The sequence below is a fragment of the Eubalaena glacialis genome, chromosome X, assembly GCF_028564815.1.
Source record: "Eubalaena glacialis isolate mEubGla1 chromosome X, mEubGla1.1.hap2.+ XY, whole genome shotgun sequence".
In the NCBI taxonomy this organism is placed as follows: Eukaryota; Metazoa; Chordata; class Mammalia; order Artiodactyla; family Balaenidae; genus Eubalaena; species Eubalaena glacialis.
In genome coordinates this window covers 17323789-17612146 of record NC_083736.1, presented here as the reverse complement: position 1 = coordinate 17612146, position 288358 = coordinate 17323789, and the positions used below count along the sequence as shown (strand labels likewise).

Below are 288358 nucleotides of genomic sequence, written 5' to 3'. Positions count from 1 at the left end.
CACAGTTAATGCATTTAGACCTAGCAATTTAATACATTAAATGGGTCTTTTAAATTACTGTTTTCAGGTCTAAGCTTAGCCACATGACCACACCACATACTGTATTAATGTGCTTTCCCACAAGCAGAGAGAAACAGTAAGCTTTCATTTCCCTTTTAATTTTAATATATTAGCAGCCACTAACCTATACCTAGCATTCAGTGTATCATGTGTGTGCCAGAGGTTGTAATAAAGAAAGGGAGACAAAAAAAAGAAAGGAGTGGGTAGTACACTGCACAAATTATCAACTTTCATTTTCAAACCCCCAAAATCATGAATAAAGATTAATATGCAAAGGGAAATTTGTTCCATCAGAAAATTATTCAGATACCACCCTCATTCTTATTTCCAGAGTTCATCATTTGTCAGTGCTCTTCTAATTCTTCTGATGACATAGAGAGCTTCTGTTGGGTATAAGAGCTATTTTCTCCTCATGTGTGTTCCTCCAGCAGCACTTTGTTTTTACATCTACATAACACTTTTCTTGTTTTAATCTAAAATTTCCCTTTACAGATTTGTTTCTTTCCCCCTCTCTAGTGTTTCTCAACCTCAGCTGCACTTTGGAATCACCTGGGGAACTTTATAAGATATGAAAGTCTGGGTTCTATTCCCCCAAATTCTGATTTTATTGAACTGGGGGAGCAACTTAGCCATGGGCTTTTTTTTTTTTTTAAGCTCTCCAGGTGACTATAATCTTCAACCAAGTTTCAGACCCCCTAGCCAACACCCTTCCTAGACTACTGTGAGCACCATGAAGGCAGTGACTGTGCCATACTCAGCTTCATGTGCCTGGTGCATAGCACAGTGGCTGGCACAAGAGTTGCTCAATAAATGCAGGTGGATATTTAAGATCTTGTCATTTCTGATTCTCTCCCAATCAAGGATGGAAATGATCAGGATATCCCTAATATTCTGATCCTAGAATCTTGGGTCCACCAATCCCAGGGGCTCTAGTAATTAGATTCTCATGTTCACTAGTTGGCTCGGGCCCTGGATACTGATGACACTAGTGGTGGTCCCTCAACCCTTCTTTCATGTAGTAAATAGATACAGAATAATTTCATGTCATATGGAAGCCTGAGAGAGAGCTATCATCAATCCTATTCACAAAGGAAAAGTGAGATTGTCCTCCCAGGAGATGCTTAGTGGAAACAAAAAGAACACTGCAGCAAAATTTCATTCTCAGTGGATAACTCCATCCAAGTTGAGGCATGAAAGCCTATCAGTAAATATGGCAACGGGGCTTCCCTGGTGGCGCAGTGGTTAAGAATCCGCCTGCCAATGCAGGGGACACGGGTTCGAGCCCTGGTCCGGGAAGATCCCACATGGCACAGAGCAACTAAGCCCGTGCGCCACAACTACTGAGCCTGTGCTCTAGAGCCCGCGAGCCACAACTAGTGAGCCCACGTGCCACAACTACTGGAGCCCGTGCTCCACAACAAGAGAAGCCACCACAGTGAGAAGCCCGCGCACCGCAAGGAAGAGTAGCCCCCGCTCGCCGCAACTAGAGAAAGCCTGCGCACAGCAACAAAGACCCAACTCAGCCAAGAATAAATAAATTAAATAAATTTTAAAAAGTAATAAATATGGCAGCGTGTGACCTTATTCTATAATCTCCACTGCAACTCCTTATTCCTAATCATGTTTTTTCTGGGAAATGTTTACTGAATGGATATTTTGTGTGAGGTTCTGAAATAAGTGCTATAAGAAATATAAGGAAGATCTGGTATAATAAAAAATATATCAAAATTGCAGAGTACTTTAAATTTACAAAGTACATGACACTTTCTAAACTTTATACTTCAGAAGAGTCTTGTTCAACCCAGTCATACTCACAAAATTGTCCAGTCCCTCCTTCCCTCTCTTTGCCATGGTTACGGCAAATTCTAACACTTTAGTTTCTACATCTAAAGCCAGCCTCACAGGAAAATAAGTTATTACTTGCCTGGGCATAATTTAAGAAGTTCTAGAAAGATCTCACAGCCAAAAACACCTACCTTTCTCGCCCACATCTGAAATTCCAACATTTGAGATTCTTCCCTTCTTGATATCCTATTGGGAGGAGTAGGAGAAAACTCTTACAACTTAATGGATTTATCAGCTGCTTTCTTATCCCGGGGAGCTTGGGAGAAGGAGAGCAAGATCAGTGAAAATCTGGAGGAGAAGGAAGAAAGAGATGCTGGGGAGCCTGAAAAACAAATTTCTCTATCTCCACATCACACTTGGGTCAGTGCTGAGCACTGCCCCATTTCTGCTTTGGGTAAAGTGATCACACGCTGAAAATGTCCAAAAACAGACTTAACTCCCCTCCTTCTGTCTCAGTAAGCTCCCTAAGTCTGCTTTCACTTGCTTGACATATTTTGTTTGTGTTCCTAAACCTTCTGAATAAGAATTGCATGTAAACGTCTCAATATCGCCTGAGGGGGGAAAAAGTATTTCTCAACCGGGCCCTATTGGCATTTTGGATGGGACAACTGTTTCTCATGCTAGACATTTTCCCTCCCTCCCCCACCTCAGCAATTGGAAGTAGCACACCCCCCCAGTCATTGTGACAATCAAAAATGCTCCCACACTCTTCCAAATGCTCACTGGAAGGGTGGTACTGGCGTGGGTTCAGAATCGCTCATTTTGCATCCTGAGCAAGCAAGACACACAAGGCTCACAGCCGTCTTCTAGAGGCATTTTGCCTGCAGAACTTTGAAGATGAAGTTGTCATCTTATCCTGCCACCTTCAATAGCAAAGCAAAAATTAGAAACTATCCAAACACATGACACCTTTCTACAAGAAATAAACCAGAAAGGAGTCCCCCCTCCTCTTGCAAGAGCTTAAACATCACATATATTCCTCTTAAGCCTTCCCTGAATTGAATGTTTCTCAGTAAAACTCCAAAATAACTTAAATTTATTTTGAAAGCTTTGAAGAGAATTACTGAAGTAGTGATGTCAGAGACATTACTCAACCTAACTTGAACTTGACCTCAGACAGGGAAGTTATGTCTACAGAAGGAATATTTCAGTGTCCCCCAGGGGGCACCATAACCCCTTCACAAGTCTACCAGCCCTCTGTTCTGTGGTTAGGCTGGTCTGCAGCCCAGTTCCATTATCAGCAGGTTGGTAGCAAAGAATAACTCTCCAGTGTGATTGCCTGGAGACCAACCAGGCCAATTCTGGTAACCCCACGGCACTTGGGCTGCACTGAAGTCTCATAATCCAACCTGCTTGGATCTCTTCCAGCGACACAGTTTGAGTATCTTCAGCTATGAGTGATCTCAAGGTGAATCAAACTGTCTTGTTTCCAAATGATGAACCCCAAATTAACCCAATTTCCAAGGTACTAAGCATTCCTTTGCAAGGGCTCCTGAGCACTTCCATCCATTCAGACATTCAGTGCCTGTATTCATCTCACCAAGAAAGAATATGAATTGTTTCTCCAATTCCCCAAGGCTAAGCAATAACTTGAGATATTCCAAGTCTAAATGCTGAAACATTGCCTTCAGGCAGTACAAGGTTTTGTTCTCACCTTGCCAGAAACAGTTAATAGACAATCACTTTTTCTGTACCCTTCCAATTGGTATCCATTTTAATTTTATGTGTGTGTTTTGTAAATTTTAAAGGCAGACCCAGCACTACTACTCTTGGGTATGTATCCAAAAGAAATAAGTACCCAAACAGCCCTGTTCTGTACACTGTCCACAAAAATACTTTTACAAGAATGTTTAAATCAGTTTTTCTCATAGTAGGCAAAAAACCCAGAAAAATTCAAGAGAGACTAAATAAACAAACTGTGGCACATCCCTAAAATTGGATACTACCTAGCAATAAAAAGGAATGAACTATTGATGTATTGTTGTATACTACAACAATCTCAAATGTATTATGTGAAGCAAAAAAGAAGCCAGATTTTTAAGAGTACATCTATTTATATGAATTTTAAGAACAGGTGAAACTAATCTGTGGTGTTAGGAGTCAGAAGATTGGTTACCTCTGAGAGAGAGTGTTATTTGGGGAGGAGCACAGGGAACTTTCCAGGCGATAGAATTGTTCTATATCTTTGAGGGGTAATTATATGAGTGTATAGATAAAAATTCACGGAACTATGCACTTAAGATGTGTACATTTTACTATAGGCAAATTATTCCTCAAAAAAAAAATTCCAGGGCAAATGCAAAATATTAAAAATGGTTAGAAGCCTCAGTGAAGCATTTCTCTTGTATGCAGTAATTACGTGTGATGTCCACTGTGTATACTAATATTTCTATCACCTATGTCATATGTTGTGAAATCATATTTTTATGCTTTCCTCTAAATTATGTAATTGAACAGGGCCTTTTGAGCTGGGGCGGCATCCAGGAGAGGAAGCAAACTTCCCTAAGTCAGTGAGTGGTCTCAGTTTAAAATGGGATTTGCTAAAGAGGCATTTCTTCCTTATCCTCCAAACCTCGCCAGGAATCTTCGAGACAGGCCTCCTTTTATGAGGCCTACTGAACTCTACAATGACTGTTGGAGCAATAATTGCCCTATGCCCCAAGTTTCTTCCTTTTTAAATTCAGTCTTTGCTCCTGTGAATAATTTATGACAAGTCTGGTTTACAAGACAAACACGCAGGCTCTACCTGATTGAATGCCCCTTTCCGCTTTTCAAAATTCAATAAAACAATTTAGTGATCTAAAATTGTTTTCCCAAGCAAGCATTTAATTACTGCACAATTACCTAGACCCTGCATCTGAACTGGCACTTGCTAACTCTATAGCAAGAATAATTAGAAAATAAAGAAACTCTTTAGAAAATCATCTTCCAGTTGTGTACAGCAGCACAGTGCACTTCTTGCCTGCTTATCACATTTTTTTTTAATCACAGTAAAACAAATTAGAATTTCAAAGGAAGTTATTGCAGCATTGCTTACAGGGTTTTTGTTTCTCAACAGGATAAGAACTTGATGAAAGCTTGATTTATTATTTCATGTCAGAGTTCAAGGCCACTAGCTGAGCTCAGCAGAGGCAAACCCACCAACAACCTAGGCTCAGTAAAGGACACTCCAGTGTCCTTACTCCAGTAATCCTTCATATTTTATCAAAACATGAATGCATTGAGCCCATAAGTTGCCACTGCAAACCCTGAAGAACTTTTAATTCACACCTGTTTACAGGTCATTAGAACGTATAAATTGAAGGATAAAATTGGAAAGCAATGCTTTCTTAAGAAGGAGTTAGAACCAGAAAATCAAGATCTGCCAGTAGATCTTCAGGGTCAATCTGAGATACCTACACACCCATTGTTGACCCCAGGACTTTTCTTTTCGGGTTTGTTGAAGTATTGTTCTTACATGGAGTGCTCTAAGAGTAGACCCTGAGGCTCAGGTGTATATGTACGTGATTTATCAAGGAAGAGCTCCCAGAAGAAACCAGTAAGGATAAGAGGGAAGCAGGATGGGGAAGGGGAGGAAGTCTGACAAGGGTATTATCTCAGGCATCTGGGGCTCACAGCTCATGTGGATCCCATGGGGAGCCCTGGAATGTAAATCGTACCTTGAGGCAAGAGAACACCATTCAGTCATGGCCTAGCGGACCTGGGGTGGAGGTAGGAAGAGAGAAACTCCCAATAACTTTGGGCTCTCTCCTAGTGTCTGAAAGTGGGCTCCAATAGCCCAAGGACAGGCCCCTGAAGAAAGATGAAGGCAGTTGTGTAGTGGTAAATATTTAACAACTGGCCGGGGACTCGGGAGAAAGAGCCTTGATTCGTAGCATTTGCCAGTTTCTGTGGTGTAAATACTCCCACTGTGGCCAATGTCAAACTACCAACTTGCTATCACTGAACATGGGGACTTGGAAAGAGATGCACAGCAGCACCGTCCATTGTGTAGTATTTCTACTCCATGGATACAGTACACATAAATAACCTCAAGAACATAGACGATAGCAATATGTAGCAAAATCATTAGGAAGTGAGGAATTTTGAGTATTTATTACCTTTTGTTTAATATTTAGTATAAGTTTATACAGTCAGTTCTCATTATTCATGATAGTTATGTTCTATAAAGTCGATGCAAACATTGAATTAGCAAATGTGAAATCATTGCTTCTAGAGGAAGTACAGGGTTAGGTTCCTCCAAGCCTCTGGTCGAAACATTTTGTGAACTGATTGATGCGTAGCCTTGTTTTATGTGTTTCTGTTTAAAGACACCTTATTTAATATATCTTACTGATTCATGAACAATGGACTCATGGCCTGCAGCACTAACTCAGGCCTGAACAAAGTTTATCTAACGCATGTATTTTCTCTGTAAAGCACATCACAGCCTTTCTGTGCTTGGGAACATTAGACAGCACTTCAGCACTACCCTGAGCCATTTTAAACAGTGAAATCACTCACAAAAAGAATAAAAATGTGGGAAAACCTGGCACTCAATATACCACGAAAAGGACACTTGTTTACAGAATGAAAGCTGAAACAAGAAAGCATTGTTTGACCTCAGCTGGGAACGTGCACATCGGGCAACTCAAATTTTTCACAGCTCTGCAAATGACCACAAAAGTGACCCAAGTATTGATTTGGGGCTTACAAATAAATTTTAGGAAGTAAGTGAATTCACAAATATGGAATCCGTGAATAATGGGTGTCGACTATACCTTAATTTTTAATAATGGCTGTATTTAACAACCCACTTGCAGAATTCCTGAAAATTTAACAGCTCTTGTGAGCCTGAGTGAGCCAGCTCCAGCACAGCATTGACTGGACTAGACGTTATCTTGACCACCATCTCCACTGGCCTGTCGACTTCTACAATGCAGAAACCAGGTCTTGTTTATTTCATTATTCCATGCTTAGCCCAATGCCTGGCTCATGGCAGGTAATCAGAAACTGTTAATGGATGCATGAATGAAGGCAATTTCCCTCTTTTTACTATCATGGAAAAGTAATAAACTCACATTGGAAGAGCACTTTCCTGTTTAAAAAGTACCTTCCCATCCAAAAGTTGTTTGGTTTTTACAAAATTCTGTGGCCAGCTTCTACAACTTTATAGGTAAGAAAATGAGGCTCAGAGATTTAGGTGACTTCCTAAAGGTGACAGTCAGTTAGGAAGAGAGTCAGGACTCAACATTTTCATACTTTAAATCCCATGTGCCTGCATCATACTGGGATTAGCTGTGTCCCTTCAATTAATGAGCATCGACAGCAAACACACTCAGGCTAGGTCTGTGCAGGGTACCCACATTTGCTTCAGAGGTTTCAACTGAACAAGTCACTAGTCTACTCAATAAATAACAACAAAAACCACCTCCGATAGCAAGAACTCTTCAGTCACTCATGGTACAAAACTTAGCGTTCTAGATTTTTTAAAGGCTGCAGATAACTGAAACAAATCATTTAACCACAGTTGTTTCTGTAGAAACAGTTTTTACTAAAATGTGTCTAAAATGTATTATATGCAGAAGATAATTTCTAAATTCTCAGGCGACAGAGTGGCTTTTTTCCTGTGCATGTCCACATACCACAAGTTATCTGCTTTTTCAACTTGTACTAATGTTTTCTCTTTCACTTACAACTATGTCTAACAAAGAAACACTTTTAACTGTCTCTGTACCTGATGTGAGTAGAGAACGCAAGAGCCATGTTGAGGTTCAGAGGCTAAATAGTCGGCTAAACTTAGCAGTTAAATGATACAGTTCTGTAACCCAGCCTCATAAAGCATAAAATTCAAGTCATGCACACACAAAATCAGAAAGTGCCTCCTCAACTGGACTGCCATATTCAGAAATTTAACACATCCTTAGAGATTCCAGATCATAATCATAAGCCGCAGTGCCTGAAATAGTGCCTGGTTCGTAGTAGGTACTCAGCAACTGGCTCAGTCACTAACCAGAGTCTATATTTGCCTCCTAAATCATCAGGAACAAGAAAAAGTGTATAATCATTGAATGAAAGATCTTTCTCAGCTCTTGTCCTGACCAATGAGCCACCTATCAGCTCAGCTACATTCAGGGAGAAGTTTGCTAATTATTTGTGAAGTAAGTCAGCACAGCTGGGTACCAACAACCTTAGAATGTGTTAGTGTACAGTTCACAGCTTTATTTCCTTTATGTAGAGAGCTTGTGTACTGGCAAGAAATGAGACTCAGCTCATCAGTGGGAGGAGATGATTCCCTTCCAAGAGTGCAGTCTGAAGGAAGACTTGAGAAAGCTGACTGCAACTCAACTAGGAAATGTTAAAAGTCTTTGTAACAGATAAATCCTTTGCCCTAGCAATTCCACATCTGGGAATTTAACCTTAGGACATAAAGGATTAATATATGAGGAGCTCCCACTAATACTTAGCAAAATTATAAAGAACATACTTTTCGCTTGGCAAATGATTTTAATAGAAGATGTTTCAGAGAAAGAAATATAAATAAGCAATTATTACAGGCAAGAAGTACAATGGTGAGGTGTCATTTTCATCCATCAGTCAGCCTGGAAGAATTACAAACATTAGTAACAGCCAGTGTTGTCAAGGGCATGGAGAAATATGTTGAAGGAATATCATTTGGTTCTCCACATTTTGAGAGTCAACTGTCTATAGTATTGAAATTGCAAATGCCCATACTCTCTGACCCAGCTATCTTAAAAATATCTGCACATTTACAAAAAGGTATACATGCAAGAATACTTATTTCAGTTGCCATTTGTTGTCATTGAAAAACAATCACAACTAAAGGTCCATTACCAAGGGAGTCATTACATAAATTATGCCGTGTCAATTCACTGGAATAATACACAGCAGTTTAAAAGAAAGCAGTGGGTAAACATATGAATATGGAACTATCATCATGATATATTGGTAGATGGAAAAAGCAACTTGCAGAACGATACATACTGTAGGATCTCATTGAAGGAAAAAAAAACTATGAGTATATGTACGTATCCTTAAATACATGTGTATAGAAAAAGTATAAAGGGAGCCACAATAAACTATTTGTAGTTGTTACTTTTGGGAAAGTGAGTAGATGGAGAGTCAAAGTGAAGAGGCATTTTTACATTTTACTATGTATACTACAATAGTGTCATAATTTTGCAAGTGAAAATGTATTTATGTATTGCTTAAATTATTTTTATAAAACAACAGAAAATATATAATGATTTTTTAAAGCCTTCATCTAGAAAAGTCTTGCTATTAAAAGGCAGAAAAGCGAAATGGAAGTTTTGAAAAATAAGACTGAGTGACTCTGTGTAGCTGAAGGTTCAACGACCACTTGCTGACTCTACCCCAAAGTTAAAAATTGGCCACTGGGAGGAAAGAGGCGAGGAATCACACAGAATTAATTCTGTTGACTGCTTGGGCTTGACTTAATCTGATAAGAACCTAGATAGAACGTGAATAAAAATTTTTCTTTCCACTTTTCTCTCTGTGATAGATTAAAGAGGGCAACAAATTCTTTGTCCCCCCCATCAAGAGATGAACTCTATTTCCATTCCCCTTGAATCTAGGCATGCGCTGTGACTTGCTTTGAACCAGTAGAACATGGTGGAAATGACAATATGCTTGTTCTGGGCCAAGCCTTTGAGAGGCCTGGCAGCTTCCACTATCTAGGGGGAAACCAGCTCTCAGTTAAGAAGTGTGACTATTCTGAGACCACTATGGGATGGCCTAGCTAGCCATGTGGAGCAGTCACATGGCAAAGAACTGAGAGCCCAGGATTATGACCCCAACTGAGCCATCTCATCCAGTTCCCAGTCTTTCAAGCCACCTAGCTGAGGACCCAGACATTGTAGAGCAGAGACAAGCCATCCCCACGGTGCCTTTCTAGATTCCTGACCCACAAAATCCTAAGCAAGTAAAATAGCTATTGCTTTAAACCACTAAGTTGTAGGGTAGTTCGTTACTCAGCAATCGGTAACCAAAAATCTCTGTGCTGTTCTTTTTCTCCCCTTCTCTCAACTATAAGAAGACATTACAGGAGTTTATAGTCTGACACAGTTGGCATTTATTACAAATCCTGTAGTCACGATGCTGACCATGTAAAGTAACATTCTGACCAAAAAGATGCACCATGCCAAACACTCAGAAAGCTATCTTCCTAGAAACTTCCAACTAAAAAGTATTGTCAGGAAGCCAATAATGCATGGGTGTTTTCGAGCTGGAAATAATCAGGTCATTATTGAACTTGGAAAACCAAATTGCCAGCCCCTGACATCACAAAAGGATTGCTCTTCTCTGGAACCTGCTCTGCACAAGTTCATCCAGGGGCTGGACCCTCCAAGGGATATACACAGGCTCGTCCACCTGGTCCTTCTACATGCCGGGCTGGGCCCTGACCAGCATGCACGCGGAGCACCTGGGAGTCATTGAGCGTCTAAGGGAAGCGGCAAGTGAGGAAGGTCACAGATGTGGGTGGGAGCAAATCCACAGATGTGGCCTTTGGAGATCATCCGGATGGGCCCTGAGACTGAGCCTCCAACAGGATTGAGACCCAAGAAAATCTGGCCATTTGAGTTCTGGAAGCAGGAAGTGGGCAGTCCCTGTCAAACTTGGCCTGAAGCTTCTCCAAATGCAGTTTTTCTTGAGCTTGGGAAGCTGCTTGGTTTCCCTAAACCTTGAAGTCAGTCTGTCCCTCAGAATCATGGCTTCTGATATGCACATCAGTATTCGCCACAGTCCAGGAACTAGAGAACACTGCATCCATCCAGATGAATGTGCACAGATGTTTCTGACTTCACTCTCATGTGAAAAAAAAGTCACTGAATTGCTCTTTCTCATTCTGGAATACTCTGACTTAGGTTACTGGGACTTTTTCTGGCTAATATACAATTGAAGGTTTTTTTTTTCTGAGGGTTTTTTAATTTTTATTTTTTTAATTGAATGATTTTTTAAATTCTATAGTGCTTAACAATTTTCAAAAGTTTCACACACATGATTTCATGTAATCCCATAATAACCCTTTTTTCCCACCTACCCCTCTATTTCCCACCTCCATCCCCCACCCCCGTTGGTAACCACTAGTTCATTCTCTGTATCTGTGAGTCTGCTTCTTTTTTGTTTTATTCACTAGTTTGTTGTATTTTGTCGATTCCCCATATAAGTGATATCATACCGAATTTGTCTTTCTCTGTCTGACTTATTTCACTTAGCATAATGGCCTCCGAGTCCATCCATGTTACTGCAAATGGCAAAATTTCATTTTTATGGCTGAGTTGTATTCCATTATATATATATATATATATATATATATATCTCACAGCTTCTTTATCCATTCATCTGTTGATGGACATGTAGGTTGCTTCCATACCTTGGCAATTGTAAATAATGCTTCTAGGAACATTGCTGTGTTACAGCTGAAGTTTTGAAACCTCTCAAGAATGGTAATTTTTAGTTGTTTGGCATGAATAGATGTGACCACCATCTAGTCTAGATCTGGAGCCTTGCTACTCTGGAGACCAGCAACATCGGCATCACCTGGGAACTTAGACTTGCAGAATCTCGGGCCGTACTCCAGATCTGCCGCATCAGAATCTGCTTTTGAACAAGCTCCTCGGGGGGCCTGTGCGCTTGCTAACGTTTGGGAAGTGCTGGTCCGGGGGAACCACATCCTTTGCCTACTGCTCCAGGAGCATGCAGCTCCTCCTCCTCCACCCCCCAAAATTTCTCACAGACAGAATGAAAAGCGGCTTTGAAGAAGAAAAGCAGGCCAAATAGGCAAACACACTGCCTCAAATAGCAGGAACTCAATTAGGTAGGGGTAGGACTTTGCCTTGATGGGTTCTATCTCTGGTGATGGTATCACAGAAACAACTTTTCTAGCAATAAGAAGGGAACAGAAGTATTTAAAAGTGCCTGGTACACCATGCCCTGCCCTGTTTTAAGCACTGTAGGAATAAGAAGAAAATGAAAGCACGAATGCCCTTCAGAATCTAACTTCCTCGTCAGGGACTTAGCAAGCAAACTGGCTAGATTGCTCAGGAGGACCGTACAGAAAACAGCCCTCTTCTGGTCTCAGCTCTGTCCCTCTTGCCATAGCAAGGACTCTTATCTGGTTTCGGCTTGTCCTGTTTAGTGCCACATGGAACCTTCTGTTGCTCTTTGGCAACATCACTGATGCATTGTAACCCTGAACCTCAGGCTGAGAGGGGAAATCCTGCCCAGCACCCTTTCTCAAGATACCGAATGTATGTTATTTATTTTCTCTTATCCCTCCCTGTGGTTTACCAAGCATTTCAAAAGATCTTAGAGCCAAAAAGAACCTCAGTAAACATCTGGTCCAACTGTCTTACACATGATGAAATAGAGGTCCAGAAAGGTCAGATGTTGGGCAGCAAAGCCAACACTGAAAAAAAAAAAACAACTCAGGCTGTCCAACTCCCAGGCTCTGCTAGTTTCATGGCCACAGTAAATAGACGGCCTCTTGACCATTTTTCATCTGAGGCAAGGTTTAGGAGACCACAACAACAACTTGAGCACAGCCTTTGAAGTTGAACAGATCTCAGTTTGAGTTATAAATCTTCACCTACGTGTTGGGTGACCCTGAGCGATTTAACCTCTTGTTTTCCTCGTCCCATGTAGCAAGGCTAAGGCCACCTACCTCAAAGATGGCTGTGATGATTGATGAGAGAACATATGGGAAGTTCTGTGTCAGTTGGGGTGATTTCGGCTCACGGTGTCTTCAACTTCACCCCCACAGACACGCCCCATCCACTTCCACCCCTTGGCATCTTTCTCTTCCAATGTCCTAGGTGTTGGCTTCAGCCTCAGGCAAGCAGCGAGATGACTGTGGCAGTTCCAGACATCCCTTCCAGGCACAGCAACTCCAAAGAAGAAGAGAGACTACCTCTTTTGTGGCTCTCTCTTGGGAGTGAGGAAACTTTTTCCAGAAGACTCCCAGTAGGCTTTCCTTTGTCTCACTGGCCAGATTAGGCTGCATGTCCGTTTAAGGGGAATGGGAATCATCTTAAACCAACCAGGCTATCCCTGAAGATGTGTATGGGATTAGCTTCCCCTGGGACACATGGCTGAAAAAGTGTAAGGTTCTGTTAGAAAAGAGGGCAGAATGGATGCTGGACAGACAAGAAGCAGGGACAATTACAATAGATGATTTCCATGAACTTCTTTTATTGTGGGTGAAGAAGACACTTCTGAAGTATCTTAGATAACCCTTCTGATAAGGTTTTAGTGGTAGTCATTGATGAATTCCCTTCCCTCCCTCCCTCCGCGCCATTTCACCCAAAGGGAGTTTCCTGAGATTCCTGCTATGGCCTTTCCCTACCTCTGTGGGAAATGTGTTAGCTCTTAGCTGTTCAACCCCAGTGACTCACCATCTATGTGGGCTGCCCCTCGGGGTTGTGCTGGAAATGAATACCTTAAGATAAAACCATCCACATGGATAGTGCTTTCAAGTTTACAAAGCTCTTCAGCCCTGTTATCTCATGTGAGCCTCTACATCTAAGAAATATGAGGAACAGGGAGAGGTGAAGCGACTTACCCAAAGTCCCAAACTAATAAGTGGCGATGCTGTCTAGAAAGAGACCACAAGTGCAATGTGCTTTCTGCCCCTCTGCATTGCCACAAAGAATTTCAGGTCAACATTTGGTGTATATGGCAGCCATGAGCAGAAAATATTATTGGTGCCAACTGAACTGTGGAGTCTACAGTCCAGACCCCATTATATCTGTTCTTTTGAGATCCATCCATTTTCGAATCCAAAATCTTCCTCGAAGCCCAAATAAAACTTTCCTTAGTTCAAAGTAGAGCTTCTCATTTATTTGTCAAACATTTATATAGCACTTGCTGTATGCCAGGCATTATGCAATGTGCTTTACAAATATTAATTCAATTAATCCCACTTAGTTCTATCTGCTTAGCGAAGTCCAGCATCCTTAGGTCACACATGTTTCACAAAGCCTTGTATAATTTATTCCACTGGAAATCCACCAAAGGATGAGACCCCAAAATGGTCCAAAATTCAGGAACAGATCAAACTTTGGGGCACAAGTGTTTCCAGAGCTAGCCATCCTTTGTCCTACTCTTTTATTAGAAACAACCTATGCCCAAATTACCCAGTCAGGGCAAACACATGTAAACAAATCACGCGGCAGTCTGTAATTGCTTGAGGAAAATTCTGGATTGTCCTAAACTTATTATAGAACATAATCCTTTTGTAACCCTTTTTTCTATTTTGGCAGATTATAATCTTCCTTAAAAGGCGAGGGAGCTTTCTGGTTCAAGTTTAGGAGGGCCAAAGGGCATTGGTTGGTGCCGTTTTTGTGTCAACACATTCTCAATCTTCCTGTTGGTATTTTAAAATAACAGATCACCCATGGAAATTATAAACTGTACCATGTAAAAGTCTCTGTGAAGTGCTGCCATTTGCAAGAAGAAGGGCTTTCTGACAGCCCGAGAAGTCACAATATGTCTCCCTGTAGCCAAAAAGACAACGTTTATAACAGGTTCCAGCCGCAGACCATTACTGTTTGCAATATATAATCCCCATTTTCAATATGGAAGGATAAAGCCTTTAAAGTACAGAAAGAGACAGCCTAAGATATTTTCTCTCATTTAACAGTTTGGGAGAACCCTTTTACGGAGGATACGGTCAACAGCCTCACATTCTTGCAAAAACAAGTCACGGTTTTATAGACTTGATTAACAAAGTACCAGGGGTGCTGAGGGTTTTTTTTTCTCTCACACTTTCTTCTTTTTCTTTCTTTTTTTTTAAAATATTTTTATTTATTTATTTACTTTTGGCTGCATTGAGTCTTAGTTGCGGCGCACGGGCTCTTTGTTGTGGCCTGCAGGCTTCTCTCGAGTTGTGGCGTGCAGGTTTTCTCTTCTCTAGCTGTGGTGCATGGGCTCCAGGGAGCTTGGGCTCAGTAGTTTGCAGCATGTGGGCTCTCTCATTGCGGCACGTGGGCTCTCTCATTGAGGCACGTGAGCTCAGTAGTTGTGGCGCGCGGGCTTAGTTGCCCCGCGGCATGTGGGATCTTAGTTCCCCAACCAGGGATCGAACCCGCATCCCCTGCATTGTAAGGCGGATTCTTTACCACTGGACCGCCAGGGAAGTCCCTCTTTTTCTTGTTTAAATTAAAATTTGCCACAGATAAAATAAACTAATAAAAATTACTGCTCCTCACACCTTGGGGAACTAGAGAAAATGCTCTCAGATTCCAAGAAATTTGCTTAAGTTGCCCTTGATTAAATAGGTGTTACAAATAGGCACTCCTCTATAAAATGTCAAATGTAGAAAATTAAGATTTCTTCCTTCAAACCGTCTATAACAGTGCTTCTCAGACTTTAGCACACGACACTTTAGCAACTTGTCAAAATGCAGATTCCTACCCACCCTCAGAGAATCGGATTCAGCAGGTCTGGGCTGGAGCTCAAGATGCGGCAGCTCTAACAAAGCCCTCAGTTAAAGCTGATGCTGCTGGTGTGGGGACCACCCTTTGAGTAGCACTGGTCTACACCAGTAGCCTATTCAGTGAAGGCTGAAATTCCACCTTTGGAGATTCCTTTCCTGGGGTAAAGAAATGTGCAAATAGGAAACACTAACCCATGTTATCAACTAAACCTGTGTTATGAATCTGGGTTTCAGCTCAAATCAGCAAACTCACTCTGCTACCTTGCACTGTGCCAGCTGAACACATCAGTTTACGTTTTTTTTAAATTAATTAATTTATTTATTTATTTTCGGCTGTGTTGGGTCTTCGTTTCTGTGCGAGGGCTTCCTCTAGTTGTGGCAAGCGGGGGCCACTCTTCATCGCGGTGCGCGGGCCTCTCACTATCGCGGCCTCTCTTGTTGCGGAGCCCAGGCTCCAGACGCGCAGGCTCAGTAGTTGTGGCTCACGGGCCTAGTTGCTCCACGGCATGTGGGATCTTCCCAGACCAGGGCTCGAACCCGCGTCCCCTGCATTAGCAGGCAGATTCTCAACCACTGCGCCACCAGGGAAGCCCTACATTTTTTTTTAAAGTGTGATTTTTACCTCTATTTTGTTTTTGTTTGTTTGTTTTAATTTATTTATTTTATTTATTTTATTTTTGGCTGTGTTGGGTCTTCATTGCTATGCGCTGGCTTCCTCTAGTTGCAGCGAGCGGGGGCTACTCTTCGTGTGGTGCACGGGCTTCTCATTGCAGTGGCTTCTCTTGTTGCGGAGCCGGGCTCTAGGCACACGGGCTCAGTAGTTGTGGCTCGTGGGCTATAGAGCGCAGGCTCAGTAGTTGTGGCGCACGGGCTCAGTTGCTCCGCAGCATGTGAGATCTTCCCAGACCAGGGCCCAAACCCGTGTCCCCTGCATTGGCAGGTGTACTCTTAACCAGGGAAGCCCCAGTTTACATTTAAGAAGATTCCAATCTACACATGTATAGAAATAACAAGGCAAATTATAATGATACCATGATATGACAAATACCAAAAATGAAGTACAAGGTCTTATGAGGTTATAGCATTCAGGGCGTATCAAAATGGAGATGAATACTATAAATGAGTATATGTGACATAAAGTATATATGACTTTCTCTATTTTATAGATGAGCAAATGAAGGCTGAGAGAGCTGAAATAATTTGCTAAAGTTACATTTAAAACAAATGAGTCAGATTTTAAATGGTGGAGCTAAGATGAAGGGCATACCCAGATGAAGAAGCAGCAGGAGGAGAGAAAGAAAATTATAAGTTTCTAATAGTAACAAAAATAGTAATAGTAAATAGCTGACATTTCTTGACCACTTAACAATGCCAGGCATAGTCCTAAGAACTTAATATACATTACCTCATGTAATCCTAAAAAGCAATCCCATAAAATAAGTATTATGATTATCCCCTTTTCCACAGGAGAAAATCTGAGGCACAGAGAGGTTGAGTAACATGTCCAAGTTCACATAGCTAATAAATGGCTCTGTCAGAATTTGAACCCAGGTCTCTTAGAGTTTTAATAGAGAACAAAGGATGGACTGTATGACTAGAACTTTGGTGCTGGAGGTGAGGGGCATTTGAGGTTAGAAAATTGTCTTAATTGTCTACCTAAGAACAGTTGGACTTGATGTCAATGGATTTGATGTCAGAGGGAAGTCAATGAAAGTTTTATTTTAAGAATGGGAATGAAAAGATCAGAAATCTGATTTTAGAATGATGTCTGTAGCAACGGTGCCTAGGATGGTTCAGAGAGAGACAGAGAAGAGGGACAGGTGAGTCAGTTACGGCTGTCAGGATTCACCTGAGAGCTGCAGCTGGAAGAGTGTGATAAGCCCCAGGTAAGCGCTGAATCACAGGAAGGTGAAGAAAGGGCTGCAGGATGGAGACTCTGCCCAAGAGGGGCTGCTGCGGAGAGGCATCCTGAGTAGCCTTATGAGTTGGGGACCTCAAAGAGACCTTAGAGAAGCCTGGAGTCCTTATGTTTGTGTGATACTTTATACTTTACCATAGAGTTTTTTTCTTTAATGGAACTTTGTCTTTATTTATTTATTTTTGGCTGCGTTGGGTCTTTGTTTCTGTGCACGGGCTTTCTCTAGTTGTGGAGAGCGGGGGCTACTCTTCGTTGCGGTGCACGGGCTTCTCATTGTGGTGGCTTCTCTTCTTGCGGAGCACGGGCTCTAGGCGCGCGGGCTTCAGTAGTTGTGGCACATGGGCTCAGTAGTTGTGGCTTGCGGGCTCTAGAGCGCAGACTCAGTAGTTGTGGCGCACGGGCTTAGTTGCTCCGCGGCACGTGGGATCTTCCCGGACCAGGCCTCAAACCTGTGTCCCCTGCATTGGCAGGCGGATTCTTAACCACCGCGCCACCAGGGAAGCCCCTACCATAGAGTTTTCATGTAATCTCACTTAGTCTTTAGAATAAGCCTGTGAAGTAGATATTATTTACCCCCTTCTGTAGATGAAGAGATGAAGGCTCAGAGGATGAAAAATAATTTGCCAAAGTTACAAAGCAAGGAGATCTGGAGCCAAGGAATGAAGTTCAGAGCTAACATTATGCTTCCCTGAAAGAAAATTTGGACACATCACAATTATTTGGCTGAGACAGCCCTCCCTGGTGGTGATTCCCCATGGCAGCAGGTCATAGGGGCCTGCCAGCTGGTAGTGAAAAGAGGTTTCCAGGATCAAATAAGATCAGGTTAAACTGGGTTGTCTCCTGCAGAACTTCTCAAAGCCTCAAATGTATGTGTGTATTGCAAAGCTATACAAAGAGGGCTGTAGAGCATGGTGATACAGTTAATAATACTGTGTTGTATACTTGAAAGTTGCTAAGAGAATCAATCTTAAAATTTCTCACCACAAAAAAAAGGTAACTATGTGAGGTGATAGATATGGATGTGTTAATTAACATTATGTGGTAATCATCTCACAGTAGAGTTGACCTTTGAACAGTGCAGGTTTGAACTGCTCAGGTCTACTTATATGCAGATGTACTCCAGTAGAAACGTTAAAAAAAAAAAAAAAAAAAAAGAATGATCGCACCGAAGTCCAAAAAAAAAAAAAAAAGTAAATGCTACAATACTACACGTCCATGGTTGGTTGAATCCGCAGAAGTGGAACCACGAATACAGAGGGCCAACTGAGTTATACATGGATTAACCCTGGTTGTTCAAGGGTCAACTGAAGATATGTATATCAAATCATCACATTGTACACCTTATACTTACACAGTGTTATATGTCAGTTATATCTCAGTAAAGCTGAGGGGAAAAGAATTGATGCAGATGCAAAAAAAAACAAAAAAACAAAAATACGGAGAGGAGGCTGTAGTGTACATCATTTACCAAAAAGAAAATATTGGCCCATGGAAAGTTTGTTTTTTGCAGAATACATATTAACTGTACGGTAGAGAGTGTGAAACCCTTCCCTAAGGAAATTATTCTCAATGGGAGCATCATGTTACTACTTGCTGGATCTAGAAGTGAACCCACTGGATGGCTTTGGCCCTTCCCTGACTCTGTGTGTGCGGCTCGACACTGGAACTTTTAATAAAGGCTGGTCGCTTTTAAAAAAAGAAAGAGGTGTCCCTCACTATCTGAACTTATCTAAACTCTCACTGTCTGAAAGCAGACGCCAAATGGATTTGGGAAAACAAGGAATACTTATATTTACCCCTCTCAGATGAGATACATATGCGTTACCATCCTTGGAGAAGAAATAGAAGGTAAGCCTTCATGGAAATACATTAGATTAATAACAGCATAATAGGCCATGGCTGTTCAATTGCCTGATTGGATCATTCCCACTCTTCTTCACTCATCTCTTTATTGGAGGAGACTGGAAACCTGCAAACTACATTTCCCAGACTCCCTTGCCTGTTGGCCTCTGGTTGCATTCTGCCAATGGGAGTGAATGACAGGAGATTGCAAGGTGGAAGAAAAAGGGAGAAGTTATTTTTCTCCCGCTTCTGATGGTATCTTTGGCACAGCAGGTGGCCTTCTGTCTTTCCAGCAGCTGTGGTCATGGACAATTGCTGGTGGCTGCCAGCAACTGAGGGCTACAGTGAAAGTAGCAGATCTGACATCAGGGACAGCTACAGGCTCCAGTGGCCTTTGGTATTTTCAGGAGTGACCAGGATTCCAAAAGCATCGGCAGTGTTTGAACGATTTCATTGACTAATGTGCCCTTCAGCTCTGGTAACACCACCTCTTCCCTTTTGCTCCTCCAGTCCTAGCAATGGTTCCTCCAGTCTTTGGGGTAGCTTCCTGCAGTTACTACTCTCAGGGTTTCTTCACCTTTCCTTGTGCTCTTTGTGCCTTGCCAACAATTTTGTAAACCATTTCCTGTACTAAATTCCCTCTGAAAGACCTAGAATGGACACTGTCTTCCTGACCGATCACTGACTGATACACCCACACAACTAAGTTTTCCCATACTATTGCAGTAGTTCTCAAACTTTCCTATAGAAGTCCTTCTAAAGGTAGAGAAGGATGAACGTGATTGCTTTGTTCCCCGTACCTGACATCTGATGGTTTAGCCCAAAGCAGTTTCCAAAAGCAGGAAATATATTTTTAATCTTGTTTCATATTAAAATTTTTATTTTTATACAAATATGCATCATGAATGACTTGACATTAAAGACGCATCAAGTTTATTATGTGGTTCTGCTTACCCTGGCATGTCACCTCATAGGTCTTGTGGTGCAAATATCTCAGTTTGAAAAGCAAGAAACCCAGGTGCTATCTGAGGCTATTTTACCAATGAGCCACCCACGAACTAGCCCTTTTCCTTAGAGAGCAAACTCTGGAAGGCAGCTTGGCAAAGTAGAACACGTGTGGCTTTGGGCACTTCCCTGGTGGCGCAGTGGTTAAGAATCCATCTGCCACTGCAGGGGACACGGGTTCGAACCCTGGTCCGGGAAGATCCCACATGCCGCGGAGCAACTAAGCCTGTGTGCCACAACTAATTAGCCTGCGCTCTAGAGCCTGCGAGCCACAACTACTGAGCCCATGTGCCGCAACTACTGAAGCCTGTGCGCTCTAGAGCTCGTGCTCCGCAACAAGAGAAGCCACAGCAATGAGCAGCCCGCGCACTGCAGCAAAGGGTAGCCTCCGCCCGCCGCAACTAGAGAAAGCCCGCGCACCTCAGCGAAGACCCAACGCAGCCAATAAATTAATTAACTAAAAAAAAAGAAAACATGTGACTTTGGAGGCAAGACAGGCTGTGTCCCAATCCTAAGAGATGTTTGCTAGTTGTGTGACGTAGGGCCAGTTTCTTAACCTCTCTGAGCCTTGGTTTCCCTGTTTATAAATTGAGCCTAGGAATCTCTACCATATCAGGTTGTTAGGAAAATTTGCTATCATATAGGTGCTTGGGAACTCCTAGATGCTTAATAAATGGTAAATTGCTATTGTCATTATCTGCTAATGGACACTATAGCCTTTCCTGGTTGGTTTCCAAGCTCCTCCTCTCTGTAGCTCTTGGGAATGAAAACGAGGCTAACAGCCCACTCCCATATCCATCAGCCAAAAGACGTCATAGAAATTGAGAGTTGGTTCTCATCAGGAAGAAGATAGGACTCCATGATCCAGTGACTTTGACTTTTAGTCAGCTGTAACCTCGCCTGACAGGGACCTGCTTTATGAAAGGGATCGATAATGATACCTCTAGGGGCTTCCCTGTTGGTCCAGTGGTTAAGACTCCATGCTTCCACTGCAGGGGGCATGGGTTCGATCCCTGGTCGGGGAGCTAAGATCCCGCATGCCATGTGGTGAGGCAAATAGTAATAATAATAATAATAATAATAATAATAATAATGACACCTCTACTACTTATGCTGCCTCTCTTGTTGTTCTCTTAAATTCCAGAGTGTCAAGTAATGTCTGGAAATCTAGGCACAGCTTAGAGTATAAATACACTTTTCTTTAATTGTAGGATGTATAAGTTCAAGGCTGAAACCACCCTGGCTGTGCTGCATTTAACTCAAGGCAAAAACTTAAATAAAATGGGCAGCCTGGGCTTCAAACTTTGGGGATGGGGGTGTATTTTGGGGTTGTTGAGGGTTTTTTCCCTTTGTCCCTAAGTAAAACTTCCATGTATTACTAGAAGCTCTAACAATCATAAAAAATAATAACACCATCCAGAAATGTATAACTCTACGATACTCTATTGAAAGGACATTTTCTTTGGGGTATTTATAATGTGGTTTCTAGCTGTTAGTGTTGCCTCGTGTCACTCCTTTTCTCCTATTATCCCCATAGATATCTTTGTCACTCAGTGCTAGCTGGGCTAGTGTAAATAGACCCTATTAAAAATTTTAAATGAATAATAATAAACCAGAAGGAATTAGATCTTAGATTTTAAAGCTTTATTTTACAAGATTGTGAAATAGTTGGTCAATTGATTTGAAAGGAGGGTTTGGTACACTTACAAAATAGCAGGTACTGACTTTGTGGAGCAATAGAATTTTTTCTAGAAATGAATGAGTTTACAGTACTTTAAAATGTCATCAGCATATCTGTATTAGCGTGTCAGTAGTCCAACACTTCCATTTGACTGATTAATAATTTTAATCAGTTTAGAGACTACACAGTTCCATTTATTCATTCAAAGAACAAATATTTACTAAGTACGTACTATGTGTCGGACATTGCAATAGGCAAAGACAAATAATTTCTGCCATTGTGAAACTTAGAGTCTAGTGGGGTAGGTAGATCTAGTGGGTTGAATAGTGGCCCCCAAAAGATACGTCTGCCTGAACTTGTGAGTATGACCTTATTTGGGAAAAAAGTCTTTGCAGATGTAATTAAGGTGAGGTTCTCGAGATAAGATCGCCCTGGGTTAGGGTGGGCCCGAAATCCAATCAGTGTCCTAAGAGGCAGAACAGGAACACTCTGAGACCCAGGGTGGGTCATGTGAAGAGGAAGGCGGAGACTGGAATGGTGCAGCCATAAGCCATAAGCCAGGAGCCACCAGAACTGGAAGAGGCAAGGAAGGATTCTCCCCTAGAGCCTTCAGAGTTATCGTGGCCCCGTTAACACCTTGCTTTGAGTCTTCTGGCTTCCAGAACTGCGAGAGAACAAATTTCTGTTTTTTTAAGCCACCAAGATTGTGGCAATTTGTCCCGGCAGCCCTAGGAAACGAATACAGCAGATACTAGTCAAGTAACCACAAAATAAATGTAAAATTGCAGCTGTGCTAAAAGTGATGATGAAGAGTTAAGTGATGTAACGAAAGCAAACACCACAGGGATCGGACCACCTCAGGGAATGATCTGAGGGATGAAGAGGGAAGGAGTGAGTGCTCTGGGCAGAGGGAAAGGCACATGGAAAGTCCCTGTGAAAGAAGGCGGCACTGGCTAGTACCAGGTCAGGGGAGGGGGAGGCAAGGCTCAAGGTGACATTGAGGTTCCAGTTCATCTAGACCAGACCTTATTGGCCATTTTAAGGATTTTTGGTGTATAATCTAAGAGGAGAAGAATTCAAATATATGAAGTTCAAGGCATACTATGTAATCCATACAGAAAAATTAAGCAGTTGGTTGAAAAAGCTCCATAAAATAAGAATCATTTAAAATGACAAATGCATACGTTTCACATTTTATTTGAAATATGCATTCATTCATCAATCTCTCCATGAAGATCCAAGACTTTGTCTTTAAGTATGGGTTAGATGAATGTCTTTCCTTGGCCTCTTTCTTATCCATAATGTGTTGACTGCAATTTTCCAATTCAGTTTCCTTAAATGAAGAACTGAAATACACTTGCAAAGAACTTTGAGGGCAGAATTACTCTAGAGTTTTATGAAATTTTTTGCATATTTCTCACTTATACTTAATTGAACAATTTTCTTTATAGCAATCTATCTTTATTGAGTCTTCCCAAAGCATCCAACCTAGTTTTCAGAGGAAAAAAAACCTTCTGAAATATGAATGTGTTCATGTTTCATCAGCTTACGTAATACTTCATTAAATTTGGTAATTGTTTCAAAAACTGACAAAAACAGGTTAGAGACTCTTAGTAAACATACAGCTCAACTGGCAGGAGCAGAAATACCTGCGCGTCCTGGAGAGTAGTCTGCTAGCAATGAGCGAGCAGTGTGCTGTGGGCCTGGAGAGCACTGGTAAATCCAGCAGGTTGCTTAAGTGGATGTCAGTTACAAGAATAAAACTGAATCTGGGTTTTAAGAAGAATGGATTTCATGGGGAAAAGAATGGATGGTTGCAAGCCAATTAGGAGGCTAACATAGTCTGTGTGAGATATTTGTAGCTTGGATTACAATGGTTCTCCATAATGGTAATGGAAAGATAGGCCCACATTTGAGAGATATGCAGGAGGTAAAATTGGCAAGATGGTGGGTTAGATGCAGTGAGAAATAGAGAAGGGTCAAATATGACTCCACGTGTCTGGTTTGCAAAACTGGACAGACAATGGTGCATTCACTAAGTTAAGTTATGCTGGCATTGAACTAAGTTTGAGATGAGTTTGGGATACATTGAGTTTGAGGTACCTTTAATATCCGAAAGGGGTCTAGAGCTCGGAGGAAATATGTGGGCTAAAGTTTAACACTTAAGTACAATCAATCTCACCTATCAATACATTGATAGTCATGGCAGCTTTCAATCAGCAATAACTGTGCTTTGATTAGAACCTCATTAGCTACGCTATCACCTCTGCCCAAAAATTGTCATGGCAATTTTGCATACATGTATACATTATAAAGCTTTACATGGCTAACATTTAACAGCCTGGCAGACACAGACACACACACACACACACACACACACACACACACACTATTCCATAGGTGACAACCTTTCAAAAGAAAATCTGATTCATTATGGTTTTTCTCTATTCCTCATTAATAATAATAATAACATATTGAGTGCTTTCTATAGGCATTCTCCTAAGTGCTCATATGTATTTTAATTCATTCAATCTTTGAAAAGATTCTTTAATGTAGATACTGATGTCACCATGTCCATTTTATAGATGGAAAAGGTGAGCCACAGGCAGACTAAATTTTCTAATATTGCCCACCCAGCAAATGGCAGAGCTGGCAGTCAAGCCAAGGGTGTCTGTGCCCATAACCATTGCACATCACCGCCCCCAGCAAAAGGAGGCATCACCACCCACGGGGCTTCTGGACACACAGCATATTCCAGAACTCGAAAGTGGAGGAGTACAAAACAGTGCAGCCATGATTAATGTCCTATTTGATTCAGCTCGCTCTCCATAGTCATGCAATTTCCCAGCTCCTTGGTTCCTGTGTTTTTTAGAAAACATATTCTTTAAAGTAGCAACTCGAATTGCTTCTTCAAATGTTTTGAAGCCTTTGTGCTGCTGGCCCAGATAGTATTCTTGCTGGCATTGGAAAGCAATAAAGCCAATAAGGAAACTATGAAGAAGAAAGCTTCTTTAAAGAGATCTGAAATCATCTTTCAAAGTACATAGAAGCAGGATATGTTTGCAAAACCATAAGAACTGTCTCCAAAACCTTCTGAAAGCTTTAGCAATACCAGGTACTTGATATCTACCAAAAAAAACTCTTTAATCTTTGAAAGAGTAAAGACGTCATAGCATCAGTGCATTAATAACAAAGGACTTGTTTTGCTATCGGGCAGCTAAAACATGTTTCTTTCCTAGGAAATATTTTCTAGATTTCATCATTCCTGGTCATAAATTAGGTATTTCTAAATTGTTGTTAGCCAGCTGACAGAGTCGGCTGGACAATTCTTTTTACAGAGGCATAACTTGACAGTGATTTGATATCAACAAACTTCGTTGTGCCTGCCCTGATAAAGTGTGTAATTTGAAGAGAAAATGAGGAAAGTGAATTCATCTCACATGGAAAAACTATGATAAAATTTCATTGGCTTTCACACAGCCCTGGATAAGCCTCAAAACTCACTTATCTTTTATCTTACTGGTCTCAGAAAAATTTGAAGTTGTTTTAACAGGTATTCCTTCTTTTTCTCATTTTCTTTTCATCTCTTGTCTCCTTCCATCGACACCCTGTGTCTATCTTCTATTCCCCCTTCTCACCCAACTCTCCTATTGTCCCCGGTGTCTCCCCTGCACCTCCCATCTTCCTTTCTACCTCAGATTCTTTTCTGCCCCTATAAGAATTAAATCAAGTGCATGATCACATTTTCTACTTTTGCCATTGGTATAAAGCAGGAGTCAGCAAACTACAGCCTTCTGGCCAAATCCAGCCCTCTGCCTGTTTTCATAAATCATGTTTTGTTGGAAGATAGCCAAATGTATTTGTTTACATACCGTCTACGGCTGCTTTCATGCCACAACGTCAGAGATGAGTAGTTGCTTCTGAGACCATATGGCCCACGGAGCCAAAAATATTTACTATTGAACACTTTATAGAACAAGTTTGCTGACCCCTGGTATAAAACAATGGGCTCCAGAATTGAGCAGCCATATTTCCAAGGTCTTTGGAGCACTTATCTCTCTAGCCAGGGGACTCTGGAAAGTCATTTAACATGTCTTTGCCCAGTTCTGTCATTTGTAAAATCAGTCCACAAAAAGCCATTCTTGCTCCTGTTTCAGAAGGCCATGGTGATCAAACATAAAATAATGTTCCTAATACATGAATGGGGAAAGGTATCGGAACACTGTAATTTCAGATGCCAGGAGGAAAGTTTTTCTATGGACAGCATCATGAGAAGCATGCACCTTGGCGTATCTGAATTGCAGAATTTATTCTTCACTGCCTGCTCACCTTTGCAATCACTGTCTTGTGAGAGCTCTCTTGTGATAAGGAAGTGTAAGGCCAGCTTCAAATACCCACTGCAGAGAATTTGGGAGCTAGGTCCAGCTATGGAGCTACTGAGATCCCGTAGCAGGCTTCCAAGAGCTGATGTTGGCCATGGCTGCTTCGAGTTCATTCTTTGGCTGCTGTTTCCTCAAGATGTTCCCAGATTTCCACTTCTGGGCTGTGGCCACCACCCTGTTTGTTATGCCTTCGATTTATGAAACGTGGTCTTATAATTCGAACTGTTTGGGGACAATCTACTTTCTCCTCAAACTCATTGGGTAAGATGATCCCCTTAGGAAAAGATGGCTCTGGTACGGAGAGCCTGTGTGGAGATCATGTGTGAGTTTGGGATTCTTCCTCGCCTCTTAAACAGAAAATTGGAGAGTAGACACCCTGTAGGGTTATCACAAAATGATGGTCATCAGTAGAGCATCATCTTCAGTTACATGGGACGAACCACCTGAGATTAGCCCAGATGAGCCCCTTCCTGTATTCCTATTTGACTGAAGGCATGAAATGGCTCAAGTTAAAATGTTAATATCATTTAGGAGAGGCCAGGCTTTCACCTGGGAACTCTCTGAATCCCCATCGGCCAGCGAAGTCCTGGCAAATTTGAGGCAGAGGAAAGAAATGAGAAAGCCCCAGAGTAAGGAAGGTGGGAAAGGAGGGCACGCCACATGCCTGCCCCAAGGGTGGCGCAAGGACACAGCTGACCAGAGAGGAGTGCTGCAAAGGGCTGCTCTCCACACCTAACAGGAAGGCGCAAGCGCCAGTTTCTTCAAGGCCTCCTAGGATCTCCCTGCTCAAATGAGAGCATCCCTGGGAGCTTGTCAGAGATGCAGAAGCTTAGGCCCGGGGGACTCGTATGCACCTTAAAGTTGAGACACTGTCCTGGGATGTGCTCAGTTGTCAAAAAGGACTTGTGCCAGTTGTTAAGTTGTTGTGCAGTTATTCACGTGTTCTCTCAGCCCCAAGCCCGCTCTTCCATGCTCTGCTCTGTGACACTGGTGCTGGGACTCTGCAAACTACATTTCTGTCTTGCCGGTTGCTCACGGTTTGGCTCTGCCAGCAAGACATCCCCTCCTCGGGAGGGATCTGTGCCTGGCCCCCCGAGCCCCTCCTCTCGGAGATGTCAGCACCAGTGGGCAGTGCCCGCCTCAGAGGTCTGAGTTTCAACAACGTGGGCTCCTCCCCCAAGTCTCTAGCTTTTCCTCTTTCCAGCTTCTTCCTTTGTTCCCTCGGCCTCGCGGGTCGGAGCTGCTTCCTGCAGTTGCTACCTCAGTGACATCTTAGAATTCTCCTTTCACCCTTTTGGTTCCCTAGTTAACAATTTTATACTTAGTTAACGATGTCTTCATTGGAGAACCTTACTGTTCAAATACTGGTGTGGCTTCTGTCCCCTGACTAGACCCTGCCTGACCCTAGACCCCAAGCTGATACGCCAGAACTGGTCCCAGGACTGACTGCTCCACGGGGCCACCCCACGACTTTCTCTTCCACAGTCCTAGCCACAAAGAAATCCTAAAAAGAGCAACACACCTCACGGCCCCCAAGGAAAGGCCATTTCTCCCCCAGAGGATACGCCAGCTCTGCTTAAGTGCCAAAGCCAGACCCAAACAAGAAGCCAGGGCAGAGAAGAGGGCCAAAGAAAGAAGCTTCTGGGTCGTTGGCTCACGAGGGGCCCAGTGCGCTCAGAAGGCCTGCTCGTGTTCACTGTTGAACTTCTTTCCCCAGCACGTCCGCACCACCGTCTAGTCCCACTCTGAGAGAAGGGGCCTTGTGTTCAGCAAAAAGAATAGCTTCCTCCTTGGGTTGCAGTTGGGGTGCAGGGAGTCTCCCCACAGCAGTGGGCATTTCAACCGAGGAGCTGAGGAGTGGGCTGTCCATCTTGCTAGAGCAGAGGTGGGTGGGGAGGAGAGTGGTGGCTAGAATTTAAGCACCTAGAATTCTGCTCCCCTCCACACACGCACAAGAAGTAGAAAGATAGCATTGTTTTCAGCAGCATGTCACCTCAGCATGAGGTCATATTCCTTCCTATGGTAGAGGCACACCTGAAATGATGGATTCTGATTGATCCCGTCGGCTCTTCCAAAGCAAGAAGTTGTCAGGAATATTTAATTAAAAGGAAAGCCTAAAAAAACCCCAAACCAAACAAAAACAAGAGAGAGCCAGCATGTTTAAGTGGCAAAATCCATTTGCAAAAAAGGGTGCAACAGCAATACAGAAAAAATAAAGATTGACGATAAACATCAAATGGAGCAAGAATTGTGTAACTTGATGTAAACTGGCCTAAAGAGGAGAAATGGAATAAAACAAAAGACAATACAGATTTTCAAGGAAATCAGAACCTAATTTAGAATACTCTATTTCCTTGTTAAGTTTTGAAACTGCTTAAAAGTATTGTGACTACATATCATCTCTCCGCACATGATTCAGATAAAGGGAAAGAAGAGAAACCACATCATATCGTTGCCCCACTGTGTGCCAGGGATTGAGTTCCATGCTCCACATGGAAGACATCAGGGAATTTTCTCTCCTCTGCCAAATAAACCTGTAGCTATTACTATCCCCATTTTAGGAGAAAACTGGAGCTCAGAAGTCCTGAATCTTACTGAAATTTGGGCACATGTTCAAATGGAATTAGGCCGCAGACTCCATGTCCTGTTTTCCATCCCGTGCAGCTGCCTCCCAACAATCTACTTGTGGATTATTGATATCTCCCATTGTCTCTGACCATTTGGACTGCTATAACAAAATACCACAGACCAGGTGGCTTATGAATAACAGAAATGTATTTCTCACAGTTCTGGATGCTGGGAAGTCCAAGATCAAGTCACCAGCAGATTTGGTGTCTGGTGAGAGCCCACTTCCTGGTTCAATAGACCATAGATGGTGCCTTCTAGCTGTAACGTCACTTGGCGGAAAGGGCAAGGGAGTTTTCTCTGGTCTCTTTTATGGGGGCTCTAATCCCATTCAAGAGGGCTCTGCCTTCATGACCTAATCACCTTCCAAAGGCTCCACCTCCTAATACCATCACCTTGGGGGTTAGATTTCAACGTATAAATTTGGGATGGACACAAAAATTCAGACCATAACACCCATTTTTTGTAGTCTGCCCTCATTTATGATTTCCTGAGTTTTGAGTAAAACATTCAGCTTTGCGGGATTTGATTCTTTAAGTAGTCCATTACATCACCCTGTTATGGTTCTAGTATCAATACTTAGGTAAGGAATTTCCAGCCACTGGGAACCTACAGTTGTTTGCTCACCATACAGGAAACTTCATTCAGGATTGCTTTGCTTTATCTGTACAGTGGAGCTTACCATCTGATAAAGTTCTCTGTTATCTCAAGATGGAACCAATGAAGTGGATTGTACTTCAATCATTAGATAATCCCCAGCTCATCTTTAAAAGCCTCCTAGTTCATGACCAACGCTGACTAAAGATAACCCCAACTTGTGGGTTCTTGTAAACAAACTACATGTTTTATTAAAACATCCATATGAATGGCAGCTAATTTGTCCTCTATTGCAGTAGTTCTCACACTCCCCAGAATCCCCTGGGGAGCCTGTTCAGACAGATCACTGGGCTGTACCACAGAGTTCCTGAGTCAGCAGGTCTGGGCTGGGACTCAAGCATTTGCATTTGTCACCAGTTCCCAGATGATGCCGAAGCTGATGGTCTAGAGTCCAGACCTGAGACCCATCACTCTAAAGAAAGGCTATAGAAAATGAAGTGGCCATTCCCTCTTTCTTCTTTAGTAATGAAATGATTTTATTTTATTTTTTTTTTCATTTTGAGAGCCTTTATTTTTCTTTAAGTTTTATTTTATATCGGAGTATAGTTGATTAACAATGTTGTGTTAGTTTCAGGTGTACAGCAAAGTAATTCAGTTATACATAGACATGTGTCCATTTCAAATTCTTTTCCCATTTAGGTTATTACAGAGTATTGAGCAGAGTTCCCTGTGCTATACAGTAGGTCCTTGTTGGTTATCTATTTTAAAGATAGCAGTGTGTACATGTCAATCCCAAACTCCCGATCTATTCCTCCCCCTGACACTTCCCCCCTGTAACCATAAGTTCCTTCTCTAAGTCTGTGAGTCTGTTTCTGTTTTGTAAATACGTTCTATGAAACTGGTTTTAAATCAGGGTGGAAATGCATCTAGCTGAAAGATTATATTTCTTAGCCTCACTTGCAATTTGATGTGGCCAGGTGACTAAGTTCTAGCCTGTGAGCTATAAGGAGAAGTGTTGGGTGGGAACTCCAGGAAGGCTGCTTGCAGGAAGCTGGGTCACTGGAAAGAGCCTGCGCAGAGGCAGCCTCTAAAATGGCCCCCGTGACGCCCACCTCCTGGTATTCAGGCCCTTGTACGAGTCCCTTCGCTTGAGCACAGGCTGGACTTCTAATGGGAGAAACCAGCTGCCGAGTCATGAGGCAGCCCTGCGGAGACGCCCAGGTAACTGAGCGTGGAGGGGGACTCTGAACCCTGCCAGCACCGCGTGAGTGGGCTCGGAAGCAGATCTTCCTGAGCTGAGCCTTGAGGTGACTGCAGCCTAGCCGCTGCCTTCCTTGCAGCCTGTGAGACACTGAGCCACAAACACACAGCTAAGCTGCTCCCAGTGGTGAGAAACTGTGAGATGATAGAACTATGAGATAATAATATCTATGCGATAATATGGAAACTGAGATAATAAATGTTACTTCCAACCCCTAAGTTTTAGGATGACTTGTTAAGCGGCGATACGTAACTAATACAGAACCCCTTCTTCCTTCTCCTGCCCTGATACCTGGATACAAGAGCTAGAGCCACAGAAGCCCTCCTTGCCCACGAGGATAGAGTCTATATGATGAGGATGGGAAAGCAAAAAGACAGGTGTCTGGGTCCTGATGATACCAGAAGGCCAACAATGGGCTGCATACTTCCCGACTTCTTCTATATGAGGGAGAAACAGGCTGCTCTCTTATTGAAGCTTAAAAATATCTATGTATGCCTGCCTTTCCTCCTTTCACCAAGTCTATAAAGTAACAATATTACAATTTTAACAGACATTTAGCTCTTACTATATGCCAGACACTGTCTAAACACTTTACAAATATTAACCCATCAAATTGACATCACAACCCTATTGATAGTCCCATTTTGCAGATGGGGAAATCTGGGGCACAGAGAGGTGAAATGATTTGCTGAAGGTCACACAGCTAGCGAGGATTATAAACCCAAGCGGTCTGGCTGCAGAATCTGTGCTTTTAATCGCTAAGCCCTGTTGTGTTGTGCTAACATTTCCTAAGTACTTCCCAAGTGCTGGCCATCATACTAAGTGCTTTACACATTTCACAGGAGAGGAAACTGAAGCTCAGGGAGGGTTAAGTAACTCGCTGAAAACCACAAGGGTGAAACTGGCAAGTTGAGATTCAAATCCAGGTTACTGCTTGTGAAATGACACATCTGTTCTGGGCCTAGTTTGTCTTCAAGGATTCCCAGTGACCGCCTCATTGAATCCTGCACTCCCCAAACTTGGCTGTGCATTCAGGTCACCTGGGAGGCTTGGTTAGTGCAGATTCTGACTCAGAAGTCCTGGCCTGGGGCCCAAGAGTCTGCATTTCTCACACATGCCCAGATGACAGTGATGCTGCTGGTCTGGGGACCATGCTTCGTGCAGTGAGCATCCAGACAGCAGGAGATGGACTTTCTCCTTAGCGGGGCTTGACCCAAAGTGGCTGTGCTACCTGTTTCCTTTTCTGTAAAACAGGAGGGAGCTAGAGGAGATGTTCAATGAAGTTCCTTCCGGTTCTCAAAGTTCTTGATTCTGTGCAGAATATAATTTTCTGCCACTCCCCACACTTCTGTATTTATCTGACAAAGAAAGTAATCCAGATTACCACAAGCATAATTAAACACCTCTAATTTGATATCAGGGAGAAGATCAATTTGTCCAACCCCCTCACTTTGCAAGTGAGAAAACAGAGAAGTGAAATGACTTGCTCAGGTCACAGAGCTGGGCGCTGGGGAGCTGTGACCCGATGCTGGTGCTTCTCAGGCTTGGCTGTACCTCCGGGGAGCTGGGTGCGACGCAGAGTCTGGTTCCAGAGCTTGTGCATTGCGACCCAGCTCTCACGTGAGGCCCACAGGGCTGGTCCCGGGGGCACGGATCCAGAGTGCGTTTCTCACAGCGCCATGCTCCTCTCCAACCACACGACGCGGGCGCAGAGAGACAGCTCGGCTGCGGAGGGAAACCGAGACCAGGCCTCCGGGTCCCCATAGTCACAAGAGACAGGAAGAGCACGGTGAGACAGGAAGGAATGAGCCGAGTGACCCGAATTTAGGAGGACCACCGCCACAGGAGGGGTGAGGTTCGGGGAGGGCCTGAAGTTCAGGGGAAGTGGTTAAAGTCCCAGCGAGGGCTGAGAACACAGCAAGAGCAGAGCCACTTCCGGCTCTGCAGCACGGCTTTCCTGGTGTTTGTCTGACACAAGAGCCAGCCCCCTGGAGCTGGTCCGGGCCTGTAGCTGGGCACAGACCTGGGTGGTAGCACCAGGCCGGTGTGGGGTGTTCAGGGGTAGCCCCCAGGCAACAGCCTGACCTGGGGCCCTGGGGCCCATGCATCTATGAGACTTCTGAGCTCAGTGAATTAGTCTTTGGTAAATGTCCCCTGGGTGCCTAGCGCTGTGCTGGGTGATCCGGCAGAGGCAATGAAGTGTACAGCATGGTCTCTACCCTCAAGGGATTTGTCATCTAATTGTGGGAGCCAATGGGAAGCAAGCTGAAAATTCAAGAGAGTTCCAGAGAATGCTAAACTTTGCAGTGAAGACTGGGTGTGCAGTGGCGAACCTCAGAAGGAAAAAAAAAATGGGTGTGGGTCTAAGGAGGTGAGAAAAGGCTTCCTGAAGAGGTGATACCTGAGCTGGGGCCTTAGGGAGATGTGACCTATTACTAAAGTGGCCCCAATTCTTCCCCCCTGCCTGTATCCTCACCCTTTGTCATGTAACTTTGTAGCCCCTGCCCCTTCCCTGACCATTTTGATTCTGGACTCAGCCACGTGGCTTGCTTTGGACATTGGGGCGTTAGAAGACTCGACACAGCAGGGGCTTGAAAACTGGCTCTCGTAGTTCTGCTTGCCTTTTACACTGCAGGCACCACCAGGAAGAGATGCCCAGGCTAGTCTGCTGGAGACTGAGAGACCAGCAGGGCAAAGCCAGTTCACCCCAGTTGTCCCAGCCAAGAAGCAGGCAGGCCCCAGACATAGGAGCCAACTGAGCCAACCACCGCAGTTGTGCGAGCACTAAGCGTTTATTGTTCCCTGGCACTGAGGTTCTGTGACTGTTTTTATGCAGCATTATTATGAAAATAGGTAATTGATATACTAGGCAGAGGTTGGAAGAGTGGAACACTCGAGCCGGGCCTGCAAAGACTCCTTCAGAAAACTAGCTTGGTGTGATAATAATAAGAACTACAACTTAGAACAAGGCTCCCCTGGTTAAACACGTTTGGGAAATGCTGAGTAACTGAAGATAACAGGTTTCTTGATGTAGGACTTCCCAGGGCCTTGATTGTGAAATTGTACATTGTGAATCTCCAGCAGGAGGGAGTGTTCAGAATGCAACATTTCTTGAACATTGTGTGAAATGTCTCATGGGACAAGGCTGCCCCTGGACACATTTTGGGACATGCTGGTCTCAGCAAATGACGTGCCGTTCCATCACTAGCAGAAAAATTGCGCTAGGGCAGGGATATTATCTTTCTTTTTTAGTGCCATATCTCCGGGGACTCGAGCAGTGCTTGCCAGGTCATGGGCACTCAGTAGATAGAGATGGAGGGAGGGAGGGAGGGAAGCTGTGGGCTTTCTTACCCCTGCTCTTCCATTCGTGCTGTGCCTCTGCCTTTGTCTACCTGGTGAGCCCAGACTGTGCTTCAAAGCTCAGGGTGCAAGTCCTCGCTTCCCTGAAGACTTCTCTGACGTCCTCAAGTAAAGTTGGGTGATTCATCCACCATTATAAACACTTAAGTACCGCCGCTATGTCCATCTCCCCCACAGTGCTGGGAGCTGCACGGCTGACTTCATCCTGCCCCCTACACCAAGCACAGAGTCCATCACACTGTGGGTGCCTAAAGAGTATGTGCTGGGAAGAAGCAAGGGGGAGAAGGACGGAGAAGGGGAGGGAGAAAGGAAAGAGGGATTGAAGGACGGGAAAGAGGGAGGGAGGGAGAAAGAGAGGGAGAGAAGGAGGTAGAAACTAATATTCAGGGATCATTTCGTAATAGCAAATGGTTAGTGATGATAAGACTGGAGAGGTTTCCTGGGGGCAGGTGGTGGAGAGACATGAATATAAGTAAATGAGCTCAGTCTTTATCCTGTAAGTCATGAGGTGCCACCCATTAATAAGCAAGAAGGTAGCATCAGATAAGCTTTCTCGGGACATTGCTTTTGGCCAACAGGCAAAACACTATTACACCATGTATTCCAAGGTAACTGGAATATGATTTAAGTCGTTTACTTAATAGAGAAAACAGTATGTAGCAAAAGAGAAAAAAATTTTTTTTTTGCACAAGTCCCTCAACCTTTGTAAACTAATACAAAGACCTCTGTTGAATGGAGATGTTGCACTCAATGGGGGCCTGGTGACCAGAAGTGGTCACCCATGAGGCTGAGCCATGTGTTTACACATTAAATATTGAATCACATCTGCCCTGTGTTGATAGAGGAAGGCAGGAGTCCCAAGAAGAGTAGTCTACAATCAAAGTGGAATTAAATATTTTCCTCTTCTGAAAGCCAGTAACAGTACAAATAAGCATTTAATCAAGATTTGTTTATCATCAACCCTCATGCATGGAACATGAAGAGCTTGTCAAATTTATGGGTTCCATTTTCTACCCTTTAAATTGTCAAGCAGATGCTGGCAGTTTCCTCATGGCTGTCATGCCTGCCAGAGTTGAAGGAATGGCTTATATTGTTTTGAAAGCTATCCAGTACCATAGGTACCTTAAGTGTTCTATAGTAAGTAGGAGAAACTCAAAACACATCAAGTGTGCCTGCTTCATACACTTGTAGTCCTAACTAATTCAAAGCTGGCTGAGAGCATTAAACAAGCTAAATCTTATTTGTATTGACATTTAATAAGAGGTGAAAATGCAATTCTGCCCAAATCTAAACAAGCCAAAAGGATTACAGAAGTGGGAGAATTGTCCAGAAGTTTCCAGAAATGTAAGAAACTTAGTGTGTGTGCGCGCGCGCGTGTGTGTGTGTGTGTGTGTGTGTGTGTGTGTGGATAGGAAGAGATTTTGGTGTTTAGATATTCCAGAGTCTCTGTTGCAGTCAATATGTGGAGGGGTGACATTTAGTCACATCCAGAAAGGGATGAAGTTAAGTAACAGATGTGACTAGCGTTCACAAAAATAACCTATACAGACCCTATAAACTTGTGGCTGAAAATATTTGAGGATACCCCGATCCCATCAAAAAGATTTTGAGAAGGATCTCAAAGAATATGACTGGAACTTTAAAAAGCTGATTCAATTATCTTCTGTTCTTAAAAAATATTTTAATAGCCAAAAAAAGGATGCTCAGATTGGAGGCTAGAAAAAGAAGAATCAGAAAGCAAGAATTAGTCAGTGTCTCTACAGCCATCCTAGAGTAAGGGGCTCTGAACAGCCAAAATGGGCATCCACTCTACTCAACAGATCTACCCCTGTGGTTGGCTGAAAAACGCCCCTCCCCCAAAGATATCCACATCCTAATCCCTGGAACTCGTGAAGGTTACTTTATATTAAGTGATTAAAGTAATCGCTTTGCAGACGTTAAGGATCTCGAGATGGGGAGATTATCCTGGATTGTCCAGGTGGACCCTAAATGCCATTACTTGTATCTTTATAAGAGGGAAGCAGAGGGAGGTTTGACACAGAGGAAGAGGCGATGTGAAGGTGGAGGCAGAGATTAGAGCGATGCAGCCACAAGCCAAGAAACGCCAGGCAGCCACCAGGAGCCGGAAGAGGCAAGGAACGGGTTCTCCCCTAGAGCCTCCAGAGGGAGTGTGGCCTTTCCAGCACCTTGATTTTGGCCCACGGATAATGATTTTCTGGCCTCCAGAACCGTGAGAGGATAAATCTCTCGTTTTCAGCCACCGATTTTGTGGTGATTTGTTACCGAGGCCACAGGGAAGGAATACAACTCCTAGCTCAGAATGAGTGCCTCAGGCAGTTAGAGCTTAGGGACACTCCCATTATATCCGTGCAATTCACCCTCACTTCCCTGCCCCCCTGGGCCTTCACTCCCTGCTGACCTGGCTCTGATTCCTTGCTCTCCAGTTAACCTTCTGGATAATAATTTGGCTTTTTTTTTTTTTTTTATAGATTCAACAAAAGAGAGAGACAACACCAGCCAGGACATAAACTTTTTGGTCAGCTCAGCAGTGAGGTTTTCTATTGTGAATCCACTTTATTTTTTATTATTATTATTTTTTAAACACATTGGTTTTTTTCACTATTTTTTTTAAATTAATTAATTTATTTATTTTTGGCTGTGTTGGGTCTTCGTTTCTGTGCGAGGGCTTTCTCTAGTTGTGGCAAGCGGGGGCCACTCTTCATCGCGGTGCGTGGGCCTCTCACTATCGCGGCCTCTCTTGTTGCGGAGCACAGGCTCCAGACGCGCAGGCTCAGTAGTTGTGGCTCACGGGCCTAGTTGCTCCGCGGCACGTGGGATCTTCCCAGACCAGGGCTCGAACCTGTGTCCCCTGCATTAGCAGGCAGATTCTCAACCACTGTGCCACCAGGGAAGCCGCACTTTATTTTTTTAAATTTATTTATTTATTTTTGGCTGCGTTGGGTCTTCGTTGCTGCCCGCGGGCTTTCTCTAGTTGCGGCGAGCGGGGGCTACGCTTCATTGCGGTGCGCGGGCTTCTCATTGGACGGCTTCTCTTGTTGCGCAGCACGGGCTCTAGGCATGCGGGCTTCAGTAGTTGTGGCTCGCGAGCTCAGTAGTTGTGGCTCACAGGCTCTAGAGTGCAGGCTCAGTAGTTGTGGCGCACGGGCTTAGTTGCTCTGCAGCATGTGGGATCTTCCTGGACCAGGGCTCGAACCCGTGTGCCCTGCATTGGCAGGTGGATTCTTAAGCACTGTGCCACCAGGGAAGTCCCTGTGAATTCACTTTAGATTTATGCATTAGTCTCTGTGAGACTGACTAGCAGAAGCCAACACCCCCAAAGCTGGTTAGCTTCAGTCATACTAACACAGTCAATTTTCTGGACCTGCAATGTTGAAGTCTCAATATGCAAGTTCCTGATGATCTTGCCAGCCTACTGAATCCCAGCCTGGGTGGCCAACTATCTTTCTTTGATGGCATCTCCATCTCCTCTGTCAAAATGTAGCAGTGGCCTGCATTGGGTGAACTCATTTCAGGTACCTCTGAAAAGGTGCAGCCTTTCTCTAAAAGATACAAGAATATCATGAAAATAGACCCTTGATGTACTTGTCAAGCCTCAGTTGCAAGTGAAATAACCCCAACTCAAATGAGCTTAGATAGCAAAAATAAACTCAAAATGACTTAAAGACTTAAATATGAGACATGACACCATAAAACTCCTAGAAGAGAGCATAGGCAAAACATTCTCTAACATAAATCGTAACAGTACTTTCTTAAATCAGTCTCCCAAGGCAAAAGAAATACAAGCAAAAATTTTTTAAAATGGGACCTAATCAAATTTATAAGCTTTTGCACAACAAAGGAAACGATAGACAAAATGAAAAGACAACCTACAGAATGGGAGAAAATATTTGCAAACAATGCAAACGATGAGAGCTTGATTTCCAGGATATACAAATAACTCATACAGCTCAATATAAAAAAACAACCAACAAACAAACAAACCCATCAAAACATGGGCAGGAGACCTACATAGACATTTCTCCAAAAAAGACATACAGATGGCCAACAGGCACATGAAAAGATGTGCAGCATTGCTAATTATTAGAGAAATGCAAATGAAAACCACAATGAGGTATCACCTCACACCGGTCAGAATGGCCATCATTAAAAAGTCTACAGATAACAAGTGCTGGAGAGGGTGTGGAGAAAAGGGAGCCCTCTTACACTGTTGGTGGGAATGTAAATTGACACAGCCACTATGGAGAACAGTATGGAGGTTCCTTAAAAAACTAAAAATAGAACTACCATATGACCCAGCAATCCCACTACTGGGTATATACCCTGAGAAAACCATAATTCAAAAAGATAAATGCACCCCAATGTTCATTGCAGCCCTATTTACAATAGCCAAGACATAGAAGCAGCCTAAATGTCCATCAACAGAGGAATGGATAAAGAACATGTGATACATATATACAATGGAATACTACTCAGCCATTAAAAAGAATAAAATAATGCCATTTGCAGCAACATGGATGGACCTAGAGATTATCATACTAAGTGCAATAAGTCAGACAGAGAAAGACAAATATCATATGATATCAGTTATGTGTGGAATCTAGAAAAATTAATGATACAAATGAACTTATTTACAAAACAGACTCACAGACATAGAAAACAAACTTATGGTTATCAAAGGGGCAAGGGGGGAAGGGATAAATTAGGAGTTTGGGATTAATAGATACACACTACTATATATAAAATAGATAAACAATAAGGACCTACCATATAGCACAGGGAAGTACATTCAATATCTTGTAATAACCTATAATGGAACAGAATCTGAACTTTGCTGTACACCTAAAACTAACACAACATTGTAAATCAACTATACTTCAATAAAAAAATTAGCTTAGATACACAAACCAAAAAGAAATTTATTTCCTCTCATAACTGAGAAGTTCAGAAGGAAAGCTTCAGCTTCAGGCATACCTGGATCCAGGAATCCAATAATGTAACCAGGAATTCATCCCTTTCTATCCGTCTCTCAGTTCTGTCTTCCTGTTGTTGACTTTCAGTCTCTGGTAAGCTTTCCTCTCTGGGTGGCATATTTATCCATTAGAAGTTCAAGACTTACTTACCCTTCTTTCTAGCCATCACAGCAAAAAGCAGTTGCCTCTTTACAGTTTGTCTTAGCAAAAATTCCTGGGGAAGCTCCAACTGGTCCATCTAGAGTTACAGATCCTTCTTTGAACCAGCCACTGTTGCCAGGAAGCTGTGTGTTAAATTGTCAATGTGACAATTTATTTGTTAAATGTTTCAGTATGAACAATGTGAAATATGTATATAAATCAAGTCGAATCTCCACCCCAGGGGTGGTTAGCATTTGAAAGCCTATAATCAGGAATCAACACCCCAGGAGTGATTAGCTAGAAGTATGCTAATCAGGAATCAGCACCTTCCCAAAGTCCCAGCAGGAAAAAGATAGCCCACTCAAATTAGGATAATTCAAGAAGGGTTTAATAAAAGTATGGTTTAATAAAAGTATGGTTTACAAAGGTTTGGATAGGGTGTCGAGAAATCTCAAAGGATAGTACAGTACTTAGGAGCTAGTAACAACAAGACTGTTACCACCCTAGGCCCAAAGGGATGAGAGAAAGGAGCAGTTACCAGAACCTGGAAGGAGACAGTCATGTAGAAGGTACCACCTTGACAGGAACTGTGACCTTCAAGATGGGTCACAGCCAGCTTAAGGAGGCCCTGCAGGAATAGAATTGGGGGAATAAATACACTAACCCCACTCTCTTCTCTCTTCCCAATCACCTGCTGGCCTCACCATTGGCCAAAATCAGTTGGAAGCCAGAGGGTATGTATGGGAGCCCATTGACACAGTCCATACAGGTCAGCCTCCCAGGCCAGAGAGCAGAGAGAGAAAGGGTGGAGAGTATGAGCTGGACAGACCAGCAGAAAATATTCAGCAAAAGATGTGATGATGTAGCACTCAAAATCTAAACATGGGATGTTTCCTAATTAACATAAAGAATGTTAGAAAAATGTTATTGATGAATAATAATCCAAGTAGTAAATTGTTAGGAAAGCTATACAAGTTGTACCACCACTGCATGAGAAGCTGGCAAGACCCAGCAGCCTAATGCCATAGGCAGCACTTGGGGATGGAACCCCACTGCCCTGCGTCGCTCCCTTCAAGAAGAACCCTGTCACCAGGCCCGCTTACAGGGCCGACCTGTCCTATTGTCAGAATATTGTGGCATCTACAAAGGACTCTCATGCAAGGTGCTGTTTTGAGTGTCTAAAAAGAATGGAACGGGACTGCCTTGGTGGTCCAGTGTCTACGACTCTGCACTCCCAGTGCAGGGGGCCCAGGTTCAATCCCTGGTCAGGGAACTAGATCCCACACGCCGCAACTAAAGATCTGCATGCCGCAACTAAAGAACCCGCATGCCGCAACAAAGATTCCGCATGCCACAACTAAGACCCAGCGCAGCCAAATAAATATTAAAAAAAAAAAAAAAAAGAATGGAACTTCTACAGAGCTGACTGAATGGTATATTTGGGGCTGCTTGCTAATAAATGTACCTTTTGTAGTATTTATCTAAGACTTGCTTTCATTGTAGGATAGTCAGGTTAACAGGAAAGGACACATGACTTTCACCAACTGCTAACCACCAGAGGCTCCCAACACTTACCAAGGGAGCCCAACATTTGCTGAACGTCAAGGCTGGATCACATGCCCAACCCTGTGGCAAGAAGCAGGGGTCATTTCCACAAAGTTCATCCAGAATGGATTTTCCATAAGCAAAATAAATTCTCGCTACAAGAAGAAGGTTGGGGAGGGAAAGACAGTTTATTAGGTTGACAATAACTACACCTGCCCCAGCTTACTACACTTTCCATTTGTGGATTTAACATTCATGGTTCCAGCTATTCCTGAGTCACCTCGAATATCTATGACATTCATAAAAATTGCATTGCCCATGCTACAAAACCAGAGAGCAGGGGAAAAGTGCTTAGCTAGTGAATGAGCCTAGCCGACCACCTGCCAACCATCTCAGAGTGGTTTTGTTCTTCTCGCCTGCATCTACACAGCTTTAATAAGAGGCAAACCTTGTTCCTTAAGGAAAGCTTCCCTCAGGTGACAGCAACTATCGATGTTGGCACTGAGGTGAAGAAGTGACAGGGTCTTTTATAAAAACTAGAAAAACACTATATTCAAAAATCATCATAAGCCTGAAGGGGGCTACTCAGATATTTTCATCTTACCTGACTGCATATTATGAGTGAGTTTAAATGCCAGAATGTCTTTAAGAAGGGCCTGGGACACATACCATATGAATGATGTGGATTTACTATATAAAATAATATCTGCATAGTATTCATGAACCCTTTCAGTTATCCATTCTTATGTTAAAAACTACCCCAGTGTCTCAAAGCAACAAACATTTTATTTGCTCACAGTTCCACAATCCGGGCTGGACTCGGCTAGGTGGTTCTTCTGCTGGTCTTACCAGCAATCACTCATGTGGCTGGATTCAGCTGGCAGGTTGGTTGAGGGCTGGGCTCAGCTGGGACACTAGGATGCTTGGATCTCCCTCTCTCCATGGAATCTCAAGGCCTCTCTCTGTCTCCACGTGTTCCCTTCAATTCAGAGAACTTCCCTCATGGCAGGCAGACTTCCTGTATGGTGTCTCAGAGCTCCCAAGAGTACAAATGCAGAAAACTACCAGGTCTTCCTAAGGCTTAGGCGCTGAACACACTCTGTTAATTAAAGTGAGTCACAGCGCCAGCCCAGATTCAAGGGGCAGGAACTACACAAGGGCAGGAATTTGGGGAGATATGGTTCATGGGGGCTCTGGATGTAGTAGACCACCACAACCTCCCTGTACTACAGTCCTAGGTGCTTTAGTCTGGTCTTTCGCCGAACAAATCCAGATGCATCCTCATTTTGTAGATAATGAAAGTGAGGCTTATAGAGGTTAAGAAACTATCCCAAAGTTACCCAGTTAGATTTTACTTCAAAGACAGTGCTCAATCCACTAACCATAGGATGTCATACTAGCTTTGGAATATGCAATTAAGTTCACTTCCTGGAAATGTATTCATTGGGTGTTTCCATCGGGTGTTTCCTGGTAGATTGCAAAACAAAGACACCCTTTCATCTTCCATTCTCTCCCGTTTAGCCTCAACCCCAACATTATCATCCCCTACTCCAGGACTTCCAGCAACTCAGATTCCAGAGCTCATTCTTCTATCTGCTTTTCTCCAGGCACAAAATTAATCACTCGCTGCCACACACAAAACGGCACCCACTGAACAGCTAAGGCTGAGCTCAAACACACCTACACTTGAGCTTCGCTTGTCCCTGATTCCCGAACCCTCCAAAGCCCAAGGTGAAGGCTCTCCATACTGCTCAAAGGTACTGCTATGCCTGCCACCCTCCACCCTGGGGTCCTTGTAAAAGCTTTCAGCCAAGGTGGTATCATCAAGGAGTCCTTAAGGCTGTAGACTCTGGGCCATTGAGCTGAGGTTGATAAGCGTAGACTGGCAGTCTCAGAAGGAGGAGAGGGTGTCTCAGGGTATAGTCAGGGACCCATGAGTAGGAGTGCCAAGACAGCCACCAGGGAAGGGCTTTATTAGTATTAGTATTAATTGATATTCCAAAAAATTTATGCAGAGACTTAATCTATCGACAAATAACTGTTAAACCATGTTGACATGAAAATTTGACGTTGACAGCTTTTCATAGCAGTCTGGTGGCAAGCAAGGGCACTGAATATCCAATTTCATTTCGTGTTTTCCCAGCACTGGGCTCCAAGGTGGTTTGGAGAAGAGACTGAACCAAGAGTGAGAAGGAGAAGAGAGGGCCTAATTGAGTCATTCTTGGGCCCACTGTTACTCACATTTCAGGTTCTCCCTTTTTTTAATAATCTCCCCTGTACCCCAGGAGATTATTCTCCTCCTTATGACAGCGCCACACTCACTGGGTTGATGCTAGAACTCACGCTGATACAGGGACCCAAAGTGGGGAGTGGCAGCATAGGAGCCTCCCCCTTGGGCCCTAGAGGGTTGATGAATGAGGGACAATGAAACCCCGAAGGTTGGTATGTCTGAGCCCAGCCTCAGCGTTAAGTGGGCCCAGCCATTTTGTGTGTACACGTGAGACAGTTTAAAGATGGGAGGAAACTGTCAGCCTTAATTCTCCAAGATGTATAATCTGTATCAGAGTGAGAAGAGAAAAACACAAAAATTGATTCAACTCTATAAATGTAATACTCATTATATCCTTTAAGCGATCTATTTACTGTTTAAGCTAAATCACCACTCAGCACAATAGCAATTATGTGCATATCATTAAAATCTGTTCTCTTGATATGGTTTCAAGTTATATTTGATTACGACAATAATCCATGAGACTTACTCTAAGAGTAATATATGAAAATTAATCTTCTTACTTTACATCATGAACTTGCCATCTTTGTAATTTGCTCCTCGTAAAATACGGTCACAGCTGAAACAATTAAAGAAAATGTTAACTATTACTCAAATCATATATTGCTTTTTCTCCATTTAATTGTTTATAAAAATTCTATGATTTTCCATTTAAAGAAGTCAATGATGCTTGGCTATGGCACCATGGAATGTCTGTTCTTTCTTTCAGACATTTAATATGCAGTGTTTCTATTCAGTTATGCTTAGTGCATCTAGCATCTTGTATTTCCTAGACCAGGACCGTAAAAGGAAAATGAAGTAGAATATTCTACCTTCACTTTTCATCTATATGTAATTTTTTTTAAAAAAATTTATCAGAGTATAGTTGCTCTACAATGTTGTATATGTAATCTTTTAATCTATCTGAGCTTTATTGATGGATGTTGAGGAGGCAATATTTGGGAACAAGTTATCAAGGTGTTGGAGTACCAGCTCCACAGTGATGATTTTTTTTTCTCGGTTCTACTGGGCAGGGGCTACATGCTACAAGATGCTAAGGGCCAAAGGATGATAGGGTTACTGGGTGAGATCTCCTTGACCAGCAGGCAAGCGTATCCAAATTGGGATGAAGATTGCATAGGCAGATTTACCCTCTCATTTGTTTCTGCTAAGGTACCCACTGCAAACTGACCTGAGCAAATTGTTGAGTCACAAGTTTTTGGGTTTTTTGGCTGGATAGGAGTAGCCTTCAATAATTAGAAGTAGGTGAGGGCAATAGTTCTCTCCAACAATCTCACTATCAGGTAGTGTGTTATAATAAAAGCAAGTGTCAGACCAAATTCTGACACTTACGTGAACATTCATAGCAAGGAGACACCTAGACAGCCATACAATCTGTCCTGGAAGTTCAAAGAAGTCCCGTCTTGGTGACCTTTTGGCTGCTCCTACTGCACCTTGCATATAAGGTTCACATGAGTTACATGTGCAATACTGGGACTGTTGAATTTACCAAAACCTCTAGCCAGAATCAGGTAACCAAGTCCCCCCAAAATAATGAAACAAGGGACCAATCTGGATCCTAAGCCTTGAGTGCCATTCTAAAGGGCTGTGGGCTGTCGGCCTCACCAGATTCTTATACCCCTATCATGCAAGGTAGGACTTCCTAAACAATATTTCTAGCTACTCCGCACTGCTTAAATACAATTCATTTCATCAATGTGAAATTATTTCTAACATCCATTAGGCTAATTAACAAAGCCTGTGATACTGATCTGAGCTAAAGATACTTGAAGGCTTATAGTAGTTGCTTAGGGAATGTTGATTTCTGATTAGAGTCTTTCAAGAGAGGATAATCCATGGAATGAATATCCTCAATTAGAGGAACTCAAATGTTAACAACTGCCCCTAGGGTACAGATTAAAATTAAGAGGCATAAATATCTATCATACTATCTTTGCTGAGGTATTTTAAAGTAAATTACACCACAGCAACCATATGCTATGAGATATGATGTTGTTATGGCAATGATTACAATAAAAGATGGATTTCAGTATTTTTATTTGTTTTACATGTATAAGCTTTGTCAAAGTGAAAGCCTTTGAGCTAGGCTTAAAACATCACATTTGTTAGAATTGCCATATGATCTGGCAGTTCTACTTCAAGGTATATACTCAAAATAGTTGAAAGCAGGGTCCCAAAGAGATACTTGTTTACCCATGTTCATAGCAGCGTTATTTACAATAGCTAAAACATGGAAGCAACCCAAGTGTCCATGGACAGATGAATGGATAAAGAAAATATGGTATATACGTACAATGAAGTATTATTCAGACTTTAAAAATAGAAGGGAATTCTGACATGTGCTATAACGTGGATGAATCTTGAGGACATTATGCTATGTGGAATAAGCCAATCAGAAAAAGACAAATACTGTATGGTTCCACTTATATGAGGTACCTCATATAAGTAGTCAAAATCATAAAGACAGAAAGTAGAATGGTGGTTGCCAGGGGCTAGGGGATTGGGGAAAGCGGCATTGGTGTTTTTTGCTTTTTGGGTTTTATTTAATTGACGTATAGTTGATTTACAATGTTGTGTTAGTTTCAGGTGTACAGCAAAGTGATTCAGTTATATCACTGAATATCAGTTATATATTCAGAGAGAGAGAGATATATATATATATATATTTTCTTTTTCAGATTCTTTTCCCATATAGGTTATTACAAAATATTGAGTATAGTTCTCTGTGCTATACAATAGGTCCTTGTTGGTTATATATTTTATATATAGTAGTGTGTATATGTTAATCCCAAACTCCTAATTTATCCCTCCCCCACTTTCCCCTTTGGTAACCATAAGTTTGTTTTCTATGTCTGTGGGTCTGTTTCTGTTTTGTAAATAAGTTCATTTGTATCACTTTTTTTTTAGATTCCACACATAACTGATATCATATGATATTTGTCTTTGTCTGGCTTACTTCACTTAGTATGATAATCTCTGGGCCCATCCATGTTGCTGCAAATGGCATTATTTCATTCTTTTTTATGGCTGAGTAATATTCCCTTGTATATATATACCACATCTTCTTTATCCATTCTTCTGTCAGTGGACACTTAGGTTGCTTCCACGTCTTGGCTATTGTAAGCAGTGCAGCTATGAACATTGGGGTGCATGTATATTTTCGAATTATGATTTTTTCTGGATATATGCCCAGGAATGGGATTGCAGGATCATAAGGTGGTTCTATTTTTAGTTTTTTAAGGAACCTCCATACTGTTCTCCATAGTGACCGTTACCAATTTACATTCCTACCAACAGTGTAAGACAGTTCCCTTTTCTCCACACCCTCTCCAGCATTTATTATTTTAGAGTTTTTGATGATGGCCTTTCTGACTGGTGTGAGGTGATACCTCATTGTAGTTTCGATTTACATTTCTCTAATTATTAGCAATCTTCAGCATTTTTTCACGTGCCTGTTGGCCATCTGAATGTCTTCTTTGGAGAAATGTATATGTAGGTCTTCTGCCCATTTTTTGATTGGGTTGTTGGTTTTTCTGATATTGAGCTCTATGAGCTGTTTGTATATTTTGGAGATTAATCCCTTGTCAGTTGCATCTTTTGCAAATATTTTCTCCCATTCTGTAGGCTGTCTTTTTGTTCCGTTTATGGTTTCCTTTGCTGTGCAAACGCTTTTAAGTTTCATTAGGTCCCATTTGTTTATTTTTGCTTTTATTTCCATTACTCCAGGAGACGGATCAAAAAAGATATTGCTGCGATTTATGCCAAAGAGTGTCCTGCCGATGTTTTCCTCTAGGAGTTTTATAGTATCCGGTTCTACATTTAGGTCTTTAATCCATTTTGAGTTTATTTTTGGGTATGGGGTTAGAGAATGTTCTAATTTCATTCCTTTACACGTAGCTGTCCGGTTTTCTCAGCACTACTTACTGAAGAGACTGTCTTTTCTCCATTGTATATTCTTACCTCCTTTGTTGTAGATTAATTGGCCATAGGTGCGTGGGTTTATTTCTGGGCTTTCTATCCTGTTGCATTGATCTATATTTCTGTTTTTGTGCCAGTACCATACTGTCTTGATTACTGTAGCTTTGTTGTATAGTCTGAAGTCAGGGAGCCTGATTCCTCCAGTTCCGTTTTTCTTTCTCAAGATTACCTTCGCTATTTGGGATCTTTTGTGTTTCCATACAAATTAAAATTTTTTTTGTTCTAGTTCTGTGAAAAATGCCATTGGTAATTTGATAGGAATTGCATTGAATCTGTAGATTCCCTTGGGTAGTATAATCGTTTTGACAATATTGAGTCTTCCAATCCAAGAGCACGGTATCTCTTTTCATCTATTTGTGTCATCTTTGATTTCTTTCATCAGTGTCTTACAGTTTTTGGAGTACAGGTCTTTTGCCTCCTTAGGTAGGTTTATAGTCTTAGTTTTGCAAGATGAAAAGAGTTCTGGAGCTGGATGGTGGTGATGATTGCACAACAGTATGAATGTATTTAATATCACTGAACTGTACACTTAATGGTAAATTTTATATTAGGTGTATTTTATCACTATAAATTTTTCTTAAATCACATTTCCTGCTCTCTTGATGTTTGGGTTCATCATGAGACAAATATTTTCTGGGTTCCTGTCCCTCTATCATTACCCTGAAGCCTCAGGAATAATCCACTGCTCAGACAGGTGTTATTGTAGCAATGGTAAGAATAAGGGGAGTTCAGAGGTGTACAAGCAGCCCACTGTGTTAGAAATGAGGACCTGAGTGGCGATGTGATAAGAGATGAGACCAGAGAGAGTAACAGGGGCCTGCGCAAAGACAAAGCAACAAGGCTGGGGCAAGCAAGCTACCTAAGGAGTAAAATTTAAGGTGATATTCACTCTCAAGTGCTAACCCCATGATCCTTGAGAGTGAGTACCTCCTTAAATTTTGCACCCTAGGTGCCTCGCTTGCCTCATCCTACTTCCAGCTGTGCACCAAGGGCCTTGCTTTCAAAGTATGAAGCTTAGATTACATCCTGATGGCTATGGGGAAGCTTTGAAAGAAACTAAATAAAGGATTCGGGTTTTTGAAACATAATTCTTGCCATTATGTAGAGAATTGATTGGAAGAAGGTAAGACTGGAGGCAGGGAGATCCAGACAAAAAAATTATAAGGCCTTATCTGGAGTCTTGGGGCTGGAGGACAGTGGATGCTTAAAGAGCTATTAAGGAAGCAGGATTGAAAGTGTGGTGACTAGTTCAGCGTGGTGGTGATAACAGAGAGGAATGGTCAAAAATGACTCTTTTGCTCACTTGGGCAACTTGATAACATGGTAATACCATGCACTGAAAAGGGATAAAGGAGGTGAACAAATCACCAAGAGTGTACAGAGAGAGAAAATAGGATGATCAGAGGTAAAACTGTGGGGCACATCGACATCTAAAGCACTGATTCTCAACCAGGGCCAATTTTACCCACCTGGGCAATTGACACTGTCTGGAGACATTTTTGGTTGTCACAGCTGGGGGAGGGGTACTTCTAGCAACTAGTGAGTTGAGTTGAGGCCATGGGTGCTGCTAAACATTCTGCAATGTACAAGACCGTCCCCGCTACAAAGAATTATCCTGCCCAAAATGTCAGAAGTGCCAAGGATGACAAACCCTAGCCCAAGGGTAGCCTGAGAGACTTTGTTACATGTCTTGTTGAAATCCAGACATACTGTTTCTAGCATATATCCCTGAGTTTACTTTGAAAATTCTAGTTACCTCCTTGGAAAGGAGGAAATGAGATTCTTTCTTCCTAGAGGGGCACGACTTATCCTTTTCTCCTCAGATTTCCCCAGAGAATGGGCTTTCTACTCCCCTGTCAATTTTAGTCTCTTGTTCCTTTCAAAAAAAAAAAAAAAAAGGAAATGTTAATCTGACCATATTTACCATTGGGCAGGATGGCCATGCCTCTAATGTAAGAACATAGCTCCACACTTCCTCTCTTAGGGCCTGCCTCATGCATTGGGTATGGGGTCCTGGATTCGCCTCTGCTTCTAGCTCCCATGATATAAGCCCACCCAACAGGGCATTCCCATTTTTCTTTCCCTCTCACTTGCTGGTACTCAGGTGCATGGGAACCTCCAACTCTTGCCCACCTCGTTACTCCCTGTCTCTGTGCAGAAGGAACACCGAGCAAGGTATCCCCATGGTGGGATACCTCTGTTGCCTGTTACCCTCTGTCCAACCTGTGACCAGGTGGGGGGCAGGCCTCTGGTCTTCGTCACTGGCTGGTTACTGAATCTGTTCTGCAAGCTCAGTCATATCCCCACGAGCATACCTGAATGTGGACCCCAAAGTATATACATTTGGGGTAGAAGGTAAGAAGCCTCCAGTCCAGGCCACATTAGCCACACAGTTTAGCAGAAACCTTGCTTTTAGGAGATTGCAGAAACTGTGGACCATACTGTCTTAGCCTATATCCTCTATAAAAGAGAACCTGAGTCAAAACTTAAGGGTTAGTACTTTATTAGAAGGTGCAATCCTAGGACAGCGAGAGAGGGAGACAAAGGAAGTAAGGCAGGGAAAGGTTAACAGTCAAGTAAAGTGATGCTTTCCTGAGCTGACACTGCTTCTCAAAGAGACACAGCCAATCACTGAGCCATGCTAGATGCCTCCAGACAGGCTATACACAGTTCAGTCATGTCTCAGAACAGTCCATGGAAGGGAGGCATGGAGACAGAATTTACCTGCTGGCTCACCTCTGTCTCCCATTTCCCATAGGTCAGAGTTCACTCCATGTGGAGTTAACTCACCTGTACTTCCCTGTTGCATTACCTTGCTGGGAAAACCAGATCCCACACCCATTGGTTGTATTTGAGTTGGGGAACAGTGAGAAAAACCAAAGAGTCTAGGCCTCAGCCTCCAGAAAGGGGACCACTCGGGCCCACACAGAGATGATTGCCATAGCAACACAAGTGGCAGAGAGTCCAGGAGACAAGTGAGGTTGAGAGAGTGTGAAGAGGAGACGGAGGTGGGTCTAATGCAGAATGAGCTTGTAGAGTCCATTGACGAAAACCCAGACGGGAGTGGGAACCGCATTTCCATCCTTAAGACCTTAGCATTTCTGTCATGATTGCTTAGAAAACTCACGCTGGAAGCTATTGCTAGTAACAAAACCTCTGGAGCAGACACTATTACTTGCCTACCCCAAATTCCTTCCACTAATGAGTGGTTTATATAATAAGGGCACAGGCCTCCTTACTTCTCCTCCTCCACCCTCCCACCTCAGAATGGACGTCTGAAACTACCTCAGTGATGACTTTGGCTACAGCTGGAAAGACTCAGTAAACCTTTGCCATTCTATATAAACAGGAAGCCAGGAAGGGAGAGGAGCACTGCAGAAACTTCTATAGAGAATTATGTGAAAAAGTCCTGCCAGAACAATACAGCTGGGCAACATCTTACCTTTCTTTTTCCTATGGAAACTCTGTTCAAAGCACACACACACACACACACACACACACACACACAAATCACAAACACAAATGCAACAAAACACACTCTCTCTCTCTCTCTCTCTCTCTCTCTCTCTCTCTCTCAGCGAAATTTGCCAGTTTCACTAGCCAGGGTTAGTTTTGCAATCAATTCTAAACCCCAGCAGGACAAGCGTCTCTGCGCCACATTTGAGGAACTTGGGACAACTAAAACAAATGGCCAAAATACTCCACAGAATACAGACTAGTGTTTCTGTTGCCCAACCAAGAAGAACCCCCAGGAAGTGAGTGCGAAAGGGAGATTTGGGAGGTTCTTCTATGTTGATAGTTCTCATGGACACTGGAAGAGGGATGATATGAAGTATAGAACCCAGTTCTCGCCTTCTGGGAGAGAAAAAGCTCTTCTCTTTGTTTCTCCTTGGCCCTTAAATAGAACGTTCTCCTTTACACTTTTGTGTCCTCAGGGAAGTGGTGGACAGAAGCTTTCACCCTTCACTCCTCTCCTGGTGAGACACGCATAGAGACAAAAATCTAACATCTGTTGATCTTCCATCAGGTGGTAGAAGTGTCACTGATAGAAATGGCCCCTCCTCTTGCACGTGACTTTCTGCAGATATCCTGCCCGCCGGGGAATTCCTAGGGCTTGCTGTCTCTTCCCCGTTATAAGCATACCAGGGTGGGTCTTCCTTGCCCTGCAGGAGAGACCTGCAGTTTTCTGCTTGCTCCCTCCTTGCTTAGGCAATTAAAGGTGGAAATAGAAAGATTGATGTGGGCCTTAGTTCTAATGGGAAGCCCCCTTTCTTGCTTTTGCTGTCACCGTGTGAAGAACAGGCCATGACTAAGCCAATAATTCAAGGATGGTGAGATACATGTAGAGCAGACATGAACTCAACCTACAGTTGGAGCTGCCCAGCTGAGCCCAGCCAAAGTCGGCAAAGCCATGCCAGCCAACCTGCAGACGTGTGGAAACTAAATGCTGATTATTATTTGCCACTGAGATTTGTGGATTTTTTTGCAGCAATAGCTAATTGATACAGAAACTGGTGGTTCCAAGTAATTGAACAGCTAGAGTCTGGTTCCAGTTGAGTCAGTGGTAAACTCACAATCCAAAAGCTGATAAACTCAGACCAGTTACTTGCCCTCTTTGTGTCTGCATATCCATCAAATGGGGATAACACTATTTCATATCCCTTAGAAGGTTGTTGTGAAAATTCGATTTCTTAATACACTCAAAGTACGTGAAGCAATACCTGGAGCACAGTAAGCATTCAGTAAATGTTTTCCAGCATTTTATCTACTGATAAAGCTGATGTTACATTTTTGCACATGAATACAAATGTTACAGTCAACTTGCAAAACTTCTATCCAAAAATCCTGCAGGGATTTTGATTAGTATTGCGTTGAATCTATAGATCAAGTCAGAGAGAACTGGCATCTAAGTATTGAGTTTTCCAATCCATAAACATGACATATCTCTCCATTTATTAGGTCTTCTTTAATTTCTCTCAGCAATGTTTTATAATTTTCAGCAGTAAAATCTTATAACAGTCTGTTAGATTTATACCTAAGTATTTCCAATTTTTATATTTTAAATGATATTTTTCTTCAATTTCCAGTTATTCATTGCTAGTGTACTGCATTTTGTATCATGCAAACTTGCTAAACTCACTTTTAGTTTTAGTAGCTTTTTGGTAGATTCTTTTGGATTTTCTATGTAGATGAACATTTCATCTGTTCATAAATACAGTTTTATTTCTTCCTATTCAATCTTTATGCCTTTTTTTTTCTTGCCCTCTTGCACTAGCCAGGACCTCCAGTACAATGTTGAATAGAAATGATCAGAGAAAATATACTTGCATTATTCTTGTTCTGAGGAAGAAAGCATTCAGTCTTTCACCGTTAAGTTTAGCTATAAAGGAACTTCCCTTCTATTGCTAGTTTTCTGAGAGTTTTTATTTTAAAAAATGAGCGTTGAATTTTATCAGAAAATCTTTGCATTTATTGAAATGATCATTTTTCTTTTTTAAATATGTTAATATGGTAAATTACATTGATTGCATTGAAGGGTACAGCCTTGCATTCCTGGGATAAACCCCACTTCTTCATTGTGTAATATCAGTTTCATACGTTGCTGGATTTAGTGTGCTAATATCCTGTTTGTGGCATGCGGGATAGATCCCCAACCAGGGATCGAACCTGTGCCCCCTGCAGTGGAAGCGCCGAGTCTTAACCACTGGACCACCAGGGAAGACCCTATAGTTTTCTTTTTTTTAAATTTATTTATTTATTTATTTATGGCTGCGTTGGGTCTTCGTTGCTGCACGCGGGCTTTCTCTAGTTGCAGCGAGCAGGGGCTACTCTTCGTTGTGGTGCGTGTGCTTCTCATTGCGGTGGCTTCTCTTGTTGCGGAGCATGGGCTTTAGGCGCACGGGCTTCAGTAGTTGTGGCACGCGGGCTCTAGAGCGCAGGCTCAGTAGTTGCGGCGCAGGGGCTGAGTTGCTCCTCGGCATGTGGGATCTTCCTGGACCAGGGCTCGAACATGTGTCCCCGGCATTGGCAGGCGATTCTTAACCACTGTGCCACCAGGGAAGTCCCCTTATAGTTTTCTTATTATGTCTTTATGTGGCTTTGGTATCAGGATAACACAAGCCTCATAAAATGAGTTGAGAAAATTTTGCTGCTCTTCTATTTGATTGAAGAGTTTGTATAGCAGTGGTATTATTTCCCTAAGTGCTTGGTAGAATTCTCCAGTAAAGTTTTTTTGTGGGGGAAGAAGGTTCACTTTGAAAGAAATTTTTTAAATAGCCATAAAGTTATCCTGAGTATAACTTTTGAGCTTTTGGAAATTTGTGCCTTGAGTGAGCTTTTGGTAATTTATGCCTTTCAAAAATTTTCATCTACTTTATCAAATTTATTGGCATAAAGCTGTCCACAGTATTTCCTTATTGTCCTTTTAATGTCTGTGTGATCTTCAGTGATTCTCCTCTTTCATTCCTGGTATTGGTAATTTGCATCTTTTCTTTTCTTCCTGATGAGTCTGGGCAGAGGCTTATAAATTTTATTGATCTTTTTAAAGAACCAACTTATGGTTTGATTTTCTCTGTTTTTTTCTGTTTTCTGTTTTGTTGATTTCTGCTCTTATTTTTGTTATTTCCTTCCTTCCACTTGCTTTGGATTTAATTTGCTCTTCTCTTAGTAGCTTCTTACAGTAGAAGCATGGCCAATTGATTTGAAAATTGTCTTTATTTCCAGTACAACCATTTAATGCTATAAATTTTCATCTAAGCACTGTGTTACCTGCATCCCACAGTTCTTGATACATTCAGTTCCAAGTATTTTCTAATTTCCTTTGTGGTTTCTTCTTTAACACAAGGATGCTATTCTTTAATTCATACATGGATCGTGCATCTATCTTTCAGTTGATTCAGAATGCATATGACAAAGAGTGTGTTTTATTAATATCCTGCACCCATTTACCCACCAGGATCAAGCTGTGAGGTCAGGCATAAGGGAATAGCACCTAAGTGTGGAAAGCCAGTCGATCCTATAGACACCATACATCAGAATCACTGAAGTAGTTTTGTTTTTAAATACAGATTCCTCAGAGACTCTACTTCAGTATATTTGAAGTGTAGATGTAGGGATCTGCATTTAAAAAAAATAAACCAAGAATAACTCCGTAGGTAACTATGATGTCCAGCTAGATTTGATAACTCTTGTTTGGGTGTAGAGAGAAAGTGCTTTCTACAAAGCCTGGATTAGAGCCAAGAAAGAGAAGCAACTAGGGTGCAACATCTAAGGAGGAACTCACTCTCAAGGTTTCAGGTGTACACTTGCACACATCTGTGAGTGAATGCCACCTTACATTTTGTGCCTTTGGCAGCTTTCTTGCCTGACCCTAGTCCTGGTTTTCAGCATTCAGAAAAAGTGCAAGTAAGCAGGAGTCCCTGCTCTGCCTGACTCCCTGTCTCACCTCACTCCCAGGCTTGCTCTCCAAACTACCCCAATTTAACACCAGGTCACTTGCTTGCCAACCTTGAAGCAACATTGCTGCCAGTCCTGCATTCCTAGCCAATCCCAGCACCCACATTTCTATCTTATGCCTCCTTGGTGACCACGTCTCAGTCTTGTATCACCATCTCCTAAAAACTAAGCACATACTGCCTTATCCCCACCTCCTTTCCCTAACTTGAGAATGAGTTTCTTCCAAGTCTGTTCATAAGTCAGTTGTTTGGGATTTGAAGGATTTCAGTTTAATTCTAAGGCTGATGGAAAGCCACTGGGAAATCACTGAAGAGTTTTAAGCAAGCATCTTAAATGCTACGTGTTTGTTTAGTTCCCCTCTTGTTTCAAAGAAATAAATCTCTGTTTTTCTGTTTGCAACGATTTTCTTTTTCTAAAATCTTCAAATGTGAACATTCTTTGAATGCTTTGATTAAAGATTTCCAAATGGTTTTGAGAAAACAATGAAATAAAATTTAGAGGAATCACAACAATGTTCAAAGGCAATGTAGAACACTTAGTTTGATTTACAAAGTAATTCTTCGAAGCCTCAGAGATTTCTAAAATCTACTTGATGACTGCCAGGAAAAAGAGAAAGCACAAACTGTCACGTTCAGTATTTTTAATCCAGCATCAGCTTTGTCATAAAAATGTTGTATTTCAGTTGCTCTAACGTTGTATACATAGAAACATTTGTAAATTCTGAAAACTGCATCTTCTGTTTTGATTGGTAGGATATTGCAGCTTGTTTGTACACAGTTAATTATAAATCGTGTATGCACCTTGTTAAATTCCAAGTATACTAAAGATTTCTCAGTTTTAGTAAGAACGTTGTTTTTACCGTCATGCTGTGCTGCACCAATATTTGTATTTTAACCATTACCCTCAAAACAATTTTATCTTCAAATGTTAAACTTCTAAAATGAATTTACTAAAAATAATGGCAGACGTTTCACCTTTGACAGAATGAATCTCCAAAAGCTTCATTTGATTCCATGAATTGGATGAAAATATCAAATTATAATTGGAATGAACTAATTTTTTATTCAAAGCGTCTGACGACACTAATATAAAATGTATCATTTAACTCTTCGTGAACTTCTTCATCTTCTGATGGAACCAACACATTGACAGCTCTCGTTTCACTTTTTCTATGTGCACAAGAAAACTTGGAATGCAGTTCAGCCGTTTGACCTATATGAAAATATATGCTCCACAAAGTGATATGTAAATACCCTTAGATGTAGACAAGAAGGATCCCTGCCCTGGGCCGTGAACTTTAGGGGGCCCGGCCCATCACAAACACATGAAAAATAACTACATTTAAAAACTCGTGGGGGACTTCTCTGGTGGCGCAGTGGTTAAGAATCCGCCTGGCAAAGCAGGGGACGCAGGTTCAAGCCCTGGCCCAGGAAGATCCCACATGCCGCGGAGCAACTAAGCCTGTGCGCCACAACTACTGGAGCCCAAGCTCCTAGAGCCCGTGCTCCGCAACAAGAGAAGCCACCGCAATGGGAAGCCCGCACACCGCAACAAAGAGTAGCCCCCGCTTGCCGCAACTAGAGAAAGCCTGCGCGCAGCAACAAAGACCCAATGCAGCCATTAATTAATTCATTAATTAAAAATAAATAAATAAAAATAAATAAAAACTCGCGGACAGCCCTGTCGCTCATGATCCAAAACTCAGTACTGGTAGACTATGAACCACAACCCTCAACGTCCACACTCAAGGCTAACACCTTTCAAAGCTCAGGAATCTCTTTTCCACAACTCTTCCCCACTGTTCTAGAAACAAAAAGCAACTGCATGCAAATGCTGTTGCTGAAATCAAAGACAGAAACAGTTTTAGACTGCAAGGAGGAGCTGAGTGGTACAGGGACTTATGTGAGAGAAAAGGCAAATTAATTTTTCAAATGTTTCCTTGCAGATAGCAAGAATGCCGGAGATTTATGCATAACCATATTATTTCCAATTAGTCCTGAGCATCCATTGCCTTGCTTTTCTTTTTGTTCCACTTCTTGGTTCCAAAGGTACTAATGAGTTACTATGTATTAGTAATGTTTTCAATGTTCAACAATTCATAATATTCTTAAATTGGTATGTGTCTACCTATATCCATACACATAAATATATTTAGTTAGTTTTATATAATTATGTGTAAGTATATATAAATCTAGCTATAACATGGGTGAAGCGTGCTGCAGATTCTTTAAATTTGTAACTGGATAGACAGTGAACCCTAGAATTGTGAATTTTATATCTTTATAAAATTCCTTAATACAGTTGGATTTTAAATTTCAATTTCAGACTTAAATTGAGATATTCACGTTTCTTAATTTTGATCATAAAATTTGATGATATTCATGAATTATACTTTGTATTTCCCTTTTAATTTTAATTGATAATTTTGAATATTTTAGAAGAAAAACACCATTTTTGAAAACATGAAAAGTAACTTAATTTTTTATATTTTAAATTCACTTTAATTTACATATTTAGATGAACATATATTCAAGTTTTATACATTTCATATAATTAGATTCTAGTTTTTAATCTTACAGATGTTAACTGTCAATAGAAAACAAGTTATGTGAAGATCGCAAATATAAATATGTAATTAGTGGTTTTGCTGAAATGAAGGGAAAAAACAATTTTGTAGAACAAATATATAATAAATCATGCATTACATATTACTTTACTTGTATTACTCACCTAAACTTTGGTAGCCCATCAAGACAACATTCAGATGTGCTCAGTATTTAAGTTCAGTCATCTGTGAGTTTTTGCCAACTCCATATAAATACCGTAGCTTCACACATTTGGCGGCGGGGGTCATAATGAAGGTATTTTGTCAAGGTGGGAGCATAGAACATATTTTATTTAACAGTTTGCTAGTTTGATTTATCACTCGTAAATATTTAAACCTAATGGAATGTGGGCCTTCATTTGTCCTCTTGCCTGGGGCCCACAAATGTCAGGAACAGCCAGAACACACGTCTGCAGCTGCATGTGGTAAATCACCATCTCCAGGCAGTCTCCCCACAGTGGCAATTACCTCTTGAAGCAGATGATAATGCTTCTTCAGCAGCTTTGGCTTTTCTGTTTCCCACGTGGTTAGTGGTGTCTCTGTGGCCTCCATGGCAGGTGATAAATGTGCACCAACAACTTTGTGCAGGTCATATACTCAACATCAACCTACTTGAGAGGTGAAAACTCAGTACTTAATTTTTCATTTAACATTCCCTTAAGTTTGATGTCAAAAGGTTTTATTGCAAAAACAACAAAAAAGAAGCATTAGCAAATAATACAGTAAATGAGGAAATAGACATAGGTTAGCACTATACAATAAACAACAACACCGCTGTAGCAAAAGCATTGAGACTGGGCTTCCCTGGTGGCGCAGTGGTTAACAATCTGCCTGCCAATTTAGGGGACACGCGTTCGATCCCTGGTCCGGGAAGATCCCACATGCTGCGGAGCAACTAAGCCCGTGTGCCACACTACTGAGCCTGTGCTCTAGAGCCCACGAGCCACAACTACTGAGCCCACGTGCCACAACTACTGAAGCCTGCGTGCCTAGTGCCCGTGCTCCGCAACAAGAGAAGCCACCGCAATGAGAAGCCCTCTCACCGCAATGAAGAGTAGCCCCCGCTCGCCGCAACTAGAGAGAGCCCGTGCGCAGCAAGGAAGACCCAATGCAACCAAAAATAAAGGCAATTAAATAAATAAATTTATTTTTAAAAAAAGCATTGAGACTACTCTGTCTACACTCCGCAGCAGTGTAGACAGTGTAGCAGTGTAGACTACTCTACATTTCCTACTGACACTGCCAAGAGGTGGCCTCTCAGCATGAATCACAGCAACTGCCTGGCACACAAAGAGGCTGGAAGGGACAGTAGCTTCAAATATCTCTTCAACCACGACCCGAGACGGGAAGGGCTTCGATTCCCCTAGCGGCTGAAGTCTGAACCCACTTGGTTTTATCAGGGAGCCACCTGCAAGTTCCCCTTCGTTAAAAGGCAGGTATTAGCTACCTTGCATCTGGAAAGGGTCAGGAAAAGAGAGGTAAGCTATCACTGGTCTTGTTGCAGATTTAACCACATGAAGAAGTGAGACCTCTGCTCAGTGAATATGCCTCTCACTACTAGACAAGACCATGACAGAAGCTGGAAGCACAAAATGGAAGTCTACCAAGCTCACCTAGGCTTAATTTAATGCTTTGTAATTATAATACTTAATTTATAAATGAAAAACCTAGGACAAATGCTAAACTGGGCAGAATCCCAGGACAACAGGTGTAAATCGAAACTGTCTCAAGCCAACTGGCACTTACATTCACTCTGAATGTTCCCCCCTGATTGATTCTCCAGGATGCAGCCAAGGTGGCCTTTCTAAAGCATGACCCTGATCAGGTCAATCCTCTGTTTACAAACTCTTCGATTACTTTCCACTACCCTAAGGTTAAAATGCAACCCCCTTGACGAAACAGGCTATCTGGACTCTGCCCAGCTCAGCTTTGACCCCTTCCCCCTACATTCCTCTACCGGACCCGAACTGAATCTCACCTGATTTTTCCTCTTCTAATGATATCCCTCCTCGCCTGTGACCTTTCTTCGGCTGGCTGACAGTTATCCATCCATCAAGATATTGTAGCCATCCTCTTTTCTGGTAAGATTCCCTGGCCTCTCTCTTCTAGTCAGGCTGTCCATCCCCTCATCCCCCATGGTGCATTTTGAATGTTTCCCACACAAGGTCTATATCACGAATGCAATCTTCTGTTTATCACTTCTACCTCCTCTGTGAGCACCTTGAAGATAGAGACATGTCACTTCTGTATCCTCAGCACTGAAACATTGCACTAGTATACGTGGAGTTGGGTTGGGTTGAACACAACTTGAAAATAAATATTTAGAGCCAAAATACGGAGAAATGTTAATGCCTGGCTGATGAAATTATGCTTTGCTAGATGGCTGATAAAGATAAATGGGGAGATTTTGAGCAGAAGAAGGCATGTTGACAGTATTATTTTAGGAGACTCAGTCTGGAGGTGTCTGGAGGATGAATCGAATTTCCGCTCTCACATGCTCCCCACCAGTAATGTTCCCAGTAAACACCCTCGCATTCCCTCTCCGCCCACTCCATCTGAGCCTATCAAAGTAACTAACACATGAGAATATGGAAGGCGTTTCTAAGTCAACATTTTTCATTTTTAGTGAATAAATGTTAATATCCTTACTGTATAAAGCGGGAACTCGTAAATAAACGTGAAAAATACCAACATCAATTGGACCACAGAGAAAGGACATAAATAGGAATGTCACAAAAGAAGAAATTGGGCCAAGTAAGCAAAGAGACTGCAAACTAAATTAATAATGAGATGCCAATTTTGCCTATCAAATTGTCAGAAATTATAAAACGTATAATAGCGTAGGCAAGGCTTTAGGAAAATGGCACTCTTATACGTTAGGAGTGGAAATTAGGTTTCTGGGAAGGAAAAAATTTCAGAGATGAAGTTAAAGATATATTATACTAGACATTCAGAACATTTATATTCACTCAGAAATTTGCAAAGAACTGAATGGCCAACAATAAGGGAATAATTAAATTATGATAGTCTAATGATTCTATTTTATACAGTTATTTAAAATCATATTATAAAAGAATGTTAGATACTTAGGGCATTTCATGTTTATATTATAATGTTTAGTTTAGAAAACAGGATATGAATGTCTACACACAGAGTCACACTGAATGCATGTTTTGGCTGAATATCGTATGACTGACTGTTAAAATTGATATTTGGCTGAAACCAAATCTCACCGTCACAGAATGAACTTCTGAGATACAAGAATAAATTAGAACTTTTATCCAAAATTTAATTAAAATTGCAATTTCATTATAAAATTTTTAGTAGTCAAAAATTTATAGTTGCCGTTACGGTATCGAAACAATAATTTAGGGTATTCAATAAATGCTCACTTTCACCTGAGGTGGGTGGAGAAACGAGATATTTTCATGTAGCTCATTTTTTAAACATAATTTCCTCTTATCTTCATGCTCTTTATATTCTTCATTATGTAGGGACTGAGGATGATATCTCATGAATGTTGTTATGTGTGATTTTAGAATTTCTTCTTACATTGTTATTACATTTTTATAAACATCTGTTGACTCGAAAAGGATATAATGAAGTCCCTAAAGTTACTAAGCTAACACACTCTCTTAATATTCCTATTTTCTGTACGTTTATTTCTTTATTTAGCTGTCTGAGGGTTCTTAATCATTTTTGTACTTAAAGTTAACAGATCTTACAGTCTTACAATAATAAATATACATCTAAACTTCACCTGATGAGTAAAATTTCAATACAGAACACACCTAAGGTGTTCACTTCAAGTTATATTTAGTATGCTTAACTATTTTTAAAAGAAAATAACCAAGTAAATAATCAAAAATCAAATTAATATAACTAACATGTCTTCTTCATGATATAGTTTGGTCTTGCTTTTTTATCTAATCTGATCATCTCTCCCTTTCAATTGGGGTATTTAGGTCATTTACGTTTAATCTTACTGTTCATACAGTTGGGTTTAAATCTACCATCTTGCTGTGTGTTTTCTATTTGTCCCATCTGTTCTTTGTTCCTTTTTTCCTCTTTCTCTGCCTTCTTTTGGATTGAGTTTTCTTATGATTACATTCTATCTTTTTTGTGTGCTCAGTAGCTAAAACTCTTTGCTTTGTTATTTTAGTGTTTGTTTTAGGATTTACAGTACATGTCTTTAACTTATCACCGTCTACCTTCAAGTAATATACCACTTCATGTGTAGTATAAGAACCTTGCAATGACATATTTCCACTTCCCCACTCCTGGCCTTTGGGACTCAGAATCTACAAGACTCTGTGTCTCTTGTCCGTTAAGTCCTCCTTCAGTTTCACTCAGCTTCACACATTCCAGTAATACAATCTTCCTTCTGATATACTCTGACCTTATAAGCCTTAAAAAAAATCCTCAGTGTGGTAGGCTGAATAATGGCCCACAAAGATAGCCACATCCTAATCCCTGGAACCTGTGAGTGTTATCTAATATGGCAAAAGGAACTTTGCAGATGTGATTAAGCTGAGGATTTTGAGATGGTGAGATTATCCTGGATTATCTGAGTGGACCCTAAGTAAAATTACAAGGGTCCTTATAAGAGAAAGGCAAGAAGGTTAAGGGGGACAGTAGGAGATATGATGAGAGAAGCAAGAAGTTAGAGAGAGGCTAGAGGTTGGAGTGACGTGAGGAAGGGGCCCACAGCCAAGGAATGCAGGCGACCTCTAGAAGTTGTGAAAAAGGCAAGGAAACAGATTCTCTCCTGAAGCCTGAATACAATCCTGCCAACACCTTGATTTAGCCCAGTGAAACTGACTCTGGACTTCTGACGTCTAATCTCTAGAACTGTAAGAAAATGAATTTATGTTGCTTTAAGCCACTAAATTCGTGGTAACTTGTTACAACAGCAATAAGAAATGAATACAGATTACATCGCAATTTTGAAATATTCCGTGAAGATTCTATTATATATAAGCACATTTCCATCAGAAGACCAAAAACATAAATATCCTAACTGCAAGGCAGTTGTCCTAATAGACATTGTTTGGTTGCAGTGAACTGGAGCCATTCCCTTTTGCATGAATAAGGGAAAGTGGTAACTGTAAGAATACAACAGGCAAGCCCCCAGACAGACATCCAAGGAGGACATACAGTCTTGTCAGGCCACTAGGAGGCAGCATCTGGCATGCTGGGGACAGAGACTAATTCTGGGGCCTCTCATGCCCCCAGAGAAAAGTCTTACAACTTTTCAATTCAAGACTCCTTCCACTACAGAGTCTCTCTCTGGATTCTTTTGTCTCAGTTGATGACCTGATTACACCAGCCCAGCTTGTGATTGGTTGCCCCAAATCAGGTGTCCACTCCCAGCCTAATCAGCTGAGGCCAAAGGTTACACAGTACAAACATGGCGGCCTAAGCCCTCCCCTTCCTCAAGGACAATTTCAAAGAGGGGTGAGTTCCACGGGCATCCTAAAATGGGCCTGACACACATGTGTAAATAAATACAGTATGAAAGGCCAAAGCTGTGAGCCCTGTTTCTCTTTGGATAACTTTTCAACAGATGACTAAGTCCCAGAGGCTTGGAAAAAGATTAACATTTGTACAGCACCTCTTAGAAGTCAAGGAAATTGGGGCAATAATAACCAACTCTTATCATAATTACTCACCTTAACTGACCTATAAAGCAGCTTGAAGGGAGAGTATTAAAGGGTGTGAGGAAAAAAGAGAAAGTGGGATATAAACGGAGAATAGAAAGGGGAAAGGGAAAGGAATGACTGTTTACTGAACACCTGTTGTGTGCCATACAATATGATGGGCACTTCCCACAGGTTTTCTGGTGTGTTCGTTTGACAAGGAGTAGAGGAGAGAAGGAAGAACTTAGGAAAGAGTAAGAAAGTTTGAAAATGTACTCTCCCCACCACTGGTAAATGCCGCTGCCTGTTTTCCCACAGCGTGGATTTATTTTAAGAGAACTCGCTATTTTTATATTATCTGTAGAGCAAATCTCAGTTGTCAGAAAATCTTACGTGATAAGCAAGTTCTTCTAGTTTTAGGTGCAAAACATTTTTAAAAATTTTAATCAGTTCACATAGATGAATCTCAAGCATTATGCCGAGTGAAAGAAGCCAGACTTGAAGGGCTACATACAGTAGTTACACAACTGTATACATTTCTTAGAATTCATAGCATTATACACACCTAAACAGGATGAATTTAACAGTATGTAAATTATGCCTCAGCAAACCTGTTTAAAATGTTTTCATCAATTCAGACTGAAATATTTTGAAATCTTATTACCTACTGTCTTACATTTTCTACCTCTAAACATAACCTGACCTTTCTTTGTTGATTTGGGATTGAAAAGAATTAGGAATTCTAACGATTGTTCTCCTCTGTGTAAAATTGATGCCCTCAGAGTCAATTTTTCCCAAGACTAAATGGTCCCAGATTGCTGCGCTTTTTCAGTCCTTGTGACTGCTTTATAATTTTTCTTTCTCCCCCCCTTCCTATAAGTCATCAGCGGTGACACACACCCCAGCCCCACTCCACTCCCACCCCTACCCCGGAGTGTACTTTCCCAAAACAGCAATTCGAGTTTGCTGCTTCTAATCTGTTGTGAACTGTGGGGGGTAGGAGTGAGGGCAGATAATCGTGTGGATAAGAATTGTGTGTTCAGTACAAATAAGTAAGTCCTGAATAAGGGTCTAGGAGGGTTTCCTACAATAAAATGCACCAGCTTTTGTGCACAGATTGAGTGATCAATCTAGTTTAGCCACTCAGAGGCCCGTTTTACTTATTTATTAGTTCTCGCCCAAGTTCCTGAAAGGTCAGGTTGCTACATCCCTGCATTCATTTGAGGTGAAGTGTTATCACAGTATTTTACTCATACACACACTCATACATACATATTTACGTGCAACAAACTACTGAAACAACAAGGAGAAAGGAAGGAGCCAAAAGAAACATTCCATTCTGGGTAATTCAGAACAGGTACAGCATAGAATAGAGTCAAAAGGGGGACAATTACACATATATTATATACATATACACATATATTACATATAAACTATAATATATATTATAGATATAATATATACATGCATACATATATATACATATACACATACACACATACATATATATATATATGTTTCTTGAGTTAGACAGAAAAGGTGTGGTTCACTGCCCACAGGAGGCTAAGGTCACATTTTGAGTCAACCAACTGATAACAGCAGGAAAGCATTTTAAAGAAGCACAAACAGTAGGGGCTGTTTTCTATCTCTTTCTCAAACAGGGCATTTGATTAACCTTTTTTCTAAGATAAGAGAATCAATGACATGCATAGCCTGCTGCACGTGTATCTACTCACGATGGAACCGTTTAAAATCTTTATAAAAATAAGGTGATTTCTACACTCAGGAGTCTAGACGGAATTTTGTTAATTCACTCTCAGAGGACATAGTAATTAGTGCAATATTTAAAGCGACAGGAAATAGTAATGAAGCTTTGGAGTTCTGCTGTAAAAAGGCATAATGACTAGAATATAGAATTTCAATTCTTGGCTTCTCTTCCCTGTGCTAAAATCTCCACAATTGAATTTGTAGATGACTTTAGTTTCATGAGTCAGACGTCCTCAGTTTGCTTCTCTATCTGTTCTGTAATTGCTACCATTTTCAGAATAGCCTTGTAAAAACGAAGGCGTTCATTTCAGATTTATATTCTCCTAATATTTTTGAGCTTCTCTTTTGTTTCAGGCACTGTGCAGGTGTTTTTAATCCTCAAAGCATAGGTACTGATATTTTCTCCATTTTATAGCTGGACAAACTAAGGCTCAAAGAGGTTTCAGTAGATTTCCCAGACACACAAAGCTAGTAAGCTGGGAGCTGGAGTCTGAAGCAGGGTGCTGTGCTAACGTCCTTGAACTCATTGACGTCACTTTTACTAAATAAAAGGTAGAGGCCTCATTTCCTTTGAGTTGTTGTAGCAGAGAGTCTCTACTGAGTCTTTATCTTTGTGTATTTTAAAAATTAATTCTGGGACTTCCCTGGTGGCGCAGTGGTTAAGAATCCGCTTGCCAATGCAGGGGACACGGGTTAGAGCCTTGGTCCGGGAAGATCCCACATGTCGCGGAGCAACTAAGCCCGTGCGCCGCAACGACTGAGCCTGCGCTCTAGAGCCCGTGAGCCACAACTGCTGAAGCTCGCGTGCCTAGAGTCCGTGCTCCGCAACAACAGAAGCCACCGCAATGAGAAGCCCGCGCACCGCAACGAAGAGTAGCCCCCGCTCGCCGCAACTAGAGAAAGCCCGCGCGCAGCAACGGAGACCCAACGCAGCCAAAAATAAATAAATACATAAATGTATAAAGAAAAAAATTTAATTCTACCTCTGGTGCCTCCAATCATCTGAATTATTATTCTTTCATCATTTTATTTGGGCCAACAAAGTATTTTTCATCAACGTGAGCCACAATCTGCTATATCCAGGAATTTTTCATTCTCTCTATTATGTGCCAAAGAATCCTCCTTTCATTGTGAAAACATCCATTTTAAAACCTTTCCAAGTATAAAGATGGCCACCTCAAGACTCAGCTTTATAACCCTCACCAGAAGAAAATTGACTGAATCTTCATTTTCTGAAATGCTGAGCAGTCCTCTCTTCCCACATCAGTTCACGTGATCATCAAATCTTAATAAGAAAAGAACTGGACCGTTTTAACAGTTTCATAGGATTTTTAAAAAGCAAAGGAATAGGAATATCTAATACAATCCCTTTGGTTCATCTTTTACGCTTTTACATGATTTTTTTAAAAATTTTGTGTCTTTACCAATGCTGTGCCTCTGTTTCCAAGTGACTCTCTGTAGAAACACAGAGCTTTGAGGAACCTTTACAGGGAAAGAAGTGAAGGCCCAGAGAGCTGTTTTCGGCCTCACACGTTGATGTGAGAGCCAGTCCAGAGAGTCACCCCAGCCCCCTCTCTCCCGCTCTGCCACGGGGTTGCCTCATTCCCACTGGTTTTCTCCTGGTACCTGGTTATCTTCAGTCTCCCTGTCAAATTGCTCACAGAGAAAGCTGTGTCTGCGCTTCCCTAGCAGAAACGGCTTCTGAAGTTATAATAGGTACCGATTTGCTTCCCTTGATGATACTAAAGCACCACCCTGCTGGTGTTAACTTTCCAGATCATCAGATAACGAATTGAGTCACCCCTGTGTTCCCAGCGGCTAGGCCATCCACTTGCTGACTAATGAGAAATTCAATGAAGGGCAAGAAAACGATTCTGGGGCAACAAGTCAGAGGAGCAGAGATCGATTCTTTGGTACAGTCCTGCTTGTTAGGTCAAGACGAACCAACCCCTTGCAAAAAAAACCTTAACGGGAAAAGAGAAATGAGAATTCCTTCTAGCTCTCACGAGTCTTGTTTTAACTTACACATCTTGTAAAAATGACAAACTGAAATGAAAGGGAACGAGAACAAGGAGAGAGAGTGATTACCCTTACCCTAGGGGACAAGAGGAAGTTCAAAGCAGAACAGCAAGTCCAAATTTCTGTCCCTCCCCTATAAAGAGCTGGCTCTCTTCTTTTCTGGAAGCCAGCAGGCTGCTCCAAGCAGTTGGCCACCTGTGAAATATTGCCCCATGCTGGGTTTTCATCAGGAAAAACAAACACACGTCAAGTTTCCTCATGTGTAAAATGCAAAACACAACCTGTACCTCAGAGCGCTCTGAGAATGGTGTGATATAACAAATGTGAATGTGCCCCAGCACAGGCCTGACACAGAAAATGTGCTCCTCGAATGTTAGAGCATGTGGTGGACACAGAGCCCCCTTCTGTGAAGGGCTGGTCGCCCCCGCTGCTGGGAGTGCTGGCACGGGTATAAAGGCCTGACCATTTGGGCCCAACATAGGACAACTTCAATGGGCCATTTAGTCACACCGCTCCCTGTGGGGTTGGCCTAATCTGTCACGGGGCCTGCTTTGCAAGTCAGCTTCTCCCTCTGTCCACTCCTGCTTCCTCCTGCTCCCTTCCACAGGTGTTGACTCGCAGGGCACCCATAATAAACATCCTGCCCACTAAACTCTGTCTCAGAGCCTGCCTCCCGGGCAACCCAACCTGCAATAGGAGAGTATGGAATTCAGGGTTTAAAACGGTGTGTAGCTCTGGCTGGGACTAATACAGCTTGTGCAAACCTATTACCAAAAGATTTATAAAGCACCAGAAAAATACCCCTAAAATGCATAATGACTTTCAAAAGCTAACTCAAGTTAGTATTACTTGGCAAATGGGACCAGGAAATTAGCCACAGGGATAATTGACTCTTTGGGAAAACATTTCCAGATATAGGCTGCACTTCCTATATCTACCAATTCATTTTCAAATCCGTTTGAGAGTTAAATGCATCTTTTAAAAATATAAGAAAATAGATGATTGAATATTTAGCTGATTTCTGTCTTTTATGCATTTTAAAGTAATTTTCACATGACTGTTTAATTTTCTCTATTTTTGAGAACTTAAAAGTTATAAAAATACAAAGAAAAATGTAACAAACTCCTATAGCCCCATCACCCCAAATCAATAGCTGTTGATATTTTCTAATGTTTGCTTCTGGTCATTTGTTTAAAATTCACATGCATGGTATTTTTTATTAGTTTGAGTACTTGAATTCAAATAAGCAGAAAAAGGATACACTGGTTATTGGGTCATTAAAGTACAGAAGGAAAGTCTGGAGATGGCCTCATGAGACAGGCAAGTACAAGGGCAACTAGACAGTAGGTAGCACAGCCAAGTTATGGCACAAGAACAGTCTTATTTGGAGCCACTGCTGGTCCTACCACACCTGCACGCTAGACATCCCCACCTCTGGACTCTCAATATGGCTCTTTCGACCCTGAGTAATTTTTCAACTCTTCCTCAATCTTGGCATCACTCTCTCAAGATTCAAAGTCCATTCAAATGTCCTGGGTCATGCTCTAGCTGTCAAGGTTGGGGAGAGGGTATATCTAACCCCCCTTGCAGAGACAAGACCCTGTCTCCCCAACTGACTCACAAATAATGGGGAGTGTCAGTTATTAAGCTATTTTTTTCCCTCAGCTTAAACCCTTTCTCCTGTATACCACTTTGTGATGCTGAGGCTGAGATTCTGTAAACCACATTTCTCCTTTGCCAGCTGCTCCCTATATTGACTGCCAATAGAGGATTCTAGAAGAAAACTAGAAGTCTGGGGAAGAAAGAAAAGTGAAGGCTTCTTCCTGTTTACTTCCTGTGCCTGTCAGCATTAATCTAGTAATGCTTCTTCACCCCAGCAGTGGTGATTCACGCCAGTAGTAGTAGTAGTAGATTCCAGACTGCAGTTTTTCCAAGGCTCCCAGAACAAGCCCCTCATGCTCCCTTTGAGCTCAAGGACACCAGGACCAGCCAGTCAGCCCCACCTCCTCACAGGTCGAAGTCCAAGCCCCGTGGGGCCCCTGCTCCAAGCCTCTAAGGTTTAAACATTCTCACCTTCTCCCTCTGCTCTTTCATTGCTGGGGGTGGTGGTCCTTAGTGTCTCCTCTTCGGTGAATTGCCTAGCCATATTTTATATTCATTACTATTGTGTTATTTGTCTTTTCCTTATTGATTTGGAAGGCTGCTTTGTATATTCTGGGTACTCATCATTTTTGAGTGTCTTCTGTTGTTCATCATATGGCTTTTAACATTTTTGTGATATCATGTGCCAAACAGACATTTTGTATTTTGATGCACAAATTTATTGATCTTTTCCCTTATGCTTTGTGCTTTTTATGTCTTGTTGAAAGAAAGAGAGACGAAGGGAGGGACGGAGGGAAGATGGAGGGAGGGAGAGAAAGAAGAAAGGAATGAAGCAATCTCACCCAAGATCATCCACTCATTCATTCACTGAATGAATGTTTATTGAGTGTCTGTGTTGTTCTTTCTTCTGCTGTTACTTACAGCAATAAATAAGACAGACAAGGCCTGCCCTTGTGGAGTTTACGTAAGCATAGAATTGACTGTGGGGAATGAAGGTGCTGTGAAGGAAAGTAAACAAGTGTTAAGTGGATAGACAGGGACAAGGGAGTTACTTCACCTAGGGTGGTGGGGGGATGCCACTCTGAGCAGAGACCTGGAAGGAGTGAGGGAGTAAGCAATGCACGTATCAGGGGCAGGAGCTTTCCAGACAGAGGGAAAAGCCGGAGAAGAGGCCCTGAGGAGGGCACAGACATTTGCGGTGTTGCAGGAGCAATTGGCAAGGAAGCCAGTGGGGCTGGAGTCCAGCGAGCAGGGGCAGGTGGTAGGAAATGAAGCGAGAGAGGTAGGCAGGGCAGGGGCCTCCTGGAGGCCACTGTGGAGAGGCAAGAAAGAGACCTTATCTTACTCACAATTTAAAAGAGTCACTGTGTTCTCCAGTGCTGAGAACAGGTTGGGGGGGGAGGCATGCGAGAAGCCAGAGAGATTAGTTGGATGCGACCACAGTATCCAGGCAAGAGATAATAACTGCATGAACTAGGTCATCAAGATCTTCTTCTTACATTTTCTTCTCTTTTGAAACATTGTTTTGCTGTTGTTTTAATCTTTAGGACTTTAATGTAGCAGAATTTACTTGGGGACATGATGTAGGGATCTAATTTTTGTTTTTAACATCTTTATTGGAGTATAATTGCTTCACAATGGTGTGTTAGTTTCTGCTTTATAACAAAGTGAATCAGCTATACATATACATATGTCCCCATATCTCTTCCCTCTTGCATCTCCCTCCCTCCCACCTTCCCTATCCCACCCCTCTAGGTGGTCACAAAGCCCCGAGCTGATCTCCCTGTGCTATGCAGCTGCTTCCCACTAGCTATCTATTTTACATTTGGTAGTGTATATATGTCCATGCCACTCTCTCACTTTGTCCCAGCTTACCCTTCCCCCTCCCCGTGTTAGGGATCTAATTTTAACTTTTCTCCATATGGAGAGCCAATTGTCCCAACACTGTTTATTGAATATAGTTGGTCTTTTTCCCAATTGATTTGTGAAACAAGCCATTTTACATATCAGTGGCTCTTTGGGGGCAAGGTCTCTATTCTGTTTCATGGATTAGTTTGTCTATCCCTGTGCCAATACCATTCTATTCAAATTGTCGTAATTTTGAATTATGTCTTGATATCTACAAGGATGGGTTTCTTCCTTCTCCCCACTACCATCTTTTGTTCTTTTTCAAAATTATTTAAGATTTTGTGCACTTTCATTGTTTCATATTAAATTTAGAATCAGTTGTTGTTGAGTCCCCCACCCCAAAAAATCCTGTAAAGGTTTTTGCTTTTAATTACACTAAATATATAGCTTAACCTAGGGAGAATTTACATCTATAGAGTATTAAGTCTTCCTAAGTGTAAATGTAGCAAGCTTTCCATATATTCAGATCCTTCAATAAAGTTTTTTTTATAAATTTATTTATTTTTTTAAATTTATTTTTGGCTGCATTGGGTCTTCGTTGCTGCACACAAGCTTTTTCTAGTTGCGGTGAGCGGGGGCTACTCTTCATTGCGGTGCGCGGGCTTCTCATTGCGGTGACTTCTCTTGTTGCGGAGCATGGGCTTTAGGCGCACGGGTTTCAGTAGTTGTGGCATGTGGACTCAGTAGTTGTGGCTCGCGGACTCTAGAGCGCAGGCTCAGTAGTTGTGGCGCACGGGCTTAGTTGCTCCGCGGCATGTGGGATCTTCCCGGACCAGGGCTCTAACCCATGGCCCCTGCATTGGCAAGCGGATTCTTAACCACTGCACCACCAGGGAAGTCCCCCTTCAATAAAGTTTAAAATTTTTCTCCATAGAATCCTCCCAAGAACTTTATAATTTGTACTACTGTTATGAACTTCTGTTTTCCTATTGAGTTTTCTATTGGTTACTCCTGGTGACAAAGAACTTTATTTTTAGTGTCAATAAAAACTCTTATCAAGCATAAAAAAGGCAGACAAACAAATACCAAAAAAAAGTGGGCAGAGGACATGAACAGGCAATTTTCAGGAGAAACACAAATAACCAATTAACACATTGAAGCTTTTCAGCCTAAGTAGCAATCAAAGAAAGGCAAATTCAAACAACCCTGAGATAATCATTTTACACCTGCCAAAGTGGAAAAGTTTGTTTTCAAATTCGTATGCTTACTCTTTCGAGGGTAATACTAACAGGCACTCTTATACTCTGCTGGTGAGAGTGTGATTGAGGAAAAAGAATGTAGCACAAGATTTCAAGAATTTTAAAAACTGTACGTTCCCAATCCTAGGGATTCTGACCTGAGGGAAAAGTCAAAGATTATTGGGAAAAAATGCTCATCAAAGAGCCATTTCTGATAACAAGAACCTGAAAGAACCTAAATCTCTGACACCAGCAGAATAGTTAAATAAAGGATGTTACAGCCTCATGATTAAATGATGCAGCCATTATCATAACCATGTTTGGAAAATCTTTAATGGCCGAGAAAAATGCTCATGATGAAATGTTAAATGAAAAAGGGAGATATAAGGCTGTAATCTGTTTTTAGTATATATTAGACTAGGGAAAATACATCAGAATAGAACAGAATTTATCTCTTAATAGTGGATTACCAGTGATTTTTATTTTTTGTTACAGCTATTTCTATTTCCTAGATTTTCTACAATGTGCATGTGCTATTTTTTAGAAGCAGGACATGAAAATGTTAAGTAAATAACAAATTCTCAAAACTGCTATAAGAAACTGGAAGTGTGAAAGAACCCACCTTGAATTCTCAGTTCACTTTTAAATGTTTGTTTTATTATATGTAATAACAGACACTGCCCGTGGACAGACTAGCCTCTGCTTGGAAGGGCAAAACGCTGGTTTTAACAATTTAGCTCCTAATGAGAAGGGGTCCACTTCATAGTCTTAAGATCCTTAATGAAAGTAAAGGCAGCAGTGAGATCTGAGAGCTACATAGTGTCAAGAATAGGGGCTTTGTCAATGTATCTTAAAATGCATAGGATTTCTTTAAACCGGGAACTCTATAGTTCTGAAGTATACATACGTATTGTTCACTCATCCACTCGATAAATATTTTCATGCATATTTGGTTCTAGACTTTAATGTTGGCATGTTAAGAGAGATGAGTTTGTTGTGATTTTAGCAAAAACAAACGAGTTTTTTCTAAGGTTTATGTTGTGACTTGGTCCGGTGTCCAAGCCCAGCATATCCGCAAATATAATCCCACACACAACCTTTCTGGGGAATGTAATTCACTCCTCCTCGCCCTTGCAGCCAGGAAAGATTTCAGAGTATCCTTTTACACTTACGTGGAACTGCCTCCCAAGATATTTTTATCGTATCCTCAAAACCACTCATCTCCTTTGCATTTGCCTTTTATACTCATAATAACTTCAACTCTTTCCTCTTTCTGAAAACAAGGAAGTTCCCTTGATATTTGTGTATTTATTTTGCTAGGAAACAAACTGGAATTAAGCCCACGTTTCTATTCAGTGTCAATAGAGCTCATAAAGAGACCAGTTTCCCCCTCGGTTTAGGCCTCTTGGTCAAATTTACTCAGCTTCGCAGTCGGCAATCCATCCCACTCACAAACGCTGGGCTTCTCCAGAGAATAAATAACCTAGGCTGGGAGCTCGGTGACTAATCGTGTTTGCCCAGCCCTCACCATTCCCTCATTAAACAGCTTTTAAAATTCAACTTCCTCTGTCTACCAGTGAGTAACTGAAATACAGAGACTCTCCATCCCAAGCTCCAGTCTAAAATGGCACCCTCCTCTTGGCCCTTGCCCGGGTCCGCATGGGCACGCAGGCACGCTGTTGATGTGCTGTGTGTCCTCGCTCAGCGTTTGCCCAACTGGACAGACTCACGTCTGTCCTGATGTCTCTCCCCATCAGTAGTGTCTACATTCAAATGCAAGCCCCTCAGCCAGCAAGTACAGAGCCAAGTGAAGGATTTTTATGCTCCCCAAAATGATGAGACTACTTAGGTGAGGCACCTAGAGACAGAAAGGAGAATGGTGGTTGCCAGGGGCTGGCGGCAGGGGGTTTAAGGGAGGACAGAGTTTCAGTTTGAGAAGATGAAAAATTTCCAGAGATGGATGGTGGGGATGGTTGCACAGTAATGCGAATGTAGTTCATGCCACAGAACTGTGCACTGAAAAATGGTTAAAATGGTAAATGTATGTGATGTATAATTTACAACATTCTTTAATAAACCAAGTCGATCGAAGGTTTAAAAAAAAAAAAAAAAAAAAAGGAAAAAGCAGCCTCGTTTCTCTCCCGTAACCCAAACCCTCTTATCTAGATGCTGCCACTTAACATTCCAGATGGGTGAGCTCTTAGATTTTCAGAGTTCCACACCAGGTCAACTGGTAAAAGGGAGCTCTGAAGAAAGGGAGAGAAGGGAGAGTTAGAGGCACGCGCTGCCCAGGAGAGCCTGCAAGGAAACTGCACAAAAAGTGCACTTGGGCTCCACAATTCCTGCAGGCTCACTTTCCCGCCACTGGCTTCCCAGGTCCTGATTACGCAGATGGCCTTGTTTCTGCAATTCGTCTTGTTTGGGGGTGAGCGCCTCCCTCCCCAACTTCAACAGAGTTGATTCTGTTTGCCCACCAGCTTCACAGACTGCAACCCTGGGTGAAGCACGTAGTTTCCCCACCTCCCACCCCGTCCAGCCCCCTGGGATCCCGCCCCAGCTGTGCCCTCCCCAAGTAGCAGGGGAGACGGATGGGACAGGTAAATAGCAGTGGGCATTCAACTCTGCGTTTCTCTGAGCCTTTGCCCCAATTCCTAAGGAAAATTCCTGAAGTAAAAATGGAATTTTTGCTGGAAGAATTTTTAAGTCAAGCAAATCTGCCACATTCCTTAAACGACAGCTGCGGTAAGTACAGCTACTGTGTTGTTATGCAACATTCGGCCAATATTGGCACAACTGAGCACATGGGTAAAACATGAAATGCTTTCCCTGTTTTCCATGTTTTGCCACAAAATTCTGTTGAGAAAAGTCTGTGACTCTTCCCTGTCTGTCACTTCTGCGGGCTCATCCGGAAATTTAGAAAGTGCCCTTTCAGTTAAAACTCCTCCCCAGTGTAATGAGAGTCTTCTCTCTCGCCTTAGGTAGCACATTCCTTTCTTACCTGAACTCACGTTCACCTGCATATGCTAAAGCGGCAACAACTCCTATTTTTATTTTGCACTTTCAAGGGGTGATATGTAGGACTGAGGATTTTTAACTCCCAATTTCCAAGATAACTGAGATAGTGAAGACCCACTAATCTGTTATAAAGACCAAATTCTTCCGTTCAGTTAACATCTCACAACTTCCCTGCTCTGTGGAAGCAGTATTGGTAACACTGCTCTATATTTGCAATCTGTTTAGGTGTAACACTGGTGGAAATTAACAGTAAAGTGTTACTTTAAGTGAACTTAGATGACAAATTTTGAACCTGAAATTGTAATTTATGCCATATAAATCTGATATGTCAAAAAAGGGAGAAAACGCTCAGAAAACTACTCAGAATATCACAAGAATAGCTCTAAATTAGGCTTTCTTCAGAAATAGGAAAAACAAATTTTTTTGTTTCTAAGAAATCGATTTTTAAAATATTTAAAACACCTCCTTCCTTCTGGGAGAAAACCTTAATTATTCTTTTAGTTATAGGATTATAACAAATGAAAGAGAAAAACTGGTAAAAAGAGTTGAAAAGATTGTTCAGATTAAAAACCGAATATCTAGAATGCCAAGCCAAAATATTTTCCAAAGCCAGGTTCTAAAAAGTGAACTACATCTTTCAAGATCCCCAAGGATCATTCCAGATTGAATTTCATAAAAAGTAAGTACCATTTTGGCAAAAAATGTTTATTCAACGATAGGATCGCCAAACCCTAACCAACACCCATTCACTATAACAAAATTTCAGCGCAGTAGTATTAATGTTTAAATGGTTCTTACGAATTCCAATACAGTGTGTGATAAATACAAAACAATATAGGAGTGACTTGCTTTATATAAAACACTAGATGTGTTCCTGCAAAGATAAAGGTAACTTAAGTTTTGTTAGATTAACTCATATTTTTGAGACCTAACAATTCTCTATCTAAAGGAGAACTCTGACAAACCTCTTATTAAATGAAGCATTTTTAAAAGAAGACCATCCCCTCCTAATTTATGTGCTTTTTTAATGTGTCATTCCAGACATCAGGTTTTTGTAAAGGGGAGGTTCTCCCACAATACAACCCTCAACCTTTAAGATAGCAAGATACAGGCACTGAGTATAGAAGTTTATCCTTTGTGTAAAAGGGATGAGGAAGACAATAGAAATCTGTATTTACTCGTATATGCACTTTTTAAATCCCTGGAATAATTCAGAAGCAATTAACGGTTGTGGTGACCTTTGAAAGGAGGTGAATGGGCAGACAGGAAATGGGTTAGGAGAGAGACCTTTCACCACATATTTTATACTTTTCGATTTTTGAAGCGTGTAAATGTATTACTCATTGAAAAAATATTTTTTTAAACTCAAGGTCAGATTGAGTAATTCTAAGTCGTGTATTCTCTACATATTCATTTCCATCTTGGGAGCCTTTTTCCAGCCTCCCACCTGCTTTGCCTGGAAGCAGAGCCTGAGACAGGGATTCAGATGTTCATGATGGAGTGAAGGACTGCTCTCTGAAAAGCCTGTTATGGAGAAGGGGAGGCAGAAGAAGGTGGGGAGAGAGCCAGGCAAGGATGAGGTCTCAGGTAAATTCCAGAGCATAAATTGCACCACACATTGTCACTCCTCGAGACTAAAGGGCCAGCTTTTGTACCCCAATATCACACTCTGGGCCTTGGGGTCAGGGGCAGGGGGCTGTAACCTCTCAGGCCATGGGGCTCCTGTTCGGCCAAAGGCAAGTCTCCAGAGATGGAGATGGGGCCAGCAGGGAGCAGCCAGCAACCAATATTCCTGGCAGCTGGCAGGTGGGTACACAGCCTGGGAAGGGGGTGGAGGTGGGGCACCAGCAGCATCCCCTGCACTGGGGATTCTCCACCTTCAGTGTTCATCAGAGTCCCATGGAGAGCTTCTCAAAACAAATGACTGGGTCCCAGCCCCAGAGTTTCTGATTCAGTAAGGGCAGGAAATTTCTAGCAAGTTCCCAGGTGATGCTTTGCTGCTGGTCCAGAAACCACATTTTGAGAACCACTGCCCTACAATATCTTTGCCTCTTGCCTCTCCTTTTCCTATATAGCCAATCTCAGGACCCTCTTATCTCCCTTTGAATCTTCTCCAAGGTACTTCCTCTCCATTCTCATGGCTGACATTCCAGGGCAGCTTCTTATTTTATCAAGACCTAGATTAAGGGTAATTATTATATAGACAAAAAAGGGCGGGACCTATTGCGAATTACCTCTATTGGCTACCCTGATTAAAACCACAAGGTAATTATCTCACTTTAATTGTCTGCAAGTGCCACAGGGAGGGCTTGACATGGGTTCAAACAGAGGAAGCACTGCTGCAGTTCCTTGCCAGCAATCCGTGTGCTAACTATTCTTTTCTAGAAAAACGTATACAGATCATCAAGTTCAATAGTTTTCGTGGGGTGGTGGCACTGTGGTGCAAAGGAACAGCTCTCAGAACTGGGTGGGGGTAGGTCACTGATCTCCGAACCTTACATTTTAGAGATAAGGAACCTGAGGCCCTGGCTCGCAGGCATGTGCCTTAGAGTGACTCACAACCTCTTGTCCTGGGAGCATCCCAGCCTGGGATCCAGGATGAGGACCCCAGGTTTGGGCCTTTCACAGCCCAAGAACTTCAGCGGCAGTTAGTTCACCAACTCCGGCTCCACCTCCTGCTTTCCAGGCTCCTCATCCCCAAGAAACAATGAAGCTAACACTTACTGAGGCCCTAGTGTGTTTGAGACAATGTACCTGGGTTATCATGTATACCACCTCTTTATCTCCCTTACACATCTCACCAAGACCAACGACAGGACTAGGGTGAGGCAAGAGGAGTACCTAATCCCAACCCTGACCAGGACCACCACCTTCAGGGTGGGAACAGCCACCCTCTGGGGATGCCCTGATCCTGGCATCCCTGACAGAGTCAAATCATCTCAAGTGACATTGTATTTGGGATTATGGCAGAACAGTGCACCCTGGGAAGTGATGGTGTTGTGCAATATTAGTCAATGAGAAGTTACCCTTAGGTTCTAAGAATCATGAACTCCTTTGTAAAAAGGAGAGTGGTGGCAGCCACCCAGAGAAGCCAACTGTAGCCTCATTTTCATGTCATCGACCGACCGTGTCCTTAAAGGTCATTTGGGAGTGGAGGCTTCTTTCGACATGTGATGTCTCTTCCAAAAGGAAATGATGTCTCTTTACAATGGGAAGATTTCTCATGCCTTTGATGGAATGACTTCCTCCAGGCAGTTCCTCTGTCTAGGACTGTGCCATCCAGTATGGTAGCCATTAGCCACATGTGGCTATTTCAGATTAAATTTAAATCAATTGAACAGTAAAATTAAAAATTCCACTTTCAATTCCACCAGCCACATTTCAAGTGCTCAATAGCCGCTTGTGCCTAGTGGCTGCAGTATTTGACAGCACAGATATAAACATTTCTATCACTGCAGAAAGTTCTGTTGGACAGTGCTGGTATAGTGGCTTTCCCTATCCTTGATTTATTCAAAATCTTATTTCTCGAAGTCACCTAGAAAGAAAAAAATCATTTCCTCCTTAATTATACGGAATCTGATTTTGCCTTTAGTGTCATCCTTTAGTTCCTCTGTGACTTTTAACTGCCTGAATTCACTTTAAAGTTAAGTTCATCTGTGTCGGCCGTTCTCAAAGTAGAGCCCAGAGATCCCTGAAGGTCCCCAAGACCCTTTCAGGGGGTCTGCAAGGTCAAAACTATTTTCATAGTAATGCTAAGACATTATCTTTTTCATTTTCATTCCTTCCAAATGTAGAGTGAAGTTTTCCAAAAGCTACACGATGTGTGATATCACAGAAGCAGATAAGATAATCCATGAATCTTCTATTAAGCCAGACATTAAAAGATTTGCAAAAATCTGAAAACAGTGCTACTGGGGAGGGCGATAAATTAGGAACTTGGGATTAACATATACACACTACTATATATAAAATAGATAAACAGCAAGGACCTACTGTATAGCACAGGGAACTAAATTCAATATCTTGTCATAACCTATAATGGAAAAGAATCTGAAAAAGAATATATATACATATATATATATATATATATATGTATGTATAACTGAATCACTTTGCTGTACACCTGAAACTAACACAACACTGTAAATCAACTATGCTTCAAGCTAAGAAAAAGATTACATTATATCAGAAAAAAAACCATGCTACTTTCTCACTAAATGTCTTTTGTTTTGGAAAAGAGTTATTTTTTTAAATGTTATTTATGTTAACATGTAATGGCTTATTAATGTTATCTTAAATGAATTGATAATTTTAAATATCATCTGTTTTAGTATCTCATATGGTAAATATTGATATTTATAACCCATGTAAACAGTAGCTCTTTGGGGGCTTCAATTATTATTATTATTATTATTTTAACATCTTTATTGTAGTATAATTGCTTTACAATGGTGTGTTAGTTTCTGCTTTATAACAAAGTGAATCAGTTATACATATACATATATCCCCATATCTCTTCCCTCTTGCGTCTCCCTCCCTCCCACCCTCCCTATCCCACCCCTCTAGGTGGTCACAAAGCCCCGAGCTGATCTCCCTGTGCTATGCGGCTGCTTCCCACTAGCTATCTATTTTACATTTGGTAGTGTATATATGCATGACTCTTTTTGAATTATGGTTTTCTCAGGGTATATGCCCAGTAGTGGGATTGCTGGGTCATATGGTAGTTCCATTTTTAGTTTTTTAAGGAACCTCCATACTGTTCTCCATAGTGGCTGTATCAATTTACATTCTGGGGGCTTCAATTATTTTTAAGAGTGCTTGTACACTAGACTAGAGACAAAAAAGTTTGAGCACTGCCAAACTATGTTGTTAGTGATATCATTGCTCATTTTTGTTTTCGTTCTGGTTTTTGACGTATACCCATCACTAGATAAGAAAGACTGGTCCCATCCCAGATTCTCCCATTATTCCCAGCTTGTTTGCCACAGCATTAAGGAGGCAATCATCTCCAATCCCTTGTAGAATGAAACCGATGTGAATAGGAGAACAAGGGCTCTGTTGTCTCACTTGTAGTTTAGCAAAATGAACATCTTTCCAGGAAGCGGAGCAGCAGGCAATGAGAATGCGCTGCAGAAATGTCCTTCCCGCCCCCCCTTTTCCCTCCCAACCCGCCCCTGCCCTCTTGACCTAAGAGAGGAGCTGGAGAAAAGTCCAGAGCTTGAGAAAAGAAAAAGCCAAACTGAAAGAATGCAATGCCCAGGGAACACTGGGGTGAACAAGGTTGGCATTCGAATCAGTGGCTGCTAATAAGGTTGGTATTAAACTATTAAGAAATAAACTAAGGAGTGGGGAAATATACACTTGTGTATTTTAGGAGTAGATTCTTTTTTTAAGAAATTCTAAAGAAGTGTCTATTTCACATTGTTTAAGCTTCGTGAGAATTTTTTTTTTTTTTTTTGCTAAAGTGTCGAATCATACAGGAGGAAGCCATGTGTAAATACATCTAAACTGCTCTGTCCCTGTGAGCGAAGGGAGTCAGGAACGGAGGAGAGGAAGGGCTCCTTAAACAGATGAAGGGATATTCAACCCTCACTTTCTTTGGGGAAATAATCAAGTCTCTTAACTATAGACTCACCAATGCTTCCTACCTGTATGAAATGATTATAAATTTTAATGATAATGTAAAATGGTACAGCCACTATGGAGAACAGTATGGAGGTTCCTCAAAAAACTAAAAATAGAACTACCATATGACCCAGCAATCCCACTCCTGGGCATATACCCAGAGAAAAACCATAATTCCAAACGAGTCATGTACCACAGTGTTCATTGCAGCTCTATTTACAATAGCCAGGACATGGAAGCAACCTAAGTGTTGCATCAACAGAGGAATGGATAAAGAAGATGTGGTATATATGTACAATGAAATATTACTCAGACATAAAAAAGAATGAAAAAATGCCATTTGCAGCGACATGGCTGGACCTAGAGATTATCATACTGAGTGAAGTAAGTCAGAAAGACAAAGACAAATACCTTATGATATCACTTATATGTGGAATCTAAAATATGACAAAATTTTAATTAGGTTTAAGTGTATAGTTCAGTAGTATTAAGAATATTCACATATATGCAATGGAATATTACTCAGCCATAAATAGAAACGAAATTGAGTTATTTGTAGTGAGGTGGCTGGACCTAGAGTCTGTCATACAGAGTGAAGCAAGTCAGAAAGAGAAAAACAAATACCGTATACTGACACATATATGTGGAATCTAAAAAGAAAAAAAATGGTTCTGAAGAACCTAGGGGCAGGACAGGAATAAAGACGCAGATGTAGAGAATGGACTTGAGGACATGGGGAGGGGGAAGGGTAAGCTGGGACGAAGTGACAGAGTGGCATGGACATATATACACTACCAAATGTAAAATAGATAGCTAGTGGGAAGCAGCCACATAGCACAGGGAGATCAGCTCGGTGCTTTCTGACCACCTAGAGGGGTGGGATAGGGAGGGCGGGAGGCAGACGCAAGAGGGAGGAGATATGAAGATATATGTATAAGTATAGCTGATACACTTTGTTATAAAGCAGAAACTAACACACCATTGTGAAGCAATTATACTCCAATAAAGATGTTAAAAGCAAAAAGTATCTGAACAAATAGTAAAACTGAAGAGCATAGCAAAGTTATGAATATTAATGACATAGAAAAGAGAAACCTAGAGCCTGGACCTTAGGATGCTGATCTGAGGGAAGTTATCAAAATGTTGGATAAAGTTATATTCTTTTCTGCTTGTTTTTCTCTTTCCAGTGGGAGTAAGAGAAGGAACAAAGGAAGCGGGGAGGTGGGAGGGATATTCTCCCAGTAAACAAGGCTCTCTGAAGTCCTTCGCTATGCCTCTTCCTCCTCCTCCTTCGTCCCCTCACCCACTCTCACCCCCTCAAATGATAACAACAATAACAAAAGTAGCTCACATGTATTGAGACCTTGAATGTACCAGATACTGTTCTGAACACTTTCCACGTAGCAACTCGTTTAGTCCCACAAGCCTATGAGGTGGGTACTCTTGCCAAGCCTCACATTATAGATGAGACACCTGAGGCACAAAAAGGTACAGTAATTGTCCAAGGGTTTTGCACTTCTGAGCCTAAGAGTTCTAAGAGGGAAAAAAAGCATCGGTTTTGGTGGAGCGGATAATGGTTTCAGTTTACGATAAGAGAAATGTGCCGTTTAAACCCAAGACTTTGTCCTCCTTTGAATATTACTCTTTAACATATTTTTAAAAATAATTATTGGAAAATCATTTAATGTTTATACTATTTAATTTTTTTTTTAAAAAATAAATTTATTCATGGCTGCATCAGGTCTTCATTGCTGCATGCGGGCTTTCTCTAGTTGCGGCGAGCGGGGGCTACTCTTCGTTGCGGTGCGCGGGCTTCTCATTGCGGTGGCTTCTCTTGTTGCGGAGCACGGGCTCTAGGTACGCGGGCCTCAGTAGTTGTGACTCGCAGGCTCTAGAGCGCAGGCTCAGTCGTTGTGGCGCACGGGCTTGGTTGCTCCACGGCATGTGGGATCTTCTCGGACCAAGGCTCGGACCCGTGTCCCCTGCATTGGCAGGCAGATTCTTAACCGCTGTACCACCAGGGAAGTCCCTATTTAATGTTTTAATAGAAAAGACCTACATAAAAAGGAAAGAGAATGATATTTGTATTTCTCTTTACGGTCCACATTTAAGAAGAGCCTAATTGCTGATACTCAGCTGCTGCTTCTGTAAAATGGGGATAAAATACCAACTTCTTAAGATTGCTAGAAGGATTTGATAACGAAAGTACAAACAGTGCCTAACGCCTCCTGGTACGCAGTAGGTGATGAATTAGTGGCAGCTATAATAATTGTTCCTCCACCCTCTGTCCCCATTTCTATGCTTTACTTTCTCCTCTGTGTTGATTCCATTCCAAGGCAGACAAGCTCACGTCTTGTGGTGGCAAGATGGCTGCCAGCAGGTTCAAGTATTATATATACCCCCTCCCCCCAGCAACTTCAGCAGGAAAACAAGGGATGCGACCAAGGTGCCAGGGACTGTAAAGGGTCTGAGATTTTACCCTCTTTGCAAACTAACAATTTATCCTGCCACAGTTTCATGGATGCTGGGAGACGACACAGGAGTCCTAGGTCAGAGATGAGGGATAGTTTATTACTCACAGCAATAGCAGTAACTAGAGTATCAGCATTTCTGTGTTGGCTCCCCAGACCCAATTCCCACAGGGCAATACAAAGAAGGCCCAGTGACACCTGTACACAGGGGATTGTATTATAGGAGAGGAGCCTTGAGCTTGATGAACCTGAATATTTTATAACTGTCTGGAGAGAACTATTATCTGTACTATGCAGGACAGGAAGCCTGCCTGTCCTTTGCTCTGGAGGAAGACAGTATCTTAATCTTCCAAGATTGTTGGCTACATAAACCTCCTGGAAAAGATAGTCTGGAACAAAGGCCATTCAGTGCCTCACTCACAACATGTGCAAAAATGTGAGAGACCCGTGGAGAACTGTCTCCCAAAAGAGAATTCCAGAATTGAGTTTCATTGGTTTGCCTTGGGTCACATGCTCATTGCTGAACCAATCACTTCGGTCAGGGGGAAGGACTGCATCTACTGGCCAGGCCTAAGCCATATCGCAGAACTGGGGAGAGGGCTTGGCCCCAAGGCAAAAAACATACGGTAGCTCCACACCTTCCATTTCCAAATGTGGCATGTGGTGGCAACGATCACTCTATGGCTACAAATCTGTGAAAATGCCGCTTGACTCATATAGAAATTTTCTATTTTGGCACTAGCACCGCAATGTTGTAGCACATTACTGATGTCCATCAACTATAACTAAGTGTACTACAGTAGTTATGTCAAAAGAAAGTCAAGTTAAAACCAAATACTATGAGGTGACACGTTGAGGGCAGTACTCAATTTCTCAAGACAGTCTTCCTAAGAAAATGTGAGATAGTTTGATAAAAGTTACACTGATAAATGGCTGGCTTTATGTTTTAGCTCATCAAATTATTCTTTTGCAACTTAATTGTTTACATGAGTTCTCTCTTTGAAGGTCCCAATGTAGTAATGAGAGTCACTGTGTTGCTCACCAGAATACCCAGGTCTATTTGTTTAATGCTCTCTTTGAATTTGCCAAGGTAACCATCAAACAAAGCCTGGATGGCCATATGTCTGACAAGAATGTTATGAATGGGGTAGGAGGCTATGATAGATGTGTTTCCCAAACTGTATGGAACCTTTGATTATCTCATTATGTCAACATGTTTTTGTAAAAAGAAAAAAACAAACCAAAAAAACCCCAAATTCCATGACCAAATTTAAGAAGCATGCTACAAAGCTGAACAGATTTCTCTATTGCAGGATTTCTCAGTGCCTTTAAAGTAGTAACATGCACTATGAATCTCCACAAGAGAGATAGAGAATGCAGAATTACCCATACTTCTTTGACCTCAGAACAAGTTTTTTTTCACAGAAAACCTAATAATAATTCAATGAAACACTGTAAAAGATGAACATTAACAATCCTTACCAAATCAGAGATTTTATAATTCTGTTACTTTATCCTCCACTGAAGACCCGATAGAAATGTGACCAGCGATTTTTACATTTTGATATAATTAAGTGACAGTGTCGACAGGACTAAAATTTCCCCAGTAGATTATGCAATTCTTCAACAAATTACTGAACTTTTAGTTCAGCTCCAAGTTCTTTTACTGTAACAGAGCATTTGGGGTTTATCTAAACTAAATGTGTCAAAATTAAACATGATTATTACAGACCAAGAGAGACAAAATAAAGTCAAAACTATCTGAACACTGGCATTTTCTTCAGGCTAAAATATACTTTTTACAGAGTGTGCAGCCATAAAACTAGCATTTATGTCAAGCTAGGATTAGTATTATCGTATTGTAGATACACTGAGGTGCTTTTAGCAATTTTGAAAGGCAGTTTCATATTCCCAACTGTAATAGAGTGCCTGAGAAATCACACCCATCTTGCTAAAACCAGTGTAATTATGAGAGTGAAAACAACTAAATATCTTTGACACAGCCCTTTGGCTGTCTCGTAATACTGAGACATTAAGTTAATGCAATCTGTTGCTCTGAAGAAATGTGGAAGCTGCTCTTCCATTCTAGTTTGAAACAAAAATTGGTAGCATAAAATTGAGAAGTAAATGAACCAAGAAAGATGTCCATATTTTTTGTAATAGCCTTGCCCTGGAGAATAAATCCCCCACTGAATAAGTAGTTTGCTGTAGAAAATGAGCAAATCATAGACTCTCAGAGGCAAAAAGGACCTTAGAGATCATCTGGTATTATGTAGACCAACTTGTGCAATTTATTTTTTGGAAGCAATAAGTATGGCGATGGGAAAAAGATGCCTCAAGGTGGCTAATGTCTTATTACACTTATTGTTTCACATTACTTGCCCATGTGAGACCGCTCCAACAATTGCACACACTCTTCCCAGACTTGGAGTTGGGAGCTAACAAAACAGAGCAGCAGGGACAGTGGAGAATCCATTTTGATGGTGGTGGCAACAGCATTGGCAGCAGTGGTAGTCACATCTGGATTCCAGGGCAGAGGTGGCAGCATCCAATGCCACTGGTGCAGTGACACAAGCTGTGACATCCAGTGTTGACTGGAAGCGAGAAGAATGTCACACTGAGGTGTGACTTTTGGTAGTTTGGGCTGCATCAGTCAAGGTCTGAGCTAGGGTCCAGCTGTCCTGAAGATACTTTGTGAGCTACCCAAAATGTTTTCATTAAACCTTTTCCCATTTAAGTCATCCAGAGTTCAGTTTATTCTTCCAGAGAAAGGGAGTCTGGGAGATGGTTTTTTAGGTGGTCTCATCGAGGTGTGCTAGCCTGATGTATATATGGTGGGCATCCCTTCTTGATACCAGCCTTCTGATAAGATTTCAACACAGCCCTGTCTTTCTTGTTTGCTTTACAAATATCACCCAGTCCTAGGAGCGCCATGATGCATCTTCATATACTGACCGTAGGAGAGAAGGCTAGAAAGGGCTTTGGGACCAAGCCTTAGAGGGTTGTGAATGTCAGGCATGGATTTTAAAGTTTCTGAGCAGAGGGATAGTATGACTATAGCTGCACTTTTATCAGCAAATGATGTATAGAATTAACTGAGAAGAGGAATCCAAAAAGGCCAGTTGGGAGGCCATCACAACAATACATGTAAAGTGCTGGAGATCTAAACGTGCGACCACTGGAGTATTCTTCCCACACTCAGCTGAACAACTAGAGTTTATCCTCCAAGTCTCAGCTCAGATGCCAAATCACCAAGGAAGCCATGTCTGAACACCCAGCCAGGCCAGCCTGTTCTCTCTACTGTCAGACATTTGGGTGCTTTCCTCTACATCAGCTCTCAACACATTATCTTGAAAGTATCAATTTACTTGACAGTCTCTTTCAAAAACCTTACTGTTTCTCTTTGCATTCTAAGCACCTAGAAGCTCATGACATGGCCAGAAAGGACACGCAAATCTTCCCTCCCAAATCTGATCGAATTCCAAATTTTCCCATTTTGGCAGATGGCTCCTTGGCTCAAGCAGAAAACCCGCTGAGCCATCCATGACTGACACATCTCTCTCCTTGCCACCAACCGCCTCCAGTCCCCCTCCCAATCCAATCCATCACCAAGTCATGCCTGGTCTACATTCAAGATGTACCTGGAAAGAACTCACTCTTCTCTATTTCCACTGCCACCATTTTCACCCACCTGACTGTCATCTGTCACCTGGATGTTTGCAACAAACTCCTAACTCACCTCTCCTTTTACACTCGTGCTTTTTCATTTGGAACTTTTAAAATTCACAGTGTTAATGAGTATGGATTGGGATATGATAAAATGCACATAGTTCAGATGTCTAATTTGGTAAGTTTTGTCATAATACGTGTTGAATTTAATTGAATAAATGCTCTTGATCTGTTTACCTTGCGGCATACCGTGTTCTAACAGTGCCTTAAAGGTGGAGGCAGCCAACGCTTAACAGAGCCCTCACTTGTGTTTTGTTTCGTTTTGTTTTTTCAACTTGAAAGTAATTATTTTAATCAAGTTAAAAAAACCTTTGTATATAGACACAGTAATGTACCCATATTACAAGTCTACAATGAATATTACAAGCTGAATGAACTTTCATAAACTGAACACCAGTGTAACCAATCCTTGATCAGGAAACAGAACCTTAATTGCATCCAGAAACCCTCCTCCAGCCCCTGTCTAGTTTCTACCCACTGGTCTCTCCCAAGTATAACCATTATCCTGACTTACTTTTGTACTTTATATAAATGGAATCATGCAGGATGTATTGCTTTGTGTTGGTTTCTTTTATTCATCTGAATTGTTGCATGAAACTGTAGACTTCTCATCCTCACTGCTATATGGATTTCTATGAAGTAACCGTAACACAGTTTATTTATCCATTGTACCGATGATGGGCATTTAGCTTGTTTCCAGTTTAGGGTTATTATAAGTGGTGCTACTGTGAACATTCGTGTACATATTTTTTGAGGAATATTTGTGCACATTTGTGTTACCTCTGTCTAAGAGTACAATTTCTGGATTACAGGGTATGCATATGTTTATCTTTAGCACAGTGGTTCTCAAGAATTCACATGAATCAGATTACCAGGAGGGCTTGTTCAACCACAGATCTCTGGGACTCGCCTGGAGTTTCTCATTCAGTAGGTCTGGGGTGAGGCCCGAGAGTTTGTACTTCTGAAAAGTTCCAGGTGATGCTGGTGCTCCTGGTCCAGGGACCACACTTTGAGAACCTTTGCTTAGCAGATACTGCCAAACAGTTTTACAAAGTATTTGTACCAACTGACCCTCCTGCCAGCAGCATACGAGAATGCCAGTTGCTCCATTTGGTATTAGCCTCCTTCTTTTAAATTTCAGCCATACGGATTGAAAAGGAAGGTTATCTTCTTGTGGTTTTAATTTACCTTTCCCTAGCGGCTAATGAAGTTGAGCTCCTTTCCATAAGTTTATTGGCCATTTGGATACCTTTTAATGTGAAGTCTGTGTTACAGTCTTTTGCTCATTTTTCTGTTGGGTTGTCTTTCTTTTTCTTATTGAGTTGTAGGAATTCTTTATTTATTCTGGGTATCCGTTATTTGTTGGAGGTTTTTTTTTTTTTTTTTACATCTTTATTGGAGTATAATTGCTTTACAATGGTGTGTTAGTTTCTGCTTTATAACAAAGTGAATCAGCTATACATATACATATATCCCCATATCTCCTCCCTCTTGCATCTCCCTCCCACCCTCCCTATCCCACCCCTCTAGGTGGTCACAAAGCACCGAGCTGATCTCCCTGTGCTATGCGGCTGCTTCCCACTAGCTACCTATTTTACATTTGGTAGTGTATATATGTCCATGCCACTCTCTCACTTTGTCCCAGCTTACCCTTCCCCCTCCCCGTGTCCTCAAGTCCATTCTCTACGTCTGCGTCTTTATTCCTGTCCTGCCCCTAGGTTCTTCAGAACCTTTTTTTTTTTTTTAGGTTCCATATATATGCGTTAGCATACGGTGTTTGTTTTTCTCTTTCTGACTTGCTTCACTCTGTATGACAGACTCTAGGTCCATCCACCTCACTACAAATAACTCAATTTCGTTCCTTTTTATGGCTGAGTAATATTCCATTGTATATGCCACATCTTCTTTATCCATTCATCCGATGATGGACACTTAGGTTGCTTCCATGTCCTGGTTATTGTAAATAGAGCTGCAGTAAACATTGTGGTACATGACTCTTTTTGAATTATGGTTTTCTCAGGGTATATGCCCAGTAGTGGGATTGCTGGGTCATATGGTAGTTCTATTTTTAGTTTTTTAAGGAACCTCCATACTGTTCTCCATAGTGGCTGTATCAATGTACATTCCCACCAACAGTGCAAGAGGGTTCCCTTTTCTCCACACCCTCTCCAACATTTATTGTTTGTAGATTTTTTGATGATGGCCATTCGGACTGGTGTGAGGTGATACCTCATTGTAGTTTTGACTTGCATTTCTCTAATGATTAGTGATGTTGAGCATCCTTTCATGTGTTTGTTGGCAATCTGTATATCTTCTTTGGAGAAATGTCTATTTAGGTCTTCTGCCCATTTTTGGATTGGGTTGCTTGTTTTTTTGATATTGAGCTGCATGAGCTGCTTGTATATTTTGGAGATTAATCCTTTGTCAGTTGCTTCGTTTGCAAATATTTTCTCCCATTCTGAGGGTTGTCTTTTGGTCTTGTTTATGGTTTCCTTTGCTGTGCAAAAGCTTTTCAGTTTCATGAGGTCCCCTTTGCTTATTTTTGTTTTTATTTCCATTTCTCTAGGAGGTGGGTCAAAAAGGATCTTGCTGTGATTTATGTCATAGAGTGTTCTGCCTATGTTTTCCTCTAAGCGTTTGATAGTGTCTGGCCTTACATTTAGGTCTTTAATCCATTTTGAGTTTATTTTTGTGTATGGTGTTAGTGAGTGTTCTAATTTCATTCTTTTACATGTAGCTGTCCAGTTTTCCCAGCACCACTTATTGAAGAGGCTGTCTTTTCTCCATTGTATATTATTGCCTCCTTTATCAAAGATAAGATGACCATATGTGTGTGGGTTTATCGCTGTGCTTTCTATCCTGTTCCATTGATCTATGTTTCTGTTTTAGAGCCCTTACTTGTTATTCGCAGTAATGTTTTAGAAGTTGCTATTAACACTGAATTCCCAAACACTGAAGCACTGCTCCTAGGAGAAATACAGACTTAGGTTCCTGTGGGCCTCTGGTCACATTTTCATCAACCAATCAACACACAACTTTATTTAATCTGTGTTTATGTTGAAAGACACCTTATTTAATATATATTGTTGAATCATTAGCATTAAACTCCCAGCCAGTAGCACTGTAACCCACGCCGAATGAAGCTTCTTTGACACATGTATTTTCCCCACAAAGCACATCGCAACTTTTTTGTACTTAGAGACACAGGGCAGCAGTTCAGCATTAGCTTGGGAACTATTTTAAACAATAAAAAAAATCTCAAAAATATGAAAAATGTGGCACTAAATAAATATATTGCAAAAAGGACACTTGTTTACAGTGTGAGAGCTGGAACAAGAAGGCAGTGTGTTGCCTTATCTAACCTCAGCTGGGGACATGCATGTCGTGCAACTCAAACTTTTCACCTCTCTGCCCATGTCCACAAATGACCAGTAAAGCACCAAGAGTCTTGATTTGGAGGTTACAAATAAATTTTGAACCCTATCAGTATTCACAAGTACAGAGCCTATGAATAATGACGATTGATTTTATGTCACTCCCTTGATTAAAACTCTTTAGTAGTTACCGATACTGCTTAGGGGATAAAACCAAATTTTTAATATTCTCTACAAAGCCCTACACGGTTTGCCCCATCCTCATCACCTTGCCCACACTCCCCATCACATCAGTTTCCTTGTGGTGATATCATACCTCATAACTAAATGTGTTACCTAGTTGTTTAACGTCTCTCTCCCCCACCGGCTCTAAGTTTCATGAGAGGTAGGACCATGCAGTTTTGTTCCTCATTCTGTATCCTATGCCTGTCACAGAGTCCAGTCCGTAGCAGGCAACAATATGCAACCATCAAGAAGCCACAAAAAGGTAAAGCACTTTGTGTGCTCTGCACCATGTCCCTCAGCCCACCACTGATCCCACTTCAGCTGTGTGGACAGTACCATGCATGCTGCAAGCACCCCACCTCATAGCCTTCCACATCTCTCTGCTTTTTTGCCTCAGGACTTTTCCCAAGGCTGTTTCTTCCAGGGCGGTCCAGAAGCACAGTTAGGGTGGGAGGATGCAGTTACTGTCCCAGAGAAAACCCTCAAGCGATGGAGAACGAGGGTGGATAAATGCTCCAGCGTCCAACACTGGGAAGACATTTCTGAGGTGCATATGCTGCACGGTTCCTCAAAGGGCCCCCAGAGGCGCTGAGCTCCGTTGCCCACAGGGTAACCAGGTCAGTGAGGCACATGTTCTTCGTGCTTCCTGTGACCATCTCCCAAATAAGCTACCTGCACCCAAGTCTGTTTTCAGGGTCTGCTTTCAAGGGAACCCAGACTAAGACAGTAGCAGACATATGTTCTTCCTAGCATCTTTTGAACAACTAGCATTACCCTAAAGATGCAGATGGGACAGAACTGAAACAGAGGCTATGACAAATTCAGGACACTGAAGATAGTTCAGTAAACTGGAGGATAGAGAGCAAAGGAAAGTGTAGCAATGGATCAGACTGGAGAGGAAGGCAGAGGTCAGGTCAAGGGACAAAACCTCACAGTGTTTGCTTTAGTAACTGCAAGCTCCAACAAGGTCAACCTCCAGAGGGTGAGGTAGGAGAGGCACATAATACACTCGTTGTATCCGTAGTGATCGTTTTCTCCTAAACTACTCATTATACTTCTGGGCCAAATAGATGAATAAGAGAGTCTTGGAGAAATAGATGTAACTTCAGAGAGAAGCTCCGGAAAGAAATAATGAGTAGGTGACTAACATCTTTGGAGTAAAGATACATTATTTCATGTGAAGCAAATGAAAACTTGAAGGGAACTGCTGTCTCTTGTGAGGCAATGACTAAGCTAACAGATACAAAGGGATGTCGTAGGGGTCCTTCCACATATTTATGCAGGGGCCAGGAGGAGAGGCTCTAGGTGGGTTTGCTAAACCCAGGCATCCCTATAGGTACCCAACTGGGAGAGTAGAGGAGAAAAGGACTTAACCTAGAATTGGCCAACGGGAACTTAGGAAATCTGTGTAAATCAACACCGACTTATTTCTCTGTGCTCCAGGAGGTGTGGAGGCAGTGCTAAAGAACTGAAAAGGCTACTATTCAGTGAAATAAAGTCGTGTTGTTTGGAAGCTCTTACCTCTCATAGCCCAGCAATAGTTGCCTGGAGTTCCGACTTCTGATTGCAGTGAGTTACAATGCATCATCATTTGGCAAACTCCAGTATCTTCTTTTGCCTGTTTGAAAATAAGCCAAATGTCACTGGCAGTTTACCGGTCAGAAATGAAATGGGGGAAACTAGTAAATGATGGGGAAATAACGGGCAAATAGAAAGTGAGATATAAAAGTCTTTTTGCATAAGGCGGGAGAGGAATCTGATAAAGTGGGGGAAATTGTATTTAAAGAGATTATTTGTAAAATACTAGTGACGTCCTTCCTGTTCTCGGAATTAGGGGCTTCCCAGATAGACCCACTACGGTATTTTTATATTACTTGACTCTAATAAAACTGTGGTCATGCACTCTCTCTGTTATCACAGGCACCATCCTCCCTCATTAGTTCATTCACTGGTTTTCTGCAGAGCACTATTACACCACACTTGGAAAATCCCAGTGTATGGGCTGCACCAGCAAGTCGAGCCTTTATATCTTGTGAAACCTTCACAAAATTCTTTCCATTAAATAGTGTTCACCGAAAATTATACCATTATCAAGATCCCTTGAGGAAAAAGACATTAGACATCCTGGTGAAAATCGCAGCCATCCCCAAGATGCTGCGACAACCCTCTTATTTTCCCTTTGTGACAGTTCACACTTGCACCAGGAGCAATTATACTCAGCAAGAGCCAGTACAAGGATTATCTCAGCACACTTGCATTTTATGTAGACTTGTGACTACCCTCTGACAACAAAAATTCTGACCTTTGCTTCAGGAGAAAGTTCATATCTAGTTGATGCCTTGTTTAACAAGTCTAATTGGGATGACTGATTTGGAGAAGTTAAGTGAGAAGTATTAGCGTTTGAATTACAATTCACTCCTTTTAAGGTTCAGGTCCCCATTTTAAAAAATCTGAAATCCTCATCTCCCTCTTCACGCCAGCACCTTTCCTCCAGGTGTCACCTGTCCGTGTGACATTCATGGTATTCATCTTATTCACCTGGCCTTTGCTGGTCTCAGGGGCAGTACTTAGTCAGTTCCTTGCTGCCAGAAGCAACTTCTGCATCATGTCCACATACTCCCTACCCAAGCCAGATGTTTACAGCTCAGTGTTCAAGCTTGGTTGCTCACCTGACATTGGCATTTGCCTTCATAGAAGACATCTTTGAAGCTCCTTAGTTGCAAACAAAAAAAAAAAGTCATTTTAGAATTAAACTGCTTCCTAATTTGTTCCTCACCATCTCATTCCTCTTGACAATTTTATGGTCCTGCACAGGTTTCTGAGAGCTTCCTGTAAGTTATTTCACTCGTTCTTCTCTATAATCTGTAAACAGGTATGGCACATTTTACCTGTGAGGAAATGGAGATATACAGGCATCCAGTAATTTGGCCAGGGGCTCCCAGATGGAAGGTGATAGAGAAGGGACTCAGACCCAGAACTCCTGTTACCTAACCCAGGGCTCTGATAATCATTCCCCTCCTTGCCTGGCCGTGATCTTCCATAAGGAGCCACCCTTATGGATCCCGATCATTTGCCTGAACTTTCTTGGGACTGCTGTCTTTGAGATTGGTGTCCCCTTCTTTCTCCCTGTCTCATCTGACCACCATGTACAAGTGCGTAGCAGATGGTATCAAGAGCCTTGCTTATATCCCCTTGGAATTTACCATTGCTATACGTGCTGACCCAATGATTCCCAAATACAAGCACCTGTGACTCTGCTTAGGGGCTTTCTCAGGCTGCTGGAACCCTCTCAGCCTGTGTGTAGGTAGCTAATACTCTTCTCCCTGCAACACACTCAGAAACAGCCCTCAACCAGTGGCTAATGGAAGTTGGTGGATAAATTCCCCAGCTCCCTTACCTCACTGGTAGAATAGGGAGCATATTCTACATTATCTCCCATTGTTTCTCAGGTGCATCGATCGGTATGCTGCTTCTTTTCCTTCACTATCTCAGTACTTCCTTACCAGTGCTTCCTGGGATCACCTGGCACACAAACTACTTGCACTTAAATTCTGTCTTAAGGTCTGCTTCTGAGGGAACCCCAACTAAGAGAACATGTATGCCCCCTCATCCCAACCTGACTTCCTGGTTGGGATTCCCAGACTTCAGTATGAAGAAGCAGTTCTACTCAAAAATATTCCCTAGGCCTTAATCAACTATAATACTTCCGCTTTGACTACCAACTTCCAGATTGGTCCTAAGTCCGACCATTCCAACGCCTTCCTCATATCCTGTGTGCAGAGTTTCTAAACATGTCTCCTGTCCTGCACCCTCAGCCAATGGTGCCACATAATTCCATCACCAATACCATAGCCCCATCAATTCTTGGAGTTCAACGGGATGGATGGATGTTACAGTCCAGATAGATGAGGGTGTATTCTAGAGGGAACAGCAGGAAGAGAAGGCAGAATGCATGTGTGAATGTGGGACTAGCAGGGGGTTCTCTGTGTCTGGAGAGTTCTGTATGTCTAAGGAGAAGAGAGGGTGGGCAACCACCATCGGGGAAGCAGAGATTACATATAGAAGGACTGAGCATGCCTGTGAAGAAGTTTACATTTTATCCTGAGGTCAGCCAGTCAACTCTCAAAGATTTCAAGCAGGAGAGCGCCAACTTTAGGTTCATATTAAGAAAAATTACAGGAATTCCCCGGGGGTCCAGTGGTTACGACTCCGCACTTTCACTTCCAAGGGCACAGGTTCGATCCCTGGTTGGGAAACTAAGATCCCACAGGCTGTGCGCTGCGGCAAAAAAAAAAAAAAAAAAAAATTACTCTGAAGGCTCTGTGGAGGGTAGTTTGGAGTAAACTATTATCTGAAATCAGATAAGAGATGTGAAAGCACAATGTAAACTGGGAAGATGACTCCAGGTGAAATATTTGGAGTCCTGAGGTAAATTACCCTAGGAGTCCTTACTTACACAATGTAGTGCTTGCCTCTATTCTTTCCTCCAGTCCAGTCTGGGACCCCTGGTGGCAGGAGGCAACCGTGGATTTATTCCATCAACATTATTCAGTACCCACTATGTTCCAGGCATTGGGCTTGTGTTGGGGATGCATCATGCGCAGCCCTTTCCTTGGTAGAATTCACTGTGTAGCTTCCAGAACTCGCAGCCCCTGGAGACACCCACCTGTCCCTCTGCAGGCCTAATTGCAGGATTTTGTAGTAGCCATTTCAAGGCTCTGATTATGCTGCACCCAGTGATGGAAACTGGTGTGAGACTAAGAGGGGCAGAAGATGGGACTAGTACCAGATAGGGAGAATATACATGTTTCCTAATAAATTGTTGAAAAGTGGACATATACAAATAATTTTGGCATGGTTTTACATTAGCAACACTTGAGGATTTTACATTTAAAAACGAAATGTTTGCTGCACTTGTGTCTCTCCTTTTCCGCTAAAAGAAAACATAATGCAGCTGAACCTAAATGAGATATATTTAAAAATTCAATGACATTTTACCAACAGTAAGAATGAAAATTAAATGGTGGATGTCCTTGGATTGGAAGGATCAACATTGTGAAAATGACTCTACTACCCAAAGCAATCTACAGATTCAATGCAATCCCTATCAAACTACCAATGGCATTTTTCACAGAACTAGAACAAAAGATTTCACAATTTGTATGGAAACACAAAAGACCCCGAATAGCCAAAGCAATCTTGAGAAAGAAAAACAGAGCTGGAGGAATCAGGCTCCCTGACTTCAGACTATACTACAAAGCTCCAGTAATCAAGACAGCATGGTACTGGCACAAAAACAGAAATATAGATCAATGGAACAGGATAGAAAGCCCAGAGATAAACCCACGCACCTATGGTCACCTTATCTTTGATAAAGGAGGCAAGAATATACAGTGGAGAAAAGACAGCCTCTTCAATAAGTGGTGCTGGGAAAACTGGACAGCTACATGTAAAAGAATGAAATTAGAACACTCCCTAACACCATACACAAAAATAAACTCAAAATGGATTAAAGACCTAAATGTAAGGCCAGACACCATCAAACTCTTAGAGGAAAACATAGGCAGAAGACTCTATGACATAAATCACAGCAAGATCCTTTTTGACCCACCTCCTAGAGAAATGGAAATAAAAACACAAATAAACAAATGGGACCTAATGAAACTTAAAAGCTTTTGCACAGCAAAGGAAACCATAAACAAGACCAAAAGACAACCCTCAGAACGGGAGAAAATATTTGCAAATGAAGCAACTGACAAAGGATTAATCTCCAAAATTTACAAGCAGCTCATGCAGCTCAATATCAAAAAACCAAACAACCCAGTCCAAAAATGGGCAGAAGACCTAAATATTTCTCCAAAGAAGATATACAGATTGCCAACAAACACATGAAAGAATGCTCAACATCATTAATCATTAGAGAAATGCAAATCAAAACTACAACGAGGTATCATCTCACACCAGTCAGAATGGCCATCATCAAAAAATCTACAAACAATAAATGCTGGAGAGGGTGTGGAGAAAAGGGAACCCTCTTGCACTGTTGGTGGGAATGTACATTGATACAGCCACTGTGGAGAACAGTATGGAGGTTCCTTAAAAAACTAAAAATAGAACTACCATATGACCCAGCAATCTCACTACTGGGCATATACCCTGAGAAAACCATAATTCAAAAAGAGTCATGTACCAAAATGTTCACTGAAGCTCTATTTACAATAACCAGGACATGGAAGTAACCTAAGTGTCCATCAGCAGATGAATGGATAAAGAAGATGTGGCACATATATACAATGGAATATTACTCAGCCATAAAAAGGAATGAAACTGAGTTACTTGTAGTGAGGTGGATGGACCTAGAGACTGTCATTCAGAGTGAAGTAAGTCAGAAAGAGAAAAACAAATACCGTATGCTAACACATATATATGGAATCTAAAAAAAAAAAAAAATGGTCATGAAGAACCTCGGGGCAAGATGGGAATAAAGACGCAGACCTACTAGAGAATGGACTTGAGGATACGGGGAGGGGGAATGGTAAACTGGGACAAAGTGAGAAAGTGGCATGGACATATATACACTACCAAACGTAAAATAGATAGCTAGTGGGAAGCAGCCGCATAGCACAGGGAGATCAGCTCGGTGCTTTGTGACCACCTAGAGAGGTGGGATAGGGAGGGTGGGAGGGAGGGAGTTGCAAGAGGGAAGAGATATGGGGACATATGTATATGTATAGCTGATTCACTTTGTTATAAAGCAGAAACTAACACACCATTGTAAAGCAATTACACTCCAATAAAGATGTTAAAAAAAAAAGAAAAAAAAAACTAAATGATGGGGACTTCACTGGTGGCGCAGTGGTTAAGAATCCGCCTGCCAATGCAGGGGACACGGGTTCGAGCCCTGGTCCGGGAAGATCCCACATGCCGCAGAGCAACTAATCCCGTGCACCACAACTACTGAGCCTGCGCTCTAGAGCCCGCAAGCCATAACTACTGAGCCCTCGTGCCACCGCTACTGAAGCCCGCACGCCTAGAGCCCGTGCTCCACAACAAGAGAAGCCACCACAATGAGAAGCCCGCACACCGCAACGAAGAATAGCCCCTGCTCTCCGCAACTAGAGAAAGCCCGCGCGCAGCAGTGAAGACCCAACGCAGCCAAAAATAAACAAATAAATTTTAAAAATAGATAAATAAAAATAAAAATGTTTAAAAAAAAACTAAATGGTGCATTGCCTTGAATGAAACGAGTATTTGCTAACTTTGATGATATAAAAAATAAGTTCTTTTTTTCCATGGATGATGTTAATTCCCTATATATAACACTATGGTTTTGCATTATAATATTCTGTATAGTAGCTACTTTACAGCTAATATTAACTCTCTAAATATGACTCAGCACACAATAGCTTTGCGTTTCAATATTTTTGGTAATGGTTGGTTTATGTCAGAGGGAATGAAGGTTCTTATTTGATATAATCTCTGCATTATCTTTTCACATACTATTTTTGATTAAATGTTCCCTCCCAATATCAGAACTGACCTTTTACAGAAATCTCTACACCAGGGCAGAAATTGATCTCATAAGGCAAAGGGATATTAAATAACAGAGCTTGGCAGGGATGTATTATCGTACCCTTGTCTAGCGTTTTGCTGCTTGTGGATGTTGCTACCTTCCTAAAGTTATAATTAACATTCATAGGTGAACTCATTAAGGCCACAGAGATGAAACACAAGTCAGCGAGGGCTACGAAAACCTAGACATATATCAATAATCATCTTGGCACACTAAAAAGTTGTGTCCAAAAAAAAGTTGTCAACAAGAGAGAGCTTCTAACTTAATCTTTGGCTTCTCATTCTTAATTCCCCCTCCTACCCTCACCCTAAAATGGGTTTGCTTTCAGAATAATCTAGAAATGGACAATGGACTTGCTCTGGGTGTGTCTCTGCATCTTTCTTCTTTGTCAATCTTCGCAAGCCTTCATTTCCGGTGTGTTTGACCAGGCTTTAGAATGTTTACATGGCCCATTCCATTTTTCTTGCTCTGGGGCAGCAGAGAGGGAGCCTGGCTAATTTTAGAAGGGATAAGAAGACTGTTGTGCAAGATGTAGAAAATGAGAATATTTATAACTTTTCTGAAGAAAAAAAATCTGAAAAACCAAATTTAGATCTCGTATTTTAAATTTTTTTAGCTAAAAAACATAATATTTTCCATAACCTCCAGAGTGACAAAGAGGAAAGGACTGTCTTGATTAAAAGTTCTCCTTTTTAAAGATAGTACTGGGAAGAAAGGAACTATTTAGATTGTGTAATAAATATACAGTTGACCCTTGGACAACATGGGTTTGTACTGCACGGGTCCACCTATACATTAATTTTTTAAATAAATATACTAGATTGAGATGACTTGATGTCATCATCCAAGCGGTTTTCCTTCACCACTGACTCATCACGTGTGTAGTGAATCTCTATCATGCTTGTCTTTCCATCTTTGTCATGGGAATTAAGCCTTGTGTTGGCCATCTATGTAACAGCGATGTTTGATTCTCTATATGAGCCCAGTCATCTTTGAACCCTCAAATGACTAAAATCAGAAGGTCAGTCAAATCTTGCTCTGAATTACAAATAAAGTATCCTTTTCTATAAACCACCCCCTCTTATATTTTACAGTGTTTTCTCTAGCCTGGTAACTAACAACTAATGTTCTTAAATAGGAGACATTTCCAGGTCAATTTACAGGTTACTAAGCATTTTTGAGCTACTAATAGGCTCCGAGCTCTGAAGGGTGACGTGGAATCTCGCTACTCCAAGTGGGTCCACTGACCAGAGGTACCAGCATCCTCTGGGAGCTTGTTAGAAATGCAGAGTTTGGGGCCTCTCCTCAGACTTAAGGAATCAGAATTTGCATTTTGACAAGATCCCCAGGAGAGTCCCATGCACATTAATGTCTGAGAAGCTCTGATATAAAAGACTGAGGAAAAAATAGTTCCCACACAGGCACCAATGTGATGGGACCTTTCTGGAGGAAATTCAGGGAGGAGGGGGATACTCAGAAAGAGGCACCCCAATCCACCCGTTTGCAGATAGATATCTTAAATAGAGGTCATAGCATTTCACACCACAATCAGAGATAAGTTTTAAGAAAAGACAGCTCCTGGGAGGATACTGACTACATCCTCACACATACCTGCTTGTCTTGACGCCACAGCTCCGGTTTTTCCCACCACCTTGGCTTGTCTGCTCACGGAAAGTGAGAAAAACCTGTGCTGGGCAAATAGGGACCAACTGCAGTGCCTGAGCATTAGGTCCCAGGGGTTGGGCCTGAGGTGGCTGCACTCACACCCCACTCACATCCCAATTCCTTTTGTTTTTGTTTTGGTTTTTTGTTTTTTTCTTTATAAATTTATGTATTTATTTATTTTTGGCTGCGTTGGGCCTTTGTTGCTGTGCGCAGGCTTTCTCTAGTTGGGGCGAGCCGGGGCTACTCTTTGTTGCAGTGCGCGGGCTTCTCATCGCAGTGGCTTCTCTTGTTGCAGAGCACAGGCTGTAGGCCTGTGGGCTTCAGTAGTTGTGGCACGAGGGCTCAGTAGTTGTGGCTCATGGGCTTAGTTGGTCCACGGCATGTGGGATCTTCCCGGCCCAGGGATCAAACCCGTGTCCCCTGCATTGGCAGGCGGATCCTTAAGCACTGCACCACCAGGGAGGTCCCCCAAATCCGTTTTGAATCATATGCCCCAAAACAGCAACCTAGTACAGAAAAAATAAAATACTACTTCCCGGAGCCAGGATTTCTATTGACGAATCCTGAATCTATCCTCCAACATCTACACGCATCCTCCACAGGATGGAGCATGCTTGCTGAGAAGCCAGTCTCTGGGTTTGGGTACCAGCCCCATCACTTACTGTGTGACCTTAGACAAATGCTTTAATTGCTCTGGGCCTCACTTTCCACATCTGTACACCCAGCCATAATAATAGCTCCCATCTCCTGGACTAATTGTGAAGGTTCAATAGGTTAATACAAATAAAGCATTTTTAGCACTGCCTGACACATAGTAAGAACTCAGTAAGTGACAGCTACTGTTACTGTCATCATTATTATAATTGCTATGATTACTGTTATCGCTGGAGATCCACTTCAGATTGAACATTAATGAGCACTCTCTGGGTAGAGTTGTTCAACCAGTTCCATAGGCACACCACCCCCAACTGTTTTTCATCCAGTCCATAATTCTCCATCTTATCAGGAAATGGATTTTTATAAATCACTGTGACAAACAGGACTAAAATCCGGTCGTGGAGTCTCGACACCGGAACACGCCCCTAATCTGCCAGAGCACTAATGATCTGGGGACTCACCGGGCATGAGTTCGTGACGCCGGGCTGTTTGCTGGCCACCCCCTTTTCCCTGTCTGAGTACCCATAAACCACTCAATTTAATAATTCATTCTAGAGTTTTGAGCAAACTCAATTTCCATTTTGAGGTGAGAGGTCTGGGGAAATTCGGACACCTTCCCTTTTCCAGTCTTTGAGCTCTTCTCTTCCCCACAATTCCTCAGAATTACCAGCTGTGGCTCAGCAATTTCATCTGCATTTGTCTAAATTCTCTTGGATTGTCATTTTTCTGTGTCAGAAGACATAAATCCATTTATAGCAGCTTGTGGCTCTCTGCTGATCCCCTCACTTATCTCTGCCTTCAATTCCTCTTAACCAGATGTGTTCTGACCTTTCTGCATTCTCTCTACTGCCCACCGACACGACCCCATCAGACCCAAGCAGTCAGGCTAATCCCATTTTATTCTCTGTGAGCCAGGATAAATTGAAAAACCTAGCCCCAAAAGAGTTAGCTTTGATTCATTTGGGGTTAAAATTGTTCTGATAATAGTTTTACAGGCTTGTGTTTGTTCTTTTATAAATTAGAGCATGTTGGATGGGACTTTGGACCTAAAGTTGAGGACAGAGAAGTAGTGAGTAGCTCCACATGCTAAAGATGAGAGAGTGTTGGGAGTTTGGAGGTTTCTGTGAGCGTGGATACCGGAGCCTGCTTCTAGCCTGGAGGTGTAGAACAGGGTAGAGCAAGGTGGATGCTGGAACAGCCCGCCCTGGAAGGATGGTGAAGAAGGCTGGCAGTGGATGTGCTTGCATGGCACAGTCTGGCAAGGCAAGAATGAGTACATTTCCTGCAGACCAAGGAGACATTGAGGAAGAAGATATCTGAGCTTAAGCAATCATACCTCATCCCACTCAAGAGGGCTGCCCACTAGATCAAGGGACCCTCAGTGGCAAGAGGCTTGGGGCAGACACCCAATGGTGGTAGCTGACGGAGAGGGAGGAAAAAGAGGCTGAGCCAGACCTCCTCCATCGGGGACCTATACAGTGGGGAGGCCTTCCAGCATCTTCTAAAATAGTACATGTGGCCCCCGTGGATCATCTGGGCATGTTATTAAAATGCAGGTTCTGATTGAGTCTGGGATGGGGCTCTGCATTTCTAACAAGATCCCAGGTGATGCAGATTCTGCTGGTCCGTGAACTGACTTGAAGTGTCAAAGCCCTAAATCACTAGTTCTCAAACTCTTTGGTTTCGGGATCCGTTTGCAGTCTTAAAAATTACTGAGGTCCCAAGGAGCTTTTGTTTATGTGCATTATAGCTATTGATATTTACTGAATTCAAACTTAAAACTGAGAATGTTTAATATTTATTAATTGATTCATTTAAAAATAACGTTAAAGCCCACTACAGGTTACCATAAAGAACCTATCTTTATGGAAAGATAACTATAGTTTCCAAGGGAAAAAAAAAAAAATTAGTGAGTGGCATTGTTTTACATTTTTGCAAACCTCTGACTTAGAAGATAGCTGTATTCTCACACATCTGCATCTGCATTCAATCTGTTGCCTCATGCAGCTTTGTAGTTGGAAAAGAAAGGAATTTTAAAAAAATATTTATTTTTATTTATTTATTTATTTATTTATTACTGTGGCTGCGCTGGGTCTTAGTTGCGGCATGCGGGATCTTTAGTTGCGGCATGCGGACTTCTTCTTAACCATGCATGTGGGCTTCTTCTTAACCATGCATGTGGGCTCTAGTTCCCCGACCAGGGATCGAACCCGGGCCCCCTGCATTGGCAGCACGGAGTCTTACCCACTGGACCACCAGGGAAGTCCCCAAGAAAGTAATATTTTAATGGCCTTTTCAGGTAATTATAAGTACTCTTCTTTGATACCACACTAAAAGTCTATAAGAGATATTTTCTTAAACGTTAGTTACAATGTGAAATCTGAAACCACAACAATGAACGTTTCATACTCTTACATTAAAATCCATCTATCTTGTACTTTGAATGAATCTTTTACCCATACATGATTTTGTAAAATCACGCATTGATAATTTGAAAATATTGGTTCCCTGAGTTATATAGATGTTCCAAATGTTTACATATTTCATTATATAATTTCAGAAAGTCACATTTGTTAATATCACCAGTGATCTCACCAGTCAGCTCACCAGAACTTTTTTTAAGAACTGGGAAGCTTTCATGCTCAAAAATGATGAGTACAAGTTTTACAAAATTTTAATTCTTGCTTGAGACCTCAAATTTTATCACTGACAACAAATGGTGTCAGTTGTTTTCCTTGAAGTGGCAGGTTTACTTCAATCACTTACAAGAAAATGGCTGCCGAATACCTGAGTCTAAATAACCAGAGTTTGTCTGTCAGGAATTCTTTCCCGTCAAAATGATTTTCCAGGAAAATAAGTTGCTAGTTCAGCTCGCAACTCAACCAACCATACACATAATTTTTCTCAAGATAACCATCATGCTTCGGTATACAGCAAAAGTGCTTTCTGCACGCTTCCCATTTTATCATGCAGCGTATTAAGAAGGCGTGTACTCAAAGGTCAATATTTAACACAGTAAGTTTTACTGCTTCGTCAAGGACATTCTAATTGAAATTGGATTCTTAATTGAAATTGGATTCTGTTTTGTTTTGTTTTGTTACCAAGAGTGACAGCAATGAAGAATACCATGACTACTAGTAGAGCTTAGTGTCACTGCTTTGATTCATGCTAAGGGACAGGCAGTTTTATCCCCCATTGCTTTTGCATTATCATTGCAAATGCCAACACAGTGAAAAAGACAAATAACATCTCAGTGTTAATAAGCAAATAGTTCTGATCTCACAGACCAAAGAAAGGGTCTCTGAGAACCACTGCCCTAAGGAATTCACCATGTGCCCCATAAGAAAGCCAGCATTTGGAAAGCTGCCACCAGAGGGTACAGAGGCCTGGCGGTGTGCACGCAAAAAGCCATAACAACCAAGAGAGAGTAACAATAGCATCCCATTAAGTAAAAGGTATATTTTTGTATTAAGTGAAGGATATATTTTAGAGCTAGATCAGGCCACTCCAACACAGCTCAGCCTTAGGTTTGGGCAAGGAGAGGAAATGAGCGATTGAGATCAAAGTTGAAATTGAAATTTTAAGCTGGACTGGACTTCTAATAATCAAAAGTGACCAGAAAGTTATGGAATCTGCCCAAGATGTTATTAAGAAAACGGGAAGGGCAATAAGACAGAGCACAGTTGGAAACAGAGATTAAAGCTAAATAAAACACTTTGATGTCTCTATCCCCACTGAGTTGAAACTCCTCATTAAAAAGTTATGTCTAGTCCCCCTTCCATTTATAACACATACATATTTGAGCTAATTGAAAAGCTCCCTATGTGACATGCCATATTCCTTTTCTTCCTTGTCAACATCATATCATTCATCTATTCAACAAAGTTCGATTGAATGCCTACTGTGCCAGGCACTGTTCAAAGGGCTTGGGAAACACCAATGAAAAAACAGATGGATATTGTTGGTAGAGCTTACATTTGTAGTTGTTACTTTTTAAAGTATTTTTTTCCAATTAACCATGCAGGCTCAGCTGCAAAACTTGATGGAATTTTGGAGCAACATAGCAGGGTTCAGAAGAGCTTGGCAAAATATTCTGAGTGGTCCATAAGGCCGGTCCCAAGGAACATGGCCAGCAATCTATATCACAGTGTTCCAGGGCCTGCTGGCTCCAACAGTCAAGCTTATCTGATAATCTGGTGGGCAGAAGCCCAAGAGCAAAAGGCTCTGGGCAAGATCAATAAGAGTGACAGCATCTTGATTTCAGTGGGATCTAGGAGGAACCCAATCCCAGCCAGTATCTGGAGGCACAAGGGACAGGGTACATCTCCTTCAAAGAAGGGGACCTGGTGAAGGCTTGGCAGGGGAAGGGTCTTTGTCAGATGAGCTGGTGTTCACCTGGGAGCTTTAGTAGCAGGAACAGAAGCCAGCTCGCGGGCTGGAATGGACCCTCCGGATTGGATTCAGAACAAAGAGCAGTTCAGCGGGTATGTGGCTGCTTCCTGCTGAGCTCTTTGAAGGGTGTGTTCCAGATCCAGTTTAAGATCATTAAAGGCACCACACTGTGAAAAGACATGTAATGTCAAATGAAAACAACCCTAAACCAGAAAATAAGTATAAGGAAATCCAACAAAGTTCTGCTTCTTTGCATGATGTCGTCTTCAAAGTTGTCTCAGTATCCAATTCCTTCAAATGGGTGTTTGTGGGGGTGGGGGTGGGGCGCGCACTGTGGCATGTGTGTGTGTACTATGATCTCATGTTTAGTCTGTCTCAGGGGTCATCTATACTGGTCTGTCCCCAGCCCAACAGGGAACATCAAGGACATATGATGGGAAATTCCACTAGCATTCATGTGATCAGCCCTGAGCAGGCCTCTCTTTATGCCCTTGGCCTGTCCCTTCACCTCTGACTTTATCTTTACTCAGCACTTCCAGGTCGTGACCCAACCATCCTAGTGCTCCAACACTCAGCAGTCCTATTTCATTCCTCAACTTTTCTTTGTCCACTCGTGGTGCTTCCTTGAAACAGCTCTTTCAGGAATGGTCCCCTTCAGTTCCTCTCCAAGTCCCCTTCATACCCCCTGACTTCCTGACGAAACTTAACCGGACATCATCCGGCTTCTCACTCCCAACCCCAGCCTGGACCCTGGAGGAAAGAGATCAAGCAGGTAATCCTTCCCTCTCCCTCTCCATCTCTCTCCCCCCAAGCAATAGTCATAAGACTCAAGGGAATTGCAAAGGCTCTAGAAAATGGTAGACCAGTAAAGAATGCTAGTGTCCTTACATTTAATTATCATAAAAGTCACAAAGCAGAGCTTCTCAAAATGTCTTATGTTGTACCATGTGCATCAAATCATCCTAGGGTGCTTGTTAAAAATGCAGATTACTGGGCTCAACTCCACACCAACTGTCTTAGTCTGAGCTCCCCCAGAAACAGACCCTGAGACAAGGATTCAATTGCAGAAAGCTGATTTGGGGAGGTGGTCCCAGGAAACACTAGTAAGGGAAGGCAGCCAATAAAAGGTGTCCTCTCATGCCAGTTACTACCATGGGCAACTGGAGTTTCATCCCACTGGGAACTTTGGAAACAACATAGTACACTCATCTCAGAATCTTGCCACTGAAGAGGAGAGGGAGTCGAGGTGTTTGGACACCAACTCTCCTCAGTCATAGATTGAAGCTGCACTTGGCTGGTGTTAATTCCCTGGTACTTCTGGCCTGCAAAATCATAGCCCTCTGGCAAAAAGATGAAGGTGCTAGGAACTGGTGGTCAGGTTGGGTGCATTGGAATTGTAAGGGTTGAGGAAATATAGGCAGGGACCCCACATCATCTGCTATACCAGCTAAATCAGCATACCTGTGTGAGGGGCTGGAACCTACATTTTGAACAAGTTCCTCACACTATAGTTGGAGAACATAGAGTATTAAGAAAATGTGGTACAAGTGAGATTGGATTTCTAATTTCCTAATGGCTTCTGTGAAGAAGAAGACACTTCTACCCTATCATCCCTCTCCCGCCCCCCCCCAAAAATCCAGTTTTAGTAAGCCCTCCTTTTCTTATAATGAAAGCAATAGAACTTGAGTCTACCACTCACCATTATAATCCCTAGGCTGAATTTTCCTTTTGTACCAGGGGAGCTATTTTAGACAAACCCTGTGAACTTAAATAGGGAAAGTGATTCATTGGCATGTAAGGTCCGTTTCATGTTGATGTCAGGATGGAGAAATCGGATGGTGCTAAATGTTCTCTCAGGTCAATACTTGATGACTTCATAGCTTTCACCAGCGTTTTTAATGGTTCGACATTTAGCACTCAAGTCCAGGAGCTTTTTGCCAGCTCTTTGTGAAGGGGGAGGCAGGGGGAGATGCTATTGAAAGGTTTTTTCAAAAGGTTAGTTAATGCACTAGGGCATGGATTTCATTACATGATCGCATAACACTGAGTGGCAGACGTATAGTGGGCAATCTAAAAATAATTACTGCTCAGATATCGATTAACCAAGGGTTGGCCAGGAGCCGGACTTTGGAAATGTGAAGCTGGAGGCTGAGAGAGCAGGTTCCTGGGACCCCCATAAGGCTGCAGGTTGGGAGGGACTAAAATCAAATTCCTGCTATTGCAGGTCTCACTCACTTTCCCTTCCTGTTCTCCATAATCATAAGCTACTCCATGCCCACAGGAACTGCAAAGGGCTAATAAAGGGCTATCCTAGTCCTTCTTTGCTATAGTCAGGAGCCACCTTATATATATGTTAAGTGTCAATCTAGATTATCTGTGGTGGGTGCCATGCTCTTTCTGTAATACTGCCCTGCCTAGGGAAGTGCAGCGATTGACTGGATACCAAGGGAAGAAAGAGAAACTAACCCAGGGTGTGGAGCCAAAGGTTCTCCTAAGACAATCAGTCAGAAATGCTCAGGAGGAAGGCAGGGAAGTGAATCCATGTAACCGAGACCGACATTCTGAACTTCCATCCTCTGCCAAAGCACTCACCATGGTGTCATGTCTTTGTATCTTTTCTTGCCTGTCTCTCCTCCCTCCTGCCACCCCCACTGAGAGTTCCTTGAAGGCAGAGCTAAGTCCTGTTCATTCTTGGTAGGTTCCAGCGTTTTTTTGTCAACAGTTGTTCAGCAGTTAGTTGCGATTTTGGTGTTTTCCTAAGCAGGGGGTAAGCTCACGTCCTTCTACTCCACCATCTTGCGCTAATCCAAGCCCTGTTTATTCTTGAATCTTCTCTGCCTAGTATCCAGTAAGCTCACACTGCATTTTGGTTGAGTGAATAAATGAATAATAATTATTTTTAAAAAGAGACTTGTAATGCCAGAAAATAAGGAAGTGCTGAAAGAAAGAAGGAAAGAGAAAGGAAGGGAGGGAGGGAGGGAGGGAGGAAGGAAGGAAGGAAGGAAGGAAGGAAAGAAGGAAGGAAGGAAGGAGCCAACTAAAAGACCTCCCTGTGGTCAAAGCTGAAACAGTTTGAATAACAAAAGAAAGAAAGTAGAATTGGATTATAACTCAAAGTATAAAATAAATAACCATGAGTCCATACTGATATAAATAAATGATTGAATAAATTAATAAATGGGGAGAAGAAACAAATCTTCCATGCAGAAGAATTGAAAATAAATTTTGTAGATACCCCACCCTGTAGGAAGTGGACCCTAACTTCCTACTCCTTAAATGTAGGCTGTGCAGAGTGACTCCTCTCCAAAGAGGACTGCATGGAAAGAAGGAAAAAGGCAGTAACCTTGCAGTGGAGAGACCTGGCAAACACTGTGTCAGCCGGATGACCAGTATTAATGTCAAAAGTCAGCAGTCAGGTAGATAGTATGTACCCCTGATATGATGTGATGAAAATGGCACTTTACCACTGTGATCTTCCTCCCCCAAACCCATAACCCCAGTTCAACCATGAGAAAAGCATCAGACAAAACCCAATTTAAAACTGTTCTAAAAAATAAAGTCTATTTTTAAAAAGAGAGAGAGAAGGTAAGAAGGAAAGAAGGGAGGAAGGGAAGGAGTGGAAGAGAAAGAAGGAGATGGAGGGTTTAGCTCTGTGCTATAGGCCATCGCCAGGCCTGCTACAGAAAACCTGTAAGTAACCATAAATGGAAAGCTCCTAGGGCCCACAGTGTAGGCACAGATAAGAGGCAGTTGCCCCTGTGATGCTCCAGCAAGAATACAGGCCTGAGTGAGGGGCTTGCTAAGTGCCAGACTACTGCCTTACATGATTGTACAAGTTGTTTCTGGATGCTGACATGGATGGAGTTTAAAAGGCTGTGGGCCCACAACTCTGGGTTCCTCTGACCTAGGAAACATCTTACTGTTTTCGTGCTGCCAAGATCACTAAGAAAAGCAAGAGAAGTGAAGGGGAGCTGCATCTCCATCGTTGCATTCTTATCTCATCTATATCATTCGCATGGTTTGTTAGCCGCTTTGGGAGAAAATGGAAGTAAAAGCAACCTCGAGGTGCGCTCCGGTTGTCAATCTCGCCCATCCTTGCCCCCAGACCAGAATCTGGCCTAGTCCCTGTGTAATCGTGGACTAGTTTGGACCTGAGGTTGCCTCACCCAGTGGATACTGCTGACTTCTTCCATTCTGAATACTGTATCTGGCCTGCCCAGTGAACTAACATCTATTGAGGGCTTTCTGGGTGCTGGCAGGCTTTCTGTGTTGTTGCAATAATGCTACTATTTATGCAGAGGGGGTTATCTCTCCCCACCTGGAAAAGGGAACTTGAAGTTTTAGGAGGAGTTGTGATCACATTTTTACACTTCCTGATTGGAGGAAAAGCAGAATAGACAAAGTCATCATCACGGGAGACCCCAAGCCCCTGGTGGTCTTACAAGGTTTTCAGTCCACGGTTCTACTTCTTTCTGCCCCACAGTCCTGGGTAAATCCCAGGTCAGTAAGATGGCCTCATACAGGGATTAGCATAACTATGGCCCAGAGTCAGAGACCCTGGGTTTTATTGCCGTTCTGCCACTGACTAGTTAGAACATTGCTCAGTATTGACGCTGACAGACACTCCGTGGTGGTAACAGCACAAAATATGCTGAGGAATTGGTCACGTCTCTTTGTTCCATTCATTTTGATAATAACTAACATTATATCTCAGTTTGCAGTGTTCACACAAACCTTATCTTGCTTGATTTTCAAAAGAATTCTCTGAGATAACCAGAAGAGTAGTTATTATCTCCATTTTGAAGAAAAGGAAGCCAGGGCTCAGAGAAATTAAGCAACTGGTAACAAACTAATGTGGCAACTTAGCAAATGGCTCCTCCTGAAACCTACGGTCAGGAGCCATCTTATGTCTGTTAAATATCAGCTTAATGGTGTTTCCTGGGGTGCCCTTCCTGCTCTTCTTATAAGTTCCATCGATTGGATTTTTTTAATCTCAAACTCTCATAAGTCTACAAATAGGGCTCATTGTTAAAAAATGAAGAGACAGGTTCAGAGTTACCTGCCCAAAGTTACCTGCTAAGAAGGTCTCAGCAGTATGAATCCAGACCTAATAAGACAACAGAACTCCTGTCCTTCCCTCTCAGGCACAGTCCTTTCCTAAAGTTACACCCTCCCTGAGTGATATCCTTCACACCTGTAACCTGTTAACCATCAGATGTGTCTCCGGCCCAGACTTCTGAGCTCCAGGTCCATTTACACAACGGCCTGCTAGCCATCTCCACGTGGGTGTCCCATACACATCTCTAGGCCAAGCCAACGCATCCTACAGTGAACTCGTACATCTCCCAAACCTGCTTCTCCTTGGGGACTTGCGACTGCAGTTAATAGCACCACAGTCCAGTCCACTGCGCAAATCCGAAACGTGGAAGTCCTGTGACAGCCCTTTCTCTCCCTCCCCCCGCCCTCATTGGTGAGCCTTCTCAATTCTTTCTCCTAAACATGTCTCCGACCACTCTGCTGCTTCATCTCCCCTGCGTCTCTCAATCCGTTATCCTTTATCTTCTGCAATAGACCTCCTGGCCTCAAGTCTCACCCCACCCCTCAAACTCTTCTCTACCTGGAAAAGTGGCCCTCCTAGATCTGGCCCTGCCGGGCTACCTTTCCAGCCTCACCACCCTCACTTAACCTCGAGCACACTGTGTTCAAATCCAAAGTGCAGTCCGCAAGGAGCCACGCATCTTCTGCCTGGAACGCTCTGTCTCCATCTTCAAGACTCAGTTCAACAACCACTGTCAGACACTTCCTCTATGAAGCATGCAACTCCCCGGGGAAAGTTGCTTACTGTCTCCTTTGTAACACTCCTGTATCTTGAACTTGCCCCTTTTGTGGCCCTTCTCCCAATTCTTTGTTGACATGCCTTCCCTCCACCACTACTGCCCTGCGGTGCCCAACACACAGTAGACACTCCATAGGTGTGCATTGAATGTGTGCTGGAATTCATGATCGCGGAATTTTAGAATCACTGAAGGAAACTTGGGGCGAGTCTAGTCACTCCAAACCCTCATTTTACAGATAATGATATCAAGGTTCAGAGAGGATATGACTTGCTGAGCTATATAACTCCTTGGCAGCGATGGTAATAAATAGATTCAAATCTCCTGAACAGATTCACTCCTTTATTGGCTCTCTTTCCATGATTCCTCATTGCCTCTCAGACTCAAAGTAGAAAAGCCATTACGCCTGTCAGTGTCTCTGTTTCCACTCATAGACAACGGAAATTACTAATGCCTTCCCTTTCCACAGCATAGGGATTTTATTTAACGATGGCTGAATGCTGTCTGTAAAAATGCTTTGAGATACACCACAGCCAAGACTTAGCGGCCTACCACTTTGATTTCAACTTCTCAGTTTACTCTCTCACTTCCTATATTGACTTTTCCTCCCATGCAGCCTGCAGCCCAGCAGAAGCTGGAGGAGAAAGAGATTTGTGATTTCCTCTTCCACTCCAACTCCACTTGAATAAGGAGAAAGGCATTGTAAATAAAATAAGGCAAAGGTTCCTGTATGGCAGCGTTAGAACTATTGCCATTGATTATAAGTTCAGAATGAGAATAAAAGGAGGTTCAAGTTTGGAGTCTTGCACTGGGATTGGTTATGACACTACTCAGAAACTCCACATCCATCCAGATGTATGTATATAAAATAGCCTGCCAACCTAGGAGGTTTTTTTAAAATTCTGACATTCTTTAAAAGGGGGAGGTGTGTTAACTTGAAAACTAATCATGTCATAAAGGACAAAAAAAGGCTGTGGAAATGTTCCAGATTAAAGGAGGCTAAAGAGACACAACTAAGTGCTATATCTGACCCTATAGTGGGTCCAGTATTGGAGGGACAAGATGCCATGAAGGACATTATTGGGTTACTTGACAAAATTGGAATGAGAACAAATTATTGATACAAATGTGTTATATCAGTATTAAATTGATGGAAGTTGATCACTCTCTTGTGATTAGGTAAGAGATTAGCCCTATTCTTAGGAAATACACACTGAAGTATTTAAGGGTAAAGCCTCATGATGCATGTAACTTACCCTCAAATCCTTCAGAAAACACTCTGCGTGAGTGTGTGTGAGTGTGTGTGAGTGTGTGTGTATGTATGAAGATAATATGACAGAAAGATAGATAGATGATAGATAGAGATATGGAAATATAAAGGAAATTCAGTAAAATATTTACAGTAAGTGAATAAGTGAATCTAGGTAAGGTATTTACAGATGTTATTTATACTATTTTTATTCCTGCAGCTTTTCTGTTAATTTACAATTATTTCCAAATAATAATTTTTTAAAAATCATGTGTGAACAAGACTTTGCATTTGTGATCTTTAAGAAGTTCAATTTGCTGTATCTCAATCTATCTTAGTAATCACGTCCCTGACTATATATTAAAAGCTAAAGGGATTAAAAAGAGAAAAAGGCGTAATATTTTCTTTAAATGGTTCACTTCTAGTTCAGAAGAGAGGACATAAACACCTAAAAAGATGTAAATAATAATAAGCAGCAAATGCTGAAATTCAATTGCATCATAGCAACAAAAGGGAAGGCAAAATGGGATTTCAGGGCCTTAGAGAGGAGATAGAGTTGGAATCAGGCCTGTGAGCGGGGGCTGGATCTAGAAAGGAGCAGAAGTGAGGAAAGGACACTCCAAGTGGAGAGTAGAGTGGAGCCGAGGTGTGGAGTTGGGAAAGCACACCCTGTCAAAAGTACGATTCTCGAGAGGTTTCATGGAGGAGGGGGAGCGGGGCAAAGATCAGGATAGAAATACAGGTTGGGGCCAACCAGGGATGGCTGGAAATGCCAGGTTAAGGAGTTTGGGCTTTATTACAGAGGCCAGAGTTCAGCAATCTCTTAGAAGTGGCTGACCCCTCTTTCTTGTGGACAGTACAGATAAAGCTGGGAACAGGCTGGGCCAGTGATTATGCAAAGACAATGAGAAGGCTCAGCATACTTAAGGAACATCTCCTTCATAGGTCTTACCAATAAGGAATCCATTTGAAAAGAAAACTATCTTTGGGGAGCTAATTTGGTACTTCTTGTTCACAACTGAGTGTACTTCATCAGATAATTGTGTCTTGCATTTAACACATGGCCGTTTTCAGCTATGTTATTAGCCATGCTGAGGGAATGGAAATTTTTAAAGAAGGATGGAGAGCAGTAATTTTTGAGAATTGAGTGAGGGAAGACTGAGAGGGCAGGTATATTAATCAGGGTGGTTAATGCTAGCTGCTGTAACAACAAAAAAAAAAACTCAGTGATTAATGTAGTAAAGTTCTGTTTCTCATTCATTCATGTCACAATCTGGTACAAGTGGGACAGCTCTCCTTAGTAGGTCCCCTCCAATCACTGACTCAGGAATCCAGGCAACTTCTATCTTGTGATGCTGCCATCTTAAACACATGGCTTCTGGGGTCACCATGGAGAGGAAGGATTGAGAGGGATGATCACACCAGGAGTTTTGTGGCCAGGCCCAGAGGTGACGTATGGCACTTTTGCCCGTGTGTCAGAGCCTAGTCACCTGGGCTCAACCAGACTGCAAGAGCCACTGGAATATGTAGTTGTTCTATGTGCCCAGGAAGAGGAAATGAGATGGTGAGTTTGGGGTTCCCCCAAGAGCCAACTGCGAGACCGACCAGGATATGGGTACTAATAGTTTAGGCAAGAGGTGATCTCGGAACACCAACAGGAGAGTAGGGAAGTGAGACAGAGGGAAAGAAGCCAATACAGAGTATGTTAATGAGCATCCTCTGGACACCTCTGGCTCAAACCTACTGGGGACTACTGGGAGATGATATAAAATTAGCCCTGAGTTACTCCACCTGAGAGGTGAGCAAGTTGAGCTATTTATCCACCAACTTCTGTCCTCCTTGGTTGAAGGCTGCTCCCTAGGAGATTAACTCTCTGGCATTTCTGGCAAGCAGGCCAGCATGCTCCAGTTGCCAGAGAAAGTCCTCAACTCAGGCAGAGAGTACATGTGCCTGTGTATCACACCGGCAGTGTGTACTGAACGGTGAGTGCTGAGTGCATGTGAAAGGGATAGCAACAGCATCTGCTACAGTGAGCACCCACCTGTAGCTTCTAGCCTCTCGCTGCCACACAGATAATCCTGATAGAAGAGCTCCTGGGAGGCCAGAGTACACCCTGAGGCTATGGCTCTGGGGTGACTCCTAGAAATGCATATTTAATAAGCTCCGCAGGGAGGTTCAAGGCAGTCCATTTATAGATGAGCATTTGGAACTCCTCCCATTCTCTACTCAAACTTCCTTCCTCTCTCTTCTCTTGCAAACCACTAGTGAAACCACTTTCCTTGGTCACCATTGGCCTCCCCCTTCAAATCTCATTGTCTCCTCAAGTCCTCAACTTAGTCATTTGATAAATGTTATTATTTCCTTCTTTAAACACTCTTCTTCCTTCTGGGACCCCCTCCCCCCTCTTCTAGTACTTCCCCTGCTTTCCTGGGTGCTTTCTCTGCCCCTGATAACCAGAGCAGCTCACCTTCCTTGGATGCCCACAATTGTTCCTGATTACCACACCTAGACTTTGAGAAGAAACCAGAAAGGGTAAATGGATTTGTTGGCAGTGACTCCCTGAAGCCATATGTTGAGAAGGATTCTGAGGCCCTATGTTCAATTAACTATGTCTGCCATGGGTGTTAACATAGGGACTGGCAGCCTGAGTTCAGCTCTGCTGTAGATCTTTCTCAGGTTTCCATTTTACATGATCTCCCTTGACAATCTCATCTACGCCCAAGGCGTTAACTGTCATTTCTATATAGATACCACCTAAATACGTATTTCTATCCATGACCTCTCTCAGGAGTTCCAAACCCATATTTCCAACTCTTTGGAGGACATATTAACCTTGGTATTTATTTTCTAATTACAACGTCTTTCATCTGCCTTCTCCATGTCACATGATGGCTTTACCATCTTTCAAGACACCTCGGCTTAAAACGTTGGCGGCGTCTTTAATATTTCCTCATCACTTTTCCCTATCAGTTACCAGGGTGTACAACAAATTGTATTAGAATTAGTTGTTTACTCTCTGTCTGCCCCAACATACTGTGGATTAATTGAACAAAAGAACCAGATCTAGGACTTCCCTGGTGGCGCAGTGGTTAAGAATCCGCCTGCCAATGCAGGGGACACGGGTTCGAGCCCTGGTCTGGGAAGATCCCACATGCCGCGGAGCAACTGGGTCCGTGATCCACAACTACTGAGCCTGTGCTCTAGAGCCCGTGCTCCGCAACAAGAGAAGCCACCGCAATGAGAAGCCCGTGCACCGCAACGAAGAGTAGCCCCCGCTCGCCACAACTAGAGAAAGCCCGCGTGCAGCAACGAAGACCCAACACAGCCATAAATAAATAAACAAACAAACAAACAAATTAAAAAACCACATCTATGGGAATTCCCTGGTGGTCCAGTGGTTAGGACTCGGCGCTTTCACTGTGAGGGCCCAGGTTCAATCCCTGGTCAGGGAACTAAGATCCCACAAGCTGTGAGGTGCGGAAAAAAAAAAAAAGATTTGCACCTTCAGCTTCCAAAAGTGTTTCTTGTACAAAGTAAACCCTGAGTAAGTGCCTGAGAATGTATTATGTATTTACATATATATAAAGTGTGTGTGTGTGTGTGTGTGTGTGTGTGTGTGTGTGTGTGTATTTAATGTAGAAATTATATATGTGTATGTGTTTTGCTCCTTCTCTTTAACTCTTCCACCCTTCCCACCCCATATCTCTAATCAGTCACCAAGCTCTGTCCACTCAATTGCTCCACGAAGACATCTACCTATGCCAGCTCCATTTCTAGCCTAAATATTTGCCACGAGTGTGGTCCCCTGGAAAACAGACTTTGAGGAAGAGAGATCAGTGCAGGAAGTTTATTAGGAACACCACCTGGGGAGGAGTGAGGTTAGCAGGACTGGGGAGAAGGAGGAGTGGAGTTGGGCTGAAATACAGTCACAAGAAAAGCCTCAGCGTTTAGGGAGCTCTAGAGCTGGGATGGCCTTTATAAACTGCCCCCACTGCCCTCCCGCCACACCATTGATGAATCATTGGACGTAAGCTGTCACAGAGAACGAATGTGATTTGGGGCTGGGAGCTCTCCTCTGGTGAGTACACGGCCCCAAAGGAGACTCAGCTGAGATCCACCAGCCACCAGCACTTCCTGCAGCTGAGCTACCGCATGCCCGAGTCCTGAAGTGGGGATCTTGGCGGCGCACCACACCATTCACTAGGCTGCCGGCGTCCTCATTCGTACCCGCGTGACCTTCTTGCCCCACTACGGCAGGTGCTGCCAAGCAGTGTCACTGCCCCCAACCTCTTTTTCCAATCCATTGTTGCCCTGCCACCCAGGCTAATTTTTCACAAGCCGATCTGATATGTTCAAGAATCAAGATATATATATTCAAGAGTCAACACAGCTCACTTCGCAGTATTTACAAATCCATTTTTGTGGGTGGGACAGAAGTATATATGTGTGTGTGTGTGTGTATATATATATGTTTTGCACATGTATACATAGAAAAGTATCTCTGGGAAAATCCATAGAGGCAGAAGGTAGATCAGTGGTTGTCAGGCGTTGGGAAGAAGGAATGGGGAGTGATTGCTCATGAGTATGGGAGTTTCTCTTTGGGGGAGGGGGGGTGATGAAAGTGTTCTGGAATTAGACTGTGGTGATGGTTGCACAACCTCGTGAATATCCTAAAATGCACTGAATTGTACACTTTAAAAAGGCCAATTTTACTGTATGTGAATTATATCTCATTTTTTAAAAAGTATTTCAGAGTTGACATATGAAGGCGATCGTAGTGATTATATCAGGTGTGTGTCCTTTGTGTTGGACTGGCTTTTCAGATTTTTCTGTAAGTGAACATATTTTTTAATATTAATTTAGGGAGGATAACAATTCTCTCTTCAGAGTTACTCTACTGCTTTAAGACATTTGAAACTTCATCCCTACAGGTGGAGTGAAGGCCAATCTCCTTGCAAAGTAGTCCAGGCCCTTCAGAGCAGGCCCCAACCTGCTTGGACAGACGCTCATCTTTCCCTCCCCCAGGACTCTCCACCCCTGACTTCAACTGCTTCAAGTTTCTCCATTTCCCGAACGTGCCCTGGGCTTCCTGTTCCAGAGTCTTTGTTCCCTGCCACTCACCACCCACCCCCTTCTTTGTCTCTTTTCCCACCCAGCCCTACCTGCAAAAATATTTCCAGGGCCAGATCAAATCTCACTTCCCCCAAAGCTAAAATTGAAATGGCTCTCTCTTTCTAGCTCTGCTACCGCTTTGTTTGGCATCTGTTTTTATAGCATTTATCACAGGCTGCCATTTTATATAATCGTGTATTTTTCATGAAGCTGATTTACCTTTGATTCCTCTCCTATATACAGCACGTGGAATAGATATTCAATAAAACTCTACTTAATTTGGGGGTTAAAATTTTTTAATACAAATCCATATCTATTCACTTAGTAAGTAAGAAGTACTTACTGATGGCATACTCTGTGTCAGACAGTAGTGCCCAAGTCACAAAATATCCTTGCTCCCATGGAACTTACTTTTTTTTTTTTTTAATGTATGACATATATAGAGTGTGCGTGGATCTTAAGTATACACCTAAATGACCTTTTACATAAGTACATATCCATGTCATCACCACTCACATCAAGATATAGAATATTTCCAGGACCTCAGTCTCCCTCCCAGGCAATATCCTCCCACCCAGAGGTAACCACTATTCCCACTCCTCCCAGCATAGATTAGTTGTGCCTGTTCATGAATGTCATAGAAATGGAATCATATAATATGTTCTCTTTTGTGCCTGGCTCCGTTTTTTTCATCCTAATCTCTATGAAATTCATCCATGTGCTGTGTGCAGCAGCAGTTCATTCTTTATATTTCTGTGTAGTATTCCATTGTAGAATATTTCACAATTTATTTATGCATTCTCCTATTGATGGACATTACTACCCAACAGCCTTCCCAAAAGGGTCATGCCAACTGGCACTCTCGCCAAAAGCATTTGAAAACCAACAAGCAAGAAACACATCTGAGTGAAAACAGTGACTGACATTGAGAATTAAGATCAGATGATGAAACTGCATTAGATTTGGTAGCCAGGCAAGGCTTCTCCGACAAGGTGAAATTTAGCCTGAGACGTAAGTGACAAAAAGTCTGTCGTTCATATGTCAGGGGAAGAGCAGTTCAGGCAGAGAGACAGCAGCAACTGCAAAGGCTCTTGGGCAGGAAGAGGAGCGGAAAGGAGGCTAGTGGCCTTGGAGTGAGTAGGGAAGTGAGACAGGGAAGGGAAGGGAAGGCAACAGATGAAGGGTATGTTGTTAAGCCAGCTGCCACAATAGGTGACTAGAGCTTCATTCTGTGGGCAAGCTATGGGAAAGGTATAAAATACATGCTTCAAAATTATCCCACCCAAGAGCTGAGGCAGCTGGGGTGTTTATGTACCAGCTGCCATAGTCATTGGTTGAGGATTGCTGCTGGGATGTTGAGGGGGGAGGTAGATGTTAATTTCCCAGCACTTCTGACCTGTAAAGTGACCTTCCACAATTCTGGAAAAAAAGCCCTCGGGTACAGGGATGCAGATACTGGCAGCTAGAAACTGTCCAGAGCCCATTCAACTGGACAGTTTCAGGGCAGGGGTGTACTGACAGCTTTGCTATATTTTCTTATGTTAATCTTACCTATTTTCTATTTTAATACTTAGTCACACAGACACACATCTAATATCGGTATTTCCTTCCATAACTGAGATTCAATGCCTTCCTCTTTATCGAGGCTTTTAACTTTGTCCTGTTGTCACTGTTCTCCCTGACCCTTGGCCCCAGAGCCAGCTCCTTGATTTCACCCTTCTCCATCACCCTAAACATCCTCAGCCATTTGACCAACTTCATTCCCATGGCCAACCTCTAAGAATCATGTCTGTCATGTACTTTTGCTTTTCTTGGGCTCCCATTCCTTAGGTATTCCTCCTAGCATAGTGTCTTACCAATCATAGACTCGGTATATGCATGCAGAATGACTGTTGGAGTGGTATACGTAACTGTGCTGATTTGGAAAGACTTCAAATTTGTGTCAAATCTCAGTTTGATTCTTGCTACTCCCTGCAATCCTCCCAACCCTTAAGTACTTCCTGGATATTTCTCTGACAACTAAAGTCTCACAGTCTGTGTCAATTATCAGTTACTGCATAATGCTGTGTAACAAAACACTCCAAGACTCAAGGTCTTTAAACAATAAGCATTTATTTAGTTCATAAATATGTAGGTTGGCAATTTAGACTTGGCAGTGCTTCTGATCTCAACTGAGCTCAGAGGTCTTGCAGTCAGCTGCAGCTCAGCTGATCTGGGATAACCTCAGCTGCAATGACGGGCAACTCAGCTCTGTTCCTCATGTCACATTTTCCAGCAGGATAATCGGGGCATATTCTCATGGCAAACAGAAGAAGAGCAAGCAAATGAAAACACTCAGGTCTCTTGAGACCTAGACTTGGAACTGACATAGCATCACTTCCACCACATTCTATTGGCCAAAAGCTACAAGGCCAACCTATATTCAAGGGGGGGAAAATTGACTCTTTAGTGAAAGAAATTCCAAGGTCATGTGGTTATGGATGTGACTAAAGGAAGAGGTGAAGAATCAAGGTCATTAATGCAATCTGCTGTATTTTACTGCTTGCCTTTTGACTTAGAAGGTTGAGTGTATATTCCCTTCCCTTTTCAGCTCAAACTTTCTGTGTCTTAAAACATCCCAATAAATATAACCAGCAGTTCTGTTTTGGTTTGAATTATTAGATATTGCTTCAGTTGTCCATTTTTATATATGTAGACATCAAAGAAAGAACTACGGAAAGTGTGATTTCAGTTATAACTATCCTGACAGATTTTAACAGGATTTCTAGTCACCAACTAAAGGCTGATCTTGAACAGAGGTTAGATAAAATCACCCACAATCTTAGAGTTCGTTTTATTTTCTGTTAGAAAGAGAGGTGCTTTTCCTATGTCTGATGTTCTCGTTGGAAGAGAGGCAGTGCAGGAAGCTGCTTAAATTACGTGTCATTTATGAAAGGGAACAAAGGAGCTGCCACTATCACAGCCATTGCCATGGCCTTATCATATTAAATCAGGATAGAGGAAGATACTGAATTGGCTTTTCAAACAGGGTGTCTCCTCAGGAGACATCTCTGCCAGTGACATCAGCAGGAACACCAAGTACAGAGTGTCCAGTAGAGAGTATGTACAAAATATTCAAGACGACAATGATGCTGTGAATCAAACAGCCCTGCTGTGCCCTGCTCAACGCTATTTCTGTCCTGTGTGAGGTGTGTGTCTTGAATGTGATTTACTATCTTTAAAGCCATTCACCCACAGTGTAGTGTGTGGATGCAGTATAGGACTCCAGCTAGGATCGGGAAATCCACTGCAGTATAATGAAAGCATAACAATTAGAAGCAGATAAAAGCTGTGGAGAGGGAGAAGGATGTGACGATAACTCATTCCTAATTTCCTGCCCAGAGAGAAGGGACGATGCAGAATGGTGATTAAGAAGCCAGGTTTCCGAGACAGTCTCAGATTTGAGTCCAGGCTCTGCCATTGCTCATGACATCGCTACATGACTTCAGGCAAGTCTCTTAGCCTCTTGAAGCCTCAGTTTCTTTCTCTGCAAAATGGGACTACTGTTGAAACAGCCTCGAAGGTTTAATGGAGGGGAAAGATCCATAGGTAAAGTACTTCATGAAGTGCCTGGCACAAAGTAAGCGCTCAATAAATGTGAACTATACATGTTTTAACTGGAAGGGACTTAGGAGGTCATCCAATCCAAGCCCCTCATTCAGAAGATGAAAAACAGAGCCACAGAGAAGCTAAAGGAATCTTCCTCGGTCACACAGCTAGTGGCGCATCAGGGCTGAAAACCCAGGACGTTCTGACTCCCGTGCCCCGCCTTATCCTCCACTAACACACCCCCCTGGGGCCTGCAGCCCTGCCGACCCTCTTCCACAAAGTGGGGCTTCAATAAATAGCTGCGAGTTTTCCTCTTCCCCCTGGATAGCCACATCTCAGGCACAGGAAACTCTGAACAGTACGGAATTTTCTAATGTGGCGCTCACTGCCTGCTCACTTTAACCTGCTGCAAGTGTCCCTGGGAAATAAACTGTTGGCAGGTTTGGCCAACAGCTGCTCAGCCTAGAGACCACAGCTTATTTTGGTCCATTTATGTTAACTCATCTGTCTTAAGCTCTTTGTTAGTGACTCACCACATACTGCTACCAAAAATATACACCAAAATCCAAGAATCATTCATATGAAGGGCAAACCTCTTCCTTAAAATACCACATTTCTGCCGTCTTGTTTTTATGAAGTTTTTCCTTCCTCCCCGCTCCACATCACATTTTCTTCTTTCTTCCTTCTCCATCTTTGATTGCCTTCAGCGACATGGAAGCTGCATGCTGTGGTCAAGAGAATTCTAGAATGGACATCTGAAGGCCTGGTTCTGGTACTGGCATTCTTTAGCCGTAAAAACCTAGCAAGTCACAATCGGTATGAGACTCAGTTTCCTTATCTGTAATATGGGAGGGTTACATCAGCTCTACAGTTCCCACCAGCGCAACCACCAAAAACTTTCTCATTATTTTTTCCTTCAAGGATTCCAAGCTTTGAAGGATTTTCATCTGCCTTGTAAATTGCCTGTTAAAATAAAATTAATATTTCCCATTTTCTATTAATTGCAGGCATAAACAGCCTGTTATAGATATTAGAATCGATAAACAACAATAAATAGGAAATAAGAATTAAATTGAGCTTATTGAGATGGCTGCTGTTTCAAATACTGTGGCCAGACTTATCACAGGAAAATAGGCCATCTTTGTTAGACTTGGTGAGATATTGAAAATAGTTCATATATTCTGTCATATACTTAAAAATAGACAGATGTGGGAAGATACACACCAACTTCAGGGTGATGCTAATTTCCAGGGAGGAGGAAGGGGAAGGAGATGGGAAGAGAGTCTTCAAGTGCATCTGTAATATTTCCTTTATTAAGATGGGAAGCAAATACAGGAAATTTTAATGTATTAAATCTGAATGATAGATACAAGGCTGTCAGCTAGTATTATTCATTCTTTTTTATGTTTGGAATATTTCAAAATTGAATACATTAAATTAAAAATAAGTTTATCAATGGAAACTCATACATTACCGGTGGGAGTGTAAACTGATGTAACCACCTTGGAAAAGCTTGGCAGTCTCTTAAAAAGTGAAATCTATACTTACCATATGACCCAGCAATTCCCCTCCTGTGTCTAGACCCAAGATAAATGAATACATACATTCACAAAAAGGCATGTGCAGGAATATTTACAACAGCTTTATTCATCATGACCAAAAGTAGGAAGCAGCCCAAATGCCCATCAGTAAATGAATGGATAAACAAATGGTGGTATAGTCATACAATGGAATGCTTAACAGTAAAAAGGAGAGAACTCCTTTTATCCCATAATGTGGATAAATCTAAAACAAAAACAAAACAAACAAACAAAAAAAACATGCTGAGCAAAAGAAGCCAGATAAAAAGAATACAGACTGCATGATTCCATTTACATAAAGTTCTAAACCAGGCAAAACGAATCCCCAGTGATAGAAATCAGAACAGTGGTTGCCTATCGTGGGAGGAGAGTGCCTGGAAAGAGGCACAGGGAAATTTCTGGGATGAGGGACATATTTTGAGGAAATACCTGGGATTGAGGAAATGTCTTGATTGGGGTGGTGGTTACATGGGTGTTTGCATTTGCGAAACAAAACTCTTCAAATTATACATATAAGACCTGTGCGTTTTACTGTATATAAATTTTACCTCAGTTTAAAAAAAATACCTCAAGACCGTAAACTAACATACTATCCTCATGGACTCCCAGGAGCTCTAGAGACCTCGGGAGAGGAACCAGCCCTGGATGAGGGACTCCTGCAGCCATTTTCCTCTCTGAACAGTATAGGATTTTCTTTCTTTACTGCTGTTCGCTCTCCTTCCGAATGAAGTCTCTCTCTGAGGATATCTTTCAAAGGTGATGTGGTGTTGTGGAAAGAATACAGGCTTTAGAAAGCGTCAGAGCCCTGGGTTTGAGCCTCTGCTCCATGACTCACTGGCTGTGTGACTCTGGGCAAGGAAGTGACCTCCCTTGTTTTCTTTTCTTAACTGTATGCAGGAGAGTACGAAGCCTACTTCCCAGGGTTATTTGGAAGATTACATTAGATCACACGAGCCAAAGTGTATTTCACACAGCCAGGCTCGGCACAGATGCTCCATACATTCTGATTTTCTTTTCTTCCTTCCTTTACTTTTTATAGACCCTCCACAGAACGGAAGTTTCATATCTCCTCCATCATCACAGTTCAAATCCTGAGGATATAGGAACTCGTCTCTTTGTTCCTCGTCAAGCATGACAAGCAAAAGCGCCACCCTTAGGTCCTGGGAAAGGGGCCACTGCCCTGGCCTCTGTGATTTCAAGGGTGTTGCTCTGACCCTCCTCCAGCCACACCCTTCCCTACAGGGCAGAGTCAGTGGGGTCAAGGGGCTGTGCCCCATCTAGACCACATTCTGGGTGCCCGGGACCCCAGGATAGGCTGCCCAAATGGCCAAGAGCTGGCTTCCAGGAACAGCATGGGCCCCTGCCCTGGTTCATCTTCCCAAAGAGCAGACTGTGTCACGAGTGTGCACATCCCTAGTTCCAAGGAGCCATCAGAGGGCAGCTGTTTGGGGGTATGTGAACAGAACTTGGACCTGCAGGCAGGGATGTCCACTCACATGGTGATGGGAGGATCCTGGGATGGGAAGAGAAAGGGGGATTGACCTCTGGCTGGGACCACATGCCAGAGGCTGGCTCACCCGGTACCACCAGGTGCTCGTGTAGAACCCTGAGGAGTCCAAGAATTCTAAATCTAGACCTGTCCTTCCTGGCCAATATGGAGGTATATTGGTCAAGTTTGGATGATAGGATATGTTTTATAACTTTTAATGTCTAGACATAAATTTCATGAGCCTCGATTTGCACTCTTGCCCTGGGCTTCACAAATGTTAGGGACAGGCCTGCCAAGCTTTTTCCCCTCTCCAGGCCTGCGCGCTTGCTGTTCTTATGCCTGGAACGTCCCTTCCCCAGATATCTGCTTGGCTTCTTCCCTCATTTCCTTTGTGTTCTTCCTCGCATTCCCCCCGCTTCACTTTTCTGACCATCATGTTTAAAATAGCTCCCCCGCCCTCATGACTCTATACCCTTGCTATAATTTCTTTTTCTTGTTACAAATTGATATCTTATTTATTTGCTAAGTGCCTAGCTCCTCCATTAGAGTATAAATTCCAAACCATCAAAAAATTTTTTTCTGCCTTCTTCACTACTATATTTACAGTCCCTAGAATAGCACCTGGCACCTAGGGTGGGTCTTAGCAAGGTATTTGCTGAATTAATGCAGGAGTGAGTTAATGAATGGATTTCAATTCCCATGCCTTATTCTCTATTCGAGCCCTGATATTTTACAACACAAAAACCAAAACAAAACCAAAACAACTTTTAAATAGGCCAACTCACTTGCATTTCAGATTTATTTCAGTTTTAATAAACCTGCTGAACACAACCCTCCATTCTTCCAGTTCTCTTGCTCTATTTTTACCATTACGTCTGTTCTTATTACAGAGACCTCCAGCCCCTTGACATCTTCTACTTTGTTTTCATCTATCAGCCTTCCCCTGTCTCCATCTCCTTCCTTCTTCTGTCTAGAACTCATGGCACATCACTTCAACCATTCTTTTGCCATTATCCTCAAGTATCTTGCCCTTTTGCCTGGCAAAACCCTAACTCTGGATCAAGTCAAGGAACTTTTCCATTTCTACACTTCAGCTACATCAGAGGATAATAAATTAACAAGGATAGCAAAATGATCTAAAAATATAGTTGTTTCTTTCCTGGCCCAAACTCTTGCCTACGAACTATTGCACATTCTTTACATGGCTAAAATTAAATATGCAAGTCTTCCGTGGCATTTAATTAGCAATCTGTCAGAAGGCAAATGCTGCTCTACTTTCATTCACAAATTTTAGTTTAATTACATTCCATACCCTTTTCCAACCCAAGATGGTTGGGTTCAAATCTATGGTTAAAGAATCTAAGGTAAATGTTACATCACTTTTGAAAAGCTTGAAATTCACGCAATCAACACATGTTCCCTTTTTTTTTTTTTTTCTGCTAGAGTGATGTAGCTTCCTTAGTCCTATTTTATAATCTCTTTATAGAAATTCCAGCTCTCTTTTCAAAAAAGAATTGGCAATAAAAAAGCAGAATACGATATTCTGTATATATACTGTGATTGCTACTATGTTTAAAAATATAAATGTGTATGGGCAAAGAGTAGAAGGCAACAAATAGAGATGATAATAGTAGTATTAGGAATTTTGTTTCTTAATGCTCTTAGGTGTTATAATACTGTTTTTACCATCAAAAGTGAGGATAGGGTAGGGAGGAAGGAGAGAAAGCCAATTTTACTGAAGAGAGGGTATGATGTCATTACAATATTCAAATTTCTTTTGAATTTCAAATCAGCACTGGTTCCATTGACACCTAGAAGTAGGCATCTCTCTGACCTTTAATAAATGTCCTAAACAAATCAAAGTGGTCACAGTAGGACAATTAGAATCCTGTAGTTTTAAGGTCACATGCGTCCTACTTATTACAAATGTCTTACCAGCCTTTTTTTTAAATCCCAGAATACAGAGAGCTTTTTTGCATGATCCCAGAGTCTGGATCAAGTTCCAAGAGAAAATCACTATAAAGCCTCATGAAAAGACAACTATATTTTAAAGATTATAAATAATAAATGTATTACTAAAACTACCTCATAATATATACATATTCCTTTTCCAAGGCCAAAAGTGAAAGCTTAGAGCCCGGAGACTCAATTCTTGCAGGAGGAGGGGGAGAAATATCTTTAAAGCTGGATTACTCTCTAAACCTAACGAAAAATGAGGAAAGGGCCCTACCATTCCCTTCAAGTTCAGGTTCATCCAAAAAAAAATCAGTGTTTCAGTAAACAAGTGAGGTGAATAATCCACTTATGATAGCATTAATTTCATGAGGTTACTTTATAAACATGACAAAAGTAAACCCTAGATATAAATGAATTTTGCTAGTGGCTTCTCCATAAGTAACATTGCAAATCAATAATTATGTTCATTTCCTTAGGAGTACCTTAATTATTATTCAACATTCTTGTGTAGAAATATGAGTAAAAACATAGAAAATTAAATAGGAACCTTTCCAGCATCCCAGTAGGTTCACTTTGGATATGTCTTTCTTAGCAATTCTACTACTGTTATTTAAAATTTTTTTTCAAACATACCTGCTTGTTTATCTTAAGGACTCCTTTGAGAGGCAGGAAGACTAAATTGATACAGTTTAATATCACTGCGCTTTTTAATAAAGAATGATGTAAACTATAAACATTTTAAGTTATCGATAGAAACATGCCTCTACTAGCATTCAGTTTACTCCAAGAGCAGGTTGTTTATTGTTTCACTTATTTATTGTATTCCTTTATATGCTACCAAAATTTGTTTACAGAAATAGTGAAGGAAGATTGAAATAAAAAGTGCATAGATCATGGAGCGATATTCATAGAAGCAGCAGCAGCAAGTGAATGTGCCCCCTGTTTAGCCTGACACTGTAATCTCACTTACAGCCGTGTAAAGCAGTGTTATTAAGTAATAAAGCATGAGCAGGGTGAAGGATAATGGAATAATTCCCACTTACCAGTTTGTACTGTTTGAGCTCAAGTCAAGGGACATCTCTGCTACGAAGTGTGTTTTATTAAGCAGCAATAAAGAGTCCTGGGAGATTCTTTTGTAATTCTCATTTTTAAATAAGAGCCAAAAAAAAAAAAAAAGAACCATTTCTAGCAACACAGAAAACCACTAGCACTTTTTTATATACATATCTTTCAAATAAAAGGTAAATCACACTCAGGGGAACGAAGCTAGTTCTGGGGGAATCATGGTGGTAAGTCCTCGATGATCCGTGGTGAGTTCCTAGGGCCCTGGGGTTCGGTGTGGGCTGGTGTGTTGCTTTGGGGTTCTTGCTACTTTTAGGTTTCTGTGTTTGGAGGGTAAAGAAAGGAGAGTAACCTAAAGTGTTTTTGTCAGAGTTCACCTGAATTGTTGAAGATAATATGTGGGACCTCACAGATGAGTTAGGGGAAGAAAAAAGGTTGAGGACCCCTGGTTTAACAGTTTCAAGTGCAATACGATTGTCTCTTAAGCCAGTATTTCTTAATTTACCAGCAAAGTTCCTTTAAAGGCAGATGGATATAAACTCTTAAAACTTCACCATCACCCTACCCACCCTAGAGTCTGGGGACTTGGTTCAAGCCAGATTCAGCATCTTGGGCAGGTGGCCCCAGAAGCAGACCTGGAGACTAGGATTTGAGTGGTTATTTGGGAAGTAAACACAAGAAGCACCAATGGGAGAGTGGGGGAAGTGTGCTAAAAAGGGAAGGAAGCCAATCCAGGGTACACTAATGAGCAGGTTACCTCTGTGGGCCGAGGGCTCAGTCCCACAGGGGACCTTTGGGAAACAGTACAGAGCATAAATCAAAGTTTCCCTTCCCACCCCCACCCAAAGTCAAGGAAGCAGAGGTATTGAAATTTCAACTCCCATTCATCATTGGCTTAGGATGGATCCCAGGTTTGTTAACTGCTACTCTGACCAAGAGAAAGCCCGCAGGCAGAGTCGCAAGTGTTTGTAGTAACATAAGACACCAATTGGCTTGTACAGGAACGATGAGTGTCAAGGAGACATGGGTGTGACCCAAATAGTCAGCTGTACTCTGCAAGCATGAAATTTCTCTCATCTCATAATTTATTATAAAAATTCACACTAACTTTGCATCTGATTCCATTATAATCTCCAAGTTAAAGTGATGCTCTAGGAATATGAACCCTGTTTATCCTGTGGCTTCAAGTACCTGTCCATAACATGCCTTTGAGAACCTAGGGTTAGCGCACTCCAGTTTTGAGGAAATCAGGAGCAGAGATAATCAGGTTCTGACTACACCCACTGGGGCAAGGAGGGGGAACAAGTAGTCTTGGCAAAACATCTCTACACAGGCTTCACTAGGGAGTATAAAAAGTCAATGCCTTCCACTTTGATTTTCCATTTCCCATGGAATTTCCCAGTTCTTCCTGGAGCCCCATGGAACCTCAGTTTTTGCTGGCCTCCCTCTCCCAGAAGTTGAGACCTCCTCTTGACTGCATGCAGGCTTGGACAGTAGTTGAACCATCCTTCAGTAGTTCTTGTACCTCAATTCAGGTACCTGAGAATCCATCAGGCTTGGCCCCAGACTCCAGTTCTGACAATTGTCTCATTTCCAAGACTCTGCCTACCATGTGCCCCCGCTTTAACATCCAAGTTCTGTCTTGGACTGTGTCTGAATTGCTATCTTGGTAATCCCCCATCCCTTCTAGCACTAGGGCTTCATCTTATGGTCTTCAGTCTTTGTTATGGGTTAAATTGTGTCCCCTCCCCCCCATCAAAATCATGTTGAGGTCCTGACCCTTGGTACCTCAGAATGTGACCTTATTTGGGACATAGGGTCTTTACAGAGATAATCAAATTAAAATGAGGTCATTGGGGAAAGCCCTAATCCAATATGACTGGTGTCCTTATGAAAAGGAGAAATTTGGACACAGAGACATGCATACAGGGAAAATAATGTAAAGAAACACAGGGAGATGACATCCATCTACAAGCCCCGGACAGAGGCCTGGAACAGACCCTTTCCCCCGTAGCCCTCAGAAGGAACTCTGCCAACACCTTGACTGTGGACTTCTAGACTCCAGAGCTGTGAGACAATAAGTTTCTGTTGTTTAAGCCACCCAGTCTGTGGTGCTTTGTTATGGTAGCCCTAGCAAACCAGTACAATCCTGTTCCTAAACTCCAGCAGGTGGCCCTGCTACCTGTTTACCTTAACTGCCTGTCTACCTGGATTCATGCATTTCTCTCCTCCCCAGATTCCTTCTAAATGCATTCAGCCTATTCATTAGAACTCCCAGGTTTCTCTCCTCAAACTCCTAGTGCTGGTTGCTTGCCTGAAATTACAACATGATTTTACCACTCCCTTTGGATGTTGTACTTTATCTGCTAAACTCGATTTCTCTTTTCCCAACACCTGCTGCCCTGCCCCCAGCAGATGGACCAAATCACAGGTCCTAACCTTTCTTAATCCCCCATATAACATTGACTAACAGGCTATGCCATATTCTATCACAGAACATCTTCCTCCATGGAGCATTGAATAACTGTCATAGAATATTGGCTTTCTAGGATTCTAGATATTATTGCCTACTCTCAGGGCTTTGTATCTCTAAAATAAAGTTATTCATGTTCATATCTTCATAAAGTATAAGTTGCTTCTACTTCTCCCCTATTTGGGGGGGACTCTCTCCTTTTTTATTGTTGGTATGAATTGATCTAGTAGATCTAAATCAATGTTGCTCTAAAATTAAGAGACACTCTGGGTAGCAAGTACCATCACCAAAAAACCTTTGTAGATACTAGTTTTTTCCTCCAGTTATGAGAGAGAGAGAATGGATTTATAAAAATGCTCCAAGAACAGTTAATGCATAAGAAAATAAGAAAGAAAGAAAAAGTCAAACTGCGAATTCCATTGCCACTGTCTCAGCATACCACTGCAATATTATTACGGTTTTTACACCCATTCATATAACTTAGCGGTGACCTTGAGATAGTCACTCCCTCTGCTAAATAGGAAGGGGTGCAATTGACCATCGTGTACATGGTTCCATCTTTGTATTTTTTTCATTCTTACTAGTGTTTTTCTTTTAAGATTTCTATGTGATACTACAAGAAGTAGGATGGGGATTATTCAATGGTTTTCAGCTATAATACAGTAAAACCACATTATCCCCTGCTTTTGACTGCCTCTTCCTAAAGTACTCTATTGTCATTACCTAATGAAAGTGTTCCCTAAGGATATAATGCTTTGAACTTAGTGTTCATTGAATAGGGAGGCTTATTGTATCTTAGCGGCCTGCTGAATTCTCTGGTGAGGTATCCTAAGGGGAAAATTAGAAGTTGCTTGAAATCATAATTTTAATTAGACTCTTGTTCTGAATGTTCTGAACTTTTTTTCCAACTCAGCTTTAAGGTTTTTATCAAGTCATCTTAAGGTGTCTGTTTGGGTGAAATAATAGTATCACACATTGTAGAACCGAATGGAAGCTTCAATCTTTAGTCCTACCCTCTACTTACATGGAGAATGAAGCAGGCTCAGAGAGAATAAATGATTTACCCAAAATGCCAGAAATAGGGAGTAGCAGGGATCCAGAACCCAGGTATTCTAACTCCTAGACTTATAATCTTTGGTCTACATACATACATCTGAACATAGCCAGCTTTAGGCAAAATAGTTATATTAGTGAGATACATCTTCTGAACCTCTTGCCCTATGCCCCAAGCTTTTCCTTCCTCCTTGAGAAAACTTACATTTTTCTTTCCCTTTTCTCCTTCCCAACTCCTACCAGCGCTTACTTGTCTTGAGTCTTAAACTCAGGAGCTTCTCGTCTGTGTGTTGAGTGGCATCTAAGTCACATGACAGTATCATATGGCTTCACGCTAAGCTGTTCAAATATACTGATGGATACCCATAAGTATAAGGCCAAGTTCATGGGATAATTGAAGCCATAGATTAAATATTATGATTCGTCTTTACCAACCATCAAATTATCTGAAGAAATTGGTTGTGGAAAAGAGTGATGAAATCTTTGCCCCTTCAGATCCACTCTCTATCCCTCTCTACCCAATTCTGTGCTCCTAGAGGCTGACCTATATAGACTGCATCAATGGGCTCTCTTGTCTTTTGGTTTCTGATTGAGCTTGAAGAATGGGGAGCATCAACAGAAGATTAGAGGGTATCGATTCCCTCAGCTCTGTCTCCACAGGATCTCCACAGGTCGGCTCCATCCCTCTGCTGAAGGCTGGCTACTGTCAGACAGCCCACTTCGTACAGCTGAGTCCCCACAGCCACTCTCTCCCCTTGCTTCTCCAGACCTAGAGGTAGTAACAGCTTCTCAATATTACTACTTGCAGGGTGATGCACTATCCCTTCCTGGTTTCCCCACCAATGCTTTTGTAAATAGTCCCTCTGTCACACCCTCTTCAGTTACCCAGTTTGAATGTGCCATCTGCTTCCAGGCAAGACCCTAACTGATATCAAACAGGACATTAAATAATTTGACTAAGTAATTTCAATATTTTTATATTATCACAAGCATGCAAATATTAAAGAGCAAAATGCAAAGTATGAATTTATTGTCCTCTGCTAAAGGGCATCTCTGTGGAAAATTTCAGGACACACTGGCAAATATAATTCTCTTTCCTTAGAGAAAATTTATGAGAACCAGAACTCAATTAGAACTTTTGCATTACCACTTTTTTCTGGCCTTCAGCTTGTAGTGAAAGAGGAAAAGGAAAGGACAAAAATGAAAAGAATTTCATGGCAAGAATTCACCTTATAAAAATGTTTTCAAATAATGCCCTGAGCTCAGAACACTTACTTTTTTTTTTAAATCCAGTATTCACATTGAAAAAATTTGCTTTTTTATGTTTCTACTCACAAATATAATTTTACAAAAATACGTAAATCTGATCATATCATACACATTTGGATTTTTGGTGCAGTCTTTTCTTCTTCTTTTCCCATTCAACTTGGCTTCCCTCTCCCCATTTCTCACCTGCTTCCCCGGCCTATATCCCCCTTTCAAGTAATCCGTGATAGCAACTTAGTCTCTATCCATACATGTTTTCTCCGAGCTCATATTTTACACACACACACACACACACACCTGCACATACAACATTTAAGGGGTTTTTTTGGTCACTGTTTTAGAAAGAAGGATTTATATTATACTGCTTTTCTGCATCTTGCTTTTCTCATTCAAAAACACCATTTGAAAATTTCCAAGTAAAATGGTATACCTCTCATTCATTTTTAAAATGACTGATTGCACAATATTCCATTGGGTGGGTATACCATAATTTATTCAGCCATTCCTTATTGATGGGCATTTTCTTTGATAATCTTCTGCCAGTACAAGCAGTGTGTGTGTGTGTGTGTGTGTGTGTGTGTGTGTATTCACAATTATTGCTCTTAATTCCTAAGAGCTGGATACCCTGAAAAGGGATGACTAGATCAAATGGCTTGGATATTTTTAGTCTTGATAGATGCTGCCAGATTATCTTGCGAAAAGCTGTAGCAGGTCAAATTTCATCCAGCAGTGAATGAGAGTGCCCTTTCCCCTGGATCCAACCAGCAATAAGAGTTATAGATACTTTAAAATTTTGTACCTGTTCCTTGGGCAATGTCTCATTGTTACCTTAACTTGCATTTCCCTTTGCTAAGAGTATCTTTTCATCTGATGTTGATCATCTGGATCTGCACTTTGGCCTCTTTTTCTATAGGCAGAGAAATTATATGTATAAAATAGAAATGCAGAAAGCTTAGGACCTATAACTGCAAGTGTTTTGGATACTTATCTTCAAATTGGCTATTCTACAAAAAAACCTTGTTGAAGCATCTAAAGTGTTAGCTGATCTAGACTTTCTATTTATTTTTTTTAAATTAATTAATTTATTTATTTTTAGCTGCGTTGGGTCTTCGTTGCTGCGTGCAGGCTTTCTCTAGCTGCGGTGAGCGTGGGCTACTCTTCACTGCGGAGCAAGGGCTCTAGGCACGTGGGCTTCAGTAGTTATGGCATGCGGTCTCAGTAGTTGTGGCTCGTGGGCTCTAGAGCGCAGGCTCAGTAGCTGTGTGGCACATGGGCTGAGCTGCTCCGCAGCATGTGGGATCTTCCCGGACCAGGGATCGAACCCGTGTCCCCTGCATTGGCAGGTGGATTCTTAACCACTGCGCCACCAGGGAAGTCCCTAGACTTTTTAAATGTTCTTCAATCGTTCAATAAAAAATGTGTGTTCCTTCAAGAACTTAGGTTAATTATTTTCAAGAATGTTTTGAAATAATTGCCTCTTTAAATCTTTTACCCATTCTTACATTGAATTTAAAAGTTCTTTTTATTAAATTTATTATTATGTCTGTCTGATGTTGCTAATGTTTTTCCAAATATACTGTTAGTCCATTAAAGTTAAGGACATTTTTACAATTTTATAAAGTCATATATACCTGAGCTCAGTTTTGGTTAAGAAAACCACTTGCTATGTGTAGTTTCCTAGACTTTCTAACAAGATGTTTATTATTTTATTTTTATCACTTAAGTGTTTAATACATCTTAAATTTATTTGTGTGTACAATGTATAAGGTCTCGCTTTATTTTCTTCTAGATGCACAGGCCAGTTATGCCTACCCCATGTATTAAATAGTCCATCCTTCTCCCACACGTCACCCTTCTCTTCTTAAAATTCTCCGTTCTCTCCCAGATTTCCTGTCTCTCCCCAAATTCTTTAGTTTCTGCCTAAATTCTCTGATTTCTCCCACAATTTCTTGTCTCTCCCACAATTCCTTGTATCTTCCAATATTCTTCACTCTCTCCCACAATTTCCTGTCTCTTCCATGTTTCTCTATCTTCCCCTGGGATTCTCTGGTTTTGCCCACAATTCCTTTTGTCTCCCACAATTCTTTGTCTCTCCACAATTCTCCCACAATTCCTTATGTCTCCCACAATTCTCCATTCTCTCCCACAATTCCCTATTCCTCCCACATTTTTCCATTTACTTCCAGAATTCTATCTCTTCCACATTTCCCCATTCTGTCCTATAATTCCCCATTCTCTACCACAAATCCCTGTCTTTCCCCCATTTTTCCATTTTCTCCCGTGATTCTTTGGTTTCTCCCACAATTCTTTGTCTCTTCCAAAATTCCTTACATCTGTCAGTTTTTCTCACTCCCACAATTCTCCCACAATTCCTTGTCTCTCCCACAATTCCCTCGCTCATAATTCTCAGTCCTCAAAATTCCCTCTCACATAATTCCATGTTTCTCGTACAATTCTCTGTTGTCTCCCACAACTCTCCATTCTCTCCCACAATTGCTTGTCATTACTAAATTCTTACGTGTGTTGGAATTTTTTATGGACTGTTTTTTTCCATTGAAATATTTGTTTATTCTTATTCAATTACCGTATTGATTGGGCCTTATAACATGTTCGCTCATCTGGCAAAATGTTGCCCTTTGTATTGTGATATTTCAAAAAAAAATGCCTTGACTCTTCTCAGACATTCAGGCATTTATTCTTCCACCCAAGAGGAAAAGGATATTTTATTCAGTTAAAAAAAAACTTACAAAAATTCACCTACTGGCATTCTAACTAGAATTAACTGAATTAATATATTAATTGGAGAAAATCGAGTTTTTTATCTTGTCTCCTACAAAATTTAAAGTGTCTTTCCGTTTGGTCAGATCTTGTTTTATGGCCTTCAATTTGAATTTATTAGCCTTTTCATGGTAGTTCTGAACCTTTCTTATTAGCTTTCTGTTATGAATCTCATGTGGGTTTTTTTCAATATTATGAATGGAATAGATTTTTTCAATTTCCTGTTCTAGGTACTTATTGCTAGAAAAGAGGAAAAGCTATTGATTTTTAAAATATATCTTCTTATTTGTACATGAGTGAATTGAAGCAGTGAATTATGTAGAAAGCTGGGGAAATAGCACTCCAGGTAGAAGAAACAGTAAGAGTACAGACTCCAAGGAGGGGACATGCTTAATGAGTCAATAAATACTAAAAAGATCACCATGGCTAGAGGCAGTGGGCAATGGGAACAGTGGTACAAGATGCAGTCAGAGAAGTAGCCTTGGGCAAGATTATGTACCTTATAGGCTGAATCAATTTCTGTTGCTACATAACAGATTACCTCAAAATTAGCAATTTAAAGCAACAATAAACACTTATTATCTCAGTCTCTGTTGGCCAGGGATTTGTCAGTCATTTAGCTGGGAGGTTCTAGCTCCTGGTTTCTCTTGAGATTGCATTCAAGATATCAGCCAGGGCTGCAGTCATCCGAAGGCTTGACTGGGGCTGAAAGATCTACTTCTAAGATGGTTTACTCACAAGAACCCTGTTGCAGACATCTTTTATTTCAATCAATTCAATTCCTACTTAATGCCTGAAGTAAAACCCTGAAGTGTGTGTATCGTCACTTTTCTCTGACTATATTTCCTTGGCTCCTATGCTAATTTTGAGAGACATGTTTTGAATATGAACCCATCTAAATGTCAGACCCTGGCTACAAATGTCACAACCCATGTACATTTCTAAAGCCTATAAATGCTCTCTTTTGGAAACACAATAGCATTTATGCAAGCAAGAGGATAGTAAGAAAGGAAGCATGAATATTTTAAAGCAGAAAATATGGGGGCCTCCAGATTTTGACAGAATCTCTTTGATGAACTACTATGTGTAGCTCCTACTCTATTGCAAACATAATAAAAGGCAGTATCTCCTAGTGTGGAAACTCTCTCACATCTACCTATTTATAAAAGGGGAGACCTCGTGTAAATGAAATGGGAACAGACTTGGCTGGAGAGAATTATTCCATCCTCCAAGAGCTTAGTCTCTCCTTTCAGAATTAGGTTACAAGTTTATTCTCAGGCTGTGACCCTAGAATTTGCATAAGTCATTCCATATTTTTCTTTTAGTTTCATTAAATTCTTATTATGGGAATTGGAGTTGCGTTCAATATTCAGCTTTCTGTGGACCTTCTCCTGGTCAAACCTGCTGGACCTGGCGAGTAATAAAGAGTTCCAGACCCAGAAGGTAAAGGTGAAATCCAGGAACTACATGAACAGTGAATCAGTCAAAAATCAGAGAGAAGGCAATGTCTTTGATGAAAATTAATAAAATTCAAGAAGATAGCTGGGATCCATCCAGCAGAATAGATGACAAGAAAAAATCTTTTCAGTGCAATGAGAAGGATGTCTAGAACTTTCCCATAGACTACTATTCTGTTTTTGAGAAGAGTAGTTCATTAGGATATAGCAAAGCCTGGATAGTCTATCTCTTATCATTTGATTTCTTCTCTGTAATTCCATCCTCATCAGTATGGCCTGCTGATAAATAAGATAGTTTCTAGCTATACCAGGAAGGGAGTACCTTGGAGAAAAGACTCTGTGGTTCAAGTCACTAGAAAAGTCTACACCTCTCTCTAAATTAATAAAATTTTCATTCTGGTTCACAAAACGGACTCCTATAAATTTTATTTTATAGTTTGCTGGGACCTGATTGCTTCCTAGAGCAGGAGGAAATAAAGTGGCATGCTATTGTTTCTTTTCTCTCTCACTTTATATTCAAAAGGAAAATCAATACGCTAATGTTAAAAGCACCTAAAACGTTTTAAAAATCTTGATAAATATGGATGGAGAAGTATGAAATAGGGGAAAGGTGAATTGTAGGATACTGCTAATGAAACAAAGTTTTGTTTCATACATATATATGATAACATAACCTGCTATCAGACTAATCAGACTATTGTAAATATGAGACATGTTGAATTTACTTCATTTAATAGCTGATTCATGTCTAATTAGCAAAATCCATTTGATCACGAGTAATTACACTAATACGCAGAGTCCTTAAGCCCTGGTTAATGCCCTGATATTGAAGGAACAGTTTCACATGTACCTGTGTGTCCTAGATAGTACTCTCTCTATTGCAGGTTAAAAATACTCAAACTAAAGTTGTTCAAGCAGAAAGAGGAAGTTAGGATAAAGATTTCTCACAGAATTCAAAGTCAGCAATGTGATTGGCTGTGCCTTAAAAATTACTAAAATAAAATATACATTTGGTGAATTCTGTCATACTTCTCTCTGCTCATTGGCTTTATTCTTCTCCTTTGCTGCAAACTGACTTTCTCTATGTGTTGGAAAACATGGCTAATAACTACTTCAGAGCTTTACATTTTACTTTTTCAGGTATCTGAAGAGAGACTGGCCCTCCTTCTCCTTTCCTGTTCTAAAAAGTCCTGGGCTCAGACTCTGATTGGCTTGATTTGGGTCACGTGATCATCCATTGACCAATAAGATGCAGCCAGGGATGAGCTTATGTTGTACCAGCATTGGGGCTCCTATGATAACCAAGTAGATGGAAAGGCAATTTCCAGAAGAAAGGTGCTAAGGAGATAATTCCAATATATATCTGCCACCTTGAACATAGGTATTTTCTTGGGATAGATCCATAAATTTCATCAAATTCTCAAGGGATCCTGACCTCAAAATGTTGATGAACTACTACCCTAGTGCAACTTACGTCCTTTAGCATTCTCCCACACCAGGGCAGATAAAGATATATGTGCTCCCCTCAATATTTCTATACTACATTATTACTTAAACTTTCTTAAGGATTGCACAAGGTAAATAAAATGAAATTCCCACAAATTCTAAACTATTAGAATCAAACAGCTTTATCATGCCAGACAGACAGATTCCATAGTCAATCTCTTGGCAATGTTTGACTGTTTTTCTAGTTATATATTATTATTAAGTTTACTGTAATTGGAGGCACCCATCATGTCTTTGGTTAAAGAAGAATTATCGTTATGTGTGTGATCTTTGATTAATGCCTGACAATGACAGTTGAAAGATTTATACTAGTAGAAAATGAGGCATGAACTATTTCAGACAGATAACCAGAACTCAGCTAGAGAAGTCCATGCCTCTGTTTTTGATTACTCTTTATATATTTTATAGTTAATGATTTCTCATAAAACCTGAGCTTGTTTGTAAGGTAATAATTTCTGGAAACTGCATCATGACCTCCTTGTTCAGCTTTTATAATACCGTCCACAAAAAAGTATGTCTTATTGATAAATGTGGCATACGGACTTGATAAAATAAGTAGGTTATTTTTTCTGTATCATCCTAAAATTATGTCTAAAGATTTTCAAGTTAGGGTAGATCATATTGTATATGAGTACACCAGTTGTGAAGGATTACCTTATATTATATTATCTAGCAAGTAACAAAGACTCAAAATACCTGTGGTTTAAACAAGGTTAAAATTTTTTTCTCTCTCACATAAAAATTAAGAAGTAATCAATCCAAGGGCTTCCCTGGTGGCGCAGTGGTTAAGAATCCGCCTGCCAATTCAGGGGACATGGGTTCGAGCCCTGGTCCGGGAAGATCCCACATGCCGCGGAGCAGCTAAGCCCGTGCGCCACAACGACTGAGCCTGCGCTCTAGAGCCCGCGAGCCACAACTACTGAGCCCAAGTGCCACAACTACTGAAGCCCACGCGCCTAGAGCCCGTGCTCTGCAACAAGCCACCCAATGAGAAGCCCACGCACCGCAACGAAGAGTAGCCCCCGCTCGCCACAACTAGAGAAAAGCCCGCGCACAGCAACAAAGACCCAACGCAGCCAAAAATATAAATAAGTTAATTAATTAAAAAAAAAGAAGAAGTAATCAATCCAGGGCTGCTACAGCAGCCCTGCTTCACAAAGTCCTCAAGAACCCAAGCTCCATATAACTCTAGGGTGTGGTCTAAAATAGTGGCTAGAGCTCCATACCTGTGCTTTAGGCAGCAAGATAAAGAAAGGGAAAATAAGATAAGAAGCAAAGATCACACACTGGCCATCTTTTAAGGAAGATTCTTGGAAACTGCCACACATCATTTCTTCTAATATCCCTCTGGCCACACCGAGTTGCAAGGGAAACCAGCAAGTATAGTCTTCATTTTGGATGGCCATGTTTCCAACTAAAGATGGGAAGAATGGTTACTTGGGAATACCTTGCAGTGTCAGCCCCATACATCATCTAAACAGTCAGCGGGTGCCAGGAAATCTCATTCAATATTTAGTAGTAAAGTTATCCATACCCATAAGGAGTTAAGACCTTTTCTATTTCAATTCACTTCAACAAATATTTCATTGTTTCTCTTTGCCAGCCACTGTGCCAGGCTCTGGGGACACAAAAATAAATAAGACAGGCTTAGTCCCTGGTCTCATGGGCTTTACATTAGAATGGGGAAGATCATAAATATGTAATTATAAGTGTGATGACTGTTGCATAAGAGAACAGGGTGCTTTTATATTTGTGGCAATTTATCCACCAACTCCTCTAAGACTCTCTGGACAGGGGAAGAACATGATATTATCCATATTTGTCACAAAGACCAAAAAGGAGTTTTCTATGACATTAACTAGTTCCTTACTCACCTATCTTCTTTCCTGCCCCTTCTAGCAATGCTGGGAAGTGGTCTGAGTTCACCAATTTTCCACGGAACCGTAATAAATTACTGGCCAGTTTTTACCCTGAGAGTCCAGCATGTTAAAATCTGTGTTCATCTTAATATCTAAGGGTAGAGCAATAACAGTACCAGAGATATGTAAGAATGGGTTTCCTTGAGTTTATATTTATGGAGGGAAGAAGACTTGGGGAAGATTGCATCAAGAACTTTACAACTGATTGGACATACTTGGGGAAATTATGTTGTATTGTTAAATATTATCAAATCAGGGTTTGCTGATTTTCTGTTTCTGTTTTTCTTTCTTTTAATATAATTTCTTTGAAACCTCATCAAATATATATTTGTCATTAATCATTCACTGCAAAGCAAGCTGTCTGCTACCTACAGTATTCATGTAGTCTCACACATGTACACATGTATATGGATGGACATTATACAGAGAGTTGCTCAATACCTATAAAGTATTCAGAGAATAGAAAAGGAGCCCTTCAAAAATAAAATAGCAGGTTTAACAGAGTTGTATGTACAGGAATGTGTTAAACACTTATGTATGGAAGTGTAATTTTTTAATAATGAAAGAAGTTCATTATAATGTTCTTCATATCACTTGCCTTCAGACAGACTACTCTGACTTTCCCTTAGAAAAATTCTTTCTTTCCCATTAAGTTGTCAAGGGTCATATGGGTCTAGAAAGCATTTAACCACTGTACTGGATTGAATGGTGTCCCAAAATTCATGTCCATCCAGACCCTCAGAATGTGACTTTACTTGGAAATAGGGTCTTTGCAGACCTAATTAGTTAAGATGAGGTCATACTGGATTAGGAAGGCCATAAATCCAATAACTGGTGTCCGTATAAGAAGGCCATTTGAGGACACACAGACACACAAGTGAGAACTCCATGTTAAGACAGAAGCATATATTGGAGGGATGCATCTGTAAGCCAAGGAACGCCAAGGATTGCTGGCAACCAGCAAAAGCTAGGAGAAAAGCACGAAATAGATTCTTCCTCAGAACCTTCAGAAGGAACCAACCCTGCCAACAACTGATTTTGGACTTCTAGCCAACAGAACTATGAGAACATAAATTTCTGTTGTCTCCGTATGACAGCTGGAACTGTTGTGGACGTCTTGCAGCCACGATGGGACAAGCCTGAGGAGCAAACCAATTCTCTAAGAATGGCAGAGCAAAAATATGGAAAGAGCCTGGGCTTTTAATAGCATTGTCAGTCACTGAATTAATTAACCTTGCAATCAGTCTACCCTTAGTTCTCTCCTTATATAAAATAACAAATTTCCTTATTCCTTAGGCTTCTTTTAGTTAGGTCTTCAGCTCTTTGCAGTAAAAAACATCCTAACTGATAAGCCTCCCCTGGTATAAATACAAAAGAGCAATACTTTGGCTTCACTCCATGTTACCTAGACTTTTGTGCATTACTCTAAAAGCTTAACCACTGGGATAAAAAGATGAGTAGAATACGGAAAATCTCTTACACGAAATAACTTGAAAAGAGAAAAGATTATTCATCATCTGCACAATGTTTTTGTGTGGATAACAATGACATCAGTGGTCTTGAATTATTTAATACTTTGTTCCACAGTGTCATTTATGAGCAATGTCTTTTGCAGTTCAAGATTAGCAGCATCTTAACTTTACATTTCATTTACCTTGGTCACATAGTTTTCAGTCATATATTTTTCCATGTTGGCTTTGCTTCAATTTCTCTTGTCAATTTATTAAAACTCTTCTTTGTTGAACCTGAGCAAAATACAACAGAATACATGCAGAATACAAAAGCAGAGAAAATGGAAATAAGGAAACAGTCACCTCCCCCAAATAAATAATCCACAATCGAAAACATTGGTCTTACTGTACAAAGAGTTAATAAAGCAAGTAAAAAGAGCTAAAAATGATGAGCAAACTATAGCAGTAAAACTTGTGAATCATTCTATGAGATGAAAAAATACATTAAAAAGTATTTCTCTCTGAGGTGAAGCTGTTATGACATTAATGAGCTTTGTGAATGAGTTTAGATGCTGAGTAGAAGCTTGAAATAGTACCAGGGAAAAGCATAGTTCAGCAGCAAGGGCTGGGAAACTAGAAAGAATAGGTAAAATGGAGCCAAGGAGAAAGATGAGATCATAAAAAGCAGTCTATTTAAGGTTCAGGTCTGAGATTTGTATAATTAAGGTGAAAACTTTTCCATTTCAGGGACTGGAATTATGTTGAAATGGATTTTGATAAAACTCACCATTCAAACTTTATGAGCATGACTCTAGAATTGCTACCTATCCATTATATAGACTGTACCCACGAAATTCTGCTGGCTGAATTAGTCATGACTCATTGGTATGTTTTTAGAACATTTAGATATATTGGTTGCATGAACATTTCAGGCAGTTTTGTTCAAATGTATCTCAGTCAGAATACTTCAGTAGTTTCCACCATTTCTAATTAAGTGCTAAAACATTACAAACCACTTAAAACATTTCATAAAATAGATGTTAGTGAAATATGTTTTGTTAATTCCAAAGGAATTTAGCAGTAGCCTAACCAAAGACAGCTGTTGGCACTGTTTTTAGTGTTAATGATACTCCCCTTCAATAGAAATAAATATTGACATGGTTATTTATTCATTTTGCTCAACATTTATCAGCATCACTCTGTGCAAAGCCTCATAGTAGGCCATGTGGGGAATATTCAGATGAATCAGGCAGGGATTCTGCCTGTTCTGATATCACAGTTAATTTGGGACAATAGAACACATACACAAATGACTACAACATGAGACAGGAAGTGGTAAATGCTAAAAGAGATGTGGACATAAAATTCAAGGAGAGTGAGAGTATATTGCCATCAGAGAGGTACAGGAAAGGCTTTGTGGAGAAAGTGCATTGATGCTGAATTCATTCCTTCTTCCAAAAAAATTTTATTGGAAAAGTCCCAGCCCTCACAGAAGGTACAATCCAACAGGGAAGACGGACAATGAGTAAATAAAGATTTGAGAGTGGTGAAATCAAGATATAGGAATAGGGCCAATGGAGGCAGAGTGTAATGAGAAACGGGGAGAGTGATAGGGGATGAAGTCAAAGGGGTAGATAGGGTTCAAATTGCGTAAGACCATGTAGGCCATAGGAAGGATTTTGGACTTTAAGTGCTTTGGGAAGGCATTAAATGGTTGAGCAAGAGGGTAACATGATCTGGTTTGCATTTGTAAAAGTTCACTGTGGCTGTAAGGTGGAAAAGGGATTGTAAGGAGATAAGAGTAGGCGCAGGAACACCTCTCAGGAGGCAACTGGAAGAGTCCAGGTGAGAGATCATGTTGTCTTAAATTTCAGTGGTAGCCAGAGGGCTAGAGAGAAGTGGATAGATTCAAGATCTACTGTGAAGATAGAGCCAAAAGATTTCCTGATGGATTGCAGGGGACTAGAGGAATTAGGGATGATTCCTAGACTTTTGGCTTATGAATAGTGTTGACATTTATTGAGAAGGCCTGCAGAGGGAATGGGGCTGAGGAGGAAGATAAACAAGAATTCTAATTTGACCATGTTAAGTCTGAGATGCCCGTTGGACATTCAAGTGGAAATATCGAGTAGACAGTTACACACACAAATCTGGAGCTCAGTGGAGGCATAAGGGCTGAGGCTATAGATTTGTGAATCATTAGCATATAGATGGTATTTAAAGCCAAGGACCTAGATAAGATCAATAGGGAGAAAGTGTTGATCGAGTAGAACAGAGACCTAGGACCAAGTCCTGGGGCACTTTAAAGATGGATAACATTTTGATAGGCAGAGATGAGAAGGGCATTTAACAGGAAGGAACAAAGTGAACAAAAGCTCAGAGACAGGAAAGTGCTTAGCAGGAGTGGGGAAGCACGGGTGATCCATTTAAGGAGAACCTATAATAGATACCAAGTCCTAGATTTGGTCCACAGATTTCAGTGGAGAATCATGGAAGACTTTAAATCTGTGGAATGATTCTGCTCCTGATAATGTGAGAGTAGCTCCTTTGTGACCACCCTTCTCTAGATAACAACTCTAAATGCTGGACAAGATTTTTTTTTTTTTAATCTTACCTGAAGACACTGGAAAGCAAACAAAAAGGAAGGTATTGGGGGGTAGGGGTCAACACTTGAAGGACAACATCAACTCTTTGTGAGTTTCCCATATTCATTTTACAGCTTTTTGCCTGAAGGCAAGTCCCAGTCTTCACCAAGGAGGGCGGCTAAACCTGCATTCTTATTGGATTGAAGAACAGTTTGGACAGTTTGGAGTGGGAAGGGGTGGGGGGAGGAATCTGTGAATGGAGAAAGACAGAAAGGGAGTAATTTAAGTTCTGTATTTAAACTTTGCCTAAATCTCTGGGTGATCTTGGAAGTACACAAGTACAGGGCAGACTCCAAGAAGCCCAGGTAAGGTTTTAAAAAAAAAAACAAACAAAACTGAACTTTGATTTCAGCTACTGCCCACCATGGGGGAGACAGTTTGGAATTTGAGCTCAGCCAAGTTAACTGCCTGCAAAAACAAACCAGAAGATCCTTTGGAAGAACAGAACAGAATCCAGAATCTCTAAAACATGTCATTTACAGTATCCAGGATACAATCCCAAATTATTCGACATAGGAAGAAATAGGAAAACATGATCCATACTCAAGAGAAAAAAAAAACGATCAGTGGAGAGAATCAGTGGAGATGACCCAGATGTTAAAATCAGTAGACATAAGGAAAATATGCTGGTAATGAATAAACCTGAGAAGTAAACTCATCACTCTGTATCTTAGAAGCATGAATCTAAAATCACTGTATGAGATTAATTGGAGGGTGCAGAGGCCAGAGATGTGAGAACAGTGAGGAAGTTTTGATGAGTGCGTAGTCCTATAGATATAAAGTGAGGAAATATGGCAAAAAAATAACTGAAAACTATCGTCTGACTAAGGGAAGAAGTGAGAGGAATCAGAGATGGCACTGAGGTTTCAAGTATGGTTGACTGAAAGAATGGTAGTACCACCAACAGAAATAGAAACATCAATAGAGGATATAAGGCTTGAATATTGGATGACAAACCCAGGTTTCGAAATATTCAGTTTGGAGTGTTAACTTGATATCCAGATGGAGTATCCAATACGGAGTTCCAAATTCAAGGTAGAGCTGTGCAAAAGATCAGAGTCAAAGCTGGGGAGAGTGAGTTGGAGTCATTCAATACGGAAGTGATCACTGAAGTCCCTATAAAATTGGATTAGATCTCCAAGGAAGAATGAATATAGTTGAAAGAGAAGTCATATTTGTTAGTTGTCTATTGCTGCATAGCCAATCAAAAATGCTTAAGACAACAACTGTTTATCTAGCTCATAGTTCTGCAGGTTAGCAATTTGGTCTGGGTTCAGCTGGACATTTATATGGGTCTCTTGTGGGCTCACTCAGTATCTGCCAGTACAGCTGCCAAGTCAACTTTGCTGACAGTTGTTGGAATTATGTCGAAATGGATTTTGATAAAACTCACCATTCAAACTGTATGACTCCATAATTGCTACATATCCATTACATAGAATGTACATGTTTCAGGCCTCATCTGAGATGGCTCATCTCTGCTCCATATGCTCTCTCATCCTCTAGTAGTCTAACCTAGGCTTGTTCACATGGGTTCCAAGAGAGCAAACAGATGTGTGTAAAACCTCTTAAGGCTCAGACTTGGAACCAGTACCACATTGCTTCCATCTCATGCTATTGGCCAAAGCTAGTCATCAGGCTGTTCCAGATTCAAGTAATAGGGAAATAAACTCTGTACTTTGATGGGAGAAACTGCAAAGTCACATCACAAAGGGGCATGGATACAAAAAAGGGAATAATTTATGGCCATTTTGCAATCTACCACATCATCAAAGAACTTTGGATTTGCACACCCATGTGCATAGTAGCATTATTCACAGTAGCCAAGAAGTGGAAACAGCCCTAAGTGTCCGTTGACAGAAGAATGGATAAACAAATTGTTGTACATACATGCAGTGGAATATTATTTGGCCTTAAAAAGGAAGGAAATTTACACATGCTACATATGGATGAACCTTGAGGACATTATGCTAAGTGAAATAAGCCAGTCACAAAAAAAGACATACTATATGATTCCACTTATATGAGGATCTAAAGTAGTGAAATTCCCAGAAGCAGAAAGTAGAATGGCAGTGGCCATAGAGGAGAGGGGGGATTGGGAGTAGTTGTTTAACAGGTCCAGAGTTTCAGTTTTGCAAGATGAAAAAGTTCTGGAGATCTGTTGGTTGCATAATAATGTGAATATACATAACACTACTGAACTATACACTGTAAAATGGATAAGATAGTAAATTTTATTTGTTTGTTATCACAATTAAAATACTTTGTAGAAGATAGGACCTCGGACACAACCCATATTTTGGGGAGAGAAGGAAAAAGAGAACCAAAGAAAACCAATTTTGCCCAGTCCAGAACTAACGGAAACCAATCTAGCAAGTGGGGTTTGAAAATGGTTCTCTACTCTTCTGTTTATAAGGACCACTGTCAGATAAAGCGTTTTAGAATTTAGCCTTTCCTCAGTGGAGGAAAGAGGAGACCAATCTGCTCATCTGACCCTCTTGTCTCCAGGATTCTGGAGTTCGCATGATTTTTCCAATTATCCCGGCTTAGAATAGCATGGTGGAAGTTCCAACCCCAGACTCACCTTCTTTTCTCATTCATACCAGCCCTATCTCCTGATCCTGGACCTCAATTCTGGTCTCTTGGTTTCACATCAAATTGATTATTCCCCATTAATAACACAATCTACCTCCAATCCTTCTCAGAACCACTGCCCTGCCTGGCTCCCAGACAGCAGACATCCCTAGGAGAGTGCTCCAAACTTAGCGTAGTTCTAAAGTTCTGTTGCACTCAGGGATTTGTTTGCTGTGGGCTGTCCTTTTGCTGTCAGAGAAGAGACAACCCTTCTGCCATTCCAGATGTTCACACTTGCCTGCTTCTGCCTTGCGCCCCGCTTCCTCACTCATTACACTCAGGATGTCTTGTGGCCAGACCTGCAGTCCTTCTTCTCACCTGAAGCTGCTGAAGATGTTAAAGTCAGGGAAATGGGCATTTCAAGAGCTGAATGGGATACCAAAGTTCAGTCAAATTTTAAAACCACCAAATTCCATCCATAATCACATTTTCATGATTATCTCAAAAAATATATTTACAGTTGGTTTGTTCAAATCGGGATCCAGACAAGGTCCACACATTACATTTGGTTGTCTCTCTCAGTATAAAGCATCACTCCCTCCCCCTTTTTATTCATTCCATTGATTTATTGTAGAAACTGAATCAACTAAACTTGCAGAATATATCACATTCTTTATATTTGTCTACTTGTTTGCTTCTGGTGTCGTTTAATTTCTTTCTCTAACCCCCTTTTTCCCAAAGACAGAAGTTAGCTCTGGAGCAGTACTGTTCAATAGAACTCTCTGCCACAGTGGAAATGTTCTATAATGTGTACCGATACCATAGCCACTAACCACATGTGAAAATTGACACTTGAAATGTGGTTAGTGGGACTTAAAAAACTGAATTTTAAAATTTTATCATATTTAATTTAAATTTAAATGGCCACATGTGACAAGTGGCTACCATATTGGACAGCACAGCTCTAGAGGCTTAATTGAATTCCATTTCAGGTTTTTGGAAAGAATACTTCATAGGTGGTCTTACATGCTTCCTATTGCCTGACAGAGGAGGCTTACAGTGCTTGGTTGTGCCATCTTTTTTGATGCTAAGATTGGTCATTGTGTTCAGGTGGTGATAGCCTGATCCTTCCAATTTCAAGTTCTTCATCCACCTTTCATCTAATGGCTTCATTCATTTACAATTTTTGCCTGAATCAGCTCCTTCATTATGGTTTTCAAAATGGCACTTTTCTAAGTCTATCGTTCCTTTGATACAATAATTCTGTAAAGAACTTTCATCAACTAATATTACATGGTTGGCCTGAAATACTGTTTATACAAGAAAAGGCATGATAAATCCTTAATTATTTCTCTTTAATTGCCATTAATGACTGGAGAAAAAGGCAGGTGTCTTGCATCTATGCAAAGGTGCTGGGATTTTATCCTGAGGTAAGGAAAGCCGCTGTGGGTTTTAAGCAGGGGATAAATAAGATGGGATTTTCATTTTAGGAAGCAACTGTCGGCCATAGTGTGGAGAACTGGTGAAAGTCTGGAAGGTTCTAAAGGGAGCTGTCATAATACAGGCCGGATATGGCAAACTCTGGGGTGGTGGAATAGGAGAGTTTGACAGAATCCAGATAGATTAGAAAGGAGAATCAACAAAATCTAGCTGTCAAATAACGTAGGGGATGGAGGCGAGAGGAAGTGTGGGAGGATGACAGGATAAACCCTTGATTTCTAATCTGGTGTACTAAGTAGATGATAATGCCAAAAACTACCTTGAGAAATACAGGAAGAGAAGTAGAGGCAAGTTACTTTCTAAATGAAAAACTATATGGCTCAAATACAGACCTCCCAGACAGAAGGACAGATTTAGGATGCTACAGCATTTTTTTTTTCACTTCAGTTTAATAAATAACAGTGAGTGCATACTATACTTGTCGGGGGGGGGGGGATTGCTCATATAGAATCGTCTGGATTCCAGAGATCTATAAATAAGAATCAGGGATTATTTTTGTTGGCAGTAAGTGTTTAACCTGAAGAAATTAAATTCTAAATTCTATTCCTAGTCCATTTTAAAACATATTTCAAATTCTTCTCTATCATTATTTTTTGCCCTATTACTTACGGAGATGCACCTACTATTTTAGAAATTCCTTGGTAGAAGATGTAGTGTTTTCAGAAGTAAAAATGCTATGCAAGTGTCTAAGCGAAAATCTTCTCTGTGTTGTATCAGTTTGCTAGGACTGCCATATGAAGCATGACAAACTGGGTGGCTTAAAACAACAGAAAGTTATTGCTCACAATTCTAGGGGCTAGGAGTCCAAAATAAAAGTGGCAGCAGGGCCATGTTCCATCTGAAACCTGTGGGAGAATCCTTGCCCCTTCCTAGGTTCTGATGGTTTGCCAGCAACCTTTGGCTTGTTGATGCATTATTCCAATCCTCTGCCTTTACATGGCCTTCTTCTTATAAGGTGAACAGTCACATTGGATTAGGGGCACACTCTACTCAAGTATGACATTATCTTAACTGATTATATCTGCAATGACCTCGTTTCTAAATAAGGTCACTCTTCTGAGGTACTGGGTGTTAGGACTTCAACATATCATTGTGGGAGTGGGAGGTAGGGTGGGCAGAATTCAGCCTGAAACAGTGGTCTAAAGACTCATGATGAACTATGGAAGGGAAAGTTTTCATTTGAAAATTATCTCCTTTAGCATCCTTTCAAAAGCCTTACATTGCTCTTTGGAGAAACTAAAACTTATTTTCTTTTTTTCAAAATAATATTCACAGAATCTTGCTGTCTCCACCAAGGTGAAATAAAGAATAAGAAAGCAACATGACATGCAGATATATTTAATAAGGATGCTTTAAGTACTTATTTGACTATATCTTATGGTACATTTTCCCCAAGCATTTTCCTGAATTTTTTGAAGGAATTAATTATAGTGAAAAACATTCATTCTTTATCACAATAAAACACTTTTGCTAACAAATACCTATTGTTAGAAAGAAACAAGATAATGTATGCAAACCATTTAACAGTTTTTAAGTACTCAATAGCTGTTAGCTACTATTAATATGTATTTAGTATTTTTAGGACTGCAATGATGATTAAAGAGGTTAATATAGGACTTCCCTGGCGATCCAGTGGTTAAAACTCCGCGCTTCCAATGCAGGGGGCACGGGTTCAATCCCTGGTCTGGGAACTAAGATCCCACGTGCCACACGGCACGGCCAAAAAAAAAAAAAAAAAGGTTAATATACATGAAACACTTATAATAGTGCCTGACACATAGTATGTACGAAATAAATGTCTATCTATTATTGTCAACATCACCATCATTAGATAAGATGGTAAAGTGTCCAAAACTGCCAATGCAGCTTCTAATTGGTTTATTAATTAGTTTACACATACACTCAACATTTGCATATAGTTTCATTCAGTGGGGTTTCTTTAAATTTTGTGTAATCTATAGAATTCATTCCTTATTTAGTAGGCAATTGTAAGTTATTTAAATTTGATTTTTTAAAATAAAGGAATTCCTTAATATTTATACCTCCCCAAAGTATTTATTTTATTTACTAGTCACCAGGAACATGACTTGAAAACAAGCTACTGAAATCATAAGTGAAGTGTTGTTTGATGAAAATGTACTTCATTTACAAATATGGCATTATTATCCACAACCAGTTTTTCCAGCACCAGACCTGATTTGACACTGCCCCATTCACATAATTTTTCACACATCTTTGGGATTAAAGCTTCAGATTTCCCAAACATAGAGATCTGAGGTTCATTCGGTGGTCAAGGAATCAAGTTCCATTTGATGCCATAGCTTTCCCCAAAGTCACTTCCCCAGTTGAGGTCTGGTCATAGACTGATCTTAAATGCAAGTCACTAAAAAAGTTAGCATATTTTTGAAAGAATCTTTTCTAGGTGCAGACACAAATCTACATTCAAAAGCACAAATATAAACTTTAAAAATAAGAAACGTAACCACAATAACAGCCACGTTCTAAAGCAACAGTTCCATAAAGTTTGGGTTTTTGTTTTTTGTTTTTTGTTTTTTTTCCATAGTGGTGAGTAGGAACTGGTGGTTCTTGGGTTTTTGTTTCAAAATGGTTTGTGGACTGAAAAAAAATTTGAGAACCACTGCTCTAACCAACCAGACTAAATTGATAGTTACAAAATGGGAATGTTTATCCTCTGAAGGAGTACTTTATACTGCGATTTTTGGTTAATGTTAAAAGCAGTCGTTTTTAATATCAGTTTGAAAATGAAATTTTAATGTATTATCTCCCTCTTATGAATTAGTGTTTATAAACAAGAACATTTAGTGGGTCTTTTCTGTTCTAGTAGAATGAAAGCTGAAGGAAAACAGTAGCTTATTAAAGCTCCAAGAATGGCTTCTCAGTTCCTTGTCAAGTCTCAAAGCCCCATAATTTTTTCCCTTCTAACAACTCTGAAACAAACTGACATCTCTAAGGATTAAACATTTTGGAAACCAATAAAAGAAAACATTAAAGCATGTCTGACACAGACCTTTCCTCCATACTTCCCTGTTCTTCAAGTCCTCCCTACATAAGTATGAGTCAGGTAATGTTAACTCTGAATCATACATTAGTTAGTTTCCTTTGAGCATTATGTAAACAAAGTTTTGATCATAGCCTATGAGGCAACTGACCTGTAATCATTTGCATTTCAACATATGAGGCTTGAAAAACAGAACAGTACGTTACCCTACATGCTCTTTTATTTGAATTCCGCAGGAAGTTACTCACAGTATCATTTTTGTGTGTGTGTGATACAAGAGTGCCCTAAAGAAATAGATTATACCGTAATGAAATGCTCACACAACAAATGGAAAGAAATAACTTTTAGGAGTGAAGTATTTGAACTGCATTATGTATGCAGGAATACTCCCTTTGTGAAGCTCATAACAATAGCTCCATTTATTGAGTGCTCTTTCTATGTGGCAAGCACTGTGCTTTATGCTTCCCAGACATTATTTCCATTTAATCTTCCTCAAAATTCTACAAGGTGGGTGTTATTATCATATTTTCCTTTTTTTAATTTATTTTTAAAATTTATTATTTTTGGCTGCGTTGGGTCTTCGTTGCTGTGCGCGGGCTTTCTCTAGTTGCGGCGAGCGGGGCCTACTCTTCGTTGGGGTGCACGGGCTTCTCGTTGCGGTGGCTTCTCTTGTTGTGGAGCACGGGCTCTAGGTGCGCTGGCTTCAGTAGTTGTGGCACGCGGGCTCAGTGGTTGTGGCTCGCGGGCTCTAGAGCGCAGGCTCAGTAGTTGTGGCACACGGGCTTAGTTGCTCCGCAGCATGTGGGATCTTCCCGGACCAGGGATCGAACCCGTGTCCCCTGCATTGGCAGGCGGATTCTTAACCACTGCACCACCAAGGAAGTCCCTACCCTATTTTCAGATGAGGAAAGCAAAGCTTATTTTGCCGGTATCTACTGAGCAACTATTATGTACCAGACCCTGTTTTGGGCCTTTGAGTTGAAGCTTAGAGACGTAAAGGAAACTGGAGTTTGGACATAGGCCTAGCTCTGCTCTTATCGTGATCCCATACCGCCTTACCCTGAAGAATGTTAAACGTTTCGAGTATTTGTATCATAGATTGTCTTCCCCTTAGTTCCTTACAGATTTTATTAGCATCTTTCATCACATGCAACTCCAGAATCATTGAACTTTGTATCTGCAGGAGAATCTAGAGAAGATCTTACATTTTCCAAAATTTGAATTCTCGCAAAAAAAATGTTCGAATAGGTGTAGAAGTATTTGTTGTCTCTTAAGATGTGTGTCATTCAGGAAGATATTCTTAATAAGTTTTACTTGGGAAGTTTCAAAGAAAAGATGAAATTCATACACATGAAAAAATATGTCACCACATATTTTGTTTAATTATTGTCTTATCCAAGATAAAATTTGAGCCTAAGTTTTATCTTTCTTTCTCACTGGAAAGAAATAGTTAAATAGTCTCTAGTGATTACTTTTTCTTTTTTGTATGAAAAGTAAAAATGCTTCAGATAATGTAGAGGGAAAACACTTGTTTCAGAGGGGCACTGATGATTACACTTTGTTTTCTATAGGGACAAACCTATAGCTGTGAGTATTGGATGTATATAAGGTAGAGATTGTGCCATGAGCCATAGTTTAGTCATCTTGTAACTTTTCCAGACTGATGTAACTCCATTTTTTGAACAAATGTTATTTTGTTAAGTAAATGACCATTTAAACTTGTATACAAAGGTTATAATTATAGCAGGAAATTGTTGGGGACAGAGGAGGTTAAATCTGGTTGTTCTGTCATACAGCAGGAATCATTTCTTGGAAATCTAGTCCAGATTTTCGACTGAGGTTTGCCGTTTCCCTTTGCTGTAGTTTCAAGTAATAACTTTCCAATATTTTGGTTCTGACTGAGAGATTTATGTGTGTGTGTGTTGGGGGGAGGGGTATAGAATTAGTAGGTAACTGAATCCGACCTTTCTGCTGATTTTGCACAGAGGAGCCCAAAAAGACAGTGGAATGTGAGGATATCACTTAACATTACAGGACTTGTAGGAATATATAAAAGGCTCAATGTTAAAGGAAAGTTCTAACGCAGCACTGTCCTGTAGAACTATAATGCCAATCTTGACAAGTAAGCCACGTATGTAAGTATACATTTTATAGTAGCCACATTAAAAAAAAAGTGAAAAGAAACAGGAAATTAATTTTAACAAAATATTTTATTTAACTCAATATATTGAAAATATTTCAACTCATAGTCATTATAAAATTATTAATGAGATACTTTACATTCTTTTTTTGGTACTAAGTCTTTGAAATCTGGTGTGAACTTTACACTTACAGCACATCTCGGTAGCGACCAGCCAACCTTATTTTAAGTGCTCAAGAGCCACGATGTGGCTAGTGGCTCCCATATTACCCTGCACAGGTGCTCTCTAGAGGCAGCTATTCTTTGAATACCTAAGAGTTTTCCTTTCTTAAACGGGGGGGGGGGGGGGGAGGGAAGTAATCCTGCTCAGGGCAATATCACCTTCTATGTTCAAATAACTCTTTTTGTTGCCACCTGCAAGAAAAATCCCCCAGCCTCATTTGATTTTCCCAAATTCTCCCAGCCAGAGTGAGTGGTTGCACCACTCTTGGATTTAATAAATGAAAAAATGAAAAAAGTTTATTGTTAACCAAAAGGAAAAAAATTTGCTTTCTTTTCTTTTTGGGCAAAAGGAAGGAGAATAGTGTTTTCCCAAATCAATTCACATACTTAACAAGTTGATCCTATGTGCGAGACAGCTGTGCTAGTGGTACTTTAGCCCATTATTAAGTTCATTTAATGCTTAACTCCTGCAATGTGACCACTGTTCACACTACTTTTACAGATCAATTCGCTGTTTTAAAAGTTATTCCTCTAGTTCTCAAGGTAAAAGGAAATGAATAAAAATTGATACCGAAATCAACTTTTCAGTATACAGTTTGATTTATTTTTACAAGGTAAGTTCACCCTTTGAGCGGCGTATTTAGCGCTGGACAGTGTTAGACACAGTAACACTTTTCAACTATGTATGTTTTTACTAAAGAAAGAATGTTAATTGGAATAATTGATCACCGTTGGGGGGCTAATCTACCTTAAGCTAACCAAATTGACCAACTTCTTTTCGCTGTAAGGAATGGTAACGTGGCTTTGCAATATAAATGAAAGATAAATTAGACACTTTGTACATGAATGAAAAACAATACACAACTCCTTATCTTCAAACTTCTGCAAGCTGGTTTTACCGTCAGGAGTTACAGAGACGGTGGCTGCCAAATTAGCTGAGTTTTGGGTCCAGATTGGATTTGCAGCACTTGAACCAGCATGTTGGGGGAGGTGACAAAATCACGAGCTCAGTCCTCCCCACCCCCACCCAACAGACCACGCTGAGCCTGCCCAGATGTTGCTCAACCCTGAGCTGTCCCCCTGAGTCCAAGGCTGCGGGAGAGGGCGCGCAGCGAGTATTTCCGGCCGCCTCCTCAGGCTCCCTGAACAGATGGAGCCTCTTCAGGTGGCCGCGAGGCTCCAGCCCGGGCCTCGAGCCTGTGCCCAGGGGCGCGCAGGCGAAGGCAGCAGAAAGAGCCTAACACCTGCCTCTCTCGGCCCAGAGAGAAACCTTGCACCGCCCGCGCAGACCTGGCCGGCTAGGTGTGGGGCTCTAATCTCATCCTCACACCTGCGTTAGGGAGGACGGCCAGGGCTCTCCAGGTGTGCGGGTCCCGCGAGGATGAAAGGAAGCTGTTAAAAGGCGTGCACCAGGAGCGCAGCGGGGGTCGCGCTGTGGTCGCCCGGCGCGGGAGGACCGGGACGCCTGGGCCGAGGCCTGAGGGGATGGAGGCACTGGCCGGCCTGGAGATTTCCCTTTACTTTTTTTCTTCTCCTTGTAGGGCGGTTAGCCGATGGCTGCGGTAGCTTTCCACTCAGCCTGGGGACTTTGACACAATTCTGCCCGGACGCACTGAGCTCGCCGCGGCACCTGGCGCGGGGAACAGGGGGTCGAACACTCCGCCCCCTCCCCCCAACCCACTCCAGACGCCCAGGCTTCTCTCCTCAAGTTCTCCCCGTCCTCGGCCCTCCGTTGCCTTCTGGGGGTTGGGTTTCCTTAACCTAGGGCTTCCCTATCTCGGGCGGGAGGAGTTAGAAGCCCTCCCTCTCCCCCCTCCTCCACCCACCGCCAGCCTGATTTTTAATCTAATCTTTTATTTAAAGTCAACAGAAGAGCAGGAACCCCGGGCTCCTGCCAACAAGATATTTATAAATAATTCCCCAACCTCTGCCGAGAGGGGCAGCCTTAAAGAACCTCCTTGTTTTCTCCTTCGTGAGGGATTTAGGCAGCGGAGAGCCGCGGAGGGGGCGCGCTTGGAGGGTCGGGCCTGAAGCCCGAGGGCTCTGCGGACTTGGGGCGGGGGGGGGTCGACTCATGCAAGACAAACTAATTCCAAATATTAAAAATATAACACAAGAGCGTCAATTTGGAGAGCCTTGACTCAAACCGAGAGCCGAACCCCCAGGCGGCTCCGGGACACATACCCTTCCGTGTCCCCGTCGTGGGGGGTGGAGGGGCAGGTGAATGCCCATCGTGTGACCCTGGGAGAGGGCGGGTCCTGGGCTACTACGGGATGTGCCCATAGACTCGGCGCGCCCACGTGCACCCATGGAAGAATCGCGCCGAAAAGACACCCGACGCCCCCTCCCCGGGTCCTCGGCACTGTACTGCGCCCCCTGCGCCTCGCCCATCTCTCTCCCGAGCTGGGCGGGGACCACTCCTCTGCATCCCCGAGGAGCCTTCAACCTGCTCGGACTCGCGGCACTTAGAAACTCCCAGCCTTTCGCACCTCCTCCCTTTTCCCTCTTTCCCCCATCTCCCGCCGACGCCCCCAGATCTCTCCCGCTCGCCCTTCCAGAAAGAAGGCGAGGCCCAGAAGCAGAGGCTGGGGCGAGGAAGGAGGGACTAGCGGAGCGCCGCGGCCAGGGGCGTGTCTTCCCAGGCCCCGCCCCCGGGTGCGCGCGGCGGTGGCGGCGGCGGCCGAGCCTCGCTCTGAGAGACAGGTATCGCTTAGGCGCCATGTTGTGAGCGGAAGTAGGGGAGCGCGCGGGGGCTGCTGTTCTGCTGGGAGCGGGCGCGGGAACCGGCGGGGGGGCGGAGCTGTAGTCCCGGCGGCGGAAGGAGGAGAGGAAGAAAGGGGCGAGACCCGGTGCCCGGCAGCGGCGCGAGGCTCTCGCTCGGCGCGCGGGCGTCTCCAGCCGGGCGCGCGGCGTTCGAGGGTCGGTGTCGGCGCCGAGCCCTCTCCCGGGCAGCCGCCGCTACTGCTGCAGCTGCTGCCGCCACTGCTGCCGTGTGGCTCGGGCGGCGACGGAGCGGGGCCGGCCGCGGGGCGGGCGGGGAGGGAGGAGGCGGTGAAGGCGGCGGGCCGGGGGGGAAGATGCCGCTGGCGCAGCTGGCGGACCCGTGGCAGAAGATGGCTGTGGAGAGCCCGTCCGACAGCGCTGAGGTGAGTGCAGCCGGGCGGCCGGGGCCGGCGCGCCCCCTCCCCGCGCCCCCGCCAGTTCGCTCCCCACCCGGGAGCCGACCACTCGGCCCTTTCCTCTGCCGCTCGCGTCTCCCCTCGGTTCGGGATTCCGGTTTGGATAGTTGGGGTTGATCTGTTTGCCCTTCTGTTCCTCCCACCCGCACTCTCCCCTCCCTTCCCTCGCTCGGGGGGCTGTGTGTGGTGGCGCGTGGGGTTTGGAGTGGGCGCCGGGGCTCTGCAAGAAGCCGATTTTCATCAACTTTGCGTGGGGGGAGCGGGAGGCGGAGCGGGGGCTGGCGAGGAGTTGGGAAGTTTGGCCCTGCCTGGTCGGGGGCTTCCCTGGACCCTGGTGACTTTGGGGGATGCGGGAGGGGTGTGGATTGGGTTCGCTGGGGAGAGGGGTCTCTCGAGTCCGGCCGGGGGAGAGGGTTGCCCCGGGGAGCCGGGCGCGCGGGGGCAGGAACGGCCCAGGGCAGGGGTGGCGACCTGTGAGGGTTTCGGGTAAGGGGTGCGGGACAGCCAAGGATTTTTGCCCCCCCCCCCCGCATCTGCCGCAGCGGTTTCTGCTGCTGTAAAGGAGAGAGTGGAAGCCTGAGGTTCTCCATCCCCCCCCCGCCCCGTTTCTGAGGTCCCTGATCTCGAGGACCCCGTCCCTGCGAGTTTAACTTGAGTTTCCTGTCCATGGAGGTGAGAGGGTGTTATTCAAGGAGATCAGCGGCCGCAGTAAAGGGGTTTCTGGTTTTCCTTGTCCGCGATCTGGTGACCGTCCCTGAGATACCCACCCGAGTGACCCAAACCCAAACACTATACCTAAACAGGGCTAAACAGAATTCCCCCGGCTCTTCGCAGCCGCCCCCTGTCCCAGAACCAACTCGGGGTCTGCGAAAATAATCCAGACAAGACCCATTCCAGGGCATCAGCGCTCCTCTCCGGAGCGGAAAATCAGTTCCTGATGGTGGCGCGTCTGTGATTCTTCCTTCTTGACTTTTTGCTGTCTTCTATTCCCCACAGCGGACTTTGGGGGATTACAGGATGATAGGCTGCGTGTGTGTAATAGTTACTGAGTGAGTGACCCCATTTCTGGAAAGCATGACTGAAGCGCGGGGGTGGAATGGGGCAGGCTCTGATGAGTGGTGTACTTGGCGGCAGCCGCTGCCCTGCCGGCCTCCGCAGTGTGAGAGGTGGATAGGGTTACTGGTTACGTCAGTAAGACCGAGGCTCAGTTTGATCTGAGATGCGGGACACTTGCATTCTCGGGTAGAATGGAGGGGGAGGCGGACGGGGATCAGTTCAGATCACTTTGCACTTTTTCCCTAGTCACCTCCGCTGCTTTATAAAATGTTTACTTGCTCTCTCTTTATCGCAAGCAGAATTGTAATAGTGCTTACGGTTGGTGCTTAGTATTTTGCGACTTGGATCGTATTTTTAAAACCTAAACGAAACGCTGCTCTTCAATAGAAAACACATTAATAGATGTTTCCTGAAAAAAAGATCTTTAAAGGAAATCTACGAGAATTTCATTTAAAATTGTTAGCCAGTCTAATACTGTGAATTTTTGGTAAGAAAATCAAATTTAGAATGTTTAATCATCTTTGGAATTGGATAGTATGAAACGTAGTGCTCCCGGGGCTCTTTCCATTCATTTTTTTCCTTCAGAAAAATTTTTGCATTAAGTAATATAGCTAAAAGGTTATATTAAGTAATATAGCTAAAATGTGTCCTCAGAGTGCCGACCTTGTGGAAAGAAATTGAATTTGCTTTGAGCCTGATTTTTAGATGCAAACGTTAACATTTGCAACTCGTAATCAGTCCACATTTCTGCTTGGCACGCATCAGTGTGTAAAAAAAAAAAAAGTCATTTAAAATTCCACCTGATCCTTTTTCTATATAGCATACAATTAGATAAAGAAAGCACAAAGCTAATGTTTATTTAGCACTTACTATATGCCAGATACTGTGCTTACTGTGCTCATGCTATTTCATTTTATCCTTCCTATGACCCAACGGAGTAGGATTATGGTCCCCATTGTTACAGATTAAGAAACTGTTCTCAAAAGTTAAGGGCACAAAGATTATAAATAGTAAATGGCGGAGCCATAATTCAGAGCCAGGTGGATATAATTCATGTGCTTTGCTTTATGCTAGGGTAGCTGTTTCAAATCTTTTGTGGAAAAAAATCAGAGTGTAAATAAGTAAACCGGTAGTTAGAGGTCAAGTATTTTTCAAAAACAATTATGGTATTATAAGATGTCTCATTTGTTAAAGCCTAGTTATTTCAGTTACTGTCATGGTTTCCAGAACCTGGCAGATAGGTTCCCACAATTTGCCATTTTCAAGTAATTTTCTTGATATTCTGGCATAAGGTATGTCAATCAGAGCCAGTGTTGCCTAGATTTATTAAAATTAGATTTTAACAAATTGCCTTTAGATATTTATTGCCTTTGGTTGTTCAGCTGTTTCAAGTAAATTACTTCTGATGCAAATTTGGAAATACTGAAGCCAGTAAGGAAAAGGTTGAAAATTTTCATTCGGAAGTCTGATATTGGACTTAATATTATGCTTAGCATTATGCCATCTCCTCCCCAGTAAGTTCTTATCAGTGAATAGTTGTATTTTACTATTTTTAAAAAATAGTCATTTGAGTAAAAACACCAGATTGTTTCTCTTCAGGCTAAAAGATTTCAGGGTTGATCTCTATAGAAATTTACATTTATGGTCTCTTCCCTAGGAGACTGTGAATTCTTCAAAGCTGAGACTTCTTTTTTTTCTCTGTATCCTCAGCTCTTAACACAGTGCCTGGCGCATACATAGTATAGGCCCCCTAGATGACCGATGAATTAATTATGAAGGTCAGGAATAGGGTAATTATCAATTTTATCTCTGTTCTTAGCATTTTAATCTTACATTGAAATATGAGCAATCTTAAAAGAACTGAGTACCTCACTAAGAGTACAGGCAGTTTCTTCATTCCTTTACATGTCTTCTTGACCTCACATGGGTCTCATGGTGCTCAAAACAAAAAAACCCTTGTGGTTGAACTCAAACATGGGTCAGAACACGATAGGCTAGAACTATGCCAAATGTTTAAAGAAGCAAATTTAGAATAATAAAGGAAGTACTATGTAAGCAAAGTCAAGGTTGGTACAAGATTAAAAACAAAATAGCTTCCTAAATAGTCCAGGTGAATTCAGAACTCTTTAATGAGTTAAAGACGCTAGTGTGTTTTTGAATATTTGACTGTTTAGGAGATGGATATCAAGGGATTGTGGCTATTCTTTTCTACAAACTCTTGCCACTGCTGTTAGGGACATTTACTGGATCATAAACCTGACCTAAATAAAGTGACACCTTTTCCTCATTTTTAGTAAAGATAAATTATAGTAAACGTAAATATGAACAATTTTCAAAAATAATAAAATTAAGGAGGTTCTTTTTGCTTTATAGAAATGTGTTATATAAAAATAGCTACCTCGAATTCCTTTAAATGACAAGTTCCATAGTGCATTGAAAAATATTAACTGTATAAATATTTTATTTATAAAAAACGAGACCCTTGTTTTGGAAACCATCTTCAGTGGGTGTGCAACCATTTTTAGCCTCAAAGATTTTATTGGATTCTGTAATATTTCCACTGTATCAATATTAGGTTTCTTATGTTTCATCTGTAGGGAAAAACATTCTATTAAAGTGTGATCTTTGATTTTGAAAAAAAATGTTTTATTAAGTTTCTTTTCCTTTTCCTGTTTCATTTTTACCACCTTTCAGGTTTTTTTCTTTCCCCCAAGTGAAGATCTGAGGAGAGGACAGGTATTGTTACATGTCAACTGTCGAGTAACTGTGACACATTATTGCACACTTTGTTGTTTTCAGTGATTATAATATCAGTTTTTGTTAAACTAGAATTTAGGAAGGTTTGTGTTATTTTGGCAGCTTGATCCTATACTGTTGGGGTTAATCCAAAATGAGATACTTCTTTGATACATTTAAATTTCAAGATAAAGAGAGAAACTTATCCAATTAAAGAAACAAGTATAGGCAGACTTTGCCTTTTCATTAGTATGTTTCTGGAAATCACAATGAGTATATCTTATTTTTATATAAGAAGAGTGGCATAATTGGGATGTGCACTCTTGACCAAGGACATGACATTCAGTAAATTATAGAATGATCAAAAATATAGCAGATCATTTATCAGAAGTCTGAATTGCAGAAGAGTTGTTCTAAAGATTTTTTTTGAATTTATCATCCACTAAAAAATTTATACCATTGTGATCATTGACAAGATTTGCTCTAGAGTTCCATGTTCAGGGACATATGATCTTCCAGGCTGTGAATGATGGATGACGTCAAGTGGCCCAGTTTGTCCAGTGCAGACTGGATGCTTTAGACCCAGTGGTTCAGATTACAGTGTACAACAGTGACATCTTGGTGGTCTCTTGGTAATGCATGAGTGTGATAGTGCTCAGTTGTTTATGTGTTTTGGTGGATGACAAGTTTTAAAGCATTGGAATGCAATCGAGCAAATGTATATTTTACACATCCCGTTCCCCATTTCATGTAATAGAAAGAAAAAACAAGCAGTTGCATTTTAATACTTGGCATTAAATTTATCGCACCCCCCCCCCCCATCTTTAGGAGTTGATACAGTTTCCTGTGTCTTTCGTTAATCTGGAACAGTTATCAAATCTCAGATACTCTGGTTTTTCAATTTAATACCAAATAGCATAGAAGCAAAGATAAAACGATGGTAAATTTTAAAACATGGTAAAGATAAAGATAAAAAGATAAAGATATATTTACTACATGTAAAATTTTACATGTAAAATTTACATGGTAAATTTTAATTGTTAAGTAAAATGTGTCAAGTTAACAAAACAAATACAAATATACTATATTCTTTGTATAAAACAGGATAAAATGTATCTATATAGAACATAACTATCATTTAATACATTTGGCTATTTTAAGCAAATACATTAGTTACTAGCAATTAAATATTTCAATTTTACTTATTCTACTTTGTGGGATAATTTGGATGTATGGCAAAGTGTTAAAGAACATAAACTTTGGAGCCATGAAGACCTGGGTTTGAGCCCTGTCTCTGCCACTTAATATCTTTGTAATCTTATGCAAGTTATTTAATGTCTCTATGCTTCAACGTCCTAATCTGTAAAATAGGCATGAAAATAATATCTACCTCATGGGGTTGTGGTGAGAATTGAATGATAATATATGTAAAGCACTTGGGTCAGTACATGGTTTGTGTTTAATAAATAATAATTGTAATGAATCATCTCTCAAACAGCACTGTCTTAGGAAGTTCTCTGTTTTTCCTCTGGGGTAATTTTTCCAGAATCAAACAGAACAATTAAAAATGGTTTGTTTGATTGATCTGTTTAAAGAGAACCTTTATAATATCTGAATATAACTGTAAGGGTAAGGTGAACAGAAATCTCTTGAATCTTATCCTTTTTTATATTGTTCCCCTCTTCAATGTTGTCTTTAGAGGGGGGAAACACATAAAAAACATTTTGAAGAATATGTGTGGAAGAAGGAAGAAGAGAAAGTATGTTCATATTTCAACGTTGCTCAAATTGGAAGCCCTCTCACAGTCCACGGCATGTCGTTGTTTAATCAGCAGTGGCTTTTTGCCCTTAGTGATATATAAGATAATAGTATATCTCACACACGATGGTGTCTTATAATTGTTGAAATATGATATACCCTATATGTCAACCTCTTGAAGGAAGTGTGTCTCTGAAGAAATAAAGTCAATATATAGCATCAATAGGTAGAATTTTAACTTACTTTCTAAAAAGTACCAAAACAAAATGTGCACACCTTTTTATACTTTAGGATCAGTTCTGTTAATTTCATTTTTTAGGGACAGAAATTAATATGGCACACTTCCCTCCCCATTACTATAAACACATTTATTTTGGTTATTTGAATATGCCATGAGTGACTGGCTTTTCCTGTCTAGAAATACAATCCTGTGGATTTTGTTCTGTTATGTGATACTGGTACTTAAGGAACTTTCAATAGTACACATGGTATTTTCAACTGAGAAGTCTCTGAAAATTTTCAAAATGTGTCTGTGCCCCAACAACCATCTTCTCCCTCCAGAAAAACCAAAGGAGCGTGACATAATCAAATAAATTTGGGGATTGTGGAATTAAATGAGATCTGACCAATGTCTTTACTGCATAACATCTTAGAACTTTTAAGATGATGATGTACATGATGAATCTGCAAAAAGGAAATAGCTCACAGCATTTGAGACTTGATGTCAGCACCCCTTTTTCCTGAACCATCTACTGAAGTCTCAAAGGACACAAGTGCTTTGCAGAACACAGTTTTGGAAAGTCTGATAACTACAGTAACATGATCCAGTATTGCCTGGAAACAAGCTGTTATGTTTAATTGACTGTATCAAAGCTTTTTTTCTGTAACTGTCAAACAAGAGTTTTTGTTTCATTTTGAATTGGAGTCTTTCTAAATTAATTTGTGTAACAATTTTCCATCTTAATAGTGGACTAAAAATTTAAATGCGGTAGGTTAAATAAAAGTTTTAAATAATTTAAACTTTTAAAATTCAGTGTTTTGAAAGGTAATGGTCATATTCTACCTTAATATCAAGCTAATTGCCCCTACTAAACGGCCCCCTCATGGACTTACTCTGTCATTTATTTTTAATATTCATAGTTTTTAAAAACTCTTATCATTTGCTATTTTATGCTGCTGTCAATCTGTCTACTTCTCCCATTCTTTTTTAATTAATTGCTTCAAACTTGAAGTTACTAGAAAACAGCTAGGGTTAATGATATTTTGTTGCAGCTGTTTTTAACTTGGGAACATTGTTACTTCATCTTTAAAAAAAAATTTACACTTACAGCTTACCAATAATGTAAAATGACTTCCTCACCCTTTTTCTGATCTCTGCCCATCATATACACATACCTCTGGAGTCAGGGGTATTTGAGGGGCGTATTACCTACTAACAAACAGTGATTGTATGCTTCAGCATGCCATAATGGAATAGCTTAATTACTGGCATTACCTACTCTGAATATTTACCTTCTTCTCTTGAAGGTGTCAGCTAGAAAGGAATGTGAATGAACTAAAGATCAGGAAGCTAGCCTACTGCCCCACCTGGAGTCAGCTCTCCACATTGTCTTTTGGAGGGTATTTTTGTGTTTTGTTTTGCTTTTTCATGAAATAGTGCTAGTTTCCTGAATATTAGATAACCCTACATTTATGTGTAAATCCAAAAGCGCTTTTATACTTCGTATCAGTCTTCCCCTCTATTAGTATAAATAGAATTACAGCAGTAGCATAACTTAAATCAGATTTGCCCATCTTAACTAATACTCTATCCATGGTTTCTTACATACCTTAAAAATTAATTGTTTTATCCACCATGTTAATTGATTTTTATAATCTTACATACGATGATGATCTCATCTTCATGTCTGACCTGGTCATCTAGATTTCTGTGAGCTTGCCTCTAATCCTTTGGCCCACAAAGCTTGTTATAGGAAACTTGGTTCAGTCATTTGATATGTGTTAGAAGCAGATGGCAAATGATAGCCTGAAACAAAAGTTCATTTTGACATTAATAGATTGAAGTGCACCTCAAGTGCAGTGTTTTGGGAGAAATCTTCACTCCGGAAATCTTGTAGAATCTCTACTAAAAACCTCAGTTACCCAGGATGTTATTTCACTTCTTCACGTTTAGGAGCAGAGGAGTCTACCTGAAAAGAATATAAAATAATAGGAAAGATTCACTTAAAAAAAACCCAGCTTCTAGATGGGTACCATTCAGTAGCCACTAGCCAGCCACATGTGTGGCTACCGAGCACTTGAAATGTGGCCAGTATGGCTGAGAAACTGAATTTTTAAATTAACTTTAATTAATTTAAATTTTATTAGTCATCTGTGGCTGTTGGCTGCCACATTGAACAGCACAGTTCTAGATTATAGAATTAGCACATACTGAACCCTTTTTTTCTACACCAGTGTTTTTCAACTCTACCTTTTATTACTTGTAGTTTGAAATTAATAGGCTAAAGCTTTTTCTAAATGAAAAATATATTTAATATGCTTTTGCAAATTATGTTTAATCAGCTTCGTCTTGTCTCTCTTCTACCCTGAAGATTTTGATAAGCCCTCCTAAGTGGTACATGCCCCTCAAATAACCATTCTGCACTTTCTACAACTTTACTAACTTTACAGTGACATTTCTCATTCAAGTGATAACATCGAAGCATTGGGGAAATTTAGCTATCAGAAATGGTGCATTTTGTTCACTATACTGTGCTAATTAATACTGGGAAAGTAGATTGGTTCATCTTGGAGATTAACATATACTGAATGCCCTCTCTGACTAGACGCTTTGTGTATATCTACTTGAATGAGGTAGATGTAATTAACCTCAACTTACAGGTGAGGAAACTGAAGCCTAGAGAGGTTAAGTAACTTGTTCATGGTTGCACAGCTATTAAGTGGAGGAGGCAGGGTTCAAACACCAAGTCTCGCAGATTGCAATCCCACTGATTTTCCACTAGACTGCCCTGCTTTGGTTGAAAACAGCATAGAGGTGAGTGACTCCGTCTATTTGACATCTCCTCCTAAGGGCGAAAGGGTCCAGGTGGTTTGTATTGAGCAGATGTTTTCATGGGAACGTATAGGGAGACTTAGAAAAGCAAAATTGATATTACTCTCCAAATACAGCATGGGTAAAATAAGCTTTTGTGAGCTGGCCTGAGAAACAGCATCGTATGTGACATCGTATGGGAAATTTTTTTGAGATTTCTAAACAACTATCTTACAAGTGAGAATTTGAAACAAAAACTACTGTACTTGAAAAAGGGGGTTTGCCCAGATGTAACTTAACACCTCTCCATACAGAAGCCCCTAGGTGTGTGCTTGAGTAACTGCTCTGTTTTTTAATTGCAGCTTATTAAATCATTACCTCTTTACATTTGCATCTTCTTTTCAGAAAAATCTATTTGACTTTCCCTCAGAGTGCCAGAAAACAGGATCTGGCACAACCTGAAAAAGTTGCCAATTACCTTGCTACAGTAAAAGAAAAGGAAATTTAAACGTTGACCATTGGTGACTTTTTTTCCCGCTTTGGGTTTTTTAATTCTTAGGTTAAATAGCCCTAGTTAATCTTTTTAAAAATTGAGATATGATTTATATACCACAAAATTGTACCCTTGTAAAGTATACAATTCAGTGGTCTTTAGTATATTCACAAAGTTGTGCAACCATCACCACTATCTAATGCCAGAATATTTTCATGACCCTCAAAATCCCATACTCATTAGCAGTTACTCCCTATTCCCTCCTTCCCCCAGCCCCTGGCAACTAATAATCTAATTTCTGTCTCTGTAGATTAGCCTATTCTGGACATTTCATGTTAATGGAATCATATGATATGTGGCCTTTGTGTCGACATCATTCACTTAACATAATGTTTTCAGGGTTCATCAATGTTGTAGCATGTGTCAATGCTTCATTTTTATGGCTGAGTAATCTATTGTGTGGTTATAGCAGTTTTGTTTATCCGTTTATCTGTTGGTGGACATTTGGATTGTTTCCGTTTTTTGGCTATTATAAATAATGCTGCTATGAACATTTGCATACAAGTTTTTATGTGAACATGTTTTCAGTTCTCTTGGGTGTTTGCCTAGGAGTGGAATTGCTGTGTCATATGGTAAGTCTATATTTAATATTTTGAAGAACTGCCAAATTGTTTTCCAACTTGTTTGTATCATTTTACATTCACACCAGCAATGCATGAGGGTTTCAGTTTCTCCACATCCTCACCAACACTTGTTATTGTTTTTTTCATTGGAACCACCCTAGTGTGTTTGAAAGTGGTATCTCATTGTGGTTTTGATTTACATTTCTCTAATGACTGGGAATGTGAAGGATGTTTTCATGTGCTTATTGTCTGCTTGTATCCATAGTTCTCGTGCTTATTTTGCTGCTGATTTAGGGACTTAAATGGAGTTTCGCTCTAATGCTGATATAGAAGATCCTTATCTGTGTCATGTTATATACATAGTTCTCAGAAAACTTAGTTTCAGTTTGTACTTTTAAAAGATTTCCTTTATTTTTAGATGTGATAAATAAAAAGCTTTTTCTAGAACAATGGCTTTCCAGTTGGGTGAATAGAGCCCTACTTCACCTGGGCCACACCTTCTCCCAGCCAGAGCAGAGTTTCTAGAGGAACACAACAAAGAGTTAAAAGATTAATTATAAAAAAAATTATACAAAGAAAGGAAAGATTGAGGCAGTGATATTTTTCCTAACAGTCTCCTCAGTCTTGTTATACTATTGTATAGTTTCTTATTTAAAGCAAGAGTACAGGAATTAATTGAAGGTCAGTCAAAACAAAAAGTCTAGAATCTCTGAAATTAATTATAAGTCAAAAATAAATGAATTTTCAAGGATCCATCTCTTAAAGTGAGATATACAGGTGTTTCATTTAAAGAAGTGAAAATGCAAAGCAAAACCCCTGTTGACCTTCTTTCCTTCAAGTTCCTGCTGGCTCTTGGTATAATTCAAGAAGAATAACTATCACAATGGATGTTGATAGCAGTAAGGGGGGTTACTTAAAGAGAGAAATGTCACAGGCAAGTTAAAAATAAGATTTGCCTTGGATTATTAAAAAGAGGAGCTCAAAATGAGTTTTAAAGTGATCTTTTCCCCCTGGCTGTTCTGAATTTGTGTGGTATAGTACTAGGTGATAATGAATGAGATAGAATTCTTTCCTTTGGAATATTATGGTGTGAAGGTACTGAGGTGGACAGGCAGTTGAATAACATGAAGCAAGCTAAATTAGCCAGGAATGATAGAAACATAATTGGAACTTTAGGGGAAAGTTCTGATCTATGATGTTATAGCAGTTTTCCACAGTGCATTTTTAACCATAATGTGGAAACCTAGAAAATAAATGTCATTACCCCAAACACCCAATAAAGTTTCTTTTAACACACACACACACAAACACACACACACACACACACAGAGAAAATGTTACTTTCAACATAAAAATTAATCACTTGGCGGAGACTTCTGGTTCTGCCAAGATGGTGGAGTCCTTTTCCTCCTAGGTCTTCCTTTACAACTAAAACACCTAAGACATCACAACAAACAAGTACAGGAACACTCTGAAGGGTGGAAATTAGAAAGCAGACTGCCTACAGACTTTGGGATTAAAGGAATGACACAAATAGTGAGTTCCCTGGGTGTTCTTATTGCCTCCCATATATCCTGGGCAGGGTGTTGTAAAAGCCTCCAACCTGGAACCACCAACAGGCGCAGACAAAAAGGGTTCCAAGAAAAGCCTGTTCTCTTTAGCCAGATGACTAAAGAAAGGGTGGGCTAACAACAGTAAACCTTTTTGGCAGTACCCACCCTACTGTAGCCAAACACCAACAGAAAAACCCCACCCTACTTCTAAGAAGCAAGTGGCAGTGCTTGGATTCCTCCACCCATTGGTGTTGGCTGGGCAGGTCAGGGACCTAATCTCCCCTTCTCCCCTTCGCCGCCTAGCAAAAACAAACAGCACTTTGATTCCCCCTGCTCGGTGGCTTTGGCAGGTTGTGCAGGGACCTGATATTCCCTCACCACCACCCCTGTCCCACTCCCTACAGAAGGAGGTGGTGTTCTCACTAGGGTAGTGTCAGTGGGGTCCAGCAGCCAATTGAGCCTCCACTCCAACCTGGAAGCAATGAGACATAACAAGGTGGTGTGAGGCAGGACTAGTCCCCACTAAGCCTCCCCCCGCCCTGTGTCAGTGAGGTCCACCCTCACCCAGCATCAACAAGACAGAACAAGATGGTTGGAGGTGGCCTGGTCAACGCTGCTTCCCCCCTCCGCTGATGCAGTAGGGCCCAGATGCCACCCCCATCTGCCATCTACAAGGTGGAACAGAGTGCTGGATGGCAGGGCTGATGGGCACCCCACTTCTCCCTCTCCCCTCTCCTGTTGTCAGCTGGGCCTTTCAGGGAGCTGAAGTCTACCTTGAACTCCGCTGAACTCTGCTGAACTCCACTCTACCCTGCAGCAATGAAGCAGTGTGAGTCAGCCCTCCACTTCCCCTCTCCCTGTTGTCAGTGGGGTCTGTCAGGGAGCTGAGCTTGCACCCCTACTCAGAGGTGATGAGGTGGTATGGGTTGGTGCCCCACTTTCACTGGGAACAAGAGTGAAGCTGAACTTCCATCCCACCCATCTGCAAAAAAGTAGTGTGAGTCATTGCTCCACTTTTACCAGGGTGGTGTTGGCGGAGCCCAGCAGGAAGCTGAACATACACACTCACCCTGCCCTCACACTACACCTCAACTGGTAGACTGCCTGCTAAAAAAGATTAAATAGGATCCAGAGTCTTAAAATCTCCAAAATGTCCATTATACAGCTGAAGTTCACTTATACTAAGAACCAAGAAAATTGCATCATGAATGAGAAAAAAGGCACCAGATACCAGCACGGAGATGCTTCAGATATTGGAATTGTCTGACAAGGATTTTAAAACAGCCATCGTAAAAATACTTCAGTGAGCAACCACAAACACATTTGAAACAAATGAAAAATTAGTCACAGAAAATGGACACTTTAGAACCGAAAAATGCAATAACTGAAATAAACTTACTACATGGGCTCAATAGAAGAATGGAGGGACTTCCCTGGCAGTCCAGTGGTTAAGACTCTGTGCTTCCACTGCAGGGGGTGCGGGTTCGATCCCTGGTCAGGGAACTAAGATCCCACATGCGGTGCAGCCAAAAAAAAAAAATGGAGGTGACTGGAAAGAATCAATAACATTGAAGATAGAGCAATAGAAATTACTCAATCTGAATAGCAGAGTAAAAATAAACTGAAAAGTAAATGAAGAGCGTCTCAGGGGCCTGGGAACATTAACAGAAGATTTAATATTCATGTCACCACAGTTTCAGAAGCAGAGAAAAAAGGTGGACTTGAAGAAATAATGCCTGACATTTCCCCAGTTTGGCAAAAGATGTAAACCTACAGATTCAAGAAGCTGATTGAACTCCAAATAAGGTAAACTAAAGTAATCCACACCTAGACACATCAAAATCAAACCTTTGGAAATGTGAAATTGTTAAATGGGTATAGAATTTTAATTTTGCAAGATGAAAAATTCTGGAGATTGGTTGCACAACAATGTGAATATACTTAACATGCTGAACTTTATACTAAAAAAACAGTTAAGACGGTAAATTTCATGTTAGGTGTATTTTACCACAGTTAAAATTTGTTTCTAAATCAAACTAAAAGACAAAGAATCTTAAAAGCAGTTAGAACTGAACTATTACCTATAGGGGAATAATAAGTCAAATGACAGTAGATCCCACACTAGAAACCATGGAAGCCAGAAGGAAATAGCACACTGTTTTTTAAGTGCTGAAAGAAAAGATCTGGCAACCCAGAATTCTATACCCAGTGAAAATATCCTTCTAGCATGAAGGTGCAATCAAAGCAGTCTCTGGTGAAGGGAAGCTAAGAGAATGTGTAACAGACCGTGAAGGAATGACTACAGGTAGTTCTTCAAGCAGAAAGGAAATGATAAAAGAAGGATCTGGAACATCAAGAATAACATGAATTCTACACATTCTCTTCCAGAAAATAGAAGAGGAAGCATATCACTACTCATTTTTTGAGGCCAGTATCATCCTGATACCAAAACCTAAAGACAGTACAGAAAAGAAAACTCCAGATCAGTATCCCTTAAGAATATAGACACAGAATCCTCAACAAAATATTAGCAAAACAAATCCAGCAACATATAAAAAGAAGTATACAGCATGACCAAGTGGGTTGTATTCCAGGGGTGTAAGACTGGTTCAGTATTCAAAAAATCAATTGATGTAGTCCACCATATTAAAGTTGAAGAAAAATATTAATAATGTGCAAAACACATGATTAAAGACATACAGATTGGAAAGGAAGAAATAAAAATGTCTCTATTTGCAAGTGACATGAGGTCTCCAATGAAAATCCCAAGGAATCTACGTACATCTAGAACTGATAAGTGAGTTCAGCAAAGTTGTAAGATACAAGATCAGCATACAAAAATAGTGTTTCTGTATACTAGCAATGAATGTGTGGAAACCAAAATGAAAAACATAGTGCCATTTGTAATTGCTTAAAACAAATTCTTAGGTATAAACCTAACAAAACATGTATAGGGCTTGTGTGCTGAAAACTAAAAAATGTTGTTAAATGAAATCAAAGGTCTAAATAAATGGAGAGGTCTACCATGTTCATACATTAGAAGACACAACATAGGAAAGATGTCAGTCCTCCCCAAATTCTTCTATAGGTGTAACACAACCGTATTCTAAAAGTTATATGCAAAGGTAAAGGAACTAAAATATCCAAAACAGGATAAAAATAAAGTGGGAGGAATCACTTTACCCAACTTTTAGACTTACTAAATAGTTTCAGTAATCAAAATTCTGTGGTATTGGTGAAGGGATAAATACATAGATCAGTGGAACAGAATGGAGAACCCAGAAATAGACCCAAACAAGTACGGCCAGCTGATTTTTTTCAAAGGTGCAGATGCAATTCAATGAAGGAAAGATAGATAGCCTTTTCAACAATGGTGCTTGGAGCAATTACACACCCATAGGTAAAACAGTGAACCTCAACCTAAACCTCACACCTTATACAAAAATTAATCCAAAATGGATCGTGGAAACTCTAAAACATTTAGAACTTAGATATAAGAGAAAATCTTCGGGACTGTGGGCTAAGTGAAGGGTTCATAGACCAGACACCAAAAGCACAATCCATAAAAGAAAAAAATAATAAATTGGACTTGATCAAAATTCCAAATGTTCGCTCTATGAAGAAGATCCTGTTAAGGGGATGAAAAGACAAGCCACAGGTTGGTTGAAAGTATTTGCACACCTATATCTGAGACAGGACCTGTATCTAGAATATATATAAAGAACTCTCAAAACTTAACAGTAACAAAGGCAAATAGTCCAGTTAGAAATTGGACAAAAGAGATAAACAGACATTGCATCAAAGGGGATATATGGATAGCAAATAAGCATATGAGAAGACGTCAACATGGTTAGCTATCAGAGAAATGAAAATTAAAACCACAATGAGATGTCTCTACATGCCTTTTAGGATACCCAAAATGAAAAATAGTGACAGTACCTAGTGTTGGTGAGGATGTGGACAAACTGGATCTTTCATACATTGCTGATGGGAAAGTGAAATGATACAGCCTTTCTGGAAAATAGTTTGGTCATCTCTTTAAAAACTAAGCATACACTTATTATATAACCCAGCAGTTGCACTCCTGGGCATTTATCCCAGAGAAATGAAAATGTATGTCCACATAGAAGTCTGTTCACAAATGTTCATAGCAGCTTCATTTGTAATATCCAAAAGTTAGACACCAAATGTCCTTCAACAGGTGAATAGTTAAACAAGCTGTGGTATGTTCACGCCATGGAATACTGGAATACTACTAAACTAAAAGGAATGAATTATTGTACACACAACAACTTGGACGAATCTTCAGGGAATTCGTGCTGAGTTGAAAAACGTTACATACCATGTGATTCCATTTATATAACATTCTTGAAATGACAAAATTGGAGACTAGATTAGTGGTTGCCAGGGTTAGGAAGAAGGGTGGGAGAGAGGTGGATGTAATGGGGCAACACGCAGGATCCTGATGGCGAAGAACTGGTATCTTTACTCTGGTGGTAGATACAGGAGCCTATACATGTGATAAAATGTGTAACAATGAGCACGCACGCGCACACACACGCGAGAACCTGTAAAACCAGTGATATCTGAGTAAGGTCTGGGCATTGTACCAGTATAAATTTCCTGGTCTTGACAGGAAGTTGTGTAAGATGTAACCACTGGGTTAAAGGTATATGGGACCTCTCTACTATTTTTGCAACTTCCTGTGAATATATAATCATTTCTAATTTAAAAGTTAGGGGAAAAGTTGAGAAAGCATTAGATAAAATTCAGTGTCTATTCTCAATTAAAAACAGTAAAATAGGAATAAAAGGGTGTGTCCTTAACATTATTAAAAAATAGTCTGAGACCAGTAGCCAGCATCATGCTTGATGGAGACATATTATGGGCAATCTCATTAAAACTGTGCCTGCTGTTTTCACCTCTATTTTACATTCTAGAAGAGTTTGCTAGTGAAGTTAGACAAGAAAATCAAAAAGTATTCAAAAGAAGGATAAAAGATAACTATTCATAGATGATATAATCATCTACTTAGGTAATCTAAGGAAACCACTAAAAAGGTTTGTGAAAACTAATGATGGTCTAATAAGGTGGTATTAAACAGAATATATATTTAAAAATTAATAGTTTTCCTTGTTAGAAATGATAATGGGAAAAAAGATCTCATTCAAAATAGCAGTAGAAATATTAAATGTCTGGAAATAAACATAAGCAAAGGGCAGGAACTAAATGAAAGAAAAAAGTTGTATTAAAGAATAAATAAGTTGTGAGAAAAGCTATGGTTCTTTAAATTACTTTCAGTAGGATTTGAGGTTTGTTATTTTCTTGTTTATTTTTTAAAAATTGAGGGTAACTTTTCCTCTGTCTTGAATGAATGTTCCCAGATTTTTAGTTTTTTTCTGATTTCTTTAGGTTTCTTTTATTTTGTAGCTTATCTGGACAGTTAATACTAACAATTTTTAGTAGAATGCTCTTATTAATAGTGTTTATGCTTAATACATATACAGCTAGAATTCATTATGGAGCTGTAATTATAAACTATATTTCTCATTTTTCCAAAAATAAACCTTGCTGCCTGGTTGTGTTTATACCTATGGTACTTTTAAATATATATATGTATATATATTTAATGAGTGAGTAGTTTGGATTGTTTTTTCCTAAGTAAGCTCAGTTCCAAACTTGTCTAATACACTTTGTGTTAAGGTACAGTTGATATTGCTTGGCTGTTAAGCTCTTTTTTATTGTGTATTTGAGCAAGTCCTATTCTGTCTCGTTTCACTTACTGGCAAGCTATTATTGCTGTCGTTTTGTTCATAAGAATGTTTGTAAGACTGTGTGTAAGTTTAATTAAAGTGACTTTTAGTTAACAGTTATGTTATCAGTAACATGTTGGGTTCAGTTCATCAAACATTTAAGCACCACTTGTTTTGCCGATGAGGAAACAGAGGTTCAGGTAATTTTGCCACAGTCACATAGCAAATAAAGCTTGGGCTTTGAAGCTCGGCATCATGGTGTATCTGTTTTAGATAGAAGGACTTCACTAAGCCTCTGGAAACCAGAAGAAATTATTAGACTTTTTCCTAAGACTTAAATTAGCCAAACCAAGTAATGCATTAATGAATTATCTAGTACTCAGATTTTTAGCCCTAGAAATGGAAGTGGACCCATTAGGGTAAGGGACTCATCAGAATACTCTCAAGTATTTGCATTTGTCAATTCCTCTGGCAAGATGAGCAGGAGGAAGGAGAAGCTAACACTTACTGGGCACCCAGCATGGCTAAGCGTACTAAACTTTATGACAACCTCCGGCATAACTGGTATTCAAATCTTGTAGATTAGAAAACTGAGACTCATGTTAAGTAGCTTGCCCAAAGTCACACCTATAATAAAGGGCAAAGCCAGCTTCTGAAACTTGGTATGTCAGGCTCCAAAGCCCATGATCTTTCTCTACACTGTGATTTCCCAGACTTAACTAATCACAGGAGTCATCTAAGGTGCCTGTTTAAAAAATGAAATACCGAGCCATGGGGCTTCTGGAACTTCTGATTCAGTTTCAGTTTGAGGTAAGGCCAGGTAGTGTATTATTAACAGGAATCTTAGGTGATTCTGATCATCACACAGGTTTGGGAAGCACTGCCAACTCCATGTGGTACTAAGAGGTGGGGTTTGAAGGTGTTAGGAAGGCAGAAATAGCACTGGGAGTACACAGAGGAGCTTAAAAAATAAGTTGACACTTTACTAGTAAAATAAGACTAGTAAGATTGGATTGTGGAAATTATAAAATTGCTTTAGGTTCCTTAATCTGCACAGAAAAACAATGTTTCATTTATTTTCTCTTTGTTAGTACTTCTCTTTCAGGTGACAGCATTTGTTACAGTCCATTCTTTGGTATTATCCTTGTTTACACTTGAATACAAAGGTACCACTGAAGGATATAGATAAAACTGTATTTTAGATGGAGAAAAGAAAGAAGGAATTAGAATTAGAAATAACGTACAAAACAGCTTTAAATACAGAATTAGTAATTTCCTCAGGTGTAAAAACCCCACAAAATTTTAAATACTTTTAATCCTTAAAGTCACAGGATTATAACATTTTCAAGCTGGAAGAGCCCTTAGATATCCACATATTTTATGCATGAAGGAACCACAAATCAGAGAGGCTTTAAGGGCTTGCCTACAGTTAGTGGTGGATTCAAATCCATGCTGGCTAAGATTCCATTGAACTCTTATGGATTGCAGATAAGTACCAGAAAATAGTGACTTTTTAGAAATAAATTTAGTGGCAATCATGTTTACCTTATATTCCCTACTTTATCTGATTTTCTGGTTTCTTCCTTTTTAATTGCCCTCTCGAGAATGTGAATATATTCAAAGGAGTCTCTTTTAGGAGATTATGCAATTTGAAATATTATGTCGGATCAATGATACGTTAGAAAAACGAACCATTACCTTCTTAGTGTAGTGTATTTCACAAACGGACATTTTCAGAACATGTGTTAAGGAAAGTTGTAGTTTTCTCCACTTTTTATTACAAAATTTTATTTTATAAATAGAGAAAAATGAGCACAGCTAGATGCCTGTACTTGAATTCTAACAGTAATAATGACATCATTTCTGTGTAGTAGTGTGAGCTTTGGATTTCAGACTTGGGTCCAGTTGTCTTATCCGCAAACTTAATACCTCTGTGATCTTGGACAAGTTACTAATTCTCAACCTAAGTTTTTTCTTCTCTATATAATAACATCCCTCATGGTTTATTAATGATTAATTGGGATTAAATGAGAGAATATATGCAACATAGCCAACACTGTACTTTGAACAAAATAAGCATTGCATAAATGATAGCTGTTATTATTTATTTCCTTGAGCCAGTAGTTATTTAGAATAATACTGATTTCTGAATGAGTGCTTTATTTCCTTATTCAGTTTTTTATCATAATCAGAAAATATCTGTACAGTTCCTGTTTTTAAGAATTTTGGATTTACTTCATGGCCTAGAACATGGTCAGTCTTTTATAACTTTTCATAGATAACTTGAACCCATATTCTTTTTACATTATAAAATTCAATACCTACCTATTCTAATGTAAGTTACATCAAATGCTTTGTCCTGTTTTATTCATTATGCTAGTTGATGTTAGTGTGCTAAAATTTCCCCTTCCACTTGTGTCCATTTATTTCATGTTATAGTCCCCAGAACATCTCCTTTTGTGTTTTGTGGTTAGGTTAGTCGGTGATTAAGTGTTCAGTACTATTTTGCATTTATTATTTTTAATGACTTGTTTGAAAAAAGTAACACACGCTGATTGTAGAAAATCTGACAAACAGAAACATACACAGAAGGAAATAAACATCTTCATTCTTACTATGATATATTATGAAAAGATTTAAATGTGATTAAGAGTAGGGGTTTTAGAATCAGATTTAGGTTTGAATTTAAGCTCTACTTATTTGCTTTAGGCAGGATATTAGACTTTTTCATTTATTCAACAAATATTTATTGAGCACTTACTGTATGCCAGCCAGGCATTTTGCTAGGGGCTGAGGATACAGTGCTTTAAAAGAGTGACATACCCATCTTGGCTTAATGTCCTCATTTGTAAATTAGTGATAATGCCTCACAGAGTTCTTAGAAGCATCAAAGATGTAGTTGCCTGGTGTGCAGTAATTGCTCAGTAAATGATAGCAATTATTATTACTGTATGTATTAAGTACTAATTATATTTTTAGTCCAAACCAAATCACCTTTTTATTTAATCAGCATAAGGTTTTTGCTTCACATTTTATTTTTGGCCTTAATAATACATACACTTGCTTTCTTCTTTTTCTTTATGCTTTTCTATTCTTACCTGTTTTTGCTTGGCTTTCTCTTTAAAGCAGTAAATACTGGTGTGGATTTTTTAAGCTTCTTAAAAATATAACCTAAGACTATTAAAATTTTTATTATCAAGCATTTCAAACACATACCAGACTAGAGAGAATAGTATAATGAACCACCATATTTCCATAGCCCAGCCTCAAAGATGATCAACTCATGGCCAGTCTTGTTTCATCTGTACTCCCCATCACACACACTACTTTCTCTCTTCCCCTCCCTGGCTCCAGTGGATTATTTTGAAGCTACTCCTAGATACATCAATTCAGACATAAATATTTACATTTATATTTCTTAAAAGATAAAGACTTTTTAAAAAAAAAAAAAAAAAAAAAAAGATAAAGACTTTTTAAAACATCAAACATACCATCATCACTTATAAAAACAATAATTCTGTAATAGCATCCAATATCCAGTAAGACACTTTGTTTTAATTAGATACTTTACACTTCTTACATTATTACTTTTGGAATTATTTCTGTCATCTTATTTTAAGTATTTTATTCTTTTCCTTATGGTTTGTTTTTTCTCTTCTGCCTTATGGATTCGTTTGTTTGAAGAGGTTATGAAATATTGAAGAAAGAATTATGGAGCTGGAAAGACTTGGCTTTGAATCTTGCTTCTGCCATTCACAAATTAACTTTGCTGAGCCTTGGTTTCCTCATCTGTAAAATAGGGGTAATTATACCTACCTCCGTGCTTAGGGTTGAATGTGATGCCTGCATAAAGTACTATTCACAGTCTTTGCCAGTTATTATATTCTCCACTGATTTGGACTGCAATAAATAAGTATAATTCTCGGTTGTTGTATGCTTTTTCAAAGCATTCCAAAATTTATATTTATTAGGTAATTACTAAAAGTAGTGGTTTTAAAATATCTTTTTAGGAAAGACAGAGAATTTAGAATCTTAGTTTCTCCCTTCTTCCACTGCCTCTTTTAATTTGAGTCCACATTAATTTATCCTGAGGTTACAAATCTTACCTTTAACTTTCTAAAGGTTTATATTGTTTATATACTTATATCAGTTATTTATTCTTCATTATTGACCCTTTCTCCTCTATTGGGGTTAATTATTTTATTCAGTTATTTCTAGATATTAAGTTGGTATCAATATACTTCACCAATTCTTTCCTACCTCATATTCTTGAGTTCTTATTTTGATTCTCTTTCAATGGTCTAAGACATACCTTTGAACAGTTTATGAAAAAAGGTACTACCAGGATGGTGAAATTTTATAAGACTTTGCAGAACTAAGAAGAATTTCCTGTGATCTTTGTACATGAAAAAGTAGGACAAGGTATAAAATTCTTAGATCATAACTTTTCCCTTTTAACTCTCTGTAAGTCATTACTTCATTGTCTTCTGGCATTTTATTGTTGCAGAGGAGAAATCTGAGGTCAATCTGATTTTAGTTTCTTTGAAAATAACCTATTTTTTTCTGCTTGTATGCTTGTAGGATTATATCTTTATCCTTGAAATTTAAAAACATTTGCCAGGACATGTCTTGGTGTTGATGATCTCTGTTGAACCTTCTCAGTCTCCAGTCTCAGGTATTTTTTTCCGGAACTGGAAAGTTTTCTTATACTTTTGATTGATTAAACTGCTGGGTTTTTTTCTTTAGGAGCATCTGTTATTCATAGATTATTTCTACGTCTGTCCTCCATCGTTTTTTAATCTTTTCTTTCATTTTTTTTTTCATTTACTCAAGTTTGTCCTCCTTGGCATGGATTCTGTTTTCTGCAGTGTCAGTTCCAATACTTGCTATTCACAATGCAGATTTAATTTTGGCTACCGTGTTTTCGTTTCTTAATTCTTATCTCAACATACTCTTGTTTCATAAGCAGAATTCCCCTTAGGGGTACACTCCAAAAAAATGAGATGGATTCAGGCCTAAAAATGTATCTATTTTCTGAGGCCACAAGCACAGGAAACCATCAGAGAGGAAAAAAAAAAGCTTCTGAAAGTTTCCTCTAAAACTTAATAATGTAAATATAACCAGTGGTCATTCCTACCCTAGTCTAGAAAATAGAATAGTCTTGAGTACTAGCAGACCTTTAGTTGCTAGAGGAATAGCAAAGCACATGTAAGGGCACCTTAACTAGAAATAAATGGATTTTTCTAATTACATTGATTGTTTTTCTCTTTATAAAATAATATATAATAAATGCATATAATTTTGAAAATACAGTACAAAGAAGAAAATCCTATGACCCAGGTAACTACTGATAAGATTTTATATATGTTTTGCCAGTTACATGCACACATGTTGGGAGGGGGGTATGCAAAATTGGGATCATACTATTTAGTTTTGTATCCTTTTTAACTTAATATATTGCAATCATATTTTTGCATCATTAATTTTTCTTTGAGGCCCTGATTTTAACCATTGCATAGTATTCCTACATATGAATAGATGTATTATGATTTATTTAACCAGTCCCCTGTTGGTCATTTAGATTGTTTTCTATTTTTCAGTATAATGAGTATGATGAATATCACTGTACATAAGTCTTTATGCACATCTCTGATATTTCCTTAGGATAAATGAGGAGCTGATTCTTAATCCTGTCACATTGGTAAGGATTATATACATTCCTTATTAAGAATATAAAATGCTTGTTTCTTATTGTTTCAATGTGATTGCATAGAAGATTCTTTGGATTCTGAACAATTTGATGGTATCTTAACTGAAGTTTTAGAGAGGTTTCTCATGCCTCATCCTCAGCACCTTCACGGAAGTCCTATGGCATACACTTTGGACAGGAAAACCACTGCTGACATCAGGGAGTTCGGAAGGCAGATACACTTGTGGAAACTTGAGGACAGTAAAAAAAAAAAAAAAAAAAAAAAAAAAAAAAGGCATGATTCTTGCTCATATCTACAACCTGGGTCTCCAAATTAGTACACTAGGGCTCTGGCCCCATTCTTTTCCTCCTCCCTTCCTGTTACTTTAGGCTGTTCTCTGTGAGGAATTCTTTTCTCCCAGTGTTCGTATATACATTTCATTTCCAGGTAGTAGGATGTCAGTAGATGATATGTCCTACTAAGTTCAAGGTAGCATTTTTGAATCACAGATCATTTTTTTAGTCCTAGTGGACTTACACAAGACGATCTCCTGCTGGACTCAGTACATTTTTTCAGAGGTATCAAACAGCCGAACAGCCTGGAAATGTGCGTGGTTTTAACATGCCATTACAGCAAAACAATCTGTTTAATAGGGTTGCTTAAAATAAAATTTTTTTTAATTAGAAAAATACTCTTATTTTTAACATTTCAAAATTTTCCTGAAAATACTTTGGGATATTCTAGAAGTCCTGAAACCTTCGTTCAGAATTACTGACTTGAATTGTTTATCCCCTTGAGCGCAGGAAAATTATCTTAAGTGATAATTTTATACCACAACATTAGAAGTTAATGTTGAAAACAATACCTGCTGAAACTCAAGCTAACAGTCTCCTTTTTCTGATTTGTTCTGATGAGGCCCATATTGTACGTTATTCTAATTTTTGACTTTTACACATTTCAGACTACCAGAGTAAAGCTTGATTAGCATTTCCTAACCTTTTCTAGTATTTCACATAATATTTGCATATGTACAGTCTGCCAAGATCTGCGATTTTTTGGCTGGAAGGCATTATGGTGGGATGAGAGAGGATAAATACATTTGCCTCACGTTTAAACTATTCTTTTTCATTTGTACTCACTCTTTAGCCACATTGTATAAAAATATATCACACATATGAATGATCTCTTCTACCCTGCTTGGCAGGAAATTGGCTGTAGTAAGTGGTGAAACAGGTATCTCAACACTCTCTTGTACTTCTTTATTGCATTGCACTTTGGAAGCTAACTGTAGAAATGTAAATATTACACAGTCAGTTGAGGCCAAAGAGGGGACAGGATGTAGCATTTACTGAGCATCTACTGTCCCTTGGTGGGTCCTTTTAATTACAGCATCCCTGTGAAGTAGATATTATATGCATCTTACAAATGAAGAAACTGAGGCTCAAAATGTTAAGTAACTTACCCAAGGTCAGGTAACTGCAGTAGTAAGTGACAGAACTGGGGTTTAAACCTGGTACTAGCCAGATTCAGACCACATGTTTTTTTCTATGTGTTTCTTAAAATTAGAGAAATAAATTTTCTTGTTTAATTGGTATTATTCCTTGAACTTTTGGAACTATAAGTATTACAATATTGAGTCAGACTGGTGGTCCATGTAACCTAATCTCTAGTGAAGTCGAGAGTCCTTTTTCAAAAGTGAAAATTCTTAGCTGCATAGGTAACTTTATACTCATTTCTATTAGATAGCATTTGAATCCTTGTTTTGGCAAAGTGATACAAAAGGTTTGTTGAAATAAAGGTGCTTTTTTGGGTCGGTTTTGGTAAAGCTTCACTGGTATGTAGGATAACTTTAGCTTTTTTATTTTCCTGCTTTAAAAATTAAATTGTTCAAAATTTTAAATCTTTGGTAAACTCAGAAAGGAAGTAGATGTTTTTGCAAAAAGTAGAGCATAAAATACCTTTAGATCATGTTTCACTTAACTTTTTTCTTAGATTGTTTTGTTAGTATATCGCTATTAATTAGCTGGGTGAAAAGTTCAGAAAAGAAAGTACGTTGTACAATTTATGGATTACATGAAGCTGAAAATAGTGAAGTAGCTGATTGGCAGATTTGGAGTCTAATCTGTAGAGGTTGTAGCAATGAATCAGAACTGGAAAAAGATGAATCAAAAATTTAAAGTAAGGCTTTATTCATGAGACTAAGTACAGAATAGAGGATAGAGGGCTTAGTTGCAGTGTAAGTGAAGAAAACAAGAATGTAACAGACAGAAAACAGGAAAAACAAAATAGTATGGCCGAGCAATGTGTTGTGGACATTCCAAAAATAATGCATATGTGAACTGCATTAATATAAGTTTATTATGTAGGACAAGGGAGGTGATATGCCCTTTACTTTACTCTGCATTGGTCATATCAAGGTTGCAATGTTAATTGCACACAATTCTCTTACTACCCTTTCAGATGAATTGGATGCATGCTCAGAAAAGAAAGTGGTCTCATCTTCTAAAAGGAGTGTTTGAAGGACCTCGAGTTATCTAGAAAAGAACAGACTTGGGGTAGTTTATAGTCATAGCTGTAGATTTACTTCTGTGACTTTGTAGATAGAGTACAGGCAAGTTAGTCATCATGTATTAGTAATCCTCTTAAAGGGAATTTGCATTTGAAGAAAGTTACTATATGAAGAAGAGCATTATCGAGCAGCCAGTGCTTTTTCTGAGGTAGTATAGTAAGCTGCCTGGTGAGATACTTCTTTCTTGTCCTGATAGTGTTCAAATATAGGTGAGAATGGGATAGAAAGAACTTAAGCATATGATATGAGTATATTTGTATATTTGGAACAGAAAACTTTCAAGACCCCTTACCAATTCTAAACTTTTTTTGATTCTAAGATCAAAAGGTCTTTATGCAGTATTATTTTATCCTCGTGAAGCTACCTTACCTTAATAATAGTAATTTGCGTTGGCACAGCTTCTTACAGTTTATAATGTATTTTCTTACGAGTTATCTCAGTTTTGAGCTTAACAACAACCCTTTGAGTAGACAGGGCAAATATCCCCATTTTGAACAGATCAAGTAATAGGTTAGGAGAAAGTCTGAATTGCCCCAAATCATAAAGCTTTTAAGTGGCAGACCTAGGACTCTACCCCTGGTCTACCAATTCTGATTTTAGTGCTGTTTCTACCACACCAAAAAGTAAGTTATAAGCTGTGATTCTTACTTTGCATTGAAAATTACAAGGAGCAGATGATTCTCAAATTATATTCCCATGGAAAATATAAATGTAGCTCAAGTTAAACCAAGGGTTCTAAAAGCCAAATAATGGGGAGCCATTGAGTAGATCTGTGTCAATCGGAAGAGAACACTGTGTATAATTAATGAGAAAATCTACTTTGGGCTACTAGATTAATGATGATACCATTTACTAAGAGCAAATGCAGGAGAAGTAGCAGATTGGTGGGCCACAGAGGGAGTGATTGAATTTTGGCTATAATTAAAATAGCTAACTTTGATTGTTTACTATGTGACAGGTCTCATGTCATTATCTCGTTTAGTCTTCACAACTCTCTGAAGATAAGACTTTTCAATCTCCACTTTCCATATGAAGAAAGTAGAGCTTAGATAGTTTAAATAACTTGTTCAAGGCTTCATAATTAGTGTAAGAGCAGAAATTTGAATCTAGGTGTCTGACTCCAAAACCAATGATCTTAAGAGCTAGTTTAAGGTTTGTCTGGAATGTTTGGATAAAAATGATCAGTGTTCAGTTGAATAAATGGTTGTGGCTTTTAAGAGAAGGATGTATCCTGGAGTTATTTGAGTCCTTACCAAAGAAGTGGGCAATACATAGCCTCTGAAAGTGTCTTTGGAAAATAAAGGTTTTATACCTGCCTCCCCCTTTTCTGCATTTTGGCACCATTTCTGTGCTTTGTAATATTGTGTGGGCATTCCCTAACCTAGGAACATACTCTGAGTGTTTGAAAATGAAAGTTGCCCTTTTTAAGGGTCAGTAGACCTGTGAGATCCTGTAAGATGGATCTTTAGGATAGGGGCATGTTTCATTAACCTTTCATCTCCAGCTTGGTGCCTAGAACATAGCATGAATGAAATGAAATGGATGGATGAATGGTTGGGTGAATAAATAGAGATAGGGAGAGTAGAGAGAGGAGTTCAAATTCAGAGCAGCTGTCTCCTGTGCAATGTGGGGTAATGGGTGGGCTACCTTTTATTTCCCAGTTGATAATTCTCCAAAGATGGTTAGCTTAGATCCTTGTACATTTGTTGAATTAATAAGTGGTCAGGGGCATTTACTCCTTTTCCCAGTGAGGGAACTAGAGAAGACATTACGTATACCTGACTTTTGGTTTTGTTTTGTTTTGTTTTTAATTACACAAATAATACATATTCATCATAGACATTGTAGACACATTAGAAAATCCAAATAAGCAAAACAAACAATTTAAATTGTCTAAAATTCTACCACTGAGAGATAGCCACTGTTAACATTTTGGTGTATATCCTTCCAGAGTTTTTCCCATACAAATATATACATTAAAACATGTATATATTTATTTTAAATGGGATCATTACAATTCATATTGTTTTGTAAACTGCTTTTTTCACTTATTACATGTGACTGTCTTTCCATGTCAATAAATTTACATCTTTATCATCATTTTTAGTGACTGCATAGTATTCCATTATATGGATGTACCATGATATATTTAACTAGTTCTCTATTGTTAGGAATTTAGGTTTCCAATTTGGAGTTCTTTTTGGAAAAAGTTATGGTGAGCATTCTTATATGTACATCTTTGCACACTTGTCCTTTTTTTTTTTTTTAAGTTGAAATGATGGGACATTTCAAAGTTTTATGTGTCTCTTTTTGTTTTTTAAATACAGACTTAGATTGCCTTCTTGAAGGGTTGTGCTGATTTACACTTTCTCCAGCAGTATATCCAGAGTGCTCTTTTCCCCATATCCGTATTAGCACTGGGTGTTATTTTTTCTGTAAATTGTTAGCAATTTGAAAGGCAAAGGTATCTTTTGGTTAAATGCATTTCTTTGATTAGTATTAAGGCTGAACTCTTTTTTTCCCTTATTGCTCATTTCTGTTGAGGTTCATTGTTTTTTCTTACAGGTTTGTAAAATGAAGTTCTTTATGTATTGAGGATACCAACCCTTTGTCATATGTTGCTTTTATTTTTTTGTAATCAATTTGTCTTTATCTTTTTGATGTCCGGCAGAAGACATTTTAAACTTTTATGGATTCAAATGTCATTTTTTTTTCCTTTATGATTTCTGCCTCCTTACCTCATAAGTAGTACTCACCTATATTTTCTTCTAATACCCGTATAATTTTACTTTTTGACATTTAAACGTTTAATCCATCTGGAATCTCTTTGATGTAGAGACCTAGCTGAATTTTCCCCCAAATAATTAATCATTTGCCCTGATTATCAATGGAGTTGGAATTTAGAATGTGTTTTGACACAGAATGTATTGTAAACAATGTTTGGTGAGGTTTAAATAAGACCACTGTAGTGCATTTAACTATTAAACTCAAGGGCTTACCTGGAAAGGTAACCATCATTTATTATATCATTTCCATGGAAAAAATATTTTTATAGTTTTAAATAATCAATTTACACATTAATCTTTGAAGCACAACCTGTTGCAAATTGGCACCTGCATACTTAAATGGTGGTTCTGTACTTCATTAGAACCCTTTAGGGGTGAAAATATTCCTATACGGTTTTATCTGTCTTCATTTGACTTAAACTGATGTGAGATCTGTTTTGGTAACTTTCTACTTGCTATACTTTTCACAGAATGGACAGCAAATTATGGATGAACCTATGGGAGAGGAGGAGATTAATCCACAAACTGTAAGTAAAATATTGTATCATAAGGGATATAGATAAATCAGATACCATAAAATTTAAGTATTCTTATTTTTAAACTGAGCAAAGTAATGATTTTACAGTGTTAGAAACTTGTTGATGCTTTCACATTAATTTTACCAAAATACATTCTTGAATATGCCAGTGACATTTTAAAAAACTGTTTGATGAGACTGATTTTAAGAGAAAGACAAGACAAACTACTTTACATTGTTGAAGGTTTTTCATTTAAAAAAAAAAACTTAAAAAAAAAAGCAAACTAACCATAGATTTATTAGTGAAATAAATATAAAGGTCATTATGTTTTGGAGATATTTAACGTTGAAAATGATTGTTCACCATTTCCTCATCTTGTGTTTTTGGTTCAGTCCTGAATCCCCAGCACCTAGACCAGTGCCTGGCACGTAATAGGCACTCATTAAATATTAAATAAATGAATTAATAAATTGTCTCCTCTTGCAAGAAAACCATTGTTAGCAGCTCAGTTATTATCATCATTTTGTTCTGTATATAAGACAATTATTATTGATATTTACAAAATATATATACTCTGCCACTTGCTTTTTTCACTTAATATGTCTTGAACATCTTTTTATGACAATACATGTAGATCTGCCTCATTTTAAATGGTTGCATAGTATTCTGTTTTGTGCATGTCCTGTACTTAATGTAATTTTCCCCTATTTATTTTTGTGAACTTGTGTTTCAGTAGGACATAGTCTTAGAAAAGGATGTGCTGGAACAAAGGATATGAACATTTAAATCTCAATAAGCATTGCCAGATTGCCCTCCAAACCAAAAAGTTGTAAAAACTTCACTATATGTGAGTGTTTGTTTGACCTTACCCTATTCAACACTAGATATTATCAGAAATTATTTTTAATTTGAGCCACACTAAATAAATCATACTTTCTCTTTTCAGTTTGCATCTCATTTGATTATTAGTGAAGTGTCCGTGTGTTTATTGGCCTTTGTATTTTTGTATTTGCCCAATTTTCTTTTGGGTTACTTACTGTCTCATTATGGTCTGTATGATCTCTGTATATATTCTGGATGTTAACTCCATGTCTATAATATATCTTGCAAATATTTTCCCCCTACTTTTTTTAACATTGATTATGCTGTCTTTCATTGTATGTGTACAGAAGTTTTCATTTTTAAATGGTCAGCTCTGGCTTCTGGGTTTCATGTTTTAGTTAGAAAATCCTTCCCTGAATCAAGTTTATAAAAATATCCTCTCACATTTTCACCTACCACTTTTATGGTTTTGTTTTTTGCATTTAGATTTGTGGTCTACTTGGAATTATAGTACCTGTTATGATGCAGAAATATAACTTTTCTTTCCAAATGGATAGCCTGTTGTCCTAATCTCTACTTATTGAATAAATAAAGCCCATTCATTCCCACTCATTTGAGATCCCTCTTTTACCAGATGTAAAATAGCCATATACTCCTAGTATTAGTTTCCTAGGACTGCCCTAACAAAATACCACAACTGGGTGGCTTAAATAACAGAAATTTATTCTCTCAGTTTGTAAGACTAGAAGTTTGAAATCAAGGTATCGACAGATCCATGTTCTCTCTGAAAGTTCTGGGGGAGGATCCTTCCTTGCCTGTTCCAGCTTCTGTTGTCTGCTGGCAGTCCTTGGCATTCCTTGGCTTGTAGACACATCACTCCAATCTCTACCTCCATTGTCACATGGCATTCTCCCTGTGGGTCTGTGTCCAAATTTCCCTCTTCTTATAAGGACACCAGTCATTGGATTAGGGCCCACCTTATTCCAGTATGACTTCATCTTAACCTTATCACACCTGCAAAGACCCTATTTTCAAATAAGATCACATTCACGGGTACCGGGGATTAGAACTTGAACATACCTTTTTGGAGGACACAGTTCAACCCACAACATCCCTGAATGTTTTGACTTTACATACCTTTTCAATTACTGTACTTTTATTATATGTTTTTTATATGTGGCAAGGCAAGCCTTCCTATCTTTTTTACCTTTCAAAGTTGTAGTCTTGTACATCTACTAGATGAACTTTAGAATCAGTTTATCAAGCACTCCCGAAAATTTTATTCAGACTTTTATCCAAATAGCATTAAATTTATAAATTAACATGAGGAAAATTATTTTAATAAATATTGGGTCTTCACTTCCAAGAACACTCATTTATTCTGATATTCTTTTATATTCTTTATCAAAATTTTATGGTTTCTTAATATGGTTTTGTACATTTCTTATTAAGATAATTCATAGACATTTAATAGTTTTTGTTCTATTGTAAGTGGGAATTCTTTTCTGCTCTGTCTTCCATCTAGTTATTGCTAGTATGTAAAAAAAATTAGATGTTTCTATGTGCTTTTTAACATCAGTTGTGGAAGAGTGAGATCACTGTACTCTTCTTCTCAAAACCCTTCATACGTTTTATGCTTCCTTTAAATAAAGTCCAAACTCTGCAATGTGACCTGACAAACCCTGCGTAATAAAACCTTTGCACACTTCCACCCTCTACTGAAAGTCCAATCACTCGTATGTTTCAGGTTCTCTTTTACTCCTGAGCCTTCATAGGTGATAGTCCCTCTCCCAGAATTCTTTTCCATTACCACTCCCCTCCAAGGAAGTCCTGATCATCCTTTAGGTCCAAGTTTTGCTGTCACTTCAACTGAGGTGTCTTCCTGACACAGCTACCACTTTCATTTCCACCTTGAATTGAGTATTTTTCCTTTGTGCTGCACTAGCAGCCTATGTGTACCCTACGTGACAACACCACACTAGATTCCATTGCTTATTTACTTGTCTGTATTTCCTCCTAAACTGTGAGCTACATGAGGCAGTGACCATGTCTGACTTACTCCTTGTTTTACATCCATGTATCTGGCTCCCAGTACCCAGTAGGTATTCCATCAGTGCTTGTTAATTAAAGGAACATGTGAATTAAGTCTTGGCTAGCATGGGGCCTAGTGCCCGAGGCTGCCTTCAGATTTGGTCTAGATTTCTGCATCTCCCAAACCATTTGGGTCATTTTACTTAATTGGTCTATAGTATATATTTATTAGCATTTAAGCAAATGTAAAAACAATCAGTAAGTATTCATATTGATTTTTTTGCCATCAGCCACCTTTTTTCTTTATGCAACAATCCCTTTGGAAGGAAAACCTCCAAATTTTTTATTCTCTGAAGTCTAAAATCAAATAATTTTCCATTGTGGTATTCTACATACATGGTTCATACTTTCCCTCTCAGTACTCACAGCATTAGCAACATTTACATCTGGAAGTGAACTGCATTCTAGAGGTAGGTTGAAAAGGTGCAGGGCTAAGATACTACCAGCAATGTGGGTAAAGTTGTTGAGATCATTCCACATTATAGGAATTGAGTATAAGATAAAAACCTAATATTTAATATTTCTTTAATGGTATTAAATCCAAAAGATTGTCAAATATGTATTAGCCTTATACTTTTAAATTGTATTTGCCTCTAATGTACAGTTAAAAGTTTTTGTCAATTACTCATCATTTAAATAGTGAAAGTTGAGATGTCGCAGTAGTTATTTTATGCATAACAAATTACCCCAAGCTTAGTAGCTTAAAACAACATACATTTATTATCTCACAGGTTCTGTGGGCCAGGAGTCTGGGCACGGCTTTCTTTGGTTCAGAGTCTCTCACAGACTACAGTCAAGGAGTTTGCCAGGGCTAGAGTCTCATCTGAACCTTGACTGGAGAAGGATCTGCTTCCAAGCTCACATGTTTGTTGTCCCAGATTCCTGACCCATAGAAACTGTGAGATGCTAACTGTATGTATGGAGGTCGTCGACTGGTAGGCTTTCTTGTAGGTTGATTGACCCCTTTTCTATGGGCTAGAATGCAGAGTGTGATGATTAGCCAGTTTTGGCCTCAATAAGACTATAGGGCAGATAGAGAATAACAAGAGAGAATAAACCTGGATCCTTAGTGACCTAAGGATCTAGCGACACCTCTTCACTCTAACCTAGCCTCGTGCCTATGGAATGCTCCAAGAGAGAAAAATAGGCACATACCTTGCTCGAGACTTTGCATTTTGGGGTTTTTTTGTTAGAGCAGCTTAGTCTGTACTCTGACTACATCTAATCATTCATTAACGAAGTAGTTAATGAATGTCTATTTGGTGCCAAGAACTCTGCTAACTTGTTAGAGACACAGAAACACATAAGGGAAACTTGCAGTTTTAAAATGGCAAAATAAAGCTGTTTTTGTCCTCTTCTCCTCTGGGAAATTACCACCCAAAACAACAAGGACAATAAGAAACGGAAACACGGTCTTTGAAATTAGAAGACTTCTGTTATTTGAACCACAATATATAAATATGAAAAGCAGATAAAAGAGTCATAACAAGATGAAGTTATAGGACCTAAGTGCTGGTGAGGAGTATATCATCAAGAAGCAAGCCTTATTTAGGGCCCCAAAGCCCCAGAAGAGCTCAAGAATGAGGTCACCAAGTATTGTGGAAAGTGGAGGTATGGCACAGGCTGAAAATAGAGATTGGTTGAATGTCGATATAAAAAGCCTTTACTCTAACCCCTCTCCTACCCCTAGAAGAGACAGAAAGTATTTTATAGAGAAAAATGAACCAGAGAGGCTCCATACATGGGGAACCCCAGGCATAGTAGGAAGTGGGGTGAGACACTGGGCTGGAAACAGGGAAATCAAGTGAAAGCCTACTCCTCAATGGTGATATGATCCCCTTCCCCTCCCCATTTCACCAACCAGGACCATATCCTCCAGACAGGAGAGTGGAGTCGTCTTTCCTGAAGAAACTGAATGATCCCTGACAAAAGACCTTCAGATACTGACATTTGGGAGATCTTCAATGTAAAGGCTGGCTACTTGGCCATTTAACCTACAAGAAAGCCTACCAGTTGACAAGCTCCAGAACATCTGGTCCACTTCGTAATGCCTCACTCTTAAAAATGAGTTAAAAGCCAAATATCACCAGACACTTGAGAAAGGATTCCAACATGAAAGAATAAGATCTTGGGGGAAACGGACAATGCAGGAAAAAGAAAAAATAAATTAATATCCTTTGAGTGCTAAGAGGTGAAATTGATTTCCTAAAACAAGAGTAGAATGCTATTTTTTAAATCTACTCTTATTTATTTATTTATTTTTGGCTGCATTGGGTCTTCGTTGCTGCGCGCGGGCTTTCTCTAATTGCGGCAAGCAGGGGCTACTCTTCGTTGCGGTGCGCGGGCTTCCCATTGCGGTGGCTTCTCTTGTTGCGGAGCACGGGCCCTAGGCGTGCAGTCTTCAGTAGTTGTGGCATGCGGGCTCAGTAGTTGTGGCTCACAGGCTTTAGAGCGCAGGCTCAGTAGTTGTGGTGCACGGGCTTAGTTGCTCTGCGGCATATGGGATCTTCCCGGACCAGGGCCCGAACCCGTATCCCCTGCATTGGCAGGCAGATTCTTAACCTCTGTGCCACCAGGGAAGCCCAGAATGCTATTTTTAAAAAAACAGAAAAAGAAGAAGCTCTTAGAAATTAAAAATGTGATAGTAATATTTTATATTTTAGTAGAATATTTAGAAGCTAAAATTGAGGAAACTTCCCCAAAAATAGAACAAGACAAATAGAAAGTAAGAGAGAAAAAGAAAGAGAAGCAATTTAACATTTACCTAATAGGAATTCCAGAAAGAGACAATGGGGAAATGGAGGGGAAGAAATTAGGAAAGAAATACCATAAGATACATGTTTTCCCCCCCACATCTTAATATCTCTGAAATCAGAATGTTTGTTATAATCGAAGGTGTGACACATTTTAATTGGCAGCACTTTCTCTTTCTTAATGGTACAGTGCTAATCGTGCTCTTAGATTAGGTAGAATACTAAAATACCAAAAAAAAAATTTTCTTCCCCCAACATGAGGACCATGAGTCTCCGGATTAAAACAGCCTACTGAAAGCCTATTAATAATAACCAAAAAAATAAAATAAAATAAAAAGAAGAGGAACCACCCTACTCAAGAAGGATTGTTATTATGAAATATCAAAACACCAGGGATAAAGAGGAGATCCTAAAAGTTTTGCTGTGGGCTGGATGTGTTCCCTCAAAATTTGTATGTTGAAGCCCAACCCCCAATGTGATGAAGTTTAAAAGTGGGGCCTTTGGGAGGTGGTTAGGTCAGAAGGGCAGAGCCCTCATAAATGGGATTAGTGCCCTTATAAAATGGACCCCAGAGAGCTCCCTCACCCCTTCTGCCCTGTGAAGACACAGCAAGAAGATGGCTATCTATGAACAAGTAAACAGATCCTCGCCAGACACCGAATCTGCTGGCAACTTGGACTTTTACTTCCCAGGCTATAGAATTGTGAGGAATAAATTTCTGTTTGTTATAAGCAACTCAGTCTATGGTATTCTGTTATAGCAGCCCAAACAGACTAAGACAAACTTTTAGAAATTTTTTTTATACCATATATAAAGGCCTGGGGGACTTCCCTGGTGGTGCAGTGGTTAAGAATCCGCCTGCCAATGCAGGGCACACAGGTTCGATCCCTGGTCCGGGAAGATACCACATGCCACGGAGCAACTAAGCCCGTGTGCCCCAACTACTGAGCCTGCGCTCTAGAGCCCGCGTGCCGCAACTACTGAGCCCTTGTGCCACAACTACTGAAGCCCGTGTGCCTAGAGCCCATGCTCCGCAACAAGAGAAGCCACCACAATGAGAAGCCCGCGCACCGCAACAAAGAGTAGCCCCCGCTCGCCGCAACTAGAGAGCCCAAGCACAGCAATGAAAACCCAACGCAGCCAAAAATAAAAAATAAAGAAATTTATAAAATAAAGGCCTGGGTATAAGAATAATATATGACATTTCAACATTGAAAGTTAAAAGTCAAGGAGCAGTGCCTTTGAAATGCTTAGTGAAAATGATTTTCAACGAGGGTATTTTCAGACATGTACCTATTCTTTGGAAGAAGAATACCTTCTTCTGCCAACAGTAGAAGGTTATTAACTAAAGGAAAGACATGAGATTCAGGAAACAAAAGACCCAACATTTACAAGCACAGTAAGAAAGTTCCTTCCCGTTATGATGAATAAAGGATGCTTCAGAAGACTAGTTCATTCAGTAGGCTTAGAGAGTACTCAGTCCAGATTGAAGCAGACAGATGATTCCAGGAGGGCTGTCTTCAGGGAAAAAAAAAGAAGTTATGAATTGTCCAGTAGGTTTGAGTATTGAAAATCCACTTGAGAGGCAGAGTGAGAAGAATTTGAGATAGGTACAAGGAAAAGAAAGCAAGTTTTAAAACAAAGCAACTATAAATTTAACAAAAATAGAAACATTGTACACAAGAAATGTAACTAGAGTATATTACTTCAAGCAGTGAACAGTGTTTACATAGTCATAATATTTGTAAAGACTCAATATAGATTTAACCGAAATGTGTGATATGAGTGTTAAGTCAACTATAATAGGATGTCTAAAGGTAATATCTGAAATTGTTGAGTCAGGAGAAAATAGTATAAGGTTATTAGCTATCATATAAATACCAGAGGGAACAATGAATAGAGCTGAAAGGGTATCGAGAACACTGGGTACTGCAACTTTTTTGTTATATAAGCCTTGCATCATTACTTGACCCTTTAATCTTCACTCAGACCTTCTTGACATATGGAGCTGACCCTGTGATTTCTCTTGAACATGTCTCCTGGTTTCTAGTTGTGGTAGAGCCATTTCGTTCTGTCTGGATTTTTCTCCCTTCTTCACACCTCATCTCTTCCTCTCTTCCCTTTGTTCTTTGCCCTCCCATCTGCCTCCTTCCTATATCCTAGATCTGCTTTTCTTTCATCTTCTAGAATTTAATGCTGTTTTCCTTTCTTCTGGCTTTCTGAAAGCTCAATCCTTTCTTGTCTTTATGCACCTGAAGTAAAATTTTTATTTCTTCCACTCATGAAGTATACAAAATTTATCTAATTAAATTGATCCATACCAGAATATAACAGGTAGTCATCACCTTCCACCATCTCCCTCCCCAGGGATGTTTGCGTGTTAATTCATATTTATGTATAATTAGTTGAATTTCTCACCAGTTAACTTGCTCCAGCCAGTGTATTTTGTTTTCTCCCTTCCCTGCTGGAGAGACTTGATTATTTTTATCCGTTATTTCGGTAGGGCTGGGAGAGAGACTGCCTTCATAGCAGAAGGTAGGGTGCTGTATAGCCCCTCAAGCCAGGATACCTTCCTGGACTCCAGAATTTTCTATCCTTTCTCAGCTGGCCAGAGGACTCCATGCTCTGATGATCCATGCAGAGGAAATAGGGAGTCTGGGCTGTTTAGGTCTCCATGATCATCCAAGATTCATTAAAGCAGTTTCTTGCTTAGTGGGGAAATAATTCTCTTAATGGTTCTTACAGTAGCAGGCAAAGGTTCTTCTGAGGCTTGAGAATTAAAGGACATAAATAAGTACCTAGCACAAAGGAAGAGCCCAGTAAGTGTTAATTTTCCTGTCCTCTTCCTCCCAGATGCTGATCTTACTCTCTCAGACTATTCACCTAGTTCCTCTTAGGAACTAGGGTGGTATCCAGTAATTTTCTGGCTGACAGTAGGCCTGGCCTCAGACAAAACTGTGAATTGACTTTCTCTTAATTTGGTCCTTTGACCCTTCTGTTCCCCTTATTGTTTATTTCTAATGACCATGCATACATTAATCACTCATAACATTAACTTTGTGAATATTATATTACTACAGTCCTAAACACTATGTTTATCAATGCAGTCTTTGTAGCTCTTGTATCAGAGTCACATCCAATTGTCAAGAATTGGAGAAAACTTGGGCAACTACTGAAGCCCACGCGCCTAGAGCCTGAGCTCCGCAACAAGAGAAGCCACCGCAATGAGAAGCCCGCGCACCGCAATGAAGAGTAGACCCTGCTCGCCGCAAACAAGAGAGGGCCGCACGCAGCAACAAAGACCCAATGCGGCCAAAAAATAAATAATTAATTAATTAATTTTAAAAAAAAGAATTGGAGAAAGCTTGTTAAAAGTAGTAGCGGTTTAAAAAGATAAAATGGAGATAGCTCATAGATGACCTTGGATGCCAAGTTAAAGAGCAGCACCCCTATAAAGGTCACAGGCAGGAGTACACCAGCAGTGCCCCATTCTTTTCAAATCTCCTGATGGGCCTTTAGCAGTAGTTTCTTCCAACTTCTACGCATGCCGTAGCTACTGTTCATATAGTAACCCTAAGGCAGCAGTGATTTGTATGACAGCCTTCACAATATCCAGGGAATTTCACCAGTTCCCTGTTGTCTGCTGGTTTCCTCCATTTCTTTGAAGGTTCCCTCAGGCTCCCTTAAAACTTGCGTTTGAACATCCAAAATGATACTCATAGCTGTGAGTCCAGCACACACTTGCATAACTCTTGCAGTCATCATGGGTTAAACACAAAATAAACTACAGAAAGAGAAGCCCTGGACTTCCCTGGTAGCGCACTGGTTAAGAATCCGCCTGCCAATGCAGGGGACATGGGTTCAATCCCTGGTCTGGGAAGATCCCACATGCCGCGGAGCAACTAAGCCCGTGCGCCACAACTACTGAGCCTGCGCTCTAGAGCCCACGTGCTGCAACTACTGAGCCCACGCACTGCAACTCCTGAAGCCCGCATGCTCTAGGGCCTGTGTGCCGCAACTACTGAGCCTGTGAGCTCCAACTACTGAGCCTGTGAGCTCCAACTACTGAAGCCCGCGCACCTAGAGGCTGTGCTCCACAACAAGAGAAGCCACCGCAACGAGAAGCCCGCTCACTGCAACGAAGAGTAGCCCCCGCTCGCCACAACTAGAGAACGCCCGTGTGCAGCAGCAAAGACCCAAGGCAGCCAAAAATCAATAAAATTAATAAATAAATTAAAAAAAGAAAAAGAGAAACCCTAGAGGAGTAGACAATAGACAGCGAAGAACCCACTCAAAACAGGAAAGTACAGTAGAGTGCTTGCTCATTGGCAGGGAACATTTGTGGAGTGATACATTAATGACACTTACTGACTAATTATGTAGAGTATTGTCTGTTTTTCTAACTCTCATTAGCTGAAAGTATATTTTAGCACTTAGAGCATGGGGAAGATATGCTCTAGTAGATTGAAGTATATACCACTTAGGAAAATATTTCCGAGATTAAATAGCATTATAATTAGCACTGCATGGTGGCATTAAATAGAGTATGTGTATAATAGGCAAAATTTCCAAGCATGTAAGTTTTCCTTTACTACATTTTTGGCCCTCTTTCAGGGCTATTTTTTATTTCTAGTGTCCCTTTTCTCCACCCCTAAGAGCTTTTAAAAAATAATATCCCCTTTTTAAAAAAAATCGTGGCTTGCCTAACTCATATGATCCCTCTGATCCAAATTTGCTTCTCCTCTGCTCTAGTCTACTTATCACAGTACCCATTTTTTCAATTTGACTGATCTAAACCATAATTGGAAAGAAAGAAAATTCATGTAAGTTCTCTTGAAGTATGAATAGTTTATTGAGTCAACCTGAAATACTGGTGTATTGAAAGTTGTAACTCCTGTACTTAAATGAGTCTCTTAATTTAACCATTTTAGACAAAAATGACTAAGTAAAAAGAACTCCAGGGCTTCCCTGGTGGCGCAGTGGTTAAGAATCCACCTGCCAGTGCAGGGGACACGGGTTCGAGCCCTGGGCCGGGAAGATCCCACATGCCGCGGAGCAACTAAGCCCGTGCGCCACCACTACTGAGCCTGCGCTCTAAAGCCCGCGAGCCACAACTATTGAAGCCCGCGCGCCTAGAGCCCGTGCTGCACAACAAGAGAAGCCACCGCAATGAGAAGCCCGCACACTGCAACAAAGAGTAGCCCCCGCTCGCTGCAACTAGAAAAAGCCTGCATGCAGCAACGAAGACCCAACGCAGCCAAAAATAAATAAATAAATAGAGAGAAAAGAAAATTATTAAAAAAAAAAAAAAAAGAACTCCAGGCTAAGCAGGAAAAAAAATGTGTGAATAGGGTGACCAGCAATACCACCTAGGGTGTATTGCTGCTTACTGCAAGATTCCAGCTGGGACATTGGTGGTGCTGCCCCCTCGCCCTCTCGTCATGCTCAGGGGAGATATTGTGAGTGGAATATAGTGTGCTTTCCATTGACACAGGGCCTTAGAAGCAACCCCTCTCAGCGCTCTAGGAAGCCACTACCATTTGGTTCAGGTTGATGATTATAAAACTTATTTCCCATCTCTGATTTAAAACCTTAGAACCATAGCACTTTATAACATTATCTACTGATGGATGTGTGCTACAGAATAATTCTCCTGTACTTAAATGGAAATCCTTAGATATTAAACCCTTTAGTGTCTGAAAAATTGATTCATACAAAAAAACTGTATCTGAAGGAATTGGTTAAGAACATGTTAATTTTAAGTTTTTATTATAGCAGTTTATTTTTCTCCAGCAGGGTTCAGCCATCATGGAGTCATGAAGATGGTTGATAATTGGGTTTGACCAAGGTTTGGGTTTCGCCAGACAAATATAACGTATGGTGTAGAAAAAGTGTTCAGAAACTCTGCTATGGACCCTCTATTGAGCTGTCTTCCTTCAGGGTCTTATCAAAAGGTTTAGCACCTCCTGGCTTCTGACCTAAGTCAGCCACTGGCCATACATATACATGCTCCTTCCCCAGATAGAATTGCCTGTCTATGCTCCCACCAATGTCACAGCCATTCCCACTTCCAAACTGTGGGAACTTGGGCAGCAGGTTCCTTAACTTCTTTCTAAGCCTTAGTTTCTTCATCTGTAGTGTGGATAATAGTATTTACTTATCTCATTGTGGTGAGAATTAACTGAAGTAATTTCATGTAAAGCATGGTTCTTAGCATATAGTAGTATCTTATATGATATTGTCAGAATTATACTTGAAAGGAAAATTTATTAATAAATGAGAATTCAAATAAAGGAACTAAGGATTCAGTGAAAGAAGCTAGAAAAAGAACTACAAAGTAAACCCATAAATAGCAAGAGAAAGGATTTAAATTTAAATTCCAAAATCTGAATTAGAAAACAGGAAAAATAAAAAAAGCAAATGCACAACATTAGGAAAGCAAAACAGTATATAACCACAGATAGGAAGGGGATTAAAATATCATAATAACTGAAATATTTACAGATGAAATGATATAATGTCTAGGATTTGCTTCAAAATAATTATGAGAGTGGGGGGAAGTGAGTATATGAAGCAAGATTGGCCATGAGTTGATAATTGTTATAGTTGAGTGGTGGGTTCATGAGGGTTTGTTATACTATTCAGTCTACTTTTAGATACGCTAGAAATCTTCCTTAAATTTGATTTAAAAAACATAATAGTATACTAAATATATCTCTATACTGATATGTAAGTCTTGCTGAAATATGTGGTTTTCTAAGAAAATCTAAACGATATCATTTAGGAAGGAATAGAAAAACTATGACTTTACCAATAGCAAGGGAGAAATTTAAGTTATTAAAGAACACGTACCGCCATACACATCCCCCCGTCCCCCACCACTACAGTGCCAGGCCCCAGGCCCCAGGCCCCAGTAGGAGAAATCTTGGAAACTTTCAAGAAATAGATTATCCTAAAGCATAGGAAAAAATTGTATCGCCTTCTAGTCCGTTTTATAAAGTTAGCATAGCCCTGAAAATGAAAGTTAACACAGAAAAGGAAACTGTGCCACTTTATGAATACAGATACAAAAATCCTTTTAAAAATTTACAAATCAAATACAGACATATTAAAACAATGGAATTTTCCTACGAATACAAGCATATTAGGACATCTATTGATCTATCAAATCAGTAGGTCAAAGGAGAGAAACTAAGTTTATATTAATAGATAATAAAAAGACATTTTATAATATTGAATATTCATTCTTCTTTTAGTGAAGAGGAAATTGTCTGATATTAATGATTAAAATATGTCTAAAACCAAATATTGATATCATATTTGAATGATTTACTGAATATATTCCCAAGTCAGGATCAAGGTAGCATTTATTAGTGTTTGCTTTGTGTTCCATAGACTATGAGAAATTTGAGTTTTATTCTGGGATGGGAAGCCATTGAAGAATGTGAGGTAGGGGTACGACCAAGCCTGATTTCTGTTTTAAAATTATTCTGGCTGCCGTGAAGAGAAAGGATTGCACAGGAAAAATTTGGAAGGAGGAAAACCAGTTAGATGGCACTAGATGATAATGGTTTGTACTGACAGTGTCAGAGAAAATAGAAATAGACAGATTTGAGATTTATTTCAGAGATAAAATCAGTAGAATTTATTGATGGATTAAATATGAAGGGAAGGAAGTTAGATTAGAAAGGAAAAAGCCCGAAAGGACTTACAGGTTTGGGAGATTGGTATTGATGCCGCTGCCTAAAATGAGGAAGGTTAGCTTCCCATTACACTTGAAATCAAATCCAAATCCAAACTTCTTGATAGTCTGTAAGGCCCTGCTTAATGTGGCCCGAACCTACTTCCCCATTTCCTTCTCTTTCCTTGGTGTTCACCACATTCTAGCCACCAAGGTCTTTCCTTTGTGCTTTGAATTCATTAAGCCGATTCCTAATCTCAGGGCTTTTGCATTTGCTGCTCATTCTGTTGGAGGACTCAAGACCATGAGTCAGCGAACTTTGTTTATAAAGGGCTGGGTAGTAAATATTTTAGGCTCTGTGGCAGCTACTCAAGTCAGCTGTAGCCATTATGTAGGGGAAAAACCAGCAGGAGCTCTTATGTAAATAGACATTGGCATGACCAGATTTAGCCCTTGACTGGCCCTGCGTGGCTGTAGTTTACCCCTGCCTGAGGTCTTGGTGTGGTTCTCTCATTATTTTTTAGGTTCTTCCCGGAGGACAACTTGGCAAATACGTTAGGATCAAGAAACTTTAAAATGCTGCATACTCTACCTCTAGAAATACAGTGCCACTTCCAGAAATTATTTCTAATAAATTGTGAATGTGCACAAAAGATGGGGACATCCCAGTGATATAGAAGATCAAATACCCAACAATAGGGGATTAATATAGTAGAATGCTCTGCAGTCATTAATAATGCATTGAGGATGATTTAATGATAGAAAGTAGGGATCAGCAAACTATACCTGAGACCTGCCCCATATTTTTGTAAATGAAGTTTTATTGGAACACAACCTCACCCATTCCTCTTCACGCTGCAGTGGCAGTGTTGACAGAGACCAATATGGCCTGCAAAGTCAAAAACATTTACTTTCTGGGCCTCTACAGAGAAAAAAGTGATAACATGTGTGCTATGGTCCATGTGTATATGTGTGTATATACAGAAAAAGACTAGAAAGCACCAACATAGTGGATTTTTTCCCTCTTTTGTTTTTCTCCTTTTTGTTTATCTTTATTATTTAAGTTTTCTATACTGGACATGCATAGTTTTTATAATAAAATTACTTTTCAAATAGTAAGGCAAATGATAAAACCAATAAGACAAAAATGAAAAACTAGCTGAAAATTTAATAAGAGAAATTTAAAGATAGTTAAAAGTTAGAGGCAGGAAAAAGGTTAGAGGCAGGAAAATATCAACAATAATATCTGGTTTCATGTGCACAACCACACAAGTGTCCATTTCAGATTTCAGTATATGATACTTAATTGGGCAGCCATTATTTGAGTTCCTCCTATGTGCTGTTTGCCTGTTCTGAAGCTTAATCTGATAGGGACAGTGGGTTGTGCTTAAATACTAATAAATGCCATAAGCAATGTCCCTTCTGTACTCGTACAAAATTGACAAAATATCCAAACATTTCTCATAGACACTGGGGTTTACTGCCAAAATATTTCTAAGCCTGACAAGACTCCTGGGATACCTCTGATACTTAGACATGGTATGGATATTTGAGCACACACAAAAGGAACACTGAGGCATTTTTCAGTGTTTCAACTGCTTATAATGAGATACGGGTTCGTTCTGGTTCGGAGATAGCTAACACCCAAGTAAAGCAGTTGCTCAGTGATATCTTGTATATAAGGGATTCTAATCATGTGAGCTAGTCTTTTAACTTTGTTTATGGTGCTTTTTGACGTAGAGGAGTTTTTGAATTTTATAATCAAATCTGTATCAGTGTTTTCCTTTATGGCTTGCATTTTCTAATCAGGTAGCCAAATATCCTAACATCTCCCTCAGATGTAAAGTGTCACATTCTTTTCTGTCACTCTGCTTATCTTTTATACAGCAGTACCATGCTGTTTTAATTAAGGTATCATTTCAACTGAGGGAGACTTAGTTCAGATTTTGGTATCTGAAATATTGCTTCATTTTTTAGGGGTAATATTAAAAAGCATAACTCACAGTAAAATGTGAATTGTTAACCTGAGCATCACTAGTCATTAAAGCCAATTTAGACTAATCCTTCAAATTCAAAAAAGGTTATTTGGTTGCTTCTGTTCTTAAGTATTACTTGAGTAAAATTGATGACTACTCTGTACAGAGACACTCCTGTTTTATTTTGTACCCCTTAATTGGTTCTATAGTAACCATGATGTTTGCCTCTTCTTGACAGTCTTTTTTTTGAATAAATTTATTTATTTGTTTGTTTGTTTATTTATTTATTTATTGGCTGCGTTGAGTTTTCGTAGCTGTGTGCAGGCTTTCTCTAGTTGCGCTGAGTGGGGGCTACTCTTCCTTGCGGTGTGCGGGCTTCTCATTGCGGTGGCTTCTCTTTTTGCGGAGCACGGGCTGTAGGCGCACGGGCTTCCGTAGTTGTGGCACGTCGGCTCAGCATTTGTGGCTCACAGGCTCTAGAGTGCAGGCTCAGTAGTTGTGGCGCACGGGCTTAGTTGCTCCACGGCATGTGGGATCTTCCCGGCCCAGGGCTCGAACCCGTGTCCCCTGCATTGGCAGGTGGATTCTTAACCACTGCGCCACCAGGGAAGTCCCAAGCAGGTTTTTTTTTTATTCTTCAGCTTGCATTAGGTCATTTATAGAACATTGCCACAAAAATTTGATCTAGCAGGAAGAGCCCTGGCCTTTCACATGGTACCTGTAGCACCTAATGGACCCTCTAATGTTTGCTCAGTACAGGACAGCAGCACTGAGCTCCCATGATAGATAGCTCCGTCATCAAATATGTGCCTGCCTTGATCATAGTTCTTCAAGCTTGGAGCAAGCTTGGTGATTTTTAGAGGCTCTTCAGGTTTTGAAAATTCAGTGATTTTATTAAATTCGTATAGGGTATGTAGATTAACATTTGAGGTTTTTATTGGTTCCACATAGATTGTGTACGTTAAATAAAGTATTTTCCCACAGCTCTCGATGCTTCTGTCCTTTGGTTTTGTTTAAATGCCGCTATCTCAGTGATCATGTTCTGAATATTGGCATACTTTCAAAAATATTTCCCAAAGCAAAAATACCTTAGAATAACTTCTGGAAGCTATTAGAGGATGAAATGGAGTAAGGGATTGTCTGGTGGCTTGACCCCTCCTTCTTTCCCAGGTTGACTTCTTCAGTAAATGTTCCTTTTGCTCACTAATAGCCCAGGGAGTGGACTTTTTTTTAATTTAGATTTTATCAGCTAGGAATGTGAGTTTTAACTGTGGGCCTTGACATCTTTAACCTGGTTGATAATTGATGTTTATAACCAATGTGAATTTAAATGTAATTCACTTTCATTGAAGACAGGAAGAATTTGTCCTTACATCACAATCAAAAAGCTTCTTGCATGTGGTCATTTTCTTCCCGTAGTTCGGAAACTCTTCCTCATTGACAGGGAACACCCATGACATGTCTATATATAACCTTAAAATAGTCTTGAAACTGCCCTTTGGAGTGTGTGTATAAACATTACGAAGGGTAAAATTTCACATGTGAATTGATGACTTGTTATTTTAATTGTGCTGACTAGTTTCAGTTGCTTTTAAAGTGTCGTATAGTTAAGAAATACCAGCATATCTCAGGATTCTGAAATAAAATAATGTTCGTTTCACGGGTTGTGAAAATTGTCTGGATTTCTGGGAACCAGGAGTACGAACATTTCAACAGGATTTTGCTATCAGCAAATCTGTTTTGGTTTCCTGTTCTGGCCTCTCTACCTATCAGCTACATTAGTGCCCTCGCCATTACGTTTCTCCTTTCTTTTACCACAGGAAAATTGTCATGCCTCTTTCTCTAGCATTTCAGGACCCGCCTGACAGGAAATTTTCTAATTGCCGGAACAGCTGGTAGGGGAAAACTTTGCAGGGGCTTGGCCTTCCCTTTCTAACTTAAGTTTTACCGTTAGAAATTCTTTATCACCATCATGGTTTCATAGCCATGTTTAAATTTCTGTCTTTTCGTGTTCGCTCTATACAGGTAAGCTTTGTTCAACTTCTTTAAAGACTAAAATGTTTCGGTTAGAGCTAAGTATAATTATACTAATTAAACAATTATTTCACTTTATATGTTCTTTTAAGAAGCTTTTCAAAATTCAAAACCAGTTCTTATAGAACATTTAAAGAATAATATTTCTATTTACTAAAAGTAAGCCAGCTATTTATATTATATATTTCAACTCTGTATTTTGTAAACTTATTTTACACTGCCTTTTTAGTGCTAAAGTAATTTTTAATCTTGTTAGTGTTTGTAATTTTGTATAATAAAACAGATGACTGTAACTCTCAGTATTGAACTAGGCGTGAACAAAATTGTGAACTTACTAATATTTAGGAGATTACTATGTAATAATAATGTAAGCAACATTTTGATGAGTAGGAGAATGTGTTATTTTAAACAGTCAAGAACTTAAAAACTGATTTTTGTTGAAATTGGTTCTTTTAAAAATTTGAAGTTTTTAATCAATTATATTTAGCTTTAAGCAAGTAATTTTATCTTACAGTAGGCACAGTTTTCAAAGCGTAACTTTGTTAAAATGTGCTTAGTGAATGATAATTTGCATTGTATTTAATCTAAAATCCTGCCAAAATCAACTTGATATTTTGCCATGAGAATTGTGCTATCCTGTTGCTCTTTAAAGAGAATTAAATTTGTTGATCGGGATTCCCAATAGGGAGAAAACTCAGTGCTCTTTCCAGCAGTTATTGAAAATATTAGTATGGAGAACCAGCTAAGCTGTTTTCTCAAACATAGATTCAAGAAGCTGGCCTAGAATACTCTCTTAAAGAATTTGGCTAAATGAAAAATTCTGAACGTATTATTCATTAGCAAATCAAGTAAATTGGATTTGGTCAAATTGTAATCTAGAATAAATTAAAATGTGGTTTCTCACCACAGCTTGAATAACAAGACTAATTATGTGTCACAGCCAAATAATTTTTATGTATCTTGATCATCAGAAAAAATTAACATATCTTTTTAAAATTAAAAGTATATTATTGAACTATATCTATATAGAAAGCGATGCTTTATTTACTTTACTTTTGGATTATATTTAAGAGGTAAATAAAATCTTATAATTTCATTTGTCAGGTCTTTTTTTTTTTATGATAGGCCAAAAAATGGTTACATATCCATGAGTAGAAAATACTTATTTATTGGCTTTTACTAAGGAATATTTAAATATTTTATTTCGAGCTTCAACAATATTTTCTGACATTAAAAACAATTTAAAACATACAAATGCCTTAAGAACACACTTCCTGACTCAAGGGAGGGGAGGAAAAAGGAAATTATGTATACAAGGCAGGGCATAATGCCAAATGTTGAATCATTCTTTAAAATCAATTAATGTCACCCAGTTTGTTTTCTTGATATTTGCATGTTACAGTATTAGGTTTTATATAACTCTGGTAAGCAGTGTCTGTTTCAGTTCCTTTTCTTTAATCCTTTTTAAAAACATTTTAAGAATAAAATTTTATTTTTTCCCTTTCAACTTGAAAAGGAAACATTGAGTTAATTTGTTCCCAGTAAGGGGTGAACCTCAAAGACCATTTAAGATGGAACCTATCGACCTTTTGTTGGTCCTGGGAAACAAATGAGGTGGCTTTCTCTGTGACTGGAGGAACAACGAAAGATCCACCTGTCCATGAATTTTCTTCTGCCATTTTTCTGTGATGTCTAAAATGATACTCTTTACAAATTCCTAAAATTATAGTTGTTTTTTTGTTTTTTTGTTTTTTAATTTTTGGCTGTGTTGGGTCTTCGTTGCTGCACGCGGGCTTTCTGTAGTTGCAGCGAGCGGGGCCTACTCTTCGTTGTGGTGTACGGGCTTCTCATTGCGGTGGCTTCTTTTGTTGCAGAGCATGGGCTCTAGGTGCGCGGGCTTCAGTAGTTGTGGCACGTGGGCTCAGTAGTTGTGGCTCGCGGGCTCTAGAGCGCAGGCTCAGTAGTTGTGGTGCATGGGCTTAGTTGCTCCGCGGCATGTGGGATCTTCCTGGACCAGGGATCGAACCCGTGTCCCCTGCATTGGCAGGCGGATTCTTAATCACTGCACCACCAGGGAAGTCCCATAGATTTTTTTTTGACTGAAGTGACTTTGTTTTATCTATCAGGGTCATATCTCAACAAGTATTTACCCAATAGTACATCTTTGAAACCCTAGGTAAATTCCTAGAGAGCAGATACTCTTCTGTATCGTAGTTTTGCTAATACCTAGTGCAGTACCTGGCCCATAATCTGAATTGCCTTCTAACAAAAAGGAAAGAGCCTAAGAGAATATGTCATAGATCAGAAACACTTCCATCAGGACCAGGCAGTCAGGAAGAAGCAAAAGTACAAGAGCCATATTATTATTATTATTATTAGGTCTCTTCCCAAAACAGCAAAGATTTTGGTCTGTTTCATTTACTGTATATCTCAGACAGCTAGAAGAGTGCCTGGCATGTATTAGGTGTTCAATAAATAAATGTTTAAATGGATGAACGAATGAATTCCCATTCATAGCTTGAGAGTATTGAACACCTCTGAGTTTGGCAACTGTGAGTACCAAATGTCTGAAAGTGCTGGGAGTGTAGATGACGGATACAGGGTTGTGATGTAGACCAGCTGGCAGCCTCACAATTTTGCCTACAGGTAGACCCTTATCTAGCAAATAAACGTAGACTTTGTAAAAATAAAAATATGGAATTTTTTATAACTTTTTAAAATACACAAAGTTAAGTTTTTGTGGTAATGACTGGGCAGGTATCCATGTATCAGTTAAAGCACAGTTGTGCCAGAAAATGTAAAAATGTGAGCCTCACAGAGTAATTATAATGGATATAACTTACATCTCTGCTCTACTTCATTGATAAAATTCTTTTTCCATAAAATTACAGTTGCTTCACTGTGTACTTACAGGCAAAAACACAACTTTACAAACTATCAAACTGTAATTCTGTGTTGTAATGTGACAGGTTTATTTCAGTAACAGGTGATTTAGTGACCTAAGGTAGGTTTGTCACATGCAAATATTAATCTGTCCTTGGTTATCAATGTCTTCAGAAATTCGATATCCCTCTCTGCATCCATCTCATTGGATTCCAGGTATGAGCTAGAAGAGCACATTGTTGCTTTCCTATCTGTTGTCCAAGATTGCCCAAGCATTAGTATTATGTCCTAATTGAACCTCAGATTCATTTCTAAAATATTCATGGTCCCATAACTTGGAAAGACTGGTGACATAAAGCACAATTTGGGGATCAAGATACCAACCAAGGATATTGTGCCTATTATGCTACTGTGACTTCACATATACATAAAAGTAGATAGAAAATGGTTTGCTGATATGATTAGTAAAAATTTCAACTGGGAAGGAGCAGAAAAATGTGTTGGGGATAGTTTTTGCAAGTTTTTGCAACTTGGGCCATAGGCATTGATCTTTTCTCTCCACCTCCGAGAACATTTTTTGTATCCTCTGCATCCCAATTTAGAAAAAAGATTTTTAAAAGTCTAGTTACTATCCTCAAGGAGGTTTGGAATGATTGCCTCCATTTTGGGGAGGAAGAGGTAGGGAGTGGAGGAAGGTGCTATTTAAAAAAAGAAAGAAATATTGAGAAAAGAAGCACTTGAAGATTTATTTTAAAATAAGATTTGCCAGGATAAAAAATTCAGTATGGGGGTGGGAAAATAAAGTCAAGGACGTCTCTCAGAAAAGAGACAGAAAATAGGAGAAAAAAAGATGAAAATTAAATTCCAGACATACAATATCCAGCTAATAGAGGTGTTGCAAAAAGAGAAACCCTGAAGAGTGGCTGGAAGGAAATTATCAAAGAAATGTCAGAATTCCCCCAGAGGTAAAGAATTCACGTCTTTAGATTATAAAGGTTCACCAAGCATCTAGCATTCTGAAGGAAAGGAGACCATATTTATCTCACTTAGTGTGGAATTTAAGAAATACAAGGACAGAAAATTCTTAAAGCTTCCAGAAAGAAAAACCAGGTCACTACCAAAAAGTGTATATCAGGCTAGCATCATCCAGCTCATCAGCAGTGCTGACTGCTAGAAGACAGTGGACGAATGGCGCCAACATTCTTGAGCAAGATTATTTTTATTCTAGAATTTGGTAGCAAGCCAAATTATACAAATGTGAAGACAAAATAGAGACATTTTCAGATGTGCAAGATCCAGAAAGTTTTCTTCCACATCACCTTTCTTAGGAAGTTACAAGGGAGTAGTCTAAGAAAGAGAGAGACATGGGAAACTGAAAATAGTGGATTCAACCAGGAAAGCACTGAAGATATATCCCGAGATAATATCTACGCAGCAAGGCCTAGAGAACAACCCATCCTGATGGGAGGGTAAGAGAGAGCTCTCAGAAGAATGGAAAGTATGGTAAAAATCTAAGATTTAAAGTCCCCTTGGATTGTCCCAGAAGTCACTGTTAGGGGCCCATATGAAAGGAAATTTAATATACTTCCTAGCCTGCGTTTGAGCAATATATTGTCATGAAAATGCTGCTGCTTATATAGGCCTTCAGCTTTTAGAATCAAGCTGTAGGGAGAGCATGAAGGATTTGGTTGTGGTTACAGGCGAGAATGTTAATTTTCTTAATAACCTTAAATATTAATAAAAATAAGCTATTAGCAGGTGGGGGGGAGTTTGAGGGAAAGAATGGGCACTATTACCCTCCTTTTACAAAGTGAAGAGTTAGGATTCTGTCTAAAACTTATAGAAAAAACAAGAGGTTTCTGTGAAATTAATATAATTATCAAACAGTGGGGAGGAAGGTGATGGATGGAAGGGGCATAATATAAGTAAGTCCCTCATCTTTCTTATTTTTAAATCAATGGGTATTGTCTTAAAGTTAATAAACTAAGAAATGATCAAAGTAAGTGCAGAAAGAATTAAATTTTTTTTAAAGCTTAGGTATGGGGGTGAGAAGAGACTTGCTTTTCACCATAAGCTATTCTACCACTATTTGATTTGTTACCCATGTGCATGTATTACTTTGATTTTAAAAACAAAAAATTTAGGGAACAGGAAATAACCCAAGTTGACAGAAGGCTACGTGTAAGGGAATGTTGGGAAATAATACCAGAAAAGCAGGTTAAGACCATATTGTAGAAGGCCTCCAATGCCAAGGTAAAGCAGTGCATTTAATTTGGAAAAACTTGGAGGAGTTTTTGAGCAGTCTGGTCATGTAACTGGAGCTGTCTACTTTCAGAAAATGAATTTGTCAGGAGGATGGATTGGAGTGGCAGTGGCAGAAAGGGGCATTAGGAGTGACCAAGCTAGTTTCAGTTTCCTACAGGAAAGGTAATGAAGGATTACAGCAGGACGATGTTACTGGAAATAGAATGAAAGGTATTCCCAGCACCATGCTTGATACATAATAGGTGCTTAAGTGTGTTTATTGAATGAAGGGATCAAAGGGAGACTCTACATTTTTTAGTAATTTTTTGACATGAAAGGAAGGATAGTCATCAAAGATGAAATCTTTCTTGAATAGTAACTGCTGTTTATTTTGAGATCCATGGCCTGATTGTAGCTCACACTGTGAGAGTAAGGCTTGATGCTGTATGCCTGTGACAAAACGCAGAACGGTTATAATTCAGTAGTCCTTCCTTGCCTGTGTTGCATCTTTATTTGTGACAGACAATTGTAGTAGGTATTTGCTATGAAATGTAAGATGAAATAATGTTGCAGCCTAATAAATTACATCCCACTTAACCCAAGAAAGAAAAGTGGTAAAATATATAGAACATTACAGGGTATAGTTCTTCACAGCGTCATGATATAAGGGCATAAATAGCCATTAGATTTCAGTTAGGCTCTTGAACAGTTCGTTTTTCCCACAGGAGGCACACTGGCACATGCTGGAATCCAACCCATGAACTTAGCCTCATGAGTTCAAGTCTGTTATCCATTAGTCTTCAAAGTTTGATGAGACAACACTTTAGGGTACAGAAAAGAAAGAGGAGAACTTCTTTATAGTTTCATTTCCATGTATAATGTATATAATTTAGTAATACAAAAAGTATATAATTTATAAGTATATATATAATTTAGTAATACAAAAAGTATATATAAGCCAATAAGTATACAAATATTGGGTATATGCTATTTTTTTTTTATTAATAATGGTGTACTACCAAAAGTTCAGAGACCACTTCACTAATCAGTTTAGCTAACTGACCTAAGAGATACAGACCAGTTACAAAGACCAGGGGAATAAGTCTGTATGTTCCTGTCATTGATCTTGGATGGGGAACCACCAAGAGCCTCTGACAGTCTCAATGTGGTGTAATGCTAAGATCCTTGTTTTAGAAGTTGTTAGAAGTCAGAAAACCTGGAATTGGGCCCTAAGTCTGCCAGTTACTAGCTTGTGATCTTTACTTGATCTCTTTAAACTTCAGACTGTAGAATATTCAGACCATTTTACCTTTAAAATTTCTAATGGTGAATGAGGGAGTCTGTAGAGAGTTCTAAAATGTTTTTGCTTGCTTTGGGGTATACTCTGTGTTATCATCAGCCCTCTCTAATACTGATATGTAGTCAAAGATTTGCATGAAGCATTAATAGAAAAGGTGAAAAAACACCTAACCCGGGCTTGATACATGTTAGGTGTTTAATAAATATTTGCTGGATTTTAATCTAAATCTTTCTTACTTAGTAATCAATCCCACATATACATTGTTCTTTGAAAGTTTTTTATTTTATTTTTTTAAAGAATTTGGTAATTTGCTTCCTTTCTTTCCTAATGCGCCTAGGAACAGCTATCACTCTCAAGCCCTTGTACACATTGGTCTCATTTGGAGAGAAGGGGTGCCCAGGAAGGAGTCAGCTAATGTTTGATTCTACCCTAATGCCTATTGCACAGGATCGTTGTGAGAATTAAATGAGATAATACATATGGAATTACAAAATAAAAGACTAAACCATATTAGGGGATTGTTTTATTATTGTTGCCAAAGTTCCAAGAAAGTCCAAAATGATTAAGCTGCCTTAGTAGTAGAACATTCTACAAACTACAGCTTCTGTCTTACAGAGTAAATTGGTGGGCCTGGATTTCTTTTTTGTCCTCTTATAGGAGCTTTTTTTCCTTTTACTACTCATTTTCAAAAGCTACCACATTAGGATATCCTTGGTATATCTTTTTGAGAAATCTTTGTAATTCCTTATATTGCCAGCCTTCTGTGAGTGTCTCAGAGAATGTTGAGTTCAGCATTTATATGGAATACAATGGTAATAAAAATAATGAATTATTTATGTTTGTATAACACATTTAGATTCTACTAATAGTACGTACGCACTAGAAAAAACATTATAGGCAAAAAAAAAGAGAAGATAGTCTTTGACAGGCTTATGTTTCTTGTTTTGCTGGGTTTTGTTTTATTGTTGTAGTTTTGGGCTGATAAAGTACATGTCTTGATTATTGAATAAATAAGGTGTACTTAATCTGCTGATCTCAGGGTAATTAAGTAATTGAAATTCTATGTATACTTACATGTATTTTCAACCTTTCTCTTCTGACACCTTCTCTCAGGTATAGTAAAGTATCCACCTTCTTTAAGTATCCTTTCTCTTAACTCTAAGACCTTCTACTGTTCCATCATGCTGAACATTTTTTTTCTGTCTAATCCTCCATCCAAATGTTAAATCTTTTTTGATTTTGTGTTTTAGAGTTATTCCTTTCTCCCATCTCAGATCTCAGGTAGTCCTAGAAACAGAAAATAACTTAGGTATTTCAAACACAGTAAACTTCAGCAGGCTAATTCAAACGGCCTTGCTGAGGGTAGAAATCTCCACGTTGACCCTGGGATATTTTTCAACCCCTCTCCCCAATAATCAGGTTTTGTTGTGTATAGTGTTGGTTCTACCTAATACAATCACATATCAGAGCACACCAGATTACTCTGATCTGTTTTCAGACTTCTTTACACCCTCTGCCCTCACCCCATGAAACTAATCATTCTGATTATCTCCAATAGGAAGAGTGAAAACTTGAAAATATTCAGAACTAATGTTATGTAGAGGTTAAACTGGCCTATGTGGTTGGCTGGTATTATTCTTTCTCTGACATTTAACTTGAAAGTATATTTGCTTGGCATGTGTTCTCTTTTTACTTGGTGGGTCAGTAAAGGTGGTTTGTGTATGTTAATTTGAGGATTTCTAATACGATACAATAAATTTACATTGCTTGATTTATAGCCAGAGGAAGTAGCTCTAACTCTGTTTTATCCCCTTATATTTGCATCAACAGGAAGAAGGCAGTATCAAAGAAATTGCAATCACACATCATGTAAAGGAAGGACATGAAAAGGCAGATCCTTCCCAATTTGAACTTTTAAAAGTATTAGGGCAGGGATCATTTGGAAAGGTAAGTCATGAATATGTGCTTTTTAAAAAGTTGCTTTTTGGAATTCATGTATATTTCATACAAATGGGGAACAGAAATATTTTATGAAATACTACTGATCTTCCTACAATGCGGTATTTTCTGTGTTTTTACAATTCTCACTATCAGTAAGTGTGACAAAGTGAATAAAGTCATTCAGAAGTACAATGGGAACTTTCATAACTTGGCAGTGTTCATTACATATTCATTTTATCTTCAAGACTATATGACCTCCCTAATTGCACTTTTTGAATGATTAAAAAAATCACAAAATGTTCCCATGATACACTGGCCTCTTTTTGAGTCTTCACGTAGAATCGGAAGGTGATCTTACAGTACGTTATAACAGTGCATCTCAGTCTTTCCTCCAGAGTACCCCTAATACCAGCAGAAAGCGAATAGGTACTCCCAAGGAAATAGGGTGGGGGGTTACCACTACACGTACGAAATTTGGGGGACTTACAGCTTGTCTTTAAAATGAACTCAAAGGCTGCATTCTGTTCAATGATATCTGTGTCTGTTTTTAATATCCAAAAATATTTCTCAACTATTTCCCAAATCCACCAACTAAAATTGCAACATCTTTATCATTTTTCAAGTATTCCTTGTCCCCCTGCTGCATACCTCAGGAGCGCTTCCTGTACTCCATTTTGAGAAGTACAGCATTATAATCACTACTACTTGATCTATCTAGTCCATTTCTCAGCAAGAGGAACGTTCTGAGATTGCATTCAGCTTTCACAGTGCAGTGCTTCCTTGCCACCTCTCTGTGAGGAAGCATTTGAAGATAGGCTTTGCAAGCTTCAAAACAACACCAGTTTTGCTCTCTTGTGTATTTTAATGGGACTATTTAGCAATTCTTGGCTAACATAGGTAATCTGTTACAGCTGTTAACCTCTTTCAAGCCCAAAGTGATATTTTTAATCCAGATATAGATTAAGTAGCCAAAAGAAGATAATGGTTGCAAGTTTGAGCTCTAGGTCAGCCAGATGTGGATTCTAGTTTTGTTTTTTCTTTCTACTTAATTGCTATGTGCACTTGAGCAAGTTACTTAACCTCTTGGAGCCCCATTTTCCTCTTCTAGGCAGTCATTAGGTATTGAAGTTCTCAAGGTTCCATTCTAGGCTCCCTTCTCACTCTATACTCCCTACTAATTAATTTCTTTATGCCCACTATCTTAATAAAACCCACATACAGCTGATGTAACAGATTTATATCTCCAATCTAGATTGTGACTCTAAGCTCTGAACTGTATGTACAGCTACTTATTTTTTTCTCTTTGCATTCCCCAAAGTCAGTTTAAACTCAACATACCTAAGACCAAACTCATGATTTTCCCCTAACCCCCAAACCTCTATTTCATTTTTCTCTATCACTATGAATGACTTCTGGTTAAGCAAGCCAGAAACTTGAGAGGCATTCTTGACATATCCTTCTAGTCCCCGCCCTTCCCTCTCCCCCCACCCCCACCAATCTGATCCATTCACAAGTTCTGTTGATTTAGTGAAGATTTCTCAAATCATGCCTGTTCTCTCCTTCTCCCTGCCACTTCTCCAGTCTGTGCCACCACCATTTCTCCCTGGCCTATTGAAGGAGGCTCCTACCTTGGGCTTCCCAAATTTATTCTTGCCTCAAGCCATTATTTATCAATACATGACAGCCAACAAGAGCTAGTCTTATACTCCATCCGCTTAACCCTTTAGAGGCCTCCCTTTGCTTTTAGGAGAAAGACAAATCCTTAAGATGGCTGAGGAGCCCCTCAGTCTGCCCCCTAGCTACCTCATCAACATCACTTTATATACTTTTCACTGCCTGTGTTCTGGCCACATTGGCCTTCTTTTTTAATCGGTAAGCAAAAGCCTTTTGCACATGCTGTTCCCTCTGCCTGAAAAACACTGCCCCACCCCCATCCCTTCCTCCTCTGGTTGGCTCCTCTCAAGCTTACGATCTCAAAGAAGTCTTCCCAGCCATCCTGACCTAGATCATATTCGTCTATTTTTACCCTCTCAGAAATTACATACCTCATCTTCACAGCACTAACCACAATTGCAGTTTTTTGTTTGTGTAATTATTTGTTTATTGGCTATCTCCCCCACTAGACTATATGTTCCATGAGTGTAGGGGCCATGTATGCCTTGAACCATGTCTCAGCATGGAACCAGTAGCACGGTACCTAGCATATAGTTCTGGAAAGAATTAATGAGTAAATAATAGTCCTGCCCTCATAGGGTAGTAGTAAGAATTAAATGATATAAGGCCAAGCACATAATATCTGCTATGAGATTGTATTATCATGCAATTTATTATGGATAAACCAAAATAGATGGATTTATTTCTACACATTATATTTTCAGGGAACATAATATTGAAGTTTCCAGGTTAGCATGCTTCTCCCTTTATTTCTTTAAAAGTAACTTAAATACCTTACTATAAATAGCAAACATTAAAAATAGGGCGTCTCCTTTCTTACTCATCCTCGGAAGCCAGTCTCAGCCAAGGAAACAGGGGTGACCTGTCACAGCCTAGAATAGCTTCATGGGGGATTCGAAAAGTCAGAAATGCTGGTGGGGGAAGACCTGATGGCATCTGGGACTGCTGCTGCTCCTGCTGCACTTGACTGGTGGACCAGCCAGAGGCAACAGATTGAGTGCCCTGAGCAGAAGCACAGAACTGGGTGGCTGGCCCGATTCTTATCCCAATACCTCCGCTGTGACACTAAGTTAATTATTTAACATCTCAAAGCCCTAGCTATAAAATAGGCATTGCTTAGTAGGCCTGCCTCCCAAAATTATCATGATGATGCATTACAAATGCTTGTGAAGGTCCTTTGCAAAAACGAAGATGTGCTGAAAAGTATCAAGAGGGTGCTTTCAAAGTAGGGTGAAGAAAGTTTGAACCCATGAGGAGAATTTTTCTTGTAGAATAGTACGAAGAAGCTTGATTAGGGAATCTTAAGAATGAATAATAAACATCAGATAAATCCTAATTATCCCCACCTAGTTAGAATTTATTTCAGTTCAAAAATACTCATCATCTCTGATTGCCTTTAATTTTTAAACATCATTCCATCTTAGGAACAACCCTGATTGAGAATACACTTTTCGCTCCCTAGGTTGGCTCACTGCTAACTGGCTAAAAGGAAGTTTCACCGTGGGCCACGGTGAAGGGGGACAATGGGGGTGATTTAGGGAGAGAAACACACCCTGCATCAGGGTTTCTGTGCACATCGTGGCACTTTTCACTGGACTTGAGGTCATTGACCATTGTCTTTGGCACAATTTCTCGAAGTGAGGAACTCTGCCTTGCCCTAGAATCAGTTGAATGAATCATTTTTTTATTTTGTGCTAATAGCCTAGTGTGCTAGTGCAGGTAATAGAGAGCTGACCCTAGAGTTAATTCTTGATTGTAATAGAGTCTCTTCTTACCATCTGTGGCAGCTCAATAGCACTGCTAGGAAAGAATGGGTAGGACAAAAAAAGTTGAAATCCAGGTCCATTTAGCAAGTCTGTGTAAAGGTTTGCTGGAAAAGATCATGAAACTAATGGTCAAAATGAGTAGAGGGGATTTATTGATAGTTTTGTATTGTATTAGACAAGTTATAGCATGACCGTGAGTTATTTAGAGCAGACTTTATTCATTTTGCATAAATCCCACACTATATTTTGAAAACAGCCAAAAATATTTAGAAAATCAAGATACTCTGTAACATACCTGGGGATTGCTTGCCTTTTTTTTTTTTTTTTTTTTTTTGCCACACCACACGGCCTGCGGGGTCTTAGTTCCCCAACCAGGGATCGAACCCACACCCCTCCTGCAGTGGAAGTGCAGCAGCATCCTACCACTGGAACGCCAGGGAATTCCCCTGGGAATTGTATTCTTAATATTTAGGTATATGTGTATATTTGATTTTTGAAAGATGGGGAGGCAGGGTTCTGACTTAATTTACATTAAATAGTTGTGAGTAAACTTCTTCAGTATATGTGTTTTAAATTGTTTTGCCCAAATCAAAACTACAATGAGGTATCACCTCTCACCAGTCAGAATGGCCATCATTAAAAAGCCTACAAATAACAAATGCTGGAGAGGGTGTGGAGAAAAGGGAACCCTCCTGCACTATTAGTGGGAATGTAAATTGGTGTAGCCACTATGGAAAACAGTATGGAGGTTCCTTAAAAAACTAAAAATGGAGTTGCCATATGATCCAGCAATCTCACTCCTGGGCATATATCTGGAGAAAACTCTAATTCGAAAAGATGCATGCACCCCAGTGTTCATAGCACTATTTACAATAGCCAAGACATGGAAGCAACCTAAATGTCCATTAAGAGATGAATGGATAAAGAAGGTGTGGTGCATATATACAATGGAATACTACTCAGCCATAAAAAAGAATAAAATAATGCCATTTGCAGCAACATGGATGGACCTAGAGATCGTCACACTGAGTGAAGTCAGAAAGACAAAGACAAATACCTTATGATATCACTTGTATGTGGAATCTAAAATATGACACAAATCAACATCTACAAAACAAAAACAGACTCACAGATATAGAGAACAGATTTGTGGTTACGAAAGGGGAAAGAGGATGAAGGAGGGATAGATAAGGAGTTTGGGATTAGCAGATACAAACTGCTGTATATAAAATAGATAAACAACAAGGTCCTACTGTATAGGGAACTGTATTCAAAATCCTGTAATAAACCATAATGAAAAAGAATATATATATATTTATATATATAACTGAATCACTTTGCTGTACACCAGAAACTAACACAACATTGTAAATCATCTATACTTCAATTAAAAAATAAAAATAAATTGTTCTGCCCAGCAATGAGAAATTGTGGAGTTTTCATACATAGAAAAGACTATTCGTCAACAGAATTGAATCAACAGAAAATTGTGGTCCAGGGGAACTTCTGTATAACAATTTTTATGGAATCACAATTTTTGTTTTGTTAGAAGCAGAGCAATCCCCACCTGTGTTATACTTTAAACATGTTAGACTTTTCTCTAATTGCTTCATGATTTAAAGATTTTTGTTTCTGTCTTACATGTTACATGGTCTTTGGGAATTGGCAAACAACAACAAAAAATGTATTCACTTATATTGACACCCAAAGTTATAACCAGTGTTTACAACTCACTGTATTTATAATTGGTAATATTTTAAGGAAAATAGTTAATGTATCAGAATCTTTCTAATAATAAGCTATATTACAGTAGGGGGTCTTATTTTAGCAATAGTTTAGTTTGTGATACTTTGTAAGACTTATTTTCTCTTATTTAAATACAGGTTTTCTTAGTCAAAAAAATCTCAGGCTCTGATGCTAGACAGCTTTACGCCATGAAAGTATTGAAGAAGGCCACATTGAAAGGTAAGTGCTACTGCTATTTGTAGCGTTCGCGTAGTATGAACAAACTGAAAAATCTGAATAGGTCTCATGTGACTCCTAGGCCAGTTACTTAAATTCAGAATCTGTTCCCGTTACTGTCTTTAAATTTAGACTTTCTTTTAGTGGATTTTTCCTATGAGGCTAGGAATCATATGACTAGTGAGAATGGGAGTTGCCATGCCTTAAAAGAAGTATTATAAATTCTTCTTGGGCTTTAGGCAAGTAGAAGTTTAGAATTTTAAAACTAGGTTTGATGCATCTTCCAGTTCATATTATTATTTTAATGTTTTGAAAACTTACTGATTTATGATGCAAAATAGCTTTTATTCTAAGGACTTTATCATTTTGACTTCTGGTCTCCAAATAAGTTTTTATTCTAAGCCTCTGATTTTGAAAAATCTCATGTCAGATTTGGCTCTTATAGGTAAACAGTCACTTAGAAAAAATTGTACATAGATTTTTAAATACTTAGATCTTCCTTTTTTAAAGTAGTATCAGTTATTTTACCGCATAACCTCTAATTATTTTGTGTGTTGATTCCTGACATCTCTTTTTTTCCTCTTCAACTTACCTGTATTTTCTAAAGGTTTTAAAATATTCTGGAAGGAATATCTGTGATGATAACTTATTATTTCTGATGTTATTTTTCCCAATTAGTAACTCGCACTGGATATTATCATCGTTTCAAGAAATTTCACCTCCCTCTATAAACACCATCCTTTGCTTCTGTTCTGTTGCTCCCTTCCTGAATGTATTTTCTTTCCTATCCAGTCTCCACCCGCTGGCATACTACTTACTTGATTCTTGCTAGGGCCAGGAAATTAAATTATATCCTCAGTGCCCTACTCTACATCACTGCTTTTATAATTTTATACTCATGAATTCCATGTTATAAAGCTGCATAGATGGAACTTATTTAAGAGAGTTCATTTACAAAAGCAACAAAAGTAGTTTTTTTCATGTATATAACAGGATTTGTGTTGTGCATAGTATATGTAAAGGAAACTATGAACTCTGAGAAACCTAAAAGATATTGGGAAAGGAAATACATGCCCAGTTCCTTTTAGAGAAGGCTGTTAAGACTCTTAGTATTCCTCTAGTCATCCAGTTAGCTCCATATCCTCAAGATTCCTGTTGCATTTTCCTTGAAATATTGAAAATTTCACTTGAAAACATACGCCTCAAGGAGTATTCTAAAAAAGAATAATGAGAAAGGAACAAGTTTTATCAGGTTTAAGGCTTATTAAAAGCAGTAATAATTCATTGTGTTTTGGGGGAAAATAATACAGGCATATAAACCAGTGGAACAAAACAGTACAAAAGTATTATATATTAAAGTTTCATGTATTTGTTACAAAAATATTGAGTAAGTGCTGTGCTGTATGACAAAGCAGGTGTCTAGAACAATGGGAAATTAAATACTGATTTTATAAATTTTGTTTGAAATACTCATGAACAACCTGCAAAAAAACTAGAGTCTTCTCTTAAACCATATACCATAATAAACAGTCTAACTGAATTTTACAACTTAACACATCCTAGGAAACTTGTGAAGAGATATTGAGCAAAGCACAAATTACAAACAAATTGACAGTACAAAAAATTTTGGCCTTTTATACAATGAAAAATAGTATAAATAGGAAATCAGGAAATTATTTGCCTCAAATATTACAAACTATTAATATATAAGGAATTTATTAAAAGGCTTCTACTGGCCAAATCTAGGACAGTTTAAACATTGCAATAATTAATGGCAGTGATCGATTACAACCCACTGAATAAAGAATCCATGAGTTAATCCATAAATTAATGGAGAACAAGGGAAAGCTCTTCCTTACAATGGAATTCCAACTAATAAATGTAAAAGGAATGATTGAGTTAGGAGTTCCTAAGAAATAACTTTACAACCTCCACCTAAAGGGTTTTAGAATACATTTTATGCAAGGGGATAAAATAAATAACATTTGGGAAAATGTTCCAGTTTTCTGATAAATGCATATAAAATAATGAGTTATTTCATATAATGGCAGCATAAGTTAGAAAGCGGTTTTGCAATAAGTACAATGAGCCATTATTGCTGCTAAAGTAACCTAAGGAAATAATCTCGAAGAAGGATTTTGTGCACTTGAAAATTTTCATTGCAACATTATTTACAATATCGAGAATTTAGAAATCTTACAAATATTGAATGTTTAGAAAAGTATGGTATACCACTTAATAGAATATTATTTAAATGAAATATTTCAAATATCACAAAAATGAATGTAATAAAAATTTGTAAGTGAACATTATAACGAATTTGGCTACCACAAGTATGTAAAATTATATAGATGTTAGCGATATGAGAGACCATAGAAAAGTGAAGCTACTTGACATATTGGAATTATAGACTGCTGGTGTGTTCTTAAATTTTATTTTTATTTTTATCAAAGTAATATGTGTATAGAGTCTTATAAAATAGCAGTGCTTTTCCTACCCTTCTCCCTATCCCAGTTCTTGACCCCCAGAGACAATGACTTCCATCTCTTTAGCTGCTGCTTCTGCCTTTTACCTCCACATTCAATATTTTTATATTGTAATTCTTTGATTGTTTTCATTTGGAGACATAATCTTTTGACTTCCTACCATGGAAGATTAGGATTTAGTTCTCTCACACACAGTTTCCCTTTTCATGTCCTCCTAGTAATGTTTTCATAATGCTTTATACAAATTGTTCCTGTACTGAAGTCACATATCCTTCACATCTTTGCTGTATTAGATCTCCTTTCCTAAATTCTGTACCTACCTTTTTCTCAGTTTACTTTCTAGTTTTGGTGAAACACATCTTCTAGTAGCTACTTTAGAAAGGCTGGATGGATGGTAAATTTTTTGTAACTTTACATGTCTGAAAATGCCTTTATTCTGCCCCTCACTTAATTTATAATTTGACTGGATGTAAAATTCTAGATCAGAAATAATTTTCCCTCAGATATTTGAAGGCATTGTTTCCATTGTCTTCCAGTTTCCTGTGTTGCAGTTATGAAATTTATTACTGTTATGGTTCCCAGTCCTTTGTGTATAAGCTGCTTTTCCTCCTTAGAAGTCTTTAGAATCAAGCTACTCTTTATCCCTGTTGTTCTGAAATTTGTATAATGGTATTTCTTTAGTGTGGATTTTTAAAATTCATCGTACCAGATATGGGGTGGTCTCTTTCAATCTAGAAACTCATTTCTTCAGTTCTGGGGAAGTATTTTGTCATTTCTTCTCCATTTTATAACTGCTACTCTTTGGATATTTTGAACCTCCTGGGTCGTTGCTTAATTTTTATTTTTTTTCCATCCTATTTTCCATTTTTGTCTTTTTTCCTGTTTCCTAGGAAATTTTATCATCTATCTTCCAACCCTTCTATTAACTTCTTGTTTCTACCATTATTTTTAATTTCCTAGATTTTCCTTGTTCTCTAATTATTCCATTTTTTAAAACTTTTTATTATGGAAAGTGTCAAACATCTACAGAAAGAAACAGAAAATATAGAGAAGCCCCGTATACCCTTCCTTTTCCTTCAACATTTATCAACTCATAATCAATCTTTTTTTATCTGTGTTCTCTCCCTTCCCCTCTTCTGATATTTTGAAGCAAATCCCAGACATTGTATAATTTCTTCCATAAATATTTTAGTATGTATCTCTAAAAGATAAAGACTCTTAAAAGAAATAATACAATTCTATGATTATACCTGAAAAATTAATATACAGATATCTGATCAGTGCTCAAGTTTCTAGTTGTCCCTATTGTTATAATTCATTTTTCTTTTTGCAATTTGTTTGAATCAGGATCTACATAAGGTCGATATTTTTCTATTTATTTTGATAGCTATTTTTCATGTTTAGTGTCTTTCCTTAAATTCCTGGGAATTCTTTGCTATCTTTTCCTCATTTAAGAGTGAGGTACCTATATTCATATATATATATATATATATATGTATATATATATATATATATATATATATATATAAGTGAATCACTTTGCTGTACAGCAGAAATTAACACAACATTGTAAATCAACTATACTTCAATAAAATAAAATTTTTTTTAAAGAAAAAAAAAAGTGTGGTACCAAAAAGCTGATTAGAAGGGGTTCTATGGCAAGAATTTGCTTATTTCTCATTGGCCTCCTTTCTTTAAGCTTAGATTTTAGCTTTCTCTGATCTGCTGTGTGAGTTACCACTTAGTCACCTTCTGCTACTGCTTCTCTTTTTTGTCCTTGTGAGTTTATGCATAATTTTTCCATTATTGTAATTTCAATAGGGTTTTAGAAGAAAGTAGAAAGTAAAACATCCATGTTTAACCAGAAGTCTCTTTCCATTTTAAAGTTTCTATTAATATAATAAATGGGGTCAAAAAGAAGTCAAAAGTGTTAGGTTGAGTTTATGGGGACTTTTGTCCTAATAAAGTAGTCTGTGGGCCTAAAAGGTTTTGTAAACTATTGCTTAAAGCATTTTCTTAATACATAATTCTAGAAACATAAACAGCATTTCTTCTTATTCACTCTCATGTTCAAGTCAAGTAGAATTTAAAATGTAATAACTAGTATGTAATAAAAATTATTTCAGCGGAATGTAGTTGCTTTGCCAACATGAGTCAGTATTAACAAATTCTATTTCAGGGGTTTAGAGTTTAACCAATGTAAAACATGCCTTCTTCTGAACCACTAATATCCTAATCAAAATTCCTGATTGTAGGATGATTTATATTTGCCACTAGGTCTTTATATACATAAAAGAAACCAGATTAGAACTATTACACAGTCCTATCTCAGACAGAAGGAAGGAATTCTTTAGTGAGTGAATCTTACTGTTCGTTTTGAACTAAACAAGGTCTCATCAGTGTTGCATGTAAGGAAACTATCTCACAAGATAATCATAATAGAAAGAAAAGCATCTGGTTCTAGCCTCTCATTTTAATAGAGAAGGAAGCAGGAAGCCCCTGAGCAATGAAAGGATTTGACCAAGGTAACTCATCTAGTTATTAGCATGGCCACTAAACTATAGCTCTTGACTCCCAAGTAATTGTTCTTTTCATAGTGGTGCAATAATAGAAGAGGGATATACAGTAAATATACTGATGGATATTTTTGCTGCTTATTAAATAAGCTTTGTATGATTATTGAAAGAGGTAGAAATTTGGAATCTAGCTTTAAGGTAATAGGAACATAATCCAAGATTGTATGGGTAGCGATGGAAAAAAGGGCAGTTTTGGGCTAGACTAGACTAGCATTGTCAGCAGGCCTGACAATTGTGTGATGAACCTCATTCACACAAATAATAGAAAGGGCCTGTTGGACATAAGGCACCAGAGTTGTAGTGATAGGACAAGATAACGAAATCAGAGATTGATCCTGAATTTGATACATCCACAAAACAAGTCAATAAAAAGACAGAGCTGTGTTGATATCAAGAGCAATTGATTCCTTTTCCTGTTTTGCCTATTTTCAGTCACTGGCACCAAAATCTCCCAGTTGGAGTGGAAAACTGGTAGAATGGGAAATGTAGGATTTTTTTAAGTTTATTTGTTTATTTTTCCCAGAGGGCTTAGTTCTGAGTTTTAGGTATCAGTGGTCACCTTAAATTGACAAGAAAACTCATCATTCTGTCCCCGCCCCCCCACTGCCAAAAAAGACTCTCCATTCTTTCTGTTTAATCTGTGGCAGAACCATTCAGTCTCTCTGGCCTGAAAAATAGAAGTTCTGTGTGATTTATCCTTATTATGCAACAGAAAAAAAAACTTTAATGAATGATCATTTTCACCTCTTAAATCCATTGAGCTACCAACAGAGTACTTATCAGATGATTAATCATCAGTTTACTTGTCTGTCATTCCCACCAGATTATTAGCTTCTTGAAGATTATTTTATTTGTATCTCACAGTGCCTGGCATGTAGAGTTTGCTCAGGAAATACTTGGTTGGTAAAAGAGATCTTTGCCTACTGGGTCAAATGTAAATTCATCCTGGCATTCCAAATTGTCAGGAATCTGGATCCTCCCTACTTCACCACCCCTCCCACCCCCACTCCCATCCCCACCCCACCCCCACCCCCCCAGTTTCCACACTGATTAGGTTCCTTCTTGCTCATCATGCATGCCTCCATGTCCTTGCTTGCACTGGTACTCGATACCTGGACTTTTCTTCTCTCGGTCCAGTCCTTCTTGCCCATATAAATTCCACTCTAAAAGTCCCTAACCCCACCTCTTTGCTCTAGCCTTCCTATACAAGTAAAACTGATCTTTCCCTTTTCTGAATTCTTGTACTACTTATTGGTGGCAATACATCATTTTATCCCTTTATCATATTCATGGTGCTATAACTACTACTTAATTGAATATCTCTTATATACCAGGCTCTCGATGTACAAACCTTATCTCAAATGGTCACATAGCCCCCAAAGATACAATGGTGTTATCCCCATTTCATAGATGAGAGGTGTAATAGAGGCACAGAGAGTTTAAATAAGTAACTTGCTCAAGATGACACAGATCCGAATCCAGATTTTTCTAACTCCAAAAAGCCTTTGCTCTTTCAGCTGCACCACAGTACTTCCTCTCAGTATCTCTCCTCTCCTGCCTCCCTCAAAATACACCTTTTGGGGTATATCTATCCTTCGCCATGTCTGCCCCATATTTTAGATGCTTAATGAATGTTTGTTGAATTGAGTTGATAAGGTTGGTAGGGAGAAGTGTTAAAACCTATTTCATTTTTTGTGTGTGTTTTAACATTTCATTGGAATGCCTTGTTTTTAAAAAGTTGCTCCTTTTTTGGCTGTTTTTCATAACTTTGATCAAAATACTTGGAAATCTGATGTTAAAGCCAACATCTGATATGTTCTCTGTATTTTTTTAATGTAAAGCACAGATTTTATAAATATATACAATTTCTTCTGGTAACATAATTTAGTAAAAAATAGTTATTAATTTTGAAAATTCAAGAGTAATGAATAGTTTTATTTATACATATAAATAATTTTATTTATATGTGAATTCACACTTTTATACATATAAGCAAAATTTTATTTAAAATAGTCACCAAAGAGGTTTTGTTTTAAAGATTGTCTCTGGAAGCTATTACAGTATAGCCATATGTGTAATATTTTATAGTTCGAGACCGTGTTCGGACAAAAATGGAGCGTGATATCTTGGTAGAAGTTAACCATCCTTTTATTGTCAAGTTGCATTATGGTAAGTTATGAACAACCTCCCATCTCATCCCTTTACCTCATTCTCCCACTCCCTGAGTGCATTCAGATATACTAATGTATATAAATATTTATTTGTGTATATTTGTATGTGTCTAGTAGATACATATAGTAAAGTCATGGAAATTAAACCATTATTTCTTGGATAAATTTTAGAAGCTTTTATTGCATTTAGCTTCGTGTTTCTTTTAAACATTATAGTTTCTGAGTGATAGCCATAGGAACAGGTAATAATAATCATTTTAAAATTATAATAATTAATAATAATGTACCAGTATTTTATAGTCTATATGTGTTAGCCTAACTTACAAGCAAGAAAGATCCCTAATATCGACGTCCTGATGTTCTTATTCTGTGTAATTAAAGCTAACCAATCCACCTTTTTTTGTAGTTAAGTGACATGGTATTTTGTATTTTGTTTCATGGTTAAGTAAGTCTTTTCTGTTGGGAATTTTTCTTATTGACCCCATGTTCTAGAACTATTGTATTCCTGAGAGACTGTTGCCTGAATAAAATCTAACAAATGTTTTAGTGGTTCCATAATAAGAAACACTGCATTTAACATTTCTACGTGGAAACTAAGAGGAATCATTGGTTAACTTCTAAATAAAAATCAGTTTAGATCTATGATGTAGTCATTAATTTGCTAAAATAGTATTCATTTGTGAATGAGTTGACCTAATGTAAGCCCCCCAAATTAAACTATGAATTAAATGGAAATTTTCGTTTCTTCATTCAGCTTTTCAAACTGAAGGGAAGTTGTATCTTATATTGGACTTTCTCAGGGGAGGAGATTTGTTTACACGCTTATCCAAAGAGGTATATAATTAATCTCTGTTTTAAATCTATTTATACGCATCCTTTTTCAACTAAAGCTTTGTTATATTTCAATATTATGCTTGTCGTATTTTGTCAAGCGGCACAAGATTCTTACATTGATGAGTCAGAGCCAAAAAGTTTTTTTCCTAACTTCTGAATTTATTCGGAAAGTAGATTTTAAATTGATAAACTGTCTTTTGTCCTGCTTCTTTTAGTTATAGTTTATTCAGAAGCAATAATATAACAACAAGATATCCTTAAACAATCAGTAGTGGAAATTCAGCCTGCATTGTAAAGATCATTTTTCATTTCTAAGACGTTACTGTGATGGAGCAACGATGGCACAATCGGAATATAGTTGTTACTTAACAAAATGTAAAATTATTTTCCCCACAGTGCATATTTAGCATTTAGTAAGTCATTAGTTGACTGATTCAGTCATTTTTGCAAATTTCTTTCATAAGTGAATTGTGTAATTAGCATATTTATAACTTTTTGATATTTAAACTGTAGGATGGAACTTTAAATAAAAATAACAAATGCAAAAAGAAAATAAAGACAGAAAAATTATTATTTTATTTTAGGTCATGTTCACAGAAGAAGATGTCAAATTCTACTTGGCTGAACTTGCGCTTGCTTTAGACCATCTACATAGCCTGGGAATAATCTATAGAGACTTAAAACCAGAAAAGTAAGGAATCATGCTGCTAAGTTGAATACAGTGTAATATAATTATTTAGGGGATAATACAAAATAATATTATTTCATAGAACTACCACAAACATTGGATTAGAATGCCTATGCTTCACATTTCTGCTAACCCTTTATGTTCTCATACTTTTAAATATCTGTTAATCAAAATATCTGTTAACGTTACCTTGTTTTCATTTGCATTCTTTGATTTTTAGTGAAGTGGAAATCTATGCTCATAGGTTTATTGGCAGTTGTATTTTTGTGTGATTTTTCTGTTCATGGCCTTTGCTCATTTTTCTTTTGGAGTGTTGTTTTTTTCCCATTGATTTGTAAGAGACCTTTCTATACAAATTAAGAATTTAACCGTTTGACATATGCTGCAAATACACTTTTCTAGTTTATCTTTTAATTTTATTATTTATTTATTTATGTATGTATGTATGTATGTATCACTGTGTTGGGTCTTTGTTGCTGCACGCAGGCTTTCCCTAGTTGTGGCAAGTGGGGGCTACTCTTCGTTGCGGTGTGCGGGCTCCTCATTGCAGTGGCTTGTCTTTGTTGTGGAGCACAGGCTCTAGGCGTGTGGGCCTCAGTAGTTATGGCAGTCGGGCTCAGTAGTTGTGGCTCACAGGCTCTACAGCGCAGGCTCAGTAGTTGTGGCACACAGACTTAGTTGCTTTGCGGCATGTGGGATCTTCCTGGACCAGGGATCGAACCCATGTCCCCTGCATTGGCAGGTGGATTCTTAACCACTGCGCCACCCTGTCTTTTAATTTTGTGTTATTTTAACCTACACAAGTATTTTTTTCTCAGATCTACCAATCTTTTCTTTTGTGATTTCTTCTGTGACTTTTATTCTTAGAAGGGCTTTTTCAATTCTCATGATAAGATTTTTTTCTTCTAATTTTATGGTTTCTTTTTTTTTACTTTTAACTCCATCTAGAAATTTCTTGGTGTGAGGGATGGCATGGAGCTAATTGTTTCCTCCAAATACCATTTATTGCAAATCTTCTTCTCCACATGATTTCAAATTTTTAATGAGAGTTAAGCAAATTTCCCTTTACTTTTATAGTAGTGGTTATCAAGAAGCTAATATTATTTAAATTGTACACACTTCTGTGTTTTAATTTGTTGGTGTTTACTATCTACCACTTTGAGAAAGAAAGGTTTTCTTTTCTCCTTTTTTAAGGATATAAACAAGAGCCTTGTTCTATCAAGAATTTTTAAAAATAGCTTTTTTGAGATATAGTCCACATACCCCAATGTTCATAGCAGCATTATTTACAGTTGCCAAGATATGGAAGCAACCCAGCTGTCCACCAACAGATGAATGGATAAAGATGTGTTATAAATATACAATGGAATATTTCTCAGCCATAAAAAAGAACAAAATTAGTGGCTGCTGGGGGGTGGGGCGGGAATATAGAGGTGGGGAAGCGGTAAGGTACAAAGTATTGGGTGTAAGATAAGCTCAAGGATGTATTGTACAACACAGGGAATATAGCCAATATTTGGGAAGAACTGTAAATGGAAAGTAACCTTTAATTATACTAAAAAAAATTTTTTTAATTAAAAAAAATAGTTCTACCACCTAAGTATGCATTCTTAAACAATATAGGTTTCATTTGTTTTAAACTTTATTAAATAAATACTGTACATAAATTTTTGTGTCCTGATCTTTGGACCTATATTATATATTAAATATCCAGCTATTAAAAATAAAGTATACAAGTCGATGGTTTTTAGTATATTCACAGAGTTGTGTAACTATCATCTTTATCAAGAATTTGGATATTACTTACATTAAAATGTTACATGCAAAATTTAAATTATATATTACAATAGGAAACAAAGGAAATACTCCTTTGGAATCCTGTTAAGTGGTCATTTAGAAATTGTTATACTTTCATATTTTACATTTGTTTTTCAGGTATGTTGTTTTCGGATAAGTTTCATATGGTTCTGATTTTATTCCCCAGATAATGACTGAGTTTTTCTCATCATTTTCCCAATTTCTAACTATCACAACATAAAATATAATTCCTGGTGAGAATGAATATTCAAGCATATAGTCCTTAGAAGAAAAAAATTACTGTGAACATAAGATTAAACATTCATAATAAAAATGTGTTTGTGTTTTATATCATTTAATTGAATGTATTTATTGTAGACCATTGTATTAATGTTGGTTATAAAATTATATATAAAGCATGGATCCTGTCTCAAAGATCAAATAAGATCTAATGTGGGTAAGATCGCTTATAGTGAGATTTTTCACGTAAATGTCTAGACTACACTATTAAACTGAAACAACATTTAATTGTTAAATGATCCAAGTGATATCATCATGTAGAGCTTAGGAGAAATTTAAATTTTTAGACCAATTGTTTTATGCACTATAAGGGGTTTTCCAGATCCTTTTAAACTAGAACTCTGTTATAATAAATATGGCTAAAAATAATTATTAATAATTGAAAGGGAACTTTGCTTATTGAGAGTAATACAGTTGACTTTTTCTTTCAAAGATAAAGGACGGGCATGGTTATCTTAGAATGCACTTGCTATCGGAAGTATAAGTAATGCCCTTTTAGCCATGTTTTCTTTTTTAATTTTTTCAAAATTACCAAGAATGATTTGAGGTTTGTTTTGTTTTGTTTTTAGAACTGTCTTCCAGGTATTGATTAGACAGAAGGGAGGATGATTCCCACCATACCTAACAATTCCCTTTATAGTCCCTAAATGTGTTGGTCTGCTTTCTAGTCAAGCATAATCAAGATCAGTATTTTTTTCATAACAAGTCCCTTGTAGTGAAAGAGACTTGAACACTGTGTCCCTACTGAATTACCCTCACTGGTAAACATTATTGTAATCATAGTTGAACTGATGATATAGGAAGGTTGGTAGTATTTTTGACATAGTAAAATTTTATTATAACAAAATTTGGCTTGCACATTTTTTTAGTTAATTAAAAGAATTAAGAGTAAGGAAATAAAAGTAAGGAATTAAAAGTAATTAAATGTTTTAAAAGTAACGAAATGCCTATATTATGGAATAGTTTTGAATATGAGTGAAATAGTTGACCTTATTACTTGACCTTTCAAGTCAGTATACTAAAATACCCATCCAGAAATGCAGTAACTGGCTTAACAGCTTAGTACTTACCCCTTTCTATAGCTCCTTAATTAACGACCTTACTCTCCACTCAAGTATCTGCTAAAGCCAGAAACTTGAGTGTCTTCTCCAGTTGTTGTTCTTTATCGTAACTCATACCTAAGAGCACACTAAATATTCTTTATTTTTCCTTCTAAATTGTTTTCTAAAATTGCAGATCTGATTATCTTTACCTTCCATGCATGTAAACCTTTTATGATCTTCATTGCCCTTAAGAAGAAATCCAAACTCTTTGGAATGCTCTATCGGCCCTTTGTAGACTGGCCCCATTCGTGCAATATACATTTCTTATTTATCTGTGCTCTGCCAAACAGTGAGCTACAAGATGAATAAGGTCAAAGTCTCAAGGAGCTCTCAGTTTACTGAAAAAGAGAGAAAACACTGGATAATATATACAATGTAGTGATGGGTCAAAGAAGAACAAGGAGTATGAGGAAGGTGTGTTGAGGAGAAGAGGATTGTGTAAGTTGTGTCAGAAAAAAAGCTAGGAGGGAATTCCCTGGCGGTCCAGTGGTTAGGACTCGTCGCTTTCACTGCCGGGGCCTGGGTTCAGTCCCTGGTTGGGGAACTAAGATCCCGCAAGCTGCGCAGCACAGCCAAAAAAAAAGAAAAAAAGAAAAAAGAAAAGAAAAAGAAAAAAAGCTAGTAAAGAATGATTGAGTCAGATGCCTTTAAAATGACAGCTCTAACACTTTTGCCTTAACTATCCAGACCTCTGTCTATTGTGCAAGCACTAGGGAGTTTAGTTAGGCCACCTCTGCAGAAAGGCACTAAGAGCAACTTAGAATATAGGTTTTGGTTCCTTTCCTCATAGTTCTCAAGTGTCCCTGGCTCATTAATACAAGTTATAAGGCTTTGCCTTTGGGATTCATTATATATGTGTGTCCAAAAAAATAATTTTTCTCCTCCTTTACCTTCGCCTTTTTATTCAGAGTCTAAAGCAATATTTTGGAATGAATGTGATGATCTGATACTTAACAAAGTAATTTCAGTTTTAGCTTCGAAAAATCTCTCTTTAATGGTTTGAGAAGATTTTCTAACTTTGTTTTCTTTCAGCATACTTCTTGATGAAGAAGGTCACATCAAGTTAACAGGTAAAAATCCTCATTTTGTTAAAATAGTCTCTCCTACTCTATATAATTAATTTCCTTTAAGGTTGATCATGGTATAAATATTAAGTAATACATTGTGTTAAAAACTTGAATTAGAATTTTAAAATAATTAATGTTAATATTGGAACTATTAATGTAAACTTTGGAACTCAAAGTTTAAACTTCACGTGTGCAAATTATCGTAGGATATTTATGAACTTGATATTTATTTTGGCAGATTTTGGCCTAAGTAAAGAGTCTATTGACCATGAAAAGAAAGCGTATTCTTTTTGTGGAACTGTGGAATACATGGCTCCAGAAGTAGTTAATCGTCGAGGTCATACTCAGAGTGCGGACTGGTGGTCTTTCGGTGTGTTAATGGTAAGGTTTGGGGTGTTTTTTTTTTTTTTTGAAGTTCACTAGTGAATATAGTAGAAATATAAATCACTTGTTTTATTATATAGCAATTTTAGAAGATGTGGTTGTAATTAAGATGATGCTTTTTATCTTCTAGCCTTGAGATTTTATACCTACTGACTAATACCTCTGATTATTTTGCCTTTTTATAGTTTGAGATGCTCACTGGTACACTACCTTTCCAGGGAAAAGATCGAAAAGAAACAATGACTATGATTCTTAAGTAAGTACTCCCTAGTGGATGTGTTTTGATGAGATTTAAAAATAAATGCTTCAAACTAAAAAATGAGATTTTTAGAGTGTTAGCTATAGTATAAGAAATAACTAAGAAATTCATTGATATTATGACATCAATATTATGTGGTTTAAATACGAGCAAACCCCATAGATCTAGAATACTCATAATTATCTTCATGTTACTATTGAAAGCTTTACCTTTGAGATTTGGAATATGAAAAAGATGCCCATTATTCTACTTCTGTTTACATTGTCCTGAAGGTACTAGCAAGTACAGTAAGGCATCCAAAAGAAGTGCAGTTTAAGGTTTAAAAAGAAGAAATAAAATTGTCATTATTGGGAATTCCCTGGTGGTCCAGTGGTTAGGACTCCACGCTTCCACTGCCAGGGGCCTGGGTTCGATCCTTGGTCAGGGAACTAAGATCCCGCAAGCCCCACGGCACGGCCAAAAAAAATTGTCATTATTTAGTTAACATGATTGTGTCCGTAGAAAATCCAGATCTTCATATAAATCATTGGAATTAATGAAAGCTTGGCAAAGTTGCTGGATAAAGGGTCAGTAAATAAAATCTATTTCATGTCTGTATACTAGCAACAGAAAATGGAATTTTTTTAAAGATACTGTTTACAATAGTATAAAAAAAATCAAACCTAGGGATAAATCTAGCAGAAGTTATGCAAGAACTCTATGCAGAGAACTTAGAAAATGTTAGGAAATTTTAAAAGACCGAAGTAACTTGGAAGGTTGTACCATATTCACATTATGACAGACCCAAGTGTTATAAAGGATGTGTGTTATCCAATAAAAAAATATAATGTGAACCCCATACATAATTTTAAATTTTCTAGTAGCAACATTAAAAAAGTAAAAAGAAACAGCTAAAATTAATTGTAATATATTTTATTTAACCCAGTATATCCAAGATATTATCACTTCAACATGTGATCAGCATTAAAAAATGATCGAGATATGATACATTTTTTTTTTATTTGAAACTCACTGCAGGTTTTACACTTACAGTTTGGGCTAGCCACATTTCAAGTGCTCAGTGGCTGTATGTGGCTAGTGGCTACCATATTGGACAGCATAACTAGTTTCAATGCAAATCATATTTAAATCCTAACAATTTTTTTGTGTGGAACTTAATAAACTAATTCTTATATGATAATACAAAGGACCAAGAATAGCTAAAACACTCTTGAAGAATATCAAGATAGGAGGACTTGCTTTACCAAGTATCAAACCTTGCTATAACCATAATTAGGACAATATGGCATTAAAACAAGTACAGAAAATAGACTTGTGCAATGGACTAGAGAGGCCAGTAGCAGACCTATACATATATGGACACTCGATTTAACAACCATTGGAAATTGCAGAGTAGTAGGGAAATAGCAGCCTTTTTTAATAAATCATGCTGGAAAAAATGGTATTCATACAGAAAAAGATAAAACAACTCCTACCTCACACCATACACAAATCATTTCCAAGTATATTACAAATATATATATATATATTTTTTTGTCTTACATATATATGGGAAAAGGGAAGAAAAATTCTAGAAGAGAATATAGGAGGAAGCTTCATGAACTTGGTGTAGAAAAAGTAGTCTTTCAACACAAAAAGCATGAGCCATAAAGGAAAAGATTGATAAATTATTATTACATTAAAACTAATAACTTCTCATCAAAATATTCCATTGAAAAAGAGAAGAAATTTATAACATATAACCAACAAAGGACTTGTTTCCAGAATATGTCAAGGACTCCAGTCAATCAATAAGAAAAAGACAGCCCAGTAGAAACAGGAGGAGACGTAGGGACTTCACAAAAGAGGATATGCTATGGCCAATAAGCTTATTAAAAGATGCTTGCCCTCATTAATCAGAAAATGCAAATTAAAACCACAGCGAGCTACAACTACATACCCACCAGAGTAGCTAAGGGTACAAAGACTGACAATACAAAGTGCTGACGGGCTGTGGAGCAGTGGCAACTTTCATAGATAGCTGGAAGGAATGTAAATACTCGTATAACCACTTTGGAAAGCAGTTTTTGGCATTTCTTCTAAAGTCAAATACATGTATAACCTCATCCAGTAATCCTATTCCTAGGCATGCACCCAGTTTTTATGCATCAAGGTACTTGCACATCAAGAAACAAGTGCCCAGATATTTATAGCAGCATTATTTATAGTAGCCAAAAGGTAGAAACTAGATTGTTAACAGAAGAATGGACTAATAAATTGTGGTATATTCATACAATGGAATACAGCAGGGGTTGACTATAAATATTTTAGACTTCGTAGGCCACACACAGTCTCTGTCACATATTTGTATTGTTTATTATTTGCTTCTAACACTTTTAAAATGTAAAAACCATTTGTAGCTCAAAAGCCATACAAAAATAGGCTGAAGCCTTTTGCCCGTGGGTGTAGTGTGCTATACAGGAAAGAAAATGAACAAACCACAGTTACATACAATGACTGGGGTAAATCTCACAAGATTGTTGAGCAAAAGCAATTCAGACACAAAAGAATGAATACTACATAGATGATCCTATTTACAAAGTTTTAAACGCAGACAAACTAAAGCATAGTTTTTAGGGTCCCTATTTAGATGGCAGACGCCTGCGGCAAAATAAGGGAAGTAGTTACATTGGATGAGGGGTTCTGGCAATGTTATATTTCTTGGCCAGATGACTGTTCACTTTGTGGTCAATCATGGAGCTGTGTAATTTGGTTTTGGGTTTGGGAGGTTTGGTTTTGTTTTTTGCACTTTATGTTATTCTTCACAATAAAAAACATTGAAAAATATTTGCTATACAAATGAATGTTCACTGAACCTTCATCACTCCATCTACTCTGGCCCCTTCCTTTCAGCTAATACACACACTTTAGTGTTGAGAAAAACAAACCATTTCTTTGACTTGGCCCTTCTTTCAAGTTTCTGCAGCATCTTCCTGCATTCTTTCAACACAAAGCCTCTTTAAAGAGTGGTCTGTGCTTTCTGTTACTTTTTTTTGGCTGCTTTTATCCCATAGCCTGTTTGTCGTTCATTTCTACCGCTCCATTGAAACTTCTCTCACTATGGTCATCAGTAATTTCCTGGTTGCTTAAACTAGTGGCAGATTGTTAGAAAGGTGACTGTTTGTATGATTTGTTCACGCAATTCATTCAACAGATGATTGAGGTCTTTCTATATGTACTTAGGGTGCAATGTGAACAAGACTGACAAGATCTTCTGTGGTGTCACTGAGCTTGCATTCTAGTGGGGGAGACAAGGAATTAATATTTAAACAAATAAATATAATAATTTCCCGTAGTAATAGGAGCAATGGGGATAATAAACCAGGGTACTCTTGAAGTGTGAGGGAAGGGGCAGGGGCAGGAATCATTTTAGATGAGACAGTTAAGGAGGGTCTCTCTGAGGAGTATTTGACACTGCTGGCCACCCCCTCCCCCCTTCGTTTTTCCTACTTTCATCTGCTTCTCCCACCTCTCTAACCATTCCTCTTTTGGTCTCTTTTGCTTGACCATTCCTTCTCTGCCTGCTTTTCTCTTTTTAATTATGAAAAATTTCAAGGGTAAATTCGCAAAAATAGAATAATACAGTGAACATACGTATACCAATCACCCACATTCAACAGTCATCAAGATTTTGCCACATTTGCTTTGTCTATTCCTCCTTTCTTTTTTTCTTCTTTACTGAAATAGTTTAAGCATTCCAGACATGTCATTTCTCACCTACTGCAGTTTGCATTGCTAAAAAGTATGGATATTTTCTTATGTAAACTGGTATTAGTCATCTAATACCAATCCTTAACCAGATTTTTCAGGTTTTCTCCAAAACTGTATCCCAAATCAAGTCTGCACATATCCTTTGGTTGTATTTCTTTAGCTTCTGTTCATGTAGAACAGTGTACCCCTGTTGTTCCCCTGCCATTTACTTGTAGAAACCATGTCACTTTTATAGAATTTCACTTTCTGAATTTATCTTGTTAAAAGATGAGACCACTTCTTAATATCTGAAACAAAAAGCATAAAGGTGATTGTATTGCTTACTATAGTAGGGAAAGCGGTGCTGGTTCAGTAGAATCTCTCCAAGCAGAGTAGACCACTGTTCTTATACAGGGTTTTGGGGAAGGGTGGAGTTCAAGAATTGGCAGGTTTTCAGGGCCTAAAATGAATTGACATCATCTGTAAGTGTGGTTACTTGGGTGGGACTCTTGGCACTCAGGTGTGGGTTATTGGCGTCAGTTCATTCTTATTTGGCTAATTTTCACAGATGAAGAGCAGTTACTGATTCGTTGGTTTGCAAGAACAAAAAACAAAAAACTCTGTTCACCTAGGCAAGTTGTCTTTGATCAATTGAATGGTTCTGGCGCCTCTCTTGTTACCATGGTTACATAATAATTAGTCTTTTCCCAGGAGTGTGAAGTTTTTTTATTCTCCTTGTGATATTTTTTCACTTGTTACTTTATCCCGTTTTTGGTTAAACTTTTTTGGCAACATTATTTCATAGCTCGTGCTTTTGCACCCTATTGCATCACATCAGGAGGCTTACAGCACCATGTTGCCCCACTTTAAGTGATGAATTCCCATGGTTACAGCTGATCCCTCCATTGTAAAGTTCCCTGTCAGGCTTTCATCTAATAGTTTCATCCACTGATAATCATTACTTGAAACAGTTATTTTATTAAGGATGTTAAATTGTGTATTTTCTATTACTGTTATTCCTTCACTTATTAGCTGGTATTTTCCAAAACAATGAACTTTTCCTCATCAACTAGGGCTATTTAGTTACCTTGAAATAAGGCTCAAACAAGATGAGCCCCAGTGGGGGTGATGTCCAATGAGTTGGGTTTTTATGTTAGTTTTGACTTTTTCTTTTACCTTTTTCACTATAACGAAGTCATGGGATTTAATAATCAGTGTGATTCAGCCAATTGCATTCATTATTTTTAATGCCCAAATTGTTCTTTTTCTGACCACCTTTTAAATGTTCTTGTTACCCAGTGTTCCATCTCTGATACGCTTTTCTCCCCACCTGGACTCATTTTCCTGACTGACATCAGTCTTTCCAATAACTATTGAACATTTTAATTACTCCCAAATCACTCTTTCTTACCTTAATTTACCAGGCACCAGACCTTTATTTCCATTTACTCACCTGCATGTTTCTCCCAAAACATATGACACGCATGACTTAACATTTTAAACTAAATTGATCTTTGTTCGCTGTTCTGTTCCTCTTCTTGTATTCCCAATTAGCAGCATTTCCATGTAACCTATTTCCTAAGCCAGAAACCTAGAAATCATTCTTGATTTCTTCCTCTCTTGCATGCAAAGGTATTCACCAGATTCACTCTCAAAAATATTTCACTGTCCCAGCCTTTCCTCCGCATTGCACTGCTTACAGTTCTCAGATCTCCTACCCATACTATAGGGCCAAGCTTCTAAGTAGATTGCCCACTGCCTACCACCGCTTCCCACTCCAGATCATTCTATACTTCCCTTGGAGTTCCCTTCTTGAAAATAAATCTGGTCCGTTAGTCCACTGTTTAAAGACCTCTGCTATATTCCTGTTACCAAATACGGCAGTGTTTCACCTCGTTTCTGTTGTTTAACAGAACGCTAATTCTACAAGATGTTAATAGGTATTCTCTGAAGAAGAGGTGCTAAAAACAAATGTTTAGAAAAATACTGATTTCATTACTCTAAATTTATCAGCCTTTTATATGCAATGTATTTTATTTTATGTCTCTAACAAGGGGTATAATAGATAGCATTCCACAAACTCACTGGATCATGAAACATTTTTTTGTTGTTGCTAAGTGTCTAGAGAAATTAATATTATTTAGTAAAATATTGGGGGACACTGGCCAAACGAATAGATTCTCAACCTTTAAATTGCATTTAAGGCCTTTTACAATCTCCCATGTTAAAATAGATATCCCCTACTGTTCCCTTAGCACTCTTTACATGTGTCCTTCTGAATTTGTCTCTTAATGTACTAGCGTTATCTATATCTGTCTTCCCCACTGATTGTGGGGGGGCTGTCTTTATCTCTGTATCCTCAGTGCTAAGCAGTGTCTAGCACATAGTAGCTTCAGTAACAACTCACTGAATAATAAATGGATCTATTTCTGAAATAGAAATTTCTCTGCTAGCCATTTTCTCCAGCTCTGTTATTATTTTCATACTTACAGGATCATTGGTTTCCTTAATTTGTAGGTTGAGAAAAAGAGTAAAATTATATATTAGAGCTGAAACAGACCTTCAAGCTCATCCAGGCCAGTGGTTTTCAGACTGTGTGCCACAGACATCTTAGATGTTCCACAGACCCCTTTCCCACCAGCTCCTCTTCCCTGCAGGGCTATTAAAGGGAACGGGAGGAAAAAAATAGGTGTATGAAGCACATGTTCTTTTAAATGTTTTAAATGTTGGATTTCTTAAATTCCTGTTGAGAAAGGGTTCCAAGTCTACAGTTTGGCAGCCATTAATCTAACATCCAATCCCCTTGCTCATGAAGAACTGGTAACAGGCTCAAGGGGATTGGCTTTCCCAAGGTCACAAAGTTCTTAGTAACAGACCCAGAACTAAGACTCAGATGATCTTACTTTTACAGTAGTGCTTTTCACAAAATTCTGAAAAATGAAAAAGTTCATTAGAAGATTTGGGGCTAACATTCTGTGTTCACACAAAAACCTAGACCCAAATGTTCGTAGCAGTTTTATTCGTAATAGCCCCAAACTGGACACGATCCAAATGTCCCTCAACAGATAAATAGATAATCTGTGGAATATCCTTGTCATGGAATACTACTTAGCAATAAACATGAATGAACTATTGGGACTTCCCTGGTGGTGCAGTGGATAGGACTCCACGCTCCCAATGCAGGGGGCCCGGGTTCAGTCCCTGGTCAGGGAACTAGATCTCACATGCATGCCGCAACTAAGAGTTCATGTGCTGCAGCTAAGGAGCCGGCGAGCCACAACTAAGGAGCCCGTGAGCCACAACTAAGGACCCCACCTGCTGCAACTAAGGAGCCCTGGAGCAGCAACTAAGGAGCCCACGTGCTGCAATTAAGACCTGGTGCAACCAAATAAATAATATAGATATTATAGATAAATAGATAGATAAATAAATAAATGGAATGAACTATTAATACAACAACTTGGATGACTCTCAAGGGAATTATGCTGCGTGAAAAAAGTTACATACTGTATGGTTCCATTTACATGGCGTTCTTAAAATGACAAAATTATAGAAATGGAGAATAGATTAGTGGTCGCCAGAGGTTAGGAATTGGGGAGGGAGGGAGGTGGGTGTGGTTATAAAGGAGCCACTTGAGGGATTCTGGTGGTGTTGAACTGTTCAGTACCTTTACTGTGGTGGTGGATACAGGAACTTAGAAATGTAATAAAATGGCATAGAACTTCACCTCACAGCTGTCAGGATGGCTATCATCAAAAAGTCTACAAATAGTGGTCGCTTTGGCAGCACATATACTACAATTGGAATGATACAGAGAAGATTAGCATGGCCCCTGCGCAAGGATGACACGCAAATTCGTGAAGCATTCCATATTTTTACTTTGTTATACACCAGAAACTAACACAACATTGTAAAGCAATTATACTCCAATAAAGATGTTAAAAAAAAAAAAGTCTACAAATAACACATGTTGGATGGGAATTCCCTGGCGGTCCAGTGGTTAGGGCTCCGTGCTTTCACTGCGAGGGCCCGGGTTCAATCCCTGGTCGGGGAACTAAGATCCCGCAAGCTGCGCGGTGTGGCCGAAAAAAAAAAAGCACACATGTTGGAGAGTATGTGGAGAAAGGGGAACCCTTGTACACTCTTGGTGGGAAAATACTAATTCAGAAAGATATATGCACCCCAGTGTTCATAGCAGCACAATTTACAATAGCCAGCACAATTTACAATAGCCAGCACATGGAAGCAACCCAAGTGCCCATTAACAGATGATTGGATTAAGGAGATTTGGCATACACACACACACACACACACACACACACACACACACACACACACAATGGAATATTACTCAGCCATAAAACAGAATGAAATTCTGCCATTTACAGCAATGTGGATGGACCTTGAGGGCATTTTGCTAAGTGAGATAAGTGAGACAGAGAAAGACAAATACTGTATGATATCATTTACATGTGGAATCAAAAAATAATACAAATGAATGTATATACAAAACAGAAGCATTCACAGATATAGAGGACAAACTAATGGTTACCGAAGGGGAGATGGAAGTGGGGGGAGGGACAAATTAGGGGCATGGGATTAACAGATACAAACCACTATGTATAAAATCAATAAGCAACAAGGATATACAATATAACACAGGGAATTATGGCCGTTGTCTTATAATAACCTAAAATGGAATATAATCTGCAAAAATACTGAATCACTATGCTGTACACCTGAAACTAATGTAATACTGTAAATCAACTATACTTCAATTTAAAAGATGGCATAGAACTAAACACACACACAAATAAGTGCAATGAAAATTGGAGATATCTGAATGAGATCAGTGGATTGTATCAATGTCAGTATCCTGGTTGTGATATCACACTATAGTTTTGTAAGATGCTACCACTGGGGGAAACTGGGTAAAGGGTACGTAGGCTCTCTCTGTATTACTTCTGATTTTGAATCCATAATTATCTTAAAATGAAAAGTTTATTTTAAAAATAAAATACAGATACCTCCAAAACATAAAATATTATATGGATTTATTATTTAGAGCCAAACTTGGGATGCCACAGTTTTTGAGTCCTGAAGCCCAGAGTCTTTTACGAATGCTTTTCAAACGAAATCCTGCAAACAGATTAGGTAAAATTTTTAATTAATTTGTTTCTTTTGTGTGTTTGTTGGTGTTTGTTTTCTAGGGGGGAGATGGATATTTGTGTTTGTTGTGGGATTATGAAATAGTAGGACAAATGTTAAAAGTGAAGACTGAATAAACAATATATATACTTATCCTTGAAATAAAATTACCATTTAATCAAAACTAGCCAATTTTTGATAGGCGCAGGACCAGATGGAGTTGAAGAAATTAAAAGACATTCATTTTTCTCAACAATAGACTGGAATGTAAGTATAGAATGAAAACTTGCTTGAAATTTTTTTTATAATTAACACATGTCTAAGTCTCTTTTTTTTCCTCCAGAAACTGTATAGAAGAGAAATTCATCCACCTTTTAAACCTGCAACTGGCAGGCCTGAAGATACTTTCTATTTTGATCCTGAGTTTACTGCAAAAACTCCCAAAGGTAAGGAGAAAACGTGAAAACCCAAATATAAGACAATATATATTTTTTTCTTGTTCAGTCAGAAAATCTTATCTAGTATAACTCTATATACTGTCCTCATTTCTTCCCTTCATACACTACCCCTGCTGCAATAACTAGATCATTAGTAAATCCTTTATGGCATTTTATAGAAGTTAAGGTCCTTGTTAAATCTTTTAGCAAATTATGTTGTGCCTTAAACTTTGATACAATTTGTGTGAAAAAATTATTTGGTTGTGCGTTTATTTACCTGTAGCTATGTTCACATGAAATACTACAGCATAAATAGTGCCCTTTAAAATTCTAATTTTATATGGTATTCTGGAAGTACTTATAAAGTTCAAATCCCAAACATAACTTAAACTTTATGTGAGGTGTGATAACTTCAAAATGATTCATATCCTGTATCAGGCTTTATCCTAAAATTGCACAAACAGTGACTATTATAGAGAAGTGATCTTTGAAATGGTAAGTTGTATTTCATTCATTAGTGTGTGTATTATACATAACGGTGTGTTTTGCACTCTAATATTCTCTCATTTAGGTGCATCAGATCCCAGGTTTATCATTGACAAGCAAATAAATAGAAAATGTACTTGCGTGTATTTCCCATAGAGTGTATCATTCAAACCTTGCTATAAAGCTTTACAGCCAAAAGTCTAACAATCTATATTAAGCGTTGATGGGTGTTTATTTTTATAAGGCAGCCTTAGAAATTTGGATTAACACATGAACAGAATTTTATCAAATGTATAGACAGTGATATGCATAGAACTGATGATATATGGTAATGGTTTACTTTGCTTTCTCAATACAATTTGTCCTGATAGAGGAAAAATCTTAGAATAGAGCAGTTCTATATTATATTCTGCCCAGATAGGTTCTCTTAGCAGAAGTCTTCAGTATAATACTGTCACATTGATGTAGAATTCACTAAACAATATATATTGCTGAGAATATCAAGCTGATATTAAAAGAGAACTTTATGTGGAGTTGATGTTTAAGTAGATTTACCTGTTTTTTGCTCGCCTTTAGCCTTTATAGTATGTTTATAAATATTAGTATGCCTAATTGTGTGTTTATATTTATGAATAACACATTTATTATACTTTTATTATTTCTTTTTATAGTGAGCATTAACTACATTGTGAAAGTATTTTTCTGTTTTTGTTAATGCCACTAGATTCCACATAAATAATTTTAATAACAATACATGTCATGTCATAAAACATATTTTAAGGACTACGTACCATGATTGTCCTAGTATATATATATATAATAATTTATATATATATATAAATTTGATCTTTTATATGTATAATAATTTTATCTTCAGTTTTGATTTCTAGATTCTGACATTATGTATTGAGACCACTGGACTAAATTCCTTTCTCCTAAATTATCTGCAGATCAACCTTGTATCTCCCCCTAACCAGGAGCCATAGCATTGTTAGGTTATTATTTAGGGCTGCACTGTCCAATGTGGTAGGCAGTAGCCATATGTGGCTATTTAAATTTAAATTAATTAAAATTAAAAATTTTGTTTCTCAGTCACACTAACCACATCTCGAATTCTCAGTAGCTACATGTGGCTAGGGGCTACTGTATGGGGCAGCACAGATAAAGAAAATTTCCATCACTGCAGGAGATTCTTTGGGACAGTGCTAATTTAGAATAATATTAACCCAGAAATTCATTAATTTAGTATATTCTTCGAATGAATTAGCAATTTTCTGGGCTCTGAGGGACTAGGATGTTAGAGTTTTGATGGCAATAAGCCATCAGGGCAGATCTGATACAGTGCCTTAGTTAGTTATCCTGGAAACACTGGATACCTTAGAAGTAGAATTCCAGAATAAGTGAGAACGGTCATAATGTAGACAGTTCTTCCCTTAATTACCTTTCAAAGCAATTACTTTCTTAGTAATTTATTATTCTTTTCAGATTCACCTGGCATTCCACCTAGTGCTAATGCACATCAGCTTTTTCGGGGGTTTAGTTTTGTTGCTATTACCTCAGATGATGAAAGCCAAGCTATGCAGACAGTTGGTGTGCATTCAATTGTTCAGGTGAGTGAATGTCTAAGTAATCTTAAATTTGAAATGTTGTAAGGTACAGTTCATTGTGTGGATAATTATGTTAGATTTGATCTGCTGACCTTAAGTGAGCAGCTTAAAATACATTTTATATCATTGACATTACTCTTAGAAACTCCTTTCATATACCTTTGAAAAGGTTGCATGCGCCAGAATCCTGGATACCTATCTGACTTGAAAGTAGAATTCTAAGAGAGTTGAGATAAATATCACCATCTTGTTGTCTCTCTTGTCTCCTGTGCCTCAGAATGTTTATTGGGCCTAACTTGTTTCATCCTCTGTCTCTGTTAGATCAGCTATGGTGAGCTGAGGTCTCCTAGTTCACTGATACTTTAGAACAGGGGTCAGCAGACTTCTTCTATAAGGACCAGATAATAAACATTTGAGGCTTCGTAGGCTATATGGATCTCTGTTGCGACTACTCAACTCTGCCGTTGTAGCACAAAAGCAGTCATAGATTGTATGTAAATGAATGAACATGGCTGTGTGCCAATAAAACTTTATTTAGAAAAAACTGGTAGTGAACCAGATTTGGCCCACAGGCCTTAGTTTGCCAACCTCTGCCATAGAAATATATAAGAAATAAAAATAAACTTAAATTTTAAGTTTTCCAAGTTTTGTGTCCTTGTTCTTTTGGAGCCCCATTGTCATTAGGAAGAAATGGTTATGGGTACTGCCTTAGGGTACCTCCCTCCTTATCCCATCTGTTGATCAGAGTGGGAGAAAAAGGAGCTACAGAAGCAGGTTTCTGAGTGTGTGTGTTTGTAGCAGGCAACTGCACTGCTAAATTAAATGTTATTAGAGGAACACAAATAGTACAAACCATTAGATTTATTTCTTCCCATCGTAGTATCATGGAAAGATAAATTTAATTCATCTTCTGAATCATAGAGGGAACTAGATATATCTTTTGAAGCATTGAATTGTTTTTAGGGTATACTTAGTGCTTGAATTTGCTTGATGATTAAGTTGCTTTTGCGCTGAAGTTTTTTTCACAAGTCAGTTATCTTGCTTTCCACTTTCTAGAAAACCAACTTAAGCACTGCTTTTTGAACAAAGTTCATGTTGAAATAGTCTGTCCCTTTTACTATGACAAGCATGTGATGAATTCTATAGAATGTATGTTTATGATTTCTATGTGGTGCATCGGAGAGAAGAATCCAGATGTTCTAATTCTGAATCCTCCTAAATCTTTTCTTCTATACCAGAGGTTTCAAATGTCTCCCCGTTTGCAAAGGTATTTCAAAGACCTATAGCCATTTGGGGAGTAGAATGGGGCATAACCACTGGCAAGGCTGTCGGCCCCTTATCACGTAGCTCTGTGTTTCTTATTGTACATATTCAGTTTTTTCTTTTTAACATAAGCTTTTTAAAAGGGCATATTTCTTGCTGTGCATTGTATCATAGACACTTCAGAAATGCACAGTTGTAGAAGAATATATGCAGAAAGATTCATTTTTATTTTTTACTAAATTCATTTATATTTATAGTTAAGGCCAACAGTGCATGCTGAGTAACATGTTTCCCTATTATGTAATGTACCAAAGTGATTACAGAGCTCTTCATCAATTTATAATTGTGTTTGTAGCAGTTACACAGGAACAGTATTCAGTTTACTGATGGATATGAAGTAAAAGAAGATATTGGGGTTGGCTCCTACTCCGTTTGCAAGAGATGTATACATAAAGCCACAAACATGGAGTTTGCAGTGAAGGTAAGTGTTTTTAGATTTAAAATGCACCTCTAACAGTTCTTATTCATGCATGCTGGTACCAGTTAAAAATTACACTCTTCTTTGGTAAGTGTGCCTTTTGTTATAAAAAGGTAAGGTAATTTAAATGTCTGGCTAGTGATCTTCAGGGATCTTAATCTGGAACCATAGATCCTCCTATGAGCTCAAAAGGTAAGGCAGCATACATCCAGTTTGTGGAGGGCAATACCACTTTACACCTGACCTGGTTTTAATAGCACCCCGTTTACTCTCAGAAGTCCCCCGTTTATGGTCAAGATGTCAGGGAGTTCCTTGGAATTATATGCCAAATTTTGTATGTTTACATTTTTATGGCAAAAATGTTCATACCATCCTTCACATTTAAAAGGATCTGTGAACCAATAAAAGAATAAGAACCACTGTCATAAAATATATGATCATTAGCTGTTTTAAGTTCGTCAAGCATCCTAAGACAGTAAGGATTTTCTAAGCCAAAAACCAAGGCACATACCTCTATGATAAAGTTCGAGTCCAAACCTTTAGTTATAAGTGAACAAATACTATATTCAAGTTTCTGCCTTTTCACTTCTTGAGATGGATGCCTCTGCTCTCCCATCACAAACAATTCAAGTAATGTCTAAAGCTTTCAACTTAACTTGAGCCTTAGAACTAGTCTATAACTATGGGTAGCTCGTGTTTAGTTAGTGGGGAAAGTGGCATTAATTATTATTACTTCTATTCTGCCACCAATCTGTCCGTTTATCTAGATCTAGTATGATTTTACTGTGTAAAAATAAAAATAAATGCGCTTTATGCATAGCAAATATCTGGGAGGACACACACAAAAATTGTTGCTGCTATTTTAAACTTGGATGTAATTGTTTTAAAAAGTCATCAGTGTCTGTAAGGCATTCTGTCAGTTATAAGGATGAACCATAGAAATACATTTTAATTTGCTCTTCTACTCAGTGAAATCTGGGGTACATAGAAATTTTCAACTTGCACACATGAAAGGAGAGAATGTGAACAATGTACTTGGTAGGCAATTTAAGAATGTATCTTGCCTCCATAAACACATCAGAAAAAAGCAGAAGTGTCCTGAGGCCCCCTTCAAATTATAGAAACCAGGAGCAGTATACCACAACCTTGAGAACATCTTCCAGCTATATGTGGATTCTTGTGACTTAAATTAGATCCCTAAAACCAATCCCAGCACTTGATTCTACTGAAATTACTACATATCTAAGATTCACAAGCAGAGTTATGGATGTAATGTAAGCTGGGCTCAAGATTAGCAGATCAGAGAGAATGTTGCCAAAAATAAAACCTCCCCAATTCCCTGGTGGTCCAGTGGTTAGGACTCTGCGCTTCCACTGCAGGGAGCACGGGTTCAATCCCTGGTCTAGGAACTAAGATCCCACAAGCCACGTGGTGCGGCCAAAAAATAAGTAAATAATAAATTTAAAAAATAAAATAAAACCTCCCAATGTGTTCTGGTTTTCAAAAGACTAGCCCCAAATCATCTCCCTTGAGTCAGCATGTCTATTCCATGTACCTTTCCTCTTAATCATCCATTTGCCTGACTCTACACTACCATTTGCAGTTGATCACAGTGGACTTCTGTATGTTTGACTTCCCTGTTCTCCAAATAAAGAACTGTTTTCACAACTAAATCCATTTCAGATAGCAGATTTGGCTCATATTGAGAGTTGCAAGCTCTTTCCTAGGATGCTAAAGCGTTTGGGTATTTATTGCATACATAATTACTAAGCTGTTTTAAAACTGAAAGTATGAAAGTCACAGAATTTATTTCAGACTACCTTTTGGATGAAATGAAAGCAAAACTTGTTGCCTTTTCTTTCTTTTTTTTTTTTTTTTCCAGTTTTTTTTTTTGGCTGCATTGGGTCTTCATTGCTGCACAGGCTTTCTCTAGTTGCAGCGAGCGGGGGCTGCTCTTCGTTGCAGTGTGTGGGCTTCTCATTGCAGTGGCTTCTCTTGTTGCGGAGCATGGGCTCTAGGCGTGCGGGCTTCAGCAGTTGCGGCACACTGGCCCTAGAGCATGCGGGCTTCAGTAGTTGTGGCGTGCAGTCTCAGTAGTTGTGGCGCACAGGCTTAGTTGCTCCGCGGCATGTGGGATCTTCCCGGACCAGGGATCGAACCCATGTCCCCTGCACTGGCAGGCGGATTCTTAACCACTGTGCCACCAGGGAAGTCCTTATTGCCTTTTTAAAAATATAATGTTACTTTAACAGATTAAAACGTTAAGAGAAGTATTTTTAAGAAGCAGCTGACATAAAAGAGTTGGAAAGCTAAATTAGTATTTTAAAGGGCTTTATTGTAATAATTAAACTTCATTCTAGCCAAGTAGAATTCTAGGTGTGGTATTCTGCTTAGCTTTCTGCCTAGCTTCAAAAATAAAGTTTGTTCTACTTAACTATTAATCTTTATAAGTAGCTTACAACTGATGGGATATTCCATTGAAGCATTTTATTAAAGAAAGTAAATTCAATAAACAAATGCTAATGGTGGTATTATAAATACATCTTGCTCTTAATTATCTGTATTGATACGGGTTAGAAGTTAACTGAGGGGGCTTCCCTAGTGGCGCAGTGGTTGAGAATCTGCCTGCCAATGCAGGGGACACGGGTTCGAGCCCTGGTCCGGGAAGATCCCACATGCCGCGGAGCAACTAGGCCCGTGAGCCACAACTACTGAGCCTGCGCGTCTGGAGCCTGTGCTCCCAACAAGAGAGGCCACGATAGTGAGGCCTGCGCACCGCGATGAAGAGTGGCCCCTGCTTGCCGCAGCTAGAGAAAGCCCTTGCACAAAAACGAAGACCCAACACAGCCAAAAATTAATTAATTAATTAATTAATTTAAAAAAATAAAAATAAATCTGGTATTTGGTACATTTTTTAAAAAAAATTTTAAAAAAAGAAGTTAACTGAGGGCTTCCCTGGTGGTGCAGTGGTTAAGAATCCGCCTGCCAATGCAGGGGACACGGGTTTGAGCCCTGGTCCAGGAAGATCCCACGTGCTGCAGAGCAACTAAGCCTGTGCGCCACAACTACTGAGCCTGAGCTCTAGATCCTGTGAGCCACAACTACTGAAGCCCGTGCTCCGCAACAAGAGAGGCCACCGCAATGAGAAGCCCGCGCACCACAACGAAGAGTAGCCCCCGCTCGCTGCACCTAGAGAAAGCCCGCGCGTAGCAACGAAGACCCAACGCAGCCAAAAATAAACAAATAAATAAATCTTTTTTTTTTTTTTTTTTAAAGTTAACTGAGTTCCCAAAGGTGTAAGACATTGAAGGCTGGAAGAAAGATATGTTAACTGTGTTCTTGGTACCTTTTCTTGAGGCTTTTGAGTTTTTATTAAATCCTAAACTTGCTAAAAACTTAAACTAGACAGACCTGGTTTGAATGTGACTCATGGCATAGAGTTTACTTTACAGCCTTGCCATCCATATCAAGACTGGCTTTCAAATTTTGATTAGACAGTCTGGCCAGATACTTGAATAAAAATGGTTGATAAATGGCTTATAAATACAGTGTTTGCACAAAATAACACCTAAGTCTGTAGCTGTAAATACTTAACGTTTATACTGTATAGTTCATGAGATTTTATGATAAATATTTGCCTTTTAGATTATTGATAAAAGCAAGAGAGACCCTACAGAAGAAATTGAAATTCTTCTTCGTTATGGACAACATCCAAACATTATTACTCTAAAGGATGTAAGTAGATTCTTTAACGTAGATCATTTGACTCAGTTGTCTAACTCATATTTGGAATGTTTTCAAATATCATGTGGTAGACAAAGAATTCGATATAGTGAGTAAAAAAGAAAATAAATTAGAGGCCAACATATATAGCATAATTCCAGTTATAGAGAAAAATGTTTATATAGTTAATTTTTCTGCCTTTAAGAAGAAAAGTATTACATTATTGCTTTTAATATCAGTATTTACTGGAACACTTGGGTATTAATTACGTTCAGGATTGACTAGTCTCAGGCTCCATAGGCTCCCCAAACTGTCTTCCACAGTATTGCCAGAGAGAGCTGTCCCTTATATCTAACCATGTTACTTCCCTGCCTACAGTTCATGTTCCCCATCACCTCTGATCCCTGCATTCCTCTGTCTGTAGTAGTTTTCACACTTCCTCACACACCCTATGCTCCAGCCATGCTCAAGTATGTACAGATTTTTTTAACATGCCTCGTTCTCTTCTGCTGCTCTGTCTTTGAATTTATGATTCACTCAGATGAGAATGCCATTGCCCTTTTTTGCCTGGCTAACTACCACACATCTAAGACTTAGCTAAGGCATTACTTCCTTCAGGAATCCTGCCCTGCCCTGCCCATCACCACCCCCCAGACAAGTGAGGTTTCCTTTCCCTGCTACTTACAACTTTCATCATAACAGAGGTGTTGGCAAAGGGTGCGAACTCCTCAGGCAGCATTAAGTCCTCTCTTGCTCGTGGTGCTCACATAGGCTCAAAGGCCGTGTCTGGGTATTGTAGACCAGAAGTGGCATGTGGCCAGCTAAGCCAGAGGACTCCTAAGGTACCTTTCACCTCTGAGGTTCTGTGAATTCCAACGTTTATCCTCCCTTCTCCTTCCTAACCGAAACTCTAATTTCCTCAGAATAATTTATCACTGTTCATTGTTAGAGGAGAATGTTAACTTAGTCCCATTAAATGTTTCGCTTAAGTGACTCTTTAATTAATATAACCTCCAAGAATCCAACCAAGTAAATTAAAAAGGGAATGTAGAAAACACTTTCTCTCAGCCTTGCCTAGGGAACTCCCTAAGCTGTTGCTATTTTTTGCATCTTTGTTCCTTCCTTCATTTCAAATTCCAAAGTCTCTAAAATTATCCCCACTTTTGTTACAGCATCTCCAACATTTTTTTAAACTCGTATTTCTATGTCTGTTTCTCCCTACTAGAATAAAAACTTTGAGGGCAGGTACCTTGTTTTCTCCATATTTGGGGCCCTAATACATGGTACCTCTTAGGGAGCTAAGCAAAGGTGTGCAGTAACTCAATGAGAAGAGGGGAATAAAAGGGCCTGAAGTTTAAGGAGAGGGTTATTTCAGTTCAGGATTGCCTAGAGTACAAATCCAAAATTACAGTGAGCTTTCTTTTTCTACATTAGGAGTAAATTGGTATGCTTCTGCGTGGTTGAATGGAATTTCTCTTTGCTACTTAATCTTCCTACTTAATTCTTGCCACAGCTTGTCTTTCGATTTAATCAAAACCAGAATAATTCTTTGTACTGTATGTATAAATACAGAAGTTCTGCAGTTGCAGAAGTTCCAGGAAAATCACAGCAGCATGTCTTTCTACCAGTCCCTCTCATCATTAGTAGGTAGAAAGATCAAGAGGAACACACCCTAAGAGCAGAAGTTCAGTGCCCCTTCGGATACCATACCCATACGTATTTTGATTGCCATGAGTTAAGGTTCACGGAAGGAAATTAAAGGTTATTTTTCTGACATTCAGTCTCATCAATTCCTATTTTAATATCTTTATGTGTATAAAATTGTTTGCAAATTTTATATCCTTCATTGGTTGTGATAAGTAAAATTTTCCTTGAATACAAAGTGAGTTTTAATTTCTCTTTACTATGCCAAACTGTGTGCTGAGCACATGTAAAGCTTCACATAATTTTTTACATTTTGCTGTTAAATGTTACAGGTATATGATGATGGAAAATATGTGTATGTAGTGACAGAACTTATGAAAGGGGGTGAATTGCTGGATAAAATTCTTAGACAGAAATTTTTCTCTGAACGAGAGGCCAGTGCTGTCCTGTTTACTATAACCAAAACTGTTGAATATCTTCACGCACAAGGGGTAAGTCTTTTTAACGTTTTACATATATACAGACACACACATATATATATAATATCTTATAAAATTTGGTATAAAACACCAAATACCCTTTTTCTTACCTTTTCTTTCTTAATATTTGAGCTGAAATTACAAAGGTAGAAGTTAATTTATGCATGTAATGAAAAATATATTAGCTTAATTATCCTACTGTTCTTCCTCTATGTAGACTTCTCCCATTGAGCTTGAAATTCTTTTTTGTTTCTTTCTTTTTTTAATTTAATTTAATTTAATTTTTTAACTTTTTATTTTATATTGGAGTATGGTTGATTAACAATGTTGTGAGAGTTTCAGGTGTACAGCAAAGTGATTCAGTTATACATATAAATGTATCTGTTCTTTTTCAAATTTTTTTCCCATTTAGGTTGTTACATAATATTGAGCAGAGTTCCCTGTGTTATATAGTAGGTCCTTGTTGGTTATCCATTTTAAATATAGCAGTGTGTACATGTCATGAGCTTGAAGTTCTACTTTGAAATTTTAGCTTGTTTATAAACATTAAATTTTTATGCTTCCCAAGAAGTGAGTGAGATTTTGTGACCTGGAAGACGTAGCACCGTTTTTGCTAGGCCACTGTGTACTTTTGAGAACTGGGCCCATTTCGAGTTTAGAAGTGAACCAGAGAGTCATGGGTTGTATTCACTTATAAAAGGAAATCCTTCAAACAGATGAGGCCAAATAGCCACCTGGTTTCTGGATGGTGGATGCTCTCCTTTCTTCCTGCATATAGATTTTTAGTAAATGGCAAAAAAAAAAAAATCATATTTTTAAAAGAAGAGAAGTCTGGGAGGGAAGGGGGGAACAAAGGAGAGATGAGGGCAGGGGGGAGGAAAGGAGAACAGCAGAGGAAGGAAGAGGAATGGGAAGCAAGAAAAGAATAAGAGATCTCTTCTTAAGGAGTTTATTTTCAATACGTTATTCTCGTTTTCTTTGCCCCTAGAAGCTAACAAATGAAATGTGTTAATTTAATTCTAGAGCTTCTTGACTTGTAGCTGCTCAAGATTTGCCTAGTACTGGGACTGGAAATTGGTAGAACTCAGTTTTCACTGAAGAATTTGTGAGTTTGCAGTCATCTAACTCTTCTATGTTCTTTTCTCAGTGCCTCAGCAGTAATTAGTTATTAAAATGGTCTGGAGAAGTAGTGTTCCGGATGTTAGGACCTAAAACTGAGGTTATTGATTAGAACATAGACTCAGAATTTGGTGATGGAGGAAACACATAAGTCTAATAAGGAGTGTCAGAGAGGCTTATGATAAAAGAAGTATTCAAGTAGGTGATTAAAGGGGGAAAGTAATACAAACTCTAAAGGAATGGTATCTTTTTGTGTTTGTGACATTGTTACTTGGATATCAAGTAGGCAGTACTTATGTAAATCTGGGAGTTTTTTTTCCTTTTTACTCCTAAAACCCATGCCTGTTTCACTGAGCCTGTCTGTACATGTTTGTTGTGTTCATCCATTGTACATGCCATTCCCTCTACTTAGAATGACTACCCCCACTCTTCTGGCTCGTTCATTCTGTTCTTCAGATCTTGGATCAGTTGTTACCTCCTCTAGAGACCCTTCCTGACCCGCCCGAGTTATGCCCCATCTCTCACCCATTTATTCTCTGCCTCCCTTACTACTAAGTTCCTAGCATATAAAGGCAAGGATCTTACAGGTCTTGTTCACCAAAGTATCTGCAGCTCCTTGTATAATACCCTGGTACATGATACACGTTCCATAAATATTTGTTGAACGATGAATAACCTGGAGACAGATATTACTGCTATTTGCATTTTTCCTTAATCCGCTTACTTAATTGGACAAAAGAGGGGGAAGGTAAGTACTGTTCTTTCTTCCTCCTCTCCTTGCCCCAGTTCTGTGTTGCAGTTATATTACACTGTCAGCATTTTATAATGTTGGGATAGTGTAAAGGTTGGTACCCATCATCTAGTTAAGTGCATTGCTTGACAGTTTGTGAATAAATAATTTTCCATAATGGAAATGTATTGTTAATGCACCTCTTTAATTTGTATTTCAATTAGGTGGTTCACAGAGACTTGAAACCTAGCAACATTCTTTATGTGGATGAATCTGGCAATCCAGAATCTATTCGAATTTGTGATTTTGGCTTTGCCAAACAGCTAAGAGCAGAAAATGGTCTTCTCATGACTCCTTGTTATACTGCAAATTTTGTTGCACCAGAGGTAATTGTGAAAGAGTTTGCTTGCAATATTTCAGTATATTTAAAAACTCATTTACTGTGTTTAATATAGAATAGTTAATAGTTGTTTAATTGAAGAGTTCCTGAGCAAATAATTAGAATAAAATGTCAGCCCTTTTTCTTCTGTTGGTAGTTCACCCTGTCATCAATCGAGTACTACCTATAATGCTTTTCCTGCTCTGACTTCTGTCTTTCTGCATAATCACACATCTGTAGCTAACTACTATCGCTGACACTTTCGTGCTTGTCAGTGCATGGAGTTAAATGGAAACTAGCTTATTCTTCCCCTTTCCTAACACCCTTCGAATTTCCTGGTTTGGTCACCATCTTCCTTGTATTTCTAAGGCTAAAACATCATGGGCTCCTCTTGTCTTTAGCTAGTATAACCAGTTACCATCTCTGTTATCCCCTGCAACCGGTTCGGGGCTCTTCTGTTCACAGAACTGCCATCCTAGCCCCTGCTTCCCTCACCACACCCCCAGATGACTGCCGCAGCCTAGGTGCACGTTGCTTCCTTTTGTCATTCTGTGATCAGTCCACAAAGAAGCTACAAAGCTGCTGAAGTCTTCTTCAAGCACTGCTTTGATCAGGTTGCTTCTTTTCCTAAGAAATTGCAGTTCCCCACTGTAGCAACTGTAAAATCCACTGCTTTGCCCTCAAAATTTCTTGCCTTTTGATTATCACTGTGTAAAAAATTGTAACTACAATAGTTAATCCTAATATAGGGCTTATGTGCCAGGCACATATATTAACGGATTTCATCCTCAGAGATATAATTTATATATAATAATTCATTCTCATTATAACTTATGTGAGGTGAGTACTTTTATTTGCATTTTATAGGAAACCAGGTGCACAGTGAGGGGGTGGTGTCATTTGCCTGCGGTCAGATCTAGATCTGAGCCCAAGCAACCTGGCTGCAAAGTCTATGCTTTTACCATGTGCTAGATATTTCACAAAAATTGTAATAGTTGATAATGTTAAGATAGTTGGATTCCCCCCTCTGTTTTCCAAACTTTTTGTAATTTTGTTACTTTTTAGATAGAAAAATATTTTTTAAAGATTATTTGAGTCTGTTCTCCCAGAGATACTAGAACTGATGAGGGACAGATTTTTTCCTTCTTTGTCCACATATCCACAGCCTCTGACACACATTGGTGTCCAAGCGTGGCCCCCTAATCCAGCCATCTAATTTTTCCTCATGATTGTTTCCTGCTTCATATAAGCAGTCTGCTTCTTGAAATCACCATGTAGCTTTTATGCCTTGGCACATTGGAATGTTTTTTTCTGGGAATGGTTTTTTGCTTTAGACCCTGCCTCTAAATTCTCCTTCAGGAAATCTTCAGTGATCAAACTGTCCTTAGACTGACCTCTTAACTCTTTGTCTCCTCTTTACCGTTTAGTCATCTGGGTTAAAACTTTAAAGTCCTCCTGAAATCTTCCTTCTCTGTTATTTCTCCACATTCAGTCTGTTGCCAAATCCTTTCCACTCTGATTCCTAAATATTTTAGACCCCTTTTCCCTTACCCCATACATCCAATCTTTTTTTTTAATTTTATTTTGCCATATAACATACAGTAAGATATATTTTTTTAATGCTTTTCTTTTTTAAAAAATTTATTTTATTTACTTATTTTTGGCTGCATTGGGCCTTTGTTGCTGTGCGTGGGCTTCCTCTAGTTGCGGAGAGCGGGGGCTACGCTTCGTTGCGGTGCGCGAGCTTCTCATTGCAGTGGCTCTTCTTGTTGCGGAGCATGGGCTCTAGAGCGCAGGCTTAGTAGTTGTGGCACACGGGCTCAGTAGTTGTGGCTCGCGGGCTCTAGAGCGCAGGCTCAGTAGTTGTGGCACATGGGCTTAGTTGCTCCGTGGCATGTGGGATCTTCCCGGACCAGGGCTCGAACCTGTGTCCCCTGCATTGTCAGGCGGATTCTTAACCACTGCGCCACCAGGGAAGCCCTATACATCCAATCTTTACTGAGTCCTTCCCATTTTATCTTTATGTCTTTTCCCCTTCATGTCCTGCCTTAGTACAGATCCTCACAGCCTTTCACTTAGTTTGCTACAAATTGCCTCCTATGAGGTGGCCTGTCTCCATTCTCTCTTCTTGCCAGCATTTCCTCTATGCCTTGAGTTATCTTTCTGGTATACACATCCACTTATTTTATTTTCCTCTTTAATGCTTCAATAACATCTGATTGCCTGCAGGGAAAAAAATCTAGATTACTTAACAAGTTTTTTATAAAAAGCTCTTCAGGGAATTCCCTAGCGGTCCAGTGGCTAGGACTCAGCGCTTTCACTGCTGGGGCCCAGGTTCGATCCCTAGTCGGGGAACTAAGATCCCGCAAGCCGTGTGGCGCGGCCAAATAAATAAATAATTTTAAAAGCCTTTGAAAAAGCCCTTCAGGGACTTCCCTGGCGGTCCAGTGGTTAGCAGTCCGCGCTTCCAATGCAGGGGGCGTGGGTTCGATCCCTGGTCGGGGAACTAGGATCCCACATGCTGCACGGGGCAGCAAAAAAAAAAAAAGCCCTTCAGTCTCTCTAGTATCCCCTGTCTGGAAATCTGGCCACACTGAACTTGCCTGGTGCTAAGCAGGCTCTGCTCTTTTGCCTCTGCCCTTTGAGTGTCCTCTGCCCTCCCCCACCTCTTCACTTTGCCTCCTGAATTCTTACTTATAGGCCCAATACAAGCAGGCTGCCTCCTAGCTTTCCCTCTCTCCCCATATCAAGAATGAATTGCTTCCTCATCTTTGTACTCATATCCTTTAGACATATAGTTTTGTTAGAATACTTATCATGTTGAATTGTTAACTACATATATGTTTATTTCCTTTGCCAGATTCTGATTTTCTTAAGGAAAACAGTTGTTTTGTATTTGTCACAGTTTTTTTTTCTTTATTGGAGTATAATTGCTTTACAATGGTGTGTTAGTTTCTGCTTTATAACAAAGTGAATCAGCTATACATATACATATATCCCCATATCTCCTCCCTCTTGCGTCTCCCTCCCACCCTCCCTGTCCCACCTCTCTAGGTGGTCACAATGTATTTGTCACAGTTTATGCCTGGTAATAGTTGGTGATTATTAAATGCTTGAGTAAATCAAATTATATATATATAAAAGAACAGTTTTGCACTATACCATTTATACTTAGTTATATGTTTTTTTAATTGTTTTATGTTAATCGTTTCTGCAGCCCCATACAAAATATAAATACATTTAAATAAGAAATTTACCTTCAATTTATTTTTATAGTCCACTGTGTGCCACAGCAGCATTCAGTAAATTAATTTGAATATCAAAATTTAAATTTATACAATTCTCACCTATGAACGTGTCTGACATAGGTCCATGGCCAGAGTCCCAAGCAGTTGTTAGTTCACCAAGAAAGAAATAAAGTTATAAGCTTTAAAATGCCGGGGGCTTCCCTGGTGGCACAGTGGTTAGGAATTCGCCTGCCAATGCAGGGGACACGGGTTCGAGCCCTGGTCCGGGAAGATCCCACATGCCGCGGAGCAACTAAGCCTGTGTGCCACAACTACTGAGCCTGAGCTCTAGAGCCCACGAGCCACAGCTACTGAGCCCGTGTGCCACAGCTACTGAAGCCCGCGCGCCTAGAGCCCGTGCTCCCAACAAGAGAAACCACCACAATGAGAAGTCTGCACACCACAACAAAGAGTAGCCCCCGCTCGCTGCAACCAGAGAAAAGCCTGCTTGCAGCAACGAAGACCCAATGCAGCCAAAAATAAAATAAATAAAATTAATTAATTAAAAAAAAGATTTAAAATGCCAAAAAAAATTTAAATTTATATATATGAATAATTAGTAGTAGAAGGTTCTAGAATAGGATTACTGTATTGCCTTGTTTGTTAATCATGTTCTGTTTTTCTTGTATGCATTGATTTAGGAGATATAATTCAGTTCACAGCCTATCCAAATCTATATAATAAACAGCAATGTGTTAATACTAATTTTTACTTTTTCTAGGTTTTAAAACGACAAGGCTATGATGCTGCTTGTGATATATGGAGTCTTGGTGTCCTCCTCTATACAATGCTCACTGGGTGAGTATGTACCATATGTTGTAAGCATCTATTTATCAATATTTTGTTTAAATTATCTAAGTTTATTTTTTTAATCTCTATGTTGTAATATCTTTCCATATTTTCTCATCTTGTTTAATAATACAATCCTATCTCTCTCTCTCTCTCTCTCTCTCTCTCTCTCTCTCTCTCTCTCTCTCTCACATTTATAGCTGTATCATTACTGTTTTCTATAGTGTACTATTATTAATGTCGTGAGGTCATAAGTTGATTTTTTTCCATATCTTTTTTGTGGTCTAGTTATGTCATAAACATATACTGTTTTAAATATTTTATTCTATAATGTGTCATATCTCATTTATATTATTGTATCTTAAATCTAAATTAATATTTCATAACTTATATCTTGACCTGGTGCTTTATGAAGCTTCATGTTGTTGATATTTTTTTACTTTAGTAGGTTTTAATAATGTATTACATTAAATGAACTACTTAGAGTACTTTTGGATACTGCAAATAAATATAAAAATTACCAACCAAAAAAGAAGTTTTATTCATTAGCATTTTAATTCTATTATAAATTAGTTACACTCCATTTGCAAATGGCCCTGATGATACACCAGAGGAAATACTGGCACGGATAGGAAGTGGAAAATTCTCACTCAGTGGTGGCTACTGGAATTCTGTTTCAGACACAGCAAAGGTAAGTATGGCTTCCTATTAAAAGCTTTTGAGAAAATAATTTTTCATAATCTCTAGTGAGAGAAAATAATATCAGTTAGAAACCTGTTTATAAAGTTGTACTGAAATGATGTTACCAAATAACTCGAACTCAAAAATTGACCACTAATTTTGTTTCTTTCCCAGAATATATTGGTTTGGCTTTATTATCTATATATCTCAAGCTACTTTTTACTGATGAACATGATGAATAATAATGGTGGTGGTCTTCATGATTTGTGTGTCTCCTCTGTGCCTCACACTGCACTTTACCTAAATTATCCCATTTAGTCCTGTTAACAACCCTGTAACATAGGTGGTAGTATCACCATTTCACAGTAGGAAACCAAGGCCCAGAATTTTAGTGTGAACTTATCCTCAGTTATACACCAGGCACATGTGGATGCTCCAAAATAAATAGCTGATTCCAAAGCCCTTGTTCCCTAGAATAACTACACCATGTTCTATTTTTGGTCCATATTATGAAGAAAGGGGTCAATCTTTTTCACAGTAGACAGTAATTTAGTTTTATATGTCTGCTTGAAATCTATTTGGAAAGCCTTTCTCGCTGGAAGACCTGCCATCCCCTGAATAATGCTGATTTGCTTTCTAACTCTGCTCTAGTTTCACTTTATTTAGAGAAAATTCTTTTTTAAAAAGAAGAGCAAAGTTTTTCATTTCAAAATAAGTAAAACATAGAGGAGATGAGGAAGATACATATTGGTAAAAAGTGCTTGCTCATTTTTCTTAGAGGTGGATGCTTGAGTTGAGGTGATTGCATTAGTAAATAGGGTATGTCAGAAATTTTTATAGATACTTTTGGCATAGAGATGAAGCCTCAGTTGACCAGCTTAATGTCTGTGTAGATAATATTTAGTTTTGTAACTGTATTTAAAATGATATGTTAGCCTTTCCCCTTGTTTAACAATAAAATTTTTTAAACCAGATAATTCATTTTTCTGGGTACTTGTTTACTTTTTAATTCATGTATTGAGCACCTACAATGCGCTTAATAAGTGAAGGCTCCAGGGATAAAAATGTGACTCAGATGGAATTCCTGATCTCAGAGAGCTCACAGTCTAGTTGGGAGATAGCCAAAAATATACAGTACAGTGTCACATGTGCTGTTACAAGGCTCTGTTTTCTATGCTAAAGAAGTTCACAGATGATGCTTGATCAGAAAGATTTCAGGGAAAGCTTTCCAGAAGCAATGAAGGGATTCGCCAGGCAGCTTTGGGAAGCAGAAGGATGTAGTCCATCCCAGGCTGAGGGATCAGCCCATGCGTGGTCCTGATGGCATGGGAATGGCAGAATGCCTCCAGGGCAGTTCAAGGAGTTTGGTATGACTAGTACAGGGTACACGTGAGAGGGTAGCCGATGAACCCCAATTATGGAAGGCTTTGTCGATCATGCTCAAGATTTGGGGTTTACTCTAAGTATTGGAGAACTGTTGAAAAATACTAAGCATTGTAGTGATCAGATTTTCCTTTTTCAAGGTCACTCTGTGAAGTAGTAGTTCTTATCCATTGGAGTCCACCACAAACTTTGTCACGATCGGTTGTCAGGCATATCAAGTAATGTTACCGTAGAAAGTATCAGAGTTTACACACTGCCTGCTTTTTTTAATAAGTTAAAGCAAGTCGAGTTTATCTCTATAATTTTTATAATTTGGTTCTCATTCACTTGCATTTTATTATGCTTTTTTGAGTGCAAGGCAGGTGAGGATGAGATACAAATAGAGCACAAAAAATTGCATCCAACTCATAGCCTATCTTATGAATGCCATGTGATTACTAATAACTTTTGCTAATTTGTCCAGTTAAGACCTGTGATTACAAGTATAATGTAATACGGTGAATACCCACAAAATTGGGAAGTAGAAAAAAAATAAAAATAACTCTGTAATCTTTAAGGGGAGCATTTAGAGCCCTCCAGTTAATTCCTGCTATTGGACAGTTATGTACTGCTTTTCAGCATTACCAATAGCACAAAAAAGTCTTAAGTAGCTGAAAATTACTTAGAAATAAACCCACAAAAATGTAGAAAACTCAGAATATCTGAGGGAAAAAAGAGCCAAAGTCCTTAAAGATACATAAAATGTGGTAAATTTACCCTTTGTAATACACCAAAATTACTGTTACTCAGGGAGGAGAAAACAAAGACCTAAGTTTTTGCTTTTTTTTTAAACAAATTGTCATATTGACCAAATTGCTTTGCACCCAAAGGTCTGCTAGTGGGAAAAAATAGTGTCATAGAAGCCAAGGCAGAATACTCAACAGTATCAGGTGCTATAGAAAAACAAAGGTTTAAGTTTATTTTATTATTCTTTTTCCCATTATAGGACCTGGTGTCAAAGATGCTTCATGTGGACCCTCATCAGAGACTGACTGCTGCCCTTGTGCTCAGACATCCTTGGATCGTCCACTGGGACCAACTGCCGCAATACCAACTAAACAGACAGGACGCACCACATCTAGTCAAGGTGAGCGGCCCATTTGGGCACTGTGTGCCACGTGTCCTCCAGGAGAGACTATGAGACGCCCTCTCCGTACCACAGCACCTTGCCCTTTCACTTTGCCTCTCAACCTGCATCCAGTTCTTGCGTGGGATTCTCTTATAGTGGGTGATTTAGAAAAGAAAAGGTCAAGGCATGCCAAAATAGCATAATAAAACCAGTTTAGGAATGATTTCTGAATTTATCAATCAGGTAAACTTTATGGATTTCCTAACTTTTCTTTGTACTTGTCTTTCTTACGCACAACCCAAAGCAGACTCTCTGAGGTTGTCAGCAGTGGCAAAATACAAATTCTAAAACAGCATGCCTTGCTGACTCTCATGGTAAAGGATTGCAAAGGAAAAACAAATTTAATAGTCCTGAGAAAAGTAAGGACTGCTTGTTATGGGCCCACCCCTGTCCTCTCTCATCGATAATTTCAACCTCCCACATTGGCCTCTTCAGTTTTAGTTAAATCAGAGGATTTGACCTGTGTGGTTGTTTTCATTATGAGCCTAATAAAATCTATATAAATTCGCATATGAAGAAAATATCTGGGAAAAAATCATTTCATATTCTGTGTACAGGTGACTACCCATTGTCATTATTTGTGACCTTTCTTTCCTGTTTTCAGGGTGCCATGGCAGCTACATACTCTGCTTTAAACCGTAATCAGTCACCAGTTTTGGAACCAGTAGGCCGCTCTACTCTTGCTCAGCGGAGAGGTATTAAAAAAATCACCTCTACAGCCCTGTGAAGTGACCTCAGTGAGATATTTGGTACCATGGTGTAAGCTGATAGCACAAGTTCTGGCGACAGGTAGCACACACCTGAGAGACACCTGCAAGCACACACTGTCCCAGCTGGTACCCACAATGCTGCTGCTCCTGCTGCTGCTCCCGCTTCCGTCTCTTCTCGCTTTAGATGATTGTTAGCAAGTTAGATTTTCCTGGAGCTTCGGATGAATTGCAAATGGAAACATGATGAGGATATATTCACTGAATCAACAAGAAGAATAATGAACATATGAATACCACCTAAAAATACACTGAATAAAGTACTCTACACCACATAGCATTATTTTTATAGGAAATATTTCATGTCCCTTAAATATTCTTTGTTAGTTATAGGGATGGACAGTTTATGTTAAGCACTTAGCTTAAACAATCCGTTTATATTAGCACTGTATCCCTTGTGCCATCCAACATTTTGTATGTTTTTGTAAACAGTTCATATACAGTACATTTCTGTACTGCTTTCTTTAATGTATACATGCCTTGTTTAACTTGGAATCTATTATTAATCAATTGACTATTAAATCTGGTTAAATAGTTCACCTGGATTAACAGTATTGTTGGACAGCCCTAAAAATGGCCAGATTGTAGAACAGCTGTTGAATGTAATACTTCCAAAATGTACATATCTCTCCCCATGTCTGTTTCACTGGTTCGTTCGTTTGTTTCTTAAAGTCAGGTGCTCTGTCAGGCTAACCTAGAGAGCTGTTATGGTAAAGAAAGTTATCATATGTGTGTGGTATGACATCAAGAGTACACCTGTGAAGTTAGTCCATATACTTTGCAACTCCTTAGGGTCTTTTTTCCTTAATTAAGGAAGTAGTCCTTGCACTTTTCATCTTAAATAGTATCCATTCCTGGTAGTTGACATAAATTTGGGATTTTTCCCAATATACATCAAAGGCCTTTAAGAGGCATGGTGAAGAGATTGGCGAAGGAAAATTTAGCAACAGGTCATTGAAGTCCCATTGAATATTTCATGTTTAAATAGATCAAATTGCAGAATTTAGCATATGAATAACAGGATACCTGTTCTTGTATACCTGCAGGAAAAGTATGCTTTTTGGGGGAAAATAAATCATAATGAATTCTATCCCATTAAGATGCTCTATATTAAACACTAATTTGAATGTAATAAAGGCCACAGGCCTCTCTATGAAATTGGATTTAAACTTTCTTATTCTAGGGAATAAAACATTCTTGATCAAACAGTCATAGCTGAGGTAGGCTAAGTGAATGTTCGGCATTGAGTGTTTTCTGAATTCCTCCTGATGATTTATAGCCATATAATGCTTGCTTTTCTTTTTTTTTAAATTTTTATTGGAGTATAGTTGATTTACAGTGTTGTCTTAGTTTCATATAATGCTTTCTTTAACTTGAAATGATCAGTTTTCATAATGGTCACTGGATCTGCTTAGATTAGAGTATTCATTATCTACATCTAATTTGTTAGTTTCCACAATATCATTAAAGAAACTTCTGCATCCATTATTACCTGTATCTTTGCCAAGCTACCTAGCATACATCAATATGTAATACGAAAAACATATGAGCAAGGAAAAGGTGATTTAACTTATCTCATCAAGATTGTGCCTGAACAGATCTTTCCTAGTCATGTACTAAGCCATTTACATCAGAAATCTTTTTTCCTGCCAGAAGCTTTAAATCTTCCCCTGAGAGTACAAAGCCAAGAAAGCATGGTTTATCTAAATATCTTGGAAGCCACTTGTTATTCCTTAATTTCTCCTCTGTGCAATTAAAGGGAAAGAGAAAATCTATCATGCCTTTTGCCCAAGTGACACAAAATGATTATTGCATAGAAAGCAAATATAAGTTTATCTTCTAAATAAAAAATGTATAGGAGGAGGGATTTCAGAAGATCTAGATGGAGAAAGTTTTTAAATATTCTTGAGTATATGGATGCTAACTATTAACAGCTGCTTTCCAATGCCTGGAAAGAAAGCTTTGTTTTTCTTTCTCCTCTATTAAGTGCTCCCAACCATGGTCATCCCAAATTCTTGTCACTTTTAAAATGTCAATGTAACTCTAGGCAGAAAAAAGATAACATTTTCAGATTTTTGACACTAACACTATTCCATAAGTGCTTAGGTGTATTGCCCATCATCGTCTTTTAGAACCAGAAGTAAATGTGTAAATGCTTTTAAATTATCTAGGCCAACTTTCTCATATTGCAGGTAAAGAACCTGAGACCCAAAGCAAAGACTAGAATCCTTAACTTCCCTTTCAGGTTTTTTCCCTCATAACACCGTGCTGCCTTCCCCTCGTATTATCACTCGACCACAAACTGAGCTGTTCAAAAACTATATATTTCTTGGGGCAGTCCTCTACTGGTATATGAATGCCTTCTTTGCCTAGTACAGCTGCCAGTTTTATTGGAGAAAAGCAAGTTATATGTTCACAAAACTGAAGGCTTTCTGCCTAAAAAGCAGTTCATGAGTATAATTTATTTCATCTGTGATTCTGGTGTTCCTATTGCCTTTGACAGAGCAGACAAACTGGGCCAACAATGTGCTCTAAATGTAACGCTTGTGCTGGGATAACCTTTTCGTTAATTTCTCCAAGTCCAGTTCCTCCTGGCCCCTGTAGTTGTGGTAGTGAGGCCCTTTCCCAGTTAGTGCTGCTGGTTACCAGGGCTTCTCCCAGGAGGTTTTATTTCAATCTGAAAGATATTTCAGTATGAAAGAAGGAACTAAACTATCAGGCCACTTTTACAAACCTCCTCTTAGCTTATAATCCAAAATAATATCCAGAATGGTAGACTTAACATTACCAAGCATATACTGGAAAATATGGATTACACTACCATGTGTTTTCTGTCTTCCCTTTCAAGTGATGATGCTAAATTAAGGTAAGTTTTTTGTCCTTTTAACCTGTCGTATAAGTAAGTCATTTCAGCTCCTAATTTACAGATATGTCTTCTTTCTAAGTACAATAGAGCCTTCACTTTAACAGATTTGATATGGATTCATTTATTCACAAGCAACCCCAAAAGTCCAAAAATATAATAATTTTGACAGGGCACAGAATCAAGATGCTGTGAGGCTGGAGACTGACGTGTGGGAAAAGTCACTTAGTGAGTATCTGGAGAGGGTGTGGTGTGTATGCAGTAGAGGTTCTACATTTCACACACACTGGGCTGCAAAGAGCAGGTTCGGGCCAACCATTTCCCATCTATTTTTAAGAAGTGGTTGCTGTTGGGACCAGGGGACATCATGGGAGGTGGGGCTAGCCTGTTAGCTGTGCCCTGTACCCTCAGCCCAGGAAAGGTTTCATGAATGGGCAGCATGGGTTGGGTAAGAAAGAGGCTGGGGTACATCCAGCCTCAGGTGAGAGCAGAAAAGCATTCAAGATTTGGGGGCTTGATATAGATGTGCATCACCATGAAAGTCAGCAATACACATTTCAACATGGCTTTGATTTTCTCTACTTCCTGGCCTTTATAAATGAGCTAAAATTTTTCAGGCTGCTTTACTACTGAGAGAATTCTCTCTTATGGTGGTATCCAGCATTTGAGATTTATGAAGGCATTAGGACAGATATCTCAGGAATGTAAATGGTCAGAAAAGGTCTGCTTTCTGTGACTAACAAATATGATGGGTTCCATGGCTGACCTTGGTGCTTAAACCAGGAGGTTTCAATCCAGTCCTAGAGTTCTGTCCCTCCGAAAGGTCCAACTCCATGTGACTAACAAACTGGATGTATACTTTGAGCCTTATTTAATTCACAGATAAGTTGACTTAACTCAGCATTTTTATTTCAATTAATGAAAATAGTCCTCTTTTCACCTCCAGATTGCTTACATTTTGCTGGTCTCCCCAAGTGACCATTGGTGGAGACCAGTTAATGAAGGAATGAAACTCGCTTTCTTGGGAGTGTGGTATTCTGCAGAGCCACGCTTAACCACTTTTTCTAGTGAAGAATCTACAGAATGATAATAACTAAATATGGATGGCCAAGAAGAATTTGTATCTACAGTGCGCTTTATGTATTTTTGACACTGCTGTATTCTGTGTGATCGAGTGACTTGTAACTGGTTCCAATGTGACTGAATGTTGTCAAAGAATTCTAGTAACTAAGTCGACTTAATTTTCTTAAGCCTTGTATTACTATCAGTCTCACATTTACCACTTTGATTCCAGTCTTTTAACTGTTCATACCAGGGCATACCAAGGGTTGGGATGAGAGCCTACTTCCTACCTCTTAAGGCACTTTCCTCATTATTTTGCCATATAACCTTGAAGTGCATGATAAGCTGTTTAAATGTCCATGACTTCTCCCAGAGCAACTAGCAAAGTATATGACATTGAATAGAGATTAGTGGAAAGGAAAATTTAGAGACTAAGTTCAGAGGTGCAAACCTCAAGAAAACCTCTTTAGAGCACATACCATTTGAGTACAATGTATGTAAACGTATGTGAGAAGAGAGTCGCTATAATAGTCCTCTCTAAGTAGATTAGTTCAATATCTAATGGAAGTGAAAATCTTTACTCCTATTATCACTATAGTACTGAGTGAACTGTATACTGAGTTTTTCAAACAAGTACTTAAAATAGAACTTTTAAATACAAAGCAAGGGCATAAGGATAAAGGTTTTGGTTTGCGTTTCTCGAAGTGTAGTTTACCACCTAAGGCTTTGTTTTTTAATCTTTAAAGAAAGCTTCAAGGTATTGCCATTCCTTAGCATCCTTAATGATTATGGGTGATGAGTTTTTAACTCTTAAAATTATATACCTGTATTATGTTTATCTTAACTCTTACCCTAAGCAAAAGGGAAGGTATACACCTAAGGGATGTAATTATTTTGCATTTTTGGCCATGGGTGGGAAAGGGATGGGTACCTACTTAAACAGTTTTTAAAAAAGAAAAAAATCACAAATATTTTTCTACTATTATATATGATTTTACTTTATACTAGTTTCTCTCTAGTAAGGCATGCCAGAAGCCCAAGGCACCATATCATGAGTTCATATGTATTGTACCTTTTATTGGTGGTTAAATCGCATCAGATGCTTGGCCCTGCTGCCATAATTATGAAATGCTTGTAAAGGATTAAATATCACTGAATACTTTCAATTGTTTTACTTAAGAGTCTAATCTGGGAAGTTTTCAAATCATACTATTAATGTATAATCAAAGCTCTTTCAGATGTATCCATGAATAATCCTGGAACAATATTGCTTGTATTCCTGTCACAGAACAGGTTTTGTAATCTTTAAAAGAAATGAAAATTTATATAATAAAGTTTCAAATAAATTCATGTATGTCCCTTTATGAGATTATTTCAATTATATGACTGTTAATCCTTCATATTATCAAATTATTCTATCTAAAGTATACATTTATCAAATTGGATTGATAGAACTTAAAACAGGAATGTTTCTGAGTTAATAAGAAGTGCAAAATAATTTTTCTATGCAAAGTCTTGGTTAACCTAAAGAGTTTGTCAAATCAGACTCATATCAGTCATAGATCTTAGCCAATACCAAATTTGATTAATAATTTAAAGGATACAGGGTGATCACTAGGCACAGGTGAAACAGTCTTTTCTTGGAGAAGTCCAACATTACCAGACTTAGCTCCACAATGCCCTTTTTCTCCCTCATTACGGTGCATTTTGAATTCAAAATTAAAGGACAGTTTCCTTCTGGGCAGTGTTTTCGGAGACATTGTACAAACAAAGGGAGTCATTTGGTTTTGCAACGTCCTCTTTTTATACCTCATTAATTACACAATTTAAATGATGAGCCCCATTCTCCAGCCAACCATGCCTCATAAATCCAGGTTTTACAATAAGCCGTCTCTATAGACCAAGTGCGTCTTGCTACAAGCTTTTGAGAAGAATTTTTCGTCTTCTTTCCGCTAGTAAATATTATTAGCACTTTTAAAATGGAAATCAGGGGAATTCCCTGGAGGTCCAGTGGTTAGGACTCCAAGCTTCCACTGCAGGGGACCCGTTTTTGATCCCTGGTCAGGGAACTAAGATCCCCGCAAGCTGCGTGGCACAGCCAAAATAAATAAAATGAAATAAAATGAAAATTTGATTGAGGTCTTGATTCCTGGTAGAGAGGGAATGGGTTGTAGGCCTGCAGTCAGCCCTTTTCTTCACAGTTGACATTTTTAGTAGTTTTATATTATGATGGTGCATTAGTCTGTTAGGACCGCCACAGCAAAATACCACAGCCTGGGTGGCTTAAAAAACAGAAACTTATTTTCTCACTGTTCTGGAGTCTGAAAGTCCAAGATCAAGGTGCTGGCCGGCTTGTGTTCTTCTGAGGCCTCTCTTCTTGGTTGATCACCTGAACTTCTATCTCAGAAACACCCTGAATTTCCTTACATCCTTGCCTTTATACTGCATCCACTGAGCAGTAACTATTTTGGAAGAAACCATACAATTATGCAAAAGGATACCACTGCAGATTTATGTTATCCAATCTCAGCTAAGCTCTCAGTATTGTTTGTCAATTATTTTGTTTTTTCCTTGGACAGACCCATTTTCCCATTTCTTTTTTTTAAACAGCTTTATTGAGATATAATTTACATACCATAAAGTTTCCCCATTTAAAGTTTTTTAGTATATTTACAGAGTTGTGTGACTATTATCATGATCTAATTTTAGAACATTCTCATCATCCCATAAAGAAACTTTGTACCCTAGTCGGAGCCACCACTGTCTTTTGCTTGGACTATTTCGGGTAGCCTCCTGCATGGTGCCTGTTTCCCCCCTTGCCCCTCTACAGTCTCTTCTTAACACAGAAGCAAAAATGATCTGTTCAAAACCTACTAAGGATTATAACAAGTTATCTGGTCTCCCTACCTCTCTGATCTCATCTCCCCAAGCTCCCCTAGCTCACTGCCTTCTAGCCACATGGGCCTTCTTGCTGTTTCTTGAATATGCCAAGCATGCTCCCACTCAGGGTCTTTGTCCTTGCTGTTCCCTCTGCCTAGAACACATTTCCCCCAGATGTCCCCATGACTCACCTCCTTCCAAATGATTCTGATGATCAGTCATGTTTGGGAGCCATCCTGTAAGAGAGAAATGAAGCCTGGTTTTTTTTTTCTCCTTTGGTGTTTTATATTGAGTAATTGACAGAGACTTTTGATTTTTAAATATTTAAACTTCAAATATTTGGAATCTGATTACTTGCCACGTGCTAGGCACAATTACTGAACACTTGAATGCATTATATCAATTTAATTCCCACGACAACCCCAAATGGTAAGTTCTATTCCTACACCCAATTTAAAGATGAAAAAAACTGAGCCTTATAAATAGGTTAAGTAACTTGTCCAAGATCATATAGTAGTAAGTTGCTGCAGAGCTGAATTTGAACCGGGTCTCTCTGACTCCAAAGCCCAAGTTCACAATTATTTGGCCTGGAAGTAAAATTTAAATAAATTTTATAGATATCCTTTCATCCTCAATTGTGTAAACTGCAAAATACTGCAAATGGAAAGAGAAACCCAGATCTTTCCATTTCCTCTAAGAAGTGCATCTGTCATTGGTTTGTCATCCTCAACTCTTAATAATGTTTTGGGCTGGATAATGCTTTGTTTAAGGGTGAGGGGCCTGTACTGTGCACTGCAGGATGTTTAGCAGCATCCCTGGCCTCTGCCCACGAGATGCCAGCAACACGGCCTTCCTTCCCCAGATGTGACAACCAGAAGTGTCTCCAGACACTGTCAAATGTCCCTGGTAGAGAACCACTTTGTTTGACAATTGTACTTTACTTCTCTGTCACTTAGGTATGTCCACCTCCTTAGAGAGAAAATGTTGAAATGCTAATGTTTTCAGAAAGGTGATTTATTTAAAATAAGCTTACTTAAAAATAAAGCTATTCATCCTGCATAGTCAGCTGTATTAGTTTGCTGAAGTTACCATAAACAAAGTACCACAGACTGGGTGGCTTAAACAACAAAAATTTATTTTCTCACAGTTCTGAAGGCTACCAATCTAAGATCAAGGTGTCCGCAGTGTTAGTTTCTTTTGAGGTCTCTCTCCTGGGCTTCTAGGATGGCCGCCTTCTTACTCATGCGGTGCTCCCCTCTGTGCTGTGTGCTAATCTCTGCTTACTTATAAAGACACCAGTCATATTGGATCAGGGCCCACCTTAATGATCTCATTTCAATTTAATTACCTCTTTAAAGACCCTATCTCCAAAGTCACATCCTGAGGTATTGGGGGTTATGAATTCAACATACGAATTTTGGGAGGATACAATTCAGCCCCTAACACTGAGTTTGTCTTCTCCCCTCCCTTCCTGTGTGTTGAGCACTTACTATGTGCCAGACATTCTGCTAAATGCTGTTAATAGTAAGCAAGAGATGTGATCTCTGCCAAATAAGGTTTACAGTGAGGTAGGAAACACAGATATTTATAAAGTAATAACAAGTGTCATGCAAGTATTACGCTTTGGGCCAGGTTAGGACTGAGCTGTTGAGATTAGAGTTAATGAGCCCGCAGCTCAAACCTGCAGACGCCCGTTTGCCACAAAGCAGCCAGCAGCGGGCGCCACCAGAACCCGCCTTTACTGTGACGCTTGGGCCCCGCCCACTCCCTCCCGGATTCCGCCTTCTCCCTGCTCACGGCCCAGTCCCCCGCGGGGTTTGGCAAACTGCGGTAAACGCTCCGGTACCGCGTCTCCCTCCGCTCTGACAATAGGCGTCAGTCGGCCACGCCTGCGCCGTAGGGCCGGGAGGGGGGGCGGGCCCTGCCGGCGTTGGGGGGCGGGGAAAAGCGACGCAAGCAGCCGCGACGCCATTTGTCGCGGCCCAGCGTGGGTGCAGGCTGATCTCGGAAGAACTCGGTCGTAAGATTCTCTCGCGCACGCGACCTGCTCTCCCCCGCCTGCTTCGTGTCACGCTGTCCCACGCGTCGCCCCTCGGAGGAGTCGCCGCCGCCACCCAGATAGGAGTCGGAGACGCAGCGAGGCCGTCGTCACCGCCATGCCTAAGAATAAAGGTAATGCCGCCTAGACCCCGGGACCACGACTCCGCTCGGCCCGGTCTCCCCGGCTCTGCACGCGGCCTCCGGATCTCCTAGGCGGCAGTAACCTTCCTCTCCGCCCTGCCTGCACGCAGCTGGGCGATCCGGACGCGATTCTGGGCTCGGGAGAGGAGCTGGGAAGTTACTCCTGTCTTCCAGTTTGGTCACATTGGGGTGGAGCCGACGCCATTTTTGTAGGGCCTCCTGCGGGAGAACGTGTGCCTCTGCTCCAGATTCGCGCCAGACTGACCCCGGCACTATAGGGACCTGTGGGGAGACTTCCCCCGGGGCCGCCTGGGCTTCGCAAGTGGGCGTCTTTGGCCTTCCCGGCAGTTCTTAACTTTCAAAGGGTGATGCCTGTTTTAAGTGGCCATCAGGTACTCCTGCATGGAATTCTTTACGGGCAGTTGTTGGGTATTGTTGAGACTACTCCCTCTCTCTTTTGTAAATAGTGGACGAAACCTTGATGCATTAAGGTTCCTCTCTAGAGACTTACTCTTACCCATCGTTTTACGGGGTTTTCTTTTTCCCAGAACACCTGTTCCATATTTAGCCAAGTTTTCAACTTTTGCTCCAGATCGGTATATATTGTGATGGGAGTAAAGACCTTTAAGTTCCTTCCATTCTTAGGACAAACATTCACAAACTATCAGATTTGAGGATAATTTTATTTGGAATTTGCAAAATGGAAGGCCTAATCTAGGTAAAAGCAGAACAGTCCTAAAGAAATTCTCCTTTTTTTAAGACTTAACGGTGTTTCTGTCTTCAGTATTCTTACAATTTCTCAAAGGAAATTGTGGAAGTCGAAACAGGGAAAAGGTATTTTCCTACAGGAGAGGCATGTGTATTTCACAACCCACAAGTTTCCTTCGATTAGTCATCTTTGAGACCCCTGCCCTGACCCAGACCTACTCTGTTCTCTTTTTTATTTCACAGCTGGTTCCAGGGATTCTACCTCATTTCCTCTTTGTAGCTGTCACTGCTCTTTTTATTCCTTGGTGTATTTGGTTGTAGTTTTGTGCGAGATTTGGTGCAGCTCTCTCAGGGCACTCCACCTCACTGCCCTCTTACTTGCAGTTCCTTTTTGTAGAGAGTATTTTACTGCTAATTATTCTGGTAAAGACGGGGTGACAAAATAGTGTTTTCAAAGTCATGGTTTTCTTGTAACCTACATAATCTTTTATCCCCTCTGAGATGGTAACTGGATCCATTCAATAGGTATCTTATTTTCACCTCTATTTCTGGCTATGAGATTTCCGATTTCCTCACTAGACTGTAAGTTCTGAAGGGCAATAGTAGTATCTATTGGAGAAGATTGTATCTATTGGAGAAGACACAAACTAGATACTACTATTGGAGAAGTAGTATCTAGTTTGGAGAAGATTGGCATCTTTAGGGATATTTGTCTTCCCATGCATGAATGTAGTATATCTTTCCTTTATTTAGGTGTTATTTAATATCTCCTTACGTTTCATGTGCATCTTTTGTCAGGTTTATTCCTAGCTACCTTATATTTTTTGGTTGCTAATTAAAATGGTAAAATGAAAATATGAGAATGAAAGATTTCAGACATACAATAAATTATAAAGCAAATATAATGAATAACTGTCTGCAGTTGATGCATCAGTCAGGTCCTGCCAAAAGATAGCAATAAAAGTTATTTTCACAGACAAAATTTAATATAAAGAATAGGGGACTTCCCTGGTGGACCAGTGGTTAAGACTTCGCCTTCCAGTGCAGGGCGTGCGGGTTCGATCCCTGGTTGGGGAGCTGAGATCTCACATGCCTCACGGCCAAAACACCGAAACATAAAACAAGCAATATTGTAATAAATTCAATAAAGACTTTAAAAATGGTCCACATCAAAAAAAAATCATTATAATATAAAGGTTGGTTAACCCATGTATTGGAGAGCTGAAAAGGCAAAAAGGGAACCACCCTAAGGTAGCAATTGCTAGAAACAGCTATGGCTCCTAGAACTGGAGGGAAAAAAGGAGAGAGGTTGTTATTGTTAAGACTGACAAAAACAACAGGGATTTACTGTAGAGCACAGGGAACTGTATTCAATATTTTGAATTCATGGTAATAAACCATAATGGAAAAGAATCGGAAAAAAAAGAATTTAGATATGTATGTATAACCGAATCACTTTGCTGTACACCTGAAACTAACACAATATTGTAAATCAACTATACTCCAATTAAAGAAAAACAAACAAATAAACAAACCTGACAAAACTTGGAGGAGGGGCCCAGACCTCTAAAGAGGGAGCGCTGTCGATAGCAGGGTCTTTGAGGACCCTGTGAGGTTGGTTCTGGGGCAGAGCAAAAGGAAATCATCTGCAACCACTGAAAGCAGTTAGAGCCAGGAGAAGACTGCTGCCGAGTTTATGCCAGTAAAACCGAGGAGCAAATCCCCTTTCTGCTCCAGCCTGCCCTCTGCAGCCTCCCAGCGGCAGGGCCTAACAGGCAGCAGCTGGCCAAGGAGAAGGGCGGGGTGGGGAAGCTCCGAGAGGAAAGCTGCAGGACCAGCACAGGTGCTCAACTTCGGGCTGGATGGGGTTCCCGGAGGCCCACAGCTCAGGGCGGGCTTTTGCGGTGTCAGTGGCCCAAATGGCAGAGGGACATATTTACAGTTGCATTATCAATGCTAAATTTCTAACAGTAATTTCTTAACATCGTCCAACATCCAGTCCATTTTCAAATTTACCCTATTGTCTCAAGGGTGTATAGAGTGTACGTATATAATATACCTAATATCGTATACTATATTTTTTAATTTATTGAGGTGAAGGTCACATCACATAAAGTTAGCCACTTTAAAGTGAGCAAGCGATTCGGACTTCCTTGGTGGCGTAGTGGTTAAGAATCCGCCTGCCAATGCAGGGGACACGGGTTCGAGCCCTGGTCCGGGAAGATCCCACATGCCGCGGAGCAGCTTAGCCCGTGAGCCACAACTACTGGGTCCACATGCCACAACTACTGAAACCTGCGCGCCTAGAGCCCATGCTCCGCAACAAGAGAAGCCACTGCAATGAGAAGCCACATTGGGTTGCTAGCACTTGACACTTAGTAGATGCTCAGTAAATAATTGTTGGATTAAGTCACCTCCCTTCTGTTGACTCCACCCTTAGGTGAATAATAGGCTCTCCTTTGGTTCCAACGGGACTGAACTACATTAAAACACATCTAGTTCACTAACCTCCTTTAAAGTTCATTTCATTACATGGCAATAAAATAGGGAAGGGGGTGATCAGGGTATGGTTAATTCTGGTAAATTGACAAGCAATGACTCATTCTTTTATAAATAACACTTGAGGCATACAAAAAAATATAAATAACGCAGAGAACGCCTGGGAATCAACCCATTACTCTGAACTTGAGAATTACAACACAGATTCAGTTAAAGCCCTCTGTGTTCCCCTCCCCAATCCCCTTCCCCTCCCTCTCTTCATCTCTTCCAGGAGGTAGCCACCATTCTGAATTTGGTGTTTAGCATTCCTATAGTTGTAAAACCCATCTGTTATCTTTAGTTGTTATCTTACTTAGAGGAACAGTACTTTTCAAGACTCCTGAGTTTTATTAGATGGGGTTTACTAATGTGAAATAAATTCATGATTATTTTTCTGTTTTTATTCATTGGAAAAGCCAGAGCCTGTGAATATAATCGTAGTGATGTTTACACATGTAAGGGTATAAGTTGCCACTAACGGTGTGTTGAATGACTTGCTTTGGACTGATTCTTACCAGCTTATTTCCTATAGAATTCTCTAGACTCTATCAGTTTATTACCTCAGGGGAAAAAGATAGCCTTGGGCCTGCTTATGAAGAGCAGTTGGGGTAAGGTGCTCCCACACTTTAAAGAAGTTACTACTCTTCGTTTTAAAATCACCAGTCCTTTAGGAATGTATGGACTACTCTTGAGTGATTGATTCAAAGAATTTTCCAACTAAGTATGTAACTCAGTAAACAAAGTAGGTGTGATACTTGCCCTAATGCCCACTCTGCTTTGAAGATTTGGCATGGTTGGTGGCTTGAAGCAGAGGATACTTTTCTCTTTCTAGGAAATGAGCTCTGAGGGCTCCGGGTGGGTCAGGACATTGTAGAGGCCTGCCGAACATAGCACAGAGCATTGTGAGACTGCCCCCGGGACAGAGTAAGTGCACATGACTCAAGAAGTTAAGAGTCTGTCTTTGCAGTGGCCAGGTACACGTTCTTTATTCTGTTTGGGCTGTGAACTTGTTTTTGCTGCTTCCAGGCTCTTCCCGTGAGTCCCTTAGTATCGCTACCACTTAACACCTTTCTTCTGTCTTTTGGAATGGCTGCCAATGTGGTTTAGGTTCTAGAATGGGAACAAAATGCTGTGGAGAGATACCCTAATGTGGGGGCCAGGAACAAAAAAGGATTAGGTTGGATCTGGTCACCCCCAGTCACTAATAGTAAGTGTGTTGCTTCTCTGAGCTTCAGTAAACTCACTGGTAAACTGGGCATAAATGACTTATTACCTCATAGGGTGATTGTGACAAGTAAATGGGTGGCATTACCGCATACTGGTTAAGAGCATAGTCACTGGGGTGATATTGCCTGATGCAAATACCAGCTCTCACTTCATTCTCTCTTGTGAGATAAAGACAAAATAGTGCCTATCTCATAGGCATAAGCTTGTTAAGGGCGAGTTACTGGGACAGCGAGAAGTCTGCTTGGATTGAAGCATCGGGAAATTGAAGAGGAGTATTGAGAGGTAGATTGCTGTCATGTTTGTAGGTTGAAAGATTTATATTCTTTAAGGTAGTTATGTTACCACTAACAGAAATAAGGATGTTTATTAAGGACCAACTTTGTAAAAGAAAGTAATTTGAGTTTTGAGTAAAATTTGAATGACAGTAGCCCATTCACTGGAAGTGTGCTGAGCCTCACATTAGAAATAAGAGGCCAAGGCTTAGTTGAAATAGTAGGGTGAGATGTAAAATTCTTAGCGTAGAAGTGGTAGGTGAGAGAAATTTTTCCTTAGAAAGTAGGCAAGCAGAAGCTGAGAATTTGGACTTAATGAAGCTCCAAAGGGATAGGCATAGTGAAGGGGTAGGGGTGATGAAAGGTCAAGAATAGTGCAAGTGGCCCTTTAAAAGTCAGAAAAAGTGTTGAGAAATGATCAGCAGTGTCATTATTTAAAGTATGGAAAATGGGAGGGAGGGTACAGATTTTTAAGGCCACCGGTAGATAGAAGAATTCTAGAATCCTACATGGTAGAAAGAATATAGAGGCACTTGAATCTTCTGTTCTAACTCCCTCATTTTATAGAGGCTGGAATTGAGATCCTGAGAAGTTCTGTGAAAGCTCCATGTATCCTTTATTCCTCCCTCCACATATGGTCACAATTCCCATCTTGTTTCCATCTCAGAAGTATTCCTCTTATTTGTCCCTTCCTCTTCATGGTCAGGCTAGGTGTGCTTCATTCTATGTGTAATAAGGACAGTGACCTTCTTACCAGTTTTCCCACCCAGAGGATCATGTCACACCTCTATTTTTTGTTGAACTATTTAAGATTTTTGAATAGTAAAATTCACGATTCAAGTTTCAAAAAGTGTAGAATGAAATGTCTTTCCTAAGTGTGTCCTCTTGCCAATGAGTTCTTCTCACAGGCAGTCATTAACTTTTTTGTATGTGCCCTTCCAGAGATATTTTATATATAAGCAAGTATGAATATGAATTTCCCTTTTTTACACAATGGTAGCTTTATACTCTTCTTCAGCTTGCTCTATCTGTTGTTAAACTTACATTATGAAGAATTTTGAACATATACAAAAGCACACTAGTATACTGAACCTCCATGTGCTCAACTCCTGGCCTCAGACGTCATTAATTCACAGCTAAACTTGCACCATCCACACCAAATCAGGGTCCACATATGGGCTATACATTGTCATTGGCTGATATCTTTTAAGTCTTTTCTAACCTGTAGGTTCTTCATTCATCTGTGGGGGTTTTTTCCTTCATAATGTATCTGTTGAAGAAAACAGATTGTCTTGTGGATTCGTCCCCATGTTGTCGTCGTCGTCATCGTCGTCCCCCACCCCCTGGCTAGATTTTGCTGATTGCATTCCTAGTGTACCTTGATTTTTACTGTTTTTTAATAGACTGTCTTTTAGAGCAGTTTTATGTTGATAGAAGAATGAGCAGAAATTGCAGAGTTCCAACTCCCACCCTCCCAGTTTCCTCTATTATTAATATCTTACATGAGCCACTATAGATAGTCCATAGTTTACATTAAGGTTCATTCTTTGTGTTGTACATTTTATGGATTTTTGACAAATATATAGTGACATGTATCCACCATTACAGTACCATAGTGCGTTAAAAATCCCGTGTTGTTCACCTATTCACCTGTCCTTCCTTCCCCGCTCCCCAGCTGGCAACTACTGATCTTTTTACTCTCTCTATAGTTTTGCCTTTTCAAAAATGTTATATGGTTGGAATCATACTATTCCGCCTTTACAGATTGGCTTCCTTCCCTTAGTAATATACATTTAAGGTTTCTCCATGTCTTTTGGGGGCTTGATAGCTCATTTCTTTTTATTGCTGAATAGTATTCCATTGTATGGAAGTACCACAGTTTATGCTTTCACCTACTGAAGGACATCTTGGTTACTTCCAAGTTCAGGCGATTAGTACCTTGCTTTTTAACTTGCTTGATGTATCCTACAGCTGTAGGACAAAATGTAAACTCTCGGGGTTGCCAGACTTGTTGCTCTCCCTCTACTGCCACAAAATCAGTGTCCCTTTCCAGTTGCTAAAACTTTACCCCTCCCCGCCCCAGCCCAGTTATCTTCTATTTGCACACAGACCTTTCATTTGGGGGAGCAGGTACAAGATAGACCCTATTTTATAAAATTTATCATGATCCATTATATATCCCTCCTTGGTCCTTGTGGGCCACTGTAGGAGGAGTTTACTGAGCAGTGTACTCAGCCAAGTAGTCGTTTATATTTATGATACCTCCTTTTGGTTTGTTTGTATTTTATGTCAGCGATATCCCAAAAGGGATTTCCAGGAAGGGTAGGGAAGTGACAATATGTATATGTTTAATATGATTGGAGGTATGGCCAAATTAGGTGAATTTTTTAATTTTTCTTTTTTTTTCAGGTTTTTGTTGTTTGTTTGAAGTATGGTTTACAACATTATATTAGTTTCAGGTGTACGTCATAGTGATTCAGTATTTTTGTAGATTAGACTCCGTTTAAAGTTATTATAAAATACGACATTCCCTGTGCTGTACAATATATTCATGTAGCTTATTTATTTTACACGTAGTAGATTGTACCTCTTATAATTTAAGTGGCTTTTAAAGAACATTCTGTAAGCCCTAGTTTAGTTTCTTTTTCTGTTTTGCAGATAATTAATGTCTTTTTCTTTAAAACCATTAGGTAAAGGAGGTAAAAATAGACGCAGAGGTAAGAATGAGAATGAATCTGAAAAGAGAGAGCTGGTGTTCAAAGAAGATGGGCAAGGTAAGCATTTTCATAAGTTAGGTTTCTTTCAGTAATAGTTTTCTTTCTTAAGTAAGGATTTTCAATTTCTCAACATAAAAGAGATACTGTTCATAATCCTGAGCAAAAGATCGCATGTCCCCTTTTGCTCTTCTCCATTTCTCATCCCCCACACTTCTCCAGAGCCTTTCTTCTGGTAGTTATTTCTTGGTATACTCAGCGTGCGCTGAGGATTGATGGCGTTTCTGTAAATGTGTATGTTTCACTGTTTTATGTGAACACTCATGTTATAACTAAGAATGAATTGAACAGTTCAGAGGGAATTAAGCCTCAAAAGCTATGGTTGACAATTCCACGACTTAGTAGACTTTTTTTGATAGCGAATGGTGCTACATAGTGTGTTCAGTAGACCATGGGTATTTGCGGAATGCATCTGAGGCATGTAAATTACATGTAATTTCATAAAATATAATAAAATGAAACTGAACAATTGATCTTTTCAAACCGATTAAGATTTTTGTTAAGTGCCAGATACAAAACACTAGTTTCCCATGTTTTGTTTTGTTTTGTTTTGTTTTTGTTTTTGTTTTTTGAGAGTTCTTTTGGTTTTTTTGGGGGGGGTTAACATCTTTATTGGAGTATAATTGCTTTACAATGGTGTGTTAGTTTCTGCTGTATAACAAAGTGAATCAGCTATACGTATACATATATCCCCATTTCCCATGTTTTTATTTTGAGTAATTTCAAACTTTCAGAAAAGTTGCAGTATAAGTACCATGAATTCCTTTAACCCCTTCATCTTTGTGTGCGTGTGTGTGTGTTTTTCCTGAACCATTTGGAAGTTAGTTGAAGACATCATGATACTTTTCCCTTACTACTTCATCATGTGTCTCCTAAGAACAAGTATATTCTCTCACATAACTACAGTAGGATTATCACACTCAGGTATTTTAATGTGAATATATTATTTATCTAGTATATAGTCCATATTTAAATTTTTCTAGTTATCCCAGTAATTTCCAGCAGTTTTTAACAAAGAACTTTTTCTAATTATCTTTTTATAGAACTTGGTAGATTTGTTCATGCCGTGAATATATAAGCCACTAAAGATGAAACATGTTATTTGGCCAAAAGACCCTTTTATTTGTTACCCTTGATTCTTGCCTCCTTTAGCAGTTGACTTTATTTTGACTGCCATTACTTTTTCTTTTTCATGTTTTCCCCCCACTTTGGAAGAGAGGCTGCCTTTAAATCGACCAACCATGTTGAGGCCCTAGGTGGGTGCTAGGTTCACTGTAGTCTGAGTAACTCACTTCCACTTGTCAACACCACAGTTGAGCCTTTGAAAGTTTTGTTTCAGTGTATTTACAAATTGGTGGATGTCCTCTTTGGGGATCAGTCTTGCATACAACTTGAGTAAACTAAAGGTTCTGAAGTGACCCCACCCCCCCACCTCCGGTCTTCTGTCATTTAATGACAGAAGAGACGGCCCGTGTGCAAGCCACTGCTCATAATCTCAGTTTTTCAAGTGGCAGTGAAGTAGCGTGGCTTCCTGGGTACCCTTTTGGAAAGATTTTTGATTAAAAGTTTGCCATTTTGTCTGGGAACATCTTTCCAGCTTTACAAAAACTTTAGAATAATCACTAAGATATTCTAATTTAACAAAGACGTTAATAACATATAAGCTGCTTTTTATTTGCCAGTGTACCAAAAATTGTGTTGCAGTTAGCCCCTAAAGGCTAACCCTCCTCTGAGGGAAAGGAGACCAAAATTGGGCGAGGATCCAAAGTGAGAGATTGATGAGATACATTTTAGTGTACATTTTGGGACAGGCCACCTTGATCTCCAGAAGTAGAGCATACAGTCATGAAGACAGTGGACAGTCCACTTAACTCAAAATGAGTAGATAATTAAAATATTTCTGATAGCAGGGACAGCTTGTCATAGAAATGGCATTACACAGTCTTGGTTCTGGCTCTGTGGTTAACTAGCTTGGTGTTTTATCACTCCCTTGTACTTATTTTACTGCATATACTTATTCCTAAGCAACACACCTGTATGTTCTAATCAATTGTATGTGGACTTTTAAGTTGCGTTTATCAAAAATTCAGCAATATCCTATACCCTTTACTTTTCCCTCCTCCAGAGTATGCTCAAGTAATCAAAATGTTGGGAAATGGACGATTAGAAGCGATGTGTTTTGATGGTGTAAAGAGGTTATGTCACATCAGAGGGAAACTGAGAAAAAAGGTAAGTGTGGAGACTTGTTTTACTTTAATATAAAATTATGGTTAAGGGGAAAAAAATGGCTCTAAGGTTTTTATGGGCCGAGGACCTCATTTTTGTAAGTTCCCAAAAGATTTCAGTAGAACAGTGATTTACCTCTAAGTCAAAACAGCAAGATCTTTGATGGTAATTTTATACAGGTATCTGTCGAAAGACTCATTTATATCACCTATGTTGTATTCCTGCCCAAAAATGATTAACCTGAATCTAATCATGAGGAAACAATTAACAAGTCCAAATTGAGGGACACACTGCAAAACAAATGGCCTGACTCCTAATATATATAATGTTAATGTCATGAAAGGAAAAATAACAGCAGGGCGGGCTATTTCAGTGTAAAGGAGATTAAAGAGACGCAATGGTTAAATGCAGTAGGTGGCCCTTGCTTGGGTTCTGTTTTGAGGGTGGGGGAAGTCGCTGTAAGGAGTGTTAAGAAAATTTGAATATGAATTACAGTAAATAAGTGTTGTATTAATGTTAAATTTCCTGAATTGAGATCAGGAATGGGCTGCCTTGGAAAGTAGTGATTAATTTCTCATCAGGGTAGGTGTTCAGGCAGATTTATTGATCAGGTTGGTTAAAAGTCGCTCCAACCCTGGCTTTATGATTTTTTAAAAATTTGGCTTGTTAATGCTCATGTTACCAAACTAAAGGAGTTCCGTTTCCTGTGTGTATTTGGGTGGGTGGAAGGGAGGGAGGGAGGGAGGGAGATAAAACCACATTCCTCATTTATTGTTCTCATATGTTGTAATGGATAACTAACCACTTAGAGGGGTTCAGTATTAAGAATCCCTTAATTTCTAAACTAATCATTGGTCCTCTGGAATTATTAAACTGTCAAGTAGTTAAATAAGATTGTTATTTTTCTAATATCCCAAATTATAGAAAATTTGAAAGTGGCTCAGCTGCTTACTGTAGTTTTTTTCCCTAATTCTAAATACGGGTACTTTACTCACAGTTGGGTGAATAGTATGTGTATTTTATGGGAAGACTGACTCAACATTGCTCTTGGTTGATTATTATTATTTTAAATGTAACCTTCTGTGACTTTTATAGGTCTGGATAAATACCTCAGACATTATATTGGTTGGTCTGCGGGACTACCAGGTAAAAACAAAATTAAAATTTTCATTGTTTACTTGCTTGAATTTTATGAGCAATTAATGTTTAGAACATAAGGCATAACCATATTTGACCAGTTCCAGGCCAGTATGCTATTCACCGTTGTGTCAACAAACATTTCTTAAGGGCCAGTTCTGTCTTAGGCATTGTGCTAGGTACCCCAGGGATCATGGTTCCCAAATGCCAGTCTGTGGAGTCTGCATTTTCACTATAGAAGAATCACAGACAGTGAATTTTTCATGAAGCTAAATAGTCCTTTTTCCCTTTTTGATATTTAAAAAGTTCCCTTTTTTGGAATGAGGGATACTATATTGTGGTGGTTTTGTTGGTGTTCTTAGTTGGCAAGATAAAAATAATTTTATGTTGGACTGCCTGCCCCCATTTTCTTTTTTTTTTTTTTTTTTTTTTTTTTTTAACTTATTCGTCTTGAAATCAAAATCTGGAAACCATTACTCTAGGGGATACAACTGAATGAGTCAAGATGTCATCTCACAAAATGCTTATGGCCTGGTAGTGGAGAGGGTAAGACAGGCACACAAGTAATTGCAGTACAAACCATGATAAAAGTATGTGCTCTAAATTTAGATGAGCACTTAGGAAGAAAATGGTAGTTGCCCTTCATCATCTCAACCTGGAGACTCTACTCATGGTAGGGCTATGAAATCCATTTGGTTTCCACCTATTGGAACTCATCACCATGTATTTACATTTTGAGTGATCGTGTTTCTATTTTTATAACTTTGATCGTACTTTGATTTTTTAAAATATATGTTCTAGAATAAAGAATTAAAATCTTTACCTTTAAATCAATGGTTCTCAACCGTGGGTGATTATTTTCCTCCAGGGGACATTTGGCAGTGTCTGGAGACATTTCACGTTTTCACACCTGGGGGTAGGGGTCAGTGCTGGTCATCTAGTTGATAGAGACCGGGGTGATGCTAAACATCCTACAATGCACAGGACAGTCCCTACAACAAAGAATTATGTGGCCCAAAATAGCAACTACGCTGAGGTTGAGATAGCCTGCTTTAAACTCATACCATTTTAATGTCCATTTTCTTCTTTTGATCCTAAAGATAACCCCAGAAGTAGGAAGAATTAGTTAGTTCCCTGTTTGACAGATAAGGAAATCAAGGTTCTGAATGGTGTAACATTCATACTATAAAATGACAGCCAGATTAAGTTTGCCAATTCTTAATCTCCCATGATCCTTCTTTTATGCCCCTGCCACTTAAAGGGTGGTACAGGGACCAGTAGCATCACTAGCTTTGGCAACTTGTTAGAAACGCAGATTCTTGGACCTCACCCCAGGCCTCCTAAATCAGAATGTGCATTTTAACCAGAATCCCCTTGGGCTTCTGTACACATTACCGTTTTAAGAAGTGCTGGTCTGAATCACACCATTCTTGGATCACTGTGATCACTTAACGTTGCCTTTAAGAATTTTTGAAGTTGAAACAATCAGCTTCAACCCTTTTTTTCTTCCTTAACTGAGTCAGATTCCTTTCGGCTGGGGAAGTGTGAACATTCTGAAGCATTAGTTTTCAGTGGGACACTTGCATCAGAAATACCCATATCTTTTACAAATACACACTCATGGGCTTCACTCCACATCTCCTAATTTATCTGCCTTCAGGAGGTGTAAAAGCTCCATAGGCGATTCTGATGGATTTGTACCCTAAGAACCACTGATAGCTGGAAAGGTATAATAATTTCCTTGGGTCATTATACCAGTCTCAATTTTTGAATTAGAGTATTTAATCACCTGTAAATTATGGTCCCAGGGAATTTTTGTATTTCAAAAGACTTCTAATCAAAGTGTAACTATAAATAATCCAAAAGATTGGGTCTGTACAGTTCTGCTCTTATTGAAGTGAAATCTATAACTGTCTTCCCTAAGCTTGTTGATCATTATTCATTTATGCATGCAAGCTTCTTTATACTGGGTTAAACCCAAGGATGTTTTTCAGAGGGTAGGAGAAAACTTTAAATTTTTAGAAAAAGGAGAGGAGTTTATAACACAACAGTGAAATTTAATTTTTTATCCAGTTTGAAACTAATTTATGAAATAACGGATAATATTTTGGCATAATCATTTGTAAATCTTATTTGTCTCTTTTTTAAGGATAATAAAGCTGATGTAATTTTAAAATACAATGCAGATGAGGCTAGAAGTCTGAAGGCATATGGCGAACTTCCAGAACATGGTAATGTCTGAGATATTACATTAACCTGTTATATGGTGTTATTACCTGGTGGTATTTAGATGAAGGAATTTTGGTAGAATTTTGTGGATTTTGCATGTTTAGTTTTGAGTTGACGTGATTCATTCCAAGTATGCCTGCCTGTGCTTCATAATACTAGACACCTTAAGAAAAAAGTAGCTGGGATTCTGTTCCTAATAAATATACTTTTGGTGAGGAATTATCCTTTTTAAGCCCTAAACTTCTGCCTAATGCCAGTCAACGGAATAAATTTGTTATAGTATTTATTTCAAAGTTCCTTTCTGAAGAGACTGTCATTATTCATCTACTTTAAATGTGAAGCAAGGATAACAATTAGGTACTGTTGTCGATTTTTATTAAAAAGTCAGTTTTCAGTTCATCTTACCCTAGTGTCATAGTAGCCATAGGATTTTGTTAAATCAACGTTTTTTGTTTCTCCCCTGCAGTACAAAAGTTATGCGTTCTTAACGCATAAAACTTAAATAAAAATAAGTTTCTCATGACCTCATCAAAGGGGAAGTGACTTTACATACTATTTTGTAAGCCTACATTTTCCGCTTGGAAGTTATTTTTATTTTTTGGTTCTGTTGCATATTATCAAGAAAAGTATAATTTTACTTGAGCATGAAAATCCTGCTGAAATTATTTACTTGGCATTTCCAATCTAGGAAATGCTAATATATCTGGGAATAGGACTAGCGCTTCCTGGTTCATTTTTGTTATTTAGGGATAAGCATGATTTGACCAAATTTTTCTGATTGATGAGTTTATCTGATGATTTGTGGCTTGTTAGCATGTGCTCAGACGTTTTTTGAAGTGTAGCTGGACGTTGTAATAGCTTTAGAATTTGTGTAATTAGAGCCTGCCTCACTAAAAATACCTTTGTGAGCAAAAGAAATTTGTTTCCATTTTGACTTAGAGATCTTGTTGTGTAAAATACTGTTGTATATACTAGGGTTGTTAGGTAGAAGTTAAGAGGATCTTTTTGGTAATGAAACTTAAATTAAAAGTTTGACTTGTAAGAGTCTCCTTTTATACTTCAACATTTGATATCCAACCACTTCTTTTAGTGGGCAATTTATTCATTTTACTAACATCTTGGTTATATTATATGAGTATATTTGTTATTGTTTCTTTAGCTAAAATCAATGAAACTGATACATTTGGTCCTGGAGATGATGATGAAATCCAGTTTGATGACATTGGAGATGATGATGAAGACATTGATGATGTAAGTAGCGTTTTTCACCTTGAGTTTTTCAACTTTTGTTTGTGCTAGTCAAACTGTTTATGCTTTGAGAATTTTATCTTTTTCAGTATTTCTTCTTAAAAAGGTCAATATTTGCTTTGGCAATATGAATGCTAGGCATTGGAATCTCAACTTGTTTAAGTTAAGAGTGTCTAGAGAGATAGCTATTAAGAAATTTAGCAGACAGTTATGAGAAATACAAGATTTTATCAAAGAAACAGGCCTTTTTTATTGAGATATAGTTGATGTACAATATTATGTAAGTTACAAGTGTACTATAAGGTGATTCACAATTTTTTTTTTAATATTTATTTATTTTATTTATTTATTTTGGCTGTGCCAGGTCTTAGTTGTGGCCCACGGGATCTTTAGTTGAGGCATGTGGGATTTTTTTTTTTAGTTGTGGCATGCAGACTTCTTAGTTGTGGCATGCATGTGGGATCTAGTTCCCCGACCAGGGATCGAACCCGGGCCCCCTGCATTCGGAGCACGGAATTTTACCACTGGACCACCAGGGAAGTTCACAGTGATTCACAATTTTTAAAGGTTATACTCTATTTATAGTTATTATAATTGGCTATCTGTATTCCCTGTGTTATACAAACGTGCCTTCTCTTAATTGAAACACTAGTATGTTAGAAGAATAATCTTGTTTGAACCAGTTTCATATGAAGCGTTGGAATTACAACATAACATTAAAAGCCCTGTTAAAGGGAATTCCCTGACGGTCCAGTGGTTAGAACTCGGCGCTTTTACTGTGGTGGCCCGCGTTCAATTCCTGGTTGGGGAAGTAAGATCCCACAAGCTATGCCTGCGCGGCCACCAAAAAAAAAAAAAAGCGCCCTCTTAAAATTGAGGCCTTTTGCCAATTGTATTATTTTATCTGCTGGATATGCACTATTGGCAAACTCTTGGTTTGGAGTTGGTGTGTTAATTTTGAGGAAAATGCGTTGTTTTTTCTCACAATAAAGCAGTAATGCTCACAAGAATAAGTGCCTCATTGCCCTTCTGCTGTTAAAATATTTAAATGAAATTTAAACTTAGTTTCTGGCAATATAAATCTATTTAATAACTGGGGTGGTATTATAAGTTACTCTTAAATCTGGGTTGGGCTCTTCTTTTTAAACCCTTTTAAATAAAAATGTAGTTCAGAAACACCTGTGTATATAAATCTAAAAATAATAGTACTAATGTTTGATTTTATTCAAAGATGAAATTTTAGTATACCTAGAGTAGTTGTTCCTGACCGGGGTTGTTTGTGCAACAGAATTACCAGAGCTTTTCAAAAATACAAAGACTGGGAATTCCCTGGCGGTCCAGTGGTTAGGACTCTGCGCTTTTACTGCCAAGGGCCTGGGTTCGATCCCTGGTCAGGGAACTAAGATCCCACAAGCCACACGGTGCGGCCAAAAAAACAAAAAACACAACCGAAAAAAAACAAAGGCTAGTCTTGGGGAAGTCTGAATTAAGTGATACCTACCACCGAGATTCTATAATTAACATTTCTGTACTTGGTTTATCACATATCTGTCTATACCTTTTATTCATCCTTCAGTCCATCTTACATTTTGATGCATCTCCAAACCATTTTAGAATACATGATGAATTAAAGAAAATTTGAGTACATATCTCCAGTGTGTATTTGCATTTATGAATTTTTAAACATACAGTACTGTATTTCAGAGCATACCCTAAAATAGAAAAATGAAAAGGGATAAGAAAGAAATCCATCATTATTTTTTTTTTAACATCTTTATTGGAATATAATTGCTTTACAATGGTGTGTTTCTTCTGTATAACAAAGTGAATCAGCTGTACATATACATACATCCCCATATCTCCTCCCTCTTGCGTCTGCCTCCCACCCTCCCTATCCCACCCCTCTAGGTGGTCACAAAGCACCGAGCTGATCTCCCTGTGCTATGTGGCTGCTTCCTACTAGCTATCGGTTTTACATTTGGTAGTGTATATATGTGCATACCACTCTCTCACTTCATCCCAGCTTACCCTTCCCCCTCCCCGTGTCCTCAAGTCCATTCTCTACATCTGCGTCTTTATTCCTGTCCTGCCCCTAGGTTCTTCAGAACCATATCCTTCTATTTTTTATGTTATCTCCCTTTGGAAACCCCTGAGCCCAGAGGATTCTTGTGACTAAGCTGTTAATGACACTTGGACAGTAGATTTATCGATGATATTCTGTGACAAGAACCTGACATGGAGCTACTGTGTTATAGGTTAAGGGGTGATCCCAACATTTTGACAGCTTAGCTGGGGTAGAAGACCTTTTTTAGGAAATTAAGAACCTAGTCAGAGTACATACCTCAATATGAAGCCACATACACAGAGGTGATAGGGTGAGGATCTAGATAGGGTTAAGCTTTTCTAAGAAAAGTATTTCTCAGTTTGTGCCAGTGCTTCTTCAGAACTGAGGCTGGCAGTAAGGGATAGTAAAGATAGTAGTTATTAAAGGAATTTGAGTTATCTTGGACATTTCGTAAGGGTCGCTTTGTTTATCACCTGAGAACCCTACTTCTTCCCTAAGGTGTTTCTCCAAATGGTTTATATGTGTTCTAGCCTTCACTCCTATAACCAGGTTGACTGGGAGGAGAATTTGGTATCTCACTTGTCCGTTTCTCAAGGAAGTAACACTCCCTGTGTCTTTTCCCACCCCCAAAATAAATTTCTAATCAGTAGCACAAAAGGAAGGAGATAGTAAAGTTTATTGAGAATATTCTGCATAACGTATAACATTCTGAAGGATGTTGTAAAGATTCAATGACAGCAGACCAGAATTGAGAAAACCCTAGTGTTCAGAATTTCCTCCTTCAAACTGGATTTGTTTCCCTGATAGCCTAAGGGGGTGCATGTGTCCCTTACATGTGGTAGACTGTTGGAATATAAAAATTCTTCTTTTGGTTGATCTGATGTTCTTTTTCCTTCCAGATCTAAGTCGAACTCAACCTTTCACATTCCACTTTCTTTGAGGATTATTCAACAATTTGGATTTTGGCTGTGACCCGTTAAAGAAGATTAAAATTTCATTAGCATGAGTGCAATTTGTTAAAGCAGACTGATTTGTTTCTAAGGTATTTCTTTAAAAACTGGTAATGCTGAATTCTCTTAAATGAAATGTTAAACCCACTTTGTTCTTTTGATGTGACGGAGCTTGTGGGTAAAAGACCACATCTGCTCTTCTAAAAGAGAAAAAAAATGCGTTACTGCCTTTCCCACTTTGACCACTTCCAGTAAGTAAATGGATGTTTTGAATAAACCATTTGCCGTACACGCATTATGAATTATAATTAAGCCCTAGTTTTGACTAGCCTGCTTACTGTACAGTGAATTTTTGTATATTCCAGTTACTTAGATGGATGTTCCCTTGAGATTTTGGTACAATTTAATGGAGGCAGAAATCTGCATTTGAAGTCAAAAATGACTGGTCTGTTTTTCATATTTAAGTAGCATGTGGCTATTTTTATACTAATTTTGATATTGTATACATTCTTTTCATGATCTTATTTCGCCACTATAAGCATCAACAAAAAAGGCGGTTTTTAGAACCTGAGTTTTAATAGCAATTTTGAACTTGTAAAGTTGGTAGTTGCAGAAATCAAACACTAGGTGGCACCCAGTTATCTTAACATTGGAGATACTGATATAGTTGTCAACTTTTTTTTTTTTTTTTTAACTTACTGTGCATAGGAAATTTCCCAAACAACAAAGATTGTTTTGATCATATGCATGTATGTAGAATATTTTTGCAGAACAAAAAGATTATGTTCAAAGTGTCGTTTTATTTTCAGAAGTCATATACGTGTGAGCTACAATTTTGAGTGCTTTATAAACACTTAAATTATGTGTAAATGAAAATTTAATTTCATAACAGTTTGTACAAATTAAGCCTTTGGGAAAGTATCCCTAAGCTGGGGAAAGAGGAGGGAGTAACAACTTAATGAAAAGATGGTCTCCAATTTCTGAATGGAAGAACTACATACAGTGGAGAAATATAATAAAGACAGTATCATGCTGCAGAGTGTATTATACCCTTACTTTGTGTTTAGGATGTATTTTATTGTGTGTACAGGTGTTTTTTGCTTGTATTTTATTGGGAATTTAGATTTACCCTTTGTTAGTTTTTCATTATCAACTCTAGTAAGATGAAATTAAGGGCAGGGCTAGTTAGACCTAACTAGCCACATTGAAGTGGTATGCAACTGTAAAAGAAATCCTTCATGTAGCTTGTGAAACTTTTATTCTACTGGTCTCCAGAGAACTCTTCAGTATTGAAAAGTAATACACAGAGGATTAAACCTTCACATGGCTTCAGAAAATAAGCACATCTTTTTTTTTTTTTTTTTTTTTAGTAAGCACATCTTTGATCCCATGCTTAGTATAATTTCCTTTCCTAAGTGTGCAAACTCCGGAATAAAAATCTGAGGTACTATAAAACATTAAATCAAAAAACAGAAACTAAGAGTGGACAATTGCAGTTGATGTTTCTTACTCTGTGGAGTTCCTGAACACTTAACCTAGGTGGAATGCATCTGAGACCATGGACTGGTTTTTAATACTCGTAAGGAACCAGCCTTGAAGAATTGACTTAGTGATCATCTTCGTCGGTAATGTAAATCTCCTAAGATATTTAGGCTTCTGAACATAAAAGTGTTTTGGTAAATTTGTGGTATATGTAGATCTGTCCTCCACATTGTTTTACCAAGAATGTTTTGACTGCATCTGTGCTACAGTTCATGGTAGGGGTGGTGCAACTCAAACATTAGTTTTTCTACTTAACCTCCTCTAACAATATGGTTTGTGTAAAGATTCTTACCCCAATTCACGTGTTTGCAGGTGACATTTTTTTTTCTTGCCTAGGTAGTAACAGCCCAATCTAGTGCTGTTGAACCCTAGAAAATCTCAAATCGTAATGATTAAAATAGTTGGGGTAAACTTGTAGTTCATATGCAACACTACTTGGAGGAATTATTTTACTAACTTGTCTTTAATGTGGAAATTAGTTTCATTGATTTGATTATATTTCAAATGAGGAATGGAAGTGGTCCTTAAGAAAAAAAACCTTTTTTGTTGTTATACTGTTTGATTCCTATAATACAATGCTATAAAGTATGCCCTGAAAGAAAATAAAGTCTTTGAAATCCAAGAATAATGATTCTTACTGCTAAGAGAGTGTAATAGTTATTACTAATGAGTTTGATAGGCAGGCATTTTTCATGCAGTGTTTATTCCACTTCCAATTCGAGTATGTAAATAAGTTGTATTACTAAGGTGGCTAAAGAACCAAACCAAGCGTTTGTGTAAAAAAAGACTTGCCAAGATTTAATTGTTTGACTGTTGAATCTTTCTTGAAAATCCAGCCTCTCAAAGAGACCACCTCTTAAGGAGCCTGTAAACTATGCATGATGAAAATTCTTGTATTTTATTAAGGAGTGGCCATTGGTTTACTCACCACATCTGTGGAATCATGGCTGTAAGTATAGTTGCTTACAGAACTCCTGGTGACTTGTAGTTTAACTTAGTCTCATCTATCTTGTGTAAATATTAAATTATAGGACATTGCATAACATCTTGAATAGATACAAACTGCTGTCAGTATTGACTTCAGAGCAAGTGAGTAATCTAATAGGTAAAAGCATGTTTCAAATAAAATACCTAGCTGGATTTATACTTTATTTGTATTGTGTACAGATTTAACAACATCCAGTATTAACTGTGGCTTGACATTGAAATGAAAGTAAGTTCTTTATGTTACCTGTCATAAAGATTAAAAAGATTTGTATTGGTGTGAGATGTTTAGATCTCTGTCCTGCTTAGTAAGGGGAAGTTTCATTTATACAGCTTTTACGTACCACTTTGTGTTTTTTATTTACCTTCAACTACCATCCTTGCTTTTTTCTTCCTATTTTAGAAAAGAACAAAATCTGAATTAAGTCTTACTGTAAGTGTGATAAGACACTAGCCTCTCAGGTATGGAGTGAACCGAGGAATTTGGAGGGTGTGTTGGACTGTGTCTTCTCTTCCTCCACAGCCGCCTAGTGCTTAGGAGGCATGTGGTAGAGAGTGAAGAACATGGGCTCTGGGGTCAGGCAGCCTGTGCCGCAACCCCCACTCTGCCCTTTACCTGCAGGTGACCACGGGCACCTTCTCCAGCTTGTCTGAGCTTCAGGCTCCTCACCTGTAAGATGGAGATGATGAGAAGAGTACCTGCAGAATCACAGAATTGTTGGGAGGATTAATAATGTGTGTTCGTATGTGTGATCCACTTAGAGCAGTGTCCGCCGCTATTCACTTGATATCCAGGACTGTGTAAGATAGAATATGCACGTCTTTTTTATTCTCTATTTACCATTTCTTTTACTTGCAGTCTTTGGTTCCTATAATAAAAGAAGTGTGTAGAGTATATATTTGTATATTCATGTCGACACAATATTTAAAATAATTGCTACCACCCTCATTTAATTCAGCATAAGACTAACAGATGGAAGTCTCTAAATTGCTTAAAGAAAGGTATTTTGCAAAGTACCAACTTGCTCTATATTTCTTTAGAGAAAGCTTATAATTAGTAATATTGATAGCTCTGGTCATCTTTCATTCTTAAGTCTTTAATGAGTCCTTTTACCATAGATTCATGACAGCTGATTGGTACTGATTTGGAGGTTTCCTTTCCCATCATTTGGAATTATGTAAAGAAATCAGATGCAAACTATTGCAATTAGAAATAAAATATGAAATAACTTTCAACAGTGTATGCAGTTGATTCTTTTCAAACTGTTTATGGCATTTTTAACTAAACTTTTATTCATGATCATTCTTTTCTGAAAATTTTGATGTATGAGGGAAATGTATACTTAACCTGTTTTTTATTTTTGTGATTTGGTTGTTTGAATGAATCTGTTTGGTCAGACTCCAGATACAGGGTTGCATTTTCTGGGCAAGTGAATTTGTTACAAACCTGTGCTGAAGACATTTTCTAATGGTAAATCAGTTGTCCAGAATGATCTCAAATTTCCAGAATCCCATTCACTGGACCTTATTTTATACTGTGCGAAGACATAGGTGAAGTAGATATTTATCCTCTGGTCAACTTGCTCACTTTTTTTTTTTTTTTAACTTGCTCACTTTTAAAAAGCCAGTCTTTTCTGTTCCAATCCAGGCTTTGTTTGGTTCACAACCTGATAATGGCAGATCAAAAAGTGGGGACAAAACCTGAGTAAAGTCTCATTGCTGATTTGATCCACTGGACTGTCAGGTATAGAATTAGTTGGATTTTTGCACATTTGATAAAGTTCAATGCATATTTATGCTTTTAAATATCTCTTGGAAATCTAAGAATAATCGGGATTTTCCTAACTTGATAGTTTATCTACCAAAAGCAAACATAGAAACTCACAATT

The 288358-nt window shown here is 39.5% G+C and overlaps 2 protein-coding genes and 1 non-coding gene across 5 annotated transcripts; all 3 read left to right on the top strand.

Moving 5' to 3' along the window:
- Positions 1–154786: 154786 nt before the first annotated feature.
- Positions 154787–262762, top strand: RPS6KA3 (ribosomal protein S6 kinase A3). Of its 3 annotated transcripts, XM_061179419.1 has the most exons (23): positions 154810–154895; positions 177596–177632; positions 183447–183503; positions 209109–209225; positions 214543–214624; positions 221772–221852; positions 222609–222688; positions 223273–223379; positions 227609–227646; positions 227882–228024; positions 228213–228283; positions 237081–237169; positions 237366–237430; positions 237507–237609; positions 239572–239696; positions 241312–241437; positions 245080–245169; positions 247134–247292; positions 249354–249515; positions 253517–253593; positions 254158–254275; positions 256634–256774; positions 257421–262762. In XM_061179419.1, the coding sequence occupies exons 3-23, from the start codon at positions 183462–183464 to the stop codon at positions 257541–257543; spliced, it is 2139 nt and encodes a 712-aa protein (XP_061035402.1). In that variant the 5' UTR covers positions 154810–154895; positions 177596–177632; positions 183447–183461; the 3' UTR covers positions 257544–262762. The 3 variants fall into 3 exon arrangements, with proteins under 3 accessions (XP_061035401.1, XP_061035402.1, XP_061035400.1); XM_061179418.1 differs by lacking the exon at positions 177596–177632 and having other exon boundaries at positions 154787–154895; XM_061179417.1 differs by lacking the exons at positions 154810–154895; positions 177596–177632; positions 183447–183503 and adding an exon at positions 200691–200842.
- On the top strand, positions 235786–235892 carry LOC133082842 (U6 spliceosomal RNA). Its single transcript, XR_009699058.1, has one exon. It is a non-coding gene; the product is annotated as a U6 spliceosomal RNA (small nuclear RNA).
- Positions 262763–266335: 3573 nt separating the features above from the next.
- EIF1AX (eukaryotic translation initiation factor 1A X-linked) lies at positions 266336–285419 on the top strand. Its single transcript, XM_061177679.1, has 7 exons — positions 266336–266560; positions 274005–274088; positions 276214–276317; positions 277410–277460; positions 279601–279682; positions 280840–280931; positions 283893–285419. Exons 1-7 carry the CDS (start codon positions 266545–266547, stop codon positions 283896–283898), a joined length of 435 nt encoding a protein of 144 aa, XP_061033662.1. The 5' UTR covers positions 266336–266544; the 3' UTR covers positions 283899–285419.
- The last annotated feature ends 2939 nt before the right edge of the window (positions 285420–288358 follow it).

What these genes read in the sequence shown, in the direction of transcription:
- EIF1AX (XM_061177679.1), top strand. An exon ending in GAGGGAAACTGAGAAAAAAG is followed by an intron (nt 276,318 to 277,409) that starts GTAAGTGTGGAG and finishes TGACTTTTATAG; the next exon opens with GTCTGGATAAATACCTCAGA. An exon ending in TGGCGAACTTCCAGAACATG is followed by an intron (nt 279,683 to 280,839) that starts GTAATGTCTGAG and finishes TTGTTTCTTTAG; the next exon opens with CTAAAATCAATGAAACTGAT.
- RPS6KA3 (XM_061179418.1), top strand. Translation starts at nt 154,827, where the DNA reads ATGCCGCTGGCGCAGCTGGCGGACCCGTGGCAGAAGATGGCTGTGGAG. An exon ending in GTGTGCATTCAATTGTTCAG is followed by an intron (nt 239,697 to 241,311) that starts GTGAGTGAATGT and finishes TTGTGTTTGTAG; the next exon opens with CAGTTACACAGGAACAGTAT. An exon ending in ACGCACCACATCTAGTCAAG is followed by an intron (nt 256,775 to 257,420) that starts GTGAGCGGCCCA and finishes TCCTGTTTTCAG; the next exon opens with GGTGCCATGGCAGCTACATA.